This window comes from Bos indicus x Bos taurus, chromosome 3, assembly GCF_003369695.1.
Source record: "Bos indicus x Bos taurus breed Angus x Brahman F1 hybrid chromosome 3, Bos_hybrid_MaternalHap_v2.0, whole genome shotgun sequence".
NCBI lineage: Eukaryota > Metazoa > Chordata > Mammalia > Artiodactyla > Bovidae > Bos > Bos indicus x Bos taurus.
In genome coordinates this window covers 103697216-103899888 of record NC_040078.1, presented here as the reverse complement: position 1 = coordinate 103899888, position 202673 = coordinate 103697216, and the positions used below count along the sequence as shown (strand labels likewise).

The window sequence follows — 202673 nt, the reverse complement described above, 5'->3', positions numbered from 1 at the left end:
AGTTTGATTCATGTTCCCTCACTGCAGAATGTCTTGGATTTCCAGAGGCCTTAGTGCCACCCCCCATGGATGCCAAGGGCATAAAGGCCCCAAGCTTCTCCCATCAGGCATACCTGAGGGGGAATCCTGATCAATAAACATGTTAGTTGCAACCAGCTGCAAAGTCAAAGGTTTCCTTCCACTCACAGGTCCACAGACATCCCCCTTACAACCAGCCACTAGGAGAGATTCTTGCCTGCTGTAGCCCATGTGTCAGCTGAGGACACCCTGCTCCTTGAGATCCAGAGAAGTCTGCTGACTGGGCCTTTGGAACTCCGTGATTTCTAAGGGACTTACATCTTGGGCAGTCACTGCTGACTCCAGACTTCTGCTTCCTCATTTAAGCGGCAGTGGTGTCTCATCTCTGCACTGCCTCAGCTGAGACGTGCTCAGTTCTCACCCCTACTTCCACGCACACCAAATTTCAAATGAGTCAGCATGGGCGTGGGTTCCTGTGTGTGTTTCGGTGATGTGGGAGGAAATGGGAGCCTTTACAGCAATGCAGACATGGAGCCCCCATTCATAAAACACTCATTTGATATCCTACAGAAGAATCCACTCACCTTCCACCCCACATAATATCTGTCTCCTTTCTAGGTCGCTTCAGTCGTGTCCGACTCTTTGTGATGCTATGGACTGTAGCCCATTAGGCTCCCCCGTCCATGAGATTCTCCAGGCAAGAATACTGGAGTGGGTTGCCATTCCTTCTTCCAGGGAATCTTCCCAACCCAGGGATAGAACCCACATCTCTTACATCTTCTGCATTGGCAGGAAGGTTCTTTACAACTAGCGCCACCTGGGAAGCCCTTCTTGGGACCAACCAAATTCATTTATGTTTTCATGGATGGCAGCAGAGTCATTCCTTTTTTTATTTGATTTTTTAAAATTTGATTCCTGCCAACACCCCTACCTTCAAGATTTCACTTTCAACCATGGGTGGCTTATTAGAGGCATCTTCCTGAACAAAGATCACTCCCTCCTCAAGAGGAACTCAAATGCTGTCCCTTAGGGTGATACACTGATCATTCCCACTACCCTAGCCAGGCATGACAACCACCATAATCACCCTTAGCTGTCAGGGTCATCATGCTTTTTGGAAGCCAACATAGATGGATGTAAATGGTGCTGGTTTGAGTTACCCAGGTTCAAATCCTGGCTTGATAACTTATGGCTTATGTGACCTCAGGAAAGCCACTTAATCTTGCTTAACCTTTGCATCGTCACCTGTAAATATGGTAGATAAACAGTCTTGAATGTGAAGCTCTTAACCACAGATCTGGCTTTCAGCAGTTTTCCTCTTCTTGCTTCCTTCACTGTCAGCAATCACAAACAGCTCCCGCTTGTGATCATGGCTCAGTGCCAAGGGATAAAAGCTGGCAGACAGCAGCTTTACAGCTGGGAAAAGAGATGCAGGGGAGGGAGGGCACAGGGCTGGTGGCTGCTCAAGCGTGCTGTGGTTCAGGCTTAATGACTGAAAGGTCCCATCTATCCCTGAGACTCTGTGATGCTCTAGTGTGAGATATAGAGGGTGTATCTGGCTTAGAAAAATCCTAGAGGAAAGGCTGCCACAGACAACTGGGAGGCTGGAGAGCAGAGAAGCAGCGTGACCTTGGATGATTTAGCACCTGGCTTCTTTGGCCCTTCCTGTATTCGGTTTACTGGCTTTGCATCAAATGGAAGGAGGAGATGCCAGGGATTTGAATTAAATCTGTCAAACAGAGGCTGAGGGGAGTCAGAAGGCTGGGGGAGGGGGGTGAACTGTGTAGGGAACTCTGAGAGTCCAACAGCACCATCTGGACTTGGCAGGGATGACAGCCTTGAGAGCAGATGGAACTAGCCAGTAAAGCAGCTAAAGTTCTGCTGCCCTAGGCCTGGCCCCCATCGGACCCCCAGGATCGCCTGTTTAGAAGGAACACTGTTTCTACTATCTGGAGAGAGCATGGTCTCTTAGTCTAGAACTAAGAAAGGTCTTCATGGTGGCAGGACCAGGCAGGTGGCTGATTTGTTTAGTTCTACCCAGGGGTCCCCAGAGTACCTGTGGTGTGCTGTACCAGATTGGACCAGCCCATGAGAGCGGATTGTTACCTTTTCAGGAATTTTGTGAGCTGGTTGTTAAAGGCAGCCATCATGCAAGCCTGCCAGGCTCCTCTGTCCATGGGATTCTCCAGGCAAGAATACTGGAGTGGGTTGCAATGCTCTTCTCCAGGGAATCTTCCCAACCCAGGGATCAAACCCAGGTCTCCCACATTGCTGGTGGATTCTTTACCAGCTAAGCTACCAGGGAAGCCCAAATTAAATATATATTATATAAACCTACAATTAAAGTATATTTAAAACATAGGTAAAAAATAATCAAAACTCATCACTGCGTAATTATTTTACTACCTTTTACTATTGTCTGTGCTCCTGAGGTTATTGATATCTATTGTGTTTGTATAGTGGAAATGCCACAGAATGGTGTGCAGCTGAGCATCTATACCCAACTGCACTGTTCAGTGACATCACGTTGGTAATCTGAAATCAACCATGGTGGGGATATCCGCCCGCACAGAGATGGGTAAACACAATATATCGTTTTCCCCCCTGGGGAGATAAAACTAGTGTTTATCAGCATACCAGTGCCAGTGGGTAACCAAGAAAGAAACTGATATACTGAAGAATTGAAACATCTTGGTTCCAGGGAGGTAGCATGTGTGATGGATTCCTCAGAAGCCAGTGTCATAATGTGCAGAACTGACTTGCAGAAAAACACTTGAAAACACAGCTTCTCTGCTTGTTCTATTTTTCTGTTTTTTCAAACGTGAGAAATCTGTTTGGTTTGCTCCTGAACTTAGGAGTTTTTGAGGCTCTGTCTCACCTGTGGGCTATACTTCAGCTAAGTTCTCCCCAGAAAAGTGAATGTAGTTTTTCTTGCCTAACTAGCAAACGGAAGATGTACCACAAAGAATATATCTCCAGATTTCCCTGGTGGTCCAGAGGTTAAGGATCCGCTTTCCAAGGCAGGGGATGGATGAGTTTTGATCCCTTGTCAGGGAGCTTAGATCCCACATGCCTTGGAGCAACTAAGCCTATGCATCACCGCAACTACTGAGCCATGTGCTGCAACCAGACTCCATGTGCCGCAATGAAAAATCCTGAACAATGCAATGAAGATCCTGCGGGCTGCAACTAAGACCCAATGCAGCCAAATAAATAAAAATAAATATATTTAAAAAAAGAATATATCTTAACTAGTCACCCAAAGAGCTTGTTTCCAAGTGGTTTGAACAGTAATAACAATGTTAACTTCTCCCACAGGGAAGAAATCATTTCTAAATGACTGTTTTGCTGGTTTCGATTTTGATTAAAATTATTGCCATGGAACAGAATGCTTTGTTTGCCTTTGTCCCCAAATCTCTGTCCCTTTTGGTGGTTCTTTTTCAGTAAAAGTCACATGCTGAATCTACATTTTACTATTTTCATATCATAAAATGAGGAAAAGGCTTCATAGAAACTTTGTCCTATTCACTTGCATGCCAGCTGCATTCTGAAAAACCGTAATTTTCCTTTCAAACGCAGAGTGCTGTCTGAATTGTAATGTTGCCAACTCTCAACTGTCAAGATGATGGAGGAAAATACTAATGCAGATGGTATGAGCTTGTCGTGGGCCTGCTCAGCATACTCTCCTGGACTGACTTTAGAATGAATGCAAATAGCAAGTGAGAGCTGAAAGCCATTGGGAATGGCTGTGTGGTGCAGGAAGGGTCCCAGGGCACTGGAAGGATCTGGGTACCCACCGCAAGAGCCTTTAGAACTTGTTTGCATGACATTTCCAAAGACTTCCTGGGAGAAACAATGATCAGAGCTTCAGGAACTAACTCCAGGCAGCCCCAGGCCTGAGGACCTTGAACGAAGGCTGTTCCCCAACTGGTGAGGGTCAGGGAGCCCCACCCCACACTGCCTAGGAAGAGAGACACAGGGATAACGCTTCACTGTAGCAGCCAGGCTGCTGCTCTGCTGTGCCACCCACATTGTCCTTCAACCAAACACTGGGGAACGTGACCCGAACTTCTTTTTTATTTTATATGAAATTCTTCAAACGACATAAAAGTAGAGAGGCTGGTTTAATGAATCCCTCTAGTTTTAAATAATCAAAATTTTCTATTTTTACCTATTTCTTTTCTTAAGCATTTAAAAACAGTTCCCACGCACCATATCTTTTCTCCCCTGCATACTTCAGCAAGCATCTCATTTTTAAGACAGATTTCCAGCACTTCCCTGATGGTCCAGTGGTTAAGGATCTTCCTTCCGATGCAGGGGACACGGGACAGGGCCCCTAAGCCCACTCACTGCACCTACCAAGCCCACGCACAGCAACTAGAGAGCCCACGCGCCGAGTCAACAGAAATTTCCTCAGGATGCAACGAAGATCTCGTGTGCAGCAGCTAAGACCCGACGCAGCCAAATGAATATATTTTTTTAAAGTCTATTCCACTGGCTATCTATTTTACATATGGTAACATATGTATTTCCATGCTACTCTCTCAATAGCCAGTTGGAATTTGCTACATGTCACAGGGAGCTCAAACCAGTGCTCTGTGACAACCTAGAGGGGTGGGATGGGGTGGAACCTGGGAGGGGGATTTAAGAGGGAGGGAACACATGTATACCTATGGCTGATTCATGCTGATGTATGGCAGAAATCAGCACGTATTGTAAAGCAATTATCCTCCAATTAAAACATTTTAAAATGTCTATTCCACTTAAAAAAAAAAGAGCGAGATTCCCTTATGCCTATACCACATACAACAAAATTAACAGTAATTCCTTGATTCTGTCTAATACCCAGTGCATAGAAACTTCCCCCAGTTGTCTCAGAAGAACTGGATTTGCTGCACTGTGGACCAGTGTGCTCGATGGGGCCTGAGGTCCCCGGGAAGGGTGGCACCTGCTTTCCCACCATCCCTTCTGTGGCTCTGGCAGAAACCACGCTGAAGAGGCTGCAGCAGAGAGGTCTTTAGGCTGGCTGCAGACACCTGCCCCTGGTGTTTTAGCTTGGGATTTCCTCTCCCCGAGGAAAAGAGCCAGTGGGACTTCCCCTCCTGGTGTCTGATGGTCCGTTGTCATCCCCTGAGACTGTTCCTGCTTTGTGCTGCTGACACCCACCTGGCTGTCAGGCTGGTTCCCGTTTCACTGCTTTCCCTGCAGCTGTGTTTTTCACTGCAGGAGTTTCCTCAATCAGGGAACAGGCTTCCCCCAAGGATTACCGCTCTTCCCCTGGCCTCAAATCTACGGTACTCTCAGTGAATCACGGTTCTTTAGAGCTCCCAAGAGGCCTTGGCTTCTTCATTTGTTAGAAATTTTGGCTGAATCCCTTCTAAGTCAGACAAGATTTGAGTAGCAGGACCTTGTGTCACATCTAAAGGCCTAAAGAGACAGCAACCGGATGCACTGCTTGCTCAGGGATGTTCTTTTGCTCTAAAGCGAGGGTCCTAAACTCAGGGATCTAATGCCTGATGGTCTGAGGTGGAGCTGATATAATAATGATAGAAATAAAGTGCACAATTAATGTGTAATGCACTTGAATCATCTCAAAGCCACTCCACCCCCTCTTGTCTGTGGAAAAATTGCTATCCGTGAAAATGGTCCCTAGTGCCAGAAAGGCTGGGGATCACAGCTCTAAAGAGCATCATTATGACAATGGGTGATATCGGAATTAAAGTCTGTATTTCATTCTTTGACAGTATCCTACTAATGATTAATTTCCCAATTTCAATGATTGTACTAATGAGAATATGTAAGAGAGTGTCCTGGTGTTTAGAAGATCCATATTAAGTATTGAGGGATAAAGGAGCATCATGTCTGCAACTCACTTTCAAACAATCCAGAAAATAACGTGTATTTATGGAGATAAAATGATAAGGCAAATATGGTAAAATGTTAATGTCTGGGGAATCTGAGTGAAAGACATATGGGAATCCTTTGAATGAATACTCTGGATAAATCTGAAATTATGTCAGCCTCTTCTCCGTTAAACATTCTGTTTCAGGGCATTTCCTGAGGCTCTTGTCCTTCTTTCTCTTCTCTTCCCTAGGTTGTCTCCTTCATTTTCAGAGTATTAATTACCATCTACATGATGCTCTTGATCTCTCAAACCCAGGCTTCTCTTCCTAATGTCAGATGGCATGTCCAGTTTCCTGCCTTTTCATCGCCCCTCAGTGTTTCATAAGTATCTTTAAACTCACCATGACCCAGTCTGAATTCACATTCTTCTCTCCCTCCCACAAACCTGCTCCTTTTCCAGGCCTCCTCAAGTGAGGGCACAATGCTGACCACATGTTCAGACCAGAGGAAAGGGAAACACCCCAGCAGTCATTCACGGCTGCTCTCCTGCCCCGACATCCAGTGTTTGTTTCTTGTGTAAAATTTGACTTTCAAGGCCTGAATAGTCTGCTCATTGAAAACTTTTCTTCCTTATTCTTGAAGATGTTCTAGGATTGTTTCTTGTTTGCAAGCAAGGGACAACATTTATAATATATAATCTAGGTTTTGTATCCTGATCTCAATAGTAAGATTGCTTACATGCTTTTCAAATCTGCTGTTTATTTAAATATTTATTAATTATTGAAACTGTCTGTATACGCATATATATTAAATAAAATATTTATCTCCATCTCATCATCATCCATCTGATGAATATCAGGAAAGATGTACTTTTTCTAGCAAACAAAATGATGACATTGTTTGTCATTCAAGTAATGCTTCATTATCTTTTCTGAAGCACCTACTTTGCCAGATGTGTGTTCTGTGTGACCTCTTGTTCCTGAGATATATTATGCCTCATAGAGCAGTTGTGAATACAGAAACCTCACTTGCATGGCATACATCTATAGTAGGCCCTACTGGTGGCAGAGCACTGTGGTGTGCTAAAGTTGTGCAATGATAAAATATTGGTGAGTGGGTACTCAGAGCAGCTACTCAATGTCAATCTTTGTTACATAAAGGTTCGTAGACAAAATGACATAATTTGTAACAGTGCATATGTACTTGCTAGTAGAGAACATTTATCCAGCCCTTTCAGAAACGATCCCTCAGCTCCACACCTGCAAATTCTATTGAAGAGGCTTAGGGAAGGTTATCTGGTGGCAAGATAAGAGATAATCTTATTTCCCAAGAACTCCTGGTTCTCTTGAACCTGTGTATACCTTTTTGGGTCAAGTAAATCACATTTTAGTTTCCCAAGTGGTGCAGTGGTAAAGAATCTGCCTGCTAATGCAGGAGATGCAGGAGACGTGGGTTCAATCCCTGGGTTGGGAAGATCCCTTTGAGTAGGAACTGGGAACGCACTCCAGTATTCCTGCCTGGAGAATCCCATGGATAGAGGAACCTGGTGGGCTACAACCCATGGGATCGCAAAGAATCAAACACAACTGATCATTTATGCATGCACACAAATCACATTTCATAGAGCTTCAGAACTGAGACTATGTCCTGCATCACTGTATCATGTATGAAAGTGAAATACATTTTCATTGAAGAGTCAAAAAAGAAGGCAAAATAAAACACTTTTGAATCAGTGAAAGAAACAAAATTTGAGAGTTTTCTATCAGCAAACTCTTTATTATTTATAAAATAATAATAATAATTGTGACTTGTGGGTTCAAGATACACATGAAATAAGTAAAAGTAGTGATACATAAGTTGGGGAAAGAAAATGCAGTTTAAAGGTTTTAAAGTTCTTGTATGGTCCAGGATGAGGGTAAACAACCTGAATAACTTTAGACTTTGATAAGTTAGGGATGAACATTTGAATTTCTGGAGTAATCACTTAAAGAATAGAAACACAGTGTATAACCTGCAAACTAGCAGATGGAGATGGGGGAAGGTAGAAAATGGAATGAGAAAAAATACATTATCAGTCTAAAAGAAAGAAGAAGGAAAATAGAACATGCAATACAAATAGAAGACACAGAATAATAGATTTAAATCCAAAAACTTTAGCACAGAAATAAAATATAAATTGACTAAATGATTGTTTTTAAAACTACAGATATAAAAATATCTAACCATACTATTTGTATGAGAGGTACATACAGAATGTAAGGTTACAGATTGCTTGAAAGTAAAAGGTTTTAAGAAGAAATAGTGTTAGTCAGGGTTTAGTTGGGAAAACGGTAGTTTCCTTAAGCATTTTGAGTAAAGAGACTAATTTTATGTAGGGAATTAGAATCTTACACGATCTTTGAAATGGTTGGATAATCAGGAAGCCAAGGTCAGAAAGGTTCTTTTATAGGAAATCTGCTTTCAGGAAAGCAACAGTGGGTGATTCTCAGGAAGATTAAGGGCTCCTCCTTCTCATCTTGCTTCCAAATATTCTGCAAATTGCCCCTCATTGGCTGAATTTATTCTAGAATCATCAAAGGAAAGAGATAATGGGAACTGTAGTTCCATGCTTCCCCTCTGAAGCAGAGGTAAATGCTTAAGCAGAGGTAAATGATAACACCTAGTTGATAACAAGCTATCCAGCCCCAAAGGAAATAGGCATAGTTATATCAGTATCTGGAGAAGGAAATGGCAACCCACTCCAGTGTTCTTGCCTGGAGAATCCCAGGGAGGGGAAGCCTGGTGGGCTGCCGTCTATGGGGTTGCACAGAGTCGGACACGACTGAAGCAACTTAGCAGCAGCAGCAGCATGTCAGTATCAGACCAAAGTATTCTGAAAGAGGCACTCCCCAGGTCGGTAGGTGCCCAATATGATACTGGAGATCAGTGGAGAAATAACTCCAGAAAGAATGAAGAAACGGAGGCAAAGCAAAAACAACACCCAGTTGTGGATGTGACTGGTGATAGAAGCAAGGTCCTATGTTATAAAGAGCATTATTACATAGGAACCTGGAATGTTAGGTCCATGAATCTAGGCACATTGGAAGTGGTCAAACAGGAGATGGCAAGAGTAAACGTCGACATTTTAGGAATCAGCGAACAAAATGGACTGGAATGAGTGAATTTAACTCAGATGACCATCATACCTACTACTGTGGGCAAGAATCCCTTAGAAGAAATGGAGTAGCCATCACAGAGAACAAAAGAGTCTGAAATGCAGTACTTGGATGCAATCTCAAAAATGACAGAATGATCTCTGTTCGGTTCCAAGGCAAACCATTCAATATCATAGACTTGGTAATCCAAGTCTATGCCCCAACTAGTAATGCTGAAGAAGCCAAAGCTGAACGGTTCTATGAAGACCTTCAAGACCTGTTAGAACTAACACCCAAAAAAGATGTCCTTTTCATTATAGGGGACTGGAATGCAAAAGTAGGAAGTCAAGAAACACCTGGAGTAATAGGCACATTTGGCCTTGGAGTACAGAATGAAGCAGAGCAAAGGCTAATAGAGTTTTGCCAAGAGAATGCACTGGTCATAGCAAACACCCTCTTCCAACAACACAAAAGAAGACTACACATGGACATCACCAGATGGCCAACACCGAAATCAGATTGATTATATTCTTTGCAGCCAAAGGTGGAGAAGCTCTATACAGTCAGCAGAAACAAGACCGGGAGCTGACTGTGGCTCAGATCTTGAACTCCTTATTGCCAAATTCAGATTTAAATTCAAGAAAGTGGAGAAAAACACTGGACCATTCAGGTATGACCTAAATCAAATCCCTTACGATTATACAGTGGAAATGAGAAATAGATTTAAGGGACTAGATCTGATAGACAGAGTGCCTGATGAACTATGGATGGAGGTTCATGACATTGTACAGGAGGCAGTGATCAAGACCATCCCCAAGAAAAAGAAATGCAAAAAAGCAAAATGGCTGTCTGGGGAGGCCTTACAAATAGCAGTGAAAAGAAGAGAAGTGAAAAGCAAAGGAGAAAAGGAAAGATATACCCGTCTGAATGCAGAGTTCCAAAGAAAAGCAAGGAGAGATAAGAAAGCCTTCCTCAGCGATCAATACAAAGAAATAGAGGAAAACAACAGAATGGGAAAGACTAGAGATCTCTTCAAAAAAATTAGAGATACCAAGGGAAAATTTCATGCAAACATGGGCTCGATAAAGGACAGAAATGGTATGGACCTAACAGAAGCAGAAGATATTAAGAAGAGGTGGCAAGAATACACAGAAGAACTGTACAAAAAAGAGCTTCACGACCAAGATAATCATGATGCTGTGATCACTCACCTAGAGCCAGACATCCTGGAATGTGAATGGAGAAATTTGGAGAACTCAGCAGTGGCCACAGGACTGGAAAATGTCAGTTTTCATTCCAATCCCAAAGAAAGGCAATGCCAAAGAATGCTCAAACTACTGCACAATTGCACTCACCTCACATGCTAATAAAGTAATGCTCAAAATTCTCCAAGCCAGGCTTCAGCAATATGTGAACCATGAACTTCCTGATGTTCAAGTTGGTTTTAGAAAAGGCAGAGGAACCAGAGATCAAATTGCCAACATTTCCTGGATCATCAAAAAAGCAACAGAGTTCCAGAAAAACATCTATTTCTGCTTTATTGACTATGCCAAAGCCTTTGACTGCATGGATCACAATGAACTGTGGAAAATTCTGAAAGAGATGGGAATACCAGACCACCTGATCTGCCTCTTGAGAAATCTATATGCAGGTCAGGAAGCAACAGTTAGAACTGAACATGGAACAACAGACTGGTTCCAAATAGGAAAAGGAGTATGTCAAGGCTGTATATTGTCACCCTGTTTATTTAACTTATATGCAGAGTACATCATGAGAAATGCTGGACTGGAAGAAACACAAGCTGGAATCAGTATTGGGGGGAGAAATATCAATAACCTCAGATGTGTAGATGACATCACCTTTATGGCAGAAAGTGAAGAACTAAGCCTCTTGATGAAAGTGAAAGAGGAGAGTGAAAAGGTTGGCTTAAAGCTCAGCATTCAGAACACTAAGATCATGGCATCTGGTCCCATCACTTCATGGCAAATAGATGGGGAAACAGTAGAAACAGTGGCTGACTTTATATTTTTGGGCTCTGGAATCACTGCAGATGGTGACTGCAGCCATGAAATTAAAAGACGCTTACTCCTTGGAAGGAAACTTATGACCAACCTAGACAGCATATTAAAAAACAGAGACATTACCTTACCAACAAAGGTCTGGATAGTCATGGCTATGGTTTTCCCAGTAGTCGTGTATGGATGCGAGAGTTGGACTATAAAGAAAGCTGAGTGCTGAAGAATTGATGCTTTTGAACTGCGGTGTTGGAGAAGACTCTTGAGAGTTCCTTGGACTGCAAGGAGATCCAACCAGTCCATCCTAAAGGAGATCAGTCCTGAGTGTTCATTGGAAGGACTGATATTGAAGTCAAAACTCCAATACTTTGGCCACCTGATGTGAAGAACTGACTCATTTGAAAAGACCCTGATGTTGGGAAAGATTGAAAGCAGGGGAAGGGGACGACAGAGGATGAGATGGTTGGATGGTATCACCGATTCAATGGACATGAGTTTGAGTAAACTCTGGGTGTTGGTGATGGACAGGGAGGCCTGGCGTGCTGCAGTCTATGGGTCGCAAGAGTTGGACATGACTGAGCAACTGAACTGAAAGTCAAAAACATTCCTGGAGATAAAGAGAATCACTTCAAAATACAAAAAATAAGGATTCAATTCACCAGGAAAATATTTGAATTTGTATTTGCCTAATAATCAAGTCCAAAAATATGTAATGCAAAAATTGATAGAACTGCAGGAAAATCATATTGGAGGGATTTTATATACCTCTCTCAGAAATAAATTAAAAATTCATCAATAAGATACAGAGTTTGAAAATGTGGGGAAAAAAATTGATTTAATGGACATATATAGGGCCCAATAACTCCATTCTTTACTAGCACACACAAAACAATTACAAATACATATTAACTATACCCTGGGCCATGAAAGAAAACTTCAAATAATTTCTTAAAGTCAAAATTGTACACAGAATATTTTATGATCTCAATAAAATTAAGTTGGAAAACAACAAAGAGGTAATTAAAGTCACCATCTTTTAGAAATTAAGAATCATACTTCTAAATGGCTCATGAGTCATAAAAAATTAAGATCTATTTAGAGCAAATGATAGTAAAAATACTTTTAATAATATGTGGGATCAATGAAAGCAGTATTTAGAGATAAAATTATAGCTTTAAATGCAAATCTTAGAAAAGCAAAAAGACTGAAAATAAATTACTAGACATGATGCAAAAAAGCAGAACATTATGGGCCATAACCAAAAGGAAAATCAGTCAACAGGAACAGTAAATTGAAGCAATAATTTTATTAATATATGCAGTGGATAAGGATTCTTGAAGAAGAATTCAGGTGTGGAAAGAACAGAAAACAGGGAGGAGGGGAAAGAGGCCAGTGACTATCGTAAAGAAGAGAGCTCGAGTTTAACGAAAGGGATGTTGAAGGACTTCTTTAGAATAAGGACTTTCTAATATTTTCCTTTAAATTATCTGCTGAAGAGCTGTTCATCCTTCTCCTCACTCCCCCAAACTTCATTAAAGATCTCTTTGGAAGCGCTGGCTCATATTTGAGGTGAGAATCAAGAAGGAGTTGCGTCCCTAAAGAGATGAAAAAAAGAGCTACAAGACAAGATGTGGGAGGTGTGAAGGTAACTGAAGGTAAAAATGAAAGCAAGAGACAGGTAGAGAAGTAAGGCCTCTGGGACTTCGCAGTCTTTGAGAATCCTAAGTACACCCCAAGGGGATTTTACAGATCCGAAGGGGCAAGGTAGCCAGCGGACTTATTTTTATTAATATTACATGTGTCTGGGTGAATTAATTTCAGTGAGGAATATAAAACTCTCTGATAGGTCCTTTTTTTTGGGGGGGGATAGTTAAATTTTTACTGAAGTATTGTTGATTTATAATATTGTGTTAATTTCAGACATACAGCAAAGTGATTCATTTACACAACCATATGTGAGGGAAAATGAGCCATTTCAGGTTGTGTTTATCACCTGGGGAGATGATACAATATACATTTAAAAATTAGGAAACAGAGTGTACGTAAGACTGATCTCTATTAGATATATTTTTATGTCTAGAAAAAATATCCAAAATGTTAGCTATGGCATCTCTCTCTGAGGAGTTCTGAGTGGTTTCTATTTCTTCTTTATATATAACTGTCCGTCATAAGTATGAACACTCCGTAAGTATGTATTTTTTTAAAGTTATGTTGAGGTAACATTTTTTTCTTTTTAAAAAGTTTTTTTTAATTGGAGGATAATTTCTTTGCAACATTGTGTTGGATTGATTCTGCCATACAGCAACACGAATCAGCCATAGGTATACATATGTCCCCTCCCTCTTTAGCCTCCCTCATATCTCCCACCCCCATTCCACCCATCAGAGCTCCCTGTGACATCCAGCAAATTCCCACTGTTTTACTTATGGTAATGTATATGTTTCCATGCTACTCTCTCAACTTGTCCCACCCTCTCCTTCCACCGCTGTGTCCATAAGTCTGTTCTCTGTATCTGCATCTCTATTGCTGCCCTACAAATAGGTTCATTGGTACCATTATTTTAGATTCCATAAATATGCGTTAATACATGATATCTGTTTTTCTGACCTACTTCACTCTGTGTAACAAGCCCTAGGTTCTTTCACCTCATTAGGACAGACTCAAATGTGTTCTTTTCTTGTGGCTGAGTAATATTCCATTGTATATATGTACCACAGCTTCTTTATTCACTCATCTTAAAGCGGACATCTAGGTTGCTTCCAGGTCCTAACTGTTGTAAATAGTGCAGCAGCGAACAATGGGATACATGCCTCTCTTTCAGTCATGGTTTCCTCAGAGTATATGACCAGCAGTGGGACTGTTGAGTCACATGGTAGTTCTAGTCCTGATTTTTAAAGGAATCTCCATATTGTTTTCCATAGCGGCCATATTGGTCCTTCTTTTTTCTAATTTATTTTATTTTTGGCTGCCCTGAGTCTTCATTGCTGCACATGGGCTTTCTCTAATTGCGGCGAGTGGGGGCTACTCTCTGGCTGCAGTGCGCAGTCTTATTGCAGTGGCTTCTCTTGTTGCAGAACGTAGTCTCTAAGGTGGATGGGCTCAGTGGTTGCAGCTCGAAAGCTCTAGAGTGCAGGCTCAGTAATTGGGACACATGGGCCTAGTTGCCCTGTAGCATGGGGAATCTTCCCAGACTAGAGATCAAACCACTGTCCACTGCATTGCAAGGTGGGTTCTTAACCACTGGGCCACCAGGTAAGTCCTTTGACAGGTCCTTGATTTGCATATCCTCTCCCTGGTTTAGATCTATCCAGAAAGCCAAGAGCTAATGGGCAGGCTCCTTGGTGAGTCTGGAGCAAAAATGACTGTGCTAAATGACCAGAGTCCTCAATGGGACAAGCTGATAGTCAGGGCCATACCTGGGCCATCTTAGAATGTAAGGATGAGGTTGAGTGTGTGGGGGCAGTGAGTGTGTGGGGGCAGGGGGTCACAGAGCTAGTATGTGAGGAAGCTAGGATTTGAACCAGGCATGTCTACTCCAGTGCCTGCACTCTATCCCCGACATCACAGGAGACCTTCCAGAGTACTTCTGCCCTAGAAAGTAGAGATGACTCGCATCCACTTCAAATAATTCTCTGAGGAAAGAGACACCAGCTTGAAAGGGTAATTTAACCCATCTATACTGGAGCTCCTTGAAAGGCCCCATGGGCCTTATCTGCCCAAGACCTACAATTTAGGTCTGCATTTTGCAATTTCCTTTCTATGTGTCACACATCCTTTTTGTTCCTCCATTCCTCCTTTACTGCCTGCTTTTCCATTAAGTGGATCTTTTCTAGTGTGCCATTTTAATTTCTTTGTTGATTTTAACTATTTTTAGAGTAATCTTCTTAGTGATTGCTCTAGGAATCATAATGGGCATTTTAATCACAATCTACTTCAAATTAATGCTAACTTAATTACAGCAGAATAGAGGAACTTTACTCCAATATAGCTCTAATCCCTACCCCTTTCTTTGGCAAAGAGCTATGAAGCATGAATCACTGGGAGACCTCTGAGAAATAGGATAAACTATTTGCAGTTTAATTATGAATACCTTGTTAGTGAACTGACAGCACATTATTCAAAGTTGTACAAAGTCATAATAAACAAGAGTTTTACTGATCTCTGTGCCAAAAGCTCTACATTCCCCCAACATATGCTGTATAACAATAAAAACACAGCTACGAATGCAGTCCCAGGGGAATGGGGTGGGTACTTCAGCAATTCATAGCACCTCACTGCCCCTATGCAAGGCTGAAATATATGAGATGCTCAATCATCCCTGATTGAGCACAGCTCATGGGTCACTAAGTAATGGGTTGAGCTTCCTCAACTGAGATGAGATTTAGTAAGTCTTGAATGGTGTTTTGTTCCTGGACACTCAGCTTCTGTTTTTTGGCTAGATGGAGGGCTCTCAAGGCATATTCCTCTGCCTGAAAGAGAATTGCAGAGACAAAAGGAAATTGTCACAGAAAAGTATTATATTGGAAGCCCCATCTCTGCTCAGCCCCAGAAACACGGGCAAGGATCCTTCAACTTCTCACACCACCCACTGAGCTCTTTGTGAAAACTTGTGAACATATGAACTAGGTCTTCCTAGCTAGCCTCACGTGTGGGATGAGGGTGAGAGAGGTCAGGGAACAGGACAATCTGGATGCTGAATTTCTGAGTTTATAGTGGACAAAGTCTCTTTTCTCCATCTCAGGGCCCTTTGAACCAACACTGAGAGGCATAGAGGTGAGAGGTGCCACCAGTAAATTGCCATCTGGGGAGTCCGGGTGGCCCAGAGTCTTGATTTAGACAGAAGTTTCACAGGACATCTTGAGACAGACTCCAGCTCATCTTTCCTTCCTTGCTACCTTCCCTTCTTTCCTCCCTCTCTGCCTTTCTTTCCCCTTTCCCTCCTTTCTTTCAATAAACATTTATTGAATGGCTACTGTGTTTCAGAGACTGTGACTATAGGCAGAAATTCCTAACCTTGTGAAATTTACTATATAGCAGGAGAGAGAGGCAATAAACAAGACAAATAAGTAGAATATGATGGTGTCTTAAATAGTGATTCATGCTAAGAGAAAAAACTAAAGCAGGCAGGAGGACAGAAAGCATTAGCGATGGCAATGCTGCTACTGCTGCTGCTGCTAAGTCGCTTCAGTCGTGTCCAATGGGGGTTGTCATTTCAGACAGAGGACAGGGAAAGCCTTATTCAAGAGCAGATAGCTGATTCCAGACCTGAAGGAAGCAAGGTACCAATCTGAGTAGACAGAGGTGGCCCTTTCTTCTAAGAACCTCTTGCAGATCTAACATCCTTAAAATACCTTGGAGGAATGACTTCTTTGAGTAGAAAATGGGACCCTGAAATGCAGAGGTTTTGTCCACAGTAAACCTGGAAATGCAATGAAAATGCTTCTCTGTGCCCTGACCCCGCTCACCTCCATCCCACATGGGGTGGCTGTCCCTCCTTCATGCTCCCGCAGCGCCCCAGGCTTTGTTATCTCTGTTATAACCCTCTGATCCGGAACTCCTCCAGGCCCTGGTGTACAGTAGGTGCTTAGTAAAAGTTTGCAGACAATTGGAAAGAATGAAGGAAGGAAGGCAGGAAGGGAACAGGGGAAGGACATCTTAACTTTTCCCATGTCACCTGCACAAAATTGCCTCCTCCAACCAACCCTCTCTCCTCTTTCCTCTTGCCTGCTTTGTTTTTCTTTGTACAGCTTTTCTCTCTGAAACTATATTACACATTTCTGTGTTTGTTTATTGTGACTTCCCCTCCTCCAGAAGAGCATAAGTCCCATGGAAATAGGCAACTTGGCTGGTGGTTCACCACTGTACCCTCAGTCTCCAGAACCATCCTTTGCACATGGCAGAAGTTCAATAAATTGTTGAATGAGTGGATCAATCAATAAATCAAGAAACCTGAGATTCGCCACTTACTCTATAAGAAATTTGGCAAATAACGGACCCATTCTGTGCCTCAGTTCCTTACCTGTAAAGTGGGGATGATAAAAGACTTACTTTGTAAGGTTGATATGAGAATGACATGTGATACTTCATGTAAAGTACTTAGGCTAGTGACTGGCTTGTAATAAGCACTCAAAAATGATTACCTTTGGAATTGTTTCTGCCTGGATCCCTCCAGCAGCAGGGAACTCACTATCACTGTGTAGTTAGAGTGACTGCTCCATTTCCCCAAGAACTCCCCAGAGCCCTTCTTTCCTGCAGGCCTCCCAGCACTGCCCAGCCTCAGTTTACCTCTGTGACCCTAGGGTGGTCCCCTTGAAGGAAGAAGGCAATCTTGTTTTCATTGTGCAGTTGGACTTAACACAGGGGAAATGTCATGAGTGTCTGAACTTTTTTGGAGTAAGGGCTTACTCTGCGGACAAAAGCTAGTGCAGCTGGACAAAACAGCTGAATCCAACCAGAGGAATTTCTCCCTCTGTTTTAGACTTGCTGCTTTTCTAGGGGAACTTGCCTTTGAAGAATTCATCATCAGGAAGTAAAGCATGAACAGAATTTTGAGAACAAAGATCGTTTTTTGGGGGGCTTTGTTAGATGTAGATTCTCGAATGTTCAAGATTGAAGTCAGGATCTGAATAGCTTCTGCTTCCTGGGCTTCATCTGCAATGGAAAGAAAGGGAGAAAAGAGGAAGCAGGCCCTGGGGCAGCGGTGTCTACCCTCAGGGATAAGCACTGAGCAGTTAGGGCACTCGGCCTTCAGGCAGTTCACCAGCTTTGTCCAATGTGCCATCATCAGAGTAAACTGAAAGAAAAAAAAAAACTTCATTCCTACAGGTCCCTGAGTTGCTTAGCTTGCTTTCTTTCAGAGTCCTAGATTTCTCAGGCCCCCCAGTACAGGGAATTTGTCCTGGTGTGATTCCTTGGGTTCAATTCAGTTTCCACTCTACATCAAGAGGAGGGAGACAGGCTTCTGGCAGCCACAGAATCTTAATTCTTCTTCCCCAAATCCAAAGATGCTTAAGCAACAACATTTCCGCTTTCCCCACGTGAGGCTAAGCTAAGAGAAAAAGACAGAAAAGACATACACTATAATGTTAAAGTTGACACTCCTTGGATAGCTATGATTTTCAAGTTTTATGCTTTAACATGAACCACTTTTATAATGAGAGAAAAGTCAATAAAGTTATGAATTTTTTGAAGCTTAGCTCAAAACTTCTCCTCCAAGAAGTCTTCCTTTTTCAAAACCATCCAACTGTCCTCATTTCTTCATTCTGGGACTCACCTTGTAATATAATTTGTACTTGTTGAAGTTCTTTTCTTCCACATAGTTTCTGTCTCACTCACTACACTGTTTGTCTCTTTTGAGCAGAAACTAGATCCTGCATCAATTTTTATGATCTCAGAAGGAATGGTGCTGTGTTCAGTCCTCAGCTCTTTGCTGAGCTGAGGATACAGAGATGACTCAGAATCCACCATGCCACTGAGAAGCTCACAGTCCAGTAAAGGAAGAGGATGAGGCTCCAGAACAAATGAGCAATTGGACTTCTGTGTGGACACTCATGTGTCCTGGGAGGATAACACATAAAAAAAAATGGATGCTGTGCAAAAATCTCAGGGGGTTCTAGCAGGGTTTTCTTTCCTTCCAAATCTGTCCCTCATTAACCCCACTGGAAAGACTGTGTGTGATGCTGTGGTGCTGTGATGTGTTAAGTCACTCCAGTTGTATCTGACTCTGTGCAACCCTATGGACTGTAGCCCACCAGGCTCCTCTGTCCATGGGATTCTCCAGGCAAGAATACTGGAGTGGGTTGCCATGCGTTCCTCCAGGGGATCTTCCTGACTCAGGAATCAAACCCACGTCCCCTGAATTGGCAGGCAGGTCCTTTACCACTAATGCTGCCTGGGGAGCCCATGGGTGCTGCTGCTGCTGCTAAGTCGCTTCAGTCGTGTCCGACTCTGTGCGACCCCAGAGACGGCAGCCCACCGGTAATGCTAGCGACCTGAATTTTTCACAACATTGGCCAAATCTCTTTGATTCCTCTGTCTCAGTTTGCCCATCTGCAAAATAGGGAAGATGGCACGGATGCAGCCCACGACAGGGACAGCTGCTCTCCCTCTGAGGGGCAAAGTCTATGGATCAGAAGAAATGAAGTCACTGCTCTGTTTCCCAGGAAGAATTGCCACTTACCCAAGCCAGTGTCAGTCTCAAATCGTTTGCCCAGTAGATCTATTTGTTGGATGCGAGCCTGTGAGAGGACTTGATAGTGATCGTTCAAATATTTGTTCCAGATCTCAGAGACCTGTTGGGAAAGGAGATGGTAATCAGACAAGCAGGCTGGACTTTAGCCATTGAACCAGCCATTTGAGAGGGCAGAACCTCTGGCCAGGCTTTCTGACCATCTACAGACTCCCCATTTCATTGTGCCTGGAGGCAGGGGGAGCCCTAGGAGCCCAAAGGTGCTTGCCCAAGGTAAGTGTGACAAATGCTGGGCTGCGAAGGGCACATGGCAGGTTGATCTGGGGACAGCCCTGGTGGGGTCTAATTATAACAGCTGCCATGTATGTATGAATACCAAGAGGAGAAAGAGGATGGGATGAACTGGGAGATTAGGATTGACATATACACTACTATGGTGGTTCGCCTGAGCATGCACTCACACATGTTTAAAATAGATAACTAATGAGAACCTGCTATACAGCAGAGGCAACTCTACTCAGTGCTCTGTGGTGACCTAAATGGGAAGTGGCAGCTCTTCCTAGGAAGCAGAGCAGCGACTTCACCTCTTCTGATCCATAGACTTTGCCCCTCAGAGGGAGAGCAGCTGTCCCTGTCATGGGGTGCATCCATGCCATCTTCCCTATTTTGCAGATGTGCAAACTGAGACAAAGAAATCAAAGAGATTTGGCCAGTGTTGTGAAAAATTCAGGTCCCTAGCATCACCCATGAAGGCGATGGCATCCCACTCCAGTACTCTTGCCTGGAAAATCCCATGGACAGAGGAGCCTGGTAGGCTGCAGTCCATGGGGTCGCACAAAGTCGGACACGATTGAAGCGACTTAGCAGCAGCAGCAGCAGCATCCATGGGCTTCCCAGGTGGCGCTAATGGTAAAGAACCCGCCTGCCAATTCAGGAGACATGGTTTTGATTTCTGAGTCAGGGAGATCCCCTGGAGGATGGTGGTTTAGGTGGTGAAGAAATCCGCCTGCCAATGCAGGAGCTGCAGGAGACCCAGGTTCAATCCTTGGGTTGCGAAGATACCCTGGAGGTGGAAAGGGCAACCCACCCCAGTATTCTTGCTGGGATAATCCCATGGATAGAGAAGACTGGTGGGCTATAGTTCATGGCGTTGCAAAGAGTCAGACATGACTCAACACCTGAGCACACATGACTCAACCCACTCACACATGTGTAAAATAGATAACTAATGAGAACCTATGCATAGCAGAAGGAATTCTACTCAGCGCACTGTGGTGACCTAAATGGGCAGGAAATCCAAAAAAAGGGGATATATGTATACATATAGCTGATTCACTTTGCTGTACAGCAGAAACGAACATAATATTGTAAACCAACTATACTCCAATAAAAATTAATTTACAAAATAAGGTTTAAATATATTCTTTAAAAAAATGACTGCCATATGTTGAGCACATACAACTTCCTTTACATCCTCCCAACATCCCAACTGAAGTCTTATTCTTATTACTCCCAATTCATAGATAATTAAACTGAGGCTCAGAAAAGTTAAGATCACACTTGATTCTTGGTAAGAGCTGCTATGTGGCACAGCCAAGGTTTAAATTCAAGTCTGCCTGATTCCAGAGCTCTTTTTTTTTCAGCTACATCACAATGCCTTGTCCTCAGAAGTGGGTGTAAAATATGAATAAACAGTCACTGCATGAGAGCCTCGGAGAAGGCGATGGCACCCCGCTCCAGTACTTTTGCCTGGAGAATCCCAGGGATGGGGGAGCCTGGTGGGCTGCCGTCTGTGGGGTCGCACAGAGTCGGACACGACTGAAGCGACTTAGCAGCAGCAGCATGAGAGCCTATACCACATGCAAAAATGGTTATTTGCTAAGTAAGGTGTATATGAATATAACCAACATTTTAATATATTGGAAACAGTTTTAAATCTTTCACAGGTAAAGATGGACATTTTAAAGTGCTTTCATGTTCTTAGATCCCTTCACAGGACCTTCCCACAATCAATTTTGCTTAAAAACCTAATCTCCTCTATCCCACACTTCAACATGACCACCTTAGCTTGCTGCTAGGGATATGACAGTATGTGTGTGTGTGTGTTAGTTGCTCAGTCGTGTTTGACTCTCTGCGACCCCACGGACTGTAGCCTGCCAGGCTTCTCTGTCCATGGGATTCTCCAGGAATACTGGAGTGGATTGCCATTCCCTTCTCCAGAGGATCTTCCCGACCCAGGGATCAAGCCCTGGTCTCCTGCATTGCAGGCAGATTCTTTACCATTTGAGCTCCAGGGAAACCCTATGACAGAGTATATGGCAGTCTGTTTGGAGGGGTTTTGTTCTTATTGACCCATAATTTGTTATTTGCTCACTGCTCTATGAATGCTAAGGACTAAACTATTCTGGTAGACGAGAAACAAAGAAAGAGAAGTGGAATATATCATGTATTAAGCTATGTGACCTTGGGCCAGTCACTTCATTCTGTCTGTGTCTCGAATTTCTCGTGAATGGTCTGACACCAGGTTCAAGATATAAGGCCTAAGTATCAAGGCTTAGCTCCCGTATTCCCAACTCACCTTGGTGTACAATGTGTCTGCCAGGTCCAACTTTTTAAGGCCATTGAAGATATTAGCCAGGTGGAAGTAGCCGCCTGAGGCCCTGATGTGCTCTGTTCCAAATGCACAACTGGCAAAATAAATCTATAGCAGAAGGAAGAAAGAGAGTGCTTGAGTTTTCTTTGTAAATCATATGTCTGATAAAGGACGTGTATCCAGAGTCTATAGAGAATTTTTACAACGCCTCATTTAAAAATGGGCAAAGGATCTGAACAGACATGTCACCAAAAAGATATACCAATGACTAATAAGTACGTGAAATAATGCTCAGTGTGATTAGTCACTGAGGAAATGCAAAATAAAACCCACAATGAGCTACATCTTTACACACACAATAACGGCTCTAATTAAAAAGACAGAAAATCACATATACTGGCAAAGATATGGCAAAAATGGAATCCTCTTGTCCATTGCTGGTGGGAATATAAAATGATGAGGCCTCTGTGGGGGACAGTTTGCCAGTCCTCAAAAAATTAAACATAGTTTAATCACCATAGTTTATTGACCCAGCAATTCTATTCTTAGGCATATATCCAACAGAAATAAAAACATTCCCTGATAGCTCAGTTGGTAAAGAATCCACCTGCAATGCAGGAGACCCCAGTTTGATTCCTGGGTCGAGAGATCCACTGGAGAAGGGATAGGCTACCCACTCCAGTATTCTTGGGCTTCCCTTGTGGCTCAGCTGGTAAAGAATCCATCTGCAATGTGGGAGACCTGGGCTTGATCCCTGGGTTGGGAAGATCCCCTGGAGAAGGGAAAGGCTACCCACTCCAGTATTTTGGCCTGGAGAATTCCAGGGACTGTATAGTCCATGGGGTTGCAGAGTCAGACACAACTGAGCGACTTTCACTTTCTTCACACAAAGACTTATATACAAATGCTCATAATCAGTATTATTTATAATAGGCAAAAGATGGAAACAACCCCAATGTCCATCAACTGGTGAAGGGTAATTGTGGTATATCTACATGAGAGTCAACTATAAGATAAATGAAGTGTTGATATATACACAACAACATGGGTGAAGCTCAAAATAACTATGCTAAGTGAAAGAAGTTAGATGCAAAAGATCACATATCATTGTTTATATTAAATGTGTATGCTGCTGCTGCTGCTGCTGCTAAGTCGCTTCAGTCGTGTCCGACTCTGTGCGACCCCAGAGACGGCTAAATATGTATATTAAAGGTAAATCTAGAGGGATAGGAAGGGGCATGAGAAATGGTTGCAAATGGACATGAGGGCTCTCTTTAAGGGTGAACACTGGATTATGTTGATGGTTACACAACTTTATAAGTTTATTAAGAAATCATTGACTTGTACACTTAATTGTACATACCATTGAATTTTATGGTATGTATCAATAATTTGGTTTTTTTTTTTTAAACTTAGGCTGAGGAATCTGAGCTTGATCTAATGCTAGCTGTGTGGTCCAGCTCAAGACAGAATGTGCTTCTGCTTGATTTGTTGGAGGTTGTAGAGTATAGAGAGGAAACACAAATGAAGAAGTGCATGAGTCAAGCTCCTAGGTGGAAGTAGATGGTACCCTTACAAGTATTCCCTGAGGACGGTTTAATAAAAGGTTTACCTCCAGAGACGTGGAAGGGGTAAGGAACCAATGAGAGTTAGTCAAGCACTGGGGACTGTGCTATTGAGACTGTTACAGTAAGAGACTGGTACGGTCCAAACTCCTGAGAAAACCAGGGGAGAAAGCAGGGCTACCAGGGCCAGAAAGAGAGCTGCAGATGAAGGCTACCTGATGGGAGCTGTGGCTACGAGGAGCACTTCCTTTGCCAGAAGTGCACTGGTGCAGAAAGGCAGCAGAGAGTAAATACCTCACCCTCTGTCTCCTCAGAACCTCCTCTGCCATGCCTCTCACTCCCCAGACGCAACTGAGGCCAGAGAGCAGTGAAGTCCAGGTTCTACAGTCCATAAAGGTCAGCCTTCCAGGGCTGAGTAGAGCAAAGAATGGATCTGGGGTAAGGGGATATGGAGAATAACCAACATAGCAAGGTTTCCAGCAAATTTAGGGACATCGTTCAGTGGCAGGCAACCAGAGGGAAGGCTGCCCAATGGAGAGGCTCAAGAAAGACTCAGCCTTCATTGAGACTGCAGTCTCACCCCAACCTCATCCAGATTTCAGGCTCAGGAACTCCTCTCTGGTAATATTGTCCCATGTGCTGTGCTGTGCTGTGCTAAGTTGCTTCAGTCATGTCCAACTCTTTGTGACCCTATGGACTGTAGTTCACCACACTCCTGTGTCCATGGGATTCTCCAGGCAAGAATACTAGAATGGCTTGCCACGCCCTCCTCCAGGGGATCTTCCTGACCCAGGGATTGAATTCGTGTCTCTTACGTCTCCTGCATTGGCAGGTGGGTTCTTTACCACTAGTGCCACCGGGGAAGTCCCGATATGGTCCAATATTGAAATCCTAATAGAAACCTTTGGAAGAACAGCTCAATCATCACCCTCATCATCCTGTCTAAACCGTACAGAGTTCTATAGTTTACAAATCACCTTCACACAACGTCAGGTCATTTAAATGTAATTACCACACTCTGAAGAAAAGATGTTGATGTTACTTATAAAAATAATAGCCAAAGTACTGCACAAAGTACTGCAAAATAATAGCCAAAAATAATAAGACAGCCAAATGACCTGCTGTCTTATTCATCTCTGCAATTTCTTTGTGTTTGGACCCAATGAGGCAGAGACTAGTTTATGGTTTCTGTCTTATAGATGATGAATGACGTGAAATAATTTATCCAAGTCTATGTGCCTGGTGAAAAGACACCACTAGAATGAGAAGGAAAGCCCATAAAGCATCTTAATCAGGATGCTCTTCTGCCTCCCTTCATCATCCTCAGGGCAACTGAGGGTTGGGAAGTGATGTGATGTGGGCAAGGATGTACAGACAAAAAGTAGAAAGTTCTGAACTCAGGTTGTTAGAATTGTGTTCTTGCTAATAGTCCACCAAACAAATAGTTGGAAACAGAAAGTTTCAGAGAAACGCTCAGTAAAAAGAAAACAGCAATAAACAACAACCAAACAGAGGTGTTCGCAGATACATTCAGGTGTCGTAATTTAGCTTGTTTACATCATTGGCCAGATGATAGCGGGCTTCCTCGTAGTTTTCCTTAGCCATGTAGAGAAGTCCCAGGTTCCGATGCAGTAAGGAGTGGATGGCATAACTACATTCGGTTGATTTGAGGACTGTCCACTGAGCTTGGGATAGATATTCCTCAGCCTGGACGACCCGGCCCAGACCTGCCCAAAAGAAATAAAGATTGTAATTCATATCCTGGCCAGAGAACACATGTTGAAAGATGAGTCATCACCCATTCACTCATTTACTCATTGACTTAAAATACTGATTGACACAAAAAACCTGTACCTGAATGTTTTTAGCAGCCGATTCATAATAGCCAAAATATAGAATTTAAATGTCCACCAACTGGTGCGTAAATATACAAAATATGGTCTTTCCATATTTGTGAGTGGCATATCATTCAGGCACAAAAGGAATGAAGCACTGATACATACTACAACACAGATGAACCTTGAAAATACTGTACTGAGTGAAAGAAGTCAGAGACAAAAAGCCACATATTGTACGATTCCATTAATGTGAAATTTCTAGAATAGGTAAATTCATAGCGACAGAAAGTGGATTAGTAACTGGCCAGGGACTGTACTCCAATATTTTGGCCACCAGATGTGAAGAGCCGCCTAATTGGAAAAGACCCTGATGCTGGGAAAGATTGAAGGCAGGAGGAGAAGGGGACGACAGAGGATGAGATGATTGGATGGCATCACCCACTCAATGGACGTGAGTGTGAGAAAACTCCAGGAGATAGTGAAGGACAGGGAAGCCTGGCATGCTGCAGTTCATGGGGTCGCAGAGGGTAGGACATGACTGAGCAACTGAACAGCAAAAACAGGGACTGTAGGCATGGGGACTGAGGTGTGACTGCCGATGGTATTGGGTTTCATTTTGGGGTAACAAAAATGTTCCTGCATTAGATGTGATAATGGTTGCACAATCTTGTGAATATACTAAAGCTACAGAATGGTACTTTAGAAGGGTGAATTTTATGGTACATGGACTATATCTCAATTTTAAAATATATGTATATTCATATTCAATACCTTCCATGTGCCTTGTGTGAAGTGATAGGAATTCAAGGATGAAATTTTACAGGGAACGAATGAGTGACATGGAAACAAGAATATTCATTGTTGTTGTTCAGTCGCTCAGTCGTGTCCAACTCTTTGTGACCCCATGGACTGCAGCATGCAAGGCTTCCCTGTCCTTTACCATCTTTCAGAGTTTGCTCAAACTCATGTCCAGTGAGTCAGTGATGCCATCCAACCATCTTCTCCTCTGTTGTCCCCTTCTCCTCCTGCCTTCAGTCTTTCCCAGCATCAGGGTCTTTTCTAATGAGTCAGCTCTTCACATCAGGTGGCCAAAGTTTTGGAGCTTCAGCTTCAGCATCAGTCCTTCCAATGAATATTCAGGACTGATTTCCTTTAGGATTGACTGGTTTGATCTCCTTGCAGTCCAAGGGACTCTCGAGAGTCTTCTCCAACACCACACACAGTTCAAAAGCAAAAATTCTTCAATGCTCAGCCTTCTTTATGGTCCAACTCTCACATTCATACATGACTACTGGAAAAACCATAGCTTTGACCAAGCAGACCTTTGTTGGCAAGGCAATGCCTCTGCTTTTTAATATGCTGTCTAGGTTGGTCACAGCTTTTCTTCCAAGGAGCAAGCATCTTCTAATTTCATGGCTGCAGTCACCATCTGAAGTGATTTTGGAGCCCAGGAAAATAAAGTCTGTCACTGTTTCCATTGTTCCCCTTTGTATTTGCCATGAAGTGATGGGACCAGATGCCATGATCTTAGTGTTTTAAATGTTGAGTTTTAAGCCAGCTTTTTCACTCTCTTCTTTCACCTTTGTCAAGAGGCTCTTTAGTTCTTCGTTTTCTGCCATAAGGGTGATGTCATCTGCATATATGAGGTTATTTCTCCCAGAAATCTTTATTCTAGCTTGTGTTTCATCTAGCCTGGCATTTCACATGATGTACTCTGCTTATAAGTTAAATAAGCAGGGTGCCATAATCTAGCCTTGACATACTATTTTCCCAATTTGGAATCAGTCCATTGTTCAATGACCAGTTCTAACTGTTGCTTCTTGACCTGCATACAAGTTTCTTAGGAGGCAGGTAAGGTGGTCTGGTATTCTCATCTTTTTTAACAATTTTGCACAGTTCTTTCTGATCCACACAGTCAAATGCTTTAGCATAATGAAGCAGAAATAGATGTTTTTCTGGAATTCTCTTGGTTTTTCTATGATCCAGTGGGTGTTGGCAGTTTGATTTCTGGTTCCTCTGCCTTTTCTAAATCCAGCTTGAACTTCTGGAAGTTCTTGTTCACGTACTGTCAAAGCCTCGCTTGGAGAATTTTGAGCATTACTTTGCTAGTTGTAAGATGAGTGAAATTTTGTGGTAGTTTGAACATTCTTTGGCACTGCCTTTCTTTGGGGTTAGAATGAAAACTGACCTTTTCCAGTCCTGTAGCCACTGCTGAGTTTTCCAAATTTGCTGACATATTGAGTGCATCACTTCAACAGCATCATTTTTTAGGATTTGAAATAGCTCAGCTGGAATTCCATCACCACTACTAGGTTTGCTCATAGTGTAAATAAGTACATTATTATATTTGTAATATATACTAGTATATTCATAATATCTGTAGTATATTCCTAATATAGTATAAATGCAATCATAGTAACATTATAAGGTTTTCAAGTAGAACAAAATTGTTTAGTCACTAAGTTGTGTCTGACTCTTTTTTGACCCCATGGACTATAGCCCACCAGTCTTCTAGGTCCATGAAATTTCCCAGGCAAGAATACCATAGTGGGTTGCCATTTCCTTCTCCAGAGGATCTTTCCAACCCAGCGATCAAACACACATCTCTTGCATCCCCTGCATTGGCAGATGGATTCTTTACCACTGAGCCACCAGGGAAGTGTTTAATTCTATGGGTAGGGTAGAGGGGGACAATGGAGTGGAGAGAGGCATGGTCAGCGCTTTGGACTGAATGTTTGTGTCTCCTCAAAATTCATATATTGGAGCTCTAATCCCCAGTGAGATGGTAATTGGAAGTTGAGCCTCTGGGAGTTAATTCGATTATGAGGGTAGAGCCCTCATAAATGGGATTAGTGCGCTTACAAGAAGAGACATGAGAGAGATGATCTCGCTTTTGGCCTTGTGAAGATACACCAAGAGAAGGCAGCTGTCAGCAAGTTAGGAATTGGATTCTTACCAGATGCCAGCTAGGCTGGCACCTTGATCTTGAACTTGTAGCCTCTAGAACCGTGAGAAATAAATGTTTGTTTAAGTCATCCAGTCTATGGTATTTTTTATACCAACCAAGCTAAGATAGAAAAGTCTAAGCTAGGCTTGGAAGATGATTATGTTTTCCAGATAAAGAAAAGAGGGCATCCCAGGCAGAATGAACACATACGCAAAGCCTAGAGATATGAAGTAGTATGCTGTGTTTAGAGAATTATACGTTTTTCTGTGAAGCCAGAGCACAGAGTATAAGGGATCGAGTGGCAGGGAATGAGTAAAGAGGCAGGCAGGGCACAGATCATGGAGGGCTTAGTAAGTCATGCCAAGGAGCTTGCTGCATGGGGATAAAAATTAGAGAAATTTCAGAAAGGGAGAAAGAACTGGATTTAGATTTAGAAGAATCCTCTGGAACTGTGTGGAGGAGAGATCAGAGGGGAAGAGGAAGAGTAAAACACTCATCCAAAGACTTTTGAAATAGTTCCAGCAAGTACTTGAAGCCAGAACTAAGGCAGTGAATAAGGATGGAGAAAATAAAAAAAGACATTTAGGAGCTAGAATGATTTTGGTGGTTAACCATGTCACATGGTTAAGTGAAAGTCACCTTTATTTCTGATAGTCAGATATTCTCGACACCTAAACCTTTTTGTTTAGCTGTAAAGATATATAACAGTTTCCTGCCTACCTCCTGCTTGCCTCCTAGGGAGATTGTGAGAACCGAACAGAAAACTACTCTGAGGGCATCTGCAGAGCAGGAGGCACGACCTCACATGGAATGAAGTATTCCATGTGCTGAAAGCTGCAGGAGAAATGGTATCAGTAAAGGGTCGGAAGATGAGGACCCAGACCCCTCCAAAGTCAACCTTCTGTTCTTGGCACTTCCTCCCAGGCATACTTCATATGTAAGCACTGCTTTATTCTAGTCGTAATCATACGGCACTGAATTACTGGAGGAGAGGTGAGGAAGAAGCAGTCAACAAGAAGCAGCAAGTAATTTTGCCTGAGTGATGCTCACACTAAAATTGGAAAACATTAGAATCAAGAAGTCTTGGCCCAGGATCCTGGCTCATGTTAATTAAATAGACAAGTCACATTTTCCAACTGGATTTTGTCTAAAAATTAAGAGCTTTAGACTGAGGCTTTCTCAAATTTAAAGAAGCAAATGACTCCTGGCTAAGATGTTTGCGTACATATGTACTCAGTCATTAAGTCATGCCCGACTCTTTGGGATCCCATGGACTATAGTTCGCCAGGCTCCCCTGTCCATGGGACTTTCCAGGCAAGAATACTGGAGTGGCTTGCCATTTCCTCCGCCTGGGGATCTTCTCAGCCCAGGGATTGAACCCGTGTCTCCTGCAGTGGCAGGCAGATTCTTCACTGAGCCACCTGGGAAATCTAGCTAAGATGTTTAAGCTCAGGAAAAAATTGGTAGACGGTATTGATATCTATCGAAAATTTAAATTTTTCATGTCCAGTTCTCATTTACGGAGATATTGCTGGAAAAAGAAGGCCCCTAGGCCAAGCTGAACCACATTTAAACAAGGATCAGTACCAAAGGAAAAAGGGTATGTGCGAGAAAAAAAAAAGGACAAGGCTGCAAATTCAGAGAGCAGGATATAATGAGGTGAGCAGATCAAGCTGTGACAAGCAGGTCGGAATTAAGACTGTGACCCATGAGTGGGTGAGCTCAGGCATGCCCTCCTCCATACAGTGCTTACCTAGAGAGGTGCAGGGATAGAGTGGAGGTAACAGAGACATCAGGAAGGGAGACTATCCTACAGGGCAATTTGCAGAGCATACACAGTAGAGAGAGAAAGGATGGCCAGTTAAGGAACAGTGGTACTTGTCTCAAGGGGGAGTCAGCAGGCTTACATTGGGTTGTGGAGATCCAAGATATATTATGTGGAAGATTTTGCAGGACTTGGTGCTGAAAGTAAAGAAGCCCAGAATAAAAGTCACGAATAATTCAAAGGTGTGGCTGGGAAGCGCCCAGGGGAAGAAAAAGGAATCAGCATTTAATGAGGGCCTGCCTTACACTATGCCTTCCACTAGCCTTCCACCAGGCGAGGCCACCTGCATCTGTGATTACATCTGCAAACAACCCTGCAAAAGAAATATCAGAGGAGGAAACTGCATGCCTTCAGTTAATCTAAGTTCATCAGATCTGTCCAGTGTCTACCAGTCTGCCAGACGCTCATTGCATGCTGCAGTCCTGACCTTAAGGAGTTTACCGTCCAGTGAAATCATTACACAATAAAGAAACAAAAAGTGAAGCGCTAGGAAGGAAATGAACAGCTGTTGCTGCTGCTGCTAAGTCGCTTCAGTAGTGTACAGTTATCAAAAAAGGCAGGGAGTGGAGAAGGAAATGGCAACCCACTCCAGTATTCTTGCCTGGAGAATCCCATGGACGGAGGAGCCTGGTGGGCTATAGTCCACGGGGTCGCAAAGAGTCGGACACGACTGAGCGACTTCACTTTCACTTTCCCTTTCCCTTTAAGATTCTGGTGATCCACCTCGGTTGCTGAGTGTTTCACCAGTCGATTCCTCTTTATTGCTGCCTAGCTTTCCACTGTATGGATGTGCCACAGTTTGATGCGCATTTACCCACCGAGGGACAGCTGGGTGGTTTCCAGTTTTTGCCTGTTATGAATAAAGTGGCTGTGGACATTCATGTACAAAAAAAAAAAAAAAGGCAGGGAGAAACCTACTTTGGATGATTACAGGAGACATCTCTGAGAAGGTGGTGTTTAAGCAGATGCCTGAAGGTTGAACGGAATCAGCCATGTAAGAGGGAGAAACAAGCATTCCAGGCAATGTGTAAGAGAGCCCTAAGGTAAGAAAAAGCTCGATGACTGGGATCCCACGACTAGTGAGGAGGTGAAATTTAAACCTAGGTTCTCCCAGTTCCAAAGTGCTGACTAGAGTGAGAGAAGATGAATAAAGTGGCTCCTCTTTGAAGTATTACTAAAAATGTCATTTTCCAGAGGGTTAAAATTCCAAAGTTTTACTTAAAAAAAGACGAATGCCTATAATTTTTCCACTCCAGTCTGGAGGAATTTCTAAGATGGGAGAGGAATGTAGGGGGTGGGGGGCACATGATTTATTTAGACTTTCAAAAAGGTTGGCAAGGTTATAAATCAGTAATGGTGGGAGTTATAATGAAACCTTCCATCTAGACAGCACTTTCCTGCTTGCAAAGCACTTTCATGTTCATGACACACAAATTCATTTAATCCTCAAAACAGTCCTGTGAAGACGACTCAGGTTCAACAAATGCTTACATAGTTCCCATTTAGGTGTCAGGTCCTGTGAGAGGGTTTCTGAGTGCCTTCTCTACACTAAGTACTGTTCTGGATGTAAAGACACTATGATGAGTAAGAATATGCTGCTGCTGCTAAGTCGCTTCAGTCATGTCCGACTCTGTGCGACCCCATAGACGGCAGCCCGCCAGGCTCCGCCGTCCCTGGGATTCTCCAGGCAAGAATGCTGGAGTGGGTTACCATTTCCTTCTCCAATGCATGAAAGTGAAAAGTGAAAGTGAAGTCGCTCAGTCGTGTCCGACTCTTCGCAACCCCATGGACTGCAGCCTACCAGGCTCCTCCGTCCATGGGATTTTCCAGGCAAGAAAGAGTACTGGAGTACTCATTGCCTTCTCCAGAGTAAGAATATACACAGCCCCAGTTCTCCCTGAACTTATGGTCGATCGCAGGAGAGGGACTTGAATTAAATAAGCTCATCAACAATGTTGTTCGTGTTTAATTGCTAAGTCGTGTCAGATTCTCTTGCAACCCCATACACTGTAGCCCGCCAGGTTTCTCTCTCCATGGGATTTCCCAGGCAAGAAAAATGGGATGGGCCACCATTTCCTTCTCCAGGGGATCTTTCCAACCCAGGGATCAACCTCGCATCTCCTGCATTGGCAGGCAGATTCTTTACCGCTGAGCCACCATGGAAGCCCCATCAACAAATGTATAATTATTATCAAGGTAAGTGCCCAGAAAAAAGAAAGATGTTTCTAACTGCATACACAAAAAAAGAGAATCGACTCAGTCTAGGAGCTTGGGAAAGGGTTCTAGACGGGAGTGGTGACTCAAGCTGAGCCTGAAGGATGAATAGGAGTTAGTCAGGTGAGGGGGAGGGGAGGAGAAGTGGGGAGAGTAGCTAGAGAAGAACCTTCCAGAACAAGGAAGCATCGAAGTGCCAACGAGAGAAGGCCAACACAGCCGAAAGGGAGAGAGAAGATGAGAGGTGAGGTGAGAGAATTCATAAAGGCTGGACCAAGCATGGGCTCATAGGTTGCTTTAGGAACTTGGTCTTTATTTATTGGAGTGAGTTGGTCACATTTTGTTTAGAGACCAGATTAGAGGGCAGCCAGGGAAGATTGCGGAGGCCAGTTGGCAGGGAGAAATTCAGATGAGAGATGATAGGATTTAGGCTAGGGTGACCTTTCCAATATTCCATAGCTAGTCGGTGTCAGAGATAAACAGAGCCTAAGCTGTACTTCCTTGTCCAGCGGTCTTCCACTACTTATGGAGGAGGGACAGGCCAGAATGGGGAGTCGGACCAAAGCAGGGTAAAAAGGGTATTTTTGCAGCTAAGTGGCCTGGGATGAAGAGTCAGAGTGCAAACCAGTGAGGAGGGGGTCCATGCAGAAGAGGCATCCCAGAATAAGGAGTCAGAGCCCACAAAAGGAGAAGAGGGCATCTGAAGGGGAAAGAATAGGATTAGAAATGGGAGGTTAACTCATACAGGGTAACAGATTAAATATATAGATACGTCAGTGAAAATGGAAGCCAACATTCTCACCATCAGAGAGGAGAACTACAAATATAAAATGGGAGAAAATGAGATTGAACCCTGTGGATTTAAATGTAGTCCTAGGGACCCAAGATCATGTATAGAAACAGACGTAGAGAGAGAGAGATAAAGAAATTTAGAAATAATGTGTATATACATGTACACATTCAGTTCAGTTCAGTCGCTCAGTCGTGTCCGACTCTTTGCAACCGCATGAACCACAGCACGCCAGGCCTCCCTGTCTATCACCAGCTCCCGGAGTTTACCCAAACTCATGTGCATCGAGTCAGTGATGCCATCCAGCCATCTCATCCTCTGTCGTCCCCTTCTCCTCCTACCCCCAATCCCTCCCAGCATCAGGGTCTTTTCTAATGAGTCAGCTCTTTGCATGAGGTGGTCAAATTACTGGAGTTTGAGCTCCAGCATCAGTCCTTCTAGTGAACACCCAGGATTGATCTCCTTTAGGATGGACTGGTTGGATCTCCTTGCAGTCCAAGGGACTCGCAAGAGTCCTCTCCAACACCACAGTTTAAAAGCATCAATTCATATACACATTATCATACATATATTTCCTAATTCTGTCCACTGAGAAGCCTGGGAATAGCCATACCTCACTAGCAATGAGTATGTCTAGTGCACAATTCGTGGCTTCTAAATTCCATTTTCCACTAAAAGAAATCAGGGCTCCTTGCAGATAGGTTCCAGAAAGCAGGAAAAGTGATCAAAGAACAATGGGGAGGGAATTCCCTGGCAGTTCAGTGGTTCAGTGCTAATGGGGGACTTCTCTGATGGCTCAGACGGTAAAGAATCTGCCTGCAATGCAGGAGACCCTGATTCAGTTCCTGGGTCAGGAAGATCCCCTGGAGAAAGGCATGGCAACCCACTCCAATACTCTTGCCTGAAAAACCCTATGATAAAGGAGCCGGGTGAGCTACAGTCCATGGGTTGCAAAGAATCGGACACTGCTGAGCAACTAACACTTTCACTTTGACTTTTCAGTGCTAATGGATTCTATGCTTTCTCTGCTGAGGGCACAGGTTCTATCTCTGGTCAGGGAACTAAGATCCTGCAAGCCTCACAGCCACACACACGCACACACACAACCTCCCAAAAAAACAAACAAGAAAGAAAGAAAGAGAACAATGGGGATGTGTCAAGGAAACACAGAAGCCAGTGTGATGGGCTGCCACTTGCCAAATCAAGGACAGTTTGAACATCAAATTAAAGATACTAATGGATTGTAACCCATTAAATAAAATAGGAAAACAAAGGTCCATGGTGATATAAATATTCACTGAAAGTTTGCTGAGGAATGGGATATTTATATAGTTTCAAATACCTCTCTATAACTTATCGATTGCAAAGAGAGGAAAGATTAACTTTACAGAGAAGCCTGACAGATACCACCTTAATAAAGTAACTTGAACATCATCAATAATGGAACAAACTAAAAACATGTGCCAACTTCTAGGATGAGATGAGAAGAATACAGCGTCACTTCTGTGATATTCCTGCCAAAGACATATCACCTGAGCCCAGTCATGGAGAAATGTCAGAAAAACTCAAATTGAAGGACATATTATAAAATAATTGGCCTTTAATCTTGAAAAGTGTCAACATGGTAAACATCAAGGAAAGCTTGAGAAACTATTCCAGAATGAAGGAGACTAAAGAGCCGAGGCAACAAAATGAGACTGTGATTCTGGGCTCTGTCCTTTTGCTATAAAAATGTGATTGAGACAATTGGAAAAAGCTGAATGGGGTCTGCTTAGTAGACAATCGTCAATAATGACTGTACTGTGGTTATGAAGGAGACATCTTTGTAGGAAATGCACACTGAAGTAGTCAAGGTACATAGGGCGTCAGGTACGCAGCTTACTCTCAGATAGCCTAGGGGGAAAGTCCTTTATAGTATTTCCAACTGTTTTACTTTTTTAAAAGTTTTAAAAAAAAAAAATAATAATGGCTGCTGAGATATACAAAACAGTAGTACAGTATTGAAGGCAAAAGGAGAAGAGGGCAGCAGAGGATGAGATGGTTAGATAGCATCACCAACTCAGTGGACATGAAGCTGAGCAAACTTGGGGAGATAGTGGAGGACAGAGGAGCCCGGCATGCCACAGTCCATGAGGTCACAAAGAATCGGAAACAAGACTTAGCGACTGAACAACCAAACAGTACCTAAAATGCTGTAGATGCTCAAAAATGTTCATCCCCCTTGAAAACGCTAATTCCCCTCTTGTAGTAACCGCCCTGTGTGCTGTCTGCTAAGTCTGTGCTCGCTGCTCTCAGAATTGCCTCTCCCGTCAGTAGGAGCAGGTTCCTAATTTTGTCTGAACTGTGTGACTCCAACACAAAGGTAGATACAGATGGATACCACACTCGAGCTGAGTCAACACGATTCTTTTTTTCAGGAATTTAACATTGGAAATTAGATGCTAATTAGTTTCTGTTACCCACCTTGAACCTGGAGGATGTGTAAATTCAATGTAAATTCAGCTACATATGATATTTTGAGGTAGCTGTCTTCTGTGTAAGCAGAGGGTAGAAAAAGCTTGTCTGTAGAGATGGAAAATAAAGCAGAATGCAGAGAGAAACAGAGACAAGACCCAAGAGAGAGAAACAACACTAACCTTGGCTTCTTATAGCATTCAGAGTTTAGTATCTCACAAAGCCTCCCTTCCTTTAGGACACTTAGTGTCCTAATAAATTTCCTCCTTTTGCTAAGGCCAGCTAGCATGGATATGAGTCAGTTATAACCAAAAGTCCATGACATCTCCTTCCCCACCTTGTGCCAAACTTTACAGCAATCCCGTTCTTCCACAAAATGTGTCTTGGTGCCATTGCCAGAGCTGGACATTTTGGCCATTAATATGACCCAATATGGACTTACCTGGTGGCTCAGCAGTAAAGAATCCGCCTACAATGCAGGAGATTGCCTGCAATGCAGAAGATGTGGATTTGATCTCTGGGTTGGGAAGATTCTCTGGAAAAGGAAATGGCAACCCACTCCAGTATTCTTGCCTGGAAAATCCCATGGACAGAGGAGACTACAGTTCTGTAGTCTCTGTAGCCCACAGGTGGGCTTCAGTTCATGGGGTCGCAAGAGTTGGGCAGGACTTATTTACTAAACCACCACCATCATGACTCAATATAGCACTTCTTACTGGTTCCAGGGGGTCTCTAGTCAGCTTCACTTACCAAGACTGGCTTCAGCCAACAGCAAGTAAGCAGGCACTAGCTCAACTGAACTCAGGCCGTGCACATTCATGCGAAAGCGAAGAGAGTGCAAAGCTGCCGGGACAGCATCTTCATGTTTTCCTTCAAAGATATATTTCTGGGCAACAGTGTAACAGAGTTCAATCAAATGCTTCTGTGGAAGAAAAAATGAGGCTATCTGAGACATCTAAGGGTAAAAGGTAATGGTGGCTATAGGTATCCCTGGAGATAAGGGCAACACCTAACAACCTGGTCAAGAGCCCATAGTGAGCCTGACCACATTGAGGTGGACTTGAGACCCAAAATAGGTGATTAGAAAGGAAAACTCTGGACTGTGAGTTCCTGTGACGATCCAAGGTCCAGGGACAAGGATCTTTTCATCATAGGTCAGTACTTGGCATGAATGAGTGCTCAATATAAAATTATTAAATGAATATTATTATGTTCTTAATAAAATTTTAGTTTAGCAAAACTGTAATGTTTCGGGACAGTTTAAAACTTTCTGCCTTTCTGAGTTAATTTTGAGACAAACATATTTTTCCTTCTGTAATTATCCTGCTTAGCTAATATTAGAAATAACTTTGACTCTTCATCATTCTAAAGCCGCTCTCAAGGTGTCACTATACTAAAATCAATGAATCTTTTGAGATTTATGGCTTATAAAGCATTATTTTTTCAGAATAACTGAGATGCTATCAATGCCATAATAATAATTTTCTCAATCTCCTTTATTTATTAACTAGTATATTCATACATCATTTCTTGACCTTCTACTATGTGCCTAGGCTCTTATCACATACTTAGCATGTTAGGGAGCTATGGCTGAATTTTGTAACCCCAAAATTCATAAGATTTATAAAGATTTTTGTTGTTGTTGATGTGGACCATTTTTATAGCCTTTATTGAATTTGTTACAATATTGCTTCTGTTTTACATTTTGGTTTTTTGGCCATGAGGCATGCAGGAACTTAGTTCCCTGACCAGGGATGGAACATGTACCTCCTGTACTGAGAGGCAAAGTCTTAACAACTGGACCACCAGAGAAGTCCCCAAAATTCATATGATGAAGCCTTATGAATGGGCCTGCATTTGGAGATAGGGCTTTTTAAAGAGGCAATCAAATTAAAATGAGGTAATGGGGTATCACCTAATCCAATCTAGTGGCGGCTTTATTAGGGGAGGAAATTTGGACCCCAGGGATGTGTGCACACAGAGGAAAGACCACAGGAGGACACAGCAAGAAGGCGGCCGTCTGCAAGCCAAGGGGAGAGGCCTCAGAAGAAATCAACCCTGCTGACAACCTACCATTGGTCTTGGACTTCCAGCCTCCAGAACTGTGAGAAAATAAATTTCTGTTGTTCAAGGCCCCCATCTGTGGTACTTGGTTATGGCAGCAGCTCTAGGAAACTAACACTGCAGTGATTCAGCAAATTTGCAGAGAACTGACTGAACGGAACTGAGGGCATAAAGACATAAAACCACACCTCTGCCTTCAGAGGTTGCAGTTCAGTGGCCTTGCACAGTCCCTCCTTTCACTGGGGCCGCTGTGCTGCACCCCTGACTTAAACCTGCAGCGTCCCACAGGCCCTACCTGCCGCTGCTGCAGCTGCTGCAGGCCATGCTGCCGTTCTTCCTCCGAGTTGTAGAAGGGCATGGAGGTGCGCAGGGGAATCAGGAGCTGACATATCTTCTCGTGGATGCTGCCCCAATCAGCTCTTTGATGAACCACACCACTGACAAAGGAAACACAACTTCGTTATCTCTACTTTGGGCTTGACCGCAGATTCTCCTGACCCTACTGCTGGCCAGGCCCTAGGGACTAGAAGAGTAAGCTCAACACAGACCAGGCAGGGAGCCTAAAGCCATTTCTGACAAAACTTGCTCTTCCTTCACATGGTGACTGGGTGGTGTAAAGACCAGGGGTGTGTGGGAGGAGTGGGGGGAGGATATTTCTGCAGGCCGTTAGGTGGTGATGCTGTCTCTGCCTATTCTGCTTTTGTTCTTCATTAGTAACAACAAAGACAACGTTAACACTGTAATGGTCTAAGGTCATTTTCAAAATATCTGAACGCTGAAGCTGATGAATGTAAGGAACTTTTCTTAGGGAAAGGCGCGAGCCTCTCAAGAGGCTCTCGGAGACACTTTCCTTACAGCTGGGGCGTGGCTGGGAAGAGCACCATTTGCGTCTTCTGTGCTGGGGCTGGGCGGGGGGCAGGGGGCGGGCATTCGCATGGAACACACTGTGAATCTCCTCCAATCCTAGCGGCGCAACAGGTGGTCTCACAAGTAACTGTTCAACTTTTTGCAAACAAACAAACAAAAAAAAAAATATTATTTTTTTAAACGTAAGGAAGCATGGGTATGGAGAGTAAGTAGCTACTCTAGGCCCGTATTCCAAAGCCAGTATGTTTTAGCTCTCCAGAGAAAAGCCTTGTGGCAGTTTAGTTTACGGCCTTTCTGACTGTTTTATGTGCATATTTAATATTTTTTAAACACTTAATTGGACAGCACAAATATAGAACGTTTGCATCACTACAGAAACATTCTATTGGACAGCACTTTGACAGAGTCCACTCCCATTCCTTTTATTTTTTTAAATGGCCACACCATGCAGCCTGCAGGATCTAAATTCCCCAACGAAGGAAAGCGCCACTGGAGCACCAGAGCCCAGGGAAGGGACAGGGAAAGTAACAAACCACTGGACCAGTAGGAAATTCCCTCCCATTCCTTACACAATTTCCTCTATGAACGACTCCTGTTGCAGTGAAAAGGAAAAAGAGGAATGAGTTTTTCTTTCACTTTTCTGAGAATGAAGAAGAAAAAGAGAACAGTGAGCAGGCCTGAACATTCCTAGTTTTTATGGCAATTGTTGCTAATCTGTAACTGTTTGCTTTTCTGGCCCCTAACTCTGCAGGTGACTGCAGCTATGAAATCCATGAAATTAAGACGCTTTCTCCTTGGAAGAAAAGCTATGACAAACGTAGACAGCATGTTAAAAATAGACAGTGTTTGTCATCACTTTGCTGACAAAGGTCTTACATCATCAAAGCTATGGTTTTTCCAGTAGTCACATGTACAGATGTGAGAGTTGTGTGAGAACCATAAAGAAAGCTAAGCACTGAAGAACTGATGTCGTTGAACTACGGTGTTGGAGAAGACTCCTGAGAGTCCCTTGGGCTGCAAGGAGATCAAACCAGTCAATCCTAAAGGAAATCAACCCTGAATATTCATTGGAAGGACTGATGCTGAAGCTGAAGCTCCAATACTTTGGGCACCTGATGCAAAGCGTTGACTCATTAGAAATGACCCTGATGCTGGGAAAGACTGAGGGCAGGAGAAGAGGGTGACAGAGGATGAGATGATTCGATAGCCTCACCAACTCAATAGCCTTGAGTCTGAGCAAACTCCGGAAGATAGTGAAGGACAGGGAAACCTGGCATGCCACAGTCCGTGGGGTCAGAGAGTCAGACATGACTGAGCAACTGAACACCACCACCACCACCATATACAAAATAGACTCAAAATGGATGTAAGATCAGAAACCAAAAAGCTCCTAGAGGAAAACAGGCAGAATACTCTCTAACATAAATTGTAGCAATATTTTTCTTTGGATCTGTTTCCTAAAGCAAAGGAAATAAAAGCAAAAATAAACAAATGAGACCTAATGATACTTACAAGCTTTTGCATAGTAAAGGAAACCATTGACAAAATTAAAATACAACCTAATGAAGAGAAGAAAATATTTGCAAATTATGTGACCAATAGGGGATTCCAACCCAGGGATCGAACCCAGGTCTCCCGCATCACATGTAGACGCTTTACCATCTGAGCCACCAGGGAAGCCCAATAAGGGGTTAATATCCATCATATATAAATAACTCAAACAATTAAACATCAAAAAATAACCCAATTTAAAAATAGGCAGAAGAACTGAGTAAATATATTTCCAAAGAGGACATCAGTTCAGTTCAGTTCAGTCCAGTCGCTCAGTCGTGTCCGACTCTTTGCGACCCCATGAATTGCAGCACGCCAGGCCTCCCTGTCCATGGCCAACTCCCAGAGTTCACTCAAACTCATGTCCATCGAGTTGGTGATGTCATCCAGCCATCTCATCCTCTGTCGTCCCCTTCTCCTCCTGCCCCCAATCCCTCCCAGCATCAGAGTCTTTTCCAATGAGTCAACTCTTCGCATGAGGTGGCCAAAGTATTGGAGTTTCAGCTTTAGCATCATTCCTTCCAAAGAACACCCAGGACTGATCTCCTTTAGAATGGACTGGTTGGATCTCCTTGCAGTCCAAGGGACTCTCAAGAGTCTTCTCCAATACCACAGTTCAAAAGCATCAATTCTTCGCGCTCAGCTTTCTTCACAGTCCAACTCTCACATCCATACACGACTACTGGAAAAACCATAGCCTTGACTAGACGGACCTTTGTTGGCAAAGTAATGTCTCTGCTTTTGAATATGCTATCTAGGTTGGTCATAACTTTCCTTCCAATGAGTAAGCGTCTTTTAATTTCATGGCTGGAATCACCATCTGCAGTGATTTTGGAGCCCCCAAAAATATAGTCTGACACTGTTTCCACTGTTTCCCCATCTATTTGCCATGAAGTGATGGGACCAGATGCCATGATCTTAGTTTTCTGAATGTTGAGCTTTAAGTCTAGTCAAAGCTATGGTTAAAGAGGACATGCAGATGGCCAATAGGCAGATGAAAAGATATTCAATATTGTTAATCATTCAGTTCAGTTCAGTAGCTCAGTCGTGTCCAACTCTTTGCAACCCCATGGACTGTAGCACGCCAGGCCTCCCTGTCCATCACCAACTCCCGGACTTTACTCAAAATCATGTCCATCGAGTTGGTGATGCCATCCAACCACCTTACCCTCTGTCACCCCCTTCTCCTCCTGCCTTCAATCTTTCCCAGCATCAGGGTCTTTTCCGAGGAGTCAGTTCTTCACATCAGGTAGCCAAAGTATCAGAGTTTCAGCTTCAGCATCAGTCCTTCCAATGAATATTCAGGACTAATTTCCTTTAGGATGGACTGGTTGGATCTCCTTGCAAGCCAAGGGACTCTCAAGAGTCTTCTCCAACACCACAGTTCAAAAGCATCAATTTTTCAGCTCTCAGCTTTCTTTATAGTCCAACTCTCACATCCATACATGACTACTGGAAAAACCATAGCTTTGACTAGACAGACCTTAGTTAAATGTGAATCAAAACAGCAGTGAGATATCACCTCACACCTGTTCTAATGGCTATCATCAAAAAAGAACACAAATAACTAATGTTGGCAAGTATGTGTAGAAAGGGAAACTTATACACTGTTAGTAGAAATGTAAATTGGTATAGCCACTGTGGAAAATGGTATGGAAAATTCAAAAAACTAAAAAGTAGAGTTACTATATTACCCAGCAATTCCACTGCTGGGTATATACCCAAAAACATTCATTTGAAAAGATACACGCATACACACACACACACACACACACACACACACACACACTTCCCAGGCGGTGATAGTGGTAAAGAACCCACTTGCTAATTAATGCAGGATACGTAAAGAGACATGGGTTTGATCCTTGGGTTGAGAAGAGCCCCTGGAGGAGGTCATGGTAACCCACTCCAGTATTCCTGCCTGGAGAATCCCATGGACGGAGCCTGGCAGGTAATACACGCACACAGACACAGACACAGACACAGACACACACACACAGACACAGACACACACACACACACACACACACACACACACACACACACTGGAATACTACTTAGTTAAAAAGAATGATATTTTGCCAATTGTAGCAATATGGATGGATTTGGAAGGTATTATGCTAAGTGAAATAAGTCAGAAAAAGACAAATACTGTAAGATGTCAATTATATGTGGAATCTAAAACATACAAAACTAGTGAATATAACAAAAAAGAAGCAGTGTCACAGATATAGAGAACAAACTAGTGGTTACCGTTAGGGAGAGGGGAGGGGGAACAATATAGGAGTATGTAGTTAAGATGAACAAACTATTATGTATAAAATATGGTGCAAGGATATATTGTACAGCACAGGGAATATAGCCAATATTTTATAGAACTATAAATGGAGTATAACCTTTAACAATTGTGAAACACTATATTATACAATGGAACATACGTATTATTGTATATCAACTGTATTTCGATTAAAAAAAAACTGAAAAAAAAGAAAAGAAAATCTATCGACCATAGATGTATGTGGGCTTCCCAGGTGGCGCTAGTGGTAAAGAATCTGCCTCCCAGTTCAGGAGACATACGAGACCCAGGTTCTTTCCTAGGGTTGGGAAGATCCCCTGCAGGAGGGCATGGCAAGCCACTCCAGTATTCTTGCCTGGATAATTCTGTGGACAGAGGAGCCTGGTGGGCTACAATCCATAGGGTCACAAAGAGTTGGACATGACTGAAGTGACTTAACATGCATAGATGTATGTGCTTATTTCTGGACTCTCAATTATATTCCATCAATCTATATGTCTATCCTTATGCCAGTATCACACTGTATTTCTGTAGCTTTGCAGTAAATATTGAAATTAAGAAGTATGAGTTTTCCAACTTTGCTCTTTTTTGAGATTGTTTTAGCTATTTTATGTCCCTTTCGTTTTCATATACATTTTAGGATCAGAGTGTCCTTTAAGGCAAAAATGATGGTTAGAAATTTTACAGGGATTGCATTGAATCTGTGGTGGTGGTGGTGGTAGTGGTGATTTAGTCGCTAAGCTGTGTCTGATCTTGCAACGCCATAAACTGTAGCTCACCAGGCTCCTTTGTCCATGGGATTTCCCAGGCAAGAATGCTGGAGAGGGTTGCCAGGTCCTTCTCCAGGGGATAATCCCCACCCAGGGATGGAAGCTGGGTCTCCTGCATTGCAGGTGGATTCTTTATCGACTGAGTCACCAGGGAAACTGTTTCATATTAAGTCTTCCTGTCTATGAATATGAAATATATTTCCATTTATTTAGGTTTTGCTTAGTTTTATTCAACAATATTTTGTGTTTTTTTCCAGTGTATGTCTTTTACTTCTATGATTACATTTATTCCTTTATTTAAAGTGCTATTGTAAATGGAACCATTGTCTTAATTTCATTTTCAGATTGTGCCTTGCTAGTGTACAGAAATATAGCTGATTTTTGCACACTGATTTTATATCCTATAATCTTGCTTTTTTGTGTGAGGGGTTTCTCTATATAAAGATCATACTTTTACTCCTTTGTTTCCAAGCTGGATACTTTTTATTTCATTGTCTTCCCCAATTGCCCCAGCTAGAACCTCTAGTTCAATGTGGGAAAGAAGTAATGAAACTGACATCTTGCCTCATTTCTGATTTTAGAGGGAACACTTACTGTCTTTGACTATTAAGTATGATGTTACTGTTGTGTTTCGCTACGGTTCTTTTATGGATACTCTTTACCCAGTTACAAAAGTTCATTTCTATTCCCATTTTTTTAGTGAAAGTCACTCAGTCATGTCCAACTCTTTGCGACCCCATGGATACAGTACATGGAATTCTCCAGGCCATAATACCAGAGTGGATAGCCTTTCCCCTCTCCAGGGGATCTTCCCAAACCAGGGATTAAACCCAGGTCTCCCACATTGCAGGCAAATTCTTTACCAGCTGAGCCGCATGGGAAGCCCAAGAATACTGCAGTGGGTATAGCCTATACCGTCTCCAGCAGATCTTCCCAACCCAGGAATTTTGTTAAGTGTTTTTATCATAAAGGGAGTTGGATTTTGCCAAATGTTTTTTCTGTATCTATTGAGATGATTGTGTGATTTTTGTCCTTTATTCGATTAAGATGATGATGTATATTGATTGATACTTTTATGTTGAACAAACTTTGAATTCTCAGGAGAAATTCTGCTTGGTCATGAGATATAATTCTTTTTATATTCTGCTGGATTTGGTCTGCTAGTATTTTGGAAAGGATTTCTGTATTTGTATCATAAGCGGTATTGGTCTGTGGTTTTGATGTTTTTCTCTGGTTTTGGTGTTAGGATAACACTGGCCTCATAAAACTAGTTGGAAACTATTCCCTCCTCTTCTAATTTTTTCAGAAGGGTTTGTGAAGAATTGTTAACACTTCTTTAAATATTTGCTAGAATTCACCAGTGAAATTGTTCTGGGCTTACTTTGTGAAAAGCTTTTCTTTTTAATTACTTAGCTAAATTTCTTTAATTATAGATCTACTCAGTATTCTATTTCTTCTTGAGTCAGTTTCAATAGTTTGTGTCTTATTAGGAATATATTTCATCTCGGTTTTCAAATTTGTTGGCATACAATTGTATGTAGTATTCTCTTATAACTCCTTTTATTTCTGCAAAGTTGGTAGCAACGTCTCCACTTTAATTTTCCAATTTTAGTAATTTGATTCTTCTTTTCTTGGTCAGTCTAGCTAAAGTTTTGTCAATTTCAACCATTTTAAACAACTTTTGGTTTTGTTAATTCTGTTTATTGTTTTCCTATTTTCTATTTCGCTCAGATGGTAAAGAGTCAGCCTACAGTGTGGGAGACCCAGGTTCGAACCGTGGGTTGGGAAGATCCCCTGGAGAAGGAAATAGCAACCCACTCTAGTATTCTTGCCTGGAAAATCCCATGGATGGAGGAGGCTGGCAGGCTACAGTGCAAAGAGTTGGACACGACTGAGCGATTTCACTTCACTACTTTCTATTTCATTTATCTTTGCTGTAATCTGCACTATTTCCCTCCTTCTGCTAGTTTTGGATTGATTTTGCTCTTCTTTCTCTTAGTTCTTAAAATGTAAGACTAGGTTATTGATTTGCGATCTTCCTTCTTTTTTAGAGTATTTGTTTACAGCTATGAATTTCCTTCTAGGTACTGCTTTTACTGTATCCCTTCAGTTTTAGCATGTTGTGTTTTGTTCTCATTTCAAAGCCTTTTTTAATTTCTCATATGGTTTCTTCTTTGACCCACTGGTTGTTTGAGTGTATTATTTCTACGTATTCAAATATTTCCCAAATTTCCTTCTGTTATTGACTACTTTCATTCCATTGTGGTTGAAGAACATATTTTGCATATTTTCAATCCTTCTAAATTTACTTAGATTCTTGTATGTATTTGGTCTACCCTGGAGAATGTTCCACATGCATTTGAGAAGAATACATATTCTGTATTCTGTAAATGTCTGTTAGGTCTAGCTGGTTTATATTGTTGTCCAAGTCATATTTCTTTGCTGATGTTTTGTTTAGTTTTTCTATTCATTATTGAAAGGGGAGTTTTTCACTTCTATTGCCTATTACATACTTTTATTTAAAGGTGAGAAAGTTGGCTGTTTGATTCCATTTACACATACTCCAAAATAGGTAACAATAACTGAGGACAGGGATTAGCAAAGCTTTTCTTGGGGCCAGATAGTCAATTTTGGGCTTTGAGAGCCATGTGGTCTCTGTTGCAACTACTCAACTCATTGTTGCATAAAAGCAGTCACAGACAATAATTGCTGGGCTCAAACACTCTCTTGCTTTCCTTTCTTCTGGGACAAAGAAGTGAATAAAGTATTTGCTTTATAAACTGTGACGGCTCTCACACAAGTGACAAAAAGCATTTTAAAGGGTTTTTTGATAGAGAATTACTGTAAACAAATGAATAAAAGCACGTAACAGTCAGAATAAAGAAATAGGTGAGTTCCACAGGGTTTTTATTAAATAGGGGCTTAGTGAGTAATTGTGTGAGCAATGGAAATATTAACTTACTTAACTGCCTGAACTTTTGTTCCACTAAGCACATTTGCATATCTTGCCTTTCTAAAGAAAGGGAGCATATTTTATATATTTATGAGCTTTCTGCTTATTCATCTGTATCATCCCTAACAGTTGTCACAGGGCCATGCATAAAGAAGGATTGGAAAAGTATGCATTCAAATCAGGGATCACAAGCAAATAGCTTGTGGGTTAGACGTGTTTTGTTTGGCCATTCCCATGTTTTTTAAACTGAAGTGGAAGACTGTTAAGCAGGGCCTGAATTCTCCAGTTCACCACAGATCCTACTATTGAATACCACTTGACTGTTATCTCTTCCTACACAGTGAGAGCATTTTTATTTGTGCCCCATTTGTTAAGTGAAAGGAAAAATTATTGCAAATTACTCTTATCTCTACGCTACAACTTACTAACCTATACTGCTAAAGCCTCTTTTACCTGTAATGTTGCTGTGTACTTTATAAAATTGCCTTCTCTTAAAAACGCCTATTTCCTGGGAACATTCTCACAGTCCCACACAGAATGATATGCACAAGATTACACAGAATGTAATAAATAAATGAATTTATAGGAAAAGAACATAAGAAAATTCACTAAAATGTGAAGCTATTAATTATCTGGATTGTGAGGTTATGAATTATTTTTCATGTTTATATTTTGTATTGTATTATATATTGTATTCAGTAATTTCAAGTTTTCTGCACTGAGCATGAATTACATCTGCAATCAAAAAATTCTTTTGCAAAAAAATTAACTTCCACAAATTCAAGTTGACTTCCCTTCCTGATCTTTAAATTTGGAGTAAGGAAAAACAATATCTATTGAGTGCCAACTTGATCTCAGGCATGGCGCTAGATGCTTTACATTCAATCGTAAAAACCCTATAAGGGAGAACTAAAGGCCCTCATTTTTGAGATAGAGAACAACTATCACAGTTTTATTTTCTGGAAAATCATGACCTCTCTAGGACACAAGGATATAGATATCTGGAGAAAAGTTAGGGGGAGAGGAGAAGACCTTAAAAATAATTAAAGGGAGTGAAAGCAGTGAAAGAAAATAATGGAGGATAAGGGCATAGGAAATAATAATTTATTCATGGATTCATCAAATATTTAGTTTCAACCATTTCAAGATATTTTGCTGGAGACCATAGGGTATACACAGATGGGTCTGAAACAGATCAAAGATAACATATGAGAGTCCATCTACATATTAAACATAACACTTCTGCATTAATGGCACGGCATCCTGTATTAATGGAGCATGATAAAATTGAGCTAACAGGCTTGCCAACAACTAAAATGAGTCAGGGAAATAAGAGTCATCTGAAAGATTACAAAGTAACTACAAAGTGAGTTGAGAGGAAGGAGGAAATACTTCTGGGCTTGAGGGATGAAGAGGACAACAGAAGAGGTGGATGCTTGTATCAGGCAAAGGAGTCTTCCCTCTCTCCAGAATGCCAGTCCTGCACTTAGAAGTGTTTACTCAGGACTTCCCTGGAGGTCCAGTGGTTAAGTCTCCATGCTTCCAGTGCAGGGTACAAGGGTTCAAAGTCTGGTTGGGGAACTAAGATCCCATAAACCACACAGCAAAAACAAAAACAAAGACATTAAACAAGTGAGACAAAAATATAAAAGTATTGAAAAAGTGAAGGAAAAATGTGAGAGAGAAAATGAGATAGAATTTAGTTTGGGTTTAGCAGAAATACCTCTTTGAAGAAATAACATTTCTGAGAAGAGAAAGATGAAAGAGAGTTAGGAAGAGCTGTGACTGTAGAGAAAAATTCCCAACAGAGGCAACAGGCTGGGCAAAGAAACTGAGGGAGGAAAGGAGTTGGCAAATTGGAACTGAAAGAAAGCCTCTGTAACTGCATCCAGGAAAAGAAGGGTGAGTGTGGCGGGAAATGAAAGTAGAGAGGCAGCCAGGGCTTTGTAGTTTCTGCTGCAAATTCTGAATTGTATTCTGTATGCAATAAAGAAACAACAGTGGAGACGGAGATGCCGCCCCTGCGCTCAGGGAGCATACAGCTCAGTGAGGGGCACAGGCCACTAAACAAATGATTTAAATGTGTCATAAATGTGAGGATAGGGGACATGACGAGTGCTGTGAAAGCACTGAGGAGGGACACTGGATTCAGTCCAAGAGGTGTGTGCACTCTCCACCCGGACCACTGCAATTGAGAAGCTATGTAGCCTTTAGCGTCTACTTTCCAGTCTAGCTTCACATTGATACCTGTCATCTTTCCGTAATACAAATGAGAGCATGTGAAAACCATCCATGACCCCCCCGAGGATAAATTCCAAACTCCTTGGTCTCGTATCACTGTTTGGCCCTAACTTTTATCTTCTTGGTATAAACTTCTACTACTACCTATCACAATGATTTTCAAACTTTTGAAAAATCAACCTATAGTAGGAAATACATTTCACTAGTACAAACACATATCCACATAAAACACTAAAACACAAGTCTGAAGAAACAATTCAAGTAGGATTACTCTGATACTTTCTAGGTTTGTTTCCCCTTAAAACGCTGGTTGTGATTTATTCATGACCTGCTAATGGGGCCTGGACAGCAAGGTGACAGTTGTGACTGCTCTCTCCACCACTACCTTCTCAACCCACCTCTGAACCAAGTCTGTTCTCTCACTCTTTACCAAAGCAGTTCTGGATGCAAGAAGTGCCTTTCCTTTCCTTCTCCACTTCTCATTCACCTAGCAACTTCCTTCTGATCTTTCAAGACTTTGCCCAAATAGTACTTCTTCAGAGGAGCCTTTGCAGATACCACCCCAGTCTTCATGCTTCCATCCTTAGAGGTCCCAGGGAATAGTACTCCCGGAGTGACAGCACTTGTCATAGAGGGTTATGTTATAACTTACTTTTTTAAACAGGTTAGCCTGCTCTGGACCAGGTTTCTGAACGTCAGCAACCTCACTGTCTTATCTCAGGCCCCAAATAGGGTCCGATCTGAAGCAAAGGTCAGGGGATGTTATGCTGAAGTAAATGAAAACTAATATCATACCCTTCCCATACCGTCGCGATCCTGGCTGTGCACCGACAAACTAGCTTTCTATCTGTTCTTCAAACACAGCAAGGTCATCCCTCCCTCGGAGCCTCACTGCGCCACTGTTCCCCGAGCGTTTCTCCGGCGGGCCGTTCCTACTCAATCATATTCAGGTCCACAGTCCACCCTCAGAGAGGCTGTTTGCCTAACCTCCCAGCACATTTCCTTTGTCTTTAAGGCATTTTGTTGTTGTTATGGCCGACTGTTTTACAACCACATGGACTGTAGCTCGCCAGGCTCCTCTCTCCGTAGAATTTCCTAGGCAAGAATACTGGACTACTCTCTGGAATTGTTTTGTTTGGTCTGTTGGTTTATTTATCTAGCTTTCTCATGACAATATTACTTTTTTGGGAGACGTGGTCTCCCGACTTTCTCCCCAGACTTCAGCACCTAGAACAGTGCAAGGCGCACAGCAGGCGCCCCACAAAACATCTGGTGACGAACGAGCGAGTGCAAGAGGAAGCAAACGCAGACACTGAAGTCTTAGGGACCTGTCTTGAAGCCTCCTAGACTCTAGAACCTAGAGGGTTCCCTGAGAGGGAGAGGATTGAGGCGCCCAGGGGCCATGTTTCAGGGCCTACCAGTAATAAGTGACTGTGCAGGCCCCGCACACCCGCTCGGCCGGGGCGTCGCACACCTCACAGCAGAGCCGGCGCCCCTTGGGCACCGCCAGAGGGTAGATCACGTTCATGCCGCGGCAGACGGTGTTGTCAGTCTCTAGGACGGTTGCCCGGCGAAGACACACCGGACAGCGGCGTCACGTGACCGACACGGCGCAGCCTCATCCCCCGCATTTGGAGGGTAAGGGGAGGGACGTGTGGCTCGTCTGACAACTTGGGAGTGCGTTTGTAGGTTGTTTTTTTTTTTTTAATGAAGGAGAAAAAAAAAAAAAACAAGCTATCCCTCCACCTCTCCCCCTCCCGCACCTCTCTAAACCCAAAGGTTAAACAACCGGGCAGTCATATTTTTAGCTGCGGTCCTAGTCTAGCAGGGTCTGTACGGTAGCCGATAAGGATCAAACACGGCCGGCCGGACCGTCACGCAGGCTAGGAAACTAAACAAGGGGGTGTGCCTCTCAGCCGAGAACTCAAGTGTCAGACTCGCAGGGTGCAGGGCGGAACCAGCACGTATTTCCAGACAAGCGGAAACCCTGCGCTGACGTCCAGCGCACCGTAGCCAACCGGCCAGTTACTATTGCGGCTGCGCGCGGGCCAGGTAAGGGGCCAGGGGGCGTGGCGCCGAAGGGCCTAGAGTTTGCGCAGACGCAGAGGCGCTTGGGGCTGATGGCGGCCGTGGACCTGGTTGCTGAGTTTCCCCAGCCGGCTGGTGCTGCGCGCTGGGCAGAGGTTATGGCTCGCTTCGCCGCCCGGTTGGGCGCGCAGGGCCGACGGGTGGTGTTGGTCACTTCCGGCGGCACCAAGGTCCCTCTGGAAGCCCGGCCTGTGCGCTTCTTGGACAACTTCAGCAGTGGGCGGCGCGGTGCTAGCTCGGCCGAAGCCTTCTTGGCCGCGGGCTACGGGGTCCTGTTCCTGTACCGCGCGCGCTCTGCCTTCCCCTTTGCCCACCGCTTCCCGCCCCAGACCTGGCTGTCTGTTCTGCGGCCCTCCAGCCAAGCGCCTTCGGGCTTGCTGAGCCTGGAGGCGGAGGAAAAAGCACTCCCGGGCTTCGCCGCAGCTCTGCGGAGCTACCAGGAAGCTGAGGCTGCCGGCACCTTTCTGGCCATAGAGTTCACCACTTTGGCAGACTATTTGCATTTGCTGCAGGCTGCAGCCCAGGCTCTCAACCCACTAGGTGCGTGCCTTTGGGAGTTCATCGAATGCCAGGAGGCAGAGTCTTTCCCCCTAGACACATAGTCCCTTACTATATACCCAGGGCTCTCACAACGGAGGACTCTGAGTTGAAAAGGAGCTGACTCCATACCCTTCTCTGATTTATTACACTCTGTGCTTCTTTTTTCAGGTTCTTCTGCGATGTTTTACCTGGCTGCGGCCGTGTCAGATTTCTATGTTCCTGCCTCTGAAATGCCTGAACACAAGATCCAGTCATCTGGGGGCCCACTGCAGGTGATGGGCGCTTCTCTTCCAGAGATCTGATTCCCTATAACCAATCTTGGGTTAATTTCCTTTTGATCTGGAGATGGCCTTTCTGCATTCCGTATGTGCTAGGCACTAGGGATACAGAGATGAATAAGACACCGCCCTCCCTCAAGAACCTCACAATCTGTTGAGGTTGCTGGACACAGACATAATTACAGTACAGAGTGATAAATGCTCTAGTAGAGGTACGTACAAAGTAAAGTCAGAGCATGGGGTGAGTGAATCTTGGGGAAAGTCAAGGCTTTCTGGAGGAAATGGCTTGAACTGGGTTTTAAAAGATGAGCAGAAGGTGTACCAGACCAAGGGAAGATCATTCCAGATAGAGTACACAATTGGAGCTCAAAGATGGGCATTGTGTTGTGAACTGACATTGTCTGGTAAAGCTGGAGAGTGGTGAGGGTGGAGGGCAGACTGAAGGGACAGCTTCCTTCATAGAAAATTTTGTGTTCCTTAAGGAGCTTGAATTTAATCCTATGGAGCCAAGGGAAACCTAAGAGAAGGACATAAAGTTTTTGTTTGTGAAGAACATTCTGGCATCATTGTGAAAAGTGAATTAGCGTGGTGGGGGCAGATTAGATGGTTATTGTTGCAGTTTAAGGAGAAGGTATGGGGAGGGTAGTGGTGTGGTGAAGATGCTGAAATCATCTGGCTTCTTGGAACCTGAGGGAACTCAAGTCTTTTATTGGGTAATACAAGTAGGATTTAAATAGGAGAAACTACCTGTGGAGCACTTGCTGATTCTATGGGACAGTTCATTTTTTCATTTCTTCAGTAAATGTTTATTGAGTACCTACTATATGCCAGGCACTATTGTAGGAGATAAGGCAGTGAAAAGGAACATATTGTGCCCTGGCTTTGCTTATACTCTGCAGAGGAAACAGTCAGATGCATACTATATTGCTGCTAAGTCGCTTCAGTCATGTCCGACTCTGTGCGACCCCATAGACAGCAGCCCACCAGGCTCCCCCGTCCCTGGGATTCTCCAGGCAAGAACACTGGAGTGGGTTGCCATTTCCTTCTCCAATGCATGAAAGTGAAAGGTGAAAGTGAAGTCACTCAGTCGTGTCTGACTCTTATCGACCCCATGGACTGCAGCCCACCAGGCTCCTCTGTCCATGGGATTTTCCAGGCAAGAGTACTGGAGTGGGGTGCCATTGCCTTCTCCGGCATACTATATTAGGTAGTGATAAATTCTAAGGAGAAAAGTAAAATGGGGAATGGGTATGTGATCCCTGTCACTCTTGCTAACTCTTCGAGGGAAAATTCTGATTATTAGCTTAGTGATTTCACACTTTTTAAATTCTGGGAACCTTACTTTATCCTGTAATTCTTAGTTCTGTCTTGTACTTGAAAGTACACAAAACAACTCAGCATTCCCCTTAGAAGGGACTGAGAATGATACTATGGTGTTGATGAATAAAAATAAAATCAATTCTGTTTCCTCAGTGCTAAGGTGTTACAAATGACAGTTTTTTAATAGAATCAAATAGCCAGTCCACCAGTGGAAGAAATATTTTAGGCTGAGAGATTTAAAAACTCAACCTTGAGCTTCTGCCAGAGTAACATTTGTATAAACAGATTATTTGTATTTGTTTATTTGAGGGTTTGGTTTAAAAAATATAAGGGAATGTTTGAGAAAATGTAATGCTATTTTTTCAGAGTTTTATTTATGGTAATGAGGGTTGCAAGGCAGGGCTAATTCATAAGATGTGCTTTGCCCCAGAATATGCATGAAGCTTTGAAATCAGGCATCCTTATGAACCCTACAAAGGGAGGACTTTTAAGTAAGCATTTAATACACTTTAAAAAGTTTGGCAGTGAGAAATCCTACTTAAATTGACATGGCCAAACATCTGATCCCCTGCTTCCTTAATTTCCTTTGAGATTGACCTGGCTGGTAGGTAGTAACCTTGTTTGCTTATTAAGATTCTCTTTTTCCAATACAGATAACAATGAAGATGGTGCCAAAAATGCTTTCTCCTTTGGTTAAAGACTGGGCTCCCAAAGCATTTATAATTTCCTTTAAGTTGGAGACTGATCCCTCCATCATAATTGACCGTGCACGGAATGCTTTAGAAGTTTATCGACATCAAGTGGTGGTGGCTAATATCCTTGATTCACGACGATCTTCTGTGGTTATTATAACCAAAGACTCAGAAACCAAGTTACTGTTATCAGAGGAAGAAGTAGAAAAAGGCATAGAGATAGAAGAGAAGATAGTGGATGATCTTCAGTCTCGACATACTGCTTTTATACATGACAAAAACTGAGGTAAAAAGCCTTTATTTATAGGATCAAAAATTGTTCAGTGGACCAGGGCTCTTATAGGTGGTGAGAAGTAGAATAAATCCTTTGCTTTCATAAAGACAGAAAATGAAGGGGAAAAGCAGTGAGTGGTGGGCAGACTAATGTTGCTCAGTGTCTGTCTTTTAAAGGCCTTTCAGTACTCTCTAAAAATGAAAGCAAAGGCAAATCTGTTATGACCGAGCCACCTGACACACTCACCTGAATGTTATTTGATTTTGAGAATGACTCTAGCTGTTTCTCAGCTTAAAAAAAAGCTTACTGGGTATCATATTCCTCAAAATACACATGTGGGGCCTGAATATCAGCCTTCTTCACACTATAAAAAGGATGATGGATGCCTGAATGGCAATGCTTATTTTGTTGATACCTACTGTGTGGTAGGCCCTCAGGATTTTGGGGCTTCAAAGGTGAATTGTTGTTCAGTCGCTAAGTCGTGTCCAGCTCTGTGACCCCATGGACTATAGCACGCCAGGCTCCCCTGTTCTTCACTATCTTCCAGAGTTAGCTCAAAAAGATGAATAAACATGTCTAGTTTGGGAAATGGGTATATAAAAATTAGTACAATAAATAAAGTGCCCCAAAGTCAATACAATGATGTTGTTTTTTTTTTTTTTTTGAAATTTGGTAAAAATGGGTGTAGGAGAGAAGGATACCTCCCCAAAGATAGATTAGCTGTAGATGGATGATTATCCCCCCACATTTACTTCTTGCTGCTTGTCCTAGACTCACTTCATATTTGAGTTAAGAATTTACCTTTCAAATACTTTATAACTGCTATTGTGGGAAAGTTAAGCTGGAGGCCAGGCAGGACCCAGTTGGTGACCACTGCCCTGAAGGAGGTAAACAGTATGGGTTTTGGAGTTGTCTTAGCCAGATTTCACCCTTCCAGCTGTGCCACCTATTCACTTTGTAAACTTAGATACCTGACTTAATCTCAAGTTTCCTCATCTATAAAATGGTGATAATTTCTCTGCAAAGTAACACCATTTGTTGTGGGGATTAAATAAATGGAGAAGGTAAAGCATGAGTCTGGCACTTGACACATAATTTGCTCAATAAATGGCAGTGTTACTGCTGGTGCCTTGCTTGATTCCTGAATCCTTGAGAAGTTTTCAAAGCTCTCACTGTCCTGGGCTTTGGGTTGGGAGTGCAAAATAAGTAGACCAGAGAAGTACCCTCAGTGATCCACAGGATGGTCCAGAATGCAGTGTGAAAAACTGTCATTAAGAACTAGGTATAAAAAAGTTCTTGACATAAATGAGTTAAAATGCAATTCATGGAGTGTGTTGGGAAGAGTAGTCCAATGTATCCGTCTGATAATAGAAGTATAATAAACTTTGAGATTTGCACATAAATGCCAAGATATACCTAAACATGTTATCAAATCAGGAAATGTGACTTCATTAAATCAGGAAACAGGAAAAGTAACTGCAGCAATCAGGACTTCTCTGGAAGCAGCAATCCCATTGAACAAAAATTTTAAATTACTTTCTGATCCAAATAACAAAATCTAAAAAGCAACATACTGTAGCCAGTGGCTGCAGTACTAAAGGAGCATGAAGTAAAAGATTGACTTCTTCCCTTCTCTATATCTGTAGGTTCATGTAGATAATGGCTGTCATTATCTTTGAATGTATAATGAGGATAAATGGAGCTAGAACTAATTGTAATGTTTGTTTTTATTAATATCATAATTATTACTCCCCTTGGGAACCATTTTCTATTGTGTTTTGTTAATGCTTAAAAACAGCCTCCATTACCCTAAATGGAATTTAGAATGTTTTCCAATTCAGTTTCATTTGCATTCAGAGCATGTAAAAATTCCAAGAGGTGGTTTTTTTAGTCAGCAAATGGAAGTGTGTGAAGAAAGCAAGAAAACTAAGAATGAGGGAGTTCCCTGGTGGTTCAGTGGTTACGATTTGGTGTTTTCACTGCCATGGCCCAGGTTCAGTCCCAAGCCAGGGCACAGCCCCAAACAAAAAGCAGAATAAAAAGGAACATAAGTCAATTAGAGCAAATAAGAAGGATCCTGAGTCTAAATTGGAGGACTAAATGATGTATCCCTAAGGAGAAAAGGACACTTGAACTGTTAGGAGTGGGTTGAGGGAGATGGTGGTGAGCATTTTAGATCAGAGGGATAAAAAAACACTTGCAAGGGCTCTGGTACCAGAGGGAGAGTTTAGGAAGTGTAAGGGATAAGATCTGTCCAGATAATGCATGTAGAACTGGCAAAGCTTTGGAAAGGAGCCTGTGAGAAACTAGAATAAGGTTAAGAAATGTTAAGCGTATATTCGGGATACCAGAAAAGCATGGGCCCCAAAACATGAGTAAAATCGGGTTTAGGTAAACTAACTAGAATCTTGCGATAAGAGCATTTAAATGAAGAGCATATAAACTGGTCCTTTGTTAAATGTTGTGTCTTTTAGATATTTTTATTTTGCCTTACATAGGTGGAGAATACGGTTCGCGAAAACCGAATTTTCAGTGCTTAGGACTTCTAAAGTTGTAGTCAAGTTCGGTTTCGTCATTTTTACAATAATAAGCGGGTTCCACAAGTGTTGTGATTTGTCTTAGGTGCCCCACCCAGGTAATGAGTGACAAGTCCTGACCTAAAATTCAGAACCCCTGACCTAGCTCCCCCCAGCCCCCGCCTTTTAAGAATGAAATTATTTCTAGAAATTTTAATCCAAGTTTGTTAGACTGGGGCTCTAGATAAAGTTTGGCAGGAAGCTGAGAACTATTAATGCCCTGTGACAGAACTTGAAGTTGCAAATAGGCGCCACGATGTTACCATGGTTACTGCAGAGCCGTAGGGAAGAGCCGTGCCTTCGTTACCGCGGGCCTAACCCAGAGGCCAATGGTCTGCGCCATAGCAATGGTCTCCGGCAGGAAGCGCAGCTCCTGAGCCAATGGCGCGCGTCGTTTCTATGGTTGCCGCCGGAAGGGCGGCCAGGCGTCTCCGCGGCGAGTGCGGTTGCTATGATGCCCGGGACTGAGCAGGCACCTGCAGCTCGCACCCTGGCGGCCACCGAACCCTCGCCGCGCTTTCCAAGAGACAATTTCCGGCTTGGTTCCTGAGGTTCCCGCCGCAGCCCCAAGGAAGAAAGCAGCTATTCGCTCTTTTTCAGCATTCCAGGCCTTTCCTGGCAGGGCCCAAAACGACAGAAGAGCCTCACCTGGCTTGGCCTTTCTAGCCGCGGGCTGGAGGGATTCGGCCTGAGAATAGATCGGTCGGTTTCCCGGGATCCACCCGTCAGAGGCCCTTAGAATTAGGCTGCTGCTTTTCTTTAAAGGGAGTTTAGAACACTCAAGCTGTTTAAGTGGGCGTTCCTTTGCTCACTTTCCAGGCGAAGACTCAGCCCTACTCAGAGACTGCGCGTGAAGGTAGAGGCCATGACAAAGTCCACCGAGCTACGGCATCCTCTGAGTGTCGGCCTGTGAACAAAGAACTGCTGTTTCCTCCTTTTTGCCGTTTGTTCGCCATGCAGAACTTTAATTCCTGATGAAGCTCTGGAGGCCCTTTGTATCCTCAACATCAGACGTCATCAAGTCAGTTACCTTCTGCCTTTCAAGCTACAACCTCATCCACTTCTCTCATTACCCTGAGCGCCAGTTTTCTCATCCTGATCATTGTACCGCCATTCTTACCCTTTCTTGTCCACACTGCACATTCCTGAATGTTCATTCGTCTCCATCACCTCTGTTATCTCTACACCCCCTCCTTTTTTCCTGCTACAATGCTTTGGGTAACTAAGCATTTCACAATCTCCAGCCCTGGAATCATTTGGAAGATTTTCTTTGTGTCTCTGTACTACAGCAATCTTTCTGTCTTGAGTAAACTTGAGACGAAAACGGAAAAGCATACATTGGTAAATACAAACAGTAAATGTTTACAAGTCTGGTGTGTTTTGAAAATGGAGAAGAAAAATATCCAAATGTACTTTTGGACTTATCTCAGTCTTATTTAGAGAAAGATGTTTCTTGTTAAGTGTATACTGTTTTAGGCATTCATTTTAGTGACGCATTCACGTATGTGAAAAGATCATTCAGAATGATCATCTAACAACTTCAAGTCCGTATGAACTCAACACCATGACAGGATAGAATTTTCAGGAAAGGAGATGCTTGAAACAATTCTTGTGTCTGCTCTTCATGATGGTTCTTAATCAGAAAACAATTCTTGTGATATAAGATAGGAAACAAAAACAGGAGGAATGATTGAAAATAAATATTTTTTGCAAGGGGGCATGCTTAAAAGCCCTCAAAAGCTTGGAAGAGAGGCTGTAAAAGTAGAATATGATTTCTTTAGATCCAGGGCAATTGTAATTGAGCTTGGAAAACTTTAATTTGTCTTAAAGTATGTGTTTCTTGTTGAGTTTTACTCTTTTATATATATAAAGTTATTTTGAAGATATGCAAAGTGTACATTTTAAATGGGTATTTGTGGGGATAGATATTTTAGATATTTTTCTCAGACTGATTTCATCAGTTATTTGTAATAGTCACGCTCAAAGCCAAGTTAAGTGTCCACATACTCAGAAATTCAGTTTTCTCTTCTATAATAGATTGGAGAAGAAAAATGAGTTCTGTGGCTTTAAAAAATTTTTCATATTAATGAGAGCTGAATAAATTTTAACTCTTGGTAGTAAGGGTTGTTAGATGCTAAATATTAAGGAGTTTTCCCCTTCCAGTATGTATTTATTAAACAAACATCATTATGGCAATGTTAACATAAAATTCAAAAAACTGTCCTCTTACCCCTAGCCTAGTGCTACTAAACCTTGGATGGGGCAGCAGGGGGAGGATTTTGCTCCCTAAGAAACACGGCAATGGATGGAGACAGTTTTAGTTGTCACAACTGGTGATATGTAACTGGCATCTAGTTAGTAGAAGCCAGAGATTCTGCTCTCCATTCTTCTGTCCACAGAACAAGAAAGAATTTCTGTCCCCCCACAAGAAAGAGTTGGCCAGCCCTGGATGGCTGGCTGAGTATGACCGCAGTGCTGAGGTTGGCACATCAATAGTTCATTGTTCTGTTCTGTGTCAGTCCTTGCTCATGTGCGTATGTTTGTTACATAGTTACAGTGGACATTTGCTTCTCTGTTTCACTTAATTTTGTATTTTAAGTGTTTAAACATTGCTACATTGTTCTCAACTTTTTAAAAAGTGTTTTTCTCCTTATTTTATTTGCAAATTGAAAAGAAAAAAAACTGTATAATGGATACTGTATTTAAGACATATTTGTACGTTTTAAATGATATTTGTGTAGGAGGAAGAAAGAAGGGCTAGGATGAATAACCTAAGTGGATTTCTCAGTTTTCATGGCCATACTCTTTACTGTGTTCCCTTATGTCACTCAAAGACCATGGGTCTCAGGCTCATCCTTTGTTCAGCGCCAGGAGATATGCGGTAGCATGAGGTATGGTCCTGGACCCTGCCCTGTAGTTGGAGGCACCTACTGCAGTGCTGAGAACAAGTCGAAATGACTACACTCACTCTTTTGTCCTCTTCCCATTTAAAATTCTTGGCCTCTGTCTCAGTTTGCTCTTACCACCTCATTCTTTACACCTAGAAGTTTTTAGACCTAGGTGTTTTTACCCAAAACACCACAGGATGTGCTTCTTTCCAGACCGTGACTTTTTAAGATACTGAATGAGCATGTGTTCAGTATCTCCTTTTAAAGAATAGTATGCGTATATACTTTGTTATGTGGGCAAGTTTAGGCACGGTTTAGATGTCAGAGCATTTAGAATTCAAAGAATGAATTTATATTACCTCAAGATCTGCTTTTTTATAAGTTTCAAATTACTCAACCATTGGGGCTCAGTAAATCCATCGGGAACATGTTAGTTCTGGGATGTCCGAGCAGAACAGGCAAAAGGACCCAGGATTCCAGACAGAGGGACCCAAATATTCAGAGTCATGGAGTAAGCAGCATGATGAGGATCAGTCCATACACTGGCATGAAGGGCTGTCAAGGTGTGGCAGAAGATAAGAGAGAGACATGCAGGGCTCATGTTGTGAAGACTCCCGAGCCAAGCTGAGGATCCAGACTCTTCCTGAAAGCAATGGGAATGTTAAGCAGCAAGTGGTTTGCATTTACAAGGGTTGGTCTGAGAGCTTCATAGAGTACAGACTGGATGGGGGCCAGCCAGGCAGCAAGAAAATCAGTTAAGGACACTGTTACACTAAGTTGGGCAAATGATGAGGTGAGGCTAAACTAAGAGAGGATTAATTAGAAAATGATTGACGAGATGGAATCCACAAATGCAAGGACTGGTTGTGGGATGAATAAGGATAGGCCAAAGATGACTCCCAGATTTCTGACTTGGGAAACTATATTGATAGTGATTTTATTAACTGGGATACAGATGGAAGACCAAGTGTTAAGAAAGATGAGTAGATTTTTCAAACTGAGTTGTACACTAGAGAGTTGGATGTGCATTTGGTCTTAACTAGTAGATTCATTTTGTATTGCCGCCTTGCCTACATCCTCTGCCCTGGAACTTGTACTTTTCTGCCAATCCTTGCTTAAAGGATAGGCTTGGTGGCTGTATTTTTATCCCTACTTCCCATCTGTCCTAGCCACAGCTGACTGAACAAGGAATATTGTACAACTAACTTAAGCGAGAGGGGAGCAATTCATGGGGTGAGCAACAAATAATTGTCTCTCATAAATTTGAACTAAAAGGGATAGATAAAAGAAATGACTTAATCTGAAAAATTACATAGGTTTAGGACTCAGATAACTGTTTTTAGCTTTACTGTTGAGAACACAGAGAAAGTCCATCCATGTGGAAAATCAAGTAAATGGGAGCAGGTTCATAGGGAAACACAGGCGAAAGACCTTATGGTCAGGATAGACTAGCAATGACTGTCTAGTTCCATGTCCATTTTCCATGTAACTAGGTTAATGGCAGCCCACTCCAGTATTCTTGCCTGGAGAATCCCATGGACAGAGGAGCCTGGAAGGCTACAGTCCATGGGGTCGCAAGAGTCGGACACGACTTTGCGACTAAACCACCAACCAAACCAGGTTTCAGTTCAGTTCAGTTGCTCAGTCGTGTCTGACTCTTTGCGACCCCATAGACTGCAGCATTCCAGGCTTTCCTGTCCATCACCAGCTCCCAGAGCTTGCTCAAATTCACGTTCATTGAGTCGGTGATGCCATCCAACCATCTCATCCTTGGTCGTTCCCTTCTCCTGCTGCCTTTAATCTTTCCCAGCCTCAAGGTCTTTTCCAATGAGTCAGTTCTTCACATCAGGTAGCCAAAGCATTGGAGCTTCAGCTTCAGCATCAGTCCTTCCAATGAATATTCAGGACTGATTTCCTTTAGGATTGACTGTTTTGATCTCCTTGTTTGCAGCATATGCCCTTGTATCTTATTCTTCCAACAACCCTCCTGAGTAGTTAGGATTGGTCAGCTGTAAAGGCCAGAAAACTCACAATAATAATGGCTTGAAAAATAAAAGTCAAGAAGCAAGCACCCCAGAACTGATAGGGCAGCATTTTGAAATTGCCAAAGGTTCAGATTTCTACTCTCATGATAGTATATCATCCGTGGCCTGTGGCTTCCACATCATGGTGTCCAGGATGGATACTCAAGCTTCAAACTATCTTTGTCTGCATTCCAGCCAGTAGAAAGGAAGAGGATGAGGCCATCCTTTTCCTTAAAGGACATTTCCTAAACTAGGTGGCACACAATTCCATTTACATCCTATTGGTCAGAACTTAGTTACATGGGTGTACCTAGCAGAAGGCAGGCATCCTTGTGACCAGTCCAAAAAAAAAATCTTATTTCTGCAGGAAAAAAGAAGAATACACAATCATCATCAATTAAAAATAAATAGATATTTTAAATATATATATATATATAGAAGGAAAACTGGCAATTTCTGCTACATTTACTTATTTATATTTATTCTAACTTCAGTTTTTTGTTTCTTGCCAATTTTTCTAGCTAGACCTGGAGCTTAGCAGAGATGGATTATTGTTTAATTTTCCTAATAACCCAATGAGATTGGCATTACTATTATATCCATTCTCTTTGGGGGCAATCAAAGTTTAAAGAAGTTAGATGACTTGTGTTAGTCACACAATTAGAAAGTGATGGAGCCAGGATTTGAACCAAGTCATGTCACACTCCTATCATCACCATGATAGTAAGAAGGGCGGAGAGCCAAAGGCAGGGTCCTTAGGGATGGTAGCATTTGACGTGTCTGTTGAAGAGCCCAGGAAGAACATGGGAAAGGAAAGGCCAGGGAGGTAAGAGTGAAAACAGGAAAAAGTGACATCACAGAACAGAAAGGAGTGGACAGATACCACTCCTAAAAAGAGCAGAGACATGTCCAGTTGAATTTGGCATTTTGAGGGTTGTTGCCGAATGAGAGTATGAGTACAGTAGTGAGAAGCCAAATTCTGTGACTTGAGGAGGGTAAGATAGATTAGAAAGAGGACAGTAACTCGAGAGGGGGATATGGTAGGATCAAAGGAGAGTTATTTTGTATCTTTATTTTTACCATCAAAGACATCTTAACCTAAGGACATGACATCAGTTGAGAGGGAGATAGCCAACAGAAAAGAAAAAAGAAGCAATCCAAGATGGGATCTGGAACACGGGTAAACACTGGAACTCTTCCTCTGAGAAGGGAAAGGGAGCAGGATCTCTAAAAATGGTGGTTAGTGTATTGGTAGTCATAGAAGAAGCTGACAGTCTTATGATGGCCTTAGTTTTTACTAATGCTGTGGGAGACATGGTCATCTACCAACAGAGGGGAGAGGTGGAAGTTCTGAATATTTACTGAGTGAAATGGTAGCAGAAACTAGCCAAGTGCATGGAATGACCTACGCAAGTAGAGAAGCTTGGCTCAGGTGGCAGACCATGGATTTATCATGGCTCCAGTTTGCATACTTGTTCATTTTTCTCTCCCAGCACTCAGAAAACTAAAATAGGTAGAGACAAGTCAAATGGTCAAACTTTCCCCAGTTTGGATTTGCAGGGAAGATGGGACAAGGGATTAGATAACTGGAAACATTGATGAGAGATTGATTGAGATGAACCACAGTAGGGTCCAGACTCCAGAGAAGGCAATGGCAAGCCGCTCCAGTACCCTTGCCTAGAAAATCTCATGGACGGAGAAGCCTGGTAGGCTGCAGTCCATGGGGTCGCAAAGAGTCGGACACGACTGAAGCGACTTAGCAGCAGCAGCAGGGTCCAGGCTTGAGGGGGAAATAAGTGAAGCCAAAGAGTATCTGGTAGTTTGAGACTGGATGTAATGGTCCAGGGACTGGAGGTTTCAACTGTCATTGTAGAATAGTTTAAGAGAGCAACAACTTCACACCCATTTCTATGGCTATTTTTTAATATATTTATGGCAGTTCCCCAAAAGGTTAATATACATAGATTTATATATCCAAAAATTCCATTCCTAGGAAGATGCCCAAAACAACTAGAGCAGGGACTTAGATACTTGTTACACCAGTGTTTCATAGCAGTGTTATTCACAATAGTCAAAAGGTGGAAACAACTCAAATGCCCATCAACAGATGAGTGGATAACCAAAATACATACAGGGAAATGTTATTCAGCCTTAAAAAGGAAGGAAATTCTGATCCATGGTATGAAGAGGGTGAAACCTGAAGACATGCTAAGTGAAATAAGCCAGAAACAAAAGGACAAATGTATGATTCCACTCATATGAGGTACCTGGAATAGGCACATTTATAGAGACAGAAATTAGAGAGTAGGAAATGGGGTCTCGTTGTTTAATGGATACAGAGCATATGTTTGGGATAATGAAAATTCTGAAAATGGATAGTGACGATTGCACAGCACTGTGAATGTTCTTAGTGCCACTGAGTTCTACACTTAAGTATGATTACAATGGTAAATTTTAAGTTTCGTATATTTACTATACACACACAAAAGAGCGGAAGGTGGTAGAGTGGGACATTTGGAATTTAGAATTGTGGGATTTCAACAGTAGTTTAGGTTATGACAAGAGCTCAGTGGAAGCCAAGGGCTTAGATGACTAAGTAGAATGGAGCTTAAAGGTCTCTGGCTTTGGAAGGGTGCTCAGTCTAGGAGCTTGGATGAGTCATACACTTGGCTATTGACTTGCATCCTATACCTCCCTCCTGACCAGACACGCTTCCTTTTCCTGTATCACTGCTTACCCTCCGATACCCCAATTTCCCAGAAGCCAGGAATGCAAAGGTATTCTCAATATCCCCCATCCACTTCTCCTTTCAACTTCCTCCAGCTTAAGACTGCCCCACTCTACCCCACAACATGGTAGGGTGATGGGGCATGTGCTATTCTCTAGGGGCAAGCAACTCACAGTGTAGGACATGTAAGAATTCAAACATTTGTCTTCTTATTGTTCATAATCTCACCAATTTATCACAGTTATGTTTTAACATTTGGATGTATTTGCTTCCATTCTTATGTGTCGGATTTTTACATAGTTGTAATAATACCTTTATGTTCTACTTTTTATTATAACAGAAGCATTTTTCTATATTGCCAAATGTAGTGTCTTAGGTCCTCTAATACTCAGAACTAAAACCACAAGGAACTGAATAGTGCTCAGATACCTTGTAGGGAGGAGGATATGAATGGGGACCAGATGATGGGAGTAGGGTGAGGAGGAGCACAAGAAGACTTTTAGCTATAAGTCATGGGGAAGATGTGTGGGGGCACTAAAATTCAGATCTGGATCCTTTTTTTCCTCTAATGTATCAGATGATAATTAACATTTTATATATCATCCACAAAAGCTGTTGATGTGAAAAGAATGAAACTCTGGAAAACTTATCAAGAAAAGATAAAAATAATCAAAATATAGTTTGGCTGTTAAAAAAGCAAAACTGATCATGATTATGTACACTAACTTTAGTTCAATAACAATTATGCTTATTCCTATAATCTGGGTCACATTAACTTAGTTAAAAGTTATTAATATAATCATACCAGCAAGTCTTATTCACAATTGTTGTCAGTCTCTTAGTCATGTCCAACTTTTTGCACCCCATAGACTGTAGCACACCAGGCTTCCCTGTCCTTCACCATGTCCCGGAGCTTGCTTAAACTCATGTCCATTGAGCTGGTGATGCCATCCAACCATCTCATCCTCTGTGGTCCCCTTCTCTTCCTGCCTTCAGTCTTTCCCAGCATCAGGGTCTTTTCTAACCAGTCAGCTCTTATCAGGTGGCCAAAGTATTGGAGCTACAGCTTCAGCATCAGTCCTTCGTGAATATTCAGGATTGATTTCCTTTAGGACTGACTGGTTTGATCTTCCTGTAGTCCAAGGACTCTCAAGAGTCTTCTCCAACACCACAGTTCAGAAGCATCAATTTTTTGACGCTCATTCTTCATGGTCCAACTCTCACATTCATACATGGTTACTGGAAAAACGATAGCTTTGACTATATGGACCTTTGTTGGCAAAGTAGTGTCTCTTCTTTTTAATACGCTGTCTAGGTTTGTCATAGTTTTTCTTCCAAGGAGCAAGTGTCTTAATTTCATAGCTGTCATCCCCGTCCACAGTGATTTTGGAGCCCATGAAAATAAAGTCTGTCACTGTTTCCATTGTTTCTCTATTTGCCATGAAGTGATGGGACCGGATGCCATGATCTTAGTTTTTTGAATGTTGAGTTTTAAGCTAGCTTTTTCACTCTCCTCTTTCACCTTCATCAAGAGGCTCTTTAGTTCCTCTTCACTTTGTCTGTCATAAAGGTGGTATCATCTGCATATCTGAGATTATTCATATTTCTCCTGTCAATCTTGATTCTAGCCTATGCTTTATCCAGCCCAGCATTTCACATGATGTACTCTAATATAACTTAAATAAGCAGGGTAAGAATATACAGCCTTGATGTACTCCTTTCCCAATTTGGAACCTGTCCATTGTTCCATGTCCAGTTCTAACTGTTGCTTCTTGACCTGCATACAGGTTTCTCAGAGGCAGGTCAGGTGATCTGGTATTCCCATCTGTTTAAGAATTTTCCACAGTTTGTTTTGATCCATATAGTCAAAGTCTTTAGCATACTCAATGAAGCAGGAGTAGATGTTTATCTGGAATTCTCTTGCTTTTTCTATGATTCAGCTGATGTTGGGACTTTGATCTCTGGTTTTTCTGCCTTTTCTAAATCCAGCTTGAACATCTGGAAGTTCTTGGTTCACATATTGTTGAAGCCTAGCTTGAAGAATTTTGAGCATTACTTTGCTAGCATGTGAGATGAGTACAGTTGTGCAGTAGTTTGAACATTGTTTGGCATTGCCTTTCTTTAGGTTTGGAATGAAAACTGACTTTTTCCAGTCCTGTAGCCACTACTGAGTTTTCCAAATTTGCTGGCATATTGAATACAGCACTTTCACAGCATCATTTTTTAGGATTTGAGATAGCTCACCTGGAATTCCATCACCTCCTCTGCCTTTGTTCATAGTGATGCTTTAGTGATTCTCATAACACATATATCATTCCATCAATCAGCAGACATTTATCTCTTCCACACCATGTAGTGCAAGCTGTTATGTAGCATGACTACTTTCAAGTTAAAAAAATTAAAGACAGTATCAATGGCAGGCTTAGATCAAGTTTTAGAAGCAAGCTAAATGACTTAGAAGTCAACAGAAGTTATAAGACACTTTCTAGGAGCAAAATAATTCCTTGATAGTAGAGAATTAATGGCTTTCTAGCTCCCAGAGGCATCCTTTTATTTCTAAATACTTAATAGACAAAAACTACTTTGGGATTTATAACATTGCGAGGGGCCTTGGGGAGATTTTCAGATTATTAAATTACAAACTTCAGAACTGGGCAGGCAGAAAGCTTGTATTTTTTAACACATGCTTTTCTTATTTTAGAGGATATAATAGAACTCTTCAAAGCTTTAATTTTTTGTACTTTAACTATTTCATGTACGTGCACATTATAACTTGATAACATAACCGTTAATTAATAGGGAAACTAAGCTATACTTTGTAAGGAGTCTAACTCTAGGCATATAAACATAACAGATTTCTTGCATGCTCAGTTGTGTGTTTGTACATACATACATATGCTTATGTCTTTTATCAAGGGGAAATTTCAATTAGAAGATTTGCTTCACCATCCTGAGAAAGAAGGAATTGAACTGCCTGCCTCGACAGAAGAACAACTCTTATTTTGTCTGGTGCTTGTTACAGCAAAGACAGGCTGATGACTGCTTCCAGAGATCTAGAAGAGCTGGCAATGAAGCACATGGAAGAAATTAAAGATGTAAGAACTAATATCATAATTTTGAGATAGCCATGGTTTTGGGACGTCCCTGGTGGTTCAGTGATTAAGACTCTGTTGCTCCACTGTAGGAGGCAAGGGTTCTATCCCTGGTTGGGGAAGTTCCGTGCAATGGGGCCAGAAAGGAAAAAAGAAACTGTGGTTTTGTTCATCATCCTTCCATTATGTTAACATATTAAAAAGCGATATTTGAATATCACTGTGTAGTTTGCAAAGCATTCATGTGTACACTTTTTTTTTCATGAAATATATCCACAATCTGTATTGATTTCCAATAGAATACATGTATAGGACATTGCCCAGAGAGGACTAGTTGAATATCCAAATAGGTCTGCTGAAGGTGGCTTTCATTATCTTAGGAAATTCATCCTTATCTCAATAACCAACCCTCTAGCTGACTCTCTGGCTAGTAGGCTTAGAGACCTGACTAGTCAGCCTAGAGGGAATGGATCTGCTTCTCAAAGGTAGCCTTGTATTGACCAAACTCACAGAAAAGTTTGTAGAAAAATCGAACCAGTTTTTTAAATAGAAGTAAGAAATATAACTACCAAAGGAACTAGACTCATATATCATGTGGCTGATGCATTTTGCTTCTGTAGACACACTACATAGGAAGCCAAATTTTAATCAAATGTTTACTTGCTGAACAAATGAAATGATTCTGATTTTTTAGAGCACCAGCTAAGATAACCATATTTCTACAGTCAGACTATCATCATCAGTTCAGTTCAGTTCAGTTGCTCAGTCTTGTCCGACTCTTTGCGACCCCATGAATTGCAGCGTACCAGGCCTCCCTGTCCATCACCAACTCCCGCAGTTCACCCAAACTCATGTCTGTCGAGTTGGTGATGTCATCAAGCCATCTCATCCTCTGTCATACCCTTCTCCTCCTGCCCCCAATCCCTCCCAGCATCAGAGTCTTTTCCAATGAGTCAGCTCTTCGCATGAGGTGGCCAAAGTACTGGAGTTTCATCTTCAGCATCATTCCTTCCAAAGAACACCCAGGACTGATCTCCTTTAGGATGGACTGGTTGGATCTCCTTGCAGTCCAGGGGACTCTCAAGAGTCTTCTCCAACACCACACTTCAAAAGCATCAATTCTTCGGCACTCAGCTTTCTTCACAGTCCAACTCTCACATCCATACATGACTACTGGAAAAACCATAGCCTTGACTATACAGAACTTTGTTGGCAAAGTAATGTCTCTGCTTTTAAATATGCTTTCTAGGGTGGTCATAACTTTCCTTCCAAGGAGTAAGCATCTTTTAATTTCATGGCTGCGGTCACCATCTGCAGTGATTTTGGAGCCCAAAAAATAAAGTCTGACACTGTTTCCATGTTTCCCATCTATCATACCTGCCCTTATTTCTGGACCTGTTATATCCTAGAACCTCAGTACCAAGCCAGTAGAGGAGCATATAATGACACCTTTTGACACTTTAATCACTCTTTTTGATGTGTCCAGTACTGATAAACCTACATTCTTACATATAAGATACTTTATTTTTTTTACTCCAGGTACTTACATTTCCTTTAATAAAGTTGTTTCCAACTTCCCAAAATATAAAAACTCCAGTATAAGAACAAAATTGTATTTCTCTTCCTGGAAATACAAAGATAATAAAAAATAAGTAAAACAACTATCTTTAATGCTTTGCTGATCCAACATTGTCTTGCCTTGAAGGAATGGCTATTTACAGTGTATCTTTAAGTATTAAGTTCAATAGCAGTTAAACATCACTGTGATTTGATAAACAAGGGACATTTCATTGATTGCCTAATGTTTGGCTTTATATCCTGTTTGCTACCTAGGCAGACATCTTCTTTAGTTTTATAAAGTGCCATTTTGCTGTTTGATATTTCTTGAAAACCACACAAAAGAAAGAAAGGGAAAAAGAAAAAACTTTACTAAAGCAAATGAGCCACCTCAAGAAACATTTTTGACAAAGTCCTTGAGTGTACAACCAGCCTCTTCTGTTTGCCCAGTTAAGCTACTTTATTTAAATGAGCTAATAAATTCTCTCAGGTCACTTGCAGATCACTCTGTTGTGTTCTGACAGCTCAGCTCAGCTAACCTGTTGATTTTTAGACGGCAGTCTGATTCCCAACTCTTAAAGAAGAGTGCCATTAGCAGAGTAGACCATAAACTTTAACATTAGGCAGGTAAGGGTGAAAAATTGCCTCTGGCCCTGCCTCTCTTGTGTTACCTTGAGCAAGTTACTTCTTTGAGCATAAAATTTCTCATCTGTAGTTTGGGGCTGAAAATAGCTCCTTAAAAAGGATTTGTGAGGTTTACACACAATGTGTATCAAACATTTCACATATGTTCTTGGCACCCACCAAGTATTTGATAAGAGTGTTATTACTAGAAATAGATAGTATTGTTCCTGCCATTTTAAAGAGAAGGAAACTGAGTCTTACCAGGAAATGATAAAGTTGGGCTGCAGTTCTGTGTTCTTTCTACTATACCACTCAGCTTTTTGTTCATATTCTGAGTAGTTGTCCCCAGAAGGCTTCAACACAATTCAGCAAAATGCAGTTCTTTGGTAGTCTGCTTCTCAGCAATTTGGTTTAGTAAGAGTGTGAAATCTGGCTCCTGCCTTTCTGTCTTGCTTAACAATGCAACTCCCTCAGCCTCTCTCAGCCTCCTCACTCACCTATAAAGGAGAAGATAACAGTGTCATAGGATTGTGGTGAAAACTTGGTATTTGATGTCCTTGAACAGAGTACCTGGAGCATGTAGTTTGCTTTCAGTCTATTATTATTAGCCACAGAGAAGTACCTTTTGTGAAGCTGCCCTATTAATCAGAAACTATTTTTAAAGAATACCCAATAGTTTATTTTAATAAAGCTCCTATTAACATTTCATCATTTTTTAACCCAATTTTAATTTAAATTAATAGTTAATTAAGATAAGCAATTATTATGAATGAAAAAAATTTCAGACATCGTAATCATGAGTTTTGCTTAAGAGTATAAATAATTATTGTGTAGCTATTTCTCTGTTCCTGAGTATCATGACAGTATTTCCTAAACCATAGTTAAGGAGACTTAATTTGAAACGTGAGTTGTTCATGGGAAAAAAATCAGAAATTGTGATTTTCCCAGAAATTTGTAGTGATGTGTCATCCTATCTGTGGGGAAACAGTGTCTGATAATGTAACAACAGGAAGTTTAGGGAGAGACATCAAATACTGAGGCCACGCTTAAGCAAAGTTGAGTTTTCTTTTATTTCTCAGATTATAAACATTAATAGTATGGTGATCTCTTAATGACTCTTTCACTTAATAGTCTGGTAAGAAAATGTATTATTTTCTTCTTAGGTGGAAAACTATGCAAACCATGTCTGTGACTTACCAGAGGAAAAAGAAGCATTTTCTCATAGTTATGAAAAGGAAAACAAACAGCCTAGACATGAGTTTAAAGAGCTCCAACTCAAACCAGGTAATTTTTCCTTTTGTTAAAAAATGTAAATTTTTTCTTTAATAAGTAGAGTTTGACAATTATAGAAAATTTGGAAAATGTATAAAAATAGAAAGAAGGAAAAAAATTACTACATACCCTCCACCTCAAGAAAAGTATTTGTAATGCTTCAGGTTTATTTTCTGCCTCTCTCTTTAAGGTATGTATTCTGAAATATTCTGAAATGTGTGTGAGAGAGTGCAGGATGCTTATTTTCTTTAATGTCAGTTACACCACTTACTGCACTAGGTCATCATGACCTGTGTCAGCTCTTCCGGGGCAGAGGTCACGTCCTAGTCTCCCTGGTTTCTGTGTTCTCGACACCTCCAACCTTGTAAAGTACCTAGCATGTTAAGGGCTCAGGAAATGTTTATTAAGTACTCCAAAGCTACAAAGGAAGATACAGACAGGACCCCTTTAAAATATTGTATTTTTTTTTAACTCCATAAGTTAGCTTTTATTATGATAGTCAGTGTTTATTTAGATTTCAGTTCAGTTCAGTCACTGAGTCGTGTCCTATTCTTTGTGACCCATGGACTGCAGCATGCCATGGGGTCATTTTACGCCAGTAAATATTTATATTTACCACACATTTATTATTTTCTTTGCTTAGCATTTTTCTTTCATTTCAGATATCCTATTTGGAATCATTTCCCAGTTTTTCATTTTAGAACTTTCTTTCACAAGGGTCCATGATGGACAGTTTTCTGTATTTTAAATCTCAGGTGCAGAGTGAATTGAGCTAATCGTAAGATGTAATTCATTTGTACTTTACTCTAGTTTCAATTTTTCTCCCCTTTTTTGTTTTCCATTGGATAACTTAGTTTTATTCTGCTGGCTCAAAAGCTTGCATTCTAGTTGTGTTCATATTCTGATTGCATTTTAGGAATTTTAAATTTTTCCTGACATTTTTAGTTTTTCTCAGCTGCAAGGTTGTTAAAGGCTCTAATCTGCCTTGCTGTAAGAAGCAAAAGCTCCTCTGTGGCCTGTTACTAGCATAAATTAATTAGCTCATGAAGGATTGGGAAATAGGGGAGTAATGTCACTACCGTGGGAGTTATATGTGGAAGTTCACGTATCATTTTCCCCAGCATATTAATGATTTGTATTCCCCCAGGATATTAATGATTTGGGTTCACCAACAAGCCATGTAGTTTATACCTAAAGCCTATTCATCCCACTTTGCTCTTCTGGGCTCTTTGGCCACATATTTTGCCTTGAAAGTGCTTATTGCAAAGATATTCCTAATCCTTTGCGTTTTGCCTTTATTTTACCCTGCAGGCTCAGCTCTTTCTTTATCTCATCTTTACAGCAAACCTGATTTTTAAAAAGAAGACAGAGTCCTATATTTGCTCTGTATATGTGTATGTGTGCTCAGTTGTAGTCTGACTCTTTGCTATTCTACAGACTCCAGCTGTCGGGCTCCTCTATCCATGAAATTTTCCAGGCAAGAATACTGAAGTGGGAAGCCATTTCCTACTCTAGGGGATCTTCCCAACCCAGGGGTAGAACCCATGACTCCTGCATTGGCAGGCGGATTCTTTACCACTAGTGCCCCCTGGGAATTCCCTATACTTGTTATGTGGTTCAGTTGTTCAGTCATGTCCAACTCTTTACTACCCCATGGACTGCAGCCCGCCAGACTTCCCTGTCCTTCAATGTCTCCTGGAGTTTGCTCAAACTCATAGCCACTGAGTCAATGATGCCATCCAACCATTTCATCCTCTGTCACCCTCTTCTCCTCCTGCCTTCAGTCTTTCCTAGCATCAGGGTCTTTTCCACTGAATTGACTCTTCACATCAAGTGGCTAAAGCATTGGAACTTCAGCTTCAGCATCAGTCCTTCCAATGAATATTCAGGATTGATTTCCTTTAGGATTGACTGGTTTGATCTTCTTGCTGTCCAAGGGACTCTCAAGAGTCTTCTCTGGCACCACAGTTCAAAAAAATCAGTTCTTTGGCACTCAGCCTTGTTTATGATCCAACTTTCACATCTGTACATGACTACTAGAAAAACCATAGTTTTGGCTATGCCCTTGTTGACAAAGTGATGTGTCTGCTTTTTAATATAATGTCTAGGTTTGTCATAGTTTTTCTTCCAAGGAGCAAGCGCCTTATAATTTCATGGCTACAATCACCGTCTGCAGTGATTTTGCAGCCCAGGAAAATAAAGTCTGCCACTGTTTCCCCATCAATCTGCTATGAAGTGATGGGACCAGGTGCCATGATCTTAGTATTTTGAATATTGAGTTTTAAGCCAGCTTTTTCACTCTCCTCTCTCACCTTCATCAAGAGGCTCTTTAGTTCCTCTTTACTTTTGCCATTAGGGTGGTGTCATCTGCATATCTGAGATTATTGATATTTCTCCTGACAATCTTGATTCCAGGTTGTGCTTCATCCAGCCAAGCATTTCACATTATGTACTCTGCATATAAGTTAAATAAGCAGGGTGCCAATATACATCTTTGACGTACTCCTTTCCCAATTTGTAACCAGTCCATTGTTCTATGTCCAGTTCTAACTGTTGCTTCTTGACCTGCATACAGGTTTTTCAGAGACAGGTAAGGTGGTTTGGTATTCCCATCTGTTTAAGAACTTTCCACAGTTTGTTGTGATCCACCAAGTCAGAGGCTTTAGCATAGTCAATGAAGCAGAAGTAGATGTTTTTCTGGAATTCTCTTGCTTTTTCTATGATCCAACAGATGTTGGCAATTTGATCTCTGGTTCCTCTGCCTTTCCTCAATCCAGATTGTACATCTGGAAGTTCTTGGTTCATGTACTGTTGAAGCCTAGCTTGAAGGATTTTGAGCATTACCTTGCTAGCATGTGAAATGAGTGCAATTTTGCAGTAGTTTGAACATTCTTTGACATTGCCTTTCTTTGGGATTGGAATGAAAACTGACCTTTTCCATTCCTTTGACCACTGCTGAGTTTTCCAAATTTGCTGGCATATTGAGTGCAACACCCTAACAGCATCATTTTTTAGGATTGGAAACAGCTCGTTTGGCATTCTATCACCACCACTAGCTTTGTCTGTAGTAGTGCTTCCTAAGGCCCACTTGACTTCAGATTCCAGAATGTCTGGCTCTAGGTGAGTGATCACACCATCGTGGTTATCGGGTCATTAAGACCTTTGTATAGTTCTTTTGTGTATTCTTGCCACCTCCTCTTAATATCTTCTGTTTCTGTTAAGTCCATACCATTTTTGTCCTTTATTGTGCCTATCTTTGCATGAAATGTTCCCTAGGTATCTCTAGTTTTCTTGAAGAGGTCTCTAATCTTTCCCATTCTATTTTCCTCTATTTCTTTACGTTGTTTACTTATATTTGCTATAGTATTCCCTTAATTTTTTTAGGAATTTGACACATCTCTTTAATGAACCAATATAATTAGGATTCTCAGTGTTTTTTTATAGCATTAATTATGCAATGATAAAAGTTTTGAGTGCTCCAAGCCAACATTTTTCCATAAGCTACATTATTTTTAGTGAGCATTTTTGTGAAATACAGATCTGCTTGTTTATTTTAGGAACACATATGTCAATCACATCAGAAATGCGTCTGTGATTAAAGGATGTCTTTTGAAGGTGGAGCAAACATGATTTGATAATGGGTTTTTTGGAACCCTATACCAAGGTCTTCCCTTGGGGTTTCCCTTGTAGCTCAGTTGGTAAAGAATGTGCCTGCAATGCAGGAGACCTGGGTTCAATCCCTGGGTTGGGAAGATCCCCTGGAGAAGGAAAAGGCAACCCACTCCAGTATTCTTGCCTGGAGAATTCCCATGAACAGAGAAGCCTGACAGGCAACTAAGCACAGCACAGCACATACCAAGGTCACAGATTTCATGTTGGGTGGGAGAAAAAGAGAGAAATTACTGGTGACCCCAAGCTCTTTGGCCTGAGCAGTTGGAATACTAGAGATCCTAACTACTCAGATGGGGTAGATGTGGGTGGTCCTATTTAGGGAAGACAGTAGAGAGTTTGCTCTTGGACATCTGCATTTGGATGTGAATATTAAACATCTGAGTGGAAAAGTCAAACAGGCAATTTTGTTTATGTCTGGAATGCATTATGAACTAGAGATGTAAATTTGGGAGTCATCAGATATAGCAGATACTTAAAGCCTTAGGATGGTAGGAGATACCCTAGGGAGTAAAAAGAAGAAGTTTCAGAGCTGGGCCCTGGTGTGTTCCAGTGTTCAGAGGTTAGAAAGGTAAGAAGTCAGCAAAGGAGTCTGAGAAGGAGTGGCATGAAAGCTAAGAGGAAACTAGCAGAGTGTGGTGCCCAAGGAGAGAAATGAGGAAGGTGTTTTCAGAAAAGGAAATGAGCAATTGGGCCAAATACCATTAATAGGATATATGGAATGAGGACAGGAGATTGACCACTGGATCTGGACACATGGAGCTCACTGTGATTTTGAGGAGAGCTGTTTCTGTTGATCAGTGGATACAAAAGCCAATGAGTGAATTCAGGAAAGAATGGTAGGAGAGGGAGGGGACATGGCTATGGTTGATCCTTTCTTGAAGTTGTACAGCAAAGAGGAATGAAGAAATGGTGGAGGAGCTAGAGGGCGACATGAGTGTGAAGCAAAGTTTTTGTGGTTTTCATCATTTTTTTTTTTTAACTTTCTGTTTTTTAATTTTTCAGCCATGCTGTGTGCAGCATGCAGGATCTCTGTTTCCCACCCAGGGATCGAACCCACGCCCCCTGCATGGAAGCATGGAGTCCTAACCACTGGACCATTAGGCACGTCCCTATCACTGCTGTTTTTAATGGGAGATATTATACCATGTCTCTAAGATGAAAGCTCCATGAGACAGCAGAGATAAGAGTCAACCTCAGGAGCTTGTTTTTTTGAGAGGAGAAGGAATGAGATCCAGTGCACAAGGATCCAGTGCCTTAGGAACAAGGGTGGCTTGTTTAATCTCACAGGAAGGAAGAGTACCAGAGAGCTGGCAGATTTGGTAAGGGGAGCTCGTGGAAGTTCTTTTCAGAGTACTTCTCTTTTCTCAGTGAAATAAGAAGTCAGTTATTCAGCTGAGAGTGAGGATGGTAAGGAGGTATTAGAGATTTGATGAGAGAGAAAGATGAAATAATTGTCTAGGTCTCTAAAAAATGAGAGAGAAAGACAAGCAGGGGAATGCAGGAGGATTGCTGAGCAGCAGTAGGGGCCTACTCGAGGTTGGTTGATAGTCGTGAGTCTGAAATGAAACCAATCAGCACTGTCTGTGTAGTTTTCTTTACCTACATTCAGCTTCTGGAGTGCACTGGTGAAGTGTTGGCCTTAAACAAGTTGAAGTTTTGTCACCAAGTATAATGGAAGGAAAGGAGGCAAGAGAATTGTGAATATTTTCAGGGGAGTGATTGTAATGATGGGCTGTAGAATCTAAGCTGGGTAAGAGAAGAAATGAGAATAGGGATGGAATAAGGAACGCTGAAAAGTCTTCATAGTCAATGGATGCTGGTTTCCAGTATGGTCAAAAATTGTTGAAATTGAGCTCCTAGTACAAAGGGTTGGGAGGGATGACTGGAGAATAGAATGTTTGAAACTGAGGCTAGGGAGAGGCTATAGAAACTATACAGGCTAATGTCAGGGTCTAGGGTATTACTACGGAGTAGGTGACTGAGATGGGATAGAGGACTAGATTTCTGGAAGTTAGCTGGTAAAGGAACTGAAAGGACAGGCTCCTGGAATATAATCATTTACCTGAAAATTGAAATCATCAAAAATTTTGGCAGGATTAGCTGAGTGATTGTGGACAAGTTTCTTAGTGCCTGAGCCCTCATCTCTTAAAAGTGATAATATGACTCCTACCTCACTGGATTAAATAAGATAAATTTATCTCAAATGCTTAGTATAATACCTGCCACATTAGCAAACACTAGCTGAAACAACAGTACACTTTAAAAGTTCAGTTCAGTTCAGTTCAGTCGCTCAGTCGTGTCCGACTCTTTGCGACCCATGAACCACAGCACACCAGGCCTCCCTGTCCATCACCAACTCCCACAGTTCACCAAAACCCATGTCCATTGAGTCAGTGATGCCATCCAACCATCTCATCCTCTGTTGTCCCCTTCTCCTCCTGCCCTCAATCTTTGCCAGCATCAGGGTCTTTTCCAGTGAGTCAGCTCTTGGCATCAGGTGGCCAAAGTATTGGAGTTTGAGCTTCAACATCAGTCCTTACAATGAACACCCAGGACTGATCTCCTTTAGGATGATGTAAGGACAATTTTAAACTTACACAGGTAGTAAGAATATCTAGAATACCAACCTAGACAGCATATTAAAAGGCAGAGATATTAGTAGTCACATATGGATATGAGAGTTGGACTATAAAGAAAGCTGAGTGCCAAAGAATTGATGCTTTTGAATTATGGTGTTGGAGAAGACTCTTGAGAGTTCCTTGTACTGCAAGGAGATCCAACCAGTCAATCCTAAAGGAAATCAGTCCTGAATATTCTTTGGAAGGACTGATGCTGAAGCTGAAACTCCAATACTTTGGCCACCTGATACAAAGAACTGATTCATGAAGAAGACCCTGATGCTGGGAAAGATTGAAGGTAGGAGGAGAAGGGGACAACAGAGGATGAGATGGTTGGATGGTATCACCGACTCAATGGACATGAGTTTGAGCAAGCTCCGGGAGTTGGTGATGGACAGGGAAGCCTGGCCTGCTGCAGTCCATGGGGTCGCAAAGAGTCTGAAACAACTGAGCGACTGAACTGAATTGAAGAATATCTACTGCTTTTGAGAACCTTTTCCCACTACTTTTTAGTTATTTGCCTGCATTTCTTGTAACAGTATTGTTTCTGTTATTTGTTTCTAACAGAAATGCAAACAAAGGAGGTTGAAATGTATCAAGAAGGCTTGTCTACAGTGGCTCTGAGCAGCCCATGTGAACAGATCACACACTTAATCATGGAAAGAAGTATACTCTTGAGGAAACTGGAACTTGGGAACCCCAAGCCAGAACCACAAAGATGTCTGAGCCATAACCTGAAGAAAGACTTTCCCCAGGTATTCCAAAATTGACTACAGAATTGAATAAGAAGCAGGCTAGTTGAAAAATGCGTGTTTATTTAACCTTTCATACATTAAAATATCAGGAAGCCAATTTTGATAGTGCTTAAGAATATAGACTTTAGGTTTGAATGGACCTGCTCTGCCCCTTCTGAGCAGTATGTCCTTGAATAACTTACTTAATTTTTGTGAGCCTCAGTGTCATAGTCTGTAAAATCTGGAAGCAACTCACCTACTCCACAAGATGATCATGAAAATGAAATGAAATTGCTTAATATATGTATAGCTCTAGAATGAAACCCCACATGTTAATTAGAATTATTGTTATTGAGAACCTCCTGTGTGCCAGGCTTTGTGCTAGTAGATGTAGGAACAAGGTCAAATTAAACATGATCTTGGACTTGAAAGGAAAGAAAAATGAAAGAAATAAATGAAGCTAATGAAGGAAAGAAATAAACTAGTAGTTATAATTCAGTGTGGAAAGTTCTTTAGTAAACTGAGGCACAGAAGGCTAGGAGAACCTGGGGGAGAGGCTCAGTCAGGATGGATAGAAAAGGCTTCCAGAAGAGGTGGTATTGAGTAGCATTTTGAAAGCTGAGTAGGTGTGAGCTGGATGAAGAAGAAGGGAAAGGCATTTCTGGCAGAGGAGACAGTGTATAACACATACTGGTTCATGTGAGGCAATGCTGAGAAACGCACCCGGAGATATTTTCAGAAACCACTTCATGGTGAGACTCATATGCTAAGCTAGAGAGTTTGGACTCAGCACCCAGCAGTGTTCCTGGAGCATACTAGAGGCATAAAAATATTTCAAATTGATTAATAACTGACTGCTGTAAAAGGTCTAGAGAGTCACTAAATGATTTTAAGAGAAGAGTGACATGCACACATGCACAGCATGATCTGATTCGTGTTTTAGAAAAATCACTCTGGCCATCGTGGAGAGATGGATTGGAAAGGGGCCAGATTGGAAGCTGGGGTTTCAGGAGATGTTAAATAATAATTAATTAAAGAATGAGAACCAAAAACAAGACTCAAAGTGTAAATGAAGAAGGGAAGATGAACTAAGGAGTTATGAAGGAGATGGAATCTATAAAACAAATTGAAGGTGAAGTCTTAGATGATTTTAAAGCTAAGATCATAGTTTACTTAGATCACTACTAAGTCATAGTTTTACAACTCATGGACAGAAAGAATTAAAACAGATACTATGAAGGATTTTGTTATTATAAAATGTAATTCATAACATTTCTGTCACATTCTGATTTATATTTTGTTTAAGCTAATGTTGTCGTTTGCCTGAGCATAAAGTAATCAGTAGAGTCACTTTTTTGTAGAAATTGACAAGCTGATTCTAAAATGGATAAGGAAGGCAAAGGAACTAGAATAGCCCAAACAACTTTGAAAAAGAAGAACAAGTTGGAAGATACACTCTTCCCGCTTTCAAGACTTACCATAAAGCTGTAGTAATCAAGAATGTGTGGTATTGGTGTAAAGGTAGATATATAGATCAATGGAACAAAATAAAGACCCACACCTGTAGGGTAAATTGATTTTCAAAATAAATGGGAAGGTAATTTAATGGGGAACAGATGTGCTTTTCCACAAACAGTGCTGGAACAATTGGATAGGCATATGCAAAAAACAAACAGAAAAAACTCCCTCAACTCTATTGAGTTCCCTTCCCCACTGGTAAAGGAGGGAATCCCTACCCTAAATACTATGAGATGGTCAAACACATGATACCCAGCTTTGGACAGAGATGTGGTTCATAGTTAATCACAAAGACTTACAGCCCAGTGGAGGACACTGCCTGTCAGGCAAGGCCACAGGGGGTTGTATTCAGGAACGGAGTGAACTCACAGGACCCGTGGGAGACAGAGTTTGTGGTAACAGTAGGAGAGGTGCTCCTTTGTTCCTGTGGGAGGATATGACTGGCTTGTTTAAAAAATTTCATGGGTTGGCAGCGGAATGACAGTCGTTAAATGGCTGAGGGCCAGGTAGACTACAGCTGTTCTGGCTGATAGGGGAATTAGCTGGGTAGGGAATCTTTCCTGTCAGATGGGGGTATGTCTGGCAAAAGCAGGGGAATTCATGGATAGGCTTTTGGTGCACTGTGAGGTACAAGGGTGTGAAGGTAACACATGAAATTTAAGGCTTTATAATACCTTTATCCTATCCTATACAAGAATTAAGACGGTTCATAGATCATGTAGGAGATAAAATCTACAGAAGAAAATTTTAGTGACCTTGGGTTTGGAAAGATTTTTATCAGACAGGAAGAGCACAGGGTATGAAATTGGATTTTATCAAAATTCAGAATGTCGCTCTTCAAAAGACAGAAATAAAAGAGGAAGGCACAGACTGGGAGATAATTTTTTTTTAAAAATGTGTCCAACAAAATCTTTCTATCTAAATATATAAATAACTCTTATAACTCAATAATAATAACACATACAACCCAACTGAAAAATGGGCAAAAAATTTAAAAGCAACTGCACCAGAGAAGATATACAAATAGTAAATAAGCACATGAAATAATGCTTAAATTCATTTACTATTAGGAAAACACAAAAATCACAGTGAGTCACCACTATCAATTTATCAATATCAATGAATGCCCAGAATTAAAGACTAACCATATCAAGTATTGTTGACAATGTGAAGCAACTGTAATCCTCATATTCTACTGATGTGAATATAAAATGATACTACCACTTTGAAAATTACTTAACATTGCCTTAAAAAATTAAACATGCAACTGTTACATTCCACTTCTAGGAATATACCAAGAGAAATGAAAGCATGTGGCCGTGTAAAGACTTACACATGTCACAGCAGCCTTCATTGTATAATCAACTCAAATGTTCATCAGCAGGTAAATGTATAGACCTATAGAATGGAATATTACTTTATAATAAAAAAGAAAAAATACAAAACAGATATATCTCAATTATCTGAGTGAAATAAGCCAGACCAAAAAGAGTACATAGTCTATGGTTCCATTTGTTTAAAGCAGTAGGAAATGCAAACTGGTATATAATAACAGAAACACATCAGTGGTTGTCTGAGGACAGTGTTGGGAAAGAATAAATTTAAGGAAGCATATGAAACTTTTGCCTGTGGTGGATATTTTCATTATCTTGATTGTGGTGTTGGTTTCATGAATGTATACATGTAACAAAAAATTGTACACTGTAAATATGTTCAGTTTGTTGTATATTGATTATACCTTTAAAAAACTTTAAAAAAAATTTTTGCAAAGATCTTATTATTATGAACTGTAGCCTGTAAAAATTTCATTGCCTCCCTAGTTATATTTTACATACACTAATGTTAGAGAAGGAAATGGCAACCCACTCCAGTACTCTTGCCTGGAAAATCCCATGGATGGAGGAGCCTGGTAGGCTACAGTTCATGGGATCACAAAGAGTTGGATACGACTGAGTGACTTCACTTTCAATGTTGAACTAACCTGTGCATAAAGTAGATGAGAGAATCATACCTACCAAAATGGGACCACATATGATGACTTGAAACCCCAAGAAGTTTTGCAAGGCCTGATCTACATATGAACTACATTTTATTTAACATTAGTTTTTATTTTTTTATTGGCTTTTTAACTTAATATAGGCACATAGTAAAAAAGGATTCAAGCACTATAAAATAGAATGAAAAATGAGTTATCTTCTCACCTCAAATCCTCAGTTCCATACTGCTAAGCAACCACTGCCAACAATTTTTTAATCTATCTTTCCAAAAAAATTTCCATTCTCTTAAAATTCAAATTATATTCCATTATGCCTATTGTTTTCAGTTTCTGTAATAGCATGTAGAGATTTTCCTTTGTCTTTTTGATAACATATATCCTTTAAATGGCTTAAAGCTCAAAATTCAGAAAACTAAGATCATGGCATCTGGTCCCATCACTTCATGGGAAATACATGGAGAAACAGTGGAAACAGTGTCAGACTTTCTTTTTTTGGGCTCCAAAATCACTGCAGATGGTGATTGCAGCCAGGAAATTAAAAGTTGCTTACTCCTTGGAAGGAAAGTTATGACCAACCTAGATGGCATATTCAAAAGCAGAGACATTACTTTGCCAACAAAGGCCTGTCTCATCAAGGCTATGGTTTTTCCAGTGGTCATGTATGGATGGGAGAGTTGGACTGTGAACAAAGCTGAGCGCCGAAGAATTGATGCTTTTGAACTGTGGTGTTGGAGAAGACTCTTGAGAGTCCCTTGGACTGCAAAGAGATCCAACCAGTCCATCCTAAAGGAGATCAGTCCTGGGTGTTCTTTGGAAGGACTGATGCTAAAGATGAAACTCCAGTACTTTGGCCACCTCATGCGAAGAGTTGACTCATTGGATAAGACTCTGATGCTGGGAGGGATTGGGGACAGGAGGAGAAGGGGACAACAAAGGATGAGATGGCTGTATGGGATCACTGACTTGCTGGACATGAGTTTGAGTGAACTCCGTGAGTTGGTGATGGATAGGGAGGCCTGGCGTGCTGCAATTCATGGGGTTGCAGAGTCGGACATGAATGAGTGACTGAACTGAACTGAACTGATCCTTTAAATGGATGTATCAGAATTTGTTTAACCACTTTATTGTTGCATGGGGCAGAGGACCAAGAGATGACTTTTAATGCCAGGAATAATCAAAGTTTTTTTTTTTTAATATTTTACTGTGGAATATGACAGAATATGTGCAGAAAAAAGATAACACTTTAAAAATACAGTTTGACAAATAGTTACTGAATAAACACCTATGTAACCACTGGTCCTGTTAGGAATACAACATTGCCAACTGCCTCAGTTCAGTTCAGTTTAGTCGCTCAGTCGTGTCCGACTCTTTGCGACCCCATGAATTGCAGCATGCCAGGCCTCCCTGTCCATTACCAACTCCCGCAGTTCACCAAAACTCATGTCCATTGAGTCGGTGATGCCATCCAACCACCTTATCCTCAATCGTCCCCTTCTCCTCCTGCCCCCAATCCCTCCCAGCATCAGGGTCTTTTCCAATGAGTCAACTCTTCTCATGAGGTGGCCAAAGTATTGGAGTTTCATCTTTAGCATCAGTCCTTCCAAAGAACACCCAGGACTGATCTCCTTTAGGATGGACTGGTTGGATCTCCTTGCAGTCCAAGGGACTCTCAAGAGTCTTCTCCAACACCACAGTTCAAAAGCATCAGTTCTTTGGCACTCAGCTTTCCTCACAGTCCAACTCTCACATCCATACATGACCACTGGAAAAACCATAGCCTTGGCTATACGGACCTTTGTTAGCAAAGTAATATCTGCTTTTGAATATGCTATCTAGGTTGGTCATAACTTTCCTTCCAAGGAGTAAGCGTCTTTTAATTTCATGGCTGCAATCACCATCTGCAGTGATCTTGGAGCCCAAAAAAAGAAAGTCTGACACTGTTTCCACTGTTTCCCCATTTATTTCCCATGAAGTGATGGGACCAGATGCCATGATCTTTGTTTTCTGAATGTTGAGCTTTAAGCCAATTTTTTCACTCTCCTCTTTCACTTTCATCAAGAGGCTTTTTAGTTCCTCTTCACTTTCTGCCATTGGAGAAGGTGATGGCACCCCACTCCAGTACTCTTGCCTGGAAAAGCCCATGGACAGAGGAGCCTTGTAGGCTGTAGTCCATGGGGTCGCGAAGAGTCGGACACGACTGAGTGACTTCACTTTCACTTTTCACTTTCATGCATTGGAGAAGGAAATGGCAACCCACTCCAGTGTTCTTGCCTAGAGAATCCCAGGAGCCTGGTGGGCTGTTGTCTATGGAGTCACACAGAGTCGGACACGGCTGATGTGACTTAGCAGCAGCAGCACTTTCTGCCATAAGGGTGGTGTCATCTGCATATCTGAATATCTGGAAGTTCACGGTTCACGAATTGCTGGCCAACTGCCTAGAACCTTTCTTATCTGATCACAACCCCTTTCTCTCCACAAAGATGTGCATCCCTAAATAATATATATAGTAGTTTTGTCTATTTATAGTCAAAATACTATTTGTCTATAGTAGTTTTTGTCTATTTTTGAATATTATATACAGGGAATCAACTTTGGGAAGTGCTTTTTGGGAAAACATTATGTTTATATTATTTATTTTTAGTCAGCTTGTCATTGCTATATATTATTCCATCATGTGAATATACAGCACGAGACTATCCACTCTATGCTAATTTGGGTTATTTCCAATTTATTGTCTATTTTGAACATATTTTATCAGTTATGCTGCTGTGAACATTCTTTTGTGTGTGCATTCATTTATATAGGGTATACAGCTAAGAGTAGATTTAGGAAATTATAGAGTATGTGGATCTTCAGCTTTACTAGATAATGTCAAACTTTCTTCTTAAAGTAGTGGTACCAGTTTATTCTGGCACTAGTATTGTGTGAGAATGCCTTTGCTTCTCATCAACCCCTGAAGTCTTCAGACTTTTAAATTTTTGCTAAACTACTGGGTGCATAATGATATCCCATATTGGTTTTAATTAGCATTTCCCTGATTACAAGTGAATTTAGTGTAATTATTTGTCACTTGAATTTCCTATTTTGTTAGTGTTTATTCAGGTCTCTTGTCCATTAAAAAATTGAGTTGTCTGTCTTGTTATTTACATGTATTGTCTATGTTCTGGTTTCAAGTCTTTTTATTGATTGTGTGTGTCACAAATGCTTTTTCCCTACTCTGTGACTTGTCCTTTTAATATTCTTAAAAGTGTCTTTTAATGAACAGAAGTTCTTAAATTTAAGATTGTTCAATTTATCAATCATCTGTTTTATAGTTAGTGTTTTTCTGTCCTGTTTAAGAAATTCTTTCCTTCTGGGGTTTTGATTTTTGGTTGCATTGACTCTGTAAGTCTATTGGAGAGGAATTGGCTATCGTAAAATACTGATGTTATCTGTGATCATAGACTATCTCTCCATTTGCTTTTTAATGTATATAAGTAAAGTTTTATCACTTTTTTCACAAAATCTTGCACATTTTTTGTTACATTTATTGCTAGTTACTTCATATTTTTGGATGCTGTTAGTAGTGAATGCTGTATGTTTTTTGAGAATTTAATTTTCTAATTATCTATTGCTAGTATTAAAAGTATAATTATTTTTATATATTGACTATTTTAGCAATATTGCTGAAATTTCCCATTCATTTTAATAATTTATTTGAAGATTTTGTACTTTTTCCCCCTTATAGTCATATCTGAGAATAATGATACTTTTGTTTCTTCCTTTCCCATCTTTATTCCTTTAAATTTCTTTACTTACTATACTGACTTGGATCTTTAGTATTATCTTGAATAGCAGATACTTGTCTTGTTAGTAATATCAGAGAGAAAGTATTCAGCTATTCACTAGTATGATGTTTGATTAAGAGTTGCTGTTTTTTCAAAAAGTTGTCTGATTTTTGCAAAAGAGAGAGGTTAGATTTGTATTATTCATATTTTCTTTTACAGTTCTACAATTCCATCACAGTATTTTTTTAAAATAAGTCAGGAGTTTGAGGTATATTAGAAAAGAAAATAAGTTATGTGGACTGTAAATGTTTTAAATTTGTAAGATTCTATAAATAAACCTATATTCTGTAAAAAAAAAAAAGTTGCTTTTTTTTTAAGATAGACTTTATTGAGTTAAGAAAGTTCTCTTTTATTCCTGATTTGTTCAGAGCTTCTATTAGGAATTAATGTTGAGTTTAGAAAATGTTGAGTTTTTTCTATAGCTATTGAAATGATGAAGTCATTTAGAACTTTTACCTGTTAATGTGAGAATTTCATTGATTAAATTTTATAATGTTAAACCTATCTTGTATTCCTGGGATAAATCCAACTCCTTCATGATATGTTATCCTTTCTAAATGGTATAGATTCAGTTTGATAAACTTTTCTTTAAATTTTTGCATCTATGTTTATGAGTGAGGTGGCCCTGTGATTTTTCTTTTTGTGTTACCTTTGTCAGGTTTTAATATCAAGATCCATCTAGGCAGTGTTAGCCAGCCTATTTTTTCATTATTGCTTCTATAATGAGACTTTTTAAATAATTTTTTCTATCACTGTCCCATGAAATCTTGATGGTACTGATATAAAGTAATTCTATATATGTACCATAGACATCTGTACTTTGTACTTAAAAGGGTAAGATTTCCCCGCTTAGGAATCAGTCTGAACTCCCGTGGGGGCAGTATTATCTCACTGAGAATGCATGGTCTAGCCTCATAAAATTGACTGGATTGTGCTCCCTCTTTCTCTACTTGATTATATTTTTTTAAATTTAAATGACATTTTAAAACTTCCCTGGTGGTTCAGACGGTAAAGCGTCTGCCTACAATGCGGGAGACCTGGGTTCGATCCCTGGGTCGGGAAGATCCTCTGGAGAAGGAAATGGCAACCCACTCCAGTACTCTTGCCTGGAAAATCCCATGGATGGAAGAGCCTGGTAGGCTACAGTCCGTGGGGTCGCAAAGAGCTGGACATGACTGAGCAACTTCACCTTACCTCACCTTTTGTTCATGAAGCCAATTGATATAATATTCATTTACCTCATTTAGGAGAAACTTGAACAAACCCACCAGCCTCTGCAAAAGGAACATCAGAGACATCAAGAACCTGTGCATCAGTCTAAAAAAAGTCTGAATGAGGTAAGAAAAAATTTACTATCTTTTGCTTAATAATAATAGGTAATTACAAGTTAGCTTTTACCTTGGAAGTATTTTGTTTGAATACATTAAAATGTATAAATCCATGCTGTAAAAGATATCACTTGTGCATAAGAGTATTATGAACACATCATAGAAATTTGGGAAGAAAAAATAAATTATTTAACACAATAGCTGATTTTTATTGAATGTATCAAAATGTAAGCAATCAATATGTGTTATGTCCTTTGAAAAATCACCTTGGGACAGTACACACTTCTTTCCAAATATATTTGAAGCTTCTTTTTGCGGGGAGGTCCTTTAAAATGTGTTGCACATTATTTTAAGTATAAGTAATTCTCTTTGTGGAAATTATTTTTGATCTAGGGAAATGTTATTAAGAGTTAAATCTAGTGAATAAAGTATATATAGAGAATTTAACAATGGGGAAAAACCCAAGATAAATATATGTGGATGAAACCATGGTATTATTTTCAATAGCAAAAATGGAAAACTACCAAAGTGTTGAAATGATTACATAAATTATGTTGCACTCACTGGAACATTATATAGCCTCTAAAAATTATCATTACAAAATCTATACAGCAATATAAAAAAATATTCCTTGTATAATGTTAAATGAAAAAGTCAGACAGAAATGTGTACATAGATTGAGATTATGACTATGTTAAAAATGTATGTAAATGAAAAATCCTGCAAGGAACTACACCAGTAAGCTGAAGTAGTTTTGTTATGTGGATGGTATTAATGTTTGGTTGTTTTCTTACTTTTTAGGAAAATTTGTATAATGAAATTATAATCTTATATGAAATACATATCTTGGGGATCAAAAGCAAAATATAATTAAGATTGAATTTCTTACTTAGCTTTTAAAATGCTTTAAAAATAGTTGTAGGAAAGGAGCTCTAAACATGAATTGAGCCCTAATTGTTCCAACTTTGAAATGAAATAAAATTTAATGTAAAGGCATTTTACAAGCTGTATTTAATTACCATATAAATGAGGACTATTTTCCCTCTTTTTTGCCAAAGATTATTTTTATGATTAAATTTCTAGTTTTTGAAATAATTATATATCCATAATCTCTTAAGTATTTTGGGTTCGAAGGTGAAATTGTATAAAAACAATAAAATATCACCAATTTTATATGGTTCAACCTAATAAAAGAAATGCACATAAATAATCTACTCTTCTTTATTGGCTCTCAAACACAGGGCAATATCCTGAGTATATTTACTTTTCGGTGTACTACTAACAGCAGTTTTATTTCAGTCCCATAATGAAGATCCAGAAAAAGATAAAACACCACAAAACTGCAGAGAGAGAGATTTGGAGGACATAGCACTGCAGTTAGAGGTGGCCCACGAAGAGATCCGAAGGCTCACTGATGAACTGCGAGGGAAGGAGAAGGTACAGCGCAAACTCGGTAAGCTGTACTGACGGTGAACGTCTCTGACCATGTTGTAAATGTAATGGTCCTGCTAAGGGTAAGACACAAGTACACTGAGAAAAAAATCTAAGATAAACACATAAAAGTCTGATATATAGTCTCATTTTCTACAGTGTCCAGAAGTTTTTGTCAAAGCATATCATAACTACCAAGAGGTGTACAACTCCAATACACCACCCAGTGCAAGAAATTTCCAGTGCTCCAGAAGCCCTGTCTCTTCTCCCTATGTCTACTTACTCTCTCCTCCCGCAAAGTCATGACTAGTCCTAACTTTTAAGGCTATTTCTGCATTTTAACTGCAGGGAGTATACATTCTTTAGCTTGTTTCTTTTGTTCAATATTGTATTTGTGAGATTCATCCGTATTGTTCCATGTAACAGTACTTTGTTCACTTTTGCTGTTTGTACTCTAGTGTTTCATTGAATAAACATACTCCACTTATTTTATTTATCCCTTCTACTGTTGATAGACATTTATGTTGTTTCCAGTTGGTCTCTTATGAACAGTGCTGCTCTAAGTATTCTTGTCTTTATCTATACATTTCTGATCATGATATACCTCAGTAGAATTATTAGATCAGATGGTTAAGGATTTGTTCTGTGTTGGTAAATTACTGCCATGTTGTCTTCCAAATAGTTGTACTAATTTAAGCTCTGCTCAGTTGTGTATGAGTTGTTAATTACTTCACATTCTCTGTCAGTGCTTGGTATTGTCAGTCTTACTAATTTTACCTTTTCTGGTGAGTTATGTAGTAGTATTTAACTGTGGCTTTACTTAACATTTCCCTGACAGTTAACATTGTTGAAAATCCTTTCATATGATTGTTGTTGTTGCTTACTTAGGTATCAATTCAGTTTGGTTCAATTGCTCAGTCATGTCCGATTCTTTGTGACCCCATGGACTGCAGCATGCCAGGCCTCCCTGTCCATCACCAACTCCCGGAGCCTACTCAAACTCATGTCCATTGAGTCGGTGATGCCATCCAACCGTCTCATCCTCTGTCATCCCCTTCTCCTCCCACCTTCAATCTTTCCCAGCATTAGGGTCTTTTCCAATGAGTCAGTTCTTTGCATCAGAGTATTGGAGTTTCAACCTCAGCATCAGTCCTTCCTATGAGTATTCAGGACTGATTTCATTTAGAATGGACTGGTTGGATCTCCTTGCAGTCCAAGGGACTCTCAAGAGTCTTCTCCAACACCACAGTTCAAAAGCATCAATTCTTCGGCACTCAGCTTTCTTTATAGTCCAGCTCTCACATCCATATAGGACTACTGGAAAAACCATATTTTGACTAGATGGACCTTTGTCGTCAAAGTAGTGTCTCTGCTTTTTAATACACACTGTCTAGGTTTGTCATAGTTTTTCTTCCAAGGAGCAAGCGTCTTTTAATTTCATGGCTGCAGTCACCATCTGCAGTGATTTTGGAGCCCAAGAAAATAATGTTTGTTACTGTTTCCATTGTTGCCCCAACTTCTTGCCATGAAGTGATGGGGCCACATACCATGATCTTTGTTTTTTGAATGTTGAGTTTTAAGCCAACTTTTTCACTCTCCTCTTTCACCTCCAACAAGAGGCTCTTTAGTTCCTCTTCGCTTTCTTCCATGAGGGTGGTATTATCTGCATATCTGAGGTTATTGATATTTCTCCCGGCAATCTTAATTCCAGCTTGTGCTTCATCCAGCCAGGCATTTCACATTATGTCCTCTGCATATAAGTTAAATAAGCAGAGTGCCAGTATATGTCTTTGACATACTCCTTTCCCAATTCGGAACCAGTCCATTGTTCCATATTTAGTTCTAACTGTTGCTTCTTGACCCGCATACAGGTTTCTCAGAGGCAGGTAAGGTGGTTTGGTATTCCCAGCTGTTTAAGAATTTTCTGCATTTTAATGTGATCCACATAGTCAAAGGCTTTAGCATAGTCAATGAAGCAGAAGTAGATGTTTTCAGAAATTACCTTGCTTTTTCTGTGATCAAGCAGATGTTGGCAGTTTGATCTCTGGTTCCTCTGCCTTTCCTCAATCCAGCTTGAACATCTGGAAGTTCTCAGTTCATGTACTATTGAAGCCTAGCTTGGAGAATTTTGAGCATTACTTTGCTAGGATGTGATATGAGTGCAATTGTGTGGTAGTTTGAACATTCTATGGCATTGCCTTTCTTTAGAATTGGAATGAAAACTGACCTTTTCCAGTCCTATGGCCACTGCTGAGTTTTCCAAATTTGCTGGCATATTGAGTGCAGCACTTTCACAGCATCATCTTTCAGGATTTGAAATAGCTCTGCTGGAATTCCATCACCTCCACTAGCTTTGTTTATAGTCATGCTTCCTAAGGCCCACTTGACTTCACATTCCAGGATGTCTGGCTCTAGGTGAGTGATCACACCATAGTGGTTATCTGGGTCATGAAGATATTTTTTGTATAGTTCTTCTGTGTATTCTTGCCACCTCTTTTTAATATCTTCTGCTCTTGTTAGGTCCATAGCATTCTGTCCTTCATCGTGCCCATCTTTGCATGAAATGTTCCCTTGGTATCTCTAATTTCCTTGAAGAGGTCTGTAGTCTTTCCCATTTCTATTGTTTTCCTGTATATCTTTGCATTGATCACTTAGGAAGGCTTTCTTATCTCTCCTTGCTATTGTTTGGAACTCTGCATTCAGATGGGTATATCTTTCCTTTTCTCTCTTACCTTTCACTTCTCTTTTCTCAGCTATTTGTAAGGCATCCTCAGACAACCATCTTGCCTTTTGGCTTTGCTTTTTCCTGGGGATGGTTTTGATCACCATCTCCTATACAATGTTACAAACCTCTGTCCATAGTTCTTCGGGCCCTCTATCTATCAGATCTAATCCCTTGAATCTATTTGTCTCTTCCACTGTTTAATCATAAGGGATTTGATTTAAGTCATACCTGAATTGTCCAGTGGTTTTCCCTACTTTCTTCAATTTAAGTCTGAAATTTCCAATAAGGAGTACATGATCTGAGCCACAGTCCCTGGTCTTGTTTTTGCTGACTGTATAGATTTTCTCCATCTTTGGCTGCAGTGAATAGAATCAATCTGATTTCGGTATTGACCATCTGGTGATGTCCATGTATAGTCTCTCTTGTGTTGCTGGAAGAGGGTGTTTGGTTTGCTATGACCACTGCATTCTCTTGGCAAAACTGTTAGCCTTTGCCCTGCTTTATTCTGTACTCCAAGGCCAAACTTGCCTGTTTTACTCCAGGTATCTCTTGACTTTCCACAATAAACTGTGGAAAATTCTGAAAGAGATGGGAATACCAGACCACCTGATCTGCCGCTTGAGAAATCTGTATGCAGGTCAGGAAGCAACAGTTAGAACTGGACATGGAACAACAGACTGGTTCCAAATAGGAAAAGGAGTACGTCAAGGCTGTATATTGTCACCCTGTTTATTTAACTTATATGCAGAGTACATCATGAGAAACGCTGGACTGGAAGAAGCCCAAGCTGGAATCAAGATTGCCGGGAGAAATATCAATACCCTCAGATATGCAGATGACACCACCATTATGGCAGAAAGTGAAGAGGAACTAAAAAGCCTCTTGATGAAGGTGAAAGTGGAGAGTGAAAAAGTTGGCTTAAAGCTCAACATTCAGAAAACGAAGATCATGGCATCTGGTTCCATCACTTCATGGGAAATAGATGGGGAAACAGTGGAAACAGTGTCAGACTTTATTTTTCTGGGCTCCAAAATCACTGCAGATGGTGATTTCAGCCAGGAAATTAAAAGGCGCTTACTGCTTGGAAGGAAAGTTATGACCAACCTAGATAGCATATTCAAAAGCAGAGAATTACTTTGCCAACAAAGGTTCATCTAGTCAAGGCTATGGTTTTTCCTGTGGTCATGTATGGATGTGAGAGTTGGACTGTGAAGAAGGCTGAGCGCCAAAGAATTGATGCTTTTGAACTGTGGTGTTGGAGAAGACTCTTGAGAGTCCCTTGGACTGCAAGGAGATCCGACCAGTCCATTCTGAAGGAGATCAGCCCTGGGATTTCTTTGGAAGGAATGATGCTAAAGCTGAAACTCCAGTACTTTGGCCACCTCACGCAAAGAGTTGACTCATTGGAAAAGACTCTGATGCTGGGAGGGATTGGGTGCAAGAGGAGAAGGGGACGACAGAGGATGAGATGGCTGGATGGCATCACTGACTCGATGGACGTGAGTCTGAGTGAACTCCGGGAGCTGGTGAGGGACAGGGAGGCCTGGCGTGCTGGGGTTGCAAAGAGTCAGACACGACTGAGCGACTGATCTGATCTGATCTGATCTCTTGACTTCCTACTTTTGCATTCCAGTCCCCTATGATGAAAAGGACATCTTTTTTGGTGTTAATTTTAGAACGTCTTCATAGAACCGTTCAGCTTCTTTGGCATTTGTGGTTGGAACATAGACTTGGATTGCTGGGATACTGAATGGTTTGCCTTGGAAATGAACAGAGATTATTCTGTCATTTTTGAGGTTGTACCCAAGTACTGCATTTCGGACTCTTTGGTTGACTATGAGGGCTACTCCATTTCTTCTAAGGGATTCTTGCCCAAAGTAGTAGATATAATGGTCATCTGAATTAAATTCACCCATTCCAGTCCATTTTAGTTCACTGATTCCTAAAATGTCGATGTTCACTCTTGCCATCTCCTGTTTGACCACTTCCAATTTACCTTGATTCATGGACCTAACATTCCAGGTTCCTATGCAATATTGCTCTTTACAGCATCAGACTTTTCTTCCATCACCAGTCACATCCACAGCTGGGTGGTGTTTTCGCTTTGGCTCTGTCTCTTCATTCTTTCTGGAGTTATTTCTCCATTCTTCTCCAGTAGCATATTGGTCACCTACTGACCTGGGGAGTTCATCTTTCAGTATCATATCATTTTGCCTTTTCATACTGTTCACGGGGTTCTCAAAGCGAGAATATTGAAGTGTTTTGCCATTCCTTTCTCCGTGGACCACATTTTGTCAGAAGTCTCCACCATGACCTGTCCGTCTTGGGTGGCCCTACATATAGCATGGCTCATAGTTTCATTGAGTTAGACAAGGCTGTGATCCAAGTGATCAGTTTGGTTAGTTTTCTGTAACTGTGGCTTCCATTCTGTCCGCCCTCTGATGGATAAGGATAAGAGGCTTGTGGAAGCTTCCTGAATGGAGTGACTGGCTGGAGGGGAATCTGGGTCTTGCTCTGATGGGCAGGGCTTTGCCTACACAAATATTAACTCAAAATGGACCACAGAGCTAAATGCAAGAGTTAAAACTATAAATGTTTAGAAAAAAACATAGAGTGAATTTTTATGATCTGGGCATAGGCAATTATATGTTAGATATAACCAAAAGCAAAAGTGATAAAATAAAGCCTAATAAATTGTACTTAATTGAAATTAAAATTTCTGTACTTCAAAAGATACCAATAGGAAAGTAAAAAGACAAACCGTGGACTGAGAGAAATGTTTGCAAATCATGTGTTTGATGCAGAACTCATATCCAGACTATATGAAGAATTCTTACTTATATATATTCTTTTATGTTGGAAAAGGCAATGGCAACCCACTCCAGTGTTCTTGCCTGGAGAATCCCAGGGACAATGAAGCCTGGTGGGCTGCCGTCTATGGGGTCGCACAGAGTCGGACATGATTGAAGCTACTTAGCAGCAGCAGCAGCAGCAGCAGCATTCTTTTATGTTATTATAAAAAGACAGTCCAACTTTAAAATGAACAACTTGAGTAGACATTTCTTTAGAGAAGGCATGTGAATGGCCAAAAAGCACATGAAGAGATGCTCAAAATCATTGATCACTAGGGAAGTGCAAATTAAATCTACAATGAGATCCCATTCCACACCCACTAAAATGGCTATAATAAAAAAGATAATGTCAAGTGTTGGCAAGGATGTGAAGAAATTGGAACATTGTTGATGGGAATATAAAATGGTGCAGACACTTTGGAAAACAATTTGGCATTTTCTCAAGGTGTTAAGTGTAAAATTATCATGTTACCCAGGAGAAATGAAGATATATGTCCACTAAAAAGCTTGTATGAGAAATTAACACAACATTATAAGTCAACTATACTTCAATAAAATACATTTAAAAAAAAGTTGTATGTGAATGTTCAAAGCACTATTATCTACAGTACTAGCCAAAACATAGAAACAACTTAAACATCTATCATTGGTGAGTGGATAAACAAAATGTATATCCATCCTGCACAGAAAATAGTTAAAATAGAAGACTTGACCCTGCTGTCCTTAGAAACTCCTGTTTGTCAGGTTAGCCCTTGGCTAGCATCTGAGATGGAGAAGGCAATGGCACCCCACTCCAGGACTCTTGCCTGGAAAATCCCATGGATGGAGGAGCCTGGTAGGCTGCAGTCCATGGGGTCACTAAGAGTCAGACACGACTGAGCGACTTCACTTTCACTTTTCGCTTTCATGCATTGGAGAAGGAAATGGCAACCCACTCTAGTATTCTTGCCTGGAGAACCCCTGGGATGGGAGCCTGGTGGGCTGCCATCCATGGGGTTGCACAGGGTTGGACACAGCTGAAGTGACTTAGCAGCAGCATCTGAAAACTTGGATTTGGAGAAGGTTCCCTCCCTCCCCCAATTTATAACAGTGGCTCACTGTGCCTGACCTGTTTGTACAATGTGGTTTATGCTAAAAACCTGCTTTCGTTCTGAGAGTCTGAAATTTTGGTATGTTCTGGGCAGAAAAGTGAAATCGCTCAGTCGTGTCTGACTCTTTGCGACCCCATAGACTGTAGCCTTCTAGGCTCCTCTGTCCATGGGATTTTCCAGGCAATAGTACTGGAGTGGGTTGCCATTTCCTTCTCCAGGGAATCTTCCCAACCCAGGGCTCAAACCTGGGTCCCCCGCATTGTAGGCAGACGCTTTACTGTCTGAGCCACCAGAAGGTGGTGTCTATGTAAGTAGCACCCAATAAAAACTTTGGCTGCTGAGTCTGTAATGAATATTCTTGGCAGACTTTTCATGTGAATTGTCAAATTCATTGCTGGAGAAATTAAGCCCATCCTGTATGACTGCTGAGAGATGACTCTTGGAAGCTTGTGCCTGGTTTCCTCTGGACTTTGCCTCATGTACCTTTTCTATGTGATTGGGAATGATCTCTTGTAAGATTCATGTTGGTCTCTTCTGGGAGATTCCTCAACTTGCCATTATAGGAGGCCTATCAGCTGTAGCATTGGTGATGAGTAGACCACAGGAGGCAAAGTGATAAAACCTGGGTTAGAGAACGCAAATTCAATAGACTCCTGTGCCCCATATACTTTCTGTATGCCATTCTGCAATCCTCATACAGTTCTTGAATAGTACCAAAAGTTATTTCTGAAATTTTTCTATTTTGCTATTTCTAGGAACAACTGGTGAAATTCTAAGTATTATTAATTTCAGGCATTAATTTTAAGTATTTATGCGTGTCATTTCTTTTTACTAAATTTGTAATACCATGCTTAAAAACTTTTAGCTATTCCTTTTGTTTACAGTGGTCCAAACTCTTTAGCATAGAATCTGGTTAGGGAAACAGGGAAAGATTACATGATCAGACAATATCAGGGATAGGAAGAAACCTAAGATGTAGTAGGAATATTAAGAGGGGACTTTGGGAAAGCTTCCTGGAGGAGGTGACATTTATGCAGAAACTCAGAGGACAGCCATCAGAAAGTATTCCAGAGGGTCATTTGAAATTTGATTGCTAATCATTTGCTCCTTACACAAATATCAGATCAGATCAGATCAGATCAGTCGCTCAGTCATGTCCGACTCTTTGCGACCCCATGAATCGCAGCACGCCAGGCCTCTCTGTCCATCACCAACTCCCGGAGTTCACTCAGACTCACGTCCATCCAGTCAGTGATGCCATCCAGCCATCTCATCCTCTGTCGTCCCCTTCTCCTCTTGCACCCATTCCCTCCCAGCATCAGAGTCTTTTCCAATAAGTCAACTCTTCGCATGAGGTGGCCAAAGTACTGGAGTTTCAGCTTTAGCATCAGTCCTTCCAGAGAAATCCCAGGGCTGATCTCCTTCAGAATGGACTGGTCGGATCTCCTTGCAGTCCAAGGGACTCTCAAGAGTCTTCTCCAACACCACAGTTCAAAAGCATCAATTCTTCAGCACTCAGCCTTCTTCACAGTCCAACTCTCACATCCATACATGACCACAGGAAAAACCATAGCCTTGACTAGATGAACCTTTGTTGGCAAAGTCATGTCTCTGCTTTTGAATATGCTATCTAGGTTGGTCATAACTTTCCTTCCAAGCAGTAAGCGCCTTTTAATTTCATGGCTGAAATCACCATCTGCAGTGATTTTGGAGCCCAGAAAAATAAAGTCTGACACTGTTTCCACTGTTTCCCCATCTATTTCCCATGAAGTGATGGAACCAGATGCCATGATCTTCGTTTTCTGAATGTTGAGCTTTAAGCCAACTTTTTCACTCTCCACTTTCACCTTCATCAAGAGGCTCTTTAGTTCTTCTTCACTTTCTGCCATAATGGTGGTGTCATCTGCATATCTGAGGGTATTGATATTTCTCCCGGCAATCTTGATTCCAGCTTGTGTTTCTTCCAGTCCAGCATTTCTCATGATGTACTCTGCATATAAGTTAAATAAACAGGGTGACAATATACAGCCTTGACGTACTCCTTTTCCTATTTGGAACCAGTCTGTTGTTCCATGTCCAGTTCTAACTGTTGCTTCCTGACCTGCATACAGATTTCTCAAGAGTCAGGTCAGGTGGTCTGGTATTCCCATCTCTTTCAGAATTTTCCACAGTTTCTTGTGATCCACACAGTCAAAGGCTTAGGCATAGTCAATAAAGCAGAAATAGATGTTTTTCTGGAACTCTCTTGCTTTTCCCATGATCCAGCGGATGTTGGCAATTTGATCTCTGGTTCCTCTGCCTTTTCTAAAACCAGCTTGAACATCAGGAAGTTCACAGTTCACATATTGCTGAAGCCTGGCTTGGAGAATTTTGAGCATTACTTTACTAGCGTGTGAGATGAGTGCAATTGTGCGGTAGTTTGAGCATTCTTTGGCATTACCTTTCTTTGGAATTCTAATGAAAACTGACCTTTTCCAGTCCTGTGGCCACTGCTGAGTTTTCCAAATTTGTTGGCATATTGAGTGCAGCACTTTCACAGCATCATCTTTCAGGATTTGGAATAGCTCAACTGGAATTCCATCACTTCCACTAGCTTTGTTCGTAGTGATGCTTTTAAGGCCCACTTGACTTCACATTCCAGGATGTCTGGCTCTAGATGAGTGATCACACCATCGTGATTATCTGGGTCGTGAAGATCTTTTTTGTACAGTTCTTTTGTGTATTCTTGCCATCTCTTCTTAGTATCTTCTGCTTCTGTTATGTCCATACCATTTCTGTCCTTTATCGAGCCCATCTTTGCATGAAATGTTCCTTTGGTATCTCTGATTTTCTTGAAGAGATCTCTAGTCTTTCCCATTCTGTTGTTTTCCTCTATTTCTTTGCATTGATCGCTGAAGAAGGCTTTCTTATCTCTTCTTGCTATTCTTTGGAACTCTGCATTCAGATGTTTATATCTTCCCTTTTCTCCTTTTCTTTTTGCTTCTCTTCTTTTCACAGCTATTTGTAAGGCCTCCCCAGACAGCCATTTTGCTTTTTTGCATTTCTTTTCCATGGGAATGGTCTTGATCCCTGTCTCCTGTACAATGTCACGAACCTCATTCCATAGCTCATCAGGCACTCTGTCTATCAGATCTAGGCCCTTAAATCTATTTCTCACTTCCACTGTATAATCATAAGGGATTTGATTAGGTCATACCTGAATGATCTAGTGGTTTTCCCTACTTTCTTCAATTTAAGTCTGAATTTGGCAATAAGGAGTTCATGGTCTGAGCCACATTTAGCTCCTGGTCTTGTTTTGCTGACTGATTGCTCTTTTTTTCTTTTAGCTTCTGCACTTGAGAAGGCTCAACTAGAAATTGAGAAATTGAAAGAAAATTTGATAAAGCTGAACGAAAATGGTGAGTAATTTTAACAGATATTATAATATTTAATAATAAAACAAACAATAATATAATTTATGTTAAGTAATAGTATTAAACAAAATTTAATAATTAATGATATTACTACTAGTTCTATTATTACTATCTCTACCGTCCTATTATGCTTACTATCACTTGTTGCTTACTAACATATACTCTATCGGGCATTTTGCATGCATTATCTCTAATCCTAACATCAATGCCAAGTTGTAGTATTATTCTAACCATTTCATAGATAAAACAACTGAGTTGTGGCAAGGTTAAATGAATTATCCAGTAAGCTACATTAAGTATTAGAACTAAATGTCTGACTACAAAACCTTTGGTTAACACAAACAATACATGTTTTACTGGGACCACTGAGGTTGCTGCTGCTAAGTCACTTCAGTCGTGTCCGACTCTGTGCGACCCCACAGACAGCAGCCCACCAGGCTCCCCCGTCCCTGGGATTCTCCAGGCAAGAACACTGGAGTGGGTTGCCATTGCCTTCTCCAATGCATGAAAGTGGAAAGTGAAAGTGAAGTCGCTCAGTCGTGTCTGACTCTTAGCAACCCCATGGACTGTATACAGCCTACCAGGCCCCTCCATCCATGGGATTTTCCAGGCAAGAGTACTGGAGTAGGGTGCCATTGCCTTCTCTGACCACTGAGGTTAAGACACTGTATAATGCATTTAACAACACCTCTGTGGGGTCGCACAGAGTCGGACACGACTGAAGCGACTTAGCAGCAGCAGCAGCAGCAGCACCCTCACTTGGCTATGTATAAATGACACTAGCTATAGTGAAATAGAATGAAATTTGAGTGTTATAATGATAGTAGCTACAAAAATAATTTAAAATATGTCTACTGGTTTTAAATAATTATAAAACTAGGTTTATTTACCCTGTGATGTTATAATCTATAGTAAGTAACATGTATTTGGTCTTCACCCTAATAAAGGTGTCTTTTGTCATGACATGAAGACTTTTGGAAAGTCCCTAGGTAACCAAAGGATAGGCTTCCCTGGTGGCTCAGTGGTAAAGAATCCACCTGCAGGAGATGTGGGTTCAGTCCCTAGGTCGGGAAGATCCCTTGGAGGAGGAAATGGCAACCCACTCCAGTATTCTTGCCTGGGAAATCCCACAGACAGAGGAGCCTGGTGGGCTACAGTCCATGTGGTCACAAAGAGTCTGACACAACTGAGTGACTGAACACACACACACACACACACACACACGCACGTTAACAACATTATTTCAGGTCAGGGTAGTTAAGGGTTGGATGAGAATATCTGCTCTGAACCTAACTGTATAGGTTGATTTTTAAAATGTAATTTTATTTATTTATTTATTATTGACTGTGCTGGGTCTATGTTACCTCACGAGCTTTTCTCTAGTTATGGAGAGCAGGGGCTCCTCTCTATTTGCAGTGCGTGGGCTTCTGTTTGTAGTAGCTTCTCCTTGTAGAGCATGGGCTTTAGAGTACCTGAGGTTCAGTAGTTGCAGCTCCCAGGCACTAGCGCACAGGCTCAATAGTCATGGTGCTCGGGCCTAGTTGCTCTGTGGCATGTGGGATTTTCCTGGATCACGGATAGAATTCATGTCTGTTGCATTGGCAGGCGTATTCTTTACCGGTGAGCCACCAGGGAAGCCCTAGCTTGATGTTTTAAAAAACAAAAAGCCTGTATTCCATTTGTGATAAGCAGAACAGTACTAATTTTAGTGACCTATGTAAAACTGTATTTTGAAGATTTGTGAAAATTAAAAATACTGGTAATATATACTATAGAGAAATAGACAATGCCATTGTGAAAGTATAGCTTTGTACAATCTTTCTGAAGAATAATTTGGCAGGCTCTGTCAGATTTTTTAAATGCGCATGTCTTCTGATCCAGCTATGTCATTTCTTTCTAGGGATTTATTTTTGGGGAAATAATGTCATAAGGACTTAGAGATTGATGAACAAGGAAAATCCTTATATAATTGTTTACAAGAATAAGCATTGGCAGCAAACCTAAATATTCATCAGTAGGGGGAAAGTGACATTGAAATGGCAATTTGGACAGTGGCTTACTATGCAGAACAAGATGAGGTACTGCATTAACAAATCATGGTATATTAATAAGATGGACTCAAAAGGAACAAATTATCAACAAAATACAGGTGAATCCCCCCAGTACTGTATATATTGAGTGAAAGTAGCCTGAAACAAACATGTGTGTTGTAAGATTTAATTTATATGAAAACCAAGAATGAGCAAAACTATTAATAGTCTCTGTGATAGAAAGTGGCTGTAGGGGTGGGTGGGAGTGGAGAACCGACTGAAAAGGATTTGAGGATATATTATGGTTTGATGAAAATATGCTGTATCTTTTGGAAGGCAAGTTCACAAGTATATAAAATTTTCAAAATTCATTAAACTGAGCACTTAGGATATGTTTGCTATATTGTATATAAATTATACCTCAATTAAAAAAGAGTTCCACATAAGACGACACTAGGTATACTATCCTGTAAAGATGTCCGTGATGTATTCACAGGTGGTAAATTTGCAGACAGTGTTGTGGAACACTGTTCGAATTTTTTTAAACTGCATATGCAAAGGTTAGAACAAATCTTGCCTTCCATATATGTATATGGATTTTGAATTACTTTTTTTTTCTTTTTGGCATGTTTTCAGCATTTTTCAAGTTAAAAATTCACATGCTAAGGAGAAAAGGGGGATAGCAAGGGAAACAAAAAAATTAAGAAAGAAAAAATCAATACAAGTTAAAAACCAAACAGGCAAGGAAGAAGGAAGACAAAGGAAACTTTACAGCATCAAAAGAAAAATAGGAAAAACATAAATGAAAAAAAGAAGCAGCTGCTGATCCAAGAAAATTACCAGCAACACGTTTATACTGTTGAAACTTTGATGAGTGCTACAAAGAGCAGATCTCAACATGAGGTGCTGAGGTGAGAGTGGCCTACAGGCAGAGGTGCTACAGGAGAAAGAGGATTTGGGTGAATTAATCTGATTTCACTTGGCCAGTCTGTTCACTGCTCCTAGCTCAGTGCATCAGCTGTCTGTGGGGTCCTACCGTTAACAAGTGCAGGAGAAGTACCAAGGAACACAAGAGGTGTGTAAGAGAGACTTCCCAGGTGGTGCTTGAGGTAAAGAACCCACCTGCCGATGCAGGAGATGTAAAAGCTGCAGGTTCAATCCCTGGGCTGGGAAGATCCCCGGAGGAGGGCATGGCAACCCACTTCAGTACTCTTGTCTGGAGAATCCCATGGACAGAGGAGCCTAGTGGGCTACAGTCCATAGGGTCACAAAGAGTTGGACATGACTGAAGCGACTGAGCATACATGCATGTAAGAGAGATGGGACCACAGGAGCCTAGGAAGATGATTTTCTTGGTCATTTGGGTTTTAGAAGGCAGGTTCAATTGTTTTAAAATTCCGGGTCCTGGAAGAACCTCTATTGCTGGAAACACTGCTCTGAAAAAGTCCAACTCACTAGACCGGCATGAGAATTGACAAAACATTCTGTTCTGTTTCGTGAGTTGGTACAACATTCTAGGGCTGGACTTGAGAGTCTAGCAGCTCTTCTTTGCAGAGAATCACATGTGCAGAGACATGGTAGAACTGACAAGAAGAGCAGGAAATAGCACTTCCTCCATTTTTAGACTTAATGCCCCCAAATTAAAACTTCAATCCATGGACTTCTTTGGTTGTCCAGTAATTAAGAATCTACCTGCCCATATAGGGGACACAGGCTGGATCCCTGTCCAGGAGGATCGCACATGCCATGGGGCATCTAAGCCCGTGTGCCACAACTACTGAGGCTCTGCTTCACAAGAGAAGCCACTGCACTGAGAAGCCTGCACACCTCAGCGAAGAGTAGCACCCGCTCTCAGCAGCTAGAGAAATACCACGCACAGCATCGAAGACTAGTGCAGCAGAAAATAAATAAATTAATTGGAAAAAACTTCAGTCCAATTGAATCAATTGCATTTTCTTTGTTTTAGACTCAGTTGACCTACGGAAAGCAAAAGAACATAATCAGAGACTGGATGAGGAAATTCTGGCTCTAAGAAATCGGGTTCGATCACTTGACTCAGAAAAAAAAGTACTTGGAGAAGAGGTAAGTTGTTTAATTAAATTTGTTCCTAGAGTTAATTTAAATGTGTATAGACTAACAGCAGTTAGAGCCGCCTAGATGGATAATACATCATCCATTGGTCATTAGTGAAGTCTGATTCTGGTGGCTATAACATGGCAGGTAGATGCTATACTTTGACCTGGATGCTTTGTATCAGTGTTTCTGCTTCATACATTTTAACCACATATGCTGAACAGTAATGTTATTGCTATTGTGCTTCAATAGGATCTTTTCTTTTTAATAAGGATTTAGATAATAGTTTATGCTTTTTACATTTACCAAAGTTTGAGTTTGTTAATACTAAACACTTAGTTGTATTATGTTTTTGAATCATTTTTAATATGCACTTCCAGGTTCTAGATATACTATGCTGCTGCTGCTGCTGCTAAGTTGCTTCAGTCGTGTCCGACTGTGCGACCCCATAGACGGCAGCCCACCAGGCTCCCCCGTCCCTGGGATTCTCCAGGCAAGAATACTGGAGTGGGTTGCCATTTCCTTCTCCAATGTGTGAAAGTGAAAAGTGAAAGTGAAGTCGCTCAGTCGTGTCTGACTCCTAGCGACCCCGTGGACTGTAGCCTATCAGGCCCCGCCGTCTATGGGGTTTTCCAGGCAAGAGTACTGGAGTGTTATGTCACTTCAATTTTAGTTCTATTCATTTCACAGTCATCTCTCTGGTATGTAAAACAATGCCTGGCACACACTCTAAGTGCTCAAGAAATTTTGTTGCAAGAATGAGTAGTTATTCATTAGGATGGCTATTATCAAAACAATAAAAAATAACAAATGTCGATGAGGATGTTGAGAAATTAGAACCCTTTGTATATCGTTGTTAAGAATGTAAAATGGTTCAGACACACTCGAAAACGGTATGTACTCCCTTTAAAAAGTAAACATAGAGTTACCAGCAGTTCTGCTTCTGGTTATATACCCAAAAGAATTGAAAGCAGGCACTTGAAGAGATTTATTCACTCATATTCATAGCCAAAAAGTTGAAGCAACTCAAGTATCCATTGACAGATGAATGGATAAACAAAGTATGGTGTGTGTGTGTGTGTGTGTGTGTGTGTGTGTGTGTGTGTGTGTGTAATAGGGCCTTAAAAAGAAAAGATATTTTAACATATGTTACAGCATAGGTGAAACTTGAAGCCACTATACTACTTAAACAAGTCACATAAAGACAAATAGTGCATAGTTCCATTTATATGAGGTACCTAAAGTGGTCAAAAATCACAGAGATAGAAAGTAGAATAGTGGTTTCTGGGGGGCTGTGGGGAAGGGCAGGATGAGGAGTTATTGCTTAATGATTAGAGTTTCAGTTTTGCAAGATGAGAAGAATTCTGGAGATGGATGGCGGTGATGGTTGCATAATAATGTGAATATGCTTAGTTGTTCTCAACTATATACTTAAAAACGGTTAAAATGGTAAATTTTGTGTTATGTATATTTTATCATAATTTTAAAATGCAATCATAAGAATAAATAAACACTGTTCAAGTTGTCTAAATCTCTATAAATTTGTACATATAATACTGATAAAATATATTCAATGTATTTTAAACATGTTTGTATATGTTTTACATATATATACATATATTTGGACTTCCCTGGTGTCTCAGATGGTAAAGCATCTGCCTATAGTGCGGGAGACCTGGGTTCGATCCCTGGGTCAGGAAGATCCTCTGGAGAAGGAAATGGCAACCCACTCCAGTACTCTTGCCTGGAAAATCTCATGGACGGAGGGGCGTAGTAGGCTACAGTCCATGGGGTCACAAAGAGTCGGACACAACTGAGCGACTTCACTTCACATATATATTTATATATGTTTGCTCAGTCGTGTCTGTGTCTTTCTCAGCCCCATGGACTGTAGCCTATCAGGCTCCTCTGTCCATAGAATTCTCTAGGCAAGAATACTAGAGTGGGTAGCCATTCCCTTCTCCAGGGGATCTTCCCAACACAGGGATTGAACCTGGGTCTCCTACATTACAGGCAGATTCTTTACCATCTGAGCTACCAGGGAAACCAGCCGCCCCCACACACACAAAATATATATATATACAGGCACAAAGAGTTGGAGATGACTGGGCGACTGAACAACAACACGCGTACATACATGTGAGATAAAGTTCAGGAAGGGTATATCTGAAACATTGTTACTTCTGGAAAGGGAAATGAAATTGTGGCACAAAGTTATGTGAAGGAAAAGATCACTTTTTAGTCTATATACCTATATATTGTTTAAATTTTTCGCACAAAGAATGTATTCATGTATAACCTATCTATTTTTTAAATAAAGCAACCCCCTCCCACTTTGTATTTAAAATGCTTTTGTATTTCAGGTTGAACGACTTAAAAGACGAACTTGTGAAGCTCAAGAGAATAAGCATCTTGGAAACCACTCTCCTGGAAAACCTGTGGGTACTGAACAGAAAGTAGAGGTAGTAAAGTTCTGTTATTTCTGACTTCTCATTTTGAAGTGAGCTGCATTTTACAGCTGGGCGCTGAGCACGTGCTACTCTTTTCTTGCCCGCCTTTTCCTATTGCCTTGCCAGAGTGTGGAGAAAGAAATTTGAGTATAGAGGATAGGATATGTTTCTATTCACTTCCTCCCCACAGGGAATGATTAATATGAAAAATATAATGGGTTTTGTTAAAGAAAAAAGAGTCTTACAAAAATACAACCAATATGGGCATTTTTAATCGTCAAAATGAAGTTGCTTTATAGCCTCAACCAGTGGTGAGGAGTGGGGAGTGGGAGCCACATATCAGAGAGAACTAAAATATGGTTTAGGCTTCAGTGTGTACAGCTTCCAGTCTTTTCAGCACAGTCAGCCTCTGAAGTGGTGGGCAAAATGAGCAAACCCAAGGCAGATTGTAGCAAGAGCCAGTGTGTCACACAGAGGGTGGTTTCAGACTTTCCGCTCAAAGAGAGGTGGTTTTGCTGCAGCCTTTGCTCTTGTACACCTAAGACGAGTAACGTTGCTTGTTGCTGAGCGATCTCCTTCACTGGAGCTTGTCTTTTTTACTGTAACTCCCTGGGCCCTACACCCCCCACCTCCTCGGTATCAAGGAAATTATAGCCACTGGATTTCTTGATGCCCTACCCAAGGAGCCAATGTTCTTCTTCTCTTCCAAAACTCTTTCCTAGGCAATAATGCATTTTGTAGGAAGGAAGGAAAGGAGAAAAGGTAGGAAGGAAAGAAGGTGGAGGAAGAAAAGAATGAAAGAAGGAGGGTGCTGGAGGGAGGACAGAAAATGAGGAAGGAAGGGAAGAAGGAATTTCCAGGCGAGATTTCAGGATTCTTTACCAGAATTTCTCCCAGGCAACCCAGAATGGTGGCACTCTGATTTAAAGTTGATTTAATTAACTTCTTATTTATCCTTCTTTATGAATAAAGGTATACATATCTTCATTCATATAGAAGGATTTTGAATATTTATTCAGATTTCCTCCTTTCCTTCCTTTTCTTTTTTTCTTTCTGTTTTTACTAAAATGCCTCTGGAGATCCTTCCATATCATACAGAGAGATCTCCCTCATTGTTTAGAGCAGCTAGCATTCTGTTGTGTGGATGTACTATAATTTATTTAACCAGTCTCCTGTTGATGGGCACTCGAGTTATTTCTAGTCCTTTGCATATTTATACAGGTGTTTCTGTAGGATAGTCACAAAAATGGGATTATAAGGGTGGAGAGTAGATGCATCAGTCATTTTGGTCAGTGTTGCCAGATACTGCCCAGTGGAAATTGCATCATTTTCCTTTTCCCTCAGCAGTGTATGAGAAAGATAGTTTCCCAAAGATTCACTAACTGAATATATTGTCAAATATTTGCATTTAGTAAACATGCAAATGTTTATGAAATCTTTACCAAATGCAAATGACAATGGGTATCTCAGTGTAGTTTTCATTTCAGTCATCTAATGGTAGTGAGATTGAGCATTTTTCAAATGTTTAAAACTTATTTGTTGCTTTTATAAAGTTAATTTCACTAAATATTTAATACAGTATAAAATACATATTTTAAGAGTTGCGTTCAATGTGCTTTGATAAAGGCATACACCTGTAAACCGCAACCATTGCAATCAAGAAAATAACATATTCGTTAACCTAAAACCTTCCCTCACCTTTTGCTATCAGTGCCTCCCACTCCACCACTTTCTATGACCAAACCATTTCTAGAATTTTACATAAATAGAACCATCTAGTATATACTCTGTGTTTGGCTTCTTTCACTTATTAATATAATAATGCTTTTGAGATTTATCCATGTTGTTTCTTGTATCAGTAGTTCATTTTTAAACTGCTGAGTAATATTCCTGTATGTATAGATATACTATCCATTGTTTATCTAGCCACTGGTTAATAGATAATCAGGTTGTTTTCAGCTATTATGAAACAGCTGCTAGTATTCACATACCAGTCTGTTTTTTCCCTCTTAGATAAATACCTAGCAGTGGAATTACTGAATCACAGAGCAAGTGCATGTTTAATTTTATAAGAAACTGTCAGACTCTCTTCCACTTTGTGATGAATAATGCTGGTATGAACATCCATGTACACATTTTTGTGTGAACAAGTTTTCATTTTTCTTCAGTATGTACATAGGAGTGGAAATACTGCGTCCTATATTAACTCTATATTTAATTTTTTGTAGAACTGCCAGACTATTTTCCAAAGCAGTTGTACCATCTAACATTCCCATCAGCAGTGTATAAGTGCTCCAGTTTCTCCATGTCTTACCAACACTCGTTACATTTTGTCTCTTTTATTATAGCCATCTTAATGGGTATGAAGTAATATCTCAGTATAGCTTTGATTTGCATTTCCTGATTGACTATTGATACTGATGCTTATTGGCCATTTCTTGAGCTCATCATTACCTTGCACAGGTCCACATTTCTATCTGGTACCATACTTCTTCAGCCCAAAGAACATTGATTAACATTTCTTCTAGTGCAGATATAGTGATAAACTTTCTGATTTTGTTTTCTTTACAGTAGTAAAGTACATATAACAGAAAATTCACCTTGTTAATGATTTTTAAGTGTACAGTTCAGTGATATTAAGCACCTTCATATTGTTTTTCACCCTTCACCACCATCCACCTCTAGAACTTTCTTCATCTTGCAAACCTGAAACTCTATACCCATTAAACAATAACCCCTTTTTTTGCCCAAAGTTTGCACTTTCTTTCATCTCAGAGGATTTGTTAACAAAATAAGCCACTCGTTATATACAAATAAATAATACAGATATATGTTAGAGAATTATCTAGCTTACTTTCAACATATTAACAGAGAAGAGAAATAGAAAGAGCAGAGAATACATCAACAAAGTGGGTTTTGACCAACATCCAGACTTAAACAGCGCTGGAAAGTCCCGTGTCACAGCACATCTGGAGTCCCAGTTGGGAAAGGGTCCCAGGCAGCATGTTGGCTCTGTGTGTGAGACTTGAGAGACTGCAGTTCAGGGTTCCCACTTATAATCCCAGGACGGATGCAAACTGGTATCGTCATCAATCTGTGACCAAATTGCAAGCCTGGTTTCCTGTTAATGCTGTTTGTTTTGTTTTGTAAAACTTGAAATGTTGCTAAGCCTGGGATGAGATGGTTGGATGGCTTCACTGACTCGATGGACATGAATTTGAGTAGTCTCCAAGAGTTAGTGATGGACAGGGAAGCCTGGCGTGCTACAGTCCATGGGGTCTCAAAAAGTTGGACATGACTGAGTGACTGAACTGAACTGAACTGAAGCCTGGGGCTTGGTTAGCCAGGACCCCTTCAGGGGCTCAACAATCTCAAGATTTCTTCCCCCATCTTATCTACGGTGCTGCGAGTTTTGCGCTCACAGCAGGCAGTCATTCCCAGTCAGGGCAGTGTCCAGGCAGGTTAGAAGCAAGGTCAGAGGCCTTTGTCTCTGAAGCCTAAACAAGACTATTTATTTAAATTCCCTAACACTCCTCATTCTGCCCTTCCCTCCCAGCCCTGGCAACCACCATTCTACTTTCTTTCTCTATGGTTTTGACTACTCTGAGTACCTCATTTAAGTGGAATCATACAGTGTTTTTTTGTGACTTTCTTATTTCAGTTAGCATGAGGTCTTCAAATTTCATCAGTGTCATAACATATATAATTTTAATATGATGTATTAATCTTTTAAATCATATTAAAAAAAAGTGGTGTTTCAAGCCATTGTTAAAATACTACTAGCTTTTATAATTGTGCCTATATTTACCTCTACTGAGATCTTTATTTTTTCATATGGCTTTGAGTGACTGTCTAGTATCCTTTGATTTCACTCTATAGGAGTCCCTTTGGGATTTCTCATAGGGCAGGTCTAGTGGTAGCAAAGTCTCTCAACTTTTGTCGATCCGTGAATGTCTTCATTTCTTCCCCACTCTTGAAAAGACAGTTTTGCTGGATATGGGATTCTTAGTTGACAGGTTTTTTTCTTTCAACATTTTGAATGTATCAGCCCACTGCCTTCTGGTCACTAAAGCTTCTAATGAGAAATCTGCTGATAATCTCATTGAGAATCCATTGTATATGACAAGTCACTTCTGTCTTGCTGTGCTTTCAAGATTATTTCTGTCTTTGTCTTTTAGTAGTTTGATTCTACTGTGTCTCAGTGTGGGTCTCTTTGAGTTTATCCCTCTTGCAGCTCACTGAACTTGTTGGATATTTATATTTAAGTCTTTAATCAAATCATCATTTTCTTTTGTTTTTAATGGTGACCATGTTTGTGGCCCATCCCTTGTTCTGTCATTCATAAATCAACCTGAAGGAGGCTGCTCTAGGAAGCAACACCAAGATGAACTTAGAATTACAAGAGTTGTTCTTCACAGGGGTGATACCTGTGAAGGATAAAAGGAAAGAGTAGACATGGGCAGGCAAAACCTTCAGGTCATAATATAGTTCTCACATCTCTTCAAGAAAAGAGAAAAAGAAGGAAAATCGGTTAAGAAGAGCCTCAGACAATATTGCAGCCCTGAGAAGTCTAACCCAGGCCAACAGGCGGCTTTGGCACAGTAATAACCTGTAGAAGTTCCACACTGGCCAGAAATGGCCAGGCTTTATTATTCTCACTATGCTCAGTCATTCACTGGAGGCTGCCTAGAAAGAACATGGCATGTTCTTTCTTGAAGTGAGATATGATACCATGTGGCCCTCTGTATCGTAGAATTCTTGACAATAGAGAAGACCCTTATAGAATATTTGGTTAATCTACCTTCCTCTATGATAGACGTTGTCTATGACATTCTGGATAAATGAGAATCTATCCTATTTTTAAAGATGTTCCAAAAAGAAGATCATGCAGTGTTTCTCCCTAAAGTATTAGAAAATTTTTTCTGTCTAATCTCAATTGTCTAGGCTATGATAGAAACCAGTTTTCTTTTCCTTCTCATTAAGGCTTGAAATATGTGTGGGTTCCTAAAATAATAAAGCTTTATATTGACTCTCAGTGATCCTCTCACCTACTTCATCCCAGATAGAGCCAGCTGGAAAGGGGCACTGAGGAACACTGTAAGTAAATGCTTCTTCTCTATAAAGTAGAAGGTCTCTAAAATTAGAGAAGTTACTTAAGAAATAAGTAGTCAATTATACTTAAATGATTTTTAAAGCCATTTCCTAAGGAAAGAGGATGTAACTATAAATAGGTTTTTGCTTTCAAAGTTCTCTCTTAATCTTTCATGAAGAAAAAAACCTCAAGCTTCCTTGATTATGTTTAGTAGCTGGATAGTGGTGATATCAATAAGTATTAAGTCAAGGGTGTTAGCAGGGGAATGAAGTGAACTGAGTACTGTAATCAGTAGGTAGAGAATAGCAGCACTTCTCCTTGAGCTCATTTCCAGATTTTGACCTAGTGCCATGCTTTCCTTGTCATGGATCTTCAGCTTTCAGACAGGTCTTGGGAAAGTGAAAGTTACTCAGTCGTGTCTGACTCTTTGCAACCCCATGAACTGTAGCCTGCCAGGCTCCTCTGTCTATGGAATTCTCCAGGCAAGAGTACTGTTGTGGCTAGCCTTTCCCTTCTCCAGGGGATCTTCTCAGCCTAGGGACTGAACTCAGGTCTCCCACATTACAGGTGGATTCTTTACTGTCTGAGCCAGCAGGGAAGCCCAAGAATACTGGAGCGGGTAGCCTATCACTTCTCCAGGGAATCTTCCCAACCCAGGAATCAAACTGGGTTCTCTTGCATTGCAGGCAGATCCTTTACCAGCTGAGCTGCCAGGGAAGATGCCAGGTACTCAGTGTCTCATGCAATTATCCTGACCTATAGTTACTTTATTTTCTGTGTCCTACAAAAAAGTAAGTAAAAGGATAGAAACTAATATTTGAGTACCTATAATGTTTCAGTAACTTTACTGGGAGTTGGGGCGGGGGGGTTGACATAATTCGCTTAAGGTTAGCAGGCCTTTGGAGAGCTTAGGTATTGTTCACCTTGCTTTACAGGTGAGGAAACCAAGATCACAGATGCACAAATGTAGAAGTCAGGATTTCAGATTTCCACTGACTTCAAAGCTCTTTTTTTTGCCAGTATAATTTCCAAACTGTGTTTTAGAGATTCTTGCTGTTCATAGGTCCAAATCTTTAGGTGTTCTACCTCCACATCAGCCAGAGACACCTCCATTTGTGGGCAACTCTGCAGTTTCTCCATAAGAATTCGTCTGAAGATAAAAGGAAGCAAGAAGCCCTGTAACTTCAAAAGGACAAGTAATTTAGAAAACCACTCCCTTAAGTCAAACAGACTCCTCCATATATGACTGTGTTCTTTATCCATTTTTACATGCAGACAGATTTACCATTAAATAGGCTGTCTTAGTGCTACCAGTATGCATGTTCTCAAAGACAATGCTTAGTTGCAGCATGTGAACTCTTACTTGCAGTATGTGGGACCTAGTTCCCTGACCAGGGACTAAACCTGGCCCCCTGCATTGGGAGCGTGAAGTCTTAGCCGCTGGACCACCAGGGAAGTCCCAGAAGATGCTTAAAATGGAAGATATGCTAAGTATCTGGCAGGAATAAAAAGTAGTCATGATGTATTTATCATCGGTCACATGCGTGATCTTGTTTTACTAACATAACCTTATATAATCCTTATAACAGCCCTCCCCGTCGTGATTAGGTATGTTCTGTTTCATACTTGAGTAGAGGAACTTGATAACCTAAGAGGCACAACCAGGAATTGATCCAGGTCTGTCTGGCCTTAGAGATCATTTTCTACATCATACCAACTCTCTTGAGTATTCATAGAGGGAGCATATGATAATGCACGGGGTCTACAGCACACCCAGCGTGGAGCACGTCCCTGTCTGGAGGTGATGACCCGGCAGCATTTTATTCTCTGCAGCGCCTGCATCCGCCATCTCCTTTGATAGTGCCCAGGAGAGAGGAGAGCGTGGCACAAGCACGTGCTGGGGGTGGAGGGTGGGGGACAGCAGTCACTCTTGTCCATACGGTGCCTAGGAGGCACAATTTGGCTCAGAGTGTTAGATAGCCCCCACCCTTCAGATAGTAGAACACTGCAAGTGGAAGATTCTGAGCTGTTATGTGTTCTCCAGAGTTGTTGGCAGTTACCCCGTGCCAGTGAGGCAATCCCCTAGAAGTCTGTTCATTCACCTCTTTGCTTACTGCTGGCTGACAGGTGAGGTAGGCTCCCTTCAGTTGTCTAGAGATCACTATGTCCATTGCTTATTTCCCACAGTATTGTGACCCCTTTCCTGTGTTTTTCTGCTTTAAACTTTGATCATCAGTCTCATGAAATACATAAATCACCTAAATGTATGGCTGTCTTTAGTATGCCACAAACTATGGTAAATTACAAGTATATATCCTTTTGAAAATCTCTCTCTTGGAAGTTATAGCATTTAAATACGTGGCATTCTTGTATAGAGAAAACACAAAAGAAATGGGCGGAGCACTCATTTTTAAGAGTTGAAAACATTTTCTGCACTTGGCACTCGGTCATCTCAGGAGGTGCATGGGCAGGCTAAGTAGATGCCAGAGTGTTAAGTGCATCAGTATGTCATGTGTGGATGTGCAGAAACGTTAATCAGTGCATATGGCAGCTGATGAACAGGGAGAAGCTGACCTGGGGATAAAATATTTTCTTCCCTGTATCCTTGTGCATTTCTGCTAGAAAGTCAACATGATTCTTTAGTAGGTCTTTTGTCCATACCGCTAGGTAGGAGGATACGTAAAAGCTACACTTAGGTTTCAGCATCGTTTTTGCAGTAGCATTCCCCATTTTTCCCAACTCATCAATGTGAAATTTCTATTACTATTTCTATTTTATTGATATTTAACATGAGGAAGATAAATTATTGATAACCAACTTTACTGAATTAATGGATTTATTTTTTTTTTAATCTGTAGATTAAGTTAATACAGTCTTTGCAGTAAGTTATGAACCTGGGAATATAAGCAAACTCCAGATTTTCCCCCAATTTTGATTTTCCCCCAAATTTGATTAGATAAAAATCAATTACTTCCTTTCTTCAGCCTAGCAAAGGAATATTTTTATCTCTGAATTAAAAAGTTCAAGTTGAAGTTTCTGTTGAAACCTAATTCTGAATAGCAGTAATAAGTAATATCAGTGTTGGTGTCTCCTGTTTCTAAATTACATCTGCTGCTGCTGCTAAGTCGCTTCAGTCGTGTCTGACTCTGTGCCAGCCCACCAGGCTCCCCCATCCCTTGGGTTCTCCAGGCAAGAACACTGGAGTGGGTTGCCATTTCCTTCCCCAATGCATGAGAGTGAAAAATGAAAGTAAAGTTGCTCAGTCATGTCCGACTCTTAGCGACCCCATGGACTGCAGCCCACCAGGCCCCTCCGTCCATGGGATTTTCCAGGCAAGAGTCCTGGAGTGGGGTGCCATTGCCTTCTCCGAAATTACATCTGCTGCTGCTAAGTCACTTCAGTCGTGTCTGACTCTGTGCGACCCCATAGACGGCAGCCCGCCAGGCTCCCCCATCCCTGGGATTCTCCAGCCAAGAATACTGGAGTGGGTTGCCATTTCCTTCTCCAGAAATTACATCTAAATACTCATAAACCTCCTTTGCATTTAATTTTATTACTGGGCCAATCAGCACTAACAAGGAATAATTAGGGAGTTTGAGAAGGTCACGTACACACTGCTAAACTCAAAATGGATGACCAGCAAGGACCTGTTGTATAGCACATGGAACTCGGCTCAATGTTATGTGACATCCTGGATGGGAGAAGGGTTAGGGAGAAAATGGATACACATATATGTATGGCTGAGTCCCTTCACTGCTCACTTGAAACTACCACAACATTGTTAATTGGCTATACCCCAATACAAAATAAGACATTTAAAGTTTGATGAAAAATAAAAGTTAAAAAAAATAAGGTAAATTATCAACTTGATTAATTGAGAATCATCAGGATTCTGTAGTATGTTTTTCTAATAGTGCTTGTTCCCTTTGGTTAAGTTGCCAAACAGAGCAAGGACTGAAATATATCTTAAAGCAACTCTCCAAAGGATCCAAGACCAGATAAAAGATGGAATTGCTGGTAGGGGAGGTTTCAAGGCTGTAGCCTCCGGAAGAGATTCTTAAGAAATGTAGCTTATCTTTTCAGCATTTTTTAAAAATAGCAAATATATGTTTGTACTTTAGCTGACGGTTTATTTGGATTAAGATTTCCCTCTTGGAGCCTGAATTATCAGATAGAAAGACAGATGAGAAACCAGCATGAAAGGTCAAGAGACAGTGAAAGTACAAGATTTGAATGATGTAAGAAATTAAAAGATGATTTTCAGTTACATTTTGTAATACAGATGAGGCAGACTGTATAAGGATGCTTAAGAATTACTGCAAATAGACGACGTGCTGGTTGCTCAGTTGTGCCTGACTCTGCAACGCCATGGACTGCAGCCCTGGTGGACTCCTCTGTCCCTGGGATTTTCCAGGCAAGGATACTGCAGTGGTCTGCCATTTCCTTCTCCAGGAGATCTTCCCCACCCAGGGATCAAACCCTGGTCTCCTTCACTGCAGACAGATTCTTTACCAACTGAACTACGAGAGAAGTCCCCAGAATAGGCAAAAAGAATGGTAAATTTACATCCTATGATCATGATCAGTGGTTATAGAAAACCTTCCAGGATTAGTCATTCAGGAAGGAGCCCTTTAAAACTGTATTTAGAATAAACTAGTATATTGAAATTGTAAGGATGACGCCTGCTCTTATGGCTATAATGTACATAGGACAAGTCTTAGTTCCATTTTACAGCTGAGAAAAAGAGGCTTAGAGAGAAAAACCCATCTTATGAGCTATGGTACCATGATCTAGTTTTGCCAGGTTCGTCTCTCCCCATATGACTTTATAATTGAGTTAGGCAGAAAAGTATTATCAAAGTTTATAAGATACATGACTATTGTATTGAATACATAGAATTAATTATCTAAAATACTTTTTGCAGATATTGAAAATGAGCCAAGAAAAAATTGAAATATTTGAAAGTGAGTTGTCAGAAGAGAGAGAAACAAAAACGCAGTTGACATCTAATCTTAATACAGAGCAGAGAGCTTTGGAAGTTGAAAGTGAGGTATTTTGCCATTTAGGATGTTATTTTCCTCTTTTTGCATTTGCAGTTAAGGGATTTCATATTATTTATTTTTATTTTAAAATAAATTATAGCTATAGAATATTATTTATATTAGGAATAATAGGGTGACTGTTTCTCCAGGCTGAGTTCCAGCACTAGCCAAAGAGTCCTTTAAGTAGAAGGGATTTGATTATTATGATGATTGTAGAGTCCTGGGCTTGTCTCTCCTTTTTACTGCTGGTAATACCATCTTGGAAAGGTCTATCAGGAGACATACCAGCCTATATTTGGAAGAGAGACCTGGAAGTGAGTTCATCAAGTCTAGATCATTAATTCAGAGGATGGTGACAATCAGTTTGCAGGGTGGGTGAGAGCTGGCACAGTGCCCTAAATCTCATGCTAATGACCGATAGGAATTTTCCACGGAGTGAGGTAGGACACTGATAGCACTTGCCCTCTCACTATGGTTTTGGATGGCCACTCCCTACCTTCTCTCCTCATCAGCACTTTCCTCCCTTTCTGATCTCAATCCTTTGGGAATAGTAACAAGTATTGCATGCTTTGTGCTAGGTTGCTTCAGTCATGTCTGATTCTTTGCGACCCTATGGACTGTAGCTTGCCAGGCTCCTCTGTCCATGGGATTTTCCAGCAAGAATACTGGAATGGATTGCCATGCCCTTCTCCAGGGGATCTTTCCAACCCAGGGATCAAACCTGTTTCTCTTATGTCTCCTGCATTGGCAGGCAGGTTCTTTACCACTAGCGCCACCTGGGAAGCACCACAAAGTAAATTTTATGTTATCTGCTCCCGTTATAGGGAGCTACACCACAGCCTGGCTCTCAGGCCCTGTCATCCACCAATCAAACGCTACATATTCTATGTCATCAATACAGAAACTTAATAAAAATCTACATCTAACTAAAGTGTTTTCTCTCATGAATATGGAAAAAAAATCAGAGGGTTAGAGGAATCCCTAGTTAAGTCACTGAATATGCATTAAGTAAGACAGCATAATTTGTCGTGAAGAGCGGTGCTTGAAATCAGTTTGAATCCCAGCTTTATCACTTCCTGGCTATGTGAATAACAAGATCATTTACATTCTCTGAGCCTCGGTTTCAATAACCCTACCTCATGGGGTTGTCATAAGGTTAAGGGTAAACAACATAGCACCTGACCTATAAAAAAGTAACTGTAAAAGAATACAGTTTAAGGCAGGTAATATAACTAATGCAGGAATTGCTGAAGAATTTATCTCTACACACCTTAAAGTGTATAAAGTGGGGACAAATAGAAGCCCAGTCTTTGAACCTATCAATGATAGATATTAAGAATGCTAATGGCGTGTGACCCTTCATAGCCACGACTGGTCCAGGACTGCTTTCCGCTGCCTGGGCACCTAGTGCGGAGCTGGGGCCTTAGACTTGGCCTCCTAGAGGCCCTGTGGAGCCCAGTTCCCTGATGCCTGTGGAGAAGAGCTCTTTAACAAGACCAACAAACACCACTTCTTACACAGTTCGGCCCTGTTAGGGTTGTCCCCATATAGAAACCGCCTCTGGGCTGGTTGCTGCTAGCTTCTGGAACTACCTAATTCTGTACCAGCTTGTACTGCCAAGCTCTGAGTAGAGACCCCAGTACCCAGACATAGGCCCCCTATGAGAAGGAGCATTAGGCTCTCTCTTGGGCTCGCTTGCCTTGGCTCTTTGAGGTTCCTCGTGTTAAATTTCTGGGTGGCTTTTGCTTTTGTTTTTTTAGCAGGAAGAAGATTAAAAGAGAAAGACAAATTTAGAAAAAGAATGCTTAATTTTTGACTTAAGGAATCTTTTCTTTAACTATAATAGAGAAAGGAATTTGTCTGCCAGAGGATAAATTAAAATATTTAAAGCAAAAAAGTTGTCAGAATCTTTTCAAAGATTCCTTTTTAGCAGTAGTATACATTTTCTATGGAAAGCCGTGTTTTGTTCTACTAAATATTGTCATTTCTTAAATCAGGAATTGCAAAAATCAAAGTCCGAACTTACATGCCTTTATCGTGAAATTCAAAGTCTTCCAAGTGCAGCAAAAGACAGAGACCATTTTTTAATAGCATATGACATGCTACAAAGAGAGAATTCTGAATTAGAAACAAAGGTGAGATTGAATTATTAAGTATTTAAATGTTCTATGTATGACATGTCTTTTATGAAGATGACATAAAAGGTAACTAACTTCAGTAAGAGATGACTTGGAAATCGGAGTTTCTTTTATTATTATAGAACAAATTGCCACATAGTGTGGATTATAAGTCAAGCTGTATTTCAGGGTAAATATTCGGACTTCAGCCAGGACTTTACTCTTTATTCATAGGATTAACCTATGAATTTGTTAGTTTACAGAAGCTTCCCAATGGCTTAGTTTTTAGAGCACATGCTGTATGGTACTTAGTTGCTCAGTCGTGTCCGACTCTTTGTGATCCCATGGACTGTAGTCCACCAGGCTTCTCTGTCCGTGGATTGTCCAGGCAAGAATACTAGAGTGGGTTGCTATGCCCTCCTTCAGGGGATCATTTAACCCAGGGATCAAACCCAGGTCTCCTGCATTGCAGGCGGATTCTTTACTGTCTGAGCCACCAGGGAAGCTATAACATAATGTAAAAGGTGAACTTAAAAACAGAACTGTCATATAACCCAGAAATCCTGCTTCTGGATAAATATGCAAGAGAAAGACTTAAACAGATATTTGTACACACATGTTGAAAGCAGCATTATTTACAATAGCTAAAATGTGGAAGCAACCCAAGTGTCCATCTGTGAATGAATGATTAAGCAAAACATGGTATATACATATAATGAAATATTATTCAGCCTTAAAAAGAAGGAAATTCTGCAGTATGCTACAACATGGATGAACCTTGAGGGCATTAAGCTAAGTGAAATAAGCCAGTCAGAAAAAGACTGATAACTATTTGATTTCACTTACATGAGGTACTTAGAGTAGTCAAAAATCATGAAGACAGAAAGTAGAATGGTGGTTGCCAGGATCTGTGGGGAGGTAAGAATTGGAGAGTTGTTGTTTAATATATACAGAGTTTGTTTTACAAGATGAAAAGAGTTATGGGGTTGGATGGTGGCAATGGTTGCACAACATGTCGATATATTTAATACTACTGAAGTGTACACTTAAAAATGGTTAAGATGGTAAATTTTATGTTTTATATATTTTATCACAATAAAAAAAGCAAAAACAAACATGTTTACTAAAATGTCTTCAACTTTAAAAACTTAAAGCATCTTTTCTTGCTCAACATCACTTATTATCAGAGAAATGCAAATCAAAACCACAATGAGGTACCATTTCACGCCAGTCAGAATGGCTGCTATCCAAAAGTCTACAAGCAAAAAATGCTGGAGAAGGTGTGGAGAAAAGGGAACCCTCTTACACTGTTGGTGGGAATGCAAACTAGTACAGCCACTATGGAGAACAGTGTGGAGATTCCTTTAAAAACTGGAAATAGAACTGCCTTATGATCCAGCAATCCCACTGCTGGGCATACACACTGAGGAAACCAGAAGGGAAAGAGACACGTGTATCCCAATGTTCATCGCAGCACTGTTTATAATAGCCAGGACATGGAAGCAACCTAGATGTCCATCAGCAGATGAATGGATAAGAAAGCAGTGGTACATATACACAATGGAGTATTACTCAGCCATTAAAAAGAATACATTTGAATCAGTTCTAATGAGGTGGATGAAACTGGAGCCTATTATACAGAGTGAAGTAAGCCAGAAAGAAAAACACTAATACAGTATACTAACACATATATATGGAATTTAGAAAGATGGTAACGATAACCCTGTATGTGAGACAGCAAAAGAGACACAGATGTATAGAACAGTCTTTTGGACTCTGTGGGAGAGGGCAAGGGTGGGATGATTTGGGAGAATGGCAGTGAAACACATATAATATCATATGTGAAATGAAAAAAAGAAAACGGCCAGCAGTTTAAAAAATAAATAAATTTAGACAGTCTAAAAAAAAAAATTTAAAGCATCTTTTCCAATTATACTGAACTTAGAATTAGGAAAATGGTGTAATGTCCCAACTCTAGTAAATTCCCCAAATATAAAAATGGCACTGCCAGATTAGGGGCAGTGCAACACTAAACAGAGAGGTTGCCAGCTGTGTAATTTCCAGAGTCCTACCTATTAGATTGTCACCAACTCCTGGCTAAAAATTCTCACTCTCAGTTACTCTCTTATGTTGATTAAAATGGTAGGAAGGACTAAAGGCTTGAACACAATGGTTAAAATATGTTGATTTATATTTTAATACAACACGTGAGGTAGATGACTAAATCAAGGCCTAATTTATCCTATCTGAAGTTGTTACTCTGAAATCACAGAGTAAGTTGCTGAGGAACTGGGGCACAGATCAAATAATATGTGACCTAGGGAGAGAAAGGTCCAGCCAATAGGGTAATATGTTGGCACAGCCTACATCTCAGCTTTGTTTGTGGGACCTTGTCAGCAAGATGCATTTTCATCACAGTATACAACTGAAGGATCTTGTTTCTCAAAATATCATCAGAAAACTTAACATAGTTTTAGCCAGTGGTTTACCCAGTCATTCTCTGAACCCCCGGGTTTCACTTTCGTGGTTTCGCATACTCGGATTCAATAACGAAGGATCCTCCGTTGGTTGAAGTGTCGTATGGAAGCCGGTTCAGGCCTCGGCGTCTCAGAGAGCAGGCGCCCTCTCAGCTCTTCCTCTGGAGATTCCGTATTTAGCTCGATCCTTCCCACTCCTTTGCAGTTTCCCAGATCTTGAGACTCAAGTCTTTGAATAACAAGAGAAACTTTTCATCTTTAACGTAGATGTTTTATCAATGGTGCTGTATAGAAGGAGAAGTTTTGAAACTACTGTAAAAATAAGACCAATAACTGGAAGCAGGAGGCTTAAATCCAAACCCTGACTCCAGGGAACTCCTGACTCCAAGGAACATTGATTGACAGGAGCTCATCAAACGCCTCCATACCTACACTGAAACCAAGCACCACACAAGGGCCAACAAGTTCCAGGGCAAGACATACCAAGCAAATTCTCCAGCAACAAAGGAACACAGCCCTGAGCTTCAAGATACAGGCTGCCCAAAGTCACCCCAAAACCATAGACATCTCATAACTCATTACTAGACACTTCATTGCACTCCAGAGAGAAGAAATACAGCTCCACCCACCAGAACACCAACACAAGCTTCCCTAGCCAGGAAACCTTGAAAAGCCACCTGTACAAACCCACACACAGCGAGGAAATGCCACAATAAAGAGAACTCCGCAAACTGCCAGAATACAGAAAGGACACCCCAAAATCAGCAATTTAAACAGGATGAAGAGACAGAGGAATACCCAGCAGGTAAAGGAACAGGATAAATGCCCACCAAACCAAACCAAAGAGGAAGAGATAGGGAATCTACCTGATAAAGAATTCCAAATAATGATAGTGAAATTGATCCTAAATCTTGAAATCAAAATGGAATCACAGATAAATAGCCTGGAGACAAGGATTGAGAAGATGCAAGAAAGGTTTAACAAGGACCTAGAAGAAATAAAAAAGAGTCAATATATAACGAATAATGCAATAAATGAGATCAAAAACACTCTGGAAGCAACAAATAGTAGAATAATGGAGGCAGAAGATAGGATTAGTGAACTAGAAGATAGAATGGTAGAAATAAATGAATCGGAGAGGAAAAGAGAAAAACGAATTAAGAGAAATGAGGACAATCTTAGAGACCTCCAGGACAATATTAAATGCCCCAACATTCGAATCATAGGAGTCCCAGAAGAAGAAGACAAAAAGAAAGACCATGAGAAAATACTTGAGGAGATAATAGTTGAAAACTTCCCTAAAATGGGGAAGGAAAGAATCAGCCAAGTCCAAGAAACCCAGAGAGTCCCAAACAGGATAAACCCAAGGCGAAACACCCCAAGACACATATTAATCAAATTAACAAAGATCAAACACAAAGAACAAATATTAAAAGCAGCAAGGGAAAAACAACAAATAACACACAAGGAGATTCCCATAAGGATAACAGCTGATCTTTCAATAGAAACTCTTCAGGCCAGGAGGGAATGGCAAGACATACTTAAAGTGATGAAAGAAAATAACCTACAGCCCAGATTACTGTACCCAGCAAGGATCTTATTCAAATATGAAGGAAAAATCAAAAGCTTTACAGAGAAGCAAAAGCTGGGAGAATTAAGCACCACCAAACCAGCTCTCCAACAAATGCTAAATGATATTCTCTAGACAGGAAACACAAAAAGGGTGTATAAACTCGAACCCAAAACAATAAAGGAAATGGCAACGGGATCATACTTATCAATAATTACCTTAAACGTAAATGGGCTGAATGCCCCAACCAAAAGACAAAGACTGGCTAATGGATACAAAAACAAGACCCCTACATATGTTGTCTACAAGAGTCCCACCTCAAAACAGGGGACACATACGGACTGAAAGTGAAGGTCTGGAAAAAGATTTTCCATGCAAATAGAGACCAAAAGAAAGGAGGAGTAGCAATACTCATATCAGATAAAATAGACTTTAAAACAAAGGCTGTGAAAAGAGACAAAGATGGTCACTACATAATGATCAAAGGATCAATCCAAGAAGAAGATATAACAATTATAAATATATATGCACCCAACACGGGAGCACCGCAATATGTAAGACAAATGCTAACAAGTATGAAAGGAGAAATTAACAATAACACAATAATAGTGGGAGACTTTAATGCCCCACTTCACACCTATGGATATATCAACTAAACAGAAAATTAACAAGGAAACACAAACTTTAAACGATACAATAGACCAGTTAGACCTAATTGATATCTATAGGACATTTCATCCCAAAACAATGAATTTCACATTTTTCTCAAGCGCACATGGAACCTTCTCCAGGATAAATCACATCCTGGGCCATAAATCTAGCCTTGGTAAATTCAAAAAAATAGAAATCATTCCAAGCATCTTTTCTGACCACAATGCAGTAAGATTAGATCTCAATTACAGGAGAAAAACTATTAAAAACTCCAACGTATGGAGCCTGAACAACACACTGCTGAGTAACCAACAAATCACAGAAGAAATCAAAAAAGAAATCAAAATTTGCATAGAAACGAATGAAAATGAAAACACAACAACCCAAAACCTGTGGGACACTGTAAAAGCAGTCCTAAGGGGAAAGTTCATAGCAGTACAGGCATACCTCAAGAAACAAGAAAAAAGTCAAATACATAACCTAACTCTACACCTAAAGCAACTAGAAAAGGAAGAAACGAAGAACCCCAGGGTTAGTAGAAGGAAAGAAATCTTAAAAATTAGGGCAGAAATAAATGCAAAAGAAACAAAAGAGACCATAGCAAAAATCAACAAAGCCAAAAGCTGGTTCTTTGAAAGGATAAATAAAATTGACAAACCATTAGCCAGACTCATCAAGAAACAAAGGGAGAAAAATCAAATCAATAAAATTAGAAATGAAAATGGAGAGATCACAACAGACAACACAGAAATACAAAGGATCATAAAAGACTACTATCAACAATTATATGCCAATAAAATGGACAACGTGGAAGAAATGGACAAATTCTTAGAAAAGTACAATTTTCCAAAACTGGACCAGGAAGAAATAGAAAATCTTAACAGACCCATCACAAGCACGGAAATTGAAACTGTAATCAGAAATCTTCCAGCAAACAAAAGCCCAGGTCCAGACGGCTTCACAGCTGAATTCTACCAAAAATTTAGAGAAGAGCTAACACCTATCCTGCTCAAACTCTTCCAGAAAATTGCAGAGGAAGGTAAACTTCCAAACTCATTTTATGAGGCCACCATCACCCTAATACCAAAACCTGACAAAGATCCTACAAAAAAAGAAAACTACAGGCCAATATCACTGATGAACATAGATGCAAAAATCCTTAACAAAATTCTAGCAATCAGAATCCAACAACACATTACAAAGATCATACACCATGACCAAGTGGGCTTTATCCCAGGGATGCAAGGATTCTTCAATATCTGCAAATCAATCAATGTAATACACCACATTAACAAATTGAAAAATAAAAGCCATATGATTATCTCAATAGATGCAGAGAAAGCCTTTGACAAAATTCAACATCCATTTATGATAAAAACTCTCCAGAAAGCAGGAATAGAAGGAACATACCTCAACATAATAAAAGCTATATATGACAAACCCACAGCAAACATTATCCTCAATGGCGAAAAATTGAAAGCATTCCCTCTAAAGTCAGGGACAAGACAAGGGTGCCCACTTTCACCGTTACTATTCAACATAGTTTTGGAAGTTTTGGCCACAGCAATCAGAGCAGAAAAAGAAATAAAAGGAATCCAAATTGGAAAAGAAGAAGTAAAACTCTCACTGTTTGCAGATGACGTGATCCTCTACATAGAAAACCCTAAAGACTCCACCAGAAAATTACTAGAACTAATCAATGATTATAGTTAAGTTGCAGGATATAAAATCAACACACAGAAATCCCTTGCATTCCTATACACTAATAATGAGAAAACAGAAAGAGAAATTAAGGAAACAATTCCATTCACCATTGCAATGGAAAGAATAAAATACTTAGGAATATATCTACCTAGAGAAACTAAAGACCTATACATAGAAAACTATAAAACACTGGTGAAAGAAATCAAAGAGGACACTAATAGATGGAGAAATATACCATGTTCATGGATTGGAAGAATCAATATAGTGAAAATGAGTATACTACCCAAAGCAATCTATAGATTCGATGCAATCCCTATCAAGCTACCAACGGTATTCTTCACAGAACTAGAACAAATAATTTCACAATTTGTATGGAAATACAAAAAACCTCGAATAGCCAAAGCTATCTTGAGAAAGAAGAATGGAACTGGAGGAATCAACCTGCCTGACTTCAGGCTCTACTACAAAGCCACAGTTATCAAGACAGTATGGTACTGGCACAAAGACAGAAATATAGATCAATGGAACAAAATAGAAAGCCCAGAGATGAGTCCACACGCCTATGGACACCTTATCTTTGACAAAGGAGGCAAGAATATACAATGGATTAAAGACAATCTCTTTAACAAGTGGTGCTGGGAAAACTGGTCAACCACTTGTAAAAGAATGAAACTAGAACACTTTTCTAACACCATACACAAAAATAAACTCAAAATGGATTAAAGATCTCAATGTAAGACCAGAAACTATAACACTCCTAGAGGAGAACATAGGCAAAACACTCTCTGATATACATCACAGCAGGATCCTCTATGACCCACCTCCCAGAATATTGGAAATAAAAGCAATGTATGAAACGAGTTGCCAGTCCAGGTTCGATGCACGATACTGGATGCTTGGGGCTAGTGCACTGGCATGACCCAGAGGGATGGTATGGGGAGGGAGGAGGGAGAAGGGTTCAGGATGGGGAACACATGTATACCTGTGGCGGTTTCATTTTGATATTTGGCAAAACTAATACAATTTGTAAACTTTAAAAATAAAATTAAAAAAAAAAAAAACACCTGAACCTATTTAAAAAAAAAACAAAACTTAACATAAAGAATGAAAGGAAGTGAGAAGAATATAATATAAAGCCAGAGATCCAGATCACTATCCTGATAATGGGACTCTCTCTCCCTCTCATTTAAAAAAACTTTTTATTTTGAAATAATTTCAGATTTACAGAAAAGTTGCAAAATAGTATAAGGATTCTCCATAGTCTTTGACCTCTCCAAATGTTAACATGGTACCTATTTGGTTTTATCAATCTCTCTTGCTCTTGCTCTACACACATACATACACACTTTTTTCCTGAACCCTGGGAGTGAGTTGGATACCTAATACTCCTTTAACCCCAAATGTTTCCATGTGTTTGCTAAAAATAGTGACATCTTTTTGTCACAGTACAAATCTCAAAATCAGGAAATTAATATAGTACTATAATCTACAGCTCTTATTCAAATTTCACCAATTGTCCCACTCAATAGCAAAAGACATTTTTTTCCCTAGTCCAAGGTCCAATCCAGGACCATACATTGCATTTAACTGTCATATCTCTAAAGTTCCTTGAATCTGCAACAGTTCCTCATTCTTTCTTGTTCATGGTTTTACTCTCTTTGAAGAGTACAAATCATTTGTTTTCAAGAATGTCCCTCAATTTGGGCTTTTCTCATGTTTCCTCACAATAAAATTTAGATTACATAATTTTGGCAAGAATACTGCAGAAGTGATGCTGTATCCTTCTCAGTGCATTGTATCAGAACAAAAAAGGATATCCTTTTGTTCTGTTTACTTTGGGTAAGGTACTATCTGTCGGATTTCTCCACTATAAATTTATTACAACTGCCTTTGCAATTAATAATTACCTGTGGGGAGGCACTTTGAGACTATGGGTATTCTATTTCCCATCAAACTTATACTCATTAAAAGTTTCAGTTTTGAACCTTTGATTCTTTAATTATTTTCTAGTTTCTCTTTATAACGTAGAGTGCTTTAGACTTAAAGATAGTCTTGCTGCTGCTGCTGCTGCTGCTAAGTTGCTTCAGCCATGTCTGACTTTGTGCAACCCCATAGACGGCAGCCCACCAGGCTCCCCCATCCCTGAGATTCTCCAGGCAAGAACACTGGAGTGGGTTGCCATTTCCTTCTCCAATGCATGAAAGTGAAAAGTGAAAGTGAAGTTGCTCAGTCGTGTCCAACTCTTAGGGACCCCATAGACCGCAGCCCACCAGGCTCCCCCATCCATGGGATTTTCCAGGAAAGAATACTGGAGTGGGTTGCCATTGCCTTCTCCGAGTCTTGCTAAGAGTGACTAAAAATTGTATTTTATGTATTTATTGAAGCCCTTGTTTCATAGGCTGTTGAGGCTGTTGTTTTATTTGGGCCACAGCATTTTAGAGCCAGAAGAGGGTGGATTCACGTAGGCCAGCTTCCTCAGTTTACAGATAGGGACACCAGACTCGGAATAATGAACAGGTACCAAGTTGCCTGGTGTTTCTCAGCGTGATCTCTGTCCTCACTCCTCTAGAGCCTTAAGCAGAAAGTGGAACAAACAACTGAATGCTTTATGGTACTTCGACATGGCTGGTTATGAGATTGAGCTATGTCACCAGGATAAAATTTCGGTAAGGAGGAGCCTGTGGAACAGTTACTCCTGTTCCACAGCATCTGTGCCATGAAGGGTCCTGTGGACTTAACTGTCTTCATGATAAAGAGCAAAGCTGACCACTTATAATATCCAATGACTTGGTCATTTGAGAATCCAGAATACCTAGAAAGTGTTTAGTGTCAAGGTCGCCTTCCACTTTAGAAACCATCAGCAATTCTCACTTTGCTAGAATGACAAGTCTAAATTCTGTTTGACTTTCTTTACTTCTTTTTTTTAATTTAAATTTATTTATTTTAGTTGGAGGCTAATTACTTTACAATATTGTATTGGTTTTGCCATACATCAACATAAATCCACCACAGGGGTACATGTGTACCCCTTCCTGAATCCCCCTCCCTCTTCCCTCCCCGTACCATCCCTCTGGGTCATCCCAGTGCACCAGCCCCAAGCATCCTGTATCCTGCACTGAATCTGGACTGGTGATTCATTTCTTATATGATATTATACATGTTTCAATGCCATTCTCCCAAATCTTCCCACCCTCTCCCTCTCCCACAGAGTCCAAAAGACTGTTCTATACATCTGTGTCTCTTTTGCTCTCTAACATACAGGGTTATCGTTACCGTCTTTCTAAATCCCATATATATGTGTTAGTATACTGTATTGGTGTTTTCCTTTCTGGCTTACTTCACCCTGTATAATAGGCTCCAGTTTCATCCACCTCATTAGAACTGATTCAAATGTATTCTTTTTAATGGCTGAGTAATACTCCATTGTGTATATGTACCACTGCTTTCTTATCCATTCATCTGCTGATGGACATCTAGGTTGCTTCCATGTCCTGGCTATTATAAACAGTGTTGCAATGAACTTTGAGGGTACACGTGTCTCTTTCAGTCCTGGTTTCCTCAGTGTGTATGCCCCAGCAGTGGGATTGCTGGGTCATAAGGCAGTTCTATTTCCAGTTTTTTAAGGAATTTCCACACTGTTCTCCATAGTGGCTGTACTAGTTTGCATTCCCACCAACAGTGTAAGAGGGTTCCCTTTTCTCCACACCCTCTCCAGCATTTATTGCTTGTAGACTTTTGGATAGCAGCCATTCTGACTGGCGTGAAATGGTACCTCATTGTACCATTTTGATTTGCATTTCTCTGATAATGAGTGATGTGGAGCATCTTTTCATGTGTTTGTTAGCCATCTATGTGTCTTCTTTGGAGAAATGTCTATTTAGTTCTTTTGATTGGGTCGTTTATTTTTCTGGAATTGAGCTGTAGGAGTTGCTTGTATATTTTTGAGATTAGTTGTTTGTCAGTTGCTTCATTTGCTATTATTTTCTCCCATTCTGAAGGCTGTCTTTTCACCTTGCTTAGAGTTTCCTTTGTTGTGCAGAAGCTTTTAAGTTTAATTAGGTCCCGTTTGTTTATTTTTGCTTTTATTTCCAAGATTCTGGGAGGTGGGTCATAGAGGATCCTGCTGTGATTTATGTCAGAGAGTGTTTTGCCTATGTTCTCCTCTAGCAGTTTTATAGTTTCTGGTCTTATGTTTAGATCTTTAATCCATTTTGAGTTTATTTTTGTGTATGGTGTTAGAAAGTGTTTTAGTTTCATTCTTTTACAAGTGGTTGACCAGTTTTCCCAGCACCACTTGTTAAAGAGATTGTCTTTAATCCATTGTATATTCTTGCCTCCTTTGTCAAAGATAAGGTGTCCATAGGCGTGTGGACTCATCTCTGGGCTTTCTATTTTGTTCCATTGGTCTATATTTCTGTCTTTGTGCCAGTACCATACTGTCTTGATGACTGTGGCTTTGTAGTAGAGCCTGAAGTCAGGCAGGTTGATTCCTCCAGTTCCATTCTTCTTTCTCAAGATAGCTTTGGCTATTCGAGGTTTTTTGTATTTCCATACAAATTGTGAAATTATTTGTTCTAGCTCTGTGAAAAAAACCATTGGTAGCTTGATAGGGATTGCATCGAATCTATAGATTGCTTTGGGTAGTATACTCATTTTCACTATATTGATTCTTCCAATCCATGAACATGGTATATTTCTCCATCTATTAGTGTCCTCTTTGATTTCTTTCACCAGTGTTTTATAGTTTTATATATATATATTTACTTTTTAAGAAACTAACATTGACTATTTGTAATGTTTAAATTTTTACATTGACTATAAAAATCAGTGTTTTAAATAGCATCTTGGAGTCTGTCTTCCTGTTCACAAAAGTTACACAAGTTTGTTAAGAAAATTACTGTCTTTCAGGTCTCTTCATCATCTGATCCCTCCCCTCAGTCTTGTCTTACTTCCTCAGCTCCTCACCTTGTAGCCTCTACTCCAGGAAGACCATCCTCCTCACTTGAGCAAAAATACTCCCTGCTCAGTTACACACTATTCCTTTGACCGTATTGATCATGCTTGAAATAGTCTCTTCTATTGCTCTCTTCTAAATGCTTGGTATAGTCTCTTTTTCACCTGTCTGTATCTTCCCACCTCCTAATTCCCAGTGTAAGAGCAAATTTCTCCCCTGGAGAGGTTATAATCCATATGAGATTATATATATAGCTTTATGGGATTATAACCCATATCACACACTGTGGTCTTTCTTCAGAAAATTGAAAAGGCCAAGAAGATAAAAAAGATTCATTAAAGTAACTTAAATTGATCTTTAGATTGTGTTCTTAGAATCAAACATATTAATAATAACTATAAAAACTTTGCATTTTCAGAGAGGCTCAGAATGGGAGTCAGACAGGTTGTTGTCTCTCTTCACGCAATACTTGAATGGAGATTCATCTTCCATTCTTGGAACTATCCCCCATCCACCCTTTCTGCTGCCTTCTGGAGGCATTTTTTCATTTTACGTGAAAATATGCATTTGAGGAAAGGAATCTGTTTGTCAAAAAACAAAACAAAGCAACAAAACCTGGCCAAATATTTTGCCAAACTACACAGCAGAGCAATGACTCTCAAAGCATCCACTAGAATCAGAATTGTCTGGGAGACTTATTTGAAGTGCACGTTCCCATTTCCCAGCCCATACCACTGACCTGAATCTCAGGAGTGGGGTGTCGATGTGAGACCGCATTTTTTTTAACTCCTTAGGTTATGCTCTTATTAGCTAAAATCTGAGAATCACTACAATAGTCTGGGAATCCTTACACGTTCAAGTGTTTCCAAACAAGTAAAATCTGATTGGAAGACTTCTGTGCTCTGTCATGTATAGCTAATGTTATTTCTAATGTTTTCTTGCAACAGTATATTATTGCTTTTCAATAAATGAAGTACACTGTAAACTTGAGAACAGAAATATGTGATAATAATGCAAAAGCTCTAATAGGGTAACACATCTTTTTGCTTGTTAAAAGAGCACAACCCTAAACAGCACTCTAGGAAGCTAATCCCAGAGACCCAAAATACCCTCTTTTCTAAAAACCGTGGACTTAATGCACTCCTATGCCTATGGTAAAAATGAGTTAGATTAGGTAACAACTGCAAAGTGTTAAATTGGAATAAGACTTCAATTTGGATGCAGTTTATGTTATTTAAGCTAATAATCATTTAAGCATGTAATGAAATCAACATACTTTTTTACAGTCACATATAAGAGTATACAAAATAGAATATTTGTCTTTTTACTTAACAGGTCTTGAAGCTTTTACAAGAATTTGAGCAATTAAATCATTTTACTGTAGGTAAAAAAACTGCAGCTGCTAATTTAACTTCAAGTGAAAATACCTGTAAAGATCTTGTGCCTAAACTACCAATTTTGGGAATAGAAATTCAAAGCCTGAAGGAAGAAAAAGAGGAACTCTGGTAAATGGAGAAAAATCTCATGTCACCTTAATTATTTGGGGGGTATAATTATATAATTTTGATATTCATTTTCAAATGATGTGCATGGAAAAATCAGTTCAAAAAAATTCCCAAAGCTTGGCTTTTGATATGTTATTACAATCTCAAACTTTTGTTCCTTCTTTTAAAAATAAATATATGCTTTTTTGGAAAATCTGGAAAGCATGGAAAAGTATAAGGAAATTATAATTTCTACTATGGAAAAATGTTAATGTCCTAATTTTTTCTTTCTTGTCTTTTTTCCCATACATATACATGTATATGGGGCTTCCCTATATTCTTTCAGACTATAAAGGATCTCCTGCAATGCAGGAGACCCAGGTTCAATCCCTGGGCTGGGAAGATCCCCAGGAGAAGGGAATGGCAACCCACGTGAGTATTCTTGCCTGGAGAATTCCATGGATAGAGGAGCCTGGTGGGCTACAGTCCATGGGATCACCAAAAATCAGACATGACTGGGCAACTAACACTAACTAATACAAATATATGTAAAAAAAATATGTATTTTTTACATTTTAAGACCATACTTTTCAGAGAGGTTTGTTTTTTGCTATTTTTATTTAACATTATATCTGATAATTGTTTTGAGAATTTTTTTCTTTTTTTTTCACTGTTGTTAATCTTGCCCTGTAACTGTTGTGTTCCTACTTTTCCAGCCAACATATCTTTTATTTTTGGTTGCACAGTTCAGTTCAGTCACTCAGTTGTGTCCGACTCTTTGCGACCCCATGGACTGCAGCATGCCAGGCTTCCCTGTCCATCACCAGCTCCTAGAGCCTACTTAAACTCATTTCCATCGTGTTGGTGATGCCATCCAACCATCTCATCCTCTGTTGTCCCCTTCTCCTCCTGCCTTCAATCTTTCCCAGCATCACGTCTTTTCCAGTGAGTCAGTTCTTTGCATCAGGTGGCCAGAGTATCGGAGTTTCAGCTTCAGCATCAGTTCTTCGAATGACTATTCAGGACTGATTTCCTTTAGGATTGACTGATTTGGATCTCCTTGCAGTCCAAGGGACTCTCAAGAGTCTTCTCCAACACCACAGTTCAAAAGCATCAATTCTTCGGTACTCAGCTTTCTTTATAGTTCAACTCTCACATCCATACATGACTACTGGAAAAGCCATAGCTTTGACTAGACCAGACCTTTATTGGTAAAATAACATCTCTGCTTTTTTAATATACTGTCTAGGTTTGTCATAGCTTTTTTTCCAAGGAGAAAACGTCTTTTAATTTCATGTATGCAGTCACCATCTGCAGTGATTTTGGAGCCCAAAAATATAAAGTCTCTCACTGTTTCCATTGTTTCCCCATGTATTTGCCATGAAGTGATGGGACCAGATGCCATGATCTTAGTCCTCTGAATGTTGAGTTTTAAGCCAACTTTTTTACTCTCTTCTTTCACTTTCATCAAGAAGCTCTTTAGTTCTTCTTCACTTTCTGCCACAATAATCTGTTTCCCAACCAGGGATGGAACCCAGGTCCCCTGCAGTGGAAGTACAGAGTCTTAACCACTGGACTGCTAGGGAAGTCCCATCAGAAGTATCTTGCACAGAAACTTTTGAGATTTAGACAAATGCATTACTATGTTTTGGCACACATGCTATAGATGAAATCAAATTTTGTCTAGACAAAAGCCTAAAATTAGATCATCAAAAGGAAAAATAGATGACATTTTAACTTATATATCATACTAAAGGATACTTTATCAGTGAGTTGAGAAAGTATGGCCTATATATAGCCAAATTTGTCTTTATTCTAAAATAGAATGGACTGTTTTGCCAGTTTCAGGCCCCTGAATTTTATGTCCTCTTAAAAACTGGTTTTAAGTCTATAGTGAGCTCTAAGATTCAAAATCATGAGCCTTAGTTGCAGAAGCAGAATGAGATACTAGGGAGGTGTTGGAGAGCATGTATCATAGTGATCACAGGAGCAAAGAGCCAAGAAGCCAGATCACAATGTGTAGGTCTGTTGTAGGAGTAAGAAAAAGAAAGTCTAGTTCTGAGTACTAAAATAGTGTATTACAAGACTTTCGGGGGATATAGGCCTAGTAATTCTATTAGATGAATTGAGAGGAAAGACCAGTTAATCTAGATATTAGCCACAGATGCTGCTGCTGCTGCTAAGTCACTTCAGTCATGTCCAACTCTGTGCGACCCCATAGACAGTAGCCCACCAGGCTCCTCTGTCCCTGGGATTCTCCAGGCAAGAATACTGGAGTGGGTTGCCATTTCCTTCTCCAATGCATGCATGCATACTAAGTCGCTTCAGTTGTGTCTGACTCTGTGAAACCCTGTGGACCAGCAGCCCACCAGGCTCCTCTGTCCCTGGGATTCTCCAGGCAAGAACACTGGAGTGGGTTGCCATTTCCTTCTCCAGCCACAGATTAAGAGATAATTTAGAATGAATAAGTAACAATGGAGATGAAATGGCCAATCTGAATGCTTTTCAGAGAATAATTTGATAATGGTAATCAAAGCTGATGAAAATCCACCCAGCTGATTTGGGATAATCGGCAGAGATACTTGCCATAGGGAACAAGGCTGTGGCCTTAATTCATTTGGAGGTGGAGAACCTTGCCATGGAAAAGACACTGGACTTCTCTTTAAACAACTTCTTACAGCCACTTGTTTACACAGCTAGGTCGAAACTGCTCGCCATTGCTAGGATGGTAAGAAGTCCACTTATCTGCCATATGTTTTCTTCTCTCCTCTTCTCATAATGTTTCCCTGTTTGCTTGTCTTCTGTGCCTCACTTCACAGCCCCCACTTATCTCAGATCCTTACACAATCACATTCAACAATAAATTGCTTATCTATCATGTGCCAGATACTGTAGGTAGATGCTGAGGCTACAAAGTAAGACAGACATGGGTCCTATCGTTAGAGGAGTTATGGTGCATATTGCCTGATGGGGGAATATAAATCATTAAACAAGGAAGGTCTTGGATGGGAGCACAAAGGAGGGGCTCTGGCCTAGTTAATGAAACAGAAAATATTCTTAAAGGGAACTGATAAATTGAGTCCTGAAGTATGAGTAATCAAGGGCAAAGCAAAAAGTTGGGAGAATAATTTCAGGGAAGATATGACATGTGCAAGAAAAAGCTTGGTTTGTTTGAGGAACTAAAAGTGACATCAGTGGTGCTGTAGCATAGAGTATGTAGAAAGGAAATGAGGAAGGAGATGCTGAGAATGAAGAGGAAGTCAGGGGTCTGATCTTGAGGGAATATGAATGCCTACCCTAGGGAATTTGGACAATGAGAAACTCCTGCAGGATTTAGTAACATAGCAGAGACATAGATAGATTTGTGCTTTAGAAAAATCACTCTCCCTGCTGTGTGGAAAGTAGATGGTTGGTACCAGAATGAAAGTAGCAAGACCAATTAGGAGGCTGTTACTGAAATGATGTTTGTGAGGACAGAGAAAAGTAGATGAAATTGAGAGGAGGCAAAATCAATGAAACTCGGGGATTAATGAGTATAGGAAGTAAGGAAGAAGGTACTCTAGGCAGAAGTTTGAGTATGAGAACAGGTTAAGGACAATTTCATTTTCTGGTTTGATGGAATCATTCACATAATTTTGAGAGAGAAGACAGAAGTTCAGCTTTTGAGACAATGACTTTCGAGCGTCTTTGGAACAACCATGTGTGGATTTGCAACAAATAGTTTGACTTATGGGTTTGGAGGCCTGGGCTGGAGATAAATGTGAGGATCATCAATAGGTAGATGGTAATACAAGTCATATGATGGATATATTCCCATATGTTGCTTGATGAAAACACTCAAAGGCAGAAACCTAAGGAAAACCTCTCTATATGGATAAAAGGAGTACTTCCAACAGCTGAGACAAAACAGCTAGAGAAGTAGAAGAAAAGTCAAAAGCGTGTGTGTTACAGAAGCTAGATTAAAGAGTGTTTCAAGAAAGAAGTAGTCAGGAGTATCATATGCTACCAATGAGTCAAACAAAGTAAGGGATAAAAAGTGACTGCTAAATTTAACAACCTGAAGGTGACTGGAGACTTTAATAAGAGCAGTTCCTATGAAGGGCAGAAAACACATTGCTTCCTAGATAACATGCCATGGGATGGTGAATAGGAGTGAGTTGAGGAGGGCATATGAGATGAGCAAATGGTGACTGTAGATAACACTTTCCAAAAAGTCTGGTTTCAAAAAGAAGAGAATGTGGAACCGAGTTAAAAGGAAATTCATGTATGTTTGAATACTGGTGAGGAAGTCTCCAAAAGGGCAGGTTTAGGACTTAGAAAAAGGCTGGCATTAGTCAGGAGATCAGCCTTGTCTACTGTAACAGGAGAAAGAAAGGGAGGATGAACAGAGATCCAAATGGTTTTTTTTTGGCTGCTCTGGGTTTTGGTGCCGTGCACAGCTTTGCCATGGCTTCTCTTGTTGCAGAGCACTGGCTCTTTAGTAGTTATGGCCCATGGGCTTAGTTACCCCATGGCATCCCAGACCAGGGATTGAACATGTGTCCCCTGCATTAGCAGACAGATTCTTAACCACTGGACCATCAGGGAAGTCCCAAATGGGTTTATAACTTGAGAGGAAATCAAAGGACTTGTTCAGTGGTTTCTATGTGCTCTGAAGTAGGAAGCAAAGTTATCTGCTAAAAGTGAGAGAGAAAGAGAAAGAGCAGCGTTTGCAAGAGAATGAAAAAAGTTTGAAATAATCACTGTGGAAAATGGAAAAGAAAACTGACTGGGGAGAGCAGTTGGTATGGAGAGCCCAATCAAGGCCTGAGACCCCACCTTTATGTTTATTAACATTTAGTATAGACATGAGAAGATGGTTGAGTTTATCCAGGGTTGAGGTTTTGCCACATGAGTGGAGTGGAAGGATGATGGGGCAAGAGAATTGAATATTTTACTTAGACAGTGATTAAAATAAGGAACTCTGTAGACTCTGTGTTGAATAAAGAAGCAAAGTAAAGGGAACTGGGCAAGTAATTTAAGGTACTTATGATTGCATTGAGTACAAATTATGTAAAAAGGAGAAACTGGAATCCAAATATCTAATTTTAGTATATCAGAAGTAGAGCAGTTATTGATGATACAACCCATGGTGTCCTTATACAAGTAGTTGGCAAAGTGGGAGAGAGGAGACAGTCATTAGAGATAAGGAGACTGAGGAACTGAGATGTCAAGACATTGGTGGGTGATCTCTATGGACCTTGGAATCTTCCAGGATGATGGCAGGACTTGGGGTGAAGAAGATGCCAGAAAGCCATGAACCCAAATCTTCAACTGAAGAGAAGTAGGGAGTGTCACAGCACACCTAGCATGGTCCCATGTACACAGAAGCTGCTCAGTAAGCCCAACTGATTGATTCTTATAGTATATCTCCTCCACTAGATTTTAAGCTCCATTTAAGGTAATGGACTGTGTCTTGTTTTTCTACTGTCCTACCAGGCTTCCCTTGTGGCTCAGCTGGTAAAGAATCCGCCCACAATGCAGGAGACCTGGGTTTAATCCCTGAGTTGGGAAGATCCCCTGGAAAAGGAAAAGGCTACCCACTCCAGTATTCTGGCCTGGAGAAGTCCATGGACTGTATAGTCCATGGGGTCACAAAGAGTCAAGACATGACTGAACAACTTTTACTTTTCACTTTCATTAGACTTTAGTTCATTTTAACTGTACCCTGTCCTTTTAGGTTATCAAAATTCTTTCACATTTTATTTCATAAAATCCCAGCAATCTTATGAGTAAGGCAAGAAACTGAGACTCTGAGAGATTTTGCCGTACCAAACATTGCACAAGTCGTAGGTGGAAGATTTAGGACTAGAACTCATGACTCATACTATTATAGTCTCTTTCTTCAATCTCTATTCTCGTTCAAGACTGCCATGTATCAGGGCTACTAGAAAAGGAACAGGATAAGGATGCTGCCTAGGCACCTCCTACCAGGTGAAGAGTGAAGCCAATTACAAAGTTATAGAATGGTGTAAAAGTAACAGGGGATTGGTTGCAGTCAGAACTCAGTAAATAAATATTAAGAGCTGTGTTAGAGGGGAGGAGAAATTTGAGAGTCATGGTGGGTTTTCTAGTCCCTAGGCTGTAGGTGTACTGACTGCAGGGCATGTTCTCAGTTCCATGTCATTTTTGACTGGTAGTCTGCTTTTACCCATGCAACTTTTACATCATTATTATCATCATATAAAAATAATACAGTATACATAGTAGTATTTGGATAAAGTTTTTTTCTTGTTTGTTTGTTTTTTCATTTTGTTTTTTGGCCACATGGAATGTGGGATATTGATCTTAGTTCCCCAACCAAGGATTGAGCCCCTGCTTACCTGCAGGGGAAGCACAGAGTCAACCACTGGGCCTCCAGGGAAGCTCCTGTATTACTCTTAAAAACCTGTTCAGTTTTCTTTTCATTTCCAAGTCATATTTTCTCTTATACCTTTCAAAAAGATAAAGCGTTTTCTTTTTTGGAGAGCATTTATTTTAATGAATCTTTGTCTTAATATATTAAGATTACTTGAAATTAAATTCCCCTATTCTTGGGTATTGCAGTTCTCCTTAATTAATTCATATGAATACAGTTCATTTATCCAGACTATTAATAAAGATGTAAAATGGCATTATCCCAAGATTGTCCCTGGGAAAGAACTGCTCATCATTTCCTCCAAGTCAGAGAAGACTCACTGACTGCTGTGCTCTGAACAAGGGTTTACAGGCACATCTTATGGACCTACCTAAGAGGAGGACCATCTAAACTTTATGGAAATATGATGAAGGCAGCTTCTCTTCTCCTGTGACTGCATGGCCACAATGCAGTTATAGAAGGAAACCATATTAGGTCTGGCTAAATTTACTCTTTATTATTCACTCCTCTAAATATGAGAAGTCAAGCACCTTCATAAATAATAAATGGGCAGTTTATAGATAATTTTTCATTTTTAAACTAAACTTTTGAGACAATTGTGTATCCACATGCAGTTGTAAAAAATAATAGCAATCCCCATTTATGCTTTACCAATTTCCCCCAATGGTAACCTCTTGCAAAACTGTAGTACAGTATCATAATCTGGATATTGACATTGACGCAGTCAAGATACAGAGCATTTCCATCACTCCAAGGATACCTCGTGTTGTCCTTTTACAGCCACCCCCACTTCCCTCCTACTTCACCCCTTCCTTAACTCCTGGCTCTGTTCTGTTCTAATTCTAACTAGTCTATTCTCCATTTCTGTAAGTTTTTCTTTTCAAGGATGTTATATAAATGTAACTATATAATAAGTAGTATTTTAGGGTTGACTTTTTTCACTCAACATAATTCTCTAGAGATTCATCTAGGTTATTGCATATATCGATAGTTGGATACTTTCATTGCTGAGTAGTATATCCTTGGTATGGCTATACCACAGATTTTTTTTTAAGCTTTCATCCATTGAAGGACACCTGGGTTATTTCCAGTTCTGGCTATTATGAATAAAGCTGCTATAAATATTCAAGTTTTATGGGAACATATTATTTTTTCCTCTGCGATAAATCCCCACCAATGCAATTTTGGGTAACCCAGGTACTCACATATTTAGTTTTAATTAAACTTTTTAAAATAAATTGCCAAGCTTTTTCCAGAATGACTGTATCATTTTACATTCCCACTAGGTGTGTGTAAGTGACCCAGTTTCTCTGTATCCTCACTAGCATTTGGTGTTATCACTTTTAAATTTTAGCCATTCTAATAGGCGTATAGTAATAACCCATTGTAGTTTTAATTTGCATTTTCCTAATGTGTAACATCTTTTTGTGTATATCTGTGTATCCTCTTTAGTGAAGACTCCTTTGATATGTTTTCCCTATTTTCTAACTGGATTTGTTTTGTTAATGTTAAATTTTAAGAGTTCTTTTTAAATTCTAGATTCTAGTTTTTTTGTTGGTTATGTGACTTGCAAATATTTTTCCCAGTCTATGCCCTGTCTTTTCATCCTCTTAACAAGGTTTTCCCAGAGCAAAAAAAAATTTAATTTTGATGAGGTATCAAATTTCCCTTTTACAGATCATACTTTTGGTGTTAAATCTAAGAATTCTTTGCCTCACCTTAAATCTTGAATATTTTCTCCTATGTTTTATAGTTTGTGTTTAAGCTCATGATCTATTTTGAATTAATTTCTGTATAAGGTATGAGACTTAGATGGGATTCTTTTTTTTTGCCTATAGATATTCAATTACTTTAGCCTCATTTCTTGAAAATACTGTCTTCCATTGAATTGCTTTCACATCTTTGACAAAAATGAGTTAGGCATGATTGCGAGCTTCTGTTTCTGGTTTCTCTATTCTATTCCATTGATCTGTGTGTCTGTTCCTCCACTAATACCACACAATTTTGATTACTATAGCTATATAACAAACTTTGAAATTGGATAGACTAATTACATTTATTCCTTTTCAAAATCCTTTAACTATCTAATTCCTTTGCCTTTTCATATAATGCTGGAATAATCTTATCTGTAACTATAAAAAAATCTTGTTGGAATTTTGATACAAATTGTTTTAAACCTGCATATCAATTTAGGGAGAATTGACATCTTTCCTATGAAGAATCCTCCAATCCGTGGACACAGTATGTCCTACATTTCTGTTTAGTGAAGTGAAGTCTCTCAGTCGTGTCCAACTCTTTGCGACCCCGTGGACTGTAACCTACCAGGCTCCGCCGTCCGTGGGATTCTCCAGGCAAGAACACTGGAGTGGGTTGCCATTTCCTTCTCGAGGGGATCTTCCCGATCCAGGGGTTGAACCCGGCTCTCCCGCCTTGCAGGCAGACGCTTTAACCTCTGAGCCACCAGGATTTAGATATATTCTTTTATTTTTTTTTCATCAGTTTATTATGGTTTTCATCAGACAAGACTCATACATGTTCTGTGTATATATACCTAAGTATTTCACTTTTCTGACCAATTGTAAATGGTACTTGAAATTTCAGTGTTTATGTGTTCATTGCTAATACACAGAAATAACAATTATTTATGTTACATTCTGGGACCTTGCTGAACTTGCTTATTTGATCTAGGTTTTTTTTTTTGTTTGTTTTAAAGATTCCTTGGAATTTCCCACATAGACAATTATGTTATCTGAAAATCATGACATTTCAGATTATTTCATCTTTTCTGATCTGTATGCCTTTTATTTCCTTTTTAGCCAACTTATATTAACTAGGACTTTCAGCAGTATGTTGAATAAAAGTAGTGAATATGAATATCTCTGTCTTGTTTCCAGTCTTATCAGGAAGGCATTTGGTTTTCACCATTAGTATAATGTTAGCTGTTGGATTTTGGTCAAATTAAAGAAGTTACTACTTCTGTTTCTTTAAGATTTTATCATAAATTACTACATTTTATCAAATGCTTTTTCAGCGTCAACTGATATAGCTGATTTTCTATCTAGTTCTATCACTTTTTGCAAAAGGATTGTTAAAATCTCCAACTGTAATTGTGATTTGTTTATTTCTCCTTTTAGTTATTCAGTTTTTACTTTTGTAGCTTTGTTGTTTGGTACATACACATTTTAGGATTGCTATGTCTTCTTCGTGGACTAACCCTTTTATCAGTAAGTAATGTCCTTCTCTCCTTTTAATTTTCTTATTTCTGAAATCCATTTTATCTGATGTAAATATAGATTTTCTTGTTTTCTTTTTATTAACATTTGCATGGTATATCTTTTTCATCCTTTTGCCTTCAATCTGCTTTTATTACTATATTTGAGATGAGTTTTTGTAAACAGCATATAGTTAGGTTTTATTTTTTAATCCACTCTGCTAGTCTGTTTTAATTGGTGTGGTTAGGCTATTTACATGTAATATAATTATTGATCTATTAGAACTTAAGTTTGCTATTTTTTCATTTTTGGTTCTCTATTTGTTCTCTCTATTGTTTGTATCGATTTTCTGTTTTCTGCCTTCCTATGAGTTATTTGAATACTTTTTAATAATTCCACTTTGATTTTTATAGTGTTCTTGAGTGTACTTCTTTTCATAGCTTTACAATGGTTGCTCTGGGTACTGTTTTACACACACATACATACATACACACAGTTTGACCAATTTGAATGAAATGTAGAAACTTTACCTCCCTTTATGTCCCTTTCAGTTTAGTTCAGTTCAGTCACTCAGTCATGTCCGACTCTTTGTGACCCCATGAATCGCAGCACGCCAGGCCTCCCTGTCCATCACCAACTCCCGCAGTTCACTCAGACTCACGTCCATCAAGTCAGTGATGCCATCCAGCCATCTCATCCTCTGTCGTCCCCTTCTCCTCCTGCCCCTCCCAGCATCAGAGTCTTTTCCAATGAGTCAACTCTTCGCATGAGGTGGCCAAAGTACTGGAGTTTCAGCTTTAGCATCATTCCTTCCAAAGAAATCCCAGGGCTGATCTCCTTCAGAATGGACTGGTTGGATCTCCTTGCAGTCCAAGGGACTCTCAAGAGTCTTCTCCAACACCACAGCTCAAAAGCATCAATTCTTCGGCACTCAGCTTTCTTCACAGTCCAACTCTCACATCCGTACATGACCACAGGAAAAACCATAGCCTTGACTAGATGGACCTTTGTTGGCAAAGTCATGTCTCTGCTTTTGAATATGCTATCTAGGTTGGTCATAACTTTCCTTCCAAGGAGTAAGTGTCCTTTAATTTCATGGCTGCAGTCACCATCTGCAGTGATTTTGGAGCCCAGAAAAATAAAGTCTGACACTGTTTCCACTGTTTCCCCATCTATTTCCCATGAAGTGATGGGACCAGATGCCATGATCTTAGTTTTCTGAATGTTGAGTTTTAAGCCAACATTTTCACTTTCCTCTTTCACCTTCATCAAGAGGCTTTTTAGTTCCTCTTCACTTTCTGCCATAAGGGTGGTGTCATCTGCATATCTGAGGTTATTGATATTTCTCCCAGAAATCTTGATTCCAGCTTGTGCTTCTTCCAGTCCAGCATTTTTCATGATGTACTCTGCATGGAAATTAAATAAGCAGGGTGACAATATACAGCCTTGACGTACTCCTTTTCCTATTTGGAACCAGTCTGTTGTTCCATGTCCAGTTTTAACTGTTGCTTCCTGACCTGCATACAAATTTCTGAAGAGGTAGGTCAGGTGGTCTGGTATTCCCATCTCTTTCAGTTTTCCACAGTTTATTGTGATCCACACAGTCAAAGGCTTTGGCGTTTACCTTCCCCTATTTATAATTGTCTTAAAATTTTTCTCTACACACATTTAGAACCACATCAGACAGTGCTATAACTTTTGTTTCATCCATTATACAGAATTTAGGAAACTCAAAAGTGGAAAAAGTGAAAGTGAAAGTTGCTCAGTCATGTCCGACTCTTTGTGACCTCATGGACTGTATGTAGCCCACCAAGCTCCTCTGTCCACGGAATTCTCCAGGCAAGAATACTGGAGTGGGTTGCCATGCCCTTCTCCAGGGGATCTTCCCAACTCAGGAATCAAACCTGGGTCTCCTGCACTGCAGGCAGATTCTTTAGCATCTGAGCCACCAGAGAAGCCCAACAAAAGGAGATGGAAAATATTTATCCAGATTTTTACTCTTTCTATACTTCCTTCCTTACTGATGTCCCAGTGTGCCTTCTTTAATCATTTCCTATGTATATAGAGAGTTTCCTTTAGTCATTCTTTTATAGTACTTCTGCTAGTGGCAGATTCTTTTGATTTTTCTTCATCTGAGAACATCTTGATTTGCTTTTCATTCCTGAAGAATATTTTCACTGGGTATAGAATTCTAGGTCAGCACTTCTTTTCTCTTTCAGCATTTGAAAAATGTTATGCAAATTCCTTCTTGATCTCTCTGATTTCTGATGAGAAGCCTGCTGCCATTTGAATTGTCTTTCCCTATTGATAAAGTAGTGTTTCTCTCCTGTTCCTTTCAAGTTTTGATTGTCTTTGTTTTTCAGAAATTTGACTTTGATGTATTTTGGTATGGATTTCTTTAGGTTTATCTTGTTTGGAGCTCACTCAGCTTTTGAATCTCTGTGCTTATGTCTGGGGGAGTTTGTAGCCATTATTTCTTTATGTACTTTTTCAGCCCTACCTATTCTCCTCTCTTTCCAAAATCCAATAACAAAAGCATTTGATCTTTTGCTATAGTCTCACAGTTCCCAGAGGAACTTTTTTTTTCCTCCCCCCCCCGCCACCCCCCGCCCTGCAAGTCTGTTTTCTCTCTGTTTTTCAGATTGGGTAATTTGTATTGTTCTGTTTTCAAGCTCACTGATTCTTTTCTCTGCCCCCTCCATTTTGCTATAGATTCTATCCAATAAGTTTTTAATTTTTGGTTATTGTATTTTTAAATTTTAAATTTCCATTGTTTTTTCCTATATCTTCTATTTATTTTTTTAAACATTTATCATTTCTTTATTATTATTATTTTTTACTTTACAATATTGTATTGGTTTTGCCATACATCAACATAAATCCACCACAGGGGTACACGTGTTCCCCTTCCTGAACCCCCCCTCCCACCTCCCTCCCCGTACCATCCCTCTGGGTCATCCCAGTGCACCAGCCCCAAGCATCCTGTATCCTGCATCGAACCTGGACTGGCAATTTGTTTCTTATATGATATTATACATGTTTCAATGCCATTCTCCCAAATCATCCCACCCTCTCCCTCTCCCACAGAGTCCAAAAGACTGTTCTATACATCTGTGTCTCTTTTGCTCTCTCACATACAGGGTTATCATTACCATCTTTCTAAATTCCATATATATGCGTTGCTGCTAAGTCACCTCAGTCATGTCCGACTCTGTATGACCCCATAGACTGCAGCACACCAGGCTCCCCCGTCCCTGGGATTCTCCAGGCAAGAACAATGGAGTGGGCTGCCATTTCCTTCTCCAATGCATGAAAGTGAAAAGTGAAAGTGAAGTCGCTCAGTCGTGCTGACTCTTTGCGACCCCATGGACTGCAGCCTACCAGGCTCCCCCGTCCATGGGATTTTCCAGGCAAGAGTACTGGAGTGGGGTGCCATTGCCTTCTCTGATATATGTGTTAGTATACTGTATTGGTATTTTTCTTTCTGGCTTACTTCACTCTGTATAATAGGCTTCAGTTTCATCCACCTCATTAGAACTGATTCAAATGTATTCTTTTTAATGGCTGAGTGATACTCCATTGTGTATATGTACCACTGCTTTCTTATCCATTCATCTGCTGACGGACATCGAGGTTGCTTCCATGTCCTGGCTATTATAAACAGTGTTGCGATGAACATTGGGGTACATGTGTCTCTTTCAGTTCTGGTTTCCTCAGTGTGTATGCCCAGCAGTGGGATTGCTGGGTCATAAGGTAGTTCTATTTCCAGTTTTTTAAGGAATCTCCACACTGTTCTCCATAGTGGCTGTACTAGTTTGCATTCCCACCAACAGTGTAAGAGGGTTCCCTTTTCTCCACATCCTCTCCAGCATTTATTGTTTGTAGACTTTTGGATTGCAGCCATTCTGACTGGCATGAAATGGTACCTCATTGTGGTTTTGATTTGCATTTCTCTGATAATGAGTGATGTGGAGCATCTTTTCATGTGTTTGTTAGCCATCTGTATGTCTTCTTTGGAGAAATGTCTATTTAGTTCTTTGGCCCATTTTTTGATTGGGTCGTTTATTTTTCTGGAATTGAGCTGTAGGAGTTGCTTGTATATTTTTGAGATTAGTTGTTTGTCAGTTGCTTCATTTGCTATTATTTTCTCCCATTCTGAAGGCTGTCTTTTCACCTTGCTTAGAGTTTCCTTTGTTGTGCAGAAGCTTTTAATTTTAATTAGGTCCCATTTGTTTATTTTTGCTTTTATTTCCAGTATTCTGGGAGGTGGGTCATAGAGGATCCTGCTGTGATTTATGTCGGAGAGTGTTTTGCCTATGTTCTCCTCTAGCAGTTTTATAGTTTCTGGTCTTACATTTAGATCTTTAATCCATTTTGAGTTTATTTTTGTGTATGGTGTTAGAAAGTGTTCTAGTTTCATTCTTTTACAAGTGGTTGACCAGTTTTCCCAGCACCACTTGTTAAAGGGATTGTCTTTTCTCCATTGTATATTCTTGCCTCCTTTGTCAAAGATAAGGTGTCCATAGGTGGGTCAGTGTATCTCTGGGCTTTCTATTTTGTTCCATTGATCTATATTTCTGTCTTTGTGCCAGTACCATACTGTCTTGATGACTGTGGCTTTGTAGTAGAGCCTGAAGTCAGGCAGGTTGATTCCTCCAGTTCCATTCTTCTTTCTCAAGATTGCTTTGGCTATTCGAGGTTTTTTGTATTTCCATATAAATTGTGAAATTATTTGTTCTAGCTCTGTGAAAAATACTGTTGGTAGCTTGATACGGATTGCATCGAATCTATAGATTGCTTTGGGTAGTATACTCATTTTCACTATATTGATTCTTCCAATCCATGAACATGGTATATTTCTCCATCTATTAGTGTCCTCTTTGATTTCTTTCACCAGTGTTTTATAGTTTTCTATATATAGGTCTTTAGTTTCTTTAGGTAGATATATTCCTAAGTATTTTATTCTTTTCATTGCAATGGTGAATTGAATTGTTTCCTGAATTTCTCTATTTTCTCATTATTAGTGTATAGGAATGCAAGGGATTTCTGTGTGTTTATTTTATATCCTGCAACTTTACTATATTCTTTGATTAGCTCTAGTAATTTTCTGGTGGAGTCTTTAGGATTTTCTATGTAGAGGATCATGTCATCTGCAAACAGTGAGAGTTTTACTTCTTCTTTTCCAATTTGGATTCCTTTTATTTCTTTTTCTGCTCTGATTGCTGTGGCCAAAACTTAAAACTTTGTTGAACAGTAGTGGTGAGAGTGAGCACCCTTGTCTTGTTCCTGACTTTAGGGGAAATGCTTTCAATTTTTCACCATTGAGGATAATGTTTGCTGTGGGTTTGTCATATATAGCTTTTATTATGTTGAGGTATGTTCCTTCTATTCCTGCTTTCTGGAGAGTTTTTATCATAAATGGATGTTGAATTTTGTCAAAGGCTTTCTCTGCATCTATTGAGATAATCATATGGCTTTTATTTTTCAATTTGTTAATGTGGTGTATTACATTGATTGATTTGCAGATATTGAAGAATCCTTGCATCCCTGGGATAAAGCCCACTTGGTCATGGTGTATGATCTTTGTAATGTGTTGTTGGATTCTGATTGCTAGAATTTTGTTAAGGATTTTTGCATCTATGTTCATCAGTGATATTGGCCTGTAATTTCCTTTTTTTGTGGCATCTTTGTCAGGTGTTGGTATTAGGGTGATGGTGGCCTCATAAAATGAGTTTGGAAGTTTACCTTCCTCTGCAATTTTCTGGAAGAGTTTGAGTAGGATAGGTGTTAGCTCTTCTCTAAATTTTTGGTAGAATTCAGCTGTGAAGCCATCTGGACCTGGGCTTTTGTTTGCTGGAAGATTTCTGATTACAGTTTCAATTTCCGTGCTTGTGATGGGTCTGTTAAGATTTTCTATTTCTTCCTGGTTCAGTTTTGGAAAGTTGTACTTTTCTAAGAATTTGTCCATTTCTTCCACGTTGTCCATTGTATTGGCATGTAATTGCTGATAGTAGTCTCTTATGATCCTTTGTATTTCTGTGTTGTCTGTTGTGATCTCTCCATTTTCATTTCTAATTTTATTGATTTGATTTTTCTCCCTTTGTTTCTTGATGAGTCTGGCTAATGGTTTGTCAATTTTATTTATCCTTTCAAAGAACCAGCTTTTGGCTTTGTTGATTTTTGCTATGGTCTCTTTTGTTTCTTTTGCATTTATTTCTGCCCTAATTTTTAAGATTTCTTTCCTTCTACTAACCCTGGGGTTCTTCGTTTCTTCCTTTTCTAGTTGCTTTAGGTGTAGAGTTAGGTTATGTATTTGACTTTTTTCTTGTTTCTTGAGGTATGCCTGTATTGCTATGAACTTTCCCCTTAGCACTGCTTTTACAGTGTCCCACAGGTTTTGGGTTGTTGTGTTTTCATTTTCATTCGTTTCTATGCAAATTTTGATTTCTTTTTTGATTTCTTCTGTGATTTGTTGGTTATTCAGCAGCGTGTTGTTCATCCTCCATATGTGGGAATTTTTAATAGTTTTTCTCCTGTAATTGAGATCTAATCTAACTGCATTGTGGTCAGAAAAGATCTTTGGAATGATTTCTATTTTTTTGAATTTACCAAGGCTAGATTTATGGCCCAGGATGTGATCTATCCTGGAGAAGGTTCCATGTGCACTTGAGAAAAAGGTGAAATTCATTGTTTGGGGGTGAAATGTCCTGTAGATATCAATTAGGTCTAACTGGTCTATTGTATCATTTAAAGTTTGTGTTTCCTTGTTAATTTTCTGTTTAATTTATCTATCCATAGGTGTGAGTGGGTTATTAAAGTCTCCCACTATTATTGTGTTATTGTTAGTTTCCCCTTTCATACTTGTTAGCATTTGTCTTACATATTGCGGTGCTCCTATGTTGGGTGCATATATATTTATAATTGTTATATCTTCTTCTTGGATTGATCCTTTGATAATTATGTAGTGTCCTTCTTTGTCTCTTTTCACAGCCTTTGTTTTAAAGTCTATTTTATCTAATATGAGTATTGCTACTCCTCCTTTCTTTTGGTCTCTATTTGCATGGAATATCTTTTTCCAGACCTTCACTTTCAGTCTGTATGTGTCCCCTGTTTTGAGGTGGGTCTCTTGTAGACAACATATATAGGGGTCTTGTTTTTGTATCCATTCAGCTAGTCTTTGTCTTTTGGTTGGGGCATTCAACCCATTTACGTTTAAGGTGATTATTGATAAGTATGATCCCATTGCCATTTCCTTTATTGTTTTGGGTTCGAGTTTATACACCCTTTTTGTGTTTCCTGTCTAGAGAATATCATTTAGCATTTGTTGGAGAGCTGGTTTGGTGGTGCTTAATTCTCCCAGCTTTTGCTTCTCTGTAAAGCTTTTGATTTTTCCTTCATATTTGAATAAGATCCTTGCTGGGTACAGTAATCTGGGCTGTAGGTTATTTTCTTTCATCACTTTAAGTATGTCTTGCCATTCCCTCCTGGCCTGAAGAGTTTCTATTGAAAGATCAGCTGTTATCCTTATGGGAATCTCCTTGTGTGTTATTTGTTGTTTTTCCCTTGCTGCTTTTAATATTTGTTCTTTGTGTTTGATCTTTGTTAATTTGATTAATATGTGTCTTGGGGTGTTTCGCCTTGGGTTTATCCTGTTTGGGACTCTCTGGGTTTCTTGGACTTGGCTGATTCTTTCCTTCCCCATTTTAGGGAAGTTTTCAACTATTATCTCCTCAAGTATTTTCTCATGGTCTTTCTTTTTGTCTTCTTCTTCTGGGACTCCTATGATTCGAATGTTGGGGCATTTAATATTGTCCTGGAGGTCTCTAAGATTGTCCTCATTTCTCTTAATTCGTTTTTCTCTTTTCCTCTCCGATTCATTTATTTCTACCATTCTATCTTCTAGTTCACTAATCCTATCTTCTGCCTCCATTATTCTACTATTTGTTGCTTCCAGAGTGTTTTTGATCTCATTTATTGCATTATTCGTTATATATTGACTCTTTTTTATTTCTTCTAGGTCCTTGTTAAACCTTTCTTGCATCTTCTCAATCCTTGTCTCCAGGCTATTTATCTGTGATTCCATTTTGATTTCAAGATTTAGGATCATTTTCACTATCATTATTCGGAATTCTTTATCAGGTAGATTCCCTATCTCTTCCTCTTTTGTTTGGTTTGGTGGGCATTTATCCTGTTCCTTTACCTGCTGGGTATTCCTGTGTCTCTTCATCTTGTTTATATTGCTGAGTTTGGGGTGTCCTTTCTGTATTCTGGCAGTTTGTGGAGTTCTCTTTATTGTGGAGTTTCCTCACTGTGGGTGGGGTTGTACGGGTGGCTTGTCAAGGTTTCTTGGTTAGGAAATTTGTGTCAGTGTTCTGGTGGGTGGAGCTGGATTTCTTCTCTCTGGAGTGCAATGAAATGTCCAGTAATGAGTTATGAGATGTCAGTGGGTTTGGAGTAACTTTGGGCAGCCTGTACATTGAAGCTCAGGGCTGTGTTCCTGTGTTGCTGAAGAATTTGCGTGGTATGTCTTGCTCTGGAACTTGTTGGCCCTTGAGTGATACTTGGTTTCAGTGTAGGTATGGAGGAGTTTGATGAGCTCCTGTTGATTAATGTTCCCTGGAGTCAGGAGTTCTCTGGTGTTCTCAGGATTTGGACTTAAGCCTCCTGCTTCTGGTTTTCAGTCTTATTTTTACGGTAGTCTCAAGACGTCTCCTTCTATACAGCATCATTGATAAAACATCTAGGTTAAGGATGAAAAGTTTCTCTACAGTGAGAGACACCCAGAGAGGTTCACAGAGTTACATGGAGAAGAGAAGAGGGAGGAGGGAGTTAGAGGTGACCCAAATGAGATGAGGTGGAATCAAAAGAGGAGAGAGCAAGCTAGCCACTAATCACTTCCTTATGTGCGCTCCACAGTCTGGACCGCTCAGAGATTTTCACAGAGTTATACAGAGAAGAGAAGAGGGAGGAAGGAGACAGAGGTGGCCAGGAGGATAAAAGGGGGGAATCAAAAGGAGAGAGACAGATCCAGCCAGTTCCCTAAGTGTTCTCCACTATCTGGAACACACAGAGATTTACAGAGTTGGGTAGAGAAGAGAAGGGGGAGGGAGGAGACAAAGGCAACCTGGTGGAGAAAAAGGAGAGTCCGAAGCGGGAGAGAGCAGCCAAGCCAGTAATCTCGCTCCCTAGTGAAAATGGGTACTGAAGATTGGATTCTTAAAGGTACAAAATTAACAAATACCAAAAAGCAAAGATTAAAAATCTAGAATAGAGGTTGGATTTTCAAAAATACAATATTAAAAGAAGAAAAAAAAACAAAGTCACAAAAATTATGTTAAAAAAATATGTATATATATATGAAGTTTGATTTAAAAAAATAGGGTCTTTTTTTTGCAAAGTAATAGTAGGTTATAAAAATGAAAATTAAAGGAGTAATAGAAGACTTAAAAATTTTAAAAATTAAAATAAAGAATGATCATAAAAATAGTAAAAATATATCTAGGACTTTCTCTGGTGTTGTTGTGGGCAGTGTGGGGTCAGTTCATTTTCGGATAGTTCCTTGGTCCAGCTTTTATTTCTCAAGGTCTATAGGCCCCTTCCTATGTAGTCGGTACTAACTACAGGGTTTTAACCTATTGCATCTGTCACTTCCAAGGCAGTTTCCTCTGTTTTAGCTTCTTCTGTTTGCTGGTCTCTTCAGTGTCTGATTTCTGCCCTGACACAAGGGGGCGGTGGTGGACACTTTTTTTAGGCTCACTTGTTCAGTCGCGCTGTGGGGAGAGAGGGACGCTGCAAACAAATAACACTGGCATGTGCTCGCAGTTCCTCAGCCACACTGGGCCTGCCCCCGCTCACGGCACATGTGCCCTCCCTGCCCACACTGCTCAGGCTCTAGGTTGCTCCACTGGGAACCGTCCGAGGCCGGCCCTGGGCTGCCTGCACCTCCCAGGTCTAAGCCGCTCAGGTTCAGGCACTCGGGTAGTCCTCAGAGGCGCAGACTCAGTCGGGCCTGCATTTTGTGCCCTTCCCAGGTCCTAGCAGCTGAGGTGATGAGGTGTTTGGCGAGCGCCGCTGGGACTTATCACCTCCCCTGTCCCTGCCACTAGGTTTTCTGGGTGTACAACCGGCGCACCTTCGCAGGCAGATGTCCAGAACCCCAAGAAGTCTTAGTTAGCAAAGAAGCCTGCTTGCAGTTTGGTAGATAATGTCTTTCTGGGGCTGCGATTGCCCACTTCCGGCTCTGGCTGCCTGTCACCGGAGGGGGATGGTCTACAGCCGGCTATCTCTGTTCAGTACTTTGTTCTGTGCACAGGCCTGGCGGTGTCTTAGATTAGGGCTTCGTGAGTGGTAGCTATCCCACAGTCTGGTTTGCTAGCCCAAGTTAGTTCCCTCAGATTGCCCTCGGGGCATTCAGGCTCGGTCCTTACTCTAAGCAATGCAGCCTGTCCAGCCCCTGATTGCTAGTGGCAGGTACAGGTGTCTGCGCTGCTTCTCCGCTGGGGGAGTTACCGTTGGGCTTGTAATCTGTGGCTTTTGATTATTTATTTTTCCTCCCTGTTATGTTGCTCTCTGTGCTTCCAAGGCTTGCCACAGACTCGGCAGTGAGAGAGAGTGTTTCCTGGTTTGGAAACTTCTCTCTTTTTTAAGACTCCCTTCCCGGGATGGAGCTCCATCCCTTCCTCTTTTTGTCTCTTTTTTTGTCTTTTATATTTTTTCCTACCCCCTTTCGAAGACAATGGGCTGCTTTTCTGGGTGCCTGATGTCCTCTGCCGGCATTCAGAAGTTGTTTTGTGGAATTTACTCAGCGTTTAAATGTTCTTTTGTTGAATTTGTGGGGGAGAAAGTGGTCTCCCCTTCCTATTCCTCTGCCATCTTAGGACCGCCCCCTATATCTTCTATTTCTTTACTGAGACTTTCTAGTTCTTTTCAGACTTTCTACCTTTTCATTTGTTTCAAATTTTCATAATTGCTCTTTGAATTACTTTATGAGGTCTGATTTAAAATATTTTTAAATAATCCTGACATCTTGGTTTGTCATCTATTGTTGCCTTTTCTCATTCAAGTTGAGATTTCTGGTTCTTGCTATGATGAATAATTTTAGAATGCAATCTGAATATTTTGGGTATTATGTTATAAAACTCTACACCTTGTTTTATTTAACCTTCTGTTTAGCTGGCTTCTTATGATGCCACTCTGGGGCAGGTGACATAGAGGAGTATATTGTCTCATTACTACCCCAGGTTACAGTAGAAGTCTTGGTTCCCCCCTCAGCCTCTGTGAACACCCAAAGAAAGAAGGACTCCTCATTACTGCTGGTAATGATAGGAGTTACTACTCCTCACTAGGCCTCTACTTGTACTGCACTGACTGTGACGGAAGGGATGTCTTATTAATGCTCTCTACTTGGCCCCCATGATATCATGAGCAGGGCAGTGGTGAAAGTCCTGACCCTCTACTAGGCCTCCTCTGAAACTACCCCAATAGAGAGAAAGGTACCTCCTTATTTCCAGGTAGGGGTGGAAGTCCATATTCCCCTGTCTAGTACTACCTGGAAGGGATGAAAACCCCTGCTTCCCACTGGCCTCTGACACTATCCCCAGCAGAGGAGTTGAGGTACCTTCTTATATCTGGTGAAGGTGGAAATTTGGTCTCCCATCTTGACCTTTGCTGACATGAGTGAGGTAGAACCAGAGTTTTTTTCTATGACATTTGGCTGGGGAAAAGTGGATAATGTCCAAAAGTTTTCTTTCTTGCTTGGTTGTCCATTTCCTGGTCCTCTGTACAGAGTAAAAACCCTTCCATCTACACTTCTTGGTGTTGTCTGGGTTGCCAGCTTCTTCAGCACTAAGTCGTGAATATACACGGCTACAATATACAATACCCAGGAAACTCATAGACGTGTCATTCTTCAAGTCCTGAGTTCCCTAGCTGATTTCACTTCTTCCTACTTTTCAGAGTCTTCTTATATTTGTTTTATATATAATGTCCAGAGTTTTTAGTTGTACTTGTTGGGAAAAATAGGGAAAAGTATGTCTTCTTTATCTTCCTGAATGCAGAAGTCAGTTTTTCCATTTTTTAAAAATATTAGGTATATGTTTGCATTTTCCCAGTCTGAAGACTTCCTTTGAGAGTAGGAAAAGGAAAAGAGTTTATGGAGGATGGAAGGAATCATTATTTTATCAGAAATTTATTTTTAAAACATTCTACTCTTTATCTCATGTTTTTTATCATTTGAATATATTCAGTTCAGTTCAGTCACTCAGTCATGTCCAACTCTTCGTGACCCCATGAATTGCAGCACACCAGGCCTCCCTGTCCATCACCAACTCCCGGAGTTTACTCAAACTCATGTCCATTGAGTTGGTGATGCCATACAGCCATCTCATCCTCTGTCGTCCCCTTCTCCTCCTGCCCCCAATCCCTCCCAGCATCACGGTCTTTTCCAATGAGTCAACTCTTCGCATGAGGTGGCCAAAGTACTGGAGTTTCAGTTTTAGCATCATTCTTTCCAAATACCCAGGACTGATCTCCTTTAGAATGGACTGGTTGGATCTCCTTGCAGTCCAAGGGACTCTCAAGAGTCTTCTCCAACACCACAGTTCAAAAGCATCAATTCTTCGGCTCTCAGCTTTCTTCACAGTCCAACTCTCACATCCATACATGACCATTGGAAAAACCATAGCCTTGACTAGACGGGCCTTTGTTGGCAAAGTAACGTCTCTGCTTTTTAAAGGAATTTTAAAAGGAAAAAAAACTCAATAGATAAAATTTTTCCTGTGTTCTTTTCCAGTTTTTTTCTGTATATACCTTTCCCATATGTATGATGTTTACACACAATATATATATATTATTCATTGTTCCACAACTTTATTAAGTATTTAATGTTGATGAATAGTCTGCATACCACTTTCAAGTTGGTTTATCTTTAATCATCTTAGCCATCTCTGTGTCTCCACTTAATCACTGTTTTAAATACTGTGGTTATGAGCATTATTATATATTCAGCTTTTTTCTTCTTGCCAACTATTTTATACCAGTAAATTCACTGGTATGCTATTATTCAGTCAAAAGATCTGAACATTTTTATGGTTCTTGATGTACTGCCAAATTGCCTTCTTAGAGAATTTGAGCACCAGCTATAACTTGTGAAGCATCTTGTGCTAGACCCCAAGGTACCGGAAACAAATTTAAGGTTAATGGAATAAAAACAAAATGGACTTGTTTGTGTTCACTTTTCATTCACGCTGTCTAACCATGGAAGGTATGTTCCCTCCCTTGGCTTCAGTGGCTCACAGCCTTTTGGTTTTCCTCCCCCTACTCTGGCTTCTGAGCTTGCTCTTCAGGCCCCTTTCCTCTGCTTGTTCCTCACAAGGCTTTAGGCTTCTGACTAGATTGATCCTCTTCCTCTTACTTTCCCCCTTCTCCCTGGCTCATTAATCCCAAGGTTTCTGCTCACGTTCCTCTGTATCTGTATCTTCACCCCAGGCATCTCTCCAGTGTATACCTACATTCTGTCTTCTTGGGCTACCATCCACTTGCTCATTTGTTCCCGTCAGAAATCCAGGTGTCACTCATTGCTCCCTTTTCTCCCTCACCTGCCACACCCAATAAATGACTGATTTTATCAATACTGTCTTCTGAATATCTCTCTAGGATCCATTTTGCCTTTTCATGCCCACCATCCTATTCTAGTCACTGTTGGTTAGTAGGCAGATCATAACAATCTCTCAACTGACTTTTCTGACACACAGATTCCAAATAATCTTCCTAAGGCACACTCTCTCTTTTGCCTCTGGGCTTTTACCTATCTTATTTATGAAGTCTTCCAACATCCCCCATCTTCAGCATATACACACACAGGCAAGTATGCACACACCCCTACCTTTACATCTGCCTAGCTTGTGCCAACTCATCCATCAGGCCTCCAATTACTTATTACTAGCTTAATATAATCACTTGTTAACTTATCCTTATTTCTCACTAAATTGTAAGCTCCTTAAGGACAGGATTTTGTCCTGTTGTAACCCTAATGCCTGCCAAAGTGTCTGGTGCTTATTGAGTGATTAAAAAAAAAAAAACTTTATAAGCTATATCTGCCCAATGCCATACTAAAAGTTGAAAAAGTGAAAAATTCAGTAAACTGCTTATTTGTCTACACCTGTAGACAAAAACCTGGAGAAGGCAATGGCACCCCACTCCAGTACTCTTGCCTGGAAAATCCCATGGACAGAGGAGCCTGGTAGGCTGCAGTCCATGGGGTCGCTAAGAGTCAGACACGACTGAGCGACTTCACTTTCACTTTTCACTTTCATGCATTGGAGAAGGAAATGGCAACCCACTCCAGTGTTCTTGCCTGGAGAATCCCAGGAATGGCGGAGCCTGGTGGGCTGCCGTCTATGGGGTCGCACAGAGTCGGACACGACTGAAGCGACTTAGCAGCAGCAGCAGCAGTAAACAAAAACCTATGATGGGTCATTTCCCTGCATATGAGTAAAAAAACATATGACTGATTTGTTTTTAAAGTTTATTTCCAAGCATAAGACAACTGCTCCGCTGTAGAATTCTGGTAAAAAAATCTTGCCTGCAGCACTTTCTTCACTGGTACATATTTTTCCTCCATATTCTGCTACTATAAGGAGCATTTTGATAGTTTTTCTTATTATTATATTTATGCTAAGTCCCGAACTAGGAGAAAATAAGCAGAAGGAAATTCCAGAGAAGGCAGTAAAGGAGGGCACTTTTCCAAGAGAGGGACGGAAGGAGGAAGACTCACAGCAGAACCAAGAAATGAGAGGTGAAGAACAGCAGTTGACCTTGCAGCGTGAGGAAGTTATGAGGCTCAGAGAAGAGCTGAGCCTTATGAATCAGAGCCTCCTTCAGTCTCAGAGCTCTGGGGATACCACAAAAGACAGTAGTTTCCAGGTAGGTATGATAAACATGAGGCCTGACTGGCTCCATTTCCTCTGATCAGCTGTGGATAGAGGTTTAATTTTTAATATCACTGTTAGCATATATCTGTTGAGCAATATCATAACCATGCCCCGAATGTTAATAAATAGCAATCAAAATCTCAGCTGAGCCCATTCGTTGATGCATTTTATTATAAAGGGTTCTTAGGCTCAGGAATTCTCGGTAGGAAAGAATGCTGATTGATTGTCATTGTCGGCACTGGGCGGGTGGAATAGGGGACAGCAGGATTTCTGCCACATTTTGTGTTCCTGGTACGTAGCTTGATATACAAAATACATTGTTTTGGTGGGGAAAAGGCCACAGACTTGGAATTCTTTAAAATATGGCTATAGCTATTTAAAGGGGAGAATGAAAAAGCTGGCTTAAAACTCAGCGTTCAGAAAACTAAGATCATGGCATCTGGTCCCATTACTTCATGGCAAATAGATGGGGAAACAATGATAACAGTTACAGACTATTTCTCAGGCTCCAAATTCACTGTGGACGATGACTGCAGCCCTGAAATCAGATGCTTGCTCCTTGGAAGAAAAGCTATGACAAACCTAGACAGTGTATTAAAAAAGCAGAGACATCACTTTGCCAACAAAGGTCCATATAGTCAAAGCTTTGGTTTTTCCAGTAGTCATACACGGATGTGAGAGTTGGACCATAAAGAAGGCTGAGTGCCAAAGAATTGATGCTTTCGAACTGTGGTGCTAGAGAAGACTCTCGAAAGTCCCTTGAACAGTAAGGAGACAAAACCAGTCAATCCTAAAGGAAACCAACCCTGAATATTCATTGGAAAGACTGATGCTGAAGCTGAAGTTCCAATAATTGGCTGCCTGATATGAAGAGCCAACTCATTGGAAAAGACCTTATGCTGGAAAAGATTGAGAGCAGGAGGAGAAGAGGGTGACAGAGGATGAGATGGTTGGATGGCATCACTGACTCCATGGACATGAATTTGAGCAGACTCTGGGAGATAGTGAAGGACAGGGAAGCCTGGCATGCTGCAGTCCATGGGGTTGCAAAGAGTCGGACATGACTGAGCAGCTGAACAATAAACAATTGCTATTTATTAGCAATCAGCTTGCAGGAGAAATAAATGGAGTAACTATATCTCAATTCTTTTACCTCAGTTCTACTGATTCCCTCTTGTACAAATTAAGATTTCCCTACACACACCTTTGTAGGAATTCTTTTGAGATCCACAGAGGGAGAATCTCAAAAGTAAACCAACTCATAAGTAAAGCAACTTCAAAAAAACTGATAATATACATTTGAGGAGTGATTCAATATACATTTAGAAAACAAGAAAGAAAGAAAGAAAGTGAAAGTAGGAAAGTGAAGTCGCTCAGTCATGTCCGATTCTTTGCGACTGCATGGACTGTAGCCTGCCAGGCTTCTCCATCCATGGGATTTCCCAGGCAAGAATACTGGAGTGGGTTGCCATTTCCTTTTCCAGGAGATCTTCCTACCCCAGGGTTGAACCCGGGTCTCCCGCATTGTAGGCAGACACTTTACTGTCTGAGCCACCAGGGAAGTCCAAGAAAACAAGGAAGAGTATTAATAAAAGAAGTCAAAAATATACTTGAAAAGAGCTTTGGCTATAGAGTGAAAAATAGTCAAGTCATAGTAAACAAGGAAAATGTGTACCTGAAAAGGAGATTCAGATGCATTTGAATGAGAAGGAAGTTGCTGGATTTGTTCAGAAGACCAAAAGGAAGTATGACATCACATAGTCAAAAAGAGGTTGAATTTTCATACTCAGACAATCCTTTTATGGGGCAGTGGGCCAGTGTAGGAGGCTTGAGCGGAGGCTGAACACTGTAGTCATAAAGATGATTAAAGTTTACTTATGAGCTTAAAATGATCAGTGAACTTTTAGAATAATAAAATCTAGAGTATGAGAACTAACACCTTGGTTAATTCATTCAGTTCAGTTCAGTTGTGTCTGACTCTTTGCGACCCATGGACTGCAGCACATCAGGCTTCCCTGTCCATCACCAACTCCCAGAGCTTGCTCAAACTCATGTCCATTGAGTAGGTGAGGCCATCCAACCATCTAATCCTCTGTCACCCCCTTCTCCTCCCACCTTCAGTCTTTCCCAGCATCAGGGTCTTTTCCAAGGAGTCAGTTTTTCGCATCAAGTGACCAAAAAGAATTGGAGTTTCAGCTTCAGCATCAGTCCTTCCAATGAATATTCAGGACTGATTTTCTTTAGGATTGACTGCTTGGATCTCCTTGCAGTCCAAAGGACTCTCAAGAGTTCTCCAACACCACAGCTCAAAAGCATCAATCCTTCAGCACTCAGCCTTCTTTATGGTCCAACTCTCACATCCATACATGACTACTGGAAAAGCCATAGCTTTAACTAGACGCGCCTTTGTTGGTAAAGTAATGTCTCTGCTTTTTAATATGCTGAATATGTTTGTCATAGCTTTTCTTCCAAGGAGCAAGTGTCTTTTAATTTCATGGCTGCAGTCACCATCTGCAGTGATTTTGTGGTCCCCTCAAAATAAAGTCTGTCACTGTTTCCATTGTTTCCCCATCTATTTGCCATAAAGCTTAATTTATTAATTTGCTCTAATTTACCCTTTCCCATTACTTGAAGAATCTTTTCTCAATACTTGGTGGGTGTGTGTGTGGAAAAAAACTATTAAATATATAAAAATTCTATGAGAAATCTGGGAAAATAGCCTTTTTGTGAATGAACAAATCTATATACCGTATAGCCACAGAAACAGTAATTTTCTTTCATAACAGTGAATCTGGATTATTAAAAGAAATGTAAGTTATTCTTATTCATTTATTCAACCAGTATTAACTGAGTATCTGTGATGTGCCAGGCCCCGTGTTAAGGTACACACAACAGTAAACGAGGTAGATATGGGCCTCATGGGGAAAAAAAATAACATATTTGTGTTTTAAAATTCACATTTCCCAAAACATTCACACACATAATATTTTATTTACTTCTTTAAGCAAGCAAGGAAGAAAACACATTTTTAAAAATGTATTTATTTTTTATTATTTTTGTTTGTTTGCCTGCACTGATCTTCATTGCAGCATGCAGCCTCTCTAGTTGCAATATGTGGAATCTTAGTTCCCTAACCAGGGATCGAACCCGGGCCCCCTGTATTGGGAGCCTGGAGTCTTATCCACTGATACTGGTAAAGTCCCAGAAAATACATTTTAGTTGGATTTTTGTCTACAGTGCACTGTGCAGTGATAATTTCAGAACCTCTTTCTGTGTGTATAGCTCTCTGATGGTCTGATAGCTATAGATCATCCTGCTTTTCAGTCCTTGTGTGTGTCTGTGTGTGCATAGTTTTTAGATTTCACTGATGTTGCAAGATTATGGTGCTGGTACTTTGCTACTCTCCATGTGTGCTGCATCCTATTAATCTCATAATGTGCACATTTAGGCAGCTGTAAGCACCTAAACTTTAAAGAATGCTTATAAATGGCAAATGCATAGTAAAAAAAATTGTGAGAGTTTCTACTATGAGTAAGTATGTGAGCTACATTGCTCATGTCTTTTGTGACATCATTTGTGGCTGCTGATGACCTTTAGGGCTTAATTTCTGTTGTTCAGCAGTATTCCAGGTGAGGTTGCAATAGCTGAGTTCTAGATATTACTTTCCCACTATTTTTGAAACACATTTGAACCACTGTTAACTGTCTTAATTTTGTAGATTTAATATGTAGTTTCGCATTTTTCACTATGCCCTAGGCACTGTACTTAATACCCTGTGTATATTAAGCAATACAATGAGGCAGGATATTATTGTTGCCACTTTATAGATGAAGAAACTGAGGCTTTAGAGAGGTTAAATAATTGGCCTAGTATGACACTTTGTGGTGAAACTTGGGTCTGTCTCTGTTACAGCCTGGCCTTTTAACTATTTTGTCATCTGCTTCCTCTTGCTGACAGACTCATAGAAAGCACATAGTTCTCAGTCAAGCTAATTTTCTAAAGAAGGCTGGGAAGCTGGCTCCCAAAAGCCTTCCCAAGGTGTCTGTCTTAGATTGAAAATGAAAATGTTAGTCACTCAGTCATGTCTGACTCTTCGATCCCATGGACTGTAGCCTGTCAGGCTCCTCTGTCCATGGAATTTTTCAGGCAAGAATATTGGAGTGAAAAAAAAAAAAAGAATACTGGAGTGGTTAGCCATTCCCTTTTCGAGGGTATCTTCCTGAACCAAGGTTCAAACCCGGGTCTCCTGCATTGCAGGCCGATTCTTTACCATCTGAGCCATCAAGGAAACCCCTCTCTTAAATTATTGTGGTAAATTTATCTGGAATTGACCCTTAGGCTTGCCCTCTCCAAAACTTTAATGTAATAGCTCCCCTAGAATAGATCTGAGTCATGGGGATACATTTACATAAAACCAAATCTTCTAGACTACTGGATAAAATTAGAATGTCCATCAGTTATTCTTCTGTAACAATGAATAAATATCAGTTGAACATGTTTAGATAACAGTGCATTTATCCATAGAAAGCTAACTAGGATCTTAGACACTTGCAGCTCTAACACAAACAAGTTGGATCCAGATTGCCTTTTTGACTAACCCAAGACCGGAACTGAAAGGCTAACAGGACTTGGGGAATTCACTGCAGCAATTCTGTTATAGCAAGATAAACTAGAATAATGATGTGACATTTTCAGAAAGTCTTGAACAGGAAGCACACTGGACCAGGACTCAGGAAACAGATAGTATCTTATCTATTGAGCTGAATAAGGTTGAATTTTTTATCTACTCAGCACGCCTATATGTGCCTACCTTTTAGAAAATCTAAATAATTCCTCCTTTGGTCACGAGTTTTATTGTGCCAGAGAGGCCTGGCAGGAGAGTGTGTTGTTGAAAAGTAACTGAAGGAGAATCATGAAGTAAAAGGAAAGCGATGAGGAAGTCTAGGAATTTAGTATCTCTTGCTAAATGTCATCTTCTCCTTTACCAACAGACACTACACACACGCACACATGTGCACACACACACACAGCTTCCACACACACATTCACACTCCTTCATAAATTGATGGTTTGAACTCCCTGTATTTTTTTAATTTTTATTTATTTATTTATTTTTGACTGTGTTGGGTCTTCGTTGCTGTGAGGGCTTTTCTCTAGTTGTGGCAAGTAGGGGAATCACTCTAGTTGTGGTGTGTGGGTTGCTCATTGCATTGGCTTCTCTTGTTGAGGCACATGGGTTCTAGGGTGTGTGGGCTTCAGTAGGTGTGGCTCCTGGGCTCTAGAGCACAGGCTCGATAGCTGTGGTGCACAGGCTTAGTTGCTCCAGGCACGTGGGATCTTCTCAAATCAGAGGTCGAACCTGTGTCTCCTGCAGTGGCAGGCGGATTCTTTACTTCTGAGCCACCAGGGAAGCCCTGTACTCCCTGTTTAAAGCATGTTTTGCTCTAACACTGTCCACACTTCTGTTCCCCTTCATTAATGTGAAAAATAATAAAGTTAATTTTCTATGCTTAATTGCTTTTGATCACGTAACTTCTTCAATATTTTCACTCTAGTATGAGTTAAATTATATGAACTTGTACAACTGGCCATACATGTAAAAAGAGTAATTGGTTAGAGTGAAGCTAACTCCAAAAACATTTACGTGTGACTAATCACATTCTGACAGCTGGAACCCATGTTTTACCAATATTCTTTCAAATTGTCCATATTTCCCTGGTAAAACGTTTCTTTTAGTATCCATCATCTGGGGAAAGATGGAAATACTGGCAGCAGGAGGAGGTACAACAACTTCACCAGAATTTGCGCCGGCTCCAGACTCTATGCAGCTCCGCAGAAAAAGAGCTTCGATATGAGCGAGGAAAGAACTCGGACTTAAAGCAACATAATAGCTTACTTCAGGAAGAAAGCCTTAAGGTAATTCCAGTGGGGGTATCCTTCATTTAAGGGTCTCAACTGCTCACCTGACCCCAGGAATGAAGGAATCTAACTTCTGCAACTTGGTAATTCATGATTGAATCCCCAGATGGGTAGACAGCATCAGCGATCTGGTAGCTGCATCCTTCAACTTCTCTTTACCAAGTAGGTGCACACTTCAGTTGTTTCTCTACTGCTAAAAGGTCGTATGTGCTATAAATGTGAAAAACTTTGAAGTTTTTTGAAATCATTACCTAGGACATTTAGCACTTAATAATTTCGATGACCTGAACCAAATCTCTAGTAGTAATTCCCTGGTTCTCTCTCTGGACATATTTATTCCTAGTAGGTGCATTCATTTTTTAAAAGATTATTTTTGTATGGACCATTTAAAGTGTCTTTATTGAATTCGTTACAGTATTGTTTCTATTTTATGTTTTGGTTTTTTGACCCCAAGGCATGTAGGATCTTAGCTCCTCGACCAGAGATCGAACCTGTACTCCCCGAGTTGGAAGGCAAAGTCTTAACCACTGGACCTGCAGGGAAGTCCCTAGGTGCATTCATTATTACTGGTTGAATCAAAAATCAACTGCCCCAAGGTACAAACCATGAGAAAGCAAAATTGTTCTTCTTGACGTGAGTGTATCAAAAAGTTAGAGGAACATCCCCCAAACTCGCTTCTTTTACAATAATCTGTATAGAACTACCACCCACAGATTCATCTAAATGTTATGAACTACAAAATGTTCAGACTAAACCACCATGTAAAATGTCATTTTCTTTTAATTATGGTTCAATTCTGTAAACATATATTAGGGACCTAGTTTCTATAAGCCCCTATTTAAGATTCTGGAGTTCAACATTCAACAAATATTTATTGAGCATCAGTCTTAACACAAGGCAGGCCATCTCGTCAATACTGAGGATTTAATGATAGGCAAAATGGACACAATTCTTATCCCCTGGTGCAGGGGTCAGCAAACTTTGGCCTATAGGTAAACTCCATAGGCAGGATTTGACTTGCCTTTATTTCTGTGAATAAAGTTTTATTGGCACACAGCCATACCTGTTCTTTCACATATTACTGATGGCTGCCTTTGCACTACAACAGCGGATATGAGTAGTTCTGACAAGAGACCATGTGGCCCACAGAGGCTAAAACATTTACTGTCTGGTCCTTTATATGAAAAGCTTGCCACCCTGGTATGGCAGGATCAATGACCTTATTTAAAAAGTGACATAAAAATGGATTAAGAAAGGTCCCTACTTTTTAGGAGCTCACAGTCTAGTAGGGGAGATATAGAGGAAAACAAATAGTCATTTATCTCAAACTTCTAGGAAAGCCCTTCTAGAGAAGTCCAGAATTCCAGGATTCTTTGGATACACTTCTTCCCTACCCTCTGCATTCACAGTTTTTTGAATATTAAATATCATATTCTCTCAAGCCTTTGTAGTTTTAAATTAAATTTCAAACCTTTCTCACATTTCAAGACACCTTTTACCTTTCCCTTCAAGCACCTCTCTTAGATCATTTTAATTGTCCACTCTGACTACATCTTTGTCAAGGTACAATGACCAGAACAACAGATCATAACATCTTAAATATGGTTGGCACTCTATAAATATCAGTATTTGTTGATTAATGAACAAGTCCTTCAAGGATGGGTAAATGATAACTTGATAAAAGCAGAAGGTATTTTTTGTTGTCTTGAATCTCGTTCATGGTAGGATAAAATTTTGGCCATTTCATTGATGAGACTTCGGTCTTTGGGCTGATGCCTTAGGTCAGGCACCTAAGCAGAGTTATATGCAATAGCCAGCTACCTTATAATGACAGCTTGTCCACTTTATCTATTATAAACCTCCCAGTCCTGAAGGGTCAGCATTTTATAGATGGGAAAATTGTTCAAGGTGACAAAGCTGACAAATTGCGGAGTCAGAATTTAGTACCAGGCCTATTTCTGTCTTTCCCTCTCTTCAATTTGGGGCACTTTGAAAACTCAGCTTTGCAAACTTAGAACTTTAAAAATCCACTGAGAGATGTTTGAACTCTGGGCCTCTGGCTAATATTAGGCATACTTATAAGACTGGCTAAGGAACCAGAATGCAAATGTGTTGCTTTTAAACCATTTTATTGGGAAATGTACCACTCAGAAGGCTTCCCCAGTGGCTCAGAAATAAAGAATCTGCCTGCAATGCAGGAGACATGGGTTCGATCCCTGGGTCAGGAAGAGCCCCTGGAGAAGGGAGTGGCAACCCACTCCAGTATTCTTGCCTGGAGAGTTCTATGGACAGAGGAGACTGGCGGGCTATAGTCCACGGGGTCGCAAAGAGTCGGACACGACTGAAGCAACTGAGCACACACACACACATACCACTCAGAAAGTACGGTTCAGTTTATGTTTTTAAAAGAACACTGGCTGCAGTGCGGATAACAGATGAGAAGGGACTAAAAATGGAGGTGGTGCAACCAGTGCTGTTGCCATGGTCCAGGCTGGAGATGATGATGATCTAGCAGAGGTGGTGACACAAATGACGAAAATGGACACGAGATGTGCTGTAGGCGTAGAGTGATAGCACGTGCTGAATAGACTTACGACGGCGGAAAAGGAAGCCTCAAGGGTGACTCTCAGGTCAGTAGCCTGAACAAAAGTGTGGGTGGTGGCATCCCTTACTGAAATCAGGAAGACTAAGAGAAGGACAGTTTTGGCGATATGGGCAGAATCCAGGTATTCCATTTTGGCATATATTGGCGTAAACGTGGTATTTTTAAATCATGAGAATGAATCTAGAGAGGGAATGCGTCACTTTCAAGGCAGGCCTAGAACAACCCACTAATATTTAGAAGTTGAGTTCACTCGAATAGTCTAAGAAGAAACCAAGAAGCAACAGCAGTGGTGAATGAAAACCAGGAGAGGTGGGTATCACAGACTAGGAGAGGAGAACTTTCTGAGATGGAGGAAGGAACTGCTACTAACAGGTCAGTTGCCCAAGGGACTTAAATTCTGGCAGTGGGAAAGGCAGTACTGCCCCTGGCAAAAATAGCTTCATGAAGTAGTGGGATTGAAAGCCAGTAGACTGGGGGAGGAAAATAAGGATGGAAACTATTTAGACCACGCATGTACAGAAACTCTTAGGAAAATTCCTTTGTCAAGCTGCCAGCAGCTCCAGAGAGGTAACCAGCCACATGACACTGGTATTTGTCAGCTCTTGAGAGAGACTACATTTCTTTGAAACCTGCTTATTCTGGCTCACATCCACATTCATCCCATGCTTATTTTTGTCACTTGTCTTTATTACCCACCTCTAGATCAAAATTGAACTCAAGCAGACCCAGGAAAAGTTATCAGACAGCTCAAAGATGTGCTGTTCACTTACGGCTGACTGGAAGCACTGTCAGCAGAAAATCAGGGAACTGGAGCTGGAAGTACTTAAACAGGCTCAGAGCATTAAATCACAGAACAACCTGCAGGAAATGCTGGCTCAGGAGAAATCTAAAGTTGCTGATGCAGAAGACAAGGTAATTATCCTCACACTTAATAAATATCATGCCCTGGATACTGCTACTGAAATTCTGTTTCCCTGAGGATTTTAAGAAGTAGATACAGGGCAAACGATAAAATTCTAGGGTTGTTTTACTCTCCTATGCTTTCCTCTTTTGATGTCACCTGTTCCTACAGTTCCAGTAAATCTGAGATTAAATAACTTTCATTATATACTTTCAAATTTTAAAGGATTTAGTCTCCTGTCACTTGGATTGTCTATTTATTTGATTTTTAGTTTGTAATTTTTGGAGGGATAGGTGTTAAGAAATGAATCCTTTTGAAATGTTGCCCCTGCATTTTAGCCTGCTGAACCCCAGGTGGCAGTAGTGTGTAACATGCGCACATTTTCTTCGTTGGTTTGTCTGAGAGTCAAATCTTATGTAAAAAATAAATCATTTCATCAAACCACATAAATGTAAAGCAAACATCAAAATTAGATGATAGCAATCTGTCTTAAACTCAAAAACTCAATGTTGAGCTAAAGAAGCCAGCACAAAAGAGTTCATACTATGTAATTTCATTTATATGAGGTTTAAGAATAGACAAAACTAAGCTATGGTGATGGAGAAGGCAATGGCACCCCACTCCAGTACTCTTGCCTGGGAAATCCCATGGATGGAGGAGCCTAGTAGGCTACAGTCCATGGGGTCGCGAAGAGTCAGACACGACTGAGCGACTTCACTTTCACTTTTCTCTTTCATGCATTGGAAAAGGAAATGGCAACCCACTCCAGTGTTCTTGCCTGGAGAATCCCAGTACGGGGGAGCCTGATGGGCTGCCGTCCATGGGGTTGCACAGAGTCGGACACAACTGAAGCAACTTAGCAGCAGCAGCAGCATCAAGCTATGGTGATAGAATAGTGGATATCCTTATGAGGGGGACATGAGGGAATTGTCTATGGTGCTGGAAGTATTCTTTATCTTGGTCTGGAAGTGGTGGTTATGTAAGTAAAACTTCACTGAGTATGTGCAAGTTGTGGGCATATTGTCATATGTATGTTATTATTCCATTAAAAAAGTAACTGGCAAAATTGATAAAGATCAGTAAAATTTTAAAATTTAGACAATATAAATATTGGTACTGGATTTTGTGCAACAGGATCGCATATTCTGACTGCAGTTGGAAGAGTAAGCTAGTATAGACACTTCAGAAAGCAATTTGGCATTAGTATCCAGTTAAGTTAAAGATGTATATATACCATACAACCAACCCAACACTTCTACTACTAGGCATAAAAACTAGGGAAATTCTACTGCATTCTGCTGCACACGTGTATCAGGATGCAAGATGCATGCTCAGTCACTTCAGTCATGTCCGACTCTGCAATTCCATGGACTGTAGTAGCCCTCTTGGTTCTTCTGTCCATGGGATTTTCCAGGCAAAAATACTGGAGTGGGTTACCATTTCCTCCTCCAGGGGATCTTCCTGACCCAGGGATCGAACCCAAGTCTCCTGTGTCTCCTGCATTGCAGGCAGATTCTTTACCACTGAGTCACCTGGGAAGCCCCAGTATTTGTTTATATAAACATAAATCAATTTCTAGAGGGGTGGACAAGAAACTAATACCAGTGATTACCTGTTTGGTGGAGGAAAACTGGAAAGAAGACAATATAAGAATGGAAAGGAGATTTTGTAGCTTAGTTTACCCACACACACTAAATTATGTGAACGTACTGTGTATTGCAACAATTAAGTAATTTAATTTTAAAATTAAAATAAATCTTGTCACACTCTTCAGATGAGATTTTTATGTTAGTACTACTGTTTGCTATCTATATGGTATTTCCCTAATTGGAAAATAAGTCACACTTAAAGTTTTATGTGTAAACTCTTTTCATTTAAGATTTTGGATCTGCAGCAGAAATTAGAACATGCTCATAAAGTCAATCTGACAGACACTTGTATTTTGGAGAAGACGCAATTAGAGGAAAGGATAAAAGAAGCAATAGAAAATGAAGCTAAAATAAAGCAACAATATCAGGAAGAACAACAGAAGAGGTAAGAGGAGCAAAGATGTCACTTTTCTGTGGGTAACCACTCCCGAGTTTACGAGCAGTGTCAGTTTACCGCTGCGTTTCCTCTGCGTCCCCACTGAAGTAAACTTAGTTACAAAACCGCATGTGTACATGTGTGGGTATGTGCCAAGTGGCGACCCTCGGGACCATAGCCTGCCAGGCTCCTCTGTCCATGGGATTCTCTAGGCAAGAATACTGGAGTGGGTTGCCGTGCCCTCCTCCAGGGCATCTTCCCAACCCAGGGATTGAACCAGTATCTCTTACATCTCCTGCTTTGGTAGGTGGGTTCTTTACCACTAGCACCATCTGGGAAGCCCCACATCTATACGTGGTGATATATATGTATGTGTGTGTATGTGTGTGTGTATAAATATACATATATATATATATACATATACATACATAATATATGTATATATCACTATATTCTGATTGTTTATTTTCTTGCTTGCCTTTCATCCTAGAGTGTGGAATTTTCAAGGGCAGGCATTATGTCTTGTTCTGGAACATGCTTGGTGCACCAGTAAATCTTCTTGAATGAATGGATGGCCTATGAAATATGATCCCCTGGGATCTGCTTTTCTAATTCTTAACACGATTGGCACAAAAATGCAGACTAGAATGCGGTTGCTGTTTTGTATTTATCAGCTGATTTTCTCTAAAGAAGATCCAAGTACTTTATAGGCATCTTAATCATTAACGAGCTGATAGTAGTTAGCAGCTGTCATTTTTTTTCTAGAAGAGTTTTGATTATTATTAGGATTCTTACTAAAATGATCTTATATACCCTAAACTTCAAGTCATGGGCATATTGTCATATGTATGTTACTACTCCATAAAAAATGTAGCTGGCAAAATTGATAAAGATTAGTAAAATTTTAAAATTTAGACAGTATAAATATTGGCACTTCGGTGGCACTCAGAACATGTGTCTTAAGAAACTACTTAGTAGTTTTAACTACTGAAAAGATATATAGCCATTCCATAAATTGTTAAGCCTCAGAAGCTTTACTTTCAGCTCTAATTGAAACCTCTAGTATAGGACTTCCCTGGAGGTACAATAGTTAAGACTCCATGTTTCCACTGCAGGGGTTGCAGGTTCAATCTCTGGTCTGGGAACGAAGATCCCACATGCTGCGCCTTAGCACAGTCAGAAAAGAAAAGAAACCCCTAGCGTAGAGCCCAACACTCAGTAGGTGCTTAGCAAATATGTTGATCTGAATGTTTGAGTAAATAGTGAATTCACTCAGGTCTCACTGCCGCTTCTACCAAGATGACACCCTTCTCCTGTTTTAATACAGCTAGTTCCTGAATAAACTACAGTAAGTATACCTTTTAAAGCACTGCTCACAAAGTTAGAGAAAGCCCTAGGGCAGACATACAATGAGGCAAAACAAAAATAATGAATGGCAAACCAACTTCTAAAGGACAAATAGCACTAGGAGCTCCAGGTTCAAGAGAGCCCGAGGGAGCTGTCACCAGGTGCGTGCTCCCTCGCTCAGCCACGTCTGACTCTTCGAGACCCTGTGAACCGCAGCCCGCCCAGCTCCTCTGCCCGTAGAACTTTCCAGGCAAGAATACTGGTGTGGGTTGCCATTTCCTACTCCAGGGAATCTTCTTGACCCAGGGATTGAACCTTCCTCTCTTGGGTCTCCTGCATTGGTAAATGGATTTTTTTTTACTGCTATGCCACCTGGGAAGCCCTGTAAAACACATATAGTTTACAGTAATTTTAAAATTTCTCTTTGACACATACTGCTTAAATAAAAATATGTTTAATATCCAAATATTGTGCTTTTCCATCTGTTCTTCTGTTATGGATTTATGGTTTCATAATATTACATGGTTGTATAGTATTTTGTTACACAGCTATATCATAATTTGTATAAAATATTTTTAAACTTTTTGCTGATATAAAATATTTTGTAATTAATATCCTGACACATGGGGCTTCCCTGGTGGCTCAACAGTAAAGGATCCACCTGCCAATGCAGGAGATGTGAGTTAGATCCCTGGGTCAGGAAGATCTCATGGAGAAATGGCAGCCCACTCCAGTCTTGCCTGGGAAATCCCTTTGACGGAGGAGTGGGCTACAGTCCACGGGGTCACAAAGAGTCAGACACATCTCAGTGACTTCACCACCACCACCACCATGCTGACACATAAGACTTTGCAACTATAACGAAGTATGAGAAGGGTTATACTAAAGGAGATTTAGTATGCTCAGGTAACACATAGCAGGGACACCTAATTTGGTCCAGGAAGCTCAAGAAAGCCTTCCTCAAAGAAAACTATGCAAGTTGAAAGTAAAGTAGTTGTTATGGGAAAGCTAAGTAGAAAATACCAGGTAAAGGAAGACCTGGAAGAGGAGGCTAGGGACAAGGTTGGAGTTGCAGGGGATTAATAAATGTGGAGGATGACTTGTTTTGGGAAGTGAAAAATCTTCATTTTGCCTGGAACAAAATGTTTGAGGGGTAGAGGAAGTGGCAAGAAAATGGAGCTAGAAAGGTAAGTTAGCTCACAAGTCATATTAAAGAATTTGGGGGCATTCCCTGGTGGTCCAATGGTTAGAACTCCATGCTTTCACTGCCAAGGAACCCAGGTTCAATCCCTGGTTGGAGAACTCAGTTCAGTTCAGTTCAATTGCTCAGTCGTGTCCGATTCTTTGTGACCCCATGAATCGCATCACGCCAGGCCTCCCTGTCTATCACCAACTCCCGGAGTTCACCCAAACTCATGTCCATTGAGTTGGTGATGCCATCCAGCCATCTCATCCTCTGTCGTCCCCTTCTCCTCCTGCCCCCAATCCCTCCCAGCATTAGAGTCTTTTCCAATGAGTCAACTCTTCGCATGAGGTGGCCAAAGTATTGGAGTTTCAGCTTCAGCATCATTCCTCCAAAGAAATCCCAGGGCTGATCTCCTTCAGAATGGACTGGTTGGATCTCCTTGCAGTCCAAGGGACTCTCAAGAGTCTTCTCCAACACCACAGTTCAAAAGCATCAATTCTTCAGCACTCAGCTTTCCTTATAGTCCAACTCTCGCATCCATACATGACTACTGGGAAAACCATAGCCATGACTATCCAGACCTTTGTTGGCAAGGTAATGTCTCTGTTTTTAATATGCTGTCTAGGTTGGTCATAACTTTCCTTCCACGGAGTAAGCGTCTTTTAATTTCATGGCTGCAGTCACCATCTGCAGTGATTTTGGAGCCCCAAAAAATAAAGTCTGACCCTGTTTCCACTGTTTCCCCATCTATTTCCCATGAAGTGATGGGACCAGATGCCATGATCTTCGTTTTCTGAATGTTGAGCTTTAAGCCCACTTTTTCACTCTCCACTTTGACTTTCATCAAGAGGCTTTTTAGTTCCTCTTCACTTTCTGCCATAAGGGTGGTGTCATCTGCATATCTGAGGTTATTGATATTTCTCCCAGCAATCTTGATTCCAGCTTGTGCTTCTTCCAGCCCAGCGTTTCTCATGATGTACTCTGCATAGAAGTTAAATAAGCAGGGTGACAGTATACAGCCTTGACAGACTCCTTTTCCTATTTGGAACCAGTCTGTTGTTCCATGTCCAGTTCTAACTGTTGCTTCCTGACCTGCATACAGGTTTCTCAAGAGGCAGGTCAGGTGGTCTGGGATTCCCATCTCTTTCAGAATTTTCCACAGTTTCTTGTGATCCACACAGTCAAAGGCTTAGGCATAGTCAATAAAGCAGAAATAGATGTTTTTCTGGAACTCTCTTGCTTTTTCCATGATCCAGCGGATGTTGGCAATTTGATCTCTGGTTCCTCTGCCTTTTCTAAAACCAGCTTGAACATCAGGAAGTTCACAGTTCACGTATTGCTGAAGCCTGGCTTGGAGAATTTTGAGCATTACTTTACTAGCGTGTGAGATGAGTGCACTTAGATCCCACAAGTCCAAAAAAGAATTTGAACTTTTTCTTAAGAGTAAAGGAGAACGTTACAGCAGTGTTAACACATGTGCATTAGTATCAAGTGTTTGTAACTGATAGCCCTTTATTAAAGCAAAGAGATGAAGGGATTCCACTCATAAAACAGTGTGGACAAGCAGAAGGACTATAGAATTCATAATTAGAGCCCTACCTCCATCTTGCTGTAGCTGTGCAACCTGGAGCAAGTTAATTAAGCCTCTCAGTGCCACAGCTTCCTCGGTGGTGGTGTTGTTCAGTCACTAAGTTGTGTCCTACTCTTTGTAACCCCATTGAGTGCAGCATACCAGGCCTCCCTGTCGTTCACTATCTTCTGGAGTTTGCCCAAGTTCATGTCCATTGAGTTGGTGATGCTATCCAGCCTTCTCATCCTGTGCCGCCCTCTTCTCCTTTTTGCCTTCAGTCTCTCCTAGCATCAGGGTCTTTTCCAATGAGTTGGTTGGCGAGTTCCCTTCCTCTGTGAAATAAGGACAATTATTTCTTCTTAGGGTAGTTTTTGAAAAAGAGAAAACTAAGAAAAGCTTCCATCACAAAGGAGATTGCTTTGATGTTGGCCCATTATGGACCGCTACTTTATCTCACTGAACAAAAAAATTCCCCTATGCCCAGTCTAACAATTTTAGGTCAAAGAGTTTCTTTTGCAAAGCTTTGCAATTCAAAGTGTGATTTAATATACATTAATTGCCTTAAGGAAACTCCTAGACCAGAATTTGAATGAGCTACAGACGCAAGTGAAAATCTTACAGGAAAAAGAGAGTCTATTGGAAATGACCAGTGTTCAGCAACAAATCAAACTTCAGCAACAAAAGGCCCAACTTGAAGAACTGGAAAATGAAAAAAGAAAATCTGATGAGGTAAGAAGACAAATAGGTATTCTTCTGTTTTCCTGTTCCCTTAGACCTAATAAGTAATAGTTAATAAGAGCTAATAATTCTTGAATGCCTAGCACTTTACCCATTAAGTTTAGTTAGGATTCAGACAGGGAAGCAGAATCTACTCTAGCTATTTCAAGCAAGAAGGAATTTAACACAGGGAATAACATGCTTACGAAACTGTTGGAAGGGAGAGGTAGGGGTGAGTAGGTCAGCAAGAACTGTTGCTAGCTTTCAGTAAATCCAGAAGTTCAGAAACCACAGGGAAACCAACCCTTGTAGGAGATTAGCAGGAACTCTCCCAAAGCCCTTTCAAAAGTTTCCCTCTTTCATCTACCTGATAGTGTTACCAGAAACTGGATTTGCCTCTTGGTGGGTGTCAAGCCAAGAGACACAGCCAAGTCAATAGATCAGGAGAAGAAAGGATTTATTTGCAGCAAGTGAAAACACCAGGGATCTTTCCCAAAGCAGTGTCTCCTCAAACAGCAAAATTGGGGAAGTTTTAAGCTAAGGATACATGGGTATTTATGAAGGAGCTTGAGCAAAGGAGAATTCAGCATAGAATTGGGGCAAAGGTCCAGAGTCCAGGCTTTAGTTGATAGAAGTCATGAGGGTCAACATCATCCTTCTGTCCTCCACCTAAGCGGGGCCTTAGTTCCTGCTGAACTCAAAGACATGGATCAGATTGCTATGTATTTCCCTTGAGGAGGAACTAGGGCTAATTTTACCACTGAACTATTGTTTCTTGACTGCTTTTGCTTTTTCTTGCACTTCTTCACTTCCCTTAAAATCATTAACTACTGAGACCTGTTCAGGGACAAGCATTGTGGCCAGGTTTAGATCACAAAATGGAGTAAGCCAAAACTGTCTTCTCTTATGTCAAGAAATGATGCCTGGTTCTTTCTCTGGAGACTCCCTATCCTGTCTGCTTACAGTAGCACAAGAGGAGCATGGTGGCTCTTCTGTGCTTTCCCCCACGCTTTCCAAACCGTGTGCATGTGCCTCTGATTTGCAGAAACCAAACTGAAACCCTGCTGTCAAGGGAGTTTGGGAAATGTCATTTTCAGACTTGCAATCTTGCAGCACAGGGGAGAGCTTAGAAAAGTAAGGGTCCTGGTGAGCAATGTCACAGTCTACTTTGTATAAGCAGCTTCCATCCAAACCCTTTCACCCATATTCAACTTTATAAACTACAAGAATAGTATGCTTCCACTGAGTAGAATGCACTGTCACTCATGCAAATGAAGGTGAAACAGCACAACTCGGATTGGGGCTTGAACCCGTTGTCTTCATTGAGATCGCACATGTGTTCTCAGGACTTAATGAAACTCAGGTTCTTCTGTCTTGTCTCAGAAAGAATTCAGTGAGAGACAAAGTGATAGGTAAGAAGTGGATTTACTTAGAGAGATACACATTCCATAGGTAAACTGTGGTCTGACTTAAAAGGCCAGAGTGGCTCTGAAAGAAAGACACTCCACAGGCAGAGTATGGACCATCTCAGAAGGCAAGAAGGCCAGAACTATGGCATAGTTTCTATGGACTGAGTAATTGCATTGTAGGGGACTGGAATGCAAAAGTAGGAAGTCAAGAAACACCTGGAGTAAAAGGCAAATTTGGCCATGGAATACAGAATGAAGCAGGGCAAAGACTAATAGAGTTTTGCCAAGAAAATGCACTGGTCATAGCAAACACCCTCTTTCAACAACACAAGAAGACTACACATGGACATCACCAGATGGCCAACACCGAAATCAGATTGATTATGTTCTTTGCAGCCAAAGATGGAGAAGCCCTATACAGTCAGAAAAAACAAGACCAGGAGCTGACTGTGGCTCAGATCATGAACTCCTTATTACCAATTTCAGACTTAAATTGAAGAAAGTAGGGAAAATCACTAGACCATTCAGGTATGACCTAAATCAAATCCCTTATGATTATACAGTGGAAGTGAGAAAGAGATTTAAGGGACTAGATCTGATAGAGTGCCTGATGAACTATGGAATGAGGTTCGTGACATTGTACAGGAGACAGGGATCAAGACCATCCCCATGGAAAAGAAATGCAAAAAAGCGAAATGGCTGTCTGGGAAGGCCTTACAAATAGCTGTGAAAAGAAGAGAAGCGAAAAGCAAAGGAGAAAAGGAAAGATATAAGCATCTGAATGCAGAGTTCCAAAGAATGGCAAGAAGAGATAGGAAAGCCTTCCTCAGTGATCAATGCAAAGAAATAGAGGAAAACAACAGAATGGGAAAGACTAGAGATCTCTTCAAGAAAATTAGAGATACCAAGGGAACACTTCATGCAAAGATGGGCTCGATAAAGGACAGAAATGGTATGGACCTAACAGAAGCAGAAGATATTAAGAAGAGGTGGCAGGAATACACAGAAGAACTGTACAAAAAAGATCTTCACGACCCAGATAATCACAACGGTGTGATCACTGACCTAGAGCCAGACATCCTGGAATGTGAAGTCCAGTGGGCCTTAAAAAGCATCACTACAAACAAAGCTAGTGGAGGTGATGGAATTCCTGTTAAGCTATTTCAAATCCTGAAAGATGATGCTGTGAAAGTGCTGCACTCAATATGCCAGCAAATTTGGAAAACTCAGCAGTGGCCACAGAACTGGAAAAGGTCAGTTTTCATTCCAATCCCAAAGAAAGGCAGTGCCAAAGAATGCTCAAACTACCGCACAATTGCACTCATCTCACATACTAGTAAAGTAATGCTCAAAATTCTCCAAGCCAGGCTTCAGCAATAAGTGAACCGTGAACTTCCTGATGTTCAAGCTGGTTTTAGAAAAGGCAGAGGAACCAGAGATCAAATTGCCAACATCCGCTGGATCATGGAAAAAGCAAGAGAGTTCCAGAAAAACATCTATTTCTGCTTTATTGACTACTCCAAAGCCTTTGACTGTGTGGATCACAAGAAACTGTGGAAAATTCTGAAAGAGATGGGAATCCCAGACCACCTGATCCGCCTCTTGAGAAACCTGTACGCAGGTCAGGAAGCAACAGTTAGAACTGGACATGGAACAACAGACTGGTTCCAAATAGGAAAAGGAGCACATCAAGGCTGTATATTGTCACCCTGCTTATTTAACTTATATGCAGAGTACATCATGAGAAATGCTGGACTGGAAGCAGCACAAGCTGGAATCAAGATTGCCGGGAGAAATATCAATAACCTCAGATATGCAGATGACACCACCCTTATGGCAGAAAGTGAAGAGGAACTAAAAAGCCTCTTGATGAAAGTCAAAGTGGAGAGTGAAAAAGTGGGCTTAAAGCTCAACATTCAGAAAACGAAGATCATGGCATCTGGTCCCATCACTTCATGGGAAATAGATGGGGAAACAGTGGAAACAGTGTCAGACTTTATTTTTTTGGGCTCCAAAATCACTGCAGATAGTGATTGCAGCCATGAAATTAAAAGACGCTTACTCCGTGGAAGGAAAGTTATGACCAACCTAGATAGCATATTCAAAAGCAGAGACATGACTTTGCCAACAAAGGTCCGTCTAGTCAAGGCTATGGTTTTTCCTGTGGTCATGTATGGATGTGAGAGTTGGACTGTGAAGAAGGCTGAGTGCCGAAGAATTGATGCTTTTGAACTGTGGTGTTGGAGAAGGCTCTTGAGAGTCCCTTGGACTGCAAGGAGATCCAACCAGTCCATTCTGAAGGAGATCAGCCCTGGGATTTCTTTGGAAGGAATGATGCTGAAGCTGACACTCCAGTACTTTGGCCACCTCATGAGAAGAGCTGACTCATTGGAAAAGACTCTGATGCTGGGAGGGATTGAGGGCAGGAGGAGAAGGGGACGACAGAGGATGAGATGACTGGATGGCATCACTGACTCAATGGACGTGAGTCTGAGTGAACTCTGGGAGTTTGTGATGGACAGGGAGGCCTGGCGTGCTGCGATTCATGGGGTTGCAAAGAGTCAGACATGACTGAGTGACTGAACTGAACTGAATGATGGGAAGATGAGTCCAACCATTTTGGAGAAGGGGCAGAATTGGGCCATACCCACTGACCCCTTTTTGCCTTTTATGGTTGGCCTTGGAATGGTCTGGCACCTGTGGGTGTATCACTTACCTAATTACAGTGAGCATATAATGAGGCTCAAGGCCTAGTGGAAATTAAATCTTCTGCCATCTTGACCCTAATCGTTTCAACCAGTTTTTTCATATCTTCAACAGTTATGTCATTCTTTTAAAGGTTGTGCCCTGCTTCCTGTTTCACTGATACACTTAACTTCTGAAAGTCCCAGTAGTATCCGTGGTCATTTTTGGATAATGTAGTTGCTACTTCTTCAGTCTCAATCCACATGGATGTACTCACTTTAAAAACTTAATTATAAATTAACTACCAATAATACAATAAATTAACTACCAATAAACATGTTTTGGGATATAGGTTTGAAAAGCCATTCCCATTCCAGCTCTTGGTTTCTTTCCCATATTCTGGCTCCGAAAGAGACCACAGCATATTTCAATCACTGGTTGAAGGTTTAGACATCATCTTATAGGACAACACAGGACCTCAGAAGATGTTGTCACCTGGTCGGCATCATACCTACATCTTCCATAGGTCTTTCCACTGTTTTGCAGTTTTTGAGGTTTTTTTCCCCGGATAGTAGGATATATGATGAGAGCAATGACTGAGACTTTGTTTCACTTCTCTTACCTTAAAATGATTTTCTTGTTCAGGAACTATGCTGAGTAGTAGTATATCATGACAGGAAATAAAGAATTTAGAAAGCCCACAGATGGTAGTCCTGGCAAAAGCACTGTGGACAGAGAAAGAAAATCCCTGTCTAAAATGAGTGTCCCTTTCACTGAGGACAAATTGTTGTTCTCTCCGTGGTGGAAGAGGTCCAGTATAATAAACCTACTATCCGTTGACTGTCTCCACCACCCCCCCCCTCCCCACAGTGGATGGTCCCATATCAATAGCTCAACACTGATCTTTGCTTTTGGCAAGTTGAGTAGATTAGCCTTGGTAACCCCTTGTCCACTTTGTACATGAGCCGAAATGAGTGAGCACATAAAGGATAGAAAAAGAGGCTAAGTGACATCTACAGAATGTACTGGTTTTTTTCCACTTGATTACTGAGGGCCACCTCTTCTGTAGAAGCCCTCTGCTGTGGAAAAGCACATGAGGCACAATATGTTCACACTCTAGGCTTGTGCTGTCTAATATTGTGTCAACTAGCCACCGTGGCTATCTAAATTTAAATTAAAAATTTAGTTCCTGAGACATACTAGGCACGTTTCATGTGCTCAGTAGCTGCATACAGCTAGTGACCACCCTGCTGGAGAGTGCAGGCATGGAACATTTCCACCGGTAGGACACATTTCATCAATCTTCCAATATTATTCTTTCCAAGTCCCTGATCATCTGGCCAAACTATTAGAAACTTTCTGTGAGTTAGCATCGGTCCCTGCCTCTGGACGCTTCTCTTTCCAGGCAAAGTGAACACAGACTTTGCCCACTGAGATTTCCCTTCCCACTGGTCTGAAGGACCACCCCTCAGTTGGGGCTATCATACCACAGCAGCCCTATTTCAACTGGTTGCCATATTTTGTACAGAATCATAAGTACATCAGGCCCAAATTACTCTTTCTTGGCCAACTGGTAATACATAACTCCCCTTGAGGCCATAGGTTTGGGTTGAGAGAGGTGGTGATACAATAGAAGTAAGTATCACCTGCTCATGCAGCTTGCTCAGTATTTTCCATAGCATTTCTGTTTGAGGACAGAGTACTACTGCCCATGCCCAACTCAATGCTCAGTAGATAATAGAACACCTCGTTTCAGGAAGGGCAGCTCAGGTTACTCGACCCTTTCTTTCTTGTGGCCAACCATGAGAGGTGATTGAGAGGAGAGATGACTCTCCTCCCAAATCCTAAGATTAAACTAAAGCTTTCCAGAGGCTCTGTGTTGTTTCCTCATCTGCCACAGAAACTTGGGGCATATTTGGGTCTGCTGGATCATAAAGCCCAAATGGCAGAGCAGTTTGCACCACAGCCTGGCACAGCGCGGCTCTTTGTCTTGCTTTGGGCACCACTAAAACCTGACAGCCTTGGTGGTTGCTTGATAAATGGGCTGAAGGAACAAAGGTGGTATAAGCTGACTCTAGACTCAGAAGAGGCTTTCTAAGAACCTGGCCTCTTCTATCATCAATAGCCCTCATGCCTCAGGTTGGAAAGCCAGCAAGGAGAATCTGCTCTTCCATATTGTCTAGGCTGACTGCACACTCAAGAACTGGGAAATTCACAAACTGAGGAGCTTCACAGACCCACTAGATCCGTTGTGAAACCTATATTGAGCCAATGAGTCTCTGCAAACACACTCTAAGACACTCTGTGTGTTCAAACTCCCATTTCCCCCCTTACTTCCTCAAGTCCCCACTCTGAATTCTGAACCTCAGTTGCATTTTGGGTTCCATGGTGCTAGTGCTGACTCAGAACCACTGGACTGTATGTAGTTCCCCCCAAATCTACATAATCCCCTTTCTCCAATTCCCTGTCACCTGGGTAAAAGGCCGCAGATCCCTTTGGGAAAGGCTCAGGAGAAGATCACATGCTTGTGGCAGTGTCACACACCAGGTTCTTCCTGAAGAAAACCTGGCTAAAGGACCCTGGGTCTGAACTGGCTCAGGTCTGAGGACTGAGTAAGAGGCCATTACTCTCTGTTGTTGTCATTCAAATTAGACCTCTGTTCACCAGACCCAGGTGTGTTTATTTATTTACAAATACAACGCAAGTAAAACTTTAATAGGCTGTTCGTGTATTTTAGTTCTGTAATCACTGTGATCAGTTAACTACAACCAGTGATTGCTACGAGTCTAGCCATTTGGTTTTATCTCCGGCCCTATTGTCTCATCACAGTACTAATGCCCACCTTGCATTGGGGATTAAGCATTGTGCTTGACTTTTGACACTGTGCAGTAGCATCACCCCCCATCATAAAATCAGGGCTCAATTCCAATGTTTGCATCTCTCACCATCATCCTCACAGGAGAGCGTTATGGAGCATTTCAAGGAATCTGGTGCTCACCAGTGTATTTGGCAAAGCCTTTGTGAAAGGAATGTCCTCTGAGTCACATGAGGATCATGATGAGTTGGGTGAGCAGGTTACCTATGGTAAATCTACTCCAAACTTCCTATCTACTTAAGACTCTAGATTCTTTCCTCTTAATATGGCGTTTGAATATCATTTAACCCTGGTCACTGTAGAGTCCAACTCTCAGTCCACCAACCAAGCAAACTATTAAAGTCACTTTAGACATTTAAATTAACACATTCAACCTTGAATCTCTCTAAGTGTATCCATCAGGTCAGTAAATTCAGCCTATTCAACATTATATTCCTTTCTCCCTAGTATAAACACCCTTGGAATACAGTCCTATGTATATTCCTCAGGTTTCTGCCAATTTAACATCATAAAATCTTTCTACTCTTTCAGTATGTCAGTCCTCCTAGGTCAGTGACTATACTCAACTCCTTTTCCCCATGATGTGCTGGGACCTGACTCTCACTGTGGGATTCGAGGCAGAGACAAGCAGTGGCGGTGGGATAGGGGTGGCTCTGAAAAACAGCGGGTATCATTGCACAGGTAGATGCCCCAGGTGGAGTCAGCAAAGTCCTGGAGACAAGGGTGCTTAATCTCCTGAGACAGTAGGACTGCTTATGCTGATAAGAGGGGCTCAGGAGGGTTTTGAGGCCCAGGGTGCTCAAGGTTATTGGGATCCTGTCAGATGTTCTTGTTCCCAGTTCTCAGATTTCCATGTTTTCCAAATAAAACTCTATTTTTCATATAAGAGATCTAGCAAGGCTATGAAGTCAACTTGTGCTTGCATTTCTGCAACCTACTTGATGAAATTTGGATTTGGATTTTGGATATATTGACCTGCTGCCTACATGAAGGAAGTGCCCTGGGTTTCTGAGTGTGCCTTGTTCCAGTAATCAAACCCTGCATTGGCCATTTTCTCCTCTAGGGCTCATTAACTTGGCCAGATGTAGCTAAGCACCCCACACATCTTAGGGTTGTCAGACTTTTTATATAGGCTTACACAACTGCAGGAATCACAAGTCAGGAAAAGGAGCTACGAGCTTTCAGAAATTCTGGAGGCGCAAAAATCACAGGAAGCTACTATGGTTTCTGTAAGCCTTTTTTAGTAGAAAGGCTTTGCCCATTTACATTCTCTCAAATATCACACCTTTCTTCACCAGTGTATTCTCATTTTTTAAAATGTTTTTCAGCATCTCAAGAGCAACCAGAAATTGTCAAACAAGCTGTCTGTGTTGCAGCAGGAGAAGAAAGCTCTATGTGAAGAAAATGAGCACCTTTTGAAGCAGTTTGATCTCCATGTGAGGTAAACAAAAATAAGTTCCCCTTAGAAGAAGACTGTGTAGAGTAAAGCTCATTCTTAGAGAGCCAGCTCCCGAGATCAGCAGGGGATGCTCGCCGAGGTGACTTTTCACCAACACCATTGTCCTTCCTTCCCAGAAGTTCTACCTACCGGGCTTTTTCTAGGGTGGTATGGGGCCTTATTTCTTCTCAAGAACTGGAGGGGAAAGGCAATTGCTATTTCTTGAGATCTAGTGATATCTAACATCTTGCTTTTCCCCAAATACATCCCTCTGACTTGCCTTCAGGCTTTTCCCCCTCACACGCTGTCCTCAGTCTGAACCATGCTCTTCCATTTCAACTCTTCCTTCTCAGACAAGCCTTCCTTGACACCTTCAGCCTGGGCTGGATGAGGTGCTCACTCTCTGTGTCCCTATAGCCTTTTGTACGTGACTATCTATGATTCTTGAAGAACTCACCATGTTGTTCTGAAATAATGTGATTCACACCTATCTTCCTCACCAGACTATAGGTTTTAAAGGACATGGGCCACAGTCTTATGCATCTTTCTACCCACAGTCCCTGGTATATAGAAGGTGCTCAATAAAAATTTGTGTTCCCAGGCTTCCTGCTCTTTCTTCCATTCCCTGATCATCATCCCACCAGATTCTTCCCACTCTCCTCCTCTCTCAAGTCTAGCATGGTAGTTCAGAGTATGGACTCTGGACCATATTGCCTGGGTACAATTCCTGGTTCTAGTAGGAACTAGCTGTGTGACCTTGGACAAGTTACTAACCTCTCTGTGCCTGAGATATCTCATCTTTAAAATGAGCAAAATAAAAAATAAAATAAAATAAAATGAGCAAAATAGCCATTACTTTCACATAAAGTTGTTGGGAGAATTAAATGACGAATAAATAAATGTAATAGAACAGTGTCTAGCACAAAGCTGATATTCAGTTCAGTTCAGTCACTCAGTTGTGTCCAACTCTTTGCAACCCCATGAACTGCAGCGTACCAGGCCTCCCTGTCCATCACCAACTCCCAGAGTCCACCCAAACCCATGTCCATCGAGTTGATGATGCTATCCAACCATCTCATCCTCTGTCGACCCCTTCTCCTGCCCTCAATCTTTCCCAGCATCAGAGTCTTTTCCAATGAGTCAACTCTTTGCATGAGGTGGCCAAAGTATTGGAGTTTCAGCTTTAGCATCAGTCCTTCCAAAGAAATCCCAGGGCTGATCTCCTTCAGAATGGAATGGTTGGATCTCCTTGCAGTCCAAGGGACTCTCAAGAGTCTTCTCCAACACCACAGTTCAAAAGCATCAATTCTTCGGCGCTCAGCTTTCTTTATAGTCCAACTCTCACATCCATACATGACCACTGGAAGAACCATAGCCTTGACTAGACGGACCTTTGTTGCCAAAGTAATGTCTCTGCTTTTTAATATGCTATCTAGGTTGGTCATAACTTTCCTTCCAAGGAGTAAGCATCTTTTAATTTCATGGCTGCAATCACCACCTCAGTGATTTTGGAGCCCAGAAAAATAAAATCTGACACTGTGTCCACTGTTTCATCTATCTGCCATGAATTGATGGGACCAGATGCCATGATCTTAGTTTTCTGAATGTTGAACTTTAAGCCAACTTTTTACTCTCCTCTTTCACTTTCATCAAGAGGCTGTTTAGTTCTTCTTCACTTTCTGCCATAAGGGTGGTGTCATCTGCATATCTGAGGTTATTGATATTTCTCCCAGCAATCTTGATTCCAGCTTGTGCTTCTTCCAGCCCAGCGTTTCTCATGATGTACTCTGCATAGAAGTTAAATAAGCAGGGTGACAGTATACAGCCTTGACAGACTCCTTTTCCTATTTGGAACCAGTCTGTTGTTCCATGTCCAGTTCTAACTGTTGCTTCCTGACCTGCATACAGGTTTCTCAAGAGGCAGGTCAGGTGGTCTGGGATTCCCATCTCTTTCAGAATTTTCCACAGTTTCTTGTGATCCACACAGTCAAAGGCTTAGGCATAGTCAATAAAGCAGAAATAGATGTTTTTCTGGAACTCTCTTGCTTTTTCCATGATCCAGCAGATGTTGGCAATTTGATCTCTGGTTCCTCTGCCTTTTCTAAAACCAGCTTAAACATCTGGAAGTTCATGGTTCATGTACTGCTGTTATTATATCTATTTTCAGTTTTCCTCTATGACCCACCTCTCTGCTTCTAGCTCTGCACCCCTCATTCTATTGTTTCTTTAAGTTGAAGTTTCTTATTCTCTTATGTTCTCACTTCCTATGTTGATGGTAGTAATAATGATTTGAAAACCACTTTCTGCTGTATAGTGGAAAAATCTTCAGTCATTCATATTGAGTATCTTGCTTTATCATATCACTGAGAAATATAGAAACATGGAAAGGAACGTGTGTGGCTCAGCTCATATTAAAATAACAAATCTAAGACTAGAACTCAGCCCTCTGCTAACCTGCACAGTGCTCTTCCCACTTTGTATCTGCCATTAGAGGGAGGGGAGGGCATCCACAGAGCCCATGGTGTCTCACAGCAGTGGGTCCAGAAAGGCCAGGCAGGAGCTCAAGGCCTCGCTCTGTCAGGACCAAGATGCACCTTCCTGTCTTGGATCAGGAACCACCAGCATGTGCACTGACCACCTCAGAGCCAGGGATCCCAAAATGGATTCTCAGTGGAGATGTTTTACATTCTGCTGATCATGTAAGCACATTCCTGCTCTTTAACCAGCCTCGGAAGCACAGCCTTCTCGGGGTCTCAGTCAGATCCGGTATAAATCATTAATCTCATTGTTATCAATAAACAATGCTGATAGTTGGTGCAAACTGCCATGAAACTCCAGACCTGTGGTTGCAAAGCAACACTGTTTTAATTGGTATATTTCATTCCTGGACCACTGGTCAGTGCCAAGCAAGAACTTTCACAAAACAGTTCAGGCCTGATTCTAGGCCTGCTGGATTCAACCCTCTAACATAGCCCTGATTTAGTTAAGAATTACCCACTGGTCCTGCAATTGATATTTTTATGCAAAATAACTTAAAACCGCTTTTGTACATATATTTTTCATTTTAAAAAATTATTTTTACAAATTTCTAGGTGTAGAATTACTAATCCAAAAGCTGGAGCTATGGATCTCAAAATGTATTATCAAACATTCAGAAGCATCCTACCAAAATTTTCTGCCATATTGTATGAGAGTAGAAATTTCACTACATCTGAATTTGCATTGGGTGCTACTTTTGTGGGGGGAGGGCTCTGATGAAATTTTTCCCAATGCTCTTTCTTTTAACTGAAGTATAATTTACATATACACAGATTTTTAAATGTACAATTTGATGACTTTTGACAAATCTATATGTCCACTAAGCACAACCCCAATCAAGATACAGAAGATTTCCTTTATCCCTGACAGTTTGTTCCTTTTTTACTGTCAGTCTATATCTCCTGTTCCCTCACCTCCTCCCAGGAATCTACTCTTCTGATTTCTGTCTCTACTAGAATGGAATTATACTACATGTAATCTTTTGTGCCCGACTTCTTTTGCTCAGCTTATTCCATTAATTTTTATTTTGGAATAATTCCATTCCATTGTTTTTAATGATCAGTTATAGTCATAAATTACTTGTTATTTTATTTTGAATTTCTTTGATGGCTAGTGAGTCTGAATAGTTTTCCATATTATTAGTCCATAGCCTTTAGAACAGTGAATCCTAACCCTAGCTGCACATATGTGGGCCCCAACATAGATTAATTAAATCAGAATCTGTGAGGATAGAGCTTAGGGATCAATATTTTTCTAAAATCATCCCCATGTGATTCTGATGGGCACCTAGAGAAACTACAGCTTTAAGAAAGAAAATGGAAGGAATTGTCAAAATTCTAGGTTCATTTTTTTTTCATTCCCCTGATCCTACTCCTGACCTTTACAAACAATGCTTAATTTTTTTCCCCATATTTTCCCAGCTAGTCTTCCAGAGGAACAAATTCCTTGCCATTTTGAAATAAAAATGAAGGAAAGACCATCTGGTTTTACTTAAACATAAGCCAAAGTTGTCCTGAAATTTTAGAACATGAGTATTGTGCTGTCTTATCATGCATGCAGTTAACCAAGCCAACCATAAACTTAGAAAATCCACATGTTCTTTGGCAAGTTGGCCAGCAGGACTTCTGACCAAACTGGTAAGTGTGCCAAATAGCCAGCTAGCTATTTGGGAAGGTTCTAAGCTCTCATCAGCCTCACTGCATCCATGTACTTTTCATACCATGTAGTACTTCATGGGAAATAGATGGGGAAACAGTGGAAACAGTGTCAGACTTTATTTTTGTGGGCTCCAAAATCACTGCAGATGGTGACTGCAGCCATGAAATTAAAAGACGCTTACTCCTTGGAAGGAAAGTTATGACCAACCTAGATAGCATATTGAAAAGCAGAGACATTACTTTGCCAACAAAGGTCCATCTAGTCAAGGCTATGGTTTTTCCACTGGTCATGTATGGATGTGAGAGTTGGACTATAAAGAAAGCTGAGCGCCGAAGAAATGATGCTTTTGAACTGTGGTGTTGGAGAAGACTCTTGAGAGTCCCTTGGACTGCAAGGAGATCCAACCAGTCCATTCTAAAGGAGATCAGTCCTGGGTATTCTTTGGAAGGACTGATGCTAAAGCTGAAACTCCAATACTTTGGCCACCTCATACGAAGAGTTGACTCATTGGAAAAGACTCTGATGCTGGGAGGGATTGGCGGCAGGAGGAGAAAGGGACGACAGAGGATGAGATGGCTGGATGGCATCATCGACTCGATGGACATGAATTTGGGTGGACTCTGGGAGTTGGTGATGGACAGGGAGGCCTGGCATGCTGCAATTCATGGTGTCACAAAGAGCCGGACACGACTGAGCAACTGAACTGACTGACTGAACTGAGTACTACTGGAAGAAGCCTGAATATCTAGCAATAGGAGCTAGTTAGGTCAAGTATTGCACATTCAGTTGATGGAATATTATACAGCTGTAAAAGATGGTGGCCATGAACATTAGAAGCAATATGGGAAAATGCTTGTGATACAATAAATGAAAAGAGCATAAAATAATTTTAACATAGTGTTTAAACAGAAGATACTTATGAAAAGAGTGGAAGGAAATACAACAATATCATAAAATAGATCATATGGGAGTTGGATTTCTTCCCAAAATTTTCTATAATTTATCATTTAAAAAATAAAATTTTTATTTTTATTAAAATTTTTAGGCCGAGGCGCCGCACCTGTTGGCGGAGACAGCTGCGCGTCGAGGCCCGAGTGGCCCGGCCCAGCCCGCGGCGGCTCCGCGTTAGTCAGTCATGGGGCGGCCGCCCAGAGCCGCCACGGGGGCGGCGGGGCTCGGGGCTCGGGGCTCGGGGCTCGGGGGTCCGGCTGAGCCGGCCGCGGATAGCGAGCCTGCCGCGAAGGCGACGGAGGCAGACGCGGGGCGACCCTGGCGGCAGCGGTGGCGGGGGAAGCGGGAGCCGCCTGGGATGTTCAGTCATGAAACGGGTCCGCACGGAGCAGATCAGATGGCCGTGTCCTGCTACCTCAAACGCCGGCAGTACGGGGATGCGGACGGCCCGCTGAAGCAAGGCCTGCGGCTGTCGCAGAGCACTGAGGAGATGGCTGCCAGCCTCACAGTCCAATCAGAATCTGGTTGTGCCAACATAGTGTCCGCAGCCCCTTGCCAGGCAGAGCCCCAACAATATGAAGTACAGTTCGGACGGCTGTGGAATTTTCTCACCGATTCTGACTCCCAGCACAGCCATGAAGTGATGCCTCTCCTCTACCCTCTCTTTGTCTACCTCCATCTCACCCTGATCCAGAACAGTCCGAAGAGCACAGCGGAAAGCTTTTACAGCCGCTTCCATGGAATGTTTCTGCAGAACGCCAGCCGGAAGGATGTTATGGAGCAGCTCTAGACCACTCAGATCGTCCAGGACATCCTGTCTAACTTCCGGCTGCGAGCCTTCCTGGACAACAAATACGTGGTTCGTCTGCAGGAAGACAGCTACAGCTACCTTCTCCGCTACCTCCAGAGTGACAACAACACCGCGCTGTGCAGGATCCTCGCCTGGCACATCCATCTGGACGTGCAGCCCGCCAAGAGGATGGACTACCAGCTCTACGCCAGTGGTGGCTTCTCCCACGGCGAGGGCAGCGGCCTGGAGCCCACCGACATGCCAGCGCCCATCCTGCAGAATAAGGCCGCCCTGGAGCTCCTGCAGAAGAGCATCAAGCGTGTCAAGGACAGCCCCCCCTCCCTCACCACCATCTACTTCTACGCCTTCTACAACACGGAGCAGCTGCTGAACACTGCAGAGGTCTCCCCGAACAGCAAGCTGCTCGCAGCAGGCTTTGACAACTCCTGTATAAAACTGTGGAGTCTGTGTTCCGAGAAGTTAAAGTCCAAACCCCATCAAGTAGATGTGTCCCGCATCCACTTGGCTTGTGATTTCCTAGAGGAGGAGGATGACGAGGATGACAACGCAGGCACAGAGATGAAGGTCCTGCGGGGACACTGCGGGCCAGTGTACAGCACCAGGTTCCTCGCGGACAGCTCGGGGCTGCTCTCCTGCTCTGAAGACATGTCCATCAGGTACTGGGACCTGGGCAGCTTCACCAACACCGTGCTGTACCAGGGCCACGCCTACCCCGTGTGGGACCTGGACATCAGCCCGCACAGCCTGTACTTCGCCAGCGGGTCGCACGACCGCACAGCCCGGCTGTGGTCATTTGATCGGACGTACCCACTGCGAATCTTCGCCGGGCACCTGGCAGACGTGGACTGCGTCAAGTTCCACCCCAATTCAAACTACTTAGCCACGGGCTCAACCGACAAGACGGTGCGGCTGTGGAGCACTCAGCAGGGGAACTCAGTGAGGCTCTTCACGGGCCACCGCGGCCCTGTGCTCTCCCTGGCTTTTTCCCCCAACAGTAAGTACCTGGCATCAGCAGGCGAGGACCAGCGGCTGAAGCTATGGGACTTGGCGTCTGGGACCCTCTACAAAGAGCTGCGGGGCCACACGGACAGCATCACCAGCCTCACCTTCAGCTCAGACAGCAGCCTGATCGCATCAGCGTCCATGGACAACTCTGTGCGTGTCTGGGACATCAGAAGCACACACTGTAGCACACCCGCCGACGGCTCATCTAGCGAGCTCCTGGGCGTCTATACCAGCCAGATAAGCAAAGTGCTGAGCGTGCAGTTCATGGCCTGCAACCTCCTGCTGGTGACTGGAATCCCACAAGAAAATCAGGAACATTGATTTGGATCTTTGATATGACAGACTGGGGCGTGCGAAGGGCTCCAGACGGTTTTACTCCTGGCACTGGCTGTGATACTTGGAATTTTGAGGTTCAGGGAATTCAGAGAACTTGGTCGCACTTGTATTGGGAACTTGTATTGGGAGAAAGGGAAAATTCCTAGGTGACAGTTGGATCACTCCAGCTGACATGTTTCTAGAAGTGGGTGGGCAGATTTGACTGAGAAAGTCTTGGGCTTTTGCAGCAAGGGTGGGAAAGAAAGATTCTTTTTGTGGCTGCACTTCTGTTAACAATTCTCTCCCCCGAAAGAACAGATTGTGGTAAAGAAATGAAAGTAATTAGAAGTGAAAAGTCAAAAGAAAATTAAAAAATGTTGAATTTCCAAATGATTCCGAGGTGTGGCTTTTCCAGCATCTTTTCCTCCTGAGATCATCCCTCCCACCTGCTTTGCAATAGCAGTTTAAAGAACAGTCTATGAAACACATCTTAAGTACGAACACACGCATCGAAAACTATGCTCTGAGGATGAAGCGACTTCTAATTTGTGGGAAAAGGATTAAATATTTCTGTTTTCTGAAAAGAGTTATTTTGTATTTTGTTTTCTATTAAAATGTGTTTAGTTTCCCCAAAAAAATAAAATAAAATAAAATTTTTAACAGTCCAAATGGCAGAATAAGAGAGACAAGCAGCTGTCTGGCATGGAAGCTGCAGATGTGAGTTTTAATAGCCCACGGCAGAATGTGTGAAAGAAATTCTAGAAATCCATGTTGCATTTCAAATGATGTCAAAACATCAGAGGAACTGTGAACAGCTGGGAAACTCAGAGACCAACAGGTGTACCATTAGTGTTTAAACCTCTGAAGCTATGGACTAGGGTATGCTGAAACCCAGTGATAGCTTTTGACAAACTCGTCCCAGAATAAGGGAAAATGAGAATATTTGTGAGATGAAAATATCTTCCTATAAAGAACCTGAGTCAATCCACAAGAATATACACTTCCTTTTATATAGTAGGTGCTACAAGGGCCACAGAACTGAACAAGCCTAAAGCAGTTTTATAAACCTCAGTATCTAGAGTAACTCTATTGAGTTGCTGTAGCATAGACATTGAATAAGAATGTCTTTAGAAATGGAGGGGTTTCTCTCTTACCTAAAAGTACAGGGAGCTCAATGTTTCCAAAGTCTAGACTCCTTTCTTGTTGTCGCTCCAGCATCTTTAGCACTTATCCTCATAGTCCAAGGCAGTTCATTATTATATTCACATTTTATCCAACAAGAAGGGAGAAAGAAGGGAAAGCAAGGGCATTCTGTTTTCCTTTAAGGCGCATTACTTCCACTCCAGCTACTGGCTGGAACTTACTCACATGGCCTCATCTAGCTGCCTCATCTAACTACAAAAAAAACTACATTTTCTTGTAGCTCATGTTTGAGCAACCAAGTGCCAAGCTAAAACCAGGGGGTCTATAATGATAGAAGGAGAAGGTGTACTGGGGACCATCCCCACAGTCAGTCACTGCCACCTAAACTGACAAGCTGGTGACAAGAGCCAGTGTGCATGTCTCTGACCTCCAGGAATGCAAACTTCTCTGCTTGGTATCTGGCCAACAGCTGGATTAATCTTCTAAGGGAAAAATATGCAAAATGATTCTTTTATTTACAATCAACAGTTAGGGAGAGAGGGGCACTATTTTGGAAAATGGAAGATCTTGCAAAACACACTTGCTGCTGCTACTGCTAAGTCGCTTCAGTCGTATCCGACTCTGTGCGACCCCATAGATGGCAGCCCACCAGGCTCCCCTGTCCCTGGGATTCTCCAGGCAAGAACACTGGAGTGGGTTGCCATTTCCTAACTTAACCAGAGCAGAAGACTCTCTTGGAGTCACTAGACTAAATTACCATCTAAATAAGTCTCCTTTGCTCTTCCCCTGCCATCCAGCTCCTAATTCTAAAAAAAAGTGTTAGTCGCTCAGTTGTGTCTGACTCTTTGCAATCCCATGGACTGTAGCCCGCCAGGCTCCTCTGTCCATGGAATTCCCCAAGCAAGAATAATGGAGTGGGTAGCCATTCCCTTCTCCAGGGGATCTTCCCAACCCAGGGATCGAACCTGGGTCTCCAACATTGCAAGCAGATTTTTTTTTTTTTACCATCTGAGCCACCAGGGAAGCCCTTATAATAGGTTATTAAGATGTAATTCACATATTGTACAATTCACTCATTGAAAGTGTACAATTCAGAGGCTTTTGTAATCCATCACTGCAATCAATTTTAGAACATTTAATTACCTAAAGAAATCCTTTAGGTATACCCTCCATTCCTGGTTTCCCTCCTTACTCCCAGCCCCAGGCAACCACTAATGTACTTTCTTTCACTCTATATTTGTCACTTCTGGACATTTCATATGAATGGAATTGTATAATATGTGGTCCTTTGTGACTGGCTTCATTCACCTAGCATAGTGCCTTCAAAGTTCATTCATGTTGTAGCATGTATTTGTACTTCATTTCTTTTTATAGCTATATAATGTTCCATTATACAGCTACTCCATATTGTGTTTATGTATTCATCAGTTAATAGAAATTTAGGTTGTTTTCACCTTTTGACTGTTACGAATAGCGCTACTATGAACATTCATGTACAAGTTTTTGTGTGGGTGTACGTTTTCATTTCTCTTAGGTATATACCTAGGAATGGAATTGCTAGGTCATGTGATTCTCTATGTTTAACCATTTGAGAAACTGCTAGACTTTTTCCATTTGACAGTCCAACCAGCAGTAGATGAGTATTCCAATTTCTCCACATCCTTGCCAGTACTTTAAAAAATATATGTATGTATTTATTTATTTGGCTGTACCAGGTCTTGGTTGCATCATGTGGGATCTTTGAGCTTTGTTGCAGTATGCAAACTCTTAGCTGTAGTATGTGGGATCTAGTTCCCTGACCAGGGACCCAACCTGGAGCCCCTACATAGCAGAGTCTTAGCCACTGGACCACCAGGGAAGTCCTGCCAGAACTTCATTACCTTTTATTTTTTATTTTAGCCATTCTCCTGTGTGAAGAGGTATCTCATTATTTTTATTTGCATTTTCTTTATACTAATAATGTTGAACATCTTTTTATGTATTTATTGGTGGTAAGTTAAATTTATGTCAGAATCAGAATAAAAGTCTTGAGCAGAGATCTAGGTAGAATTAGCATTTAGAAGTCTAAACTCAAGACAAGAGAAACCCAGTTACCTGGAAAATCGACAAGACAGAGTGGGTTCTATCACTGCTCAAGGGTATAGCCCAGAACCAGAAAATTTTAAAGTAATGACTAGCTCGGTAGAGTAGGATTCAAAATTTTTAGATGTCGGGGATCAGAAGTCAAGGAGTTACCTGTGTTGGGGGTGACTGAATCTGGTGTCATGGGGGAGGTTCTACTTGGTCCATTTCCTCCACTTGGGTGAGAAGTCCTATGGATGTGAGGCAGGACGAGTCTTCATCTCTGGACCCACCCTGACAAAGCCAGAAGAGGAACCCCAAGAAAGGTGCTAATCGAGGAGGCAAAGTAAGTTTTCACTGTGTTCAGGTGCACCTATACTTAAATTTCCTTTTGTAGAAACTATAATCAGAAGCATCAGTACTACAAAGTCAAGCTGCATATAATCAAGGATCGTTTAGTTGATGAAGTACAACTCCGAGATGAGAAAATCAAACAACTTGAAAATGAAGTTGGAGCCCTGCGGCAGCAAATAGAAAAGGTGAGGGGGAAGGTGGAGCACTCACTGGTCCTGCTGGTGTTGGGCATCTGGAGGAAGCCCACTTGATTGTTAATGTGTTTGTGGCTTCTTCATAGCCCAGGTTTCCATTTCTTTTCTTTGCACCCTTTTTCAGTTTGAGTAATTGTTTAAGCCCTGCCCAAAAGTATGTAAGACTCATAGTGATGCTAGGTCAAACTGGGCACTGAAAATACTCTGCACTGCTGCTTAGGGCTAGCATTTTGCCTTCAAATGAAAGTGCCTTTTCTTTATATATATATATATATATATATATATATATATATATATAAAATTAAAAATTTTATTTTTAATGGGAGGATAATTGCTTTTACAATATTGTGTTGGTTTCTGCTATATATCAACGTGAATCAGTCATAGGTGTATATATATATGCGCTCCCTCCCTCTTGAACCTCCTCCCACCTCGCACTTGATCCCACCCCTCTAGGTTGTCACAGAGCACTGGTTTGAGTTCCCTGCATCATCCAGCAAATTCCCACTGGCTATCTGTTTTAAATATGGTAGTGTATATGTTAATCACCCTTTAGCTGAGACTTCCAAACCAGCCTCCACAACTCATTCCTGCTTTATGCAGCCCTCATTTTGGCTCAACATTTCTGTCCATTTTAAATGGCGATGAAAACAGGTGACCCCTATTCTTCTATCTTAGTAGCACCTTCAGGCTGCTTTCTAAATCTCTCTGGTTTCTTTGTCTTGTTGCCCCTGTGACTTTTTGGTGCTGGCAGAAAGTAAATGGAATGGTTGAACGGGACCCAATGCAGAATGGCCTTGAGAGCAATAAACTACATCAATTCAAAAGGGAGAGCAACTGATTTGGCCAGAAATGTTTCCCTTCTAGAGATCCCCAACCCATTTCAGAATTTTGAAAACATTGTCCTCAGTCCTAAATTACTCCTTTCTACACCCACCAAATTTTTATCATATCACCACTATGTGCCAAGGATACCAAAACAATTGATGTAAATTCAGTCATTCATGGGCTATTATAGGACTCCACAAGAAGAATCCCTCAATGACTGCAATAAAACATGTGAGGATTATAAGAGATGGGTCACCAATGTTGTGTTTTTAATTTTTTTTTAATCCTCCTGTTACTTGAGAATGGAAAACAAGTTAGATTTTGCAGTACCCTCCTATTTTGGCACTAACTCACCAAACTTTTGAAGACTCAGATCCAGGTTAGGAAGGCAATGCAGAAAGTATAACAGAAGAAAGTAGCAGCTCTTATTCACGGGCCCACTGGAAATACCACCAGCCTATTCTGCACTACCCATTCTTCCTGGTGGTGCCTGCCTTCCACTTCCAAGCTTACATGACAAAACTAGCCTCCTGCTTTCAGCAGGCATGTTTCCTGACTGTACTGTGTTGAAGAGTATACCCCCCAAATTCATGGCCACCCAGAACCCAAGAATGTGACCTAATTTGGAAGTTTGCAGGTATAAATAGTCAAGATGAGGTCATACTAGATTAGCATGAACCCCAAATCCAATATGACTAGTATCGTTGTATGAAGAGGAAAAGACGCACACAGGGGAGAAAGGCCGTGTGATGATGAGGCACAGATTGGAGCAATGAAGCCACAAACCAAGGAGCCCCAAGGACTGGTAGCATTCATCAGTGAGGAGGGAGACATGGGACAGACTCTTCCCTCGGTGCCCCCAGAACTAACCCTGTCAACAACTTGATTTTAGACTTGTAGGAATTAAAACAACAAATTCCTGTTGTTTTAAGCTGCCCAGTTTGTGGTAATCTGTTACAGCAGCCCTGGAGGACCAGAACATCTACCCAAAGAGTCACAGGTCTCCATGAAATTTACTGGAGGCTGCAAGTAACCAGAGGCGAGGAAATAGTGGTTGGGGTTGGCCTTGGACAGGCTTGGATGCAAAGGCTGGCCCTGCTACTTAATAGTTGTGTGCCCTTCCGCGAGGCCCGAGGCCCTTTGCATCATTTTCTTATGAAAATGTGAATCCCTACCTCAAAAGGCTTCTGTGAGGATTAAAATACAAAGTGCCTAAAGTGGGACCTCCTGGCACATACAGATCTTCATAGATGTTACTTTCTTCTCAGTGTAAAATCTCTTGGTGGTGGTGGCTTAGTCGCTAAGTCAGGTCCAACTTTTGTGACCCCATGGACTATAGCCCATCAGCCCTCTGTCCATGGAATTTTTTCCAGGAAAGAATACTGGAGTGGGTTGCCATTCCCTTCTCCAGGGGATCTTCCCGGCCCAGGAATCAAACCCCGGACTCCTGCATCGCAGGCAGATTCTTTACTGACTGAGGTATGATAAAATCTCTTAGAAGCATGTTAATCAGTAGATGTACCACAGAGGTACAAACCTAGAGCTCTTGACTTTATTTATTTTAGGGCCTGTGAACCAGAGCCCCAAGCTACAAATCCTGGACTCACTTTCTAAGCACAAAATCTCCAGAAAATAATGCCACTTGCGGGGGCGGGGGGGGGGGGTGCTTCATTCCTTCAGCCTTCTCTTATTCAGTGAGCCAGTTGAGAGCTCTGACTGTGTGACCACCCAAACCAGGTTTCCACAAATATTTTATCCTATTATTACAGCAGGTGTCCTGATTCCAAAAAATACAGTATTTCCGATGGACAGGGTGTCAGTAGCCAGTCCCACTCAATTTCCTTTCTAATCCAGTTATAACTGCAGAGGTTATTATTTGTCGGGTGGGTGCTTCTACTCTCAATCCTTACCATGCTGCTGCTGCTGCTAAGTCACTTCAGTCATGTCCGACTCTGTGCAACCCCATAGACGGCAGCCCAGCAGGCTGCCCTGTCCCTGGGATTCTCCGGGCAAGAACACTGGAGTGGGTTGCCATTTCCTTCTCCAATGCATGAAAGTGAAAAGTGAAAGTGAAGTCACTCAGTCGTGTCCGACCCTTAGCAACCCCATGGACTGCAGCCCACCAGGCTCCTCCGTCCATGGGATTTTCCAGGCAAGAGTACTGGAGTGGAGTACCATTGCCTTCTCCGAATCCTTACCATAAATGTATTTAAATAGTGACAGGTGAGACTGTTGTTAGACACGGAAGGGTCCTGGATGAAGGACTTTAAAATATGGAAGAGCTTCAGAACATTCTGTAATCTCCTTCCTTACAATTCCTTAATAATAGACTAACAGATGGACAGCCTTCCTTCTTCCCTCCCTCCTTTCTTTCCTCTCTCTTCCTTCCCTTCTATTCTGAATTATAATTGACATAATATTATATTATGTTTACAGCATTATTACATTATTTAGTTATACAATACAATGATTCAATATTTGTATATATGCCCATCAAAATAAGTCTAATTAACAGCCATCACCACCCATAGTTACAAATGTTTTTTCTTGTGATGAGAACTTTTAAGATCTCCTGTCTTAGCAACTTTGTCATATGCAATACAGTATTACTAGCTATAGTCACACGCTGTACATTACATCCTTATAACTTATTAGTAACTGGAAGTTTATACCTTTGACTACCTTCACGCATTTTGCCCACCCCTCTCCGCCTCTTGTTGTTCAGTTGCTCACTCATGTCAGACCTTTGCCACCCCATGGACTTCACTTCTGGCAGCCAACAATCCAATCTGTTCTCTGTATCTATGAGTCTGGTTTTTTGCTGTTGTTTGAGTTTTTTTAGATACCACATATGTGGACAGTCTTTTCTGAATGATCTATATTATTAATAGTACCTTATTAAAAGAAAGAAATTTTCCCCTCCTAACAATGTGCTTCATCTGCCAGAGGTCCTTACTCTCCTCCCACTCCCATTCATGCTCATCCCACGAAGGAAGGTGGGAACAAACACAAATAGGAGAAGGAACTCACCTATTACCACTAACAGGTCCTTGGTGAAGGGAGAAAAGCAGTTCTACACTTGTGAGCTTCTGAACTCCTCACCAACTGTGATATTTACTAATAACTGCTGACTCAATGTAAGGATGTTAGTGTTTTTTCACAAAATGTAATCCTGTACTGTTTTAGCTATAACTTCACTGGCTATTGCTTTCAGGGAAGATGCTGGTAAAAAACGAAACATGTCAAGCTAGAAATCATTTCAACATCATCACTGCAAGAGTACTTGCAATACCTGGCTGACATGCCAAGCAACTGAAACCCTGACGCTGGTTTTCAAGTGAGGTGGCTAGATTCCCATCTTCCTTCACCTTAAAAAGACTGTAACTACAAAGCAGATGGAAATGTGTTATATGGAAATCTTTCTCAATAGGAGCTTCAGAGAATTTTGTTGTATTTGTTAGTGACTTGATACCTATAGAATTAGAATACAGATGAGAGCATTGGGACCTTAATGGAAGTTGAGTGTTCAGACATTAAAAAATATTAACCCAAAAGAATGAATAAATGTCAAAACAAATATGTAGCATAAAATAACCAAGATAAATAGGAGAATGATCTAACTGACAATGTCAGCAAACAGGTAAAGACAGACTAAGAAGACAGGAGAAAAAGATGTTTGCAAGATAATTTGCTGTTGAGTTTAGACACAGGCTGATGCTCTTAAATGTGTAATTCTTTCTCCTGCTGGGGTAATTATGAGGACTTATTATCCCTAGGAGAAGGCATTCCAGGACCAGATCACCACCCAAAATGATATCCTGCTCCTAGAAAAAAGGAAACTTCTGGAGAAGGTCACAGAACAAGACTTATTGATTGACAGCAACAAATGGAGACTATTTTCTGTCCAAAACAGGTAGGTCCCTGCCCCAGTGGCCTGTGAGCTCCATAAAGAGGATATTTCTCCTTCACAAAGGAGGTGAAGTGGTGGTCCTTTGAGTTTGCAGACTTGTCCCATAACTGTTTCTCTGCCATTCGGCTATTTTTAGCAGTTCATACAAGTGGCAGAAGTTTTGAAATTAAAGAGAAAAGTATCATGGAGAAGGTGAGCTGGGCATTCAGATAGGCTCTTTCATGGCAGGATTGCCTCCCAAGGACCCAGCTGTGTTCATGCTGGTCCATCCCGGTGTATGTGTGCTGACACTCATGTTTATGTTTTGGCATCTATGGGATCAAGGTAGACTGAGAGAGAATAAGGCTGGCATCTCAGCTCTATGACTTTCTGGTTTTATCTTTTTACATAAGTTACTTTCCCCATTCTGAGCCTCAGTTTCCTTACTTGCAAAATAGGCTTCATAACAGGATCTGTTTCATGGTCATGGGCTCATTGTGAGGATTAAAGGAACTAATACATGAAAAGTTTTAAGTGTTTACTGTGTAGATGGGCTTCCCAGTTGGCACTAGTGGTAAAGAACTTACCTGCCAATGCAGGAGATATAAGAGATGCTGGTTCGATCCCTGGGTTGGGAAGATCCCCTGGAGCAGGGCATAACAACCCACTCCAGTATTCTTGTCTGGAGAGTCCCATGGACAGAGAAGCCTGGAGGGCTATGGTCCATAGGATTGCAAAGAGTTGCACATGACTGAAGCGCCTTAGCATGCAGGTGCTGTATAGATGGTTTGCAGTGCCTACGTCCATGGTAAGCACTTGGTAAAATGGCTGCTGCTGCTACTAATACTGCTGCTACTATTGTTTTTACTTCTACTACTACTACTGAAACAAAAACGTGGGGTGACTGAGATCAGAACCAGATGCAGGCCGTGTGGCTACAACGTTAGGAGGCATGCAGAGTCCCACCCCTAAATGGGATCACATCATTTCTTAGGTTTCTCAAGGGCTGGAACTGTGCCTTTCATATTCTTGCATAGAGTGTGTCTCTATTCTCTATTTAATGACTGTGTATAAGCCAGAAGCTTACTCATTTTCACTTGGTTTTGGAATATGGTGGGAATTATTCTGGCAAAGTTGGTTATAAAATCTGGCAGTGGTCGAAGACCCAGAGCTAGTGGGAAGTGGAAGAGAGTTTTTAGGGTGATCCAGAAATGTTAAGTTACACTTCTGATCTGTGCCATTCTTAGAGTACTTTTCCTGGATGAAGAAAATAAGCAGCTACAGAAAAACAGTCTCCGGCTCACACAGGAGGTTTATTTCCTAGAGCATATCATAAAGAGCATCCAGATGCACAGACGGGAGGTAAGGCTGCTGTCTTCTCTCTTCCCTTCACCTTCTGCATGAAGCTGCAGTCTGAAATTGGCCTTGGTGTGGACTATGGCAGAGGTTCACTGGCTGCACCGGGGAGCAGACCCTGAGACAGCTTTTGGCCAACTTGCTCTTCGTTGGGTCAGGTTTTGTTCAACAGGCTCCTCCGATGTGATCCCCAAACACTTTGTGTGTGCCTCCCAGCTTCTTCCTTAACACACTGCACTGTCATCGCCTTTTCACTTCTGTCATCATCTCAGCAGTGACATCCTGGAGGACAAGGGTTACATCTCACATGCCATTGTGCTCCATAGATATTTGAGAATGAAAGTATGTTAAATGTCCTCACACAGATGCCTCCTTCTCAGCTACCCTGTTTGCCTTGTATTATTCTATCCCATTTTGAGAGATGAACCCATCTGAGGCTCAGAAAGGTAAAGTGAACCTAGTCTGGTCTGGCAAGGAGTCAAGTCTAAGGAGAACATCTTAGTCAGAGAAATGCAATTATGTTACAACAGTCCTGGCAGGCAAGTAGCCAAGTCCAGAGAGATGCAGCAAATGGTCTACATTCAGATGAGATCCAGGGTCTGGCTGCTGAGTGAGTCAGCCAGAGGGACTTCAGTAAGCAGAGCTGTATTCTGAATCCAGGATGGAGCCTGCTTGCTTTCTTCCCTGGCTTATATCATCTGCTAGGCCTTTCTTCCCTTATGATTATACAGTGGAAGTGAGAAATAGATTTAAGGGCCTAGATCTGATAGAGTGCCTGATGAACTATGGAATGAGGTTCATGACATTGTACAGGAGACAGGAATCAAGACCATCCCCATGGAAAAGAAATGCAAAAAAGCAAAATGGCTGTCTGGGGAGGCCTTACAAATAGCTGTGAAAAGAAGAGAAGCGAAAAGCAAAGGAGAAAAGGAAAGATATAAGCATCTGAATGCAGAGTTCCAAAGAATAGCAAGGAGACATAAGAAAGCTTTCCTCAGCAATCAATGCAAAGAAATAGAGGAAAACAACAGAATGGGAAAGACTAGAGATCTCTTCAAGAAAATTAGAGATTCCAAGGGGACATTTCATGCAAAGATGGTCTCGATAAAGGACAGAAATGGTATGGACCTAACAGAAGCAGAAGATATTAAGAAGAGGTAGCAAGAATACACAGAAGAACTGTACAAAAAAGATCTTCATGACCCAGATAATCACAACGGTGTGATCACTGACCTAGAGCCAGACATCCTGGAATGTGAAGTCAAGTGGGCCTTAGAAAGCATCACTACAAACAAAGCTAGTGGAAGTGATGGAATTCCAGTTGAGCTATTTCAAATCCTGAAAGATGATGCTGTGAAAGTGCTGCACTCAATATGCCAACAAATTTGGAAAACACAGCAGTGGCCACAGAACTGGAAAAGGTCAATTTTCATTCCAATCCCAAAGAAAGGCAATGCCAAAGAATGCTCAAACTACCGCACAATTGCACTCATCTCACATACTAGTAAAGTAATGCTCAAAATTCTCCAAGCCAGGCTTCAGCAATCCGTGAACCGTGAACTTCCTGATGTTCAAGCTGGTTTTAGAAAAGGCAGAGGAACCAGAGATCAAATTGCCAACATCCGCTGGATCATGGAAAAAGCAAGAGAGTTCCAGAAAAACATCTATTTCTGCTTTATTGACTACTCCAAAGCCTTTGACTGTGTGGATCACAAGAAACTGTGGAAAATTCTGAAAGAGATGGGAATCCCAGACCACCTGACCTGCCTCTTGAGAAACCTGTATGCAGGTCAGGAAGCAACAGTTAGAACTGGACATGGAACAACAGACTGGTTCCAAATAGGAAAAGGAGTATGTCAAGGCTGTATATTGTCACCCTGCTTATTTAACTTATATGCAGAGTACATCATGAGAAACGCTGGACTGGAAGAAGCACAAGCTGGAATCAAGATTGCCGGGAGAAATATCAATAACCTCAGATATGCAGATGACACCACCCTTATGGCAGAAAGTGAAGAGGAACTAAAAAGCCTCTTGATGAAGGTCAAAGTGGAGAGTGAAAAGTTGGCTTAAAGCTCAACATTCAGAAAACAAAGATCATGGCATCTGGTCCCATCACTTCATGGGAAATAGATGGGGAAACAGTGGAAACAGTGTCAGACTTTATTTTTGTGGGCTCCAAAATCACTGCAGATGGTGACTGCAGCCATGAAATTAAAAGACGCTTACTCCTTGGAAGGAAAGTTATGACCAACCTAGATAGCATATTCAAAAGCAGAGACATTACTTTGCCCACAAAGGTCTGTCTAGTCAAGGCTTTGGTTTTTCCAGTGGTCATGTATGGATGTGAGAGTTGGACTGTGAAGAAGGCTGAGCGCAGAAGAATTGATGCTTTTGAGCTGTGGTGTTGGAGAAGGCTCTTGAGAGTCCCTTGGACTGCAAGGAGATCCAACCAGTCCATTGTGAAGGAGATCAGCCCTGGGATTTCTTTGGAGGGAATGATGCTGAAGCTGAAACTCTAGTACTTTGGCCACCTTGTGTGAAGAGTTGACTCATTGGTAAAGACTCTGATGCTGGGAGGGATTGAGGGCAGGAGGAGAAGGGGACGACAGAGGATGAGATGGCTGGAGGGCATCACTGACTCAATGGACGTGAGTCTGAGTGAACTCCGGGAGTTGGTGATGGACAGGGAGGCCTGGCGTGCTGCGATTCATGGGGTCACGAAGAGTTGGACACGACTGAGCGACTGAACTGAACTGACCTGAACTGAACTGAGGCCTTTCTTCCCAGGATACTTCACAGTAGACCCTGCTTATTGGATTAGGGCCCATGGACAGACATGTCTCATCTCCCCTCTCCCATCTTCCCAGCCTTTGTCTTGTAAGTCCTGTAGTTCTTAGTCTGTAGCCAAAGAGGTCTCTAGAAAATACACGTAGTCTGAGCAGATGACTCAACACTGTGCAAGAACTTCCTGCAGTCTTCAGGGTAAAACTCCCAGTTTCTGACATGGTCTTTTATACTCTGTGACCACGTCTCTGGTCTGTTTTGGTCTATATTTTTCTAAGAAAGAATATTCAGTTCTTCAAGTCATGGCAGACTTCCCTGGTGGCACAGTGGATAAAACCTGCCTGCCAGTGCAGGGGACCCAGGTTCGATCCCTGGTCCAGGAAGATTCCATATGCCTTGGAGCAGCTTAAGCCCATGCGCCACAACTAAGCCTCTGCTCTAGAGGCCAAAAGCTGCAACTACTGAAGCCTAGAGGCTGTTCTCCGCAACAAGAGAAGCCACTGCAGTGAGAAGCCCATTCACTACAACGAAAAGAAGCCCTCGATTGCCACCACTAGAGAGAGCCCGCACAAAAACCAATGAAGACCCAGTGCAGCCAAAAGTAAACAAACAAATAAATAAAAATTTTAAAGGTCATGGAGCTCAAAACAGGTAACCTTTTTTATGTTATAAAGGGATAGAAAATGTTTACCAGAGTATTAAGTAAAAGCTAACATAGGTAAATATAATGGAATGATTACATCAGCTAATATGAGGTTATCCATGTAGAAAAGTAGATATAAAAAGCAGGCTAGCAGTTATATGTAATTTTTTTCTGTATTTTCCAAGTCTCCTATTAATGTGTTTTCATAATTTAAAAAAAGAAAATAAAAGCAGGCTAGCAGTGAAAAGCACTAATATAGAAAGTCTGGCATTTATTATTTTAAAAATCATTTTATTTATTGAGGTAACATTGGTTTCTTCCTTCATATCTCAGTTGGTGATGAATCTGTCTGCAATGCAGGATATCTAGGTTCAATTCCTCAGTCAGGAAGATCTGGAGAAGGAAATGGCAACCCACTACAGTATTCTTGCCTGGAGATCCCATGCACAGAAGAGCCTGGTAGACTACAGTCCATGGGGTCGCAAGAGTTGGACATGACTTAGCAACTAAAGTTACCTGCCCTAACATTGTTTTCTAACATTATATAGGTTTTATGTATATAACAATTATACCTTGACTTCTGTATACACTACAGCATGCTCACCACCACAAATTTATAGTTTCTATTCATCACCATACAGTAGAAGACTTCTGCCCATTTCACTCTCACCCACTTTCCCCTCTGGTGACCACTGCTCTGTTCTCTGTATCTATCTGTGTATTTTTGTTTGCTTACTATTCCACATATGAGTTAAATGAATTAAGGTAGGTTTAGTCACCAAGTCATGTTGTACTCTTGAGACCCCATGGACTGTAGCCTGCCAGGCTTCTCTGTCCATGGGATTCTCCAGGCAAGAATACTGAAGTGGGTGGCCATTTCCTTCTCTAGGGGATTTTCCTGACCCAGGAGTTGAACCCAGGTCTCCTGCATTGCAGGCAGATTCTTTAACAACTGAGCTGCGAGCGAAGAAACCAAATGAGTTAAATCATATGGTATTTGTCTTTCTCCCTTATTTCACTTAGCATAATACCTTGTTGTCCACCCACATTGTTACAAATGGCAAGATTTCATCTTTATATATTTATAGTCTTTATCCACCATTCATGCATTGAAGGGCACTTAGGGTGTTTCCATATCTTGACTGTTGTAAATAATGCCATAGCTTTTCTTTCTTAAAAAAAACACCTTTATTAATATGTACATAGGCTGCCCTGGGTCTTCAGTACTGTGCAAGGGCTTTCTCTAGTTGCAGTGAGCAGGGGCTACTCTGTAGTTGTGATGCACAGACTTCTTATTGCAGTGGCTTCTCTTGTGGAAGAGCAGGGGCTCTGGAGTGTGGGCTTCAGTAGTTGGCACATAAGCTCAGTAGCTGTGGTGCACAGGCTTAGTTGCCCCACAGCATATAGAGTCTTCCCTGATCAGGGACTGACTCTGTGTCCTCTGCATTAGCAGCAGATTCTTAACCACTGGACCACCAGGGAAGTCCACATATACTTTTCAAATTACTGTTGTCATATTCTTCAGAGAAATACCCAGAAGTGGGACTGGAACATGTGGTAGCTCTTAATTTTTTCAGGACTCTCCATACTGTTTTTCACAGTGGCTGTACCAATTTACAATCCCACCAACAGTGTATGAGGGTTTGCTTTTCTCCACATCCTTGCCAGCACTTGTTATTTCTTGCCTTTTTGATAACATCCATTTTAACAGGCATGAGGTAGTATCTCATTGTGGGTTTGATTTGCATTTCCCTAGTAATTAAGTGTTGTTCAACATCTTTTCATGTGCCTGTTGGCTATCTGTATGTCTTCCTGGACAAAAATGTTTATTTAGCTTTTCTGCCCATTTTTAAAATCCAGTTGTTTGGTTTTTTGTTGTTAAAAATATGAGATGTATAACTGTCAAATATTCCATAAATATTAGGGATTTTATCCCCCCAATTTTGATGATATAAATGACATAAAACATTTAAGTTTAAAGTATACAATATAATGATTTATTATATGTATTTATTACAAAATGATCACCACTGTAAGATTAGTTAACATCCATCACCTCATATAGGTACAATTTTTTTTCCCTCACGACGAGAACTTTTGCGTTCTACTCTCTTAGCAACTTTCAATATATACAATGCAGTACTGTAGGCATCATGTCTTACATTACATCCCAAGAACTTATTTCTCTTACAAGAGGAAGTTCATACCACCGATCACATTCACCTAATTCCCCCATCCCTGACAACCACAAATCTGGTCTCTTATTTTAAGACGGTTGTTTTTTTTTTTAAACTCCAAGCATATGTAAGATCATACAGTATTTGTCTTTCTGACTTATTTTACTCAGCATGATGACCTCAAGGTCTATTCATGTTGTCACAAATGGCAGGATTTCCTTATTAAAAAATTTTCATTTTGCTGAATAGTATTATATTGTACACATATTCTTTATCCATGCATCCATCATGGACACCTAAGTTGTCCATATTTGGGCTGTTGTAACTAAAGCTCCTCTAAACATGGAATATAGGTATCTCTTTGGGACAGTGATTTCACTTGTGCCAGGTACATACCCAGAAGTGAGACAGCTGGTTCGTATGGTAGTTCTCTTTTTAATTTTTTTAGGAACCTCCATACTGTCTTCCACAGTGGCTGTACCAATTTACATTCCCACCAACAGTCCAGAAGCGTTCCCTTTTTCCCATATTTTCTCCAGCATTTGTTATCTCTTGTCTTTTTGGTGATAGCTAGTCTAATGGGTAGGAGGGGATTACACTTTTAACCAGAAATATGTATAAAAAATACATATCACCAAAGGTCTATGATTATAATTTAATACTCATCCTTTCTTTTAAGGAAACAACAATTTGTGACATCCCTGAATCTGAAGTATTGAATAAAATCATGTGTTTACCAGACTCCAGGTTAGTAAAATCAAGACCATCATTTGCATGCCTGAGTGTCACGACTGCCCAGCTAGTTCTAGTTGCTGGCCTGAGAAAGCATAGTATTTAGAGGTAATTTTCTCTATATTTAGTATCTAAATCTTCTTGTAACTCCTCCCCTTGCTACCTCTTCACCTTCACACTTGACAGAATCCTGACTTAATCCAGACTTAAGGCAGAAAAGAGTCCATTTTATGTGGTCCTCACATAAGGCCCTTTTTAGATTTTCAGGAACAGGTTTGGTAGAGTCAGCTGGAAGTCTTCAAGCGACTGAACAGAGGTTAGAAGAAACTGGCAAACCCCCAAGTCCCTCGAGTCCCTTTCGTGTTCACAGAATTCTAAAGCTGGATACATAAACGTGGCTTCCCCAAAAGAAACACATCTCATTCAAGAATAAGACGAAGTCAGATCTAGAAAATCATTGGTGTCTAAAATAGACTGATCGAAGCTGCTAACCTGAAGCCTGGGCATGAAGGCGCAACATGACGTGAAGAGTTCGGGCAGATCCTCACTGGACGTCAACCAGGAATCTTCAAAACTGTTGACAAATTCATTAAACCTGTTCTAAAATGGATTTTCTCACGTTTTTTTGGTATCCTCAAATGCCTTGTATTGATCAATGTCATGACATAAATTCACTGGTTTAATAAGGCTGTTGTTCAGCAGAGCACATACACGGCTAATTCAGCATTCTATCTATTTTTATTATCTTGGGTATTATTTTTTAATTTAAAAGAAAATGTAATCACCTTAAAGCAAATATTTGAGAAAAAAAAAAAACCTATAAGGCCCACATTTTTAACACAACTACTTTCATTTATCCTTTTCTGGTTCTTATTCAAATGTATATATTTTAAATGATTATACTGTATATTCATTTTCATAGTATGATTTTAAATTTAATACATCATAAAACATTTCCCCATATTTCAGCAGTCTTCATAATTATTCTTTTAGTAACCATATGATATCCTATCATGTCCTACAAACTCTCCTGTTGTTTGACATT

At 40.9% G+C, this 202673-nt stretch overlaps 3 protein-coding genes and 1 pseudogene across 13 annotated transcripts; 3 read left to right on the top strand and 1 right to left on the bottom strand.

Moving 5' to 3' along the window:
• Positions 1–15067: 15067 nt before the first annotated feature.
• Positions 15068–49792, bottom strand: ZMYND12 (zinc finger MYND-type containing 12). 4 transcript variants are annotated; one of them, XM_027537602.1, is made up of 8 exons: positions 49586–49791; positions 37785–37926; positions 36176–36347; positions 24915–25084; positions 21778–21900; positions 19191–19302; positions 17517–17662; positions 15068–15480 (listed from the first exon to the last, which is right to left on the bottom strand). In XM_027537602.1, the coding sequence occupies exons 1-8, from the start codon at positions 49693–49695 to the stop codon at positions 15355–15357; spliced, it is 1101 nt and encodes a 366-aa protein (XP_027393403.1). In that variant the 5' UTR covers positions 49696–49791; the 3' UTR covers positions 15068–15354. The 4 variants fall into 4 exon arrangements, with proteins under 4 accessions (XP_027393403.1, XP_027393406.1, XP_027393405.1 ...); XM_027537605.1 differs by lacking the exon at positions 36176–36347 and having other exon boundaries at positions 49642–49730; XM_027537604.1 differs by lacking the exon at positions 36176–36347 and having other exon boundaries at positions 49586–49711.
• Positions 49793–50137: 345 nt separating this feature from the next.
• On the top strand, positions 50138–57303 carry PPCS (phosphopantothenoylcysteine synthetase). 4 transcript variants are annotated; one of them, XM_027537610.1, is made up of 3 exons: positions 50138–50219; positions 50964–51067; positions 53047–53999. In XM_027537610.1, exons 2-3 carry the CDS (start codon positions 50975–50977, stop codon positions 53368–53370), a joined length of 417 nt encoding a protein of 138 aa, XP_027393411.1. In that variant the 5' UTR covers positions 50138–50219; positions 50964–50974; the 3' UTR covers positions 53371–53999. The 4 variants fall into 4 exon arrangements, 3 of the variants coding, with proteins under 3 accessions (XP_027393411.1, XP_027393409.1, XP_027393412.1); XR_003510423.1 differs by lacking the exon at positions 50138–50219 and adding an exon at positions 50256–50795 and having other exon boundaries at positions 50964–51285; XM_027537608.1 differs by lacking the exon at positions 50138–50219 and adding an exon at positions 50256–50795 and having other exon boundaries at positions 53047–57303.
• Positions 56371–202238, top strand: CCDC30 (coiled-coil domain containing 30). Of its 4 annotated transcripts, none has more exons than XM_027537599.1 (22): positions 56867–56956; positions 66492–66670; positions 70012–70132; positions 76978–77165; positions 85733–85822; positions 87113–87266; positions 97239–97310; positions 101322–101437; positions 103792–103890; positions 116010–116147; positions 128821–128990; positions 153257–153500; positions 159245–159424; positions 162735–162944; positions 164813–164967; positions 169628–169790; positions 178076–178188; positions 189066–189207; positions 193821–193957; positions 195181–195295; positions 201576–201643; positions 201999–202238. In XM_027537599.1, exons 2-22 carry the CDS (start codon positions 66611–66613, stop codon positions 202018–202020), a joined length of 2757 nt encoding a protein of 918 aa, XP_027393400.1. In that variant the 5' UTR covers positions 56867–56956; positions 66492–66610; the 3' UTR covers positions 202021–202238. The 4 variants fall into 4 exon arrangements, with proteins under 4 accessions (XP_027393401.1, XP_027393400.1, XP_027393398.1 ...); XM_027537597.1 differs by having other exon boundaries at positions 201888–202238; XM_027537598.1 differs by lacking the exon at positions 201999–202238 and having other exon boundaries at positions 201576–201980.
• On the top strand, positions 183032–186050 carry LOC113890048 (annotated as a pseudogene). Its single transcript, XR_003510422.1, has one exon. The product of XR_003510422.1 is annotated as a TAF5-like RNA polymerase II p300/CBP-associated factor-associated factor 65 kDa subunit 5L pseudogene (transcript).
• Positions 202239–202673: the final 435 nt, after the last annotated feature.

Excerpts from the sequence above, each read along its gene's own strand:
- CCDC30 (XM_027537597.1), top strand. The coding sequence starts at position 66,611 with ATGACTGCTTCCAGAGATCTAGAAGAGCTGGCAATGAAGCACATGGAA. Across the intron at positions 97,311-101,321 it reads GATAAAGCTGAACGAAAATG|ACTCAGTTGACCTACGGAAA; the intron begins GTGAGTAATTTT and ends TCTTTGTTTTAG. Across the intron at positions 178,189-189,065 it reads CAGTTTGATCTCCATGTGAG|AAACTATAATCAGAAGCATC; the intron begins GTAAACAAAAAT and ends TTCCTTTTGTAG.
- ZMYND12 (XM_027537602.1), bottom strand. The coding sequence starts at position 49,695 with ATGAACGTGATCTACCCTCTGGCGGTGCCCAAGGGGCGCCGGCTCTGC. Across the intron at positions 36,348-37,784 it reads AGCAGCTGCAGCAGCGGCAG|AAGCATTTGATTGAACTCTG; the intron begins GTAGGGCCTGTG and ends TTTCTTCCACAG. Across the intron at positions 15,481-17,516 it reads TGATGATGAATTCTTCAAAG|GCAGAGGAATATGCCTTGAG; the intron begins GCAAGTTCCCCT and ends ATTCTCTTTCAG.
- PPCS (XM_027537608.1), top strand. The coding sequence starts at position 50,288 with ATGGCGGCCGTGGACCTGGTTGCTGAGTTTCCCCAGCCGGCTGGTGCT. Across the intron at positions 50,796-50,963 it reads CCAGGCTCTCAACCCACTAG|GTTCTTCTGCGATGTTTTAC; the intron begins GTGCGTGCCTTT and ends TTCTTTTTTCAG. Across the intron at positions 51,068-53,046 it reads CATCTGGGGGCCCACTGCAG|ATAACAATGAAGATGGTGCC; the intron begins GTGATGGGCGCT and ends TTTCCAATACAG.